Below are 288,358 nucleotides of genomic sequence, written 5' to 3'. Positions count from 1 at the left end.
CTTTTAAACGTTTTGACACGTTGAAATTGTTAGTTTCTGTTATTACCAGAGAGAACCACTAGAGGTCAGGGAAAACCCCTGCCCAGGACAGTGCTTCTGTCCTACCACCTGCAGCAGTCGGAACCCTCTGGATCTGTCTGTACAACAGAGACCCCAAAGCCCCCTCCCCAGGAAGCACTTGGTCTGTGTCCCACATACTTAACTAATAGCATGTCTTTTTTCTTCTGCCTACTCATGGATTTGACACTAACATCCTTCCCTGCTTAAGTTGGATTTTGCACATTTTTTAATCTGCTCAAGTGATTTAAACATCTTTCCATCTGGCTACAAAGCCACCTTAATTCCATTCCATTGGATTCCTCATATCCCAAAAGTAAATGCTTTCATACATTTTTAATCAAATTTGATAAATGTTGATGAAAATTCTCTCGATAAATTTTGATACAAATTTTGATGATAATGTTAATGAAATCTGATGAATTTTGATGAAAATTTGATGGAATTCTGCACTCTTTTCATATAATGTAAGTCTGATGGGGCCAAAGCCTTAGAGATATTAAATGACTTCTAAAAATGACATAGTCTTTCATAGCTATATTATTTTAATGTCATACTTTTTTCTCAGGTTACTGTGATGAACCAATGGCTTTTCATTGACACAATTTGTTTCAATTGTTTGTAGTCATCAGTTCTTTTTCAGTGATCAAAATGTCACAATTTAGCCAAAGGAAACTTTTAACTGGCCCATGTAGCCTTTTTACAAAAAATGCACAAAACATTTAAAGTATCTTTGCTTTTCGGCAACAAGATGCCACAGGCCCATTTTGTACATCTGGTCCCAGATGTGAAATCTACCAATTTTCCAAGTCCCAATTTCTTTCAGAGAAAGAAAGCAGGGACCCAACCATGGGCACTGTGGGAGACCATGGCAAGCGGATCACCTGCCGTGATATTGGAGACCCAACCATGAGCACTGTGAGGTGCTTATCTGGCTTCGTGCTGCTGGGATGATAGAACTTATGGGCCGTTTCAACGGACGATCATGGGAAAAGTATACATACACACAGACAAACATATGTCTAAGAAGTTCACAGCCATCTTCAAGTTAGTCCCAATATTACTTCACAACTGTAATACTTAAAATTCTTAATTCTATACTGAAACTATAATTGTGCTTCATTTTCTTTTTAATGGATGACTCATATATTTGCCATTCTAAAGCTCTTGATTCATAACAAAGCTAACGTAATCACTTATTTATTTTAGATCCAAAGTAGGTCCAATAAAATAAATAGGTCTAAAATAGCGATACTGTACTAATGCTAACTATAAAGCCACTAAGTAGAATTCCAGTGTTTATTTGTAAATTGCCTTTGTCCTTAGAGTGCAGGATACAGAGGGTATAGGATACAGAGTACAATTACTTTGATCTAGAGTACTCTGAGATAAATCCTCACTCCGTGGGTTACAGAAGTCTATCCAAATGTTTCCGTTCATTTTCAGTTTGAGTTCTTAGGATTTTAGCTTTCACTTTCTGCTTAGAGTCTATATGGGGTCAGAGGCAAAAGGGTAAGTCAGTTTTATCACGAGGACAAATAGAAATATCCTAACAGTTCAATTTTCAAAGTACCAGTAAAAATTTCATTTATTCACTGTCTGCCTCACCTCCAATGACTTATTGCCCAGAAGTTACATGAACAAGATTTACATGTGCATAAAAAGCTGTACAAATGCATTCTGACTTCCAATATTCAATTCCTATGAATACATTTAGGAGCTACAGTTTCATGTATCCAATTAAATTTTAATTATACTACATGCCATCCTAATATGAGAGCTTTATGATTTATCTTCTTTTATGATTTATCTTTATCTTCTTTATGATTTATCTTCTTTTTCTCTATCATATATGATAGCATTCCCTTCCAATTAACACAGTATGCATGTTAAGTATCATATCAAATCACAGTTATAAATTATAACAGTTATTTAGTTTTACAATATGCTTACATGTATATGCCAAGACACTTTTCCTTGTTGCTGTTTTGTTTTGTTTTCTCTTTCTTTCTTTTTTTTTTTTTTTTTATTTGAGATGGAGTCTCGCTCTGTCGCCCAGGCTGGAAGCGCAGTGGTGCGAACTCACCTCACTGCAGCCTCCACCTTTCGGGTTCTAGCGATTCTCCTGCCTTAGCCTCCCAGGTAGCTGGGATTACAGGCACACGCCACCACGCCTGGCTAATTTTTGTATTTCTAGTAGAGACGGGGTTTCACCATGTTGGCCAGGCTGGCCTTGAATTCCTGACCTGAGGTAATCTGCCTGCCTCGGCCTCTCAAAGCGCTAGGCGTGAGCCACGGTGCCCGGCCCCTTGTTGCTGTTTTCTAAATATAGTAGCAATTATTAAGATAGTTTAATCTACCTAGAGGGATGTAAATGTATATAGTAAAATGGCATACTGTTGGCAAGGGCGATAGAGACCAATGCAGGGTTTTCAGGTTTTGTCAGACATGTTCTTTTAACTTATAAGGCCATAATTCTGACCTGAATTCTCTACACATATATTTTTCTATTATCAATATTATTAAAGGCAGATAGTTCCATCTTTTTTTTTTTTTTGAGAAGGAGTCTCGCTCTGTCGCCCAGGCTGGAGTGCAGTGGCACGATCAATCTCGGCCTCACTGCAAGCTCTGCCTCCCGGGTTCATGCCATTCTCCTGCCTCAGCCTCCCAAGTAGCTGGGACTACAGGCGCCCGCCACCACGCCCAGCTGATTTTTTGTATTTTTAGTTAGAGACGGGGTTTCACCGTGTTAGCCAGGATGGTCTCGATTTCCTGACCTCGTGATCCTGCCGCCTCGGCCTCCCAAAGTGCTGGGATTACAGGCGTGAGCCACCGCACCCGGCCAGTTCCACCGCTTTTTAAATCTTCAGTGGCTTTTAGATATACACAGTCCAATAAGACAAAATTCTGTTACATTGTTAAATAATTCTTTTAAATGTTAGGTATTATGCTTTAAAACTTTATCCACGGGAGACTTCTGATTCTGCTTCTGATATAGAATGATTCAAAAGACTCTTCAATCTGGTGGTAACACAGATATAAATCTGTGCATACACGAATAAAAATTGCATTCTATTGTGGTATCAAAGAGTGTTGAGTGCAAGACAGCCTTGGTGTCTGGGATTCCAGAGAAGGGCATGCCTTTCACGGGTGAGCAGCGAGCTGCAGCCGTTTCCACGCCTGGGCAAGTCACTGATCTGGGCAGGGCTGGGCGGAAAGTGGGCTTTTTCCATAAAGTGGGCTCTTTTCTGAAAAAGTGAGCCTGGCACTCAGGCGCCTCTTCTGGCGTGAGAAGACGCCAGCCATGCTTTTATAATAGTTACGGTGTGGGCTGGAAGGACAGATTGGAATTTGCAAAAGCCCCAAATAAGAAAATAAACAAGTCACACAGCCGCATGATGCCACCCTCACTCCTGCAGTTGTGCTGAGAAAGCCGCGGGAGGAAGCCTTGTGAAGCAGAGCTTGCATGCTTGCTTGTGCATCCGCACAGTGGTTGGTGCCTCGGCTCTGCTGAAGTTGAAGCCAAAAGTGAACCCAAACGCCTACACTGCACTCTATCTCCTCCCAGCTCAAAGCCCCACAAGACCAAAGGCTTTGGGCCCTGGACCATGATGACTCAGAAGGTCCAGGCTTGGGCTAGCCAGAGGTGAATGCACTCTGATTAGCGCTCCCGCCCAGCTCCACCACAGCTGAGCTAACTCTTGGTGGGTTTTAATGGTCAGTCCCTCAGGACAGCTACCAACAACAAAAAGGCTTGCTCTTAAATTTTAAAAATTCTTCAGATTCCACAAGAAACAATATATGGAAGACCCTTGTTTTATGATTGTAGCAAATTCTAGTTGAAATACCCTTTAACTGCAGTTCCATGATACATTGTATTTATGTCAAGTCTTTGCCCTTTATCTTTAGTGTAGAACTCTAACCCTTCAGGTGAAATAAAAATGGGCTGTGCTTGGCTAGGCGTGGTGGCTCACGCCTCTAATCCCAGCACTTTGGTGAGGCCAAGGCGGGCGGATCACCTGCGGTCGGGAGTTCGAGACCAGCCTGACCAACATGGAGAAACCCCGTTTCTACTAAAAATACAAAATTAGCCAGGTGTGGTGGCGCATGCCTGTAATCCCAGCTACTAGGGAGGCTGAGGCAGGAGAATCACTTGAACCTGGGAGGCAGAGGTTGCAGTGAGCCGAGACTGTGCCATTACACTCCAGCCTGGGCAACAAGAGCGAAACTCCATCTCAAAAAAAAAAAAAAAAAAGTGCTGTGCCTGAGATTTCTAATTGTGCATTTTATGGGGCCTGCATGATTACCACAGATATGTATTTGAGGAGGAAAACACTTACATGTAAATGTTAAGTTTCTTTTTCTACTACATCATCTACTATTATCACTTTTTGAACTAAAAGATATTTAATGTGGAAGGCCCCAATTAAAAATGATCTTTAAAAAAATAAATGTTTTAACCTAAGGAAAGATAATTTTTTACCATCCTTTTTTTTTAGGCTGCACCAAAAACTGAGGCTTAGCTGGTATACAAGACTTTAAGTTGCAATCTTTGGAAAATTAAAAATATTTTCCTATCTGGTTCATGGTTTATAACCAGTTCTTATCAGCCAAGGATGTACTTCTTCTTGAGTCTAAATCTATCTTGTAAAAATAAATTAATTGTTTTAAACAACTTTAATTCATACAGTCTCAGGTCTATCCACATTCTCTCACTCTAAATTCACACATTTATTACAAAACGAAACAGTAAAGAGTAAAACATAAGGTCCTTATGTCTACAAATGGAAACTTGGTTTTCAATTAAATATGTATAGCTGTTTCTATGCAACTCATTCCAAATAAGCAATTATTTTTAAGCTTCTGAGGTCTCTACACATTTTTGAACTCAATAACTGATGATGTGTTTTCATGAATCTTAGCTCTCCAATGTACTTGATCCTTTGGAGAACAAGTTTCTAATTCTTATCAGTAAAGAAAGATTCCTACAAGAGGTGAATGTGGTGCGTTGTCACTCAGCATTCTTCTCACCCTCCTTCCAGCGTGCAGAGTCTAGGAAGTGAAATCATGTTCCAGGGTCCCTCGGGTACTGGAGGAAATTGAGCAAGTTAGCTTAGGCTAATCAGGTGCACTCCCGAGAGTTTTGGAAGGCAGAGGGCATGGAAGCCACACTTCAACTGTTTACGCTGCTTCTGCTGACAAGGGCAGTCCCGCAGATGTTGTGATTTTTTGTGCCAGAATGCCAGTGTCTGGTCCTCAGTCTCATGGGTATTTAGAGAAAGGTGAGGGGGTGCCTGTGTGTTGCCAGTGCAGACCAGCAGTCTGTTATGGATTGAATTGTGCCCCAAACCTCCCAATTCATAGGTTGAAACTCTAACCTCCAGTACCTCAGATGTGATTGTATTTGAAGATAGGGCCTTGAAAGAGGTCATGAAGGTTGAATGAGCCTGGGTGAGGTGGTTCACACTTGTAATCCCAGCACTTTGGAAGGCCAAGGCAGTGGATTGCTTGAGCCCAGTTCAAGACAAGCCTGGGCAACATGGTGAAACCCAGTCTCTACAAAAACCACAGAAAAATTAGCTGGGCATGGTGGCTCAGGCCTGTAGTCCCAGCTGCTTGGGAGGCTGAGGTGGGAGGATGGCTTGAGCCCAGGAGACTGAGGCTGCAGTGAGCTGAGATCACACCACTGCACTCCAGACCCTGTCTCAAATAAGAAAAATTTTTAAAAAAAGGTTGAATGAGGTCATAAGGGTGGGGCTCTAATCCAATAAGACGGGTGTCCTTCTAAAAAGAGGAAGGACCAGGGACGTGCATGCGCAGAACAAAGGTGATGTGAGGACAGAACGAATGCCGTCATCTGCAAGCCAGAGAGAGAGGCCTGAGGAGAGACCAAACCCGCGGACACCTTGAACTCAGACTTCCAGCCTCCAGAACTGTGAAAAATAAGTTTCTGTTGTTTAAGCCACCAGACTGCAGTATTTTGTTATGGCAGCTCTAGCCGACTAACACACAGGCAAGGCTGGGACTGTAGCTAACTGTCGGGATTTGGGAGCTTCCTAGGTGGCAGCTGAAGTGGTAATGTCCTTACAGCCACCAGGTCCAGTGGCAGCCTCCTGGTGCCCAGCTTCCTCACTACAGCACAAGTAACAGCTCAGTGGTCATTCTAGGAGTTACACTGGAGATGGCCCAGCCCAGAGCTTGCTATTCTAGCCCTTTGTGAAATGTGGAAGCACTGAAGTCTGTATATCAAATCCTATATCCACATGGCCATCTTAAAGTCTCAGGATAGGAAAACCAGTTGTCATAGTCCCTTCAGGTCACTATAAAAAACATCATAAACTGGGTAACTTGTAAACAACAGAAACTTACTTCTCAGAGTTCTGGAGGTTGGGAAGTCCAAGATCAAGGTGCCAGCTGATTCTATCTCTTGCTGCGTCCTCATAAGGCAGAAGGGGTGAGGGGTTTCTCTCTCGAGCCTCTTTTTATAAGGGCGTTAGTCCCATGAGGGCTCCATTTCATGACCTAATCACCTCCCAGAGGCCTCCCACGCCCAGTACCATCACCTTGGGGTTAGAAATTTAACACATGAATTTGGGGGTGGGGGGGAGGACACAGACATTCAGACCACAGCATTGGCATGGCCCCTGGAGATTGAGAAGGGCATAGGTGATCAGGGATTCAAGGGTATTTGCTGGGTCGTAACCAGTAGAGTAGAATGTTTCCAGTGAGGGCCTGTAAAGAACTATGGAAAACCAGCTTCAAACACCTGGTAGGCCTTGTGCGTGAGACAACACCCTGGGCAATACTAGCCATGGAAGATGTTTTCTGCACTCTTCTGTTTTGGCCCTGGAAGAGTCAGAAACCAGTTTACAAGCTTGGGACACTGAGAAACACTAGGTGGGGGAAACAGAAGAGAAACTGTTGTTTCTCCCCAGTCCCCACTCCCTCACCACCACCGCACACAGGTACACACCCACATCAGGTGCTGCCTGACCGAGGAGAGAAGATTTACTTTAAATCAAGTTCAAGGTTCTGAGTATTACATGGAATTGAACATTATACGATTTGGGATTATATAGATTAAGATTATATTTACTTATTTATTTGTTTATTTTTATTTTATTTATTTTTTTTGAGAGAGAGGTTGGGACTTATTACTTCTGTGTGAACAGAAAAACTACAGGACTACTGGGTATGGTGGCTCACGCCTGTAATCCCAGCACTTTGGGAGGCCGAGGCGGGTGGATCAATTGAGGTTGGGAGTTCGAGACCAGCCTGACCAACATGGAGAAACCCCGTCTCTACTAAAAAATATAAAATTAGCCAGGCATGCTGGCACATGCCTCTAATTCCAGCTACTTGGGAGGCTGAGGCAGGGGTATCACTTGAACCTGGGAAGCGGAGATTGCGGTGAGCCAAGATCGCACCATTGCACTCCAGCCTGGGCAATAAGAGTGAAACTCCATCTCAAAAAAAAAAAAAAAAAACAAAAGAAAAAACAAAAAAAAACCTACAGGACTGCCTAAGTTTTCACTGAGGAGCAAGAGACTCATTCTATGCACAGAATAACTTGTAGAGAGACAAGGAAATGCAACATAAAGACAGTTTCTGATTACATCTCCTTAAATTCTGCTTGTTCACTGGTTTTAGAGACTTAATCTGGAGATCAATTTTTAATTGTTCTAGTGTTTTGCCTATAAAGGCAAACTAAATGTTGTTGTGATATTTGAACAGCATTTTGTACTGACAAAAACACATTTTAGGCCCATGGATGTTCTACCTTCGTCTCTATTTGTATTAGTCTGTTCTTGCACTGCTATGAAGAAATACCTGAGACTGAGTAATTTATAAAGAAAAGAGGGTTAATTGGCTCACAGTTCTGCTGGCTATACAGGAAGCATGATGGCTTCTGCTTCTGGGGAGGCCTCAGGAAACTTACAATCATGGCAGAAAGTAAAGGGGAAACAGGCAAACATGGCCAAAGCAGGAAGACCAGAGAGAGAAGGGGGAGGTGCGCACCACACACTTTTAAACAACCAGATCTCATTATAACTCACTCACTCCCTATCACTAGGATAGCACTGAGGGGATGGTGCTAAGTCATTCATGAAGGGCCACTGTCGATCCAATCACCTCCCACCAGGCCCCACCTCCAACACTGGGGATTACAATTCAACATGAGATTTGGTGGGGACACAGAACCAAACTATATCACCATTTGATAAGCAGCCTAGGGTTCTTTGAGGTCGGTTTTGTACAAAAAAAGGGACTACAAGGGTCTCTGTTTGTTTATAAAGTAATAGTTGCTTTAGCAAAGTTGCAAATCTACTTTCTCTTAACCTTTTAAATTCAAATTACATACTGTTTTAAACTATTTACTCACTCGATAAAATTTCACAATTACTGTAAGGAGGCACTTTTACTGTTTAGTTAATTCTCCTAAACATTTCAAGCAACTTTTACAAATTTAATATTTGACTTTCTTTTCAAGTACTTCAATTCTATAACAAAACTCTAAGTAATTCTTATAAATATAGTAAGTTAAATTTATTTTCATGCCCATTTCATCTGAAATTGAATTGTATATAAATTTTATATACTATTTTACATATAAAGACTATATGTTTATAAGATTAAATATGTCATTACTTATTACCTTATTACATAACAGTTAAATAAAAGCATAAATCAATTAGTTGATTACTTTTTTTTTTTTTTTTGAGACAGAGTCTCACTCTGTTGCCCAGGCTGGAGTGCCGTGGCACGATCTCCGCTCACTGCAACCTCTGCCTCTTGGGTTTAAGCGATTCTCCTCCTCAGCCTGCTGAATAGCTGAGACTACAGGAGCATGCCACCATGCCTGGCTAATTTTTGTATTTTTAGTAGAGACAGGGTTTCACTATTTTGGCCAGGGTGGTCTCGAACTCCTGACCTCAGGTGATCCAGCCGCCTTGGTCTCCCAAAGTGTTGGGATTACAGGTGTGAGCCACCGCACCGAGCCACACATTTTTACTTTTTTAGAAATGGGGCCTACGTTGCTCAGAACCCCTAGCCTCAAGGGATCCTCCCACCACAGCCTCTGGAGTTGCTGGGATTACAGGTGAAAGTCACCATGCTGGCTCACATTTTAAGTTGGAATCACAAAACTAATTTCTTTTACATCCTAGTGAACTAAATTGTCGTAAACATTGTATGTGCTTATACCAACATATCCACATTATTCTTAAATTTAATCACAAACTTTAATGTTAAAATATCAGTATATCTAACAATCTATGTTATTTTATACCTAAGTATTTTTTTGAGATGGGATCTCACTCTGTCGACCCCTTTGGAGCACAGTGGCACAATCATAACTCACTGCAACCTCCACCTTCCAGGATCAAGCGATCCTCCTACCCCACTGGGACTACAGGTAAATTTTTGTATTTGTTTTTCTATTTCTAGAGACGAGGTCTCCCTGTGTTGCCCAGGCTAGTCTCAAACTCCCAGGCCCAAGCGATCCTCCTGAATAGCTGGGATCACAGGTGTGCACCCCCATGCCTGGCTAATCTTTTTTTTTTTTTGGTAGAGATGGAGGTCTCACTATGTTGCCCAGGCTGTTCCCGAACTCCTGGGCTGAAGCTATCCTCCCGGCCTCTCAAAGTGCTGGGATTACAGGCGTGAGCCACTGCTTTCGGCCCTTAATTCTACATTAGCCAGAATTCAAAGGCATTTACCCACTTAAGAAAATAGGGCACTCTCAGCTTGTTGAGATTCACAGTACACTGAGAATGCTTATCTCACAGAGAGATATTCCTGAAAATCATGATTTTAAAGACTGCGCCATATGCTGGCATGTCTGCACCAGAATTTCCTTTGCCCCTCCCTGTTGGTTTGCTCCACTTTTTCACTGAGTCAGACCGTTGAACACCGTGGACACACTGTCTTGCGTTTCCGAATATTTCCTAGAATACGGACGTTTCCTAAGACTCACGATAAGGATTTTCTGATCGTCTCTCCAAAACCTTGCCACCAATTTGCACTCCCACGAATCCTGTTACCGTGACTATCTCGCCATGCCCTCCCTAGCACTGAGCGTGATCTCTAGTATCATTTACCATCGTTGCTAATTTGAACATGAGCAGATGGAGTCCTATTATTTGGGGTCATTAATTTCGTAGCAAGTGCAGTTGAAGGTGTTTTGCACGTTCATTGTGCAGTGCGCGCTGTAGTCTGCACCGTTTGGCCGGCAGGTGGGATGAAGGGCGGGGCTGGCGGAGTGCGCCCGCCGCCTGGGAGGCCAGTTAGGAGCGGAGCCAACGCCATCCCGGGCCCCACGGCCAGGGGGCGCTGCGGCCCCCCCAATCCCCCGCCCCGTCCGGGCTGGGGCGGAGGAGCGGGCGGGGAGCAAAGGTTGGTGTCTTTGCGCTCGGACCTTCGCCAGAAGGGCCGGGGCATCATGACGGTGGGAGCCAGGCTCCGAAGCAAGGCGGAGAGCAGCCTCCTGCGCCGCGGGCCCCGAGGGCGAGGGCGAACCGAGGGGGACGAGGAGGCGGCCGCCATCCTGGAGCACCTGGAGTACGCGGACGAGGCGGAGGCGGCGGCCGAGAGCGGGGCGATCGTGGCGGACGAGCGGAGCCCGGGGGCCCGGGGCGCGCGGAGGGTGCACTTCGCCCTCCTGCCCGAGCGCTACGAGCCACTGGAGGAGCCGGCGCCGAGCGAGCAGCCCAAGAAGAGGTACCGGCGGAAGCTGAAGAAGTACGGCAAGGTAGGGGTCCTGCGCCACCACTGCCCGGGGGTCGCGGGTGTGGTGCCCCGCGGGGAGCGGGAGCCGAGTCCTGACCGTTGACTCACCGAGTTTCACGGGCTGCACCTGCGACCTCTCCGCCCCCGCTCCCATTCCCTCGCCGGAGGGAAGCCGCGAGTTGCGACTCGTGATAGAAACTTAAATCGGGGGTTGCGCTGGGTGGTCCCCGCTGTGCCTGCTATTGCGCTCCTGGCTGCTTAAGAACATTCTCAAGGGGTTCCTACCGAGGTGGTTCTTATGTAAGATCAGGAATCAGTGTCCTGATTACAGATGGGAATACTGAAGCGTTAGTGCGGCAGGTGACTTGGAGAAGGTGGCCCAGTTGGAAAGAAAGAAATTGCAACCCAGTGTATTTGTTTTCCAGTAACATCCCCTCCAGGATATCCCACTAGTTGAGAAATGTTTGGGTTACTCTCCCAAATATTCCCAAGGTTATTTCCCGAGCCTGAGAGCGCAACAAATACATAAATAGGCGCTCGTTGAATTTTTCTCGTCTAGCCAACTATCAGTGTACTCTGGGGCCTTCAAAACATTCTGCCATTTGTCTCGGGGAGATGGGGTTAGGAAGGATGAATATGGGAGAAAATGACAGTTTCCTTCGCGGAAATCAAAGCCCAGATGCAGTTCCCAGGTGTCTCTGCCTGGAAGCACGCGAAGCTGCTGCGGGAAGCTCTGCTGGCCTGGACAAGGCCACCCAGAATAAAGTCAGAGAAGTTACTGTGTCCTGGCCAAAGGCCACGGGCCCCATCTGATTTATTGTCCAGTTATCTGTATCGCCCAATGCCCTCTTACACCTGAAGCCATTCAGTCTCCATGCCTGGGAGCTTAGGTTTATCATCCTCTTTAAAGGTATGTCAGCAGCTTCTGGAGCAGAGCACAGGCAGGGGTAAAACAATAAAGTTGGGTCTTTCAGGCTTAGAGCCCTGCTAGGAAGATTCATCTCTGCTTTGGGTCCCAGTTGAGCACAAAGAAGCCATCATGTCCCTCTCCATTGGTGAACTGATACTGCAGAAACCTCAGCTCAAGGACTAGGACTTGAAGATATTTTGGGGGCACTCATTATGCGTCAGGCATTGTGCTGAGCAGTAGAGATGCGAAAATGAATACAGTGCAGCCCTGCCCTAGAGAAGGGCACAGCCTCCCAGGGAGACACTGACATAGCTGGCTCCCCACCACCCGGGGGGCTTCAGGGCACAGAGCTCAGGCAGTTCACTCCTCAGCGGTGAGCTTGTAAACTCAGGGAAGTTTTCAAATCACGGTGACACGAAAACTGGGCACAGAAGGATGAGTTAAGATTTCACCAGATAACAGTGAAGTGGTATGAAGTAGGCACACTTCATCCCTACTAGAACGGCTACTCCAAAAAATGTCCAAACAAACCGAATAACAAACGTTGGCGAGAATGTAGAGAAACTGGAACCATTGTACATTGCTGGTGGGAATGTAAAATGGGACAGCTGCTGTGGGAAACAATTTGGGAGTTCCTTAAAAAGTTCAGTGTAGACTTATTCTGTGATCTAGCAGTTCCACTCCTAGGGATGTAACCAAAGAATTGAAAACAGGTACTCAAATCAATGTTTATATACACATTTTAATAGAAGTATTATTTACAATAGTCGAAAGGTGGAAACAACCCAAATGTCCCTAAATGGATGAATGCATAAACAAGTGTGTTATATACATACAATGGAATAGTATTCAGCCATAAAAGGAAGGAAATGTACTAATCCATGCTACAATATGATGAACCTCTAAAAATATTATGCTAAGTGAAGTAAGCAAGACCCACAAGATCATGTATTGTGTGTATGATTCCATTTGTATGGAATGCTTAGGATAGGTCAACCCATGGAGATGGAACACAGATTGGTGGTTGCCAGGGACTGGGGGAAAGAGGAATGGAGCCCATCTGCTTAATGGGGCATGTGTTTTTTCCTGGGGATGATGAAAATGTTTTGGAACTAGATAGAAGTGGTGGTTGCACAACATTGTAAATGTACTAAATGCCACTGGGCTGTACGCACTTTAAAATGGTGAATTTTATGTTATGTGAATTTTGCCTTAACTAAAACAAACAAACAAAAAATATTTCAGTGGATAAAAGAGGTGGTGTCATCTCAGGTAGAGGGGCCATCACAAGCCCAGCTGTGGGCATGAAAGCTCTAGAGTGTTGCACGCTAGTTCAATGGACCCAGGAGGCCAGGTGAGAGGACATTGTCAGGTTAGGGTTGGATCTCTCCTTTCTGTCCTTCAAAAGAGTGACTTCAGCTTCTATTTTCTTGGAGCCAACTGAGAGGGTCACCAGGCTCAAACATGGAGATATAAAGCAGGTGACCCTTCTTTGTTCCCCTAGACCCCAGCTCCCCTCTGAGAGAGTAGTTGGGTAGAAAGCTCTACTCAGATCAAAGAATTCCAAATGCACTCTCTTAAATGACACTGAAATAGTGGTTGAGAGATATTTTATGTTTCTTTGCATTTCATTTCTTAAATCTGTGTTTTTAACAGTGTTCCAGTTAATGAACTATTTTAGTAGATTTTTTTTCCCTAAATTACAAAGTGACAAGCAGCTTTTAAAGTATAACAGGCTGAGCAAAATGGATGTGCAAATACCAAAAATGTCACATTTAATGTAGGCAATTGTGATTCTGATCTTGTTTATAATGGATCACTCTTGATTGTTAAGCTTGTTCCCAGAGAATGTGTTTTTCTTTTGTTGTTTCAAACATGTAAGTAAAATTTCCCCAGTGATTCTTGTCACACATTTAGAGAAGTGTATCTCTTAGCAACATCACATACCCACACATGCGCATGCCCCAGCCCAGTGTCTCTTTGAGACATCAACAGGGTAATGTCCAGGAAAGCAGTGTCTAGAGAAGACACAGACATTACTTGGTTCTTGCAAAGCTCCTCATTTAGCGGGAGAGGTACCAAAGGAAACACCCACCCTCTTTCTACATGCTCAGGATACAGTAATGAGCACAACAGAGTCCCTGCCCTCCTTCTGTTACTGTAAGGGACCCTGTAATTTAAACTATTGAAAGCTTGGCTGGGTGTAGTGGCTCACGCCTGTAATCCCAGCAGTTTGGGAGGCTGAGGCGGATGGATCACCTGAGGTCAGAAGTTGGAAACCAGACTGACCAACATGGTGAACCCCGTCTCTACTAAAAACACAAAAAATTAGCCTGGCGTGGTGGTGCATGCCTATAATCCCAGCTACTTGGGAGGCTGCAGCAGGAGAATCGCTTGAACCTGGTAGGTGGAGGCTGCAGTGAGCTGAGATCGTGCCATTGCACTCCAGCCTGGGCAACAAGAGCAAATCGCGGTCTCAAAAAAAAAAAAAAAAAAAGCTCAAGTAAGCCAGAAGTCATAGGAAATTATAGTCTTAATAAACTTTCCCAAACAGACAACAAAAATCTTGGGTTTATCTATTACCACCACAAACCTAAATTGCTATGTAATCAAAAGAAGCAGATGTTATTTAGCAGTAATAATAGCTGACATTGGGGGGCACTTATACTGCCTGCAGTTTGTGCCAGGCCCTGTTCTCAGTGCTTTGCTTATGTGATCTCATTTACTCCTCTGAACAACCCAATGAGGTGGTTACTAAATATTCCCATTGTATAGCTGAGGAAACTGAGGCCATGGGAAATTAAGTAAGTGACAGAGTTGGAATTCAAGCCCAGGTCATGAGTGGTTAACTAGAAGCTTACATAATTGCCTTTATTTAGAAAGGGAAATATAGTATGGGGGTTAAGGTCATAGGCTCTGAAGTGAGATTTCTTTGGGATTGAACTTCAGCTCTGCCTCTAACCGGATATATACATGTGGACAGATGTAATCTCTCTGTGCTTTGAATGATTGAAGTCTGATAGACAAAGGCCACCAGGGACATACCAGTAGCCAATCCACATTAGGTTTATGTGCTTAGGGCTACAAGGGAGAATGCATGCCAGAGGAATTGTGGGGTCTTCAAAAAGTGGAGATCTCCAGTAACGAATTGAATATTTGAGTCTGAACTAAAGAGTTCTTCAAATCTAGGCGATACTTGTAGTCATTAGAAATGGATGAGACCATCTAAGGAGAGATTGTAGGGAAAGAAAGAGAGAAGGAAAGACCCAGGACTGAGTATTGAACAACACCAACATTTTAAAGTCTGGTAGAAGGGATAATTTAGCAAAGAAAGCTGAGGAGGAGCTCCCTATTTAGGTAGGGGAGAACTAAGAATATGGAGTCAAAGAGGCCACGTGATTATTTCATAAAGTATGTCAAAAGCTGCTGAGAGGTCAGGGAGAGAAAGAAAAGCATCCACTGGGTCAGGCAGCATGGGGGTTGTAGATGGCCATGACCAGACAGTCCTTCATGGGTTGGGGTAGGAGCCGGAGTGAGAGGGAATAAGAAGCGCAGACATGGAGGCAGTATATGTGGTTGGCTCTTTTGGCTGGCTTGGCACGATGGAGGGCAGAGACTGGGGCAGGATATGGAGTCACAGTGATACCCGAGCATGTGTGTAAGCTAATGGGATCCAATGGAGAGGAAGCGAATGATGGAGGTGGAGAAGGGAAAGCCAAAATCAAGGTGGGAGAAGGCACCGATGGCAAGTATCAAGGGAATGGCTTGGGGGAAGAGGAACACTTTCTCCACCGTAACACAGGCAACACGGGAGAAGCCGGGGCAGACACAGGCAGGGCTGTAGAGAGTGGTGGAAGGTGAACGCGTTCCCTGACGATGTCTGGTTTTTTTTTTTTTTTTTTTTTTCTGTGAAAGGTGAAGTGGGATCATCTCATGAAGGTATGGAGACTGTGTTCGTGTGTGTTGCAAGTGGGGAGGCTTAAGAAGGGAAAAGGTATGAGGCAGTACCCAGGGGAGAGAGAAATTCATCCTACTGGACAGATATGGAGGTTTTTCAGGTGGTGTTGGAAGTCAAGGTGAGATTTGTGATTGTGATCAGGATTTTTAAGTTAAACCAGTCTGAGTGGTTATGGTAATATGGAAAAGTCAAAGGACTGAGAGACAAGGTATGTGGCCTAAGGCACAGGTTATCTGCATGGACATTGATGTCACTAAGAGTGATGACAGAAGTTGAGGTAGGGAGGGGAAGACTGTGGGCAGCCATGTAATAAATGTTTGTTGGTGGTGGTGTTAATTTTTCTGTTGCAATCACATCTGAGTCCTTTAGATGTCCCCTGTCTAGCACCTGACATTCCCTGAATGTCCCCTATCCAGCCTTGTAGAAAAGGAAGAGGAGGAGTGGTTACCAAGAAAGCATTGCCCAAGCCTGACTGTCAGGGAGCTTATAATGGTATTGGAAATGCTGGACTTATATGGATATAGCAATTAGAAAATGGCAGAAGACTACAAAGGGACAGATATGTGGGTCAGACAGAAATATGCCACTGAGGTAGAAGGAGGAGAAGATGGGCTTTCAGATAAGGTGAAGGAAGGAAAACTTAACCCAGCCTTCTGACGGTCCAGTAATTTTTTAGCTGGAACAGAGAAGAGGAGTGATCTTTGGTTTAAAAAACAAAACAAAACTGCTTTAGTTTTAGAATTAGCAGCCTTACTGCTGTTTCCAAGAAGGTCTTTGAATTATCTGGAAATAAGCTGTGCTTGAAAGCACTTTGCCAGGTGATCATGTCTGCTGTGAGCCCCTACATATTCTTAGGCTGGAGGTGGGCACCTTCCACCAGAGATGTGGGAATGTGGTAACTTGCTGATTTGTCATGAGAGAATCAGGAAAAATGATCTTTATCTATGTCGCCGTGACTCATTTTTTTTCATGAAAGACGGCAGAATTAAAAAGTTGCCTACCCTAATCCTTTGCTTTTCTCTTTTATTCCTAAAACTAGAATGTCGGGAAGGTCATCATCAAAGGATGCCGCTACGTGGTCATCGGCCTGCAAGGCTTCGCTGCAGCCTACTCCGCCCCGTTTGCGGTAGCCACCAGCGTGGTATCCTTCGTGCGCTAATGGGAGCTGCTGCGGCAGGTGCCACCAGAGTGAACGGGAGCCCCTGCTGTGGGAACTTTGTGAATCCTGGAGCATCTCAGACTTGAACACACAGCATATTTGGAAGAGAAAACATGCCTTTCTTTGTTGAATCACATTAGTATGATGAATGAGTCATCCCTGCCCATCTGCTGAGCTTCTCACATCTCTCAGTCACATGTGGACCCAATGGTCAATCCTGCAGAGAATTCGGAGGAGGTTAGGTTTGGGAGTGGAGCTAGCGTGGTAAAGCCAGAGACTTCACGTGAAGGTGGCAGGCACTGGGGTGAAGCCAACACTCAACAGATGCAAGCAGTGTGGGTGTGCAGCAGAACAGTGATCTTGGGGGAGGAAGAGGATGTTACTGGAGTCAGATGATTTGCTGTATTCTCCTGAAAGGTCGTAGGCTGACAGGCGCTCACATTCCTTGGCTGTCTCGGTTCTGAGGGCAGCTAAGGAGCTGTTTATTCCTCAAGTCATGCTCCCCGATCTCCTTCCTCTACCACTCTGTCACCAGGAGTTTAATCACAGGCTTGAGAAGAAGAAAGGAAGAAAAGATCTCTTGATGCTTTGAAAACTGTGTTGGCAGTGTGGCATGACTGTTTAAAGTAGATAAAAGCTTGTCGTTTTACCCCATCCCTGCATGACTGTGAAGCTGGCGAGGAAGGAAGAAGAAGGACAAGTTCAGACTCAGGTTGGGTGGCTCGGACAGGTTGGCTGAGGGACTATACTCTGGAGGGCTCTTCTGCCTGGCATTGCCCACTTCGGCCCAGCCACGTGTTTGTGGCGCCCAGAGTCCCTGCAAAGGTGTGGCTGGCTGTGGTCAGGGCCTACTAGCACCATCAGTGCACTCCCGCCATTGGCTCAGCTCCTCTCTGCCAGTCCAACTAAGAGTGCTTTGTCCTGGGTGGCACATAGGGGCTGAGAGAGATGGGGGGAGACATAACACTCAGGAATGAAAATACAGATTTAGAGAAGGAACCAGTAAGTAGAAGACAGATGTGAAGGAAATGGAAATGAGGCAAGAGGATGTTGGGAGAGAGAAGTTGGCCGTCTAGGAGCCAGGTCTGGAGCATCAGTGTGAGGGAGTTCAGGTAGGCTGGGCCTGTGCCTCTAGGTAGGGACAAGGGAGGCTGGGTATTCAGGGCTGGTGCTTAAAACCCCTGAGGCCATGAGCTCATTGCCTGCCTTTGTAGCATCCTATCTTCTTCTGTGCTGCCTGGTTTGACCTTATTTCACCCGGATTCAAAGGGTAAGGTGGGCATGGGTCTTGGGCCTCACACCCACCAAGGATGACCTGTGGACTGCCATCGGATGCTGAACAGGGAGATGAAAGAAGGAGGTCCTCTTACCATACCCCTCTGCCAACCCCCCAGTAGGCCACTGTTCTGACTTTGTTTCCAGAATATCCAGAAATCCAAAGGGGCTGTTGCTGAACAGTCTGCAGGATCAGTAACAGCACCTACCTGTTGTCCCAAGGCATACAGAGGAGGCCTCAACACTCATGCTTCTCTAATCAAGCCCCACCAAGACAGACAGAAAGACAGGCAGAAAAAAGGAAGGGGTAGAGGAGAAGTTTGAAGCTGTGGAGCTAGACTCTGCTTCACTTCCTGAAGCTTCAACTTCATGTTGAAGATTCACTGGGACCCAATTCCTGCATTGTTAATATTTGTGAGGAAAAATGAAACAAGTGATCTGATTTTAGCCCAGATGATGAAAGTGGATACGGCACATTTTCACACAAGTGAGATAATTACAGCTTGCCCCACAACACTGGGTGTCGGAGAAAGGGAGAGATAGTCATAAGTGGAAGAAAAAGCCAAGCATAGTGAGTGAGAAAGAGAGTGAGAGCCTGTGCGGGCTGCTGACGAGCCCCAGGCAGCCCACAAGTTCCTCGTGGGGAGATGGAGGCAGAGCCCAGGGCAGGGGACAGAGCTGCTGGGGCCTTTCCTTGCCTGGGAATCTGTCCCAGGAAGAGCTTCCCCACTCCCATCCCCTAAATTGGAAAAACCGTACAGTCAAGCCTGTTTGGCCCTGAAATTCTTAAGAATCTGGTTAAGAATTAACTCGCTAATGTCAAAAGTCAAAACCTCCTAGGGGTTGTCCTGGGAGTCAGGTTCACAGGTACAGAAGATGAATCTCAGATGTCACTCAGCCTGAGCCGTCATTCTCTGTGACAGGGCTGCCCTGGGTTTCTCTTACTCAGTCCCTGGAGTGTAAGCATTTGGATCATGTCACAGATTACCTTTTTACCTTTTCTCTTTTTTTCTTTTTTTCAATATCAGTGCCCACACCTTACTGAGTATTGAGTTTTAGAGCTTTCGCTTGATGTGCTTGACCAAGGGACTTCTTTTGTATCCTTTTCTTGTCCTATGATGTAAATAAAAGCCTCGATTTATGTAATGTTTCTGGTGTGAAGGGTTCCCAGCTCCTCACTTTCTAGCCTTGCCTGAGGGAGATTCCTGGAGTCCAGCCACACTGAAAGCCTGGCACAGCAGGTGATGACCAGTCGGGAGAGACCTCCCTGGGAACCAGTAGGAGCCCACAGCTGCTCCCCAAGGACCCAGGGGAGGGAGAGACCCCAACTCACCTGGGAACTCTGCATGTGTGTTAAAGGGGACAGTTCTCTCTAAGCCAGCAGAACAGGCTTTGCCTTGTGGGAGCCTCAGCTCATGAGTTTGTTAAAAAATGGGCCGGGCACAGTGGCTCACGCCTGTGATCCTAGCACCAAGGCAGGCAGATTGGGTGAGCTCTGGAGTTCGAGACCAGCCTGGGCAACATGGCGAAACCCCATCTCAACTAAAATACAAAAAATTAGCTGGGTGTGGTAACACACTCATGTAATCCCAGCTACTTGGGAGGCTGAGGCAGGAGAATTGCTTGAACCCAGGAGGCAGAGGTTACAGTGAGCCAAGATCGCACCACAGCACTCCAGCCTGGGCAACAGAGTGAGACTGTGTTGAAAAAAAAAATTCCAGAACCTCCAGCTCAGATTTAGAGAGCCTAGCATGGGGGCAGGAGCTGCATTGCCCACAAGCTGCTGAGAAAACTCCAATGCAGCTGTTCCTCTGCCTTAGCTGGGAAATGCTGGCCCCTGGGGGCCTGCTGCACATGCATCTGCCAGTGAGACTCCAAGTGGGAGGCTGGGCCAGAGGAGGGGCCCTGCCGGGTTCGGGCCCTGCACTGAGTACATGTGGTATGCCTGCTCACCGAGTCCTCACAGAAGTGATAGAGAAGGTCTTGGAGGTGGGGAAGGTGGAGAGGAGAGGAGTGGTCCTGGTAGCCGTCAGGGCCCACCCGTCCCAACCTGCTGTTAGGCTTACAGCAAAGCAGAAGAGAGGGACCACTGTGTCTTCAGTCACCTTGGAGTCATCTCTGCTGCCCCTCTGCCCAGCACCTGTGTCTTGCCAGAGAAGTCCCGACAGCCTCTGTGACCAAGAAGCAGCCAGAGGCAGGACTTGAACTCAGACCACCTCCTCCACCCTCCAATAGTCTTCTGAGGAATGGTAGTCTTCCTTAGCAGAAAACAGTTGTGGCCTCAGGAAACAGTTATTGCAGTGTTAGATTTAGGCAGCTGTGGTTATGGGGTTTGCACCCATGAGGTCTTTTTCCAGCCCCTGACTGCAGGAGTACAGAGGAACTGAGTAAACTCAATGATGCCATCACTTCCAGAATGTTTTTGAACATTTGATAGATCACCCCAGAAGCTTATTTTGTAATTAACACATGAAAAAAACACATTTGAGAGGTTCCATGGTTTTGCCAAAACCCCAGATGGTTCTTGAGTGAAAAAAAATCTCTACTGCATTGACCATTCATGGGGAAATGTGGGAAAATAAAAAATATATAGGGTGTGTGTTAATTTTTTTTCTAGAGGCAAGGTTGGTTTTGAGCCAAACCACTCCAAGGATAGCCAAGGGAAAAGGAGATCACTTCTGATCTACAGGGCTCAGTGCCTGAGCCTAGTGAGTGCAGCAGCCACCCTGCCGAGGAAGGCAGAACAAAGGCTTTATTGCTGGAAGCCTCAGGCCAAATCTCCGCCTCTAAATGCTTCATGCTTTCTACCCTTCAGCCTCATCTGGAGACACAAACTAGGATTAGAATAAGGCACCTTGAGGATGGGCTTTTTAAAAAAGTGTTTCTCAGGTAGTGCTTCTTGCATAACCTGTTGACAAGGCTCTGAACAGATGCATCTGGTTCAAACCAGATATGAAAATCCCAGCCAAAGGACCAGACAGAAATAGAGCTGAAGAGTTCACACTTCCTTTCACTTGCTCTTTAATTCCGTGGTATTATTATCATGCCCATGGTCACAGAGCTCGGAAGCAGAGACGCTTCCTGGCAAGGATGATGATTTTTGCATTTTGAGTTCTTAGAGTCAAGGAGAAAAAAAGCATGTAATTATGAAATATTTTCACGGCCATCATTCTCGTATACAAAATCAGACTTGAATTTGTCTTTCAGTGTTTTCATTTTAATAAAGCAATGAGCCATTCATAGAATCCCACAAGCCCCTAAATAGAACCCCATCTGCTTCCCCTGGACACACTTCTGGGACATACATGATCACTGCTAACTAAGATGCATTAAACATCCAGTAGGGGTGAGGTGCGGTGGCTCATGCCTGTAATCCCAGCACTTTGGGAGACTGAGGCGGGCAGATCACTTGAGGTCAGGAGTTCAAGACCAGCCTGGCCAATATGGGAAAACCCTGTCTCTACTCAAAATATAAAAATTAGCCAGGCGTGGGGGCAGGCGCCTGTAATCCCAGCTACGCGGGAGGCTGAGGCATAGAATCGCTTGAACCCGGGAGGCGGAGGTTGCAGTGAGCCGAGATAGTGCCACTGCACTCCAGCTGGGCGACAGAGTGAAACTCAGTCTCAAAAAAAATGAAAATAAATAAACATTCGGTGGGTACACGAGGCACTGTGCTGGGTGGTTTAGCATCATTTTATTCTCCATTTCATTCTCAGTAACAGTGTCGATGAGGTAGATACTATAATGATTCTCTCTGTTTTATAGATAATAAAACTGAAGTTGGGGAAAGTTAGGGAATTTGGCTCTGGTGCTTTGGCCAGGAGGTGCTGAAATCAGGACCCAAGACTATGCGCTTTCTGTCAGTTTCAGCTGCCTCTTATTTCTATTTCCTCTCAAGCTCCTGTCAACTGAAGGGAAAAAAAATCAAGCTTTTAAAGCATTAAAGTCAGTTTTATTCAGAAATCTTCTAGATTGAGGCTTAAAGCCAAGGAGCAGCCCTTTAGAGAGGTCCCGTCAGGCTGCTCCAGCACAGTGTTTCAGCCCGTCGCTTATACGGAGGTGGTGCAGGTTAAGTAGCTGCAAAATCACATCAAAGTTTGGGTTCAAGATTACATCTAGCTCCAGATTTCAGAAGTGTAAGCACTAACCGCGGGTAATTCCACCACCCAGACATATGGTGATGGACGTTTGCTGATCATTTGAGGTCTTCTACAGCACAATGTGAAGTGACTGTGGAACAAACCATAATCTTCTATTATTGCTTGTTTGGGGGACGTTATGTATAGGAAACAGCAAGGACTATGATCATTTATCTTTTAAGGAATGTAGTGACTCAGGCAAGAGATATGGGGGTGCCCTGTGCTATATCCTATTTTGTCGTCAGGGCATCTTTCCAGAGAGTTGCATGTTGTCACAGCGTCAGGGGCTTCGTGAAATTACACTGGCAGGCAGAGTTGAGGGAACATGGCTTCTTACCTTTGCTGCTTTGGCTCACACTCCTGTTAACCTCCAGTGACCACAAGGAAGAGAAAGCTTTAGATGTAATTATATCCAACATGCATTCCTCGTTGCATTTATGTAATCAAAATAGTTAGCAAGACTCCAATAAAGACTTGAGGTGCTGACATTGTACGCTGGATTTTTGAGATGCTGAGATAGTTTAGCTGTGGATTTGCCGTGGTCAAAACACAGAAGGAAGCACGTGAAGGGGCGTGGGATTCCCAAGTCGATGGGGTTGAATTTGCTTTGCAGTTTTGCCACACTTCCTTGGCGTGATTTCTGTAGCTGCAGTAACTATTCCCACTGGCTGCAATTTTGTTCTCATGAAGCAACCCTCCGTTTTTCACCCCAGGGGCCCAGAAGCCACCTTTCAAAGCTCCAGGGGCAGCAGGAAGCCACCCTGCCTAATAGGAACAGTGTTGGCATTGGACCGGCTGGCTTCTAATCCTGTATCTGTGTGACCTCAGACAAGCTCTTCAACTTTGAATTTCATTTGCAAAGTAGATGGCATCTACTTCGGAGGCTTATTCGGAAGGTTAACTATGAAGTGTATTAAGAGCGCAACCTGTAGGATATTAAGTGTTCTGCCTCTGCAACTGCCCCTAGCTCAAAGTCAGCTGCCTCTGACCCGTGGGAGGAAAGGAAAGAGGTCTGAGAGCTAGGGGTGGGGCGGGGTGGTGGGGAGAGTGCAGGGAGGGAACCAGGCAGGGGTGAGAGGGAAAGGAGAGGAGAGACACAACCTGTCTCCCCAGCCATTTGTATTTTTCTCTCCTTCCAGAAAGATTGGAGACCTAGCTTCCCCTTTGCTGGAAAGCAAACCCGGCGGCAGGAGCTGCAGGGGAACTGGGTTGGGGGCTGTGGCTCAGGAGCAGCAGGAGAGAGAGGGCTGAAGAGGACGGGGCTGGGCTGGTTCAAGGCAGAGGGAAAGAAAGGGTTTGTGTGTAGCTTTTGGTCTCTCCCAGCCACCCCTGACAAGGAGTGACTCAAATTTTGCCCTGAACTCACTTCCCCTTCTGGTCAGCCTATGACCTTGTTTCTGGAGACCCAGACTCACCTTATCTGTCACAGGAGATGGAAGAAGCCCTGTTAGCTCCCCAAGGCACGAGGGCACACAGAACAAACAGGCAGTTCGAAGACCAATGAGAAAACCCCTGGGCCCTGAGGAGGTGCACAGGGGTCGCTGTCACTGCTCATTGCAAATATGATGGCAACATACTTACTAATAGCTATTATGACAACCTGGAAGGCAAATACGCACTTTCCTTAATCTCCCAAAGTATTTTCATTTGTGTATTTATTCACTTATTCAACAAACACAGTTGAGCCCCTGCTGTGTGCTGGCCTTATGCTAGATGCTGGGCCTGCTCCACTGGGAGGTGTTAGAAGGGAGGGAGCCATTACGGCTGTGAGTCCTAGTGTCAGACTCTCTGTTGAGGGTTGGAGTTTAATGTACAGGGTGATGACTAGCGGGAGTGCCTTGATCAACCCCACAGGAGAAGGAAGCAGGACTGGACAGGGGGAGAAGTTGAGCTGCAGTGCAGACCCAGCAAAGACCTCAACCCATCCCACCAGGAGCTCCGAAACTAGAATGGCCCTTCAGGGTTGACCCGACTTGCAATGGGATGGCCGGGCCATTATGTTAGGGAAGCATGGGTCTCAGAGAGCCAGAGTGACACCATTTTAAAATCAACCCTGTCGGCTGGGCGCGGTGGCTCACGCCTGTAATTCCAGCACTTTGGGAGGCTGAGGCAGGTGGATTACCTGAGGTCAGGAGTTCGAGACCAGCCTGGCCAACATGGTGAATCCCCGTCTCTACTAAAAATATACACACACAAAAAATTAGCCAGGGGTGGTGGCACGCACCTGTAGTCCCAGCCGCTCAGGAGGCTGAGGCAGCAGAATCACTTGAACCTGGGAGGCGGAGGTAGCAATGAGCCGAGATGACGCCACTGCACTCCGGCCTGGGCAACAAGAGCGACTCGCTGTCTCAAAAAAAAAAAAAAAAAAAACTGTCTTAAAACTAGCCTAGCAAGACACTTTCCTTGCCAGTCATGACCCATCCTAAGATGTTTAAAGCTAAGAAAACAGCTTGATAATGCTTTCGAGGACAAATTCCTACAACAGGAAGTCCAGATGTCCCATAACAATATATGCTTTCAAGATAATGATAGTTATACTTTAATGTATTAATATACTAAAATGTTAAGGATAGTTTTATTTAAATCAATAAAATAATAAAATTTCTCAGGCTATCAGCCCACCTGGATGTAGGCACAGCTTAGCTTAGTGTTGACATAGGGAAGGCCCCACATAAGAAAAACTTAAAGACATTCCTCTGCTTGCTTTCTGAGGACACCTACCCTGTAATGGAGTCACTTCAATAAACTCGCTTCTTTCACTCCACCCCACAACTTGCCTTGAATTCCTTCCTGCACAAAATCCAAGACCCCTTTTTCCAGTAACAATTATACCTGACGTTGATCAACTGATGGACGAGCTGCCCTGGGACAGAGATACCTTGAGGCCAGGCAGCTCTGGGTTGCTGCGGCAATCCTTGAAGGGGCTCTGGGATGCAAAGTTGTCTGCAAAGTTGTCTGCTGACAACACTCCCAACAAGTGGCACAAGATCCTCTCTTGAAGGAGGATCTGGATGGCACGTTGATCTGTCCACCACACTGGCTCTGTGGAATCTGACTCCACAACTCACAGTGTGACCTTGGGCAAGAGGCTCAACGTCTCTGATGAGTTTGCCCAACTGACAAATGGGGGTAATACCACTTCCTAGAGCCATCGGCACGATGGACTGAGTGAATTCTCACCATAGTGAACCCACAGAAAGAACTCGGTGTGTATTGCCTTGTACACTTCCAGGCAACCATAATCCAGTATGATGAGCACGTACAAGCAGGGGTTGAGGGGGCCCTTAGGAAGGGCACCTCACCCCATCCTGGAAAGGCTTCTCAAAAGGAAGGGGTGTCCAAGCTGGGGCCTGTGGATGAGTAGGTGATGCCCAGGCAGAGGAAGTACAGAAGGGTGGGAGAGGAAGAGGGTTTCAGGCAATGGTAATTACAGATGCAAGACCCTAAAGGTGAAAGAAACTCAGAAGCAACAGTGTGGCTGGAGTGGGAGACCAGAGGCTGGCAGGGAGAGGGCAGCGGCGGGTGCCTCAATCATGAACTGACCTTGGCAAACAGAAGCCTTTACAAAGGAGGTGCTTTCTGCTGCGAGCATAAAATAATAATCTGTTTGTTATAATAATAATAATGATAATAACCTGTTTGCTCTTCTGATTGGTCGGGACTGGAGCCAGACCTCCTAGATAGCCTGGGCTTTAGAGCGATGAATGCTAGTTGGCAGGGAGTTATCAGGAGACCTTGACCTCCAAGGCCAGGGAGCGGTGGGGCAGTAGCCTCCTCCTCTTAAGGCCCTGGTGAGGTGCTATGCCATGAGGTCATCCCGGACACCTGGGCAAGTTGTCCTGCTTAGCTGGGAATTTGGAGCCATGCTCAGCTGACACAGGAGGCAGGAAGAAAGCATTTAGGGCTTCCCTTTCTGCCTGTTCTCAGCCCCAGGAAGCAACCTGAGCACTGTACTGGGAGTCAGCAAGGCAATGAGCCGCATGTGACCTCAAATCAGTCACCCACCTAGCTGAATCTGGGCATCTTCTGCAAAACAGTGCGGTTGAAGTAGATGGTACATTCATCCCTCCCTGCTCTGGCATGCTGAGTCTGAGGTGTTTTCTCCTGTCCTGCCTCTAAGAAAATCACCTCTCATTTTTTTGGATCATTGTCTTTCATTTCATGATGACCATTTCCTATTGGGCTCCCTCTTGACTTCTTAAGCAGCTCCCAAGGCCACTCTGACAATACCAGGCCTGCCACCTCCTCTCACGCTGCCCCCCACAAAGGAAACAAAAACAATGGGAATCGCTTTCCCAGCAGCTTCTGCCCCACCTCGGATAGGTATCTGAGTTGTTTTGCTGGCCCTGCGGCTGTTTTTCCCAACCCCACCATCAGCTCTGCCCTGGGCTCCCTCCTGACCAAGGTTCCCGGTGGCAGAACGGTCAGGATTGGCCAGGAGAGGCCACTCCCAGCCTTCACCCCAGCCTCCCCACTCTGCACTTTAAATTCTGCTTCTCTCTCAAAGCAAGGGCCCCTCCTGGATGAAACCTTGCCTGATCTCAGCAGCTGGAATGAATCAGCCTTTGGACAGGGGAGCACGGTGTGTGTCCTGATACTCAGCCCCTGTCTTATTCTGCTGCATATGAGAATTGCCTGTTCACAGATACGGTTTCCCCTACTGACCCCAGCCTAATGTTTGCATATAGTGGGTGCTTCATGTTTGGCTGGGCGAGGGAAGGAGGGAAAGAAGGCGGCAAGAAAGGAAACAGTATGAATCTCTACAGGAGGCTTGGTACATCTAGGGCAACATTAGTCTCTTTTCATTGTTTTATGTCCAACATAAAAATCTGTAGGGAGTGTGTGGGCTCTGGGTACTTCCATTGGATAGCTCTGCTCAAGAACAAGGAAGTAGGCTGTGAGGGAGGTCTCCCTGGGTCACTGCTGACAGCCCTGGGAAAGCTGCTCCAACGGCCCTGCTGCTGCACTCAGGTACCCTTTGCCAGGAGCAGAGTGTTCAGAAAGTGTGTGTGGGTGGGAAGGGTGGGACCCTCAGCTGTAGTTCTGGGGGCTGTCCACAGGCTGCCCTAGGTGTGGTCCAGATGTGGATGACATTTGTCCCATGTGTTGCCTGGCCTGACTGAGGAGCAGCAGGATGCCCAGGAGGAGCAGAGGGACAGGGAGCTGGGTTGGGGGGTGTGGAGCTGGGGATGGGGCCGTCCCGCAGGCCTCATGGGCCGTGTGAAGACTTGGCTTTTGCTTAGAGTGGGATGAGGCACTGCTGCACGATTTTGAACAGAGGAGGGCAGGGCCCTAAAGGGAGAGACGCTCATTAGTTCATCTCACAGATGAGGACACTGAAGCAAAGTGACGAACTTGCCCGAGCCCCAGCCCCACCGCATCTAAGGTGTGACTCCCTCACAGCCCCCTGCTCACGACCAGCCCTGTCTGTACTTAACTTCTCCATCAGTTTGCTCACTTGTTTGCAGGTTCACTCCCCCAACTCGAATGTCAGCTCTGTGAGGGCAGGGACAGGTTTGTTTGCCGCTGAATCCTCATGCCTTCAACGATGCCTGGCATGGAGCAGGGGCTCTGTGTCCATCTGCTGAAGAGTGAATGAGATCTTGTGATGTCTTTGTCCATGTGTGCTGCTGTAATAGAATAACACAGACAAAGTAACTTATAAAGAACAAATTTATCTTCTCATAGTTCTGGAGGCTGGGAATTCCAAGGTCAAGGCATTGTCAGGTTCAGTGTCTGCTGAGGGCTGCTCTCTGCTTCCAACATGGTGCCTTTTTGCTGCATCCTCCGGAGGAAAGGAAGGCTGTCCCCTCACAAGGACAAAGGCAGAAGGGCAAGAGGGGTGAACTCTCTGTCAAGGTCCTTTTTAAGGGCCCTAATCCCATTCATGAGGGAGGAGCCCTCGTGGCCCAATCACCTTTTAAAAGACCCAACTCTTAATACCATCACATTAGCAACACCTGAATTTTGGAGGGGACACATTCAAACCATAGTACTGATATACTAGGAAATGTATATTTGGTCTCTGCCCCTGGTTCCTGTTACAGAGCTCCTAAAACTCTTATAATTTCCTGGGCAATAGGAACATATTTTGTTCTAATGAGGCACCTCTTGGTGGGCTCCTAGATGGGGGCTGGGCATCAGAAAGAACAAGCCATGTTTAGAAGCTTGGAGATTTCAGCCCCATCCCCCATCCTCTGAGAAGAAGGGAGGGGCTGGAGATTGAGTTAATAATTGATCATGCCCGTGTGATGAAGCCTCCAAAAAGTCCCTGAACTTCACTCAAGTGGGAGTTGAACAATGAGAACACATGGACACAGGGAGGGAAACATCACACATGGGGGCCTGTCAGGGAGTGGGAGGCAAGAGGAGGGTGAGCATTAGGGAAAATACCCAATGCACGTGAGGCTTAAAACCTAGATGACGGGTTGACAAGTGCAGCAAACCACCATGGCACATGTATACCTATGTAACAAACCTGCATATGTTCTGCACATGTATCCCAGAAATTAAAATTAAAAAAAATAAATGATTTAAAGAACAGAAAAAAAATTCTTGAGGGCAATATATACCTCATTTACACTGATGTGATTATTACGCATTGTATGCCTATATCAAAAATATCAATATCTTATGTACCCCATAAATATATACACCTACTATGTACCCACAAAAATTAGAAATGAACAAAACAGCCATTCTGACTGGTATGAAATGGTATCTCATTGTGATTTTGATTTGCATTTCTCTAACAGGATCAATTACACCCAACCTCAGCATCATAGAATATACTAATGTAACAAACCTGCACATGTGCCCCCTGAACCTAAAAGTTGAAATTAAAAATAAATAAGTGAAATGAAACTTAAAAAAAAATCCCTGAACTACAAGTTTCAGAGAGCTTCCTGGTTGGTGGACACATCATGTGCTGAGAGGGTGGCACACCAGTTCCTTGGGGACAGAAGTTCCTGCACTTGAGACCTTTCCAGACCTTGCCCTATATACCTCTACATCTGGCTGTTCATCTGTATCCTTATCATAGCCTTTATTAAGATAATAAACTGGTAAACATAAGTGTTTCTCTGAGTTCTGCGAGCCATCCTAGCATATTAATCGAACCTAAGGAAGAGGTCATGAGAACTCTGATTTATAGCTGGTTGATCAGAAGTATAGATGACAACCTACCACTTGGGATTGGCGTCTGAAGTAGGAGGCGGTCTGGCAGGACTGGGCCCTTAACCTGAGGGATCTGACTGACTCCAGGTGGCTCAGGTCCAAATCGATTGAATTATAGGACACCCAGCTGGAGTGTACTGAGAAGTGTTTAGTGTGTGGGGAACATCTGGTCTCAGAAGTGTTTTGTGTTGAGTGTTGGGTGTGTAAGTAGGAAAAATACTTTGGCTTTGTTCCTATCACTTATAGTAAACAAGGACAGACAAACACAGCCCAGAGAGGAGGTGCTGGCATGACCAATGCTGGGTTCTCTCCAAAAAGTCAGCACTCAAGCTCCCATACAAATTCTGGGGCTCTATGCCAGCCTGAAGTCCAATATGTGGGTGTCTGCTTAGGGCCCTACCCTAACCCACCATGACACTGTACCTTGGAGAGTCAAAGAAGTGTGCTTGGCTCTATAGTGTCATTCATTACCAATTCCTTTCACCTACTGATTTATTTATTTTGAGGCACGGTCTTTGTCACCCAGGCTGGAGTGCAGTGGTGCAATCACAGCTCACTGCAGTCTCAACTTCCTGAGCTCAAGGGATGCTCCCACCTCAGCCTCCCCAGTAGCTGGGACTACAGGCATGCACCACCATGGCCGGCTAATTCTTTCACCTATTTAGTCACTCAGACATTTAACAAATGTTACCTGACACCTGCTCTGCACCTGTCATTAGGCTGGGACAGTGCACAAGCAACCAGGGGCATGGTGCCTGCCTCCTTGCCTCCTACTGAGGGGCAGACCAAGGATAAAAGACAAATGAGTAGTCAGCTGCTATGGGGGAAGCAAATGAGGAGGCCCTAGCCTTCGGTGGATGGGCAGGGAGGCCTGTGGGAGGACTCGACAGCCTTGGGGCAGGCGCTCCGGGCAGGGATAAGAGCTGCAAGGTTGTCAGAAGGGATGCCTTCGGTGCCTTCAGGAGGTTGGGAGCTCAGCGTGGTTGGGAAGGGAAGCCAGTTTCGCTGGAGAGGGGAGAGGAAGGGAGTGGGGGGTGGGAAGTGAAGGTGCCCTCTCCCCACTTCCCGTAGGCTCTATTGACAGCGAGGGGAAGTGAAGGGGAAATTTTGATAGGCTCTAAGTAGTGGGGAGGCGTGGCAGTAGGATCCACTCCATGGTTTGAAAAGATCCCTCTAAATGCTATGGGAACAGGCTGGCCTGGGGTGGGCGTTGCTGAAGCAGGGAGGAGTGGAAGGGGCCTTGGGTGGTCCAGGAGCAATGGAAAAGAGAAAGCCCACTGGAGCCCTATTGAGGAAACGGGTGTGGTGGCTGAAGCCTGTAATCCCAGTGCCTTGGGAGGCCAGAGTAGGAGGATTGCTTGAGTTCAGGAGTTCGTAGACCAGCCTGGGCAACATAGTGAGAACTCTGTCTCTAAAAAAATGAAAAATGTTTAGCTGAGCATGGTGACATGTACCTGTAGTCCCAGCTACTCAGGAGGCTGAGGCTGGAGGATCCCTTAAGCCCAGGAGTTTGAAGTTGCAGTGAGCTATAATTTTGCCACTGTACTCCAGCCTAGGTAGCAAAGCGAAACCCTATCCCCAACTCCTTTACCCCCCCACCCCCCAAAAAAGGAAAGGAAAGAAAACAAAACAGAGGTGACAAAATTTGTCAATATAAGTGTGGGACTTAGGGAAAGAGTGGAACCAAAGAATTCTCTGGGATTTTGGTCTGAACAACTGGGAAGGCACCAGCTGGAGGAAGAAACAGGAGAATGTGGAGTCTTTTGAGCCCAAGGCCAAGGTTGCTGTTTATTTGTTTAATTTGCACAATGCCTCTATGCTGGGCCAGAAAGACAATGTGCAAAGCCAAGCTCTGGGGTTTTCTGCTGCAGCTGAAGTATTTCCTGTGCCCTTGTCATTTTTACCTTGGAACCTGTACAGTCACATGGTTGGCCCCGTCCCTGACCTTGTCCTCCCTGGGGGATACAGAGACTTACTGTACACACGCTCCCCACTGGTGTCTCCTGGCTCTGCAGTCTGCTTCAAGGCACACTTCAGGCCCTCCTGAAGGGGACAGGAGTGGTGCCTTTTGTGCATATGAGGCAGAGCTGAGTGGAGGAAATTAACACGCGTGCCTCAGTAAAATTCAGGCCCTGCTAGGTGCTCAGTATCACGTCATTTAATCCTCATAAGAGCCCAGTAACATAGATGTTATTATCCTCCTTATTCAAATGAGGAAGTGAGACCGAGAGGCCTGTCCTTGCACAATGCCCCACAGGAGACATCTCAGGCTGGGTGGATTCCACACTGTTCTTGGTCTTGCCTTCCCTCCAGATAGATCCTGAAAGGCTTTTTCTGCTCTGGTTCTCCCACTCCCCTCAACACACACACACATTTTATGCTTGTCGTCCAGTGGACTTTATACTAGGCAGCTCCCCTTTCCCAAGCACTTCTCTTCCCATTTGAGGGTCTGTGGGTTCCCCATGTTGATTTCTCCAAAACTTAGGGAAGAAACAACTTTGCGGCTTCCAAATACAGTATTGGGTTCAGTGAAATCCCCCTCTCCTTAGGGAAATACGGGCAGCAAAAAAAAATTTTTTTTTGAGACGGAGTTTCGCTCTTGTTGCCCAGGCTGGAGTGGAATGCAATGGCACGATCTCAGCTCACTACAACCTCCACCTCCCGGGTTCAAGCAATTCTCCTGCCTCAGCCTCCCGGGTAGCTGGAATTACAGGCACCCGCCACCACGTCCGGCTAACTTTTTTGTATTTTTAATAGAGACAGGGTTTCACTATGTTGGCCAGGCTGGTCTTGAACTCCTGACCTCAGGTGATCCACCCACCTCGGCCTCCCAAAGTGCTGGGATTACATGCGTGAGCCACGGCTCCTGGTCGAGCAGCAACTTTTATGCAGCCCACCCCCTTGTTATTCAGTTAAGGGGCGATGTTTCAGGCAGAGGCTGAAGGAAGGGAGAACTGCTTCTGGGGAAATAGAGTTTAGATGGATCCGGATTAGCTGGAGCCACAGGCTCACACTCTTAGGGACGATCGCTCTTGCCGGGAGCCAGCCGGGTGAGCTTGGGCACAAAGATCTCTAGGGGCCCCTGCACCCAGGATAACACTGTGTGGTGGACCCAGACATGGCTGCAGATGAGTTACTTTAAATTTTCAAGGCTTTAAATGTCCTAAGTGTTTTTGTTTGATTACTATTTATTGTTCGTCTTCTGAATATTTAGTCACAGAAGATTTGAATGGAGGAAAGAGGGATATGAAAAACATTGGTAATTCCACCACCCAGACATATGGTGATGGACATTTGCTAGATCATTTGATGCCTTCTCCAGCACACTGTGAACTGACCTTGTGGAATGAACCATAATCTTCTATTATTGCTTGTTAAGGAGGCCTCCAGTGTTCTCTTCTGGATAGATCTCTGCAAGATCTTTGCTTCCCAAACTGCACACCACTGTGCTGTGCTGGAAGCATGAGAAACCAGATGACAAACGGGGTCTTCCGGCTTGGAGCTACTGTTTATGTGATGGAGGAGGCATTTTAAATCTGTCTGGAAAGGGTGGATTACTTGATAAATGATGATGGGACAATCTGCTATTTATGTAAAAAATAATAATTTAAATAGATCCCTATATCATGCCATATTCTCACCCAAAATTCAGATAGAGTTGCGGGTTAAATTTTTTTTTAAAAAGTGTGTGTAATATAAATTATAATATATGCTGAATTGAAACAGAACTCTTATAAATTAAAAGAAAAAAAGAACATTGCAAATACATCCTCAATAATAATAGAAATGCAAATTAGCACAAAAATACACCATTATAACCTATTCAATTGACTTAAAAATACCCATTGCTTCCTTATACAAACCCTTGGCTACAGCCAAACTTTCTGAACACATCCTTCACAGGTTTTTTTTTTTTTTTTTTTTTTTGAGACAGGGTCTTTCTCTGTCACCCAGGCTGGAGTGCAGTGGAGCCATCTCAGCTCACTGCAACCTCTGCCTCCCAGGTTCAAGAGATTCTCCTGCCTCAGCCTCCTGAGTAGCTGGGATTACAGGCACCTGCCACCACACCCGGCTAATTTTTGTACTTTCAGCAGAGACGGGATTTTGCCATGTTGGCCAGGCTGATCTCAAACTCCTGGCCTCAAGTGATCCGCCCACGTTGGCCTCCCAAAGTGCTGGGATTACAAGCATGACCTACCACACCCAGCCATGTCCTTCACATTTCCATCTTTTCTGCCTTTGTCCGTGATGTGACCAGCCTGCAGGACCACTCATCTAGGTCTTCTGTACTTCCCTACTTAGGAATTTTCACCTTTTCAGGCCCAGCTGAAAGCTTTTTCTGAACCTCTCCCAATCTCCCTCTTCCTCTGGCTAGAGGACCTCTCCCACCTCTGAAATCCCTTAGCTCTGAAAGTGTTACTGATTTTACATTAGCTTATTGAACTGCCGTTTGCTTTATCTTTGCATGCAAGGAATCCATTTTCCTGACTATAATGTAAGCCCTGTTTCTAAGTTGCTGCTGTATCCTCTAACAAACCTTTTTACATAAGGATAGTCTTTTTTAAAAAAACAGATTTAGTGGGATATAATTCACATATCATACGGTTTATCCATTTAAAGTGTATAATTCGATGGTTTTTACTACGTTTTCAGGGATGTGCAAACATCACCAAAATCAAATTTAGAATGTTTTCATCACTTCAAAGAGAAACTATGTACCCATTAGTGGTCAATCCAAATTTTCTCCCAACCCCAGATATCTACCAACCAACTTTATTTTTCTATGGATTTGCCTATTCTGGACATTTCATATAAATGGAATAATACAAAATGTGGCCTTTGGTGACTAGCTTCTTTCACTCAGCGTGATCTTTTCAAGGTTCATCCATGTTGTAGCATGTATTAGTGCCTCATTTGTTTTCAGGGCTGAATAATATTCCATTGGTTGGATATATCACATTTTGTTCAGCCATTCATCCATTGATATTTGGGTTGTGTCTGTGTTTTTGTTTATTATGAATAATTTTGCTATGAACATTTGTGTACATATTTTGTGTGGACATGTATTCTCATTTCTCTTGGGTATACACCCATGTTTAACATGTTTTTCAAACCATTATTTTTCCTCTGTTCTCACATCAACACAGTAATAATGAACACAGAAGACTTCTATGACCTCAAAATATGTGGGGATTTCTCTCCACCAGCAAGCAAGCAATGAGTTCTGTAGATGACACCCAAATGGTCGTCCTCTAATTCAGTGCTGCTACTATCTACTTGGAGATAGTGTCAGATCTCACAGTTTGAGGGATCAGTCCCCCGAGACTGTGTCCCCCACTTTAGACCCAGTCACAAGTGTGGGATTCCAAAACTTCTGATCAACCAGCTTTAAGTTGGGGTTCCCATGCCCCCCTGGATTAATTTGCTGGATTAATTTGTGTTTGATTAGTTTGCTGGAGCAGCTCTCAGAACTGAGAAAAACAATTGTGTTTACAGGTTTATTATAAGGGCTATCACAAAAGATACAGATGAAGAGAGGCATAGAGTGAGGCATGGGGGAAGGAAAGCAGAACTTCCATGCCCTCTCCTGGCATGCCACCCTCCAGGATCTCCACATTCCAACTATCTGGAAGCTCTCTGAACCATGTCCCTTTGGGTTGTCATTGAGGCTTTATTACATAGATAGGGTTGACAACCATGTAGAAATGTGATTGGACAAAAAGTGCCTGATCTAAACCCAGTAAGCCTGTCTATTCAGACTTTTTGTGGCCTCTCTGCACAGCATTCCTTTCCCCAGGGTTTGAGGCAGGACTGCTTCTGGAATGAGAGTCTTTTGACCCACAGTTAGATTAAAGTCTTACCTTGGGAAGGTGTAAAGAGGACAGGAGAAGGTCAGAGAGAGAGAGATTCTATTTCCTGAGGCCTGCTTCTGAGGCTAAAACACCCCAACATTATAATAAAAGACTGTAACAAGGGCTAGTGGAGTTATTAGCCAGAAACCATGGAGGAAAACCTAAACATACAATCATAATATCACAACTTATGAATGGAATTGCTGGGTTATTGGCAACTCCATGTAGAACATTTTGGAAAAACTGCCAAATTTTTTTCCATAGTGGCTACATCATTTTACATTACCATCAGGAATGTACGAGGGTTCCAGTTTATCTACATCTTCACCAGCATTTATTGTTATCTTTTTTATTATGCCATCTTAGTGGGTGTGAGGTGATATTTCACCGTGGTTTAATTTGTGTTTCCCTAATGATTAATGATGTGGATTGTCTTTTCTTATGCATATTGGTCATTTATATATCTTCTTGGAGTAGTACCTATTCAAATGCTTTGTTTTAAAATTGAGTTACTTTTCTGATTGTTGAGTTGTAGCAGTTCTTTATATATTCTGCATACAAGTCCCTTATATAATAAAATCTATAATTTGCCAATATTGTCTTCCACTCCGTGGGTTGTCCTTTCAATTTCTTGGTGGTGTCCTTTGAAGTACAGAAGTTTTTAATTTTGATTTGTGAACTCCAAATATCTGAGAGGGTCTCAGTTAATTTAGAAAGTTTATTTACAAAGTTTGTTTTGCCAGTGTTGAGGATGCATGCCCATGACATAACCACACAAAGTCCTGGTGACATGTGCCCAAGGTGGACTCATGGAGAGCTAAAATGTCCATGAATATCAAACAAAACAGGAATTAACTGCACGGACTGAACTAATCTTTTTGACTTATTGCTTAAAACATTGCTGATCCTTTGTTTTGTTTTTCGGAGTCTTGAAACTTTTCTTTTGAACTACTGACAGCTTTTAACAATTGAGTACACTCCTATGAACAAAATTTGGAGCATATTTGTTTCTCTCTACCTGATTTCTACAGAATTTGGAAGCTATTTGTCAGTATTCTTAACTTATGACAATACAGTTATTTGCATAAGTGCAATAAGAATCTGTTCTCATTTGTAAGAGGACACAGTTGGGGAAACTGGTTATTTTACCAAGGCTTTGACTGGAATGGTATGCTTTCCTTAAAGAAAAAAACCTGACTTATGCAGCCAATAAAAGCCCTTGGGAAAACTGGCCTCATACTTTGTCTACAGAGTCCCTGTACAGGGTTTCCGACCTGTCGTTAGTAAAGAATGTCACCTTCTGACAGGCCCAGGAGCCCTAGGTTTATCTTGGAACCTCAAGAGGATAGGTAATTCACCCAACTCATAGGTATTTGATGGTGGTACAAATCCATGGTGGGGTTCGGCTTTAAAAATATCTTGATATTTCTTCTATGGAACAAAGTTTCATCAAAGCCAATTTTAAAAAGCCTATGTGAAAAATAATTATTCTTGCTGTACTTTATACAAATAATCTGGCCAGGTAAAATAAAGCAAGTTGGTCCTACCATGATTTGTCTTTAGTGAAAATGGGAAACTGGAGAGAGAGAAAAAATATGTTTCAAAAACTATAGTACACTTGTTGTTAGATTCTAGTCTTGCCTAATGTTTTTCAATTTTTATTATTTTCTACAGTTTGGGCTGAAGTCTAATTTTTCCTGGCTACAAGTCTACAAAATAACATTTTCAATGCTTTTTTTCTTTCTTTTCTTTATTTCCCCAATTTTTCCTAATTTGAAATCACTGAAAACTAAGCTGTGTTTCTTAAAGCCCTGCAAACTGAAGCTAGACAACTTAAAGTTCAGAAGAAAATAACAGCAACCCATTTACATACATAAGCCACTTTCCAGGATCATTCTTTTGTTTGCTGTTGTTTTTCTCCCTTCCTCCCCTTATTTTCTCTTTATAGGACATGAGACTTCATAACCTGCTAAAAATGAACTTTTGGGACCTACCTGTCTAGGAATAAACCATCCTCGCCATGAGAGATCAGATGAAACCTGAAATCAGAGACTCATTTTCTTCTAAAATACTTTCTCCAAAAGATTTTAAAAAAGAAAAGGGGGGAAATGTGAAAGGAAAATCTTGGGGCCCCCAAATTACTGAACTAAAGGTAAAAGTCAAGCTGGGAACTGGTCAGGGCAAACCTGTTTCCCATTCTATTCAAAGTCATCCCTCTGCTCACTGAGATAGATGCATATCTGATCGCCTCCTTTGGAAAGGCTTATCAGAAATTCAAAAGGATATAACCCTTTGTCTCCTACCTCCCTGTGACCTGGATGCCCCTTCCATGCTTCGAGTTGTCCCCGTCTTTCTGGATGGAACCAATATACTTTTTACATATATTGATTGATGCCTCGTATCTCCCTAAAATGTATAAAACCAAGCTGTACCCCTTTTTCCTCTGTTCTGATGTCACAATCTCCAAAGTTATCAGAAACCTGCATTCAAGGGCACCAGTTATAGCTGATTATAAAACAACCATCTAAAGAGTACCAAAACAAGACAACAATTATCTGTGGATGACAAAATGTTTTAGGGCAGCCATAGTCAAAGACACAATTGGTAAGAAAGTTTGTTACCTTTGTGGCACACAATAATTTTAACATGACAATTATGATTATTACTGATAATGTACACTTAGTCATATCAGAATTACAGGAGTTGCCCATAATTTTGGAACACATACAAATAACATATTTACACAAATACAGCCCAAAGAAAACCAAACACCGTTTCATACTGAGGGAAGAGAGAGACCCTCTTATATTGTTTGATATTGTTTTACACTCAGAAAAGGAAAGAGAAGCGAAACTAAAGGCAGGTAGCCTGGCGCCTAGGAACCAGACCCAAAACCAAGGAACCAGACCTGAAACCAGGCCTGCGCCTGCCTGATCTAAGCCGGGTAGTTAAAGATTGGCACCTGACCTAGCAACTGTTGTTATCTATAGATTCCAGACACTGTATGGAAGGACATTGTGAAACCTCCCATTCTGTTCTGTTTTGCTCTGACCACTGGTGCTCGCAGCCCCTGTCACGCAGCCCCTGGCTTGCTCAATCGATCACGACCCTCTCACGTGGACCCCCTTAGAATTGTGAGCCCTTAAAAGGGACAGAAGTTGAGCACCTGACGAGCTCGGATTTTAAGACACTAGCCTGCCAATGCTCCCAGCTGATTAAAGCCACTCCCTTCAGTATCTCGGTGTCTAAGGGGTTTTGTCCATGGCTTGTACTGCTACATTTCTTGGTTCCCTGACTGGGAAGCGAGGTGATTAACAGACGGTCAAGGCAGCTCCTTAGGCAGCTTTAGCCTGCCCCATGGAACATCCCTGCGGGGGACTCCAACCAGCCGGAGCGATGCGGATCCTGAGAGTGCTCCTGGGTAGGCATTTGCCCTGGTGGGACGCCTCACCAGAGCAGTGTGTGGCAGGCCCCCATGGAGGATCAACACAGTGGCTGAACACCGGGAAGGAACTGGCGCTTGGAGTCTGGACATCTGAAACTTGGTAAGACTAGTCTTTGGAACTTGCCCACTCCATTTGAGTGGAAGCGTGGCCTGATCACCCACGGTGTGCCTGTACTGGCACTTTGGTTTTTGTTTTTGACTTGACTTAGATTTCTCGGTACTTTGGTTTTGGTTTTGACCTGGCTTGGATTTCTGGATACTCTGATTTTGGTTTTGATTTTGGTTTAGTATAAACTGCAAAAGTGTGTGTGTGCCCTTTTTAACTGCCCTTTGTTTTGTGGTGTGTGTGTGGTGTGAGCGTGGTGTTTTGTCTCAAAGAAGCATGGGTCAGGCACAAATAAGCCCACCCCGCTAGGAACTATGTTGAAAAATTTCAAGAAAAGATTTAAGGGAGATTACGGTGTTACTATGACACCAGGAAAACAGAACTTTGTGTGAAATAGACTGGCCAGCATTAGAGGTGGGTTGGCCATCAGAAGGAAGCCTGGACAGGTCCCTTGTTTCAAACGTATGGCATAAGGTAACCTGTAAGGCAGGGCAACCAGACCAGTTTCCATGCAGAGACACTTAGTTACAGCTGGTTTTAGACCCCCTTCCCCCAAACAGTAGTTACGAGAACAGCAGCATAAGTGGCTGGCAGAGGCAAGGAAAGACCAGTAGAGAGAAAGAGAGGAAAGAGACAGAGAGAAAAAGAGGCAAAGAGAGAGAGGAAAAGACAGAGAGGAAGAGACAGAGAGACAAAGAAGGAGTCAAGAAAAGAGAGAGGAAGAGAGAGAGGCAGAAAGAGAAGAAGAGACAGAGGCAAAAGGAAAGTCAAAGAGAGAGACAGAGAGACAGTCAAAGAAAGAAAGAAAAAGAGAAACAGAAATATACAAGTAGTTAAGAAAAAAATAGTATATCCTATTCCTTTAAAAGCCAAGGTAAATTTAAAACCTATAATTGGTAATTAAAGGTATTCTCCATAACCCTGTAACGCTCTAATACCACTTTGTTGTCAGTGTAGACAAGGGCATATCCCGAAAAAACTGAGGTCTTCCTATCAAAAATCCTTAATCCACTAACCCGCGGATGGCCCAGATGCATTCAATCTGTAGCGGCAGCTGCTTTGCTAACAGAAAAAAAAAAAGTAAAAAAAAAAAAAAAAAAAAAAGGCCATCTATACCAATTCTAAGTTAATTTAGACTAAACAAGGTCTTATTAATACCAAAGGATAATTGAAATCCCAAACTTACAAGGTTTTCACCAAAAGTAAAGTTTGCTGAAGTTAACAGTGTAACATGCATTACAGTAATTTCTAATCCTGTGGCCTTAGACAATCTAGTCCACAGACATAAAGAAAGTTCACTTAAAAAAAAAAAAAAAAGAATGGTTATCTTCAAAAAAAAAAAAAAAGGAAAAAAAAGAAGGAGGCAGAATTTATGTAAAAAGAGTGTTATATGGTAAATTCTTGTCCTGAAATAAATTAACTGGTTGTTTAAAGAAAGAAATGTTTATAATAAGTCAGAAAGTTGAGACATGCCGAAGAATGTCTGTGAAAGTCGTGAAAGAAAAAAGTTATAAAAAAAATTTTATGCAAAAAATGTATAATGTAAAAAGTAATAAGGCCTCCTGAGTACTATTGAAGAAACAGTTTATGTGCAAGGTGTATAAGAGGAGTAAAATATACCTTTGGTAAAAGGATTATAAGGAGGCATAAGAATGTGGATTTTTACCTACATTAAAAGGTTAAAAAAATTATTGTTTTGAAAGTTTAAGCAAGTTTTAAAACATCAATTGTAAAGAAAATTCTGTGTGTAAACATATTAGCTAAAGTTAAAAAGGTATCATCCAGTTTTTCTGTGAACCGGACGTTAGAGTAAAAATGCAACAGGTTTTTCTTAAAGCACCAACCTGCTCTTTAACAAAAATTATAAAAGGTTAAAAAGAGTCTATAAAATCTTACCTTATGGTCAAACATGAAAATTTGGATACATATGTCTACAAGGTTTTATTAAAATTAAATTTAACATTAATAACACACTAATATAAAGGTAAAGTTTAGCTTATCTGGTATAAAAATCATACAAGAAGCATTATTAAATATAAAATTGTGTTTAGCTTTCTTTGGCCTAAAAACTAATAAAAATAGGTGCTAAAGGAAACATTCATTTTACTAGAGGATCATAGAAGTTAAAGACTTAAAACAAACTTTGGCAATTAAGACAGCATAACAAGATGCAAATGCCTGGTTGGAATGGATCAAATATTCCATCCGCACGTTAAACAAAAGCAATTATTATGCTTGTGCACATGGCAGGCCAGAGTCCCAGACTGTCCCCTTTCCACTAAGGTGGTCCTCCAGTCGACCAAGCATGGGCTCCATGGTAGCTATTTTCCAGGATTCTACAGCCTAGAGTAATAAGTTGTGCCAAGCTCTCTCTGCTATATCCTAAAGTCCTGCACCCTGCAGGTCAGCCCCCGAAGGTCATCCAGCTTCTGTCTCCCAACAGTAAGTTCACTTCATGTCTCTCACGACAGGGAGGAAACTTAGCATTCTTTGGAGACCTGAAGGGATGCAGTGAGCTTAAGAATTTTCAAGAGCTTATCAATCAGTCATCCCTTGTTCATCCCTGAGCAGATGTGTGGTGGTGTTGTGGTGGACCTTTACTGGGCACTCTGCCAAATAACTAGAGTGGCATTTGTGCTTTAGTCCATTTGGCTATCCCTTTCACCCTGGCATTTCATCAACCAGAGGAAGAAAAAAATTAAGACACCGTAAAGCGAGAGAAGCTCCTTATAGGTCTTTCCATTCTCACATCTATTTAGATGCAATTAGAGCCCCACAAGGAATACCAGATCAACTTAAAGCTTGAAATCAAATAGTTACATGATTTAAGTCCATATTTTGATAGATGACAGTCAATAAAAATATAAATTAGATAAACTACATCTATTACAACCAACAGCAACAAGCTTTTCATGAGTTAAAAGAAAAACTCAGGTCGGCCCCAGGCCTGGGGCTACCTGACCTGACAAAACCTTTTACATTCTGTGTGTCAAAAAGAAAAAAAAAAAAAGGCAGTTGGAGTTTTAACCCAGACCATGGGGCCCTGGACAAGGCCAGTGGCCTACCTCTCAAAACAACTAGACAGGGTTTCCAAAGGCTGGCCCCCATGTCTAAGGGCCCTGGCAGCAATGGAAGCTAACTCTTAGGCAAAACCTAAACATAAAGTCCCCCCATGCTGTGGTGACTTTAATCAATACCAAAGGACATCATTAGCTAACGAATGCTAGACTAACTAGATACCAAAGCTTGCTCTGTGAAAATCCCCGCATAACCATTGAAGTTTACAACATCCTAAACCCTGTGACCTTGCTCCTGGTATCAGAGAGCCCAGTTAAACATAACTGTATGGAAGTATTAGACTCAGTTTATTCTAGTGGCCCCAACCTCTGAGACCATCCTTAAACATCAGTAGACTGGGAGCTGTACGTGGATGGGAGCAGCTTCGCCAACCCCTGCAAAGTGACTCTGAAGAAGACGACAAGCCCTGCTCCAGTCACACCTGGAAGCTGACTGGTCCACGCATGGCCGAAACATGAGGAAACTCATCGCGGGACTCATTTTCCTTAAAATTTGGACTTGTACAGTAAGGACTTCAACTGACCTTCCTCAGACTTAGGACTGTTCCCAGTATATACATCAAGTCACTGAGGTAGGACAAAAGATTGCTATAGTCCTATTATTTTATGGTTGTTATAAGTGTACCGGGACTCTAAAAGAAACTTGTTTGTATAATGCTATTGTATCCAAGGTATGCAGCCCAGGAAATAACCAAGCTGAAGCATGTTATGACCCATTTTAAGCCTCCCATGATCACAGTTTTTAAAATAAAATTAAGGACTGGTCCTTTTCTAGGTGACACAAGTAAAGTAATAGCTAGGACAAAATAAAGAGGGGTTCCCAAGCATATAACCCTAAAATTTAATGCTTGTACCACTATCAATAGCAATCGGCTTAGAATAAGATGCGGTTCTTTAAATTGAAAAAGTAGGAAGTCTTGCCCTCCTTGTTGGAAGCAAGTAAAACTCCAAAAAAAGGGAGTTATACAGCAAAATAAACTTTAGATCTTGACCAAATTTTGTGAGATCAGGGATTGTCTGGAGGGGGTGTTCCCAGATCTCAGCAAATTGTCTTATTAGTTTGAGCCATAAACATAGCTCATGCTGGTACCAAGCACCGATAGGAGATTTGTCAAAGGTCAAGAGCACCTCCACTCAGAATCCCTCACGGTTACCAAAATGCAAACCCCAAAAATCTGAGACAAGTCTCAGTTAATTTAGAAAGTTTACTTTGCTGGCAGGGGGCAGTGGCTCACGCCTGTAATCCCAGCACTTTGGGAGGCCGAGGCGGGCGGATCAGGAGGTCAGGAGACAGAGACCATCCTGGCTAACACGGTGAAACCCCGTCTCTACTAAAAATACAAAACAATTAGCCGGGCGTGGTGGCGGGTGCCTGTAGTCCCAGCTGCTGGGGAGGCTGAGGCAGGAGAATGGCGTGAACATAGGAGGCGGAGCTTGCAGTGAGCCGAGATCGCACCACTGCACTCCAGCTCCAGCCTGGGAGACAGAGCGAGTCTCAAAAAAAAAAAAAGAAAAAAAAAGAAAGTTTACTTTGCCAAGGTTGAGGACACGCGCCCGTGACACAGCCTCAGTAAGTCCTGACGACATGTGCCCAAGGTGGTCAGGGCACAGCTTGGTTTTTATACATTTTTAGGGAGACCTGGAACATCAATCAATATATGTAAGAAGTACATTGGTTCCATCCAGAAAGGTGGAGACAACTCAAAGCGGGGAAGGGGCTTCCAGGTCACAGGGAGGTGGGAGACAAAGGGTTGCATTCTTTTGAGTTTCTGATAAGCCTTTCCAAAGGAGGCAATCAGATACGCATCTATCTCAGTGAGCAGAGGGATGACTTTGAATAGAGTGGGAAGCGGGTTTGCCCTGAGCAGTTTCCAGCTTGACTTTTGCCTTTAGCTTAGTAATTTGGGGGTCCCAAAATGTTCCTTTCACAGATGAATTCCACTGTGACTATTTTTTTTCTTTCATCTCTTGTGCTTTTGGTGCTGGCTAGGAAGGCTTAACCTAATCCAAGATCATGAAGATGTACACTTTTATTTTTTCCTAAGAGTTTTAGTTCCTATAAAACTATATAAAAATATAGTTTTAACTCTTATATTTAGGTCTATGATCTATTTGGAGTTAAATTTCTGTATGGTGCACTTTGAATGTGCATATTCAGTTGTTACAGCACCATTATTGAAAAGACAATTCTGGCCGTGCCTGTTGGCTCACTCCTGTAATCCCAGCGCTTTGAGAGGCTGAGGCAGGTGAATCATCTGAGGTCAAGAGTTTGAGACCAGCCTGGCCAACATGTTGAAACCCCATCTCTACGAAAAATAAAAAAATTAGCTGGGTGTGGTAGTGCACACCTGTAATTCCAGCTACTCAGGAGGCTGAGGCCTGAGAATTGCTTGAACCTGGGAGGCAGAGGTCACAGTGAGCTGAGATCCTGCCACTGCACTCCGGCCTGAGTGACAGAGGGAGACTCTCTCAAAAAGAAAGAAAGAGAGAAAAAGAAAAGACAATTCTTCCCCCACATTAAATTGTTTTGGGATTTATGTGAAAAATAAATTGAAGGCTGGGCACTCTGACTAATGCCTGTAATCCCAGCATGTTGGGAGGCCAAGACTGGAGGATCCCTTTAGCCCAGGAGTTCAAGTCCAACCTGGGCAACAGAGAAAGACTCTGTTATGTATATTAAACATACATATAAGGGTTTGTTTCTGGACTTTTAATTCTATTCCGATGAACTATATGCCGGACTGTGTGTCAGTATAAAAAATGTCCTAATATTTGTAGTTTTGTAGTAAGTTTTGAAAGTGTGAGTTCTCCATCTTTGTGGTTTTTTTTTTAATTGTTTTACTCTTCCTGGTTCCTTGCATTTCTATATAAATTTTATTATTAACTCATCAATTTTCACGAAAAGAAAAGCCAGATGAGATTTTTGACAGGATTGCCTTGAACCTATAGATTTGGGGAATGCTGTCATCTTAATATTGTCATTCAATCCATGAAGATGAGATGTCTTTCCATTTATTTAAATTTTCTTTAATTTCTTTTAACAATGTTGTGGTGTTCAGAATATGAGTTTTGCATTTCTTTTGTTAAATTTATTTTTGAGTATTTTATTTTTTTGATGCTACTGTAAGTTGAATTATTTTTTAAATTTCCTTTTCATATTGTTTATTTGCTGGTGTATAGAAGTACAATTGATTTTTGGATATTGATCTTGTATTCTGCTATCTCGCTAAATTTATTTACTGGACTTAGTAGTTTTTTTAGTGATTACTTAGGATTTTCTATATACAAGACTATGATATCTATGAGTAGAGATGGTTTTACTTCTTTTTCAATATAGATCCTGTTTTTTCTTTTTCTTGTCTAGTTGCTCTGGCAAGAGACTCCAATACAATATTGAATTGAAGTAGTGAAAGCAGACATCCTTGTCTTGCTACTGATTTTAGGAGGAAAGCATTCCATTCTGTTTTTCACCATTAGGTATGATGCGAGTTTTTCTTAGATGGTCTTTTTCAGATTAAGGAAGTTCCCTTTTGTTGCTAATTTGTTCAGTATATTTACCATGGAAAGATGCTAGGTGGCACAAACATGGCTCACTGCATCCTCAACCTCCTGGCTTCCAAGTAGCTAGGACCACAGGTGTATGCCACCATGCCCAGCTAATTTTTCAATTTTTAGTAGAGACAGGCTTTTGTCATGTAGCCCAGGTCTGAGTTAGTTTTGATAATTGGTATCTTTCTAGGAATCAGTCAGTTTAAACTAGTTTATCTAACTTGTTGGGACACAGTTTTCATAATACTCTCTAATAACCTTTTAAGTTTTGTAAGATTGGTAGTGATTTCCCATCTTTCATTCCTGATTTTATAAATTTGAGTCTTCTCTCCTTTTCCCTTGTTAGTCTAGCTAAAGGTTTGTCAATTGTGCTGATCTTTTCCAAGAACAAGTTTTTTGGGGTTTCATCACTTTTCTCTATTGCCTTTCTATTCTCTGTATTATTTATTTCTGCTCTAATCTTTATCAACCCCTTTCTTCTCCTTCTTTTAGGTTTAGTTTGCTCTTCTTGCTTTACTTTAAGGTAGAACATTAGGCTACTGAGTTGGGATTTTTGGGCATTTACATCTCTAAGCTTCCTGCTAAGCACTGCTTTCGCTTTATCTCCTAAAGTTTTGGTATGTTGTGGTTCCATTTTCATTCATCTGAAGGTATTTTCTAATTTCCCTTGTGATTTCTTGTTTGCCCATTGATGATTTAGGAGTGTGTTTGATTTTCACATATTTGTGAATGTTGTAAATTTCTTTCTGGTATTGTCTTTCGAGCTTCCAGAGGCTGCCACATTCTTGGGCTTATGCCCTCTCCCATCTACAAAACCAGCAATCACATCACTCCAACTTCTGCTATCATTACATCTCCTTCTCTGACTCTCTTGCCCCTTTCTTTCCCTCATAAGGAGACATGATTACATTGGGCCAACCAGGATAATCCAGAACAATCTTCCCATCTCAAAATCTTTAACTTAATCACATCTGTGAAGTCTCTTTTGCCATGTAAGGTAACATAGTCACAGGTTCTGAGAATTATGATGTGGACATCTTTGATCAGTTATACTTCTGCCTACCCTGTCTTCTTTTCCTTCTTTACTGTGAAATATAACACATGAGAGCTGAGGCTGATCCCTGTAGACAGCTCTCCCAGAGAAAGCACTGGTCTTCTGCAGACCTCCAAGAACACTGGCTGTAGGGTAGGCTGAATGAAGCCAATCAATCCTGGTGAACTCACTACTGGATAGATGTAGAGCTGCGACTGCAAGGATTTGCCTGTAGTTCCTGGTTATGCAGGTAGGGGGCTGGTGCTCCCCCAGCCATAAACACTGAGGTGCTAGAATTGGGCTGGAAACCCAGGGTCTCTCTTTTCAGCTTATAATTGACTGCCAGCTACTGATCATGACAGAGAGGAGCTGGTTCTTCTCCCATTCATGCAGCCTAAAAGCCCCAGAGCCCAAAGACCAATGCCCCACTCTAGGTGTCTGTTTTCCACTCTGTTAGATCACTGTGCACTGCCCCAGAACATGATGGATGGTGGGACCCCTTTCTGCTGTCCTGATGTGGGTATTGGCTTGTCATTCTCCTTATTTTGTCATTCTCCCAACAGTACACATGTTGAGAGTGCAGGAAACATAATGTAATAGTGGACAGATCATTATAAAGTGAACACCTCTGTAACCCCTGAACAAGCCACAAAAAAGAATGCTCCAGGCTCCAGAAGTTTCCCCCTGCTTCTTCCCAGTCACATCACCTACTCTCCCTTCTACAGGAAACCACAACCTGGTTTTATGGTTATTACCCGATTGCGTCTTTTTGTGGTTTCACCACCATCTTGTGTATCCCTTGACATCATGTTTTAGTTTTCCCTGGTTTTGAACTTTATAGGAATGGAATCACACAGTATGTATTATTTTTTTGTCTGGATTCTTTGGCTCATTTTTTAAAAAAGTTTAACTCGTGTGTGTGTGTGTGTGTGTGTGTGTAGCTACAGTTTGTTCATTTTTATTTGCTGTACATTCGTTTGCTGTATAAATACACCACAACTTATCTATCTATTGTGCTGTTGATGGACATTTGGGTTGGTTTTGTCTATCACCAATAATGCTGCCCAAAACATTCTTGTATGTGTCTCAGTTTTCTAGTCTACTATTTAATATTATTGGAAACCAGGCCTCTGTTTTTATAATGATTGCTGTTATCATTGCCAAAGACTCCTCCTTTTAGTTATTGCTTCCTCAGCGCTTTAGGATATTGCAAAAGAAAGCAGTCAGCTTGGTCTAAAGAAACCTGGGAAACATTGATGATTTCATTGTGGTTGCTTTGAAGGCAGGATTGTTTTTCTCTTGTTTACCATTAGATCCTCAGTACCTACCAGACACAGTTTGTTGCATGAATGAATTATGGAAGTGGGCTTTGTAACATGTCAAGCCAAGCTAAAGCAGTAAACCTTTCCTGAAGTTTCTATAGGCGAGACCTATATGTCCTTACTATAATATTCTCTCCTAATTAACCCACTATCTTTATTATACCACATGCTCAGCAGAGTCATGATAAAGTGAGCCAGAGTGGGGAGTTTTTGATGCTTCTAATCTGAGTCCATATTGGCTTTTGGAATTTTTTCATTAATCATCCTAATAATGACTAGGAACATTCCAAGCTGGGGACTTGGGCTTTCTGTATGACACTTGAAATCCACATGGCCAGCCGGGCGCGGTGGCTCATGCCTGTAATCCCAGCACTTTGGGAGGCCGAGGTGGGCAGATCATGAGGTCAGGAGATCAAGACCATCCTGGCTCACATGGTGAAACCCCATCTCTACTAAAAATACAAAAAAATTAGCCAGGCGTGGTGGCGGGCGCCTGTAGTCCCAGCTACTCAAGAGGCTGAAGCAGGAGAATGGTGTGAACCCGGGAGGCAGAGCTTGCAGTGAGCCGAGATGGTGCCACTGCACTCCAGCCTGGGCGACAGAGCGAGACTCCGTCTCAAAAAAAAAAAAAAAAAAAAGAAATCCACATGGCCTTCCTCAAGGAGTATCAAAATCCTAAGGTACACACTTTCCTATATATTTGATTAGGGAAAGCTGGTCCTTTTTTCATTATTCTCAAATATTAAAACAAATTGTAAAAACTTCGAACTGGAAGAGAACCTCTAGAAGCTGTGCATTTAGATTTGGAAAAATGAAGGATGTGAGAGAAAACATTTGTCATCATGATGGCTTTTAATTAGAGGAACTAATTGGGTGGACGATGGACTTTTAGGTCTCAAAAACTAATTATTCATGCACCAAAAGGAAGGCAACAAGGCCTAAATGAGGCACATGTACAAATTCTCTCTTCTTTTAACTGAGTATCTAGCATAATCACCCCAAGTCTAATTGGGCATTTCCTTTTAAAACTTCTCTTAATAGCTGCCCTGGTACCAGAGTGAGCTCCCCATTCAAAATATGCTTTTCAGCCTTTCTCAACAAGAATAGAATCTTTCTCTTGACTCCACACCAAAAGTTATTTTTCCTCCCTTTGAATCTATATCACTAGGTTCCAACCTCCCACATGACCTTCATCACTTTCCACCTTGTATTATATTTATTTATTTATACATTTATGTATATGTATATTTCATACACTTGATTCTAAGATTGCAGGGAGAAGAACGCTCCCAAATTTGTTTTGCAAATGTAAGAGTCTTGCATATAATAGATGCTCAGTCATAATTCATATGTATCAGTATTACAGCTTGTGGTGAGCAAACAACACTAAAAGAGATAATCGTGGGGAAGATGCTGATGAGGCCAGGTGGGGTGAGCATTACTAAATGTATTGGTTCCCCATTTTGATTACTGAGAGACAAAGAAAGACATTTTCTCTCTTCCTTCTCCTTCCTCTTCTTCTTTTTTTGAGACAGAGTCTTGCACTGTCACCCAAGCTGGAGTGCAGTGGGGCTATCTTGGCTCCCTGCAACCTCCGCCTCCCGGATTCAAACGATTCTCTGGCCTCAGCTTACCTAGTAGCTGGGATTGCAGGTGTGTGCCACTATGCCCAGCTAAGTTTTGTATTTTTAGTAGAGATGGGTTTCACCATGTTGGCCAGGCTGGTCTCAAATTCCTGGCCTCAAGTGGTCCACCTGCCTTGGCCTCCCAAACTGCTGAGATTACAGGCATGAGCCACCACGCCCGGCCAAGAAAAACATTCTCACACTGTCAAAGGCTCAAGTGACTTATCCAAAGCAAAATAATTTATTTGAAGTTTTATATTTGTCTTTTACATATACACATACATATATGTAGGTACATATATATTTTTATTCTTTTATAAAGAAAAATTAAGGTAACAATTGTGGAGTTTGGTTATAAAGACATGTTCTCCACCCAAGAGCATTTATTTTCCTTTGTTAGAAGTTTTAATGTAAAATCAGCCAAGATTCCTTTTGTTAAAGCCGACAAGTGTTTTTTGCACATCTTTCAGATGAATTAGTTTCCTGTTGTGTTTCACAGGCCAAACAAAGATGGGCTGGGATGGTCTCAAATTGACCCCTCTACTTACAGTGTTTCTGCTCTGTGCTTATAAAGATTGAACTTCTGTATTCTCATTCCACATCCATGATCACACACAACTCCAGCTGCTATTCAATAGATGAACTCTGATAAATGTAAGTTTTCTAGTACATTGATGGAATTTCTATAGCAGGATGTATTGAGCCCATTTTTTATAAATTAGTTGACAATACAGTATTCTGTTTCACTGTACCGTTTGAAGGGAACATGAAAAGAGGGCAGTTCTACAGAAAAGCCCTCCACCCCAACCATTTCCTCAGCCCTCTACACACTTATAAAGGGCATTGTCTTTGCCACTGCTGTTCATTCTCTGAGGCTTGGGTTCAAAGGCACCTCAGAAATCTTACAGGAGAGAGGCAAAATGCAGGCCTACACTCTTTTGCCCCTTCAACAGTGGACATGTATTAAATGTTCTCAGATCTCTTCTCCATCTGTTAAAGACCAACACAATCCCTAAATTGACGAGGGTAAGAGATTGGCAAATCTGCTCCATGTTACTGACTGTCCTATTCCTTCCCATTTTCCTCACCATGGCTTGGGATAAATTATCCAGCATCCTAAGGGTTACTGTCAGGTGTCTCTGCACAGGCACTGTGCAAATATCAATTCATGCCCTCCCCCACCTTGATGACAGATTCATCTAAGACCATTTAAGCAATCCCTTAAATTGCTTGTGTTAAGAAAGAAAGGGAACTTCAACATTGCTGGAAGGAATTTAAAATGGTACAGTCACTGTAGAAAATAATTTGATAGTTCTTCAAAAAGTTAAACAGAATTAGCACAGGACCCAATGAATCCACTCCAATATAGACCCATGAGTACTGAAAATATGTTATCTTACAAAAATTAGCCAGGTGTGGTGGTGTGTGCCTGTAGACCCAGCTACTCAAAAGGCTGAGGTGGAAGGACTGCTTGAGCCCAGGAGGTCAAGGCTGCAGTGAACTGTGATTGTGCCACTGCACTCCAGCCTGGGCAACAGAACAAGGCCTGACTCAAAAAAAAAAGAAAAAGAAAAAAGAAAAGAAAATATGTACATGAGTATTCATAGTAGTATTATTAATAATAGCCAGAACAAAGTTCATCAACTGATGACTAGATAAACAAAATGTGGCCTATCCATACAATGAAATATTATTCAGCTATAAAAAGGAATGTACTGTTGTTATATGTTGTATGCTCAGGGATGAAACATGGAAACATTATGCTAAATGAAAGAAGTCAAACACAAAAGCCACATATTGTGTCATTCCATTTATATGAAATGTCCAGAATAGGCAAATCCTGAGACAGAAAGCAAATTAGTGGTTGCCAGGGGATAAGGGGAGCAGAGCTGGGACTGACTGCTAATAGGTATGAGGTTTCCTTCTGTGGTGATAGAAATATTCTGGAATGAGAAGTGATCGTTGCATAATAGGGTGAATATACTACAAACCAATGGAATGTTGATATGGTTTTGTTGTGTCCCCACGCAAATCTCATCTTGAATTATAGCTCTCATAATTCCCACGTGTTGTGGGAGGGACTCGGTGGGAGATAATTGAATCATGGGGGCAGTTTCCCCCATACTGTTCTTGTGGTAGTGAATAAGTCTCATAAGATCTGATGGTTTTATAGGGGGTTTCCCCTTTTGCTTGGCTCTCATTCTCTCTTGCCTGCTGTCATGTAAGATGTGCCTTTCACCTTCTGCCATGTTTGTGAGGCCTCTCCAGCCACGTGAAACTGTGGGTCCATCAATCCTCTTCTTCTTTATAAATTACCCAGTCTAGGGTATGTCTTTATCAGCAGCATGAAAATGGACAAATACAATTGTACACTTTAAAATGGTACATTTTATGTTTTGTGAGTTGTATCTTAATTTTAAAAAAGACCATAACAATGCTTACAACCTACATGCTGTAGAGTAGATCATACTTATGTCATTATTTTCTGGTCATACTTAGGAAAGAGTAAAGACTGTCACAGAATAAATTAATGAATGAACGAATAAATTGATGAACTGATGAATAAGTAGAATGAAAGGGAGCCTGGGAAACAGAGGTCTTTTGTGACTAACCATGGGTGAGGAGACACTTTGTATAATTTTTTTCTTGGGTGAGTAGTAGAACACAGAGAGGTTGGAGGGAAACATTAGCAGGACTTGACTTTATAGGGAATTTGTTTTGGAAAGGATGTCCCCAAGCAAGGAGATTCTCTTCCCTTCCCAAAACACTGTATCCTGCCATAGCCTTCTTCCACTCTGAGTGGGGCACGTGCTGCCAAGATGAAAAGCAAATCTCCCTGTAGCAGCCAAAGAAAACAAACACAGAAAAAAGCAAATGAAAACTGGGAGAGGAAGCAGGATTCTGCATCCTGGCTGATAACATCGTCAAAATCAAAGCCACAAAGACACACAGTCACGGCCGCTGATAGAGTTTAGGGGCCATCCAGGGCAGGGTTGACCAGAGGTGAGAAGGTCCCCGGACCCTCAGTGTCATCAGCCCAAGCCCCCATAATTTTGTAACTAATATTGATGGAATAACAGGGCCCTTCCCATATACAGGTTAAGGCCCAACAGATGCCTTGGGCAATTTATTTACCTAACAAATACGAACTGAGATTTACTGTGCCTGAGATACACAGGGAGAGGCACAAGTCCCAGCCAAGGAAGGGCATCTTCTAGGTAGGAAGTTTCCTGGGACTGATCTCTCAACTTATTTCTTCTGGCCTGCCCTTCCTCTCGCCACATATTCTTGGCACCCTGTCTGTCTCCAGGACCTTTCCCCCTCCTCCTCCTCCCCTAAAAAGGAAAGTGTGAGGAAGCAGCCATGGGACCTGCCCCTTTCTGGCTGGGAAGGTGCTCCTAGGTGAGACGAGGAACTCTGAGTGGCTCGGCTACTGCAGGAACAAGTGCCTGCTCCTACTTTGGACATAGGATTGCTGTGAGGACCGAATAGCCTTCTGCTTCCGACAGAGTTTTATAGGCAGCAAAGTATTATTCAAATGGCAGGGAAAATAGAAAAGTGTGGCATTGTTTCTCCCACGCTTTTCTATGATTTCTGACATTTCAAATATAGTATTCCTCCTATTTCAAAATACTCTTAGTCCCGACTCTTCACTGAGTTGGTTAACAGGAGGTTGTTCCTTAGGACTTACTCATCAGAAAGGAAAGGAGGGTTTCCTTTCACTTCCGGTTAGAACCAGCTTCAAGCATTTCCTCCCCACCCTTCCGTCCAAAACCCTGATCACAGCGCCCCCTCGTGTAAATCCGGAGCAACTGCCCGGGAAATCCCCCGTCTAACACGGGCCAAAGCCAAAAGCTGAAGGAGGGGATCCGGTTGAACTCTGGGTGGGCGGGAACTGGGGCTCCTACAGGGCGGTGATGCCTACAGGGGACAGGCTCCAGTCAGGTCCGTTTGCTTCTCGTTATGCTGAATATAGACCTCATATTGCCAGATATTTTAATTTTAAAAGACAAGCTAGACACTTCCCGATTAAAACAACTGTGTAAGCCAAATAAAACAAGCTATGGGCCAGGCTGTGGGGGGCTGCAAACCGTCAGGAAGCTTTGATTTCTTGTGGAAAAGATGAAACATTGGTGATAGTTAATCCCAACACATTGACAAGGAGCGATCTTGGTAACAGAAGATATCTTATATGATATATAAAAATCACAACTGTGAACATATTTGACAAGGAGAAAAAAAGAACAAACATACTTAACATACTTGCTTCTGAGTTTTCCCATCTATATTTGCTGGCTATATACTGATTTTCTTAACTTCCTATATTAACCAGAATAAAACCAGAAAGTTTCAGTAAAAATTATGAGGAAAAAATCTCAAAATAGAAAAAGAAATTCCCATTAATTTTTTTCCCACTATTTGGAGATAAAATCCATTTTCCTAAAGGTACATATTCACCAACTTCCAGAATACCAATGTCCATGAAGGGTTTTTTGAACTTTCTGGGGTAGAAATTCATAGTTCTTAAGACAACAGGCAAAGCCTGCACAATTTGGTCTCATCCCGACTGTTAGCCTCACCTCCTGTCATTCCCTTTGCTGGTCGGATCATCATACCAAACTATTTTCTTCCAAAAACATTTCATTTTTTTTCCGGAAAATTGTATTTCTCATTGATTAATTGCTTTTACTCTCTTTTCCATTTTTGAAGCTCCTATGCATGCGTTCTTCATATCCCAGTTTACATGTTACCTCCCACTAACCTTCAAGCAGAATAAGCTGCCCAGCCCCCAACATGCACTTTCAAAGCTCTAAGCCCATATCTTTAGGAAAACAATTACTATTTTTGTTATAATTGTTTGTTTACACACGTTTTGACATTGGGAATCTACCCAAAGCTGTGTTGTGTCGCCAATGAGCCATAAAACTTTAAAAATATCTAGTAGATTGTAGGCTGATAAGGAATATTTGCTGTTTCGCTCTCCCAGAGCCTAGTACACCACCAGACTCATTGCATAGTATTTTTAAATAATTTTATTTTTGAATTTTTTGAACAAGTAATACTTTTCACAGTTCAAAATTCAAAAAGTATAAGTATACAAATGAAAAGTTTCCATTATATCCATGTTTCCAGCCACCCAGTTTCTCTTCTTATTGGTACATGATGTTACTCACTTACGTGGAATGAAGTCCACATTCCTCTGCATGCAGCATACTTTTTTCTACCATCTGCGCTTGTTTACCTTCCTAGTACACTCCTCTCTCCTGGCCTTTGCTCTCTACTTTCCAGCCAGGATTGAAGTGGCTATTTCCTGATATGTGACCTTAGCAATTTACTGGCTTCTCAAGATCAGACACTCTATCTTCCTCTATCATTATTAAAGACTACATACCAGCATCTAGCATATAGCAGGGCGTGAATGAAAGTTGCTCACGCTTGAACAACAACTGGCCCTTGTGCTTGTTCTCCTGGAGCCCTTCTGAGCTCTTAGCCTCAGATGTTGTTCTGGGACACACGTTTGGCCGTTGAGGCATTACTTCCCCGGGTATCCTGATGACAACCCCCAACCCTAACCTAATCTGAATGTGTGTCTTCTCCTTGCAATCTAAAGAGGTGCCCGACTAATACACAAGTAACTCTCCTTGAGCTGAGCTGGTTTGTTCTCCCCGTTCAAATCCTCACAGGGAGGAAGAGAAACTTGTGGGCATGCAGAGATGTTTGTCACTATGAATGGATAAAACGGCACAGGGATACATATTATACATGTGTATAATATGTATAAGATATATATTTATATTTATATAACATGTAAGATATAATTTATAGTATGTAAATATATACTATAATGTATATTCTATATATATTTATAATTAATTAATAATTAATTAACTATACTATATAACTATGTAATCATATAATTTATTATATTAAATAAATGTAAATATTTTATATATAATACATTTATATTAAATAAATAAAATATTTATATTAAATAAATATAAATATATTATATATAAATATATATGTATATATGTGTGTGTATATATATTTTTTGTTACAAGGCCCTAAAGGCCCTAAAAAAGGCTACATTGATTTTTAAAAATTAACATTTTAGTTGCTAATGTTTCAAGTTAAAAAATATTCTTTAACTTTGAAGATCACTATAAATAGCTTATCATTTCATTCTCCCCCTTCCTTCCTTCCTTTCTTGTTTTCAATCACTTTTTTAAGGGGACTTTTGTTTTTGACACAGTCTTGCTTTGTCACCCAGGCTGGAGTGCAGTGGCATGATTATAGCTCACTAAAGCCTCAAATTCCTGTTTTTATTTTAATTTTTAATTTTTGTGGGTACATAGTAGGTGTATATTTTTATGGGATACAAGAGATATTTTGATACAGGCATGCAATGCATAATAATCACATCAGGGGCCGGGCGCGGTGGCTGTAATCCCAGCACTTTGGGAGGCCGAGGCAGGTGGATCACAAGGTCAGAAGATTGAGACCATCCTGGCCAACATGGTGAAACCCCGTCTCTACTTAATATACAAAAATTAGCTCGGCATGGTGGCGCGTGCCTGTAGTCCCAGCTACTCAGGAGGCTGAGGCAGGAGAATCGCTTGAACCCGGGAGGCGGAGGTTGCAGTGAGCCAAGATCGCGCCACTACACTCCAGCCTGGTGACAGAGCAAGGCTCCGTCTCAAAAAAAAAAAAAAAAAAAAAAAAAAGCCAGGCGCGGTGGCTCATGACTCTAATCCCAGCACTTTGGGAGGCCGAGACGGGCGGATCACTTGAGGTCAGGAGTTCGAAGCAGTCTGGCCAACGTGGTGAAACCCCGCCTCTACTAAAAATACAAAAATTAGCCAGGCGTGGTGGCGGGCGCCTGTAGTCCCAGCTACTCTGGAGGCTGAGGTGGGAGAATTGCTTCAACCCGGGAGGTGGAGGTTGCAGTGAGCCTAGATCGCTCCATTGCACTCCAGCCTGGGCAACAGAGGGAGGCTCTGTCTCAAAAAAAAAAAAAAAAAAAAAAAAATTTATATCAGGGTAAACGGGGTATCCATCACATCAAGCATTTATCCTTTGTGTTACAAAAAATCCAATTACTCTTTTAGTTAAAGTGTGCAATTAAATTAGTATTGATTATAGTCACCAGTTGCGCTATCAAATAGTTGATCTTATTCATTCTTTCTATTTTTTGTACCCATTAACCATCCCCACTACCCCAACTCCCAACTCTTCCCAGCCTCTGATAACCATATTTCTACTCTCTATGAGTTCAATTGTTTTGATTTTTAGATCTCAGAAATGAGTGAGAACCTGTGAAGTTTGTATTATTGTGCCTGGCTTATTTCACTTACTGCAATGACCTCCGGTACCGACTATGTTGTTGCAAATGACAGGATCTCATTCTTTTCTATGGCTGAATACTCCATTGTGTATATGTGCTGCATTTTCTTTATCCATTAATCTGTTGATGGACATGTAATAGGTTTCTTTCAAATCTTGGTTATTGTGAATAGTGCTGCAATAAACATGCGAGTGTAGATATCTCTTTCATATACTGATTTCTTTTCTTTTGAGTATATACCGAGCAGTGAGATTGCTGGATCTTATGGTTGCTCTATTTTTAGTTTTTTGAAGAACCTCCAAACTGTTCTCCATCGTGGCTGTACTAATTTATATTCCCACCAACAGTGTGCCAGGGTTCCCTTTTCTCTACATCCTTACCAGAATTTGTTACTGCCTGTCTTTTGGATAAAAGCCATCTTAACTGAGCTGAGGTGATATCTTATTATAGTATTGATTTGCATGTCTCTGATGATCAGTGATGTCGAGTACCTTTTCATATGCCTGTTTGCCATTTGTATGTCTTCTTTTGAGAAATGTCTATTCAGAGTTTTTACCCATTTTAAAATCAGATTAGATTTTTTCTATAGAGTTGTTTGAGCTCCTTATGCATTCTTGTTATTAATCCCTTGTCAGACAAGTAGTTTGCAAATGCTTTCTCCCATTTTGTGGGTTATCTCTTCACTTTGTTGATTGTTTCCTTTGCTGTCCAGAAGCTTTTTAACTGGATGTGATCCCATTTGTCCATTTTTGCTTTGGTTGCCTGTGCTTGTGGGGTGTTACTCAAGAAATCTTTGCCCAGTCTAATGTCCTGGATAGTTTCCCCCAAAGTTTTCTTTTAGTCGTTTCATAGTTTGAGGTCTTAGATTGAAGTCTTTAATCCATTTTGATTTGATTTTTGTATGTGGTGAGAGGTAGGGGTCTAGTTTTTTTCTTCTGCGTATGGATATCCAGTTTTCCCAGTACCACTTATTGAAGACACTGTTCTTTCCCCAATGTATATTCTTGGTGCCTTTGTGAAAATAAGCTCATTGTAGATATACAAATTTATTTGTGGGTTCTCTATTCTATTAGTCTATGTGTCCATTTCTATGCCAGTACCATGCTGTATTAGTTACTACAGCTCTGTAGTATAGTTTGAGATGAGGTAAAGTGATTTTTTCAGTTTTATTTTTTTGCTTAGGATAGCTTTGGGTATTCTGGGTCTTTTGTGGGTCCATATAAATTTTAGGATTGTTTCTTCTATTTCTGGGAAGAACGTCATTGGTATTTTGATAGAGATTGCATTGAATCTGTAGATTGCATTGAATCTGTAGATTGCTTTGGGTAGTATGGACATTTTAACAACATTGATTCTTGCAATCCATGAACATGGAATATCATTCCACTTTTTTGTGTCTTCTTCAGTTTCTTCCATCAATGTTCTATAGTTTTCATTGTAGAGACCTTTCACGTCTTTGGTTAATTCCTAGGTATTTAATTTTATTTGTAGCTATTGTAAATGGAATTACTTTTTTTGATTTCTTTTAAGATTGTTTGCTGTTGGCATATAGATATGCTACTGATTTTTGCTTTTTGCTTTTATATCCTGCAAGTTTACTGAATTTGTTTATCAGTTCAAATAGTTTTTTGGTTGTGTCCTTAGGTATTTTGAAATATAAGATTATATTATCTGCAAACAAGGATAATTTGACTTCTTTTCAATTTGGATGCCCTTTATTTCTTTCTTTTGTCTGATTGCTTTAGCTAGAACTTCAAATACTGTGTTGAATAACAGTGGTGAGAGTGGGCATCCTTGTTGTGTTCCAGATCTTGGAGGAAAAGTTTTCAGTTTTCCCCCATTCAGTATATTAGCTGTAGGTCTGTCATATATGGCTTTTATTTTCTTGAGGTAAGTTCCTTCTATTTTCAGTTTTTGAGAGTTTTTAATCACGAAGGGATATTGAATTTTATCAAATGCCTTTTCTGCATCAATTGAAATGATCATATGGTATTTGTCCTTCATTCTGTAGATATGATGCATCACATTGATTGATTTGCATATGTTAAACCATACTTGCATCCCTGGGATAAATTGCACTTGGTCATGATGAATGGTCTTTTTAACGTGTTGTTGAATTTGGTTTGCTAGGATTTTGTTGAGGATTTTTGCGTCAATGTTCATTGGGAATATTGGTCTATAGTTTTCTTTTTCTGATGTGTCTTTCTGGTTTAGGTATCAGGGTAATACTGGTTTTGTAGAATGAATTTGGAAGTATTCCCTCCTCATCTATTTTCTAAAATAGTTTGAATAGGATTAGTATTACTTCTTTATTAAACATTTGGTAAAATTTAGCAGTGAAACCATCAGGTCCCAGGCTTTTCTTTGCTGAGAGACTTTTTATTACAGGTTTGATTGCATTACTTGTTATTGGGCTATTAAGATTTTGAATTTCTTCATGGTTCAATCTTGGTAGGTTGTATGTGTCTAGAAATTTATCTATTTCTTCTAGGTTTTCCAATTTATTGGCATATACTTACTCATAGTAGCTTTACTTAACCTTTGAATTTCTGTGGTATCAGTTGTAATGTCTCCTTTTCATCTCTGGTTTTATTTATTTGGATCTTCTCTTTTATAATTCTTATTTTTAATTTTCGTGGGTACATAGTAGGTGTATATATTTATGGGATCCATGAAATGTTGTGATACAGGCATGCAATATGTAATAATCACATCATGGCAAGTCTTCTGTCTTTTTTTTCTTAATTAGTGTGACTAAATGTTTGTCAATTGTGTTTACCTTTTCAAAAAACCAACTTTTCATTTCGTTGATCTTTTGTATTGTTTTCTTCATTTTAAACTCATTTATTTCTGCTCTGATCTTTATTGTTTCTTTTCTTCTAATTTTAGGTTTGGTTTGCGCTCATATTTCTAGTCCTTTAAGATGTAGTGTTATATAGTGTATTTGAAGTTTTATACTTTCTAACTTTTATACTTTGTTTTGTGTGTGTGTGTGTGAGATGGCTTCTCACTCTGTCATCCAGGCTGGAGCACAGTGGCGTGATCTTGGCTCACTGCAAGCTCTGCCTCCCGGGTTCATGCCATTCTACTTCCTCAGCCTCCCGAGTAGCTGGGACTACAGGCGCCCGCCACCACGCCCGGCTAATTTTTTGTATTTTTAGTAGACACAGGGTTTCACCGTGTTAGCCAGGATGGTCTCGATCTCCTGACCTCATGATCCGCCCGCATCGGCCTCCCAAATTGCTGGGATTATAGGCGTGAGCCACCGTGCCTGGCCTACTTTTATACTTTTTTATACATATAGCTATAAAATTCCCTCTTGGTACTACATTTGTTGTATCCCATAGGTTTTGGTATACAGTGTTTCCCTTATCATTTGTTTTAAGAAATTATTCAAATTCCTTAATTTCCTTATTGACCCACTGGCCATTCAGGAGCATATTGCTCAATTTCTATGTATTTGTATAGTTTCCAAAATTTCTCTTGTTATTGATTTCTAGTTTTATTCTATTGTGTTCAGAGAAGATATTTTACATTATTTCAATTATTTGAATGTTTTAAAACATGTTTTGTGGTCTAACATAAGGTCTATCCTTGAGAAAATTCCATGTGCTGCGGATAAGAATGTGTATTCTGCAGCGATTGGATGAAATATTCTGTAAATATCTATTAGATCCAGTTGGTCTGTAGTGCATATGAAGTTTGATGTTTCTTTATTGATTTTTCTGTCTGGGAGATCTGTCCAATGCTGAAAGCGGGGTGTTGAAGTCCAGCTATTACTGTATTGGGGTATATCCCTTCCTTTAGTTCAAGTAATATTTATTTTATATACCTTGACACTCCAGTGTTGGGTGGATACACATTTATATTTTTATATCCTCTTGCTGAATTGACCCCTTCTTTATCATTATGATCTTCTTTGTCTCTTTTTATAGTTTTTATCTTGAAATCTATTTTGTCTGATATAAGTATAGTTAATCCTGCTCTTTTTTGGTTTCCGTTTGCATGGAATATCTTTTTCCATCCCTTTATTTTCAGTCCATTTGTGTCTTTATAGGTAAAGTGTGTTTCTTGTAGGTGAGAGATTGTTGGGTCTTTTTTTTTTTTAATCCATTCAGTCACTTTGTGTCTTTTGATTGGAGAGTTTAGTCCATTTACTTTCAATGTTATTACTGATAAGCAAGGAATTACTCCTGTCATTTTGTTATTTGTTTTCCGACTGTTTTGTGGTCTTCTCTTCCTGTTTTCCTTTTAGTGAAGATTTTCTCTGGTTGTATGTTTTAATTTCTTGTTTTTTTTATTTTTTGTGTATCCATTATATGTTTTTTGATTTGAGGATACCATGAGGGTTGCAAATATTATATCATAACCCATTATTTTAAACCGATGACAACACTGATTAAACAAAGTAACAAGCAAAAGAAAACAAAAAACTCTACATTTTAACTTAGTGCCCCTGTTTTTTAACTTTTTGTTGTTTCTATTTATATCTAAAAGTTGTTGTAGTTATTATTTTTGATTAGTTCATGTTTCAGTCTTGTCATGTTTAAGTAGAAACTTAAAATATAAGTAGTTTATACACCACAATAATGGTGGTATAATAGTGGTATGATAGTCTATGTTTTTCTGTGTACTTACTATTAACTCTGAGTTTGCACTTTGAGATAATTTCTCATTGCTCATTAATGTCTTTTTCTTTCATATTGAAGAACCCACTTCAGCATTTTCTGTAGGACAGGTCTGGTGTTGATGAAATCCCTCAGCTTTTGTTTGAAAGTCTTTATTTCTCTTTCATGTTTAAAGGATATTTTTCACTGGATATACTCTTCTAGGGTCCTTCAGCACTTTAAATATGTTATGCCACTCTCTCCTGTGAGGTTTCCACTGTGAGGTTTCCACTGAAAGGCTGCTGCTGGATGTACTGGAGTGCCATTGTGCATTATTTGTTTCTTTTTTCTTGCTGCTTCTAGGATCCTTTCTTCATGGGAGTTGGATTATTAATTGCCTCAAAGTAATCTTCTTTCAGTTAAATCTCTTTGGTGTTCTATATAACCTTCCTGTACATGAATATTGATATCTTTCTCTAGGATTGGGAAATTCTCTGTTATTATTCCTTTGAACAAAGTTTCTACTCCTATCTTTCTTTCTACCTCCTCTTTGAGACCAATAACTGTTAAATTTGCCTTTTCCAGGCTGTTTTCTAAATCCTGTAGGTGTGCGTCATTCCTTTTTAATCTCTTTTCTTTTGTTTCCTCTGTGTATTTTCAAATAGCCTGTTTTCAAGTCACTAATTCTTCCTTCTGCTTGGTCAATTCTGCTATTAAGAGACTCTGATGCATTCTTCGGTATGTCCGTTGCATTTTTCAACTTTGGAATTTCTGCTTGAATTTTTAATTATTTCAATCTCTTTGTTAAATTTATCTGATTCGATATTGAATTTGTTCTCTTTGTAATCTTGAATTTCATTGAGTTTCCTCAAAACAGCTATTTTGAATTCTCTGTCTGAAAGGTCACATATCTCTGTCTCTTCAAGATTGATCCCTGGTGCCCTATTTAGTTCGTTTGGTGAGGTTATGTTTTCCTGGATAGTCTTGATTGCTACGGGATGTTTGTCAGTATCTGGGAATTGAAGACTTAGGTTTTTATTATAGTCTTCACAGTCTGAGCTTGTTTATATCCATCCTTCTTGGGAAAGCTTTCCAGGTATTCAAAGGGACTTGCGTGTTATAATCTAGGTTTCGGTCTCTGCAGCTGTATCTGCATTAGGGGGCACACTAATCCTGGTAATTCTGTGCCCTTGCAGACTTGTAGAGGTAATTTTTTTAAATTAATTAATTAATTAATTTATTATTATTATACTTCAGGTTTTAGGGTACATGTGCTCAATGTGCAGGTTAGTTACATATGTATACATGTGCCATGCTGGTGTGCTGCACCAACTAACTCGTCATCTAGCATTAGGTATATCTCCCAATGCTATCCCTCCCCCCTCCCCCCACACCACAACAGTCCCCAGAGTGTGATGTTCCCCTTCCTGTGTCCATGTGTTCTCATTGTTCAATTCCCACCTATGAGTGAGAATATGCAATTTTTGGTTTTTTGTTCTTACGATAGTTTACTGAGAATGATGATTTCCAATTTCATCCATGTCCCTACAAAGGACATGAACTCATCATTTTTTATGGCTGCATAGTATTCCATGGTGTATCTGTGCCGTATTTTCTTAATCCGGTCTATCATTGTTGGACATTTGGGTTGGTTCCAAGTCTTTGCTATTGTGAATAGTGCCGCAAGAAACATACATGTGCATGTGTCTTTATAGCAGCATGATTTATAGTTCTTTGGGTATATACCCAGTAATGGGATGGCTGGGTCAAATGGAATTTCTAGTTCTAAATCCCTGAAGAATCGCCACACTGACTTCCACAAGGGTTGAACTAGTTTACAGTCCCACCAACGGTGTAAAAGTGTTCCTATTTCTCCACATCCTCTCCAGCACCTGTTGTTTCCTGACTTTTTAATGATTGCCATTCTAACTGGTGTGAGATGGTATCTCATTGTGGTTTTGGTTTGCATTTCTCTGATGGCCAGTGATGGTGAGCATTTTTTCATGTGTTTTTTGGCTGCATAAATGTCTTCTTTTGAGAAGTGTCTGTTCATGTCCTTCGCCCACTTTTTGATGGGGTTGTTTGTTTTTTTCTTGTAAATTTGCTTGAGTTCATTGTAGATTCTGGATATTAGCCCTCTGTCAGATGAGTAGGTTGTGAAAATTTTCTCCCATTTTGTAGGTTACCTGTTCACTCTGATGGTAGTTTCCTTTGCTGTGCAGAAGCTCTTTAGTTTAATTAGATCCCATTTGTCAATTTTGGCTTTTGTTGCCATTGCTTTTGGTGTTTTAGACATGAAGTCCTTGCCCATGCCTATGTCCTGAATGGTAATGCCTAGGTTGTCTTCTGGGTTTTTATGGTTTTAGGTCTAACGTTTAAGTCTTTAATCCATCTTGAATTAATTTTTGTATAAGGTGTAAGGAAGGGATCCAGTTTCAGCTTTCTACATATGGCTAGCCAGTTTTCCTAGCACCATTTATTAAATAGGGAATCCTTTCCCCATTGTTTGTTTTTCTCAGGTTTGTCAAAGATCAGATAGTTGCAGATATGCAGCGTTATTTCTGAGGGCTCTGTTCTGTTCCATTGATCTATATCTCTGTTTTGGTACCAGTACCATGCTGTTTTGGTTACTGTAGCCTTGTAGTATAGTTTGAAGTCAGGTAGTATGATGCCTCCAGCTTTGTTCTTTTGGCTTAGGATTGACTTGGCAATGTGGGCTCTTTTTTGGTTCCATATGAACTTGAAAGTAGTTTTTTCCAATTCTGTGAAGAAAGTCATTGGTAGCTTGATGGCGATGGCATTGAATCTGTAAATTACCTTCGGCAGTATGGCCATTTTCATGATATTGATTCTTCCTACCCATAAGCATGGAATGTTCTTCCATTTGTTTGTATCCTCTTTTATTTCCTTGAGCAGTGGTTTGTAGTTCTCTTTGAAGAGGTCCTTCACGTCCCTTGTAAGTTGGATTCCTAGGTATTTTATTCTCTTTGAAGCAATTGTGAATGGGAGTTCACTCATGATTTGGCTCTCTGTTTGTCTGTTGTTGGTGTATAAGAATGCTTGTGATTTTTGTACATTGATTTTGTATCCTGAGACTTTGCTGACGTTGCTTATCAGCTTAAGGAGATTTTGGGCTGAGACAATGGGGTTTTCTAGATATACAATCATGTCATCTGCAAACAGGGACAATTTGACTTCCTCTTTTCCTAATTGAATACCCTTTATTTCCTTCTCCTGCCTAATTGCCCTGGCCAGAACTTCCAACACTATGTTGAATAGGAGTGGTGAGAGAGGGCATCCCTGTCTTGTGCCAGTTTTCAAAGGGAATGCTTCCAGTTTTTGCCCATTCAGTATGATATTGGCTGTGGGTTTGTCATAGATAGCTCTTATTATTTTGAGATACATCCCATCAATACCTAATTTATTGAGAGTTTTTAGCATAAAGGGTTGTTGAATTTTGTCAAAGGCCTTTTCTGCATCTATTGAGATAATCATGTGGTTTTTGTCTTTGGTTCTGTTTATATGCTGGATTACATTTATTGATTTGCATATATTCAACCAGCCTTGAATCCCAGGGATGAAGCCCACTTGATCATGGTGGATAAACTTTTTGATGTGCTGCTGGATTCGGTTTGCCAGTATTTTATTGAGAATTTTTGCATCAATGTTCATCAAGGATATTGGTCTAAAATTCTCTTTTTTGGTTGTGTCTCTGCCCGGCTTTGGTATCAGGATGATGCTGGCCTCATAAAATGAGTTAGGGAGGATTCCCTCTTTTTCTATTGATTGGAATAGTTTCAGAAGGAATGGTACCAGTTCCTCCTTGTACCTCTGGTAGAATTCGGCTGTGAATCCATCTGGTCCTGGACTCTTTTTGGTTGGTAAGCTATTGATTATTGCCACAATTTCAGAGCCTGTTATTGGTCTATTCAGAGATTCAACTTCTTCCTGGTTTAGTCTTGGGAGAGTGCATGTGTCGAGGAATTTATCCATTTCTTCTAGATTTTCTAGTTTATTTGCGTAGAGGTGTTTGTAGTATTCTCTGATGGTAGTTTGTATTTCTGTGGGATCAGTGGTGATATCCCTGTTATAATTTTTTATTGCATCTATTTGATTCTTCTCTTTTTCTTTATTAATCTTGCTAGCGGTCTATTGATTTTGTTGATCCTTTCAAAAAACCAGCTCCTGGATTCATTACTTTTTTGAAGGGTTTTTTGTGTCTCTATTTCCTTCAGTTCTGCTCTGATTTTAGTTATTTCTTGCCTTCTTCTAGCTTTTGAATGTGTTTGCTCTTGCTTTTCTAGTTCTTTTAATTGTGATGTTAGGGTGTCAATTTTGGATCTTTCCTGCTTTCTCTTGTGGGCATTTAGTGCTATAAATTTCCTTCTACACACTGCTTTGAATGCGTCCCAGAGATTCTGGTATGTTGTGTCTTGGTTCTCGTTGGTTTCAAAGAACATCTTTATTTCTGCCTTCATTTCGTTATGTACCCAGTAGTCATTCAGGAGCAGGTTGTACAGTTTCCATGTAGTTGAGCGGTTTTGAGTGAGATTCTTAATCCTGAGTTCTAGTTTGATTGCACTGTGATCTGAGAGATAGTTTGTTATAATTTCTGCTCTTTTACATTTACTGAGGAGAGCTTTACTTCCAAGTATGTGGTCAATTTTGGAATAGATGTGGTGTGGTGCTGAGAAGAATGTATATTCTGTTGATTTGGGGTGGAGAGTTCTGTAGATGTCTATTAGGTCTGCTTGGTGCAGAGCTGAGTTCAATTCCTGGGTATCCTTGTTGACTTTCTGTCTCGTTGATCTGTCTAATGTTGACAGTGGGGTGTTAAAGTCTCCCATTATTATTGTGTGGGAGTCTAAGTCTCTTTGTAGGTCACTCAGGACTTGCTTTATGAATCTGGGTGCTCCTGTATTGGGTGCATATATATTTAGGATAGTTAGCTCTTCTTGTTGAATTGATCCCTTTACCATTATGTAATGGCCTTCTTTGTCTCTTTTGATCTTTGTTGGTTTAAAGTCTGTTTTATCAGAGACTAGGATTGCAACCCTTGCCTTTTTTTGTTTTCCATTTGCTTGGTAGATCTTCCTCCATCCTTTTATTTTGAGCCTATGTGTGTGTCTGCACGTGAGATGGGTTTCCTGAATACAGCACACTGATGGGTCTTGATTCTTTATCCAATTTGCCAGTCTGTGTCTTTTAATTGGAGCATTTAGTCCATTTACATTTAAAGTTAATATTGTTATGTGTGAATTTGATCCTGTCATTATGATGTTAGCTGGTTATTTTGCTCATTAGTTGATGCAGTCTCTTCCTAGTCTCGATGGTCTTTACATTTTGGCATGATTTTGCAGCAGCTGGTACTGGTTGTTCCTTTCCATGTTTAGTGCTTCCTTCAGGAACTCTTTTAGGGCAGGCCTGGTGGTGACAAAATCTCTCAGCATTTGCTTGTCTGTAAAGGATTTTATTTCTCCTTCACTTATGAAGCTTAGTTTGGCTGGATATGAAATTCTGGGTTGAAAATTCTTTTCTTTAAGAATGTTGAATATTGGCCCCCACTCTCTTCTGGCTTGTAGAGTTTCTGCTGAGAGATCCGCTGTTAGTGTGATAGGTCTCCCTTTGAGGGTAACCCAACCTTTCTCTCTGGCTGCCCTTAACATTTTTTCCTTCATTTCAACTTTGGTGAATCTGACAATTATGTGTCTTGGAGTTGCTCTCCTCGAGGAGTATCTTTGTGGCGTTCTCTGTATTTCCTTAATCTGAATGTTGGCCCGCCTTGTTAGATTGGGGAAGTTCTCCTGGATAATATCCTGCAGAGTGTTTTCCAACTTGGTTCCATTCTCCCCATCACTTTCAGGTACACCAATCAGACGTAGATTTGGTCTTTCCACATAGTCCCATATTTCTTGGAGGGTTTGCTCGTTTCTTTTTATTCTTTTTTCTCTAAACTTCCCTTCTCGCTTCATTTCATTCATTTCATCTTCATCACTGATACCCTTTCTTCCAGTTGATCGCGTTGGCTCCTGAGGCTTCTGCATTCTTCACGTAGTTCTCGAGCCTTGGTTTTCAGCTCCATCAGCTCCTTTAAGCACTTCCCTGTATTGGTTATTCTAGTTACACATTCTTCTAAATTTTTTTCAAAGTTTTCAACTTCTTTGCCTTTGGTTTGAATATCCTCCTGTAGCTCGGAGTAATTTGATTGTCTGAAGCCTTCCTCTCTCAGCTCGTCAAAGTCATTCTCCATCCAGCTTTGTTCCGTTGCTGGTGAGGAACTGCGTTCCTTTGGAGGAGGAGAGGCGCTCTGCTTTTTAGAGTTTCCAGTTTTTCTGCTCTGTTTTTCCCCCATCTTTGTGGTTTTATCTACTTTTGGTCTTTGATGATGGTGATGTGCAGATAGGTTTTTGGTGTGGATGTCCTTTCTGTTTGTTAGTTTTCCTTCTAACAGACAGGACCCTCAGCTGCAGGTCTGTTGGAGTACCCGGCCGTGTGAGGTGTCAGTCTGCCCCTGCTTGGGGGTGCCTCCCAGTTAGGCTGCTCAGGGGTCAGGGGTCAGGGACCCACTTGAGGAGGCAGTCTGCCCATTCTCAGATCTCCAGCTGCGTGCTGGGAGAACCACTGCTCTCTTCAAAGCTGTCAGACAGTTACATTTAAGTCTGCAGAGGTTGCTGCTGTCTTTTTGTTTGTCTGTGCCCTGCCCCCAGAGGTGGAACCTACAGAGGCAGGCAGGCCTCCTTGAGCTGTGGTGGGCTCCACCCAGTTCGAGCTTCCTGGCTGCTTTGTTTACCTAAGGAAGTCTGGGCAATGGCGGGCGCCCCTCCCCCAGCCTCGCTGCTGCCTTGCAGTTTGATCTCAGACTGCTGTGCTAGCAATCAGTGAGACTCCATGGGCGTAGGACCCTCTGAGCCAGGTGCAGGATATAATCTCCTGGTGCACCGTTTTTTAAGCCCCTCAGAAAAGCGCAGTATTTGGGTGGGAGTGACCTTTCTTTGACTAGGAAAGGGAACTCCCTGACCCCTTGCGCTTCCTGAGTGAGGCAATGCCTTGCCCTGCTTTGGCTCACGCACGGTGCGCGCACCCACTGACCTGTGCCCACTGTCTGGCACTCCCTAATGAGATGAAGCCGGTACCTCAGATGGAAATGCAGAAATCACCCGTCTTCTGCGTCGCTCATGCTGGGAGCTGTAGACTGGAGCTGTTCCTATTCGGCCATCTTGGCTCCTGCCCCCAGAGGTACTTTCTTGGTGGTCTTGGATAAGATTTTTTAAAAACCCTCTGGTTACCGGGCGGAGATTCTTCTTCTCTTGTCTCATGTTCTCCCAAACAAATGGAGTTTCTCTCTCTGTGCTGAGCTGCTTGGAGTTGGGGGAGGGGTGACACCATCCCTCCTATGGCCACCACCATAGGACTTTGCTGGGCCACACCTGAAGGCAGTGCAGCACTGGGTCTTGCCCAAGGCCTGCTGTGACCACTACCTGGCTAGTGCCTATGTTTGCTCAAGGCCCTAGGCCTTTACAATCAGCAGGTGGCAAAGCCAGCCAGTCTTACATCCTTCCCTTCAGGGTGGCAAGTTCCCCCAGGCCCCAGGTGGGTTCAGAGATGCTGTCAGGGAGCCAGGGCCTAGAGTCAGAAACATTAGAAATCTACCTGGTATTCTATCTATTCTGCTGCAGCTGAGCTGGCAACCAAATCACAAGACAAAGTTCTTCCCACTCTTACCTCCCCTTTCCACAGGCACAGGAGCTTCTTTCCATGCCACCATCGCCATAGGCCCACCGGAGTACTGCCAAGCTACTGCTGATGTTTGCTTAAGGCTCAAGGGCTGTTCAGTCAGCTTGTGGTGAATACTGCTATGCCTGGGACTCACCCTTCAAGGCATTGGGCTCCCTTCTGGCCCAGGACAGGTCCAGAAATGTCATCCAACAGGCCGGTCTTGGAACCAAGGACCCCAAGAGCCCACCTGGTGCTCTACTCCACTGTGGCCACACTGGTACCTAAGCTGCAAGGCAAAATCCTGTTTACTCTTCCCTTTCCTTGAAGGAGTCTCTCCTTGTAGCCACCACTGCTGGGAATGTGCTGGGTCACACCTGAAGCCAGCATGTTTCAGAGTCTCACCCAAGTTGAGACTTGGTCCCTAGTGCCTTATTTAGTTCATTTGGTGATGTCATATTTTCCTGGATGGTCTTGATGCTTGTGGATGTTTGTCAGCATCTGGGCATTGAAGAGTTAGGCATTTATTGTAGTCTTCACAGTCTGGGCTTGTTTGTACCCTTCCTTCTTGGGAAAGCTTTCGAGGTATTCACAGGGACTTGGGTGTTGTAATCTAGGTTTACAAACTAGTATATGCTGGTATATCCACAGCATATACTACCTGGGTACCGCTGCTGATTATTTAGGGCTCTAGGGCTCTTTAGTCAGTAGGTGATTAATTCTGCCAGGACTGAATCCTTCCCTTCCAGGCAGCAGGTTCCCTTCTGCCCTAGAGTATGTTTGGAAATGTCATCTAGGACCTAGGGCCTGGAATGGGGGCTTCACACCTCTGCCTGGTGTCCTATTCTCCTGTGACTGAGCTGGTATCCAAGTTGCAAGACAAAGTCCTCTTTACTCTCCTTTTCCACTCCTCAAGTAAGAAGCCTCTTTCAGAGCTGTGAGCTGTGCTGCCTGGGGTTAGGAGAAAGGTGGGTCAAGAACTCCCTTAGATGCGCTGGCTGGTGTCTCACTAGGTTGCATGGCCTCTGAGTCCACTGGCTCTGAGCCCAGCACAGCATCACGACTTGCTTAGAAGCTGCAGTCTTTGTGGCTTTCACTGCCTTTCAAGTTTATTTAGTACCCCAGAGCCCTTTAGCCTGTGGAAGCAAGGCTTGCTGAAACTCAAGTTGTGACTGCTGGGATGGGTGATTCCCCTCTGGCTAGGGCTGGTCAAAGTGCTCCCTCCATGGGTGTCAGCTGAGTTCTGCCCATATTGCTTTCTGCTGTGATAGGAAAGCACTGAGTTCCAATGCAAAGTTCCACAATCACTATGCTCTCCCTCCCCAAAGAGCACGGATTCTCTCTTGGCCACTGCCAGGAGACTGGGGAGGGTGGTGTTGGCAATTCAAGACTATCCTTCCTACTCTCTTCGGTGCCTCTTTCAGCGATATGAAGTTGAAACCAGGTACTTTGATTGCTCACCTGATTTTTAGTTCTTCTGAAGGTGCTTTGTAATATAGATAGTTGTTAAATTGGTGTTCCTGCATGGAGGATGATCAGGGGAGGCTCCTAATCAGCCATCTTGCTCTGTCCCCACCGCTTGGTTTATGTGTTCAAGGGAAAGCAGGTAGAGATCCAATGCCATCTTCCTTTCAAAGCTGAACATACTGACTATCAAGCTTGAGTTTGTAATCTGGTGCTTTGAGCCCTGGTCATGTGGCTGGATTTTCATAGTCACTAAGGCACTTTGACTACCGAGACACGGTTCTTCTTCCACTATGTATATGCTTAATATCCATTCAAACTCCTGAGTGTAAGCAGCTCTTCTGCCTCAGTGTCCAGAGTAGCTAGTATTACAAGCATGCACCACCATGCCTGCCTCATTCTCTCTTTTTGTTTTAAATTTTTTGTAGAAACAGGGTCTCATTATGTTGCCCAGGCTGGTCTTGAACTCCTGGGCTCAAGTGATCCTCCTGCCTCAGTCGCCCAAAGCACTAGGATTATAGGTGTGTGCCACTGGGCCTGGCCTAAGGGGACCTTTGATTAATGTTTGGCCTGCATCAAACTGGGATGTAAGTGAGAAATAAACTTTTATTTTGTTAGAGCATTGAGATGTTGAGGTTGTTACAATATTTTAGCCTAGCCTGCGTCATGAGATTTGTTATATGGGTTGAAGGCTGACTATCCTCACAGCCTGATAATCTGATGTGCTCATCTCCCCAGGAAAGACAAACTGCTGCATGGCCCCGATGAATACTTCCATTGGCTGCTGGGTACTCACCTTCCTGAAGAGGACCTGGCTGGGCAAGGTAATATTTGGATTTTAGGCTTCTTTTTTTCCTCTGGTTTCTTGGTTGATATTTTAATTGACAGAGTTTTCTTTATCTATATCAGTGCCTCTAGGCAGACAATGATGTCTTATTCACTAGAAAGAGATTTTTCCTAAGCAGAAGTTGCCAAAATATGACAAACTAGGGGAAAAAGTTATGACTTGGGAAGGCATGATAAAAGGGTAATTTTCTTAATTTACAAAAGGATCTTATAAATTAACAAAAAAATAGATAAGTTGATTCAAATCAGAAGGGAAAAAAAGATATGCAAACAGCCAATTAGACTAATGAATCTGCAACCTTTGATATGGTTTGGATCTGTGTCTCCAACCAAATCTCATGTTCAATTGTAACCCTCAATGCTGGAGTTAAGGCCTGGTGGGAGGTGATTGGATCATGGGGCTGGTTTCTCATGGTTTAATACCATTCCCCTTGGTGCTGTCATCCTGAGATTGAGTTCTTGCGAGATCTGGCTGTTTAAAAGCATGTGGAACCTCCCCCCTCTCTCTGGGTCCTGCTCCTACCATGTAAGGCATCCACTGCTGTTTTGTCTTCTACCATGAGTAAAAGCTCCCTGAGGTCTCCCAGAAGCAGAAGCCGCCATTCTTCCTGTACAGCCTGCAGAACTATGAGCCAATTAAACATTTTTTCTTTATCAATGACCCAGCTTCAGGTATTTCATTATAGCAGTGTGAGAATGGACTAATACAGCCTCTCATCACCCCTCACTAATTCTACAAATGAAGATACTGGGATGCAAATGTACACATTTTCTTGGTTGATATTTTAATTGACAGAGTTTTCTTTATCTATATCAGTGCTTCTAGGCAGACAATGATGTCTTATTCACTAGAAAGAGAGATAAGGAATTTCCCTGCTCCCCTGAAGGCACCCCCAACCCCAGCATTGGTGAAGCTGCAAACAGGGCAGGCTATGATAGGTAATGGCTGGTGAAGACAGCAAAGACTTGGCAGCACTCACCATGGCAAAGTTCCTCACTTGATATCTATCCCCATTACTTTGCACATGAGGAGGTTGAAGCATGGAAAGATCAAGTTACCCGTCTATCTAGGTAACTATTTCCTCTTTGATGTCCCACAGATACCTCCCACTCACTGTCCACAAGAGGCTCATCATCTTTTTTCCCAGACTATCTTCTTCTCTTGAATTCTATTTTTTTTTTTTTTGAGATGGAGTCTCACTGTCGCCCAGGCTGGAGTGCAGTGGCGCGATCTCGGCTCACTGCAAGCTCCGCCTCCTGGGTTCACGCCATTCTCCTGCCTCAGCCTCCCAAGTAGCTGAGACTACAGATGCCCGCCACCATGCCTGGCTAATTTTCTGTATTTTTAGTAGAGACGGGGTTTCACTGTGTGAGCCAGGATGGTCTCTATATCCTGACCTTGTGATCCGCCCACCTCGGCCTCCTAAAGTGCTGGGATTACAGGCGTTAGTCACCGTGCCCAGCTTCTCTTGAATTCTTAATCTCTGAGAATGGTACCCCCACCCCACCCCAGACTTTTATGCCACAGAGCTCTTCCTCTGGGAGTGGGCTCTTCCTCTCCTTCTGGCTCTGTGTTCTGTCATCACTATCTCTTGTTAATTCTGTCCCCTGACCATCTCTCCTAACCACATGTCTGTCTCCAGCCCCACTGTTATTTTTCCTTGATTTGGAATTACATCAGCCTGAACTAGGGCATTTGCAACTCATCTAACCATCTTTGGTGTTATTCTTTCTCAGAGCAGCCAGAATGGCCTTCCTAGCACCCAAGTCTAATCATGCCAGACTGCTGTTCAGAATTCTGAGGTGTCTCCACATTAAGTAGAGATAAGATGCATGTTGATCTGACCTCTGCCCACCTGTCTTGCCTCAACTCTCACCACCTGCTGCGTGCGCAGGTACATCCTAATACAGCTGGATTGCTGGTGGTTGCCCAAACATGCCACACTCTCTTGTTCCTTCCATTTTTTCAGGCTATTGCATGTGCTGCTCCTTTTGCCCAGAATCTTCTCCTCTACCCATCTTCAAGCCCCTCCTCATGTTCAAGTCTCAGCTCCAAAGCTCCCCACTCTGAAAACAGCACTGTCCTGAGATTCAGCTGCTCTTTTGCCTCTGCTTCCTCTGCATCTTGACCTTGCTTCTCCTCTGCCATTATCCTCTAGAATTGCAGGGGAGGTGTCAGTCTTCTGGGGAGTCAGTGAACTGGATGGAGGGGCAGCTTCTTCTAAACTTTAAATCACCAGTGCCAATCTAGGACAAAGCCTGGTGAATGATCAATATCAAAGCCTGGTGAATGATCAATATCAGAGGTGAAAGAAAGAGACGATTAATCAATAAGACATTTGCCCTGTCTGGGAGCTCACGTACAGCGAGGCGATGGCTTTGTAAGCCCCTCACTCTGACAGCAGGCTTGTGGGCAGGGAGGGCTCTGACCCTTCTCAGGAATTGGAAGAGGCAAAGGGGGTCAGCTACAAGTGTACACACATCGCATTCACCACACCATGCTTAAAAAACAAATCCATAAGTCACAGCTGCAAGCATGATGTAAATGTACGGGGATTGAGGGACTAATTCTGCTGGCCTGAGGTTTTTTCCTGGGTGGGCAGAGATTCAGGCCCTGTTTTGTCTTTCACTTTTCACAAGGAACAGCCGAAGGGAACCTGGCTCCTCTGGTTCTCCATCCTTACCGGAGTCTCTTCCCACACTCCAGAGCGGGCCCCTTTCCCAGGAGGTGGCCCACTGGTTGGCCTCCTTAAACTTTCCTAGAACTGTGCCACAGTTTAAGGGACAAACTTTTGAAAAACAGAACAACAACAAAAAACTTGAAAGACTTCAAACCTTAATTTGTCTGAGAAAATCCACTGTTAACCCAATAGCTTGCTTGAATGGAGCTGTTAAAGATCAACAAAGCCAGACATTAGTTAAAGCATGAAAACAGATTTTACTCAGTAACTACTTACAGTAGGAGAAAAAGCTGATCATTCTCATTTGTGCATAGGAGACTGGGCGTTTTAAAGGGTGAAGGAGAGAGTAGGGCGGGGCAGCTAGCAGGGGAGCAAGTGAAAAATCATGAAGGGGTGGTCAGTATTAATGACGGGCAGCTGTGCCTGGAGCTGGCCGTTAGGAAGCTGGGATTCTATCCTCCCCATGATTGCATTTCAAAGCAATGGCTTTCAGGTCCTTGAGAAAGACACTTCTGAGGTGTAGGCGATACATATACATCTCAAAGCAACAAAGAAAGGATTCACAGTTGTAAGCCCTTTTAAGAAAATATCCTAAAAAAGGGAGCTCAGGGGCCTTACCATCGGGTGTTGGCTAGAATAAACGGGGAATTCTCCTGGCTGCCTTGAGCTTTCTCGGGAAGACATTTTACTGGGGTCGAGGTTAGGGGGCAGCGGAGGGTGGGGGACCTTGAGTCATGCTCTTATAAGCCACGCTAGAGTTCCTCGTCTTTGAGTGCAGAGGTTTAGACTGAGCCTTTGTGTGCAGAAAGTCCTGCAGTTCTCCCAGCGACCTGCCAGAAAAAGTCGTTCCCAAATGTTTGTAAATCCTCCGTTCGGCAACCCGCCTTCACGTTCTGCGGTGATCTTGTCGAGCGACTAAGCGCGCAGTATTAGCAGAGAAGGGGGTGGCAGTGTGCTGGCGCTGAAGGTCATGTTGCATGGGTAACTGTCGTGTTGTAGGGGCGGGGAAGAGGGAGGAGACACTGACCACCCCAGAGGCCGCCCCATTAGCTCGCTTGCTTTGGGTGGCGTCGCTCCCACGGCGCCCAGGGTACCCCGGCCGCTCTCTGCCTGTCTTCCTCCGTTACCGCGCAGGCTTGGTCACCGCATTAAGGCATTCCCGCTCTCCGCGGAACCGCTCCGCCACCTTGGCGGTGAAAGGGTGAGAGGGTCAGTGGTTGGTTCAACTTTGACTCCTCCCTCCGGCCCGGATCCTTTAGGGCCTCCTCGTTCTCCCGGATCCTTAAGAGCCTCCTCGTCCTCCCGGGCTCCAGTCGCTGCTGGGTCAGTGCGCAGGTCCACGCCCGCCCTCGCTCCGCCATGGGCGCCTCCAGCTCCTCCACGCTGGCCCGCCTCGGCCTCCCAGCCCGGCCCTGGCCCAGGTGGCTCGGGGTCGCCGCGCTGGGACTGGCCGCCGTGGCCCTGGGGACTGTCGCCTGGCGCCGCGCATGGCCCAGGCGGCGCCGGCGGCTGCAGCAGGTGGGCACCGTGGCGAAGCTCTGGATCTACCCGGTGAAATCCTGCAAAGGGGTGCCGGTGAGCGAGGCTGAGTGCACGGCCATGGGGCTGCGCATCGGCAACCTGCGGGACAGGTAGGGCAGAGAGCGGGCGCGGGGCAGCGTGGAGCCTGCCTGGGATGAGGAGCGGGGGGCAGGTGGGGCCCGATCTATCTGGGAAGGACTATAGAGGTTTGCCACCTGAGTTTCTGGGCTGACTGTTGGGCCGTTGGTCGTTTATCTGGGAAGGCCAAGTTCATGCCAGCTTTATTTTTGGTAAAGTAGGTAGGGGCAATCCCTTGCCCTTCCGTAGACGAGAGATTCCTCCTCTGTAACAGGAGGGGGTCTGACCTGTATCTCCAAGTCTCCTTAGCTCTAAAGTTTGTGATTCTATCCTAGTATACCAAAGTAGAAAAATAAAGCTATTGGCACTAGAAAGCAGCAAGAAAGAAACCAAGTATTTTTCAAGGACATTGGCTTAGGCCTTGCTGGGCCTTGTTCCTCACATTTCTCCAATCCTGGGGGTGCCCTGGAGGCCTGATACACTTTGACGAAGGATGAGCAAGCGGCATGGGGACTGTGGGGCAGAGGTGATACTTGTCATTAAGGGAATAGTGTCCCCCCTTCTCCCATAGGCAGAGTTGTTCACAGCCTGGAACTTTGGGACTTTTGGGCCTGACACATAGACATTTCATTTCAGACATTTGGGCTCAGGCTGGAGTGCAGTGGTGCTATCTCAGCTCACTGCAACCTCCATCTCCCAAGTTCAAGCAATTCTCCTGCCTCAGCCTCCCAAGTAGCTGAGATTACAGGTGTGTGCCACCACGCCCGGCTAATTTTTGTATTTTTAGTAGAAACGGGGTTTCACCATGTTGACCAGGCTGGTCTCCAACTCCTGACCTCAGGGAATCCACCAGCCTCGGCCTCCTAAAGTGCTGGGATTACAGGTGTGAGCCACTGTGCCCAGCCAAGATGCCTTCTTATCTGGCTGAGATGGTTTAGCTGTGGCCCTGTGTCCGAGGGGAGGGAGGTTTGCAAGTTGATCATTCAAGTATTCCTCTAGCAGAGAGCCACCTGCATCCCTGTGTTCACTCCAGGACACACGGATGCACTGTTTTGTGAAGACTGCTGCCCTCTTAAAGAAATGTGGACTTCCATGGTATTGGAAAACTTCAGAGAGTCTTAGAGAAGTGTTGTGTACACAGACCATATGATTCATGGGAAGATTTTCATTCTCCCACCCCTACCCCAGATTTCTTATCCTGGAGAGCTTTTTCAACTATAATTTCCTGAGATTCCCATCCCAGGACTACTGAAGCAGAATCACCAAGAGTGGGGCCAACTCGAGTAGAATGTTTAAATCTCCCCCCTGGTGATTTTGATGCTATAATTAAAGGATTTTATCCGAGACCATGAAGAAGAAGAGGATGTTTAGAGCTTATTCAAATATGAAGGATAAGAAAAGCCTTCCTGTTACTGGAAAGACTTCAGGCTCTGTGGGACTGGACACCTTCCAAAAAACTGGGAGAACCAAATTCTCACGATGCATGTCCAGAGAAAATTAGTGTTGCAGACTAGGTTGCACTACTTCCTTCCTCACTTGAAGGATTGGTTTCACAGACAGTTTCCAGTTCTAATCTGCGTTTCCTCTGATCACCTGAAGAACGGTTTTTTCCCACTTCTCTTTGTCACTGCTTTGCCATGACTACTGCAACCATGGAAAGAAAATAGGTGTCCTTTGCCTGTGCTTTTTGCTCCCATTGGCATCCTAAAATAAATACAACTGTGTTACCTTTCCCTTGTTTTAAACAATAAACGCTTAGGATGGGGTGGGGTGATGTGAAGCCTGGGGTAGAGGGAAAGGCAATGAAATTAATGTTATTCAGTGTTAAAATGCAGCAGACACTGAGCTAAATCCTGTCGCATAGATTAGCATATTTAAACCTCATAACGATCTTGTGGACTAGATATTATTATCACCATTTTGCAAATAAGGAAACAGTATCAGAAAGAATGAGTATCTCATCCAAGGCCAGAAAACCAGTGTGTGCTGTGGGGATTTGAACTCAGATCTGTGTAAGTACAGAACTTATGCTGTTTGTATGAAACCAGTGCATGATATAAAAGTATAAGGATTGCACTGAGGATCAGGAGACTTTGGGCAAACTTCTACAAAGTCGTCTCATTTGCAAAAGAATGAGCTTGAACTTCATGGTCTCTAAAGCCCCATTTTAACTACATTTTATTTATCAAAGGATAATTAACAATTTGAAAGCAGGCTTGCTGAAGAGAACTCTATTTAATGGCTGCTGTTCTCTCCACCTGACAATTTAATAACACTACTACAAATGTTCCTAGAATTCAGGGAAAGGCCTCATTTAATGAATTCCATTCTGAACCTGTGTCTTTGGAACTAACTGTTCCAAGGAGCTGGGATTTTCCTCTGGAAGTGCTCTGGGTCTCAAATTTCTAAAGGTATTTTGTTCAAAGCTCTTAGTGTACTTGTGAACACTTCGCTTGAGCATGCTAAGCATTGAGTGTTTAAAGTCCACCTGGCAGAATGCTGGCACTCGGTGCCTGGTGCAGTTGCTGGGAGGGCGTCCTTGTCCTCCCTGACCTTGGAAATCTCTGCTCTCCTTAGCAGCCATATGTGAGTTGATCAGTTTTATCTGTCTAAACCCTTACTGAAGCCAGTCCTTTATTTCTTCTGCACAAATGATTAACTGTTGGAGAAAGGAATCCCTTAAGTTTATTATTATCCAGGGTGTTATTCCCTGCCCAATTCCTGCTGTTTTTCTCTTCCCACACTCAGTGGTAGAGTTCCTGCTTTCCCTCACTTTTCAGTCCTTCCTGCTCCCCAGGCCAGTTTGTAATTGAGAAATGATATTTTTTTCTGTTGTTTTGGGATCCACTTACCCGTTGCTGTTGGTTGTTTTTGGGGCACTGTAGCTCTTTTGGGGGAATCGGGGCTCCAGGCTTCTACACTGATCCCTCTACCACATACTCATGTTTTACCTGTAAATTCAAGGTGCTGGCTTTTTGTTGCAGATTAGGTTGGGGTAACTTGGTTATGATGAAATCCATACTCCAGACTTATCTCTTCTTTCAGATCTGGCAGAATAGAACTAGTTATTCATTCCCTGGGCATCATTTTGTGTACAAGAGGTGAAAAATAATATTGCCTAGGTTGACAGGGAAATGAGATGGTTGGGGTATTTACAAATGGCAACCTTTTATCCTGTGATTACTCTCTTTGTCCTGTCCCAAAATTGGACTCCCTGTAAGTTGCCACTTTTTCAGTGACAGTGATGAGTGGGAAACCTCTAGTGACTACTTCCCACTGTTAACCCCAGCAGTTAACGCCTGTATTATTATACGACAGGCTGGAGCCACAGGCCAGGCTGTGAGCCACGGTGAAGGGCGACATTAGTAAGGGATGAATGGGAGATGAGAAGATTAAGCCCATGGAGAAGTAATGTCAGAAATAATGTGCAAACAGGTTTGCCACTCCTGTTTGGACATGGCTCTGGTTGTGTGCAGATCTCAAAGGGAGTCTTGTCTGGGGAAGGGGCATGTTGGAAGTTACGGGTGAAGGCTTTAGTGAGGTTAACCAAAGAACTGTGCACCAAGGGACAAGGCTGGAAATAGGGAATAGGGCCCAGCTCTGTTAGGCATCTAAATCAGTGGATGCCTGCCTATTTCACTGTAGCCCCATTCTCTGGGCAGAAATCCTCTGATTTACAGAACCAAGCCCCAGGATGAGTGAACCAGAGAACTGTGGGATCTAAAAAGATGCCTGTGGCATCTTTGACCAGGCAGGATGGCTCACATCTGTAATCTCAGCACTTTGGGAGGCCAAGGAGGGAGGATTAATTGAGCCAGGAGTTCCAGACCAGCCAGAAGGTCCAGACCACAGCGGGACCCCATCTCTACAAAAAATAAAAAGATCATTTGGGTGTGGTGGTGTGTGCCTGTAGTCCCAGCTACTTAGGAGACTGCGGCAGGAGGATCGCTTGAGCCCAGCAGCTCAAGTCTGCCATGAGCTAAGATCATGCCACTGCAATCTACAGCCTGGGTGATAGAGTGAGACCCTGTCTCCCTCTCTCTTGAAATTAAGTATAAATATATATAAATGAATAAATAATACACATATGCATATATACACTTAGAAAGGAAAAGGTGGGCTGGGTGTGGTGGCTCATGCCTGTAATCCCAGCACTTTGGGAGGCCGAGGCGGGCAGATCACGAGATCAGGAGATCGAGACCATCCTGGCTAACACAGTGAAACCCTGTCTCTACTAAAAAAAAAAAAAAAATACAAAAAATTAGCCAGGTGTGGTGGCGGGCACCTGTAGTCCCGGCTACATGGGAGGCTGAGGCAGGAGAATGGTGTGAACCTGGGAGGCGGAGCTTGCAGTGAGCCGAGATCGCGCCACTGCACTCCACTCCAGCCTGGGCGACAGAGCGAGACTCCGTCTCAAAAAAAAAAAAAAAAGAAAAAAGAAAGAAAAAGGTGGTCTCCTCAGAGGGGTGGGGACTTGCTGCTACCCAGTGTCACCAGCTTTTTGGAAGGGGGTAGCCAAGACAGTTACTGGAATGCCTTTACACTGCCACACCATCATAATGCCAGTTAGCAGAGCACAGGCTGCCAGCCGTTGTCTTCTAGTGTGGTTGCAGGGAAGGGACAGTTTAGCCAGCACCTGGAAAGGACTCTACTGATAAGGAGGTTGCAGATGCAAGACTATCTGTCAGGGTTAGGACAGGGCAGAGACGGAGCTGCCTGTGCTGGGATATTGGATGTCCTCCTGAGGTCTCATCAGGCTTTCCCTGATGGCTCTGGTCCTATTTTGGAATGTCTTCCTGGGAGGAGCCGCCCCTGCTTCGGGAAGGGGCTGTGCTTTTTATCCTCCTCACATTTGGAAAGCCTCTGGCTTTCAGGCAATTTTTACTCATCAGTGCCCACATTGTCCTCACCCGCTTGTCTGCAGATTCTATCTTCTTTCTAAAATAGTGATATTGGGCTGGGCACAGTGGCTCATGCCTGTAATCCCAGTACTTTGGGAGGCTGAGGCGGCAGGTAACTTGAGGCCATGAGTTCAAGACCAGCCCAGCCAACATAGCGAAACCCCATCTCTACTAAAAGTACAAAAATTAGCTGGGTGTGGTGGTGCATGCCTGTAATCCCAGCTACCCGGGAGGCTAAGGCAAGAGAATCACTTGAACCAAGGAGGTGGAGGTTGCAGTGAGCTAGATTGTGCCACTGCACTCCAGCCTGGCTAACAGAGTGAGACTCTGTCTCAAAATAAACGAAATGAAACAAGACAACTAAACGAAACAAAACGAAATGAAACTAAACTGTGATATTGAAATTTATTTTCCCTAGGAATGGAAGATTTTTTTCTTTTTGGCAACACAGTCTTTTGTGTGGTACAGCCCCAACCTATATGCTAGGCTGTAGGTAAAAGCCTAACCAACTGGGCCTGGCCAGCTTTCCCTCACTCTTCAGCTCGTCCTGTAGAAATACAAAGTAAGAAAACCAAGTCCAGTACAGTGGGCTCTCTAGGAAATAAGTGGGATTCTTATCTAACATGTGACTTCTGTGAGTCTTTGTTCTCTACGTCAGAATGTGTGCATGAAGAGGAAAGGCTGTTTGGGAGGTTTCCTGATGTGGCACCCCCGCATGCCGCAGCAAGTTAAACAGAGCAGAGGCCGGCTGGTTCCTCTTGGAGGCAGCAACTTTGCAAGACCTTTGTCTCAGACTCCAATTCACTTGGCCAACCTCATCGTGTTCTACAACAAAAGGACCTGAAAGCTATTTTACTTCTCCCAGGGCCACAGAGACATATTTAACAGACCTACAGAAGCTTCTAACCAAAGCAGAACCCCCAGACAAGCAGCAGGGTTGCCTAAGCAGTGAGGGAGAGTCTCTGAGCCAGGCTCATATTCTTGTTTTTGAAACTGGAGATTGCCATACATCGGCCAGACGCTCTCCCAGAACTGTTTCTGCCAAATAAGCTCTTATTGGGGTCACCAACTTTTAGACCCAAATCATTTGGCCAGACCAGGATAATTGTCTGGAAAACGATTGTTAGGTCCCAAGTCGGGGCGGGTGGAGAGTTTTGAGGAAATAGAAAGCTGGAGGGAAGCTGTTGGGAGGTGGAAGAGGATTTTCTGAGTGTGCCCTGGTTTGTTTCTCTGCAGGTTTTGGCTGGTGATTAAGGAAGATGGACACATGGTCACTGCCCGGCAGGAGCCGCGCCTCGTGCTGGTCTCCATCACTTATGAGAACAACTGCCTGATCTTCAGGGCTCCAGACATGGACCAGCTGGTTTTGCCTAGCAAGCAGCCTTCCTCAAACAAACTCCACAACTGCAGGTGTTCTGCTTGGGGGCATCCATGGAACTGCAACAGGCTTGATTTCTCTTCAGGCTCCTCCTTGCATTCTGTCTTGCTATAGTTTCTACAGTAGAGGATGACATTGGTAAAGGAAATATTTAAGAAAAGTGCAGTTTGAGTTGGGATTGGGCACGAGTGGATGATGCAGGATATTGTTTTAAGGGTACCTAGGATTTGTTTTAATCAGGTATGGTTAGACACGCAGACACAGAAATGACTGTCCTGAAAAAAGAAGATGTTATACCAACAGATTCTCTAGAAACTGGAGGCACGCCTCACCGCACAAGGCCAAGTGGGGAAGCACCAGGGTGGGTCAGGAGGCAGAGGGAGCAGGGGGAACATGTGGGCAAGGGCTTTTATTGTGGTTTCCACAGGAAAGGAGAAGCAAGGCAGGGGTGGCAGGCTTAGGGCTGGCTAGTTTAAATAATTTCAGCAGGCTCTGGGACACAGGTTGTCTGGTACTTGGCTCTGGGGTTGACTAGGGCATGGGACTAGTGGCCCAGCATGTAAGCACCAAATAAAGGAGGTGACTGGGAGTGCAGACTCTGGATGGGTTGGTGTTCCTATTACAGGCACACTTGCAGGTCATCAGTCTATTATTTCTAGGAATTGGTCCTGGTAGAAGTAGTTTCTTCAGTGTCAACAAGGCTCCAAGATGTCAAAGCGTAAAACATGCAGAAAATTAAAAGCAGGATTACTACAAGTAGAAAGGTGATACAATGTGCTCATCTTTAGGGCTTTTCTCCTTTCGTTCAAATCTTCATTCAGAATTGTCAGCTCTCCAACCAGGCAGACAAGGGAGTTAGTGGAGACTTTAGCAGCTGTATCTCAGGGCTGGGTGAGAAGGGTGCTGGAGCTTCCAGAGCTTTCAAGTTGACTCTGCAGCCTCTGAAGTGTGTAGTTGAGATGAAGGCATATTCCTTGGGTGTAAGGGATTTCCACTTCTGGCCAAAGACACACCTCAGGCTTTGGCTTCCTTTTGGCCTATGGGACTTCTGTTGGGTTGTCAAGTTCTGTGGTTTGCTGGGGTCTTGTCCTTCCACATTAAGAAGACTTAGATGCTTGTCGTGGGATGATCTGGATCCCTTGTCACCAACTGAGCTTGTTAAGTGTGTGGAAGTTGGTGTTGTCCAAGGTCCCAGGGCTCAGAGGAGAGCCTCAGATTACTCCCTGAACTCTCATCTTATGCTTTTTCAAGCAAAGTGTCTAAGCTGAAATCCACCACTCATGGTTCCCAATTTTCAGAAGTCTGAAGCAATAATTCACTGAATTCAGTATTTCAGGTAATTATCTTAGCAAGCCCATGATGGGGGTCATTAATTCCACTTTACAAATGAGGAAACCAAGTCTTAGATCACTGCCACGAAAACACAGAGCTGGGATTTGAACCCACTTCCCTCCTAAGGCTTTTGCCTTTAAGGTGTATATGTAGGGAGAAGAAAAGCTTTCCCATAAATGACAGGTTTTGAGCCCATCAATTCATTGAAGAGGAAGAGTGTAGCCATCTCGGCTTAATTGGAAGACATGGGAAGGTGATGGCTAAATATGTAGGTGACATGTGTCACATGAGTAATATGGGTGTTGTCCTGTAGACTCACTATGTTGCCAACAGTGAGCAAGTTTTTCCCCCGAGGCTCTTTACCAGCTAAATAGGCAGAAATCTAGGGACACACACACCTTCCTGGATGGAAAGAGGGAAAGAGGAATACCTTGCAGGTGAGTTGCCTGGGTCTGAAAAAGACAGCAATTGCAGCCTGTTCTTTTTTATTTGTTTATTTTTTGAGATGGAGTTTTGCTCTTGTTGCCCAGGCTGGAGTGCAATGGCACAATCTTGGCTCACTGCAACCTCCACCCCCCAGGTTCAAGCGATTCTCCTGCCCCAGCCTCCTGAGTAGCTGGGATTAGAGGCATGCGCCATCACGCCCGGCTAATTTTGTGTTTTTAGTAGAGATGTGGTTTCACCATGTTGGCCAGGCTGGTTTCTAACTCCTGACCTCAGGTGATCCACCTGCCTTGGCCTCCCAAACTGCTGGGATTGCAGGCGTGAGCCACTGTGCCTGGCCTGCAGCCTCTTCTTATGTAATTCTGTTCCACACATGAATTGTAGATCTGGATGAGGTGGGAATAGAGAGCCTGGAACCCTGGCAGTTTGGTGAAAATGATTGAGAGCTGTGCATTTGGATTGATGCAGAGGTGTAGTCAGCGCACTGCCCTCTCTAGCTGGTTAGACATGCTGTAACTAGTTCAGCCTGTATTTATAAGCTATTTTTAATGGATTGGTTGCCAAGGGAACTGCTAAAAATTGAAGAAATAATACAGGTAATGTGTTTAGTTAATGCCAGCTGCTGTGACAAAATACCATAGTCTGGGTGGCTTAAACAACAGATATTTATTTCTCATAGTTTGGGAGGATGGGAAGTCTAAGATCGAGGTGCTGGTAGATTGGTGAGGTCCCTTTTCAGGGTTGTAGATGGCCACTTCTCGTTATGTCCTCACATGACCTTCCCTGGTGCCTGCATGAAGAGAGAGAGCATTCTTGTGTTTCTTCCTCTTATAAGGGTACCAATCCCAGCATGAGGGCTCCACCTCATCTAAACCTAATTACCTCCCATAGGCCCCACATTGGGGGTGAGGGTGTCAACAAAGGAATTTTGGGGAGACACAAACATTTAACCCCTAACAGATGGTAAGTGACAGAGTGATTACCACAGCCAGCCCACCAGCGCCCAGAATCAAATAATATAAACCAACAACCTCAAGTTAGTAAAAAGAAAAAGAAGTCCCTTCACAGACATTTGGACAAGGCTGAAGTGTCATGAATTTTATATTATTCCACACTTATTTTATTTTATTATTATTATTATTTTTGAGATGGAGTCTCGCTCTGTCGCCTGGGCTGGAGTGCAGTGGTGCGATCTCAACTCGCTGCAACCTCTGCCTCCTGGGTTCAAGCGATTCTCCTGCCTCAGCCTCCTGAGTAGCTGGGACTACAGGCGCACGCCACCACACCCAGCTAATTTTTGTATTTTTAGCAGAGATGGGATTTCACCATGTTGGCTACCATGGTCTCGATCTCCTGACCTTTTGATCCACCTGCCTCGACTTCCCAAAGTGCAGGGATTACAGGCATGAGCCACCTTGCCCGGCCACTTATTTTATTTTAAACTTTCACTGTTAGTGTTTTCAATCAGCTTTCCCTGTTCACCTTGTGTGGTTTAAGTTTTTTTATACTAATTATAGACCAGTATGGCTTCTTGATTATCACAAGTATTTATGAATAATTATTGCCTTTTTTTTTTTTGAGATGGCGTTTCGCTCTTGTTGCCCAGGCTGGAGTGCAATGGCGCGATCTCAGCTCACTGCAACCTCCATCTCCCAGGCTCAAGTGATTCTCCTGCCTCAGCCTCCTGAGTAGCTGGGACTACAGGCATGCACCACCACACCCAGCTAATTTTTGTATTTTACTAGAGGTGGGGTTTCACCATGTTGGCCAGGTTGTTCTCGAACTCCTGACCTCAAGGGATCCACCTGCCTCAGCCTCCGATAGTGCTGGGATTACAGGCATCAGCCACCGTGCACGGCGTGATTATTGTCTTAAAAGGTGAAGCTAATGTTTTAAAGTAGGGGGAAGTAAGACATGACTTCAATCCTATATTGAATTTGTAGCTAAATTTAGAGAAAACTGATGTGAAAATATGTGTGTGTGTATGTGTGTGTCTGGGTGTGTGTATGTGTGTATTAAATAAAGCACTTGCAAGAGGACCTGGTACACAGTAAGCACTTAACTAGATATTAGGTCTTAAATAGCTATTATCTTTATTGTATTAATCCACCTTATCTATGAATATTATTTTTCTTTTTTTTAATTTATTTTTTATTTATTTAATTTTATTATTATTATACTTTAAGTTTTAGGGTACATGTGCACAATGTGCAGGTTAGTTACATATGTATACATGTGCCATGCTGGTGTGCTGCACCCATTAACTCGCCATTTAGTATTAGGTATATCTCCTAATGCTATCCCTCCCCCCTCCCACCACCCCACAACAGTCCCCAGAGTGTGATGTTCCCCTTCCTGTGTCCATGTGTTTGCATTGTTCAATTCCCACCTATGAGTGAGAACATGCGGTGTTTGGTTTTTTGTCCTTGTGATAGTTTACTGAGAATGATGATTTCCAATTTCATCCATGTCCCTACAAAGGACATGAACTCATCATTTTTTATGGCTGCATAGTATTCCATGGTGTATCTGTGCCGTATTTTCTTAATCCGGTCTATCATTGTTGGACATTTGGGTTGGTTCCAAGTCTTTGCTATTGTGAATAGTGCCGCAGTAAACATACGTGTGCATGTGTCTTTATAGCAGCATGATTTATAGTCCTTTGGGTATATACCCAGTAATGGGATGGCTGGGTCAAATGGTATTTCTAGTTCTAGATCCCTGAGGAATCGCCACACTGACTTCCACAAGGGTTGAACTAGTTTACAGTCCCACCAACAGTGTAAAAGTGTTCCTATTTCTCCACATCCTCTCCAGCACCTGTTATTTCCTGACTTTTTAATGATCGCCATTCTAACTGGTGTGAGATGGTATCTCATTGTGGTTTTGATTTGCATTTCTCTGATGGCCAGTGATGGTGAGCATTTTTTCATGTGTTTTTTGGCTGCATAAATGTCTTCTTTTGAGAAGTGTCTGTTCATGTCCTTCGCCCACTTTTTGATGGGGTTGTTTATTTTTTTCTTGTAAATTTGTTTGAGTTCATTGTAGATTCTGGATATTAGCCGTTTGTCAGATGAGTAGGTTGTGAAAATTTTCTCCCATTTTGTATGTTGCCTGTTCACTCTGATGGTAGTTTCTTTTGCTGTGCAGAAGCTGTTTGGTTTAATTGGATCCCATTTGTCAATTTTGGCTTTTGTTGCCATTGCTTTTGGTGTTTTAGACGTGAAGTCTTTGCCCATGTCTATGTCCTGAATGGTAATGCCTAGGTTTTCTTCTAGGGTTTTTATGGTTTTAGGTCTAACGTTTAAGTCTTTAATCCATCTTGAATTAATTTTTGTATAAGGTGTAAGGAAGGGATCCAGTTTCAGCTTTCTACATATGGCTAGCCAGTTTTCCCAGCACTATTTATTAAATAGGGAATCCTTTCCCCATTGCTTGTTTTTCTCAGGTTTGTCAAAGATCAGATAGTTGTAGATATGCGGCGTTATTTCTGAGGGCTCTGTTCTGTTCCATTGGTCTATTTCTCTCTTTTGGTACCAGTACCATGCTGTTTTGGTTACTGTAGCCTTGTAGTATAGTTTGAAGTCAGGTAGCGTGATGCCTCCAGCTTTGTTCTTTTGGCTTAGGATTGACTTGGCAATGCGGGCTCTTTTTTGGTTCCATATGAACTTGAAAGTAGTTTTTTCCAATTCTGTGAAGAAAGTCATTGGTAGCTTGTTGGGGATGGCATTGAATCTGTAAATTACCTTGGGCAGTATGGCCATTTTCACGATATTGATTCTTCCTACCCATGAGCATGGAATATTCTTCCATTTGTTTGCATTCTCTTTTATTTCCTTGAGCAGTGGTTTCTAGTTCTCCTTGAAGAGGTCCTTCACGTCTCTTGTAAGTTGGATTCCTAGGTATTTTATTCTGTTTGAAGCAATTGTGAATGGGAGTTCACTCATGATTTGGCCCTCTGTTTGTCTGTTGTTGGTGTATAAGAATGCTTGTGATTTTTGTACATTGATTTTGTATCCTGAGACTTTGCTGACGTTGCTTATCAGCTTAAGGAGATTTCGGGCTGAGACAATGGGGTTTTCTAGATATACAATCATGTCATCTGCAAACAGGGACAATTTGACTTCCTCTTTTCCAAATTGAATACCCTTTATTTCCTTCTCCTGCCTAATTGCCCTGGCCAGAACTTCCAACACTATGTTGAATAGGAGTGGTGAGAGAGGGCATCCCTGTCTTGTGCCAGTTTTCAAAGGGAATGCTTCCAGTTTTTGCCCATTCAGTATGATATTGGCTGTGGGTTTGTCATAGATAGCTCTTATTATTTTGAGATACGTCCCATCAATACCTAATTTATTGAGAGTTTTTAGCATGAAGGTTGTTGAATTTTGTCAAAGGCCTTTTCTGCATCTATTGAGATAATCATGTGGTTTTTGTCTTTGGTTCTGTTTATATACTGGATTACATTTATTGATTTGCATATATTGAACCAGCCTTGCATCCCAGGGATGAAGCCCACTTGATCATGGTGGGTAAACTTTTTGATGTGCTGCTGGATTCGGTTTGCCAGTATTTTATTGAGGATTTTTGCATCAATGTTCATCAAGGATATTGGTCTAAAATTCTCTTTTTTTGTTGTGTCTCTGTCAGGCTTTGGTATCAGGATGATGCTGGCCTCATAAAATGAGTTAGGGAGGATTCCCTCTTTTTCTATTGATTGGAATAGTTTCAGAAGGAATGGTACCAGTTCCTCCTTGTACCTCTGGTAGAATTCAGCTGTGAATCCATCTGGTCCTGGACTCTTTTTGGTTGGTAAGCTATTGATTATTGCCACAATTTCAGAGCCTTTTATTGGTCTATTCAGAGATTCAACTTCTTCCTGGTTTAGTCTTGGGAGGGTGTATGTGTTGAGGAATTTATCCATTTCTTCTAGATTTTCTAGTTTATTTGCGTAGAGGTGTTTGTAGTATTCTCTGATGGTAGTTTGTATTTCTGTGGGATCGGTGGTGATATCCCCTTTATCATTTTTTATTGCGTCTATTTGATTCTTCTCTCTTTTCTTCTTTATTAGTCTTGCTAGCGGTCTATCGATTTTGTTGATCCTTTCAAAAAACCAGCTCCTGGATTCATTAATTTTTTGAAGGGTTTTTTGTGTCTCTATTTCCTTCAGTTCTGCTCTGATTTTAGTTATTTCTTGCCTTCTGCTAGCTTTTGAATGTGTTTGCTCTTGCTTTTCTAGTTCTTTTAATTGTGATGTTAGGGTGTCAATTTTGGATCTTTCCTGCTTTCTCTTGTGGGCATTTAGTGCTATAAATTTCCCTCTGCACACTGCTTTGAATGTGTCCCAGAGATTCTAGTATGTTGTGTCTTTGTTCTCGTTGGTTTCAAAGAGCATCTTTATTTCTGCCTTCATTTCGTTATGTACCCAGTAGTCATTCAGGAGCAGGTTGTTCAGTTTCCATGTAGTTGTGCAGTTTTGAGTGAGTTTCTTAATCCTGAGTTCTAGTTTGATTGCACTGTGATCTGAGAGATAGTTTGTTATAATTTCTGTTCTTTTACATTTACTGAGGAGAGCTTTACTTCCAACTATGTGGTCAATTTTGGAATAGGTGTGGTGTGGTGTGAAAAAAATGTATATTCTGTTGATTTGGGGTGGTGAGTTCTGTAGATGTCTATTAGGTCTGCTTGGTGCAGAGCTGAGTTCAATTCCTGGGTATCCTTTTTAACTTTCTGTCTCATTGATCTGTTTAATGTTGACAGTAGGGTGTTAAAGTCTCCCATTATTATTGTGTGGGAGTCTAAGTCTCTTTGTAGGTCACTCAGGCCTTGCTTTATGAATCTGGGTGCTCCTGTATTGGGTGCATATATATTTAGGATAGTTAGCTCTTCTTGTTGAATTGATCCCTTTACCCTTATGTAATGGCCTTCTTTGTCTCTTTTGATCTTTGTTGGTTTAAAGTCTGTTTTATCAGAGACTAGGATTGCAACCCCTGCCTTTTTTTGTTTTCCATTTGCTTGGTAGATCTTCCTCCATCCTTTTATTTTGAGCCTATGTGTGTGTCTGCACGTGAAATGGGTTTCCTGAATACAGCACACTGATAGGTCTTGACTCTATCCAATTTGCCAGTCTGTGTCTTTTAATTGGAGCATTTAGTCCATTTACATTTAAAGTTAATATTGTTATGTGTGAATTTGATCCTGTCATTATGATGTTAGCTGGTTATTTTGCTCGTTAGTTGATGCAGTGTCTTCCTAGCCTCGATGGTCTTTACAATTTGGCATGATTTTGCAGTGGCTGGTACCGGTTGTTCCTTTCCATGTTTAGCGCTTCCTTTAGGAACTCTTTTAGGGCAGGCCTGGTGGTGACAAAATCTCTCAGCATTTGCTTGTCTGTAAAGTATTTTATTTCTCCTTCACCTATGAAGCTTAGTTTGGCTGGATATGAAATTCTGGGTTGAAAATTCTTTTCTTTAAGAATGTTGAATATTGGCCCCCACTCTCTTCTGGCTTGTAGAGTTTCTGCTGAGAGATCAGCTGTTAGTCTGATGGGCTTCCCTTTGTGGGTAACCCAACCTTTCTCTCTGGCTGCCCTTAACATTTTTTCCTTCATTTCTACTTTGGTGAATCTGACAATTATGTGTCTTGGAGTTGCTCTTCTCGAGGAGTATCTTTGTGGCGTTCTCTGTATTTCCTGAATCTGAATGTTGGCCCACCTTGCTAGATTGGGGAAGTTCTCCTGGATAATATCCTGCAGAGTGTTTTCCAACTTGGTTCCATTCTCCCCGTCACTTTCAGGTACACCAATCAGATGTAAATTTGGGCTTTTCACGTAGTCCCATATTTCTTGGAGGCTTTGTTCATTTCTTTTTATTCTTTTTTCTCTAAACTTCCCTTCTCGCTTCATTTCATTCATTTCATCTTCATCACTGATACCCTTTCTTCCAGTTGATCGCATTGGCTCCTGAGGCTTCTGCATTCTTCACGTAGTTCTTGAGCCTTGGCTTTCAGCTCCATCAGCTCTTTTAAGCACTTCTCTGTATTGGTTATTCTAGTTATACATTCGTCTAAATTTTTTTCAAAGTTTTCGACTTCTTTGCCTTTGGTTTGAATTTCCTCCTGTAGCTCGGAGTAGTTTGATCGTCTGAAGCCTTCTTCTCTCAACTCGTCAAAGTCATTCTCCATCCAGCTTTGTTCCGTTGCTGGTGAGGAACTGCGTTCCTTTGGAGGAGGAGAGGCGCTCTGCTTTTTAGAGTTTCCAGTTTTTCTGCTCTGTTTTTTCCCCATCTTTGTGGTTTTATCTACTTTTGGTTTTTGATGATGGTGATGTACAGATGGGTTTTTGGTGTGGATGTCCTTTCTGTTTGTTAGTTTTCCTTCTAACAGACAGGACCCTCAGCTGCAGGTCTGTTGGAGTTTGCTAGAGGTCCACTCCAGACCCTGTTTGCCTGCGTATCAGCAGCGGTGGCTGCAGAACAGCAGATTTTCGTGAACCACGAATGCTGCTGTCTGATCTTTCCTCTGGAAGTTTTGTCTCAGAGGAGTACCCAGCCGGCCGTGTGAGGTGTCAGTCTGCCCCTATTGGGGGGTGCCTCCCAGTTAGGCTGCTCATGGGTCTGGGGTCAGGGACCCACTTGAGGAGGCAGTCTGCCTGTTCTCAGATCTCCGGCTGCGTGCTGGGAGAACCACTGCTCTCTTCAAAGTTGTCAGACAGGGACATTTAAGACTGCAGAGGTTACTGCTGTCTTTTTGTTTGTCTGTGCCCTGCCCCCAGAGGTGAAACCTACAAGAGGCAGGCAGGCCTCCTTGAGCTGTGGTGGGCTCCACCCAGTTCGAGCTTCCTGGCTGCTTTGTTTACCTAAGGAAGCTTGGGCAATGATGGATGCCCCTCCCCCAGCCTCACTGCCGCCTTGCTGTTTGATCTCAGACTGCTGTGCTAGCAGTCAGCGAGACTCCATGGGCATAGGACCCTCCGAGCCAGGTGCGGGATATAATCTCCTGGTGCACCGTTTTTTAAGCCCGTCGGAAAAGCACAGTATTAGGGTGGGAGTGACCCGATATTCCAGGTGCCGTCTGTCACCCCTTTCTTTGACTAGGAAAGGGAACTCCCTGACCCCTTGTGCTTCCCGAGCGAGGCAATGCCTCGCCCTGCTTCAGCTCGCACATGGTGCGCTGCATCCACTGTCCTTCGCCCACTGTCTGGCACTCCCTAGTGAGATGAACCCGGTACCTCAGATGGAAATGCAGAAATCACCCATCTTCTGCGTCGCTCACGCTGGGAGCTGTAGACCGGAGCTGTTCCTGTTCAGCCATCTTGGCTGCCCCCTCCAAATATTATTTTTCTTCACTTGTTTGTGTCTTATTTTTCTCTTTAATAAAGTTTTATAATTTTATCTGTAATGTGATTTTACATCTTTTGTTAGATTTAGTCCTAAACATTTACTCTTTTCTTCCACTTTTACATGGCAAGTCTTAAAAACACTTTTTTTGTTTGCTGTGTAAGATTGGTATTATTTATTCTGTAATTATTGATAGAACTTGCCAGTAAAAGTATCTGGATTTTCTTTGTAAGAGTCTATTCAAGTTTTTATGTCCTCTTACATAATTTTTAGTGAGTTACTTTTGATTTGTGAGTTAAGAGATTGCTTACTAATGAAGTTTTATTGAACCCACAGAGTGAGGGTCAGTTTTTTCTATGGAATGTTGCTGATGAGACATTTTGTGTCAAAATGTAGAAGAGAGTGGATTCTGCAGAAAATTCTGCAAGAATTGGAGAAGATGGCATGGCAGAGGGGGTGATACCATCCAGTGCAGGGATGGGAGACAGGGCTGGTGGAGGGATGCCTTCCGTCGGGGAGAAGGGGCTCTGGTTAATCAGTATTCCTTTGCCCTGTGGGGCGCTTTTCTACTTTTCAAAGTGCCACCCATAAGCTTCCCTGGGTGGGTGGACGCCGTGGGTAATATGTGTGCACTTATGTACAAGTGCTGTTCTGAGGGTATGAGGGAAGAGCTCCATCCAGGAGCATATACTTAAGGAACTGCTGAACAGTGGGATGGAATCAGTTTTAGGGGAAAGGCAGAAGGCCAGGAGAGGATCATGAGATGTCTGTAGAGCCAAGAATTAATCAGGTGAAACAGTGGCTTCAAGAAGGGGGTTTAGAGGGAAGGAAAAGGCCCAAGAAATGTGAAAGGAACAGCATTGAGATTTGACAGTAGATGGGAGAGGAGGTGAGAGGGTAGGGAGTCTCTACCCTCAGACCAGGATTGTGAGTTGCAGGGTACACAGGGGTTCATCTAACTGGGAGCACCTCAGGTGTCCACGTTGAAATCCTTCACGTGCATTGCCTCAGGAGTCCTCACACTGGTGTGAGCCTTCCCACAGGGAGGGGCAAGCCCGTCTCATGGTAGATGAGTGTAGGGGAATCAATTTCCAGATCCTGTGAATCATATCTACAATTGGCAAGTTCTCCTGTCTCACCATAAACCTTTCATCTTTGTACAGAGGAAAGGCTTTTGTCTGTCCACCCCACATCTGACTAGGGGCATTGCCCTTGGGAGGAATAACATACAGGGACCCAAACAATGAAAAATGCTGGTGTTGATAAAGAGGGTGACGTTAATGAAAGGGTAAAATTGTACAAGTCAGTGGTTCCAACTCTTTGTCTTACATTAAAATGAAGGGGCCTCCAATCAAATTGTTGCTGATAAATCATTAAAAATACTTTTTGATGACAAATCACTATGTGACAAATATTGCCTAGAGATTCAAGGAATAAGTGAAATTACTATAACTCCCATTTCTATCTTTATTTGTGTGAAAAATTCCTCAGGCCTTATTTAAAGGAAAGAAATAAAATTGATACTGAACCTTGTCTTATTCTAGCAATATGTGAGATTCATTCAGAGTTTTATGGATATTGTATAGGGTTCATTAAGCATTTAATTTCAAATAAAATCTCATTTTTTATGTTCATTAATTATAAAAATATATAGCATATCTTTTTTTTATGATCAATTGTATATAAATCATAATTGTAATGATAACTCAATCCTGAAAACATTTCTTCACACTTGAAAGCTTAAGAAACAAACCAAATTTAATTGATTCAAAAGAAATACAGTAAGTGAGCGATAGCCGTAAATATACATTAGGATAAAATTACATAAGTAAAATAATATACATATGTGTTCATGAATAAAAAGAGGAATAATACAAAAATGTTTAAACAGATAATGGTGGATATCAAACCAACATGGCATTTAGATCCCATTACATACTTTTAAAAGCATAATGTAATCATTTTATTTTAAATGTCAGTGTTTAGAATTCAATGGAAATGATGTCTTTCAGAACAAATTAAACTTATGATGAAAAAGTTTACCTGTCAACTTATAGTTCTGTGAAGGGTCCGTAGCTTTTTAAAACTCCGTTAGGGGAATTTAAGCAAGAAAACCTTGAGGGCCGCTGTATTATCTAAAGTTATCTGTTCCACCAAGTGGCATAGGTAGGTACCACATAATTATCTCCAATTTACAACTGGAGACAGGTCAGAGGAGTTAAATGATTTGCTTATGATCACAGAACTAGAGAATGACCAAGTTCCAATTTGAGCCAGGTCTGTTGGATTCTAAGCTCAGGGTGCATCTGCCACAGGGCAGCCCCTCTCCTCTTGTGAAAGTGTCCTAAATCCTTGCGTTCATGGACCAGCAGCTTAGGCATCCAGAAGCTTGTTGGGAATGCAGAATCTCAGACTCTAACCCAGACCTACTGAACCAGAATCTGCATTCAAACAAGATCCTGGAGGATTTGCACGTACATTAGCGTTTGGGTAGCTCTTCGCCAGAGCACACTCTACTCCTTTCTCTTGCGCTTCTGCCCAGCTTTGACCCAGGGACCACTTAACAGCCCTCTTGGATGGTCAGGTCCCAACAGTCCAGCTGTTCATTTTTGACACCATCCCTCAGTGTATTGATATAAGTAAGTAACCTGGTGTTCTTTTGTGACCTTTCCAGGATATTTGGCCTTGACATTAAAGGCAGAGACTGTGGCAATGAGGCAGCTAAGTGGTTCACCAACTTCTTGAAAACGGAAGCATACAGACTGGTTCAATTTGAGACAAACATGAAGGGAAGAACATCAAGAAAACTTGTCCCTACTCTTGATCAGAATTACCAGGTGAGCTTACAGAGAGTTTACCTTCACTGCTACTAGTCACCTTTCTCTTTCTGGCTTCCTTCCCGGTCAATAAAGAGCCTCTCTTGGGACCTCAGTTAAGAAAATATGATAATGGCCCTGGTGAGATAATGAGGGCACAGCCTGGGCAGAAGTACCGGGGGATGGAAAAGAAGGTGGATATGAGAGGTGTCTCAAAAGTGGGATCTCTAGGGTATATGGAGGATTGAATATGGGAGATATGGAGGGGGGATCCAGGGGTGACTTCCAGGTAGATGGAGATGTAAGAGAAAACTGGCTGGAGAAACAAAAGTGAGAAGTTTGTCTGGGACTAAATCCAAGTTTCCTGGAATTACAGAAGCGGACTTTGTTCTGACTCACCCCTCACAATCTGTGAGGTGTGCTTATTTCAGGTGCTGGCAAGGCACCTCCTCCTAAGGAAAACTGTCCCCTGAGCCAAAGACCAAAGCCTCTGATTCTGCCATGAGCTAAAGTTTAAAATACAAGGGCCTCAGGGAGTTTCTCTCCATAGCCCCTAAACTGCAAGCTCCTTGAGGGCAGGGGTTTTTATCTGCTTTCTTTCCTGCTGTTTCCCCACTAGAACAGAGCCTGGTAGGTGCTCAGTAAATGCCTAGTGAGTGAGTGGTGTTGTTGAGGAAATTATTACTGGAGTATAGCTGATTGGCAGCAGGTCCTCGCTGTTTGAGGATGATGTGGGAAGGGGGCCGCTGCTGGAGTGGGAGTGGGAACCCAGGAAGAGCAAGCCTGGTGATTGACATTGGCCCAGAGCCGGCCCTGGCTGCAGCCCTGTCCCTGTGTGTGGACAGGAACTGCTCCAGCTCCTGGCCACTGCAAGCCCAACGTCACATCTCTCTCCTTCCTGAACACTGCTCCCCTCTTCTGCACTGAAGTGGTTTTGCTTCTGGACATTACTTAGCTTTGCAGATGGTCTAGGCCATTTTGTGGAGTGGTGGGGCCTGACTGTCCTGTGTTCTTGGCAAGGTGGCCTACCCAGACTGCTGCCCACTCCTGATCATGACAGATGCCTCACTGGTAGATTTGAATACCAGGATGGAGAAGAAAATGAAAATGGAGAATTTCAGGCCAAATATCGTGGTGACTGGCTGTGATGCTTTTGAGGAGGTAAGCGACCCACTGCTTTTGTGCATCGTGCTCAGATGTGCTGCTGGCAGTGCTAAGGGAACTCTGCTCTAGCCAGAGCCAACTCAGATCCGCCAAGGTCGAGTCATTCACTCATTGCTGCTGCCATCCCTCATTGCTTGCGGAGTCATTCACTCATTGCTGCTGCTATCAACACACTGGCCTCAGGGGGGTGTTGCTCTCACCCGTTAGTGCTTGGGCCCCAAAGCAAACAGTCAAAACTCGAAATTGTAGCAAATCTGAGGTTGGAATATGTAATCATAGCTCACAGATAACTGAGGGAAGCGAAGATAAAGAGAAAGTTAAAGCCATTTTCCACTTCTCTATCACTCAGCAGAGCTCTCAAAGATTTGAGACTTTTAGAAGCCCCATGCCCCAAAGTGTAGACCAAGAGGACACAGGCAATCTGACCCTGGAGACATACCATGCTGTGGCCTGAGTTCTCTCCCAGGGCACCCACATGCTCTTTTATGAGATTGACACCAGAAATTTCCACCCTTTTCAGGGACACACCTTTGTGGTCTTAAGGGAAAACTACATCAGAACCCAGTAAAACCCTGAACTCTGTATGTGATATACATATAGCTGGGTATTGCTTGGTGATAAGAAGCATTAGCCGTCATATTAAGCCTCAGGGGTGAGCTAAACTTTCCGAGCAGTGGAAGTAACAATGACAAATACCATTTATTGGGTGTTTACTGGGTGCTAGGCATTGAGCTAAATAATCATTTCAGATAAATTACTTTATTTGATCTTTATGATAACCCTGTGAAATTTGTGTTACTGTCTCCTTTTTATAAGGAAAATAAAACTCAGAGGTGTTATACACTTTGCCTAGCAGAGAAATGGTGGCTGGCATTAGAACACAAGACTTGTAACTCCAGCATCTGTAGAGCTGGGGTGACAATTCCAATTTAGAGATCCCAAATAGTTAACTCTGAGAGGAGAGGCTCTTAAACACCCTCTCAATTCTTTGCTCCCCTGAATGACCATACTTCCTTTTGTGTGAGTAAAATGTGCTCTAATTTTTTTTTTTTTTTGAGACGGAGTCTCGCTCTGTCACCCAGGCTGGAGTGCGGTGGCACGATCTCGGCTCACTGCAACCTCCACCTCCCGGGTTTGTGTGATTCTCCTGCCTCAGCCTCTAGAGGAGCTGGGACTACAGGCACTTGTCACCACACTTGGCTAATTTTTGTACTTTTAATAGAGATGGGATTTCTCCATGTTGGCCAGGCCAGTCTTGAACTCCTGACCTCAGGTGATCCACCCGCTTCAGCCTCCCAAAGTGCTTGGATTACAGGCATGAGCTACTGTGCCCAGCCCCTAATTTGTTGATAAACATTGTTCTTTAGGATAAACCTTTGCACTGAGCCTAGTATAAACCATCGTACATGTAGGCACTCCATATTATCTGATAATTTGAAAAATAGCTGCCAGGTGCTGTAGGCGCTCATGTCTATAGTCTCAGCACTTTGGGAGTCCGAGGCAGGAGGATTGCTTGAGCTTAGGAGTTTGAGACCAGCCTGGATAACATGGCAAAACCCCATCTCTACTAAAAGAATATAATAATAGCCAGGTATGGTGGTGCATGCCTATAGTCCCAGCTACTTGGGAGGCTGAGGTGGGAGGATGGCTTGAGCCCGGGGCCAGAGATTGTGCCACTGCACTCCAGTCTGGGTGACAGAGTGAGAACCTGTCTATTAAAAAAAAGAAAAAAGGAAAGAGCAATAGCAATGTATACAGAAGTTGTCTACTTGATGGTGTTATCTTGTTTTTTGTTATCTAGTTGAATTCCTGTGTGCCTTTGTTAATTTTTAAAATTCAAACATCTATTATGGGTCAGGCATGGTTTGTAGATACAGATGAAAAGATATGGATCCTGCTCTTCAGAATGTTCCAATATGAGGGGCATGGCCAGGACACAATGACAGCACAGTCTCAGACGTGCTTTAGTGTATACACTTAGAAGGTACCAGAGATGTGTAGAAGTAGAACTACCTAAATCTGCCTGGAGAAGGGAGGCCTGGGCATGGGGAGGGGTCAGGTCCGGCTCCCCGGAAGCAATGCTGTTCACCCTATACTTGTGTGGACTGTGTGCAGGCCAGGGTCAGAGGAGGGTCTTTATGGGTAAAGGTGACAGGCAGTTGGGAGGCCTAGAAGCATGAGAGGCCATGAATAAAGGGGTGCTTGGGAGCATTTTAGAATCACAGGAGCATGGCAGTAAAGGAGAAATGTTAGGGAGGCTGGACTGAAGCTGGCTGGAGGCCGCCACACCAAGGAGTTTGGATTTTATGCTGTGGATATTGAGGAGCTGGTAATAATTCTGAGCAAGGAAGGATTTGCATTCTTCCAATAAATATCTGCTGAATGCCTGTACAGTGTGCCAGGCACATATTATTCTGGAAACTCTCTTGAACACTCATTGAAAGGCAGGGAAGCCTGAGACAGAAATACCAAGGCCAGGCCCAGTCACTACAGAGTCTTTGTTTTTTTCTTTTTTGAGACAAGGTCTCACTCTGTCACCCAGACTGGAGTACAGTGGTGCGATCACGCCTCACTGCAGCCTTGAACTCCCCAGCTCAGGTGATCCTCCCACCTTAGCCTCCCAACTTCCCAACTAGCTGGGACTACAGGCATATGCCATCATGCCTGGCTAATTTTTGTATTTTTTTGTAGAGACAGGGTCTCCCTATATTGCCCAGGCTGGTCTTGAACTCCTGGACTCAAGCGATCTGCCTGCCTTGGCTTCCCAAACTGCTGGGATTATAGTCATGAGCTACCTCACCTAGCTAAGAGTCTTTTTTCTAAAGTGCAAATTAGCAGGCCCTACCTGAAACCTACATGAGCATTGTGACAAGGCCTGCACCTCTGCACTGGCAGCAGCATCCCAGGTGAATCTCATGCCCACAGTGTCTGGAGAAGCACTGAGTTAGGAGAGTGCAGGGACCACGGGGATCAGAGATGATACAGGGTCGGGGCTGGGAGGGCAATGGAGAGTGCCAGAGAGGAAGAGGCCCCCGATGTACTCAGGAGACTAGTTTCTTGAGGGAAGGAACTAGATTTTTCTAAGAATGAATCTAGACTTGGTGGGACCTGAAGTTTATACAGTTTGGGGGCCCCTTTAAGAAAAAAATAAAATTATTGACAAAAATGTATAAAATTAAGAAAAATAAAATTAGGTTCAAGGACTTGAAAGGTTCTGTGCAAATAAGGGGCCTGAGACTCAAGCCTCAATGGCTTGCCAGTACACCCACCTGCCCCTCCCAGTTCTAGTTTCCCACATTGTCTAGTAGGATGTACATAAAATCGGATTCATTAAATCCTTGGCAAACAACAAATGAAATTAATGCTCTGTTTTAAGAATGTATGTTACTAAAGATTGGAATGGAAATTAGTTCATGGAATAGAAATTAATCCGTGAAGCAACAGTTCTTCCAAAGGAATCCTGTAATTCTTCCATTATTTTCTGAGAAACTTTCTTTTAGGGAATAAAATGTTTCTTGATTTGTTTCCACTAAAGAACAGATTCTTTTGGTATTAATTTTAGTTTAAAATCTTGAGCCAAGGAAATAAGTAAAAGGACACTCTTGTCCCTGGCGGAAGCATTTTTGCTTTCCTGTACCTTGCCAACCTATAATTTTTGCTTTCCTGTAACTTGTCAAACTTAACCTAAGGCTAACGTAAACCTAATCCTGCTTTCTTAGGCAGTGAGAGTGGAGTTGTCGTCGTCGTCTTTTTTTTTTTTTTTTTTTTAAATAATAAACTGAAAATAAAAGTCCAAAAAAAAAAAAAAAGCCATGCATGCCCTAGAACTTTGGGAGGCCACGGCGGGCAGATTGTGTGAGTCCAGGAGTTCTAGACCAGCCTTGGGCAACATAGTGAAACCCCATCTCTACAAAAAATAATTAATTAATTAAAAGTAAAAAAAATAAACTGTTAAATGAACTTGTGCTCCCAAGTCCATTTGTCATTTTATTCCTGCACTATGATGGGCTTACAGAAGTAGCAAATAAGGTAGAACACTGATTTTTCTGGAACAGTCCTCTGGCCATGCACATTAAAAAAAAATCCTTCTTATTAAATGATGCTAATGTTGCTGATTTATTCTTCCTTAAATTAGGAAGCCCAGTAGTTAAAGGCCTAATGCGTTAATCTGTTTACCTGGTACCATCACAAAACTGTAACTCTTTCAGTGAGCAGGACTCTGTTAAATATTAATGTAAAATGATAGAACCCATAAATATTTAACAGGCCAATTAATCATTAAAAATTAGCAAACCTCAGCATGAAATTCAGGCCATCATTTATTGCAAAAACACAGAGTAATAGGAGACTGTATTGTGTAACATTTACTGTTTGTGGACTAAAGTTCTTTGTACATTGTCCATGTAGCTCAGAATATTAAGCAATTTTTAAAAGGCTGCTTCCTTGGGTCAGTGTGGTGTGCTTGAGTTCTGGGAATGCAGCAAAATGAAGTTTAGAAATAATAAAATTGACCAGTGCTTCCTGTCTCTGTAGTTGGCCATCGTGGGGTCAGTGTTTACTGATCTTTGCTCACTGTCCTGATGAGCTAAACTTGATATTTTTAATGGAATAACTTGTTTGTATCAGTCCTCACTCCACATTGTGAAAGAATTGTGGAGAAGCTTGCAGAAAACTCTTGGTGTGTTATCTTTCACTCGGGAAATGTTTCTCCAGGAAATTTACAGAGAGGGAGATTTTGAAGCTGAACAGCTGTGGTTGGACTCTGAGCCTCACTGCTTACTGGCTGTGTGGATTGGGTCCTCCCAGTCCTATCCTTTCCAGCTGTTGAGAAACACAGTTTTTGTAAATCATAGTCACTAGACTTTTCAGTCCCCAGAACCTGAGTTTGGATGGGTTAGGATTTGAGATAACAGTCTGTTTTCTGGTGTAAGAACAGCAGTCTCTACCAGACTTCAGGGATTTCTTGAAGTAGCAGTAATGATAACAATATACAAAAATAACAGCAAGAATCATGACTCACTGCTACTGAACACTTACTACATTACAGGCACCATGCCAAACCCTTTACATGCATTACCTCATTTAATTCTAGTTCCCTTTCCAGACTGTGGGTCACAACCCATTATTGGGTTCTAATATCAGTGTCGTGAGTCCTGACTAACACTTTTAAAAGAAGTATAGGAAAATATAGGATGGAATAAAAGATATCAGAGTAAACTATACGTAGAAGGGTTAAGAATTGTCTTGCAAAACTCTCTCATGTGTACAGATGGGAGAGTATTAGGAAACAATGTAAAATGTAGTTTTTACTGTGGGTCATGGTGGAAAATGTCTGATAGCCATTGAGGCGGGTAGTGTTTTGATCCTTGTTTTTCAGATGAGGAAACTGAGACTCAGAGAAGTTGAGTAACTTGCTCTCGAGGTCGCATAGCCAGCGTGTGGCCAAGTGAGGACTTGCACTCTGGCTGGCTGTCAAAAGTCCATGAATATCAGCCAACTACACAACTCTGCCACCTTGTTAAAGCCATTTTCAGGTCATTTGGCAAACCTATATTGGGCCCCAGTCACTGTGGGTGGGCTGGGGGGTCATGGGTATCAGGGGCTGCCCTCTGAAAGAAGCAGGACAATTGTGCCCAGTAAAAAATGGAGAAGAAGAACAGGTATCAGCTTTGGCATAATGAAGATTAGCCTGAATTTCATGTTCATTATCTCTGTTAGAAGCAAGCTGAAAGCATCTGAAAGTCATTTTTTCTTTCTTAGTGAAAAGAACCAAGCAGGGGCCTGGGGAATGCAGGTGTCTCCTCCCTGCGGGCGTTTGTGGCATGCCTTTCAAGGTAAAAGTTCCATGTCCTCATCTGGGGAGCTTCTGACCTGTGTATATTGTTAGGGGACTCCAGCTAGAGTCTTGGATGGATTTGCCTTGATTAGGAAAAGCTCCAGTGATTAAAACAGGAGGATAGGCATCAGGAGTGGATGGAGTAGGAATACATTCACATTTCTGAAGAATTTGCCAACAGAACTCCTTTACTTAAGGAGATCTCCTTCTACATTTGCTTTTTTGATTACACCTGAGTCTTTTGTAATGTTTTCCAGAGGGGCTTTTAGGGCTTGGGCAAGAAGGAGTGGAAGATGGCGCAGCCAAGGACTACAGGGCTTTCGCCTCTTTCTCATCAAGGAGAAGGAGAAGATGCTTCTGCGGGGTTCCTTCCGCACAGCCTCACACAGCTTTCTTATCACTACACCCAGTGAGTAAGCGAGACACCCCTGGAAAGCACGCAGATAGGGCGGGCAGTGGAAGGCGGATTAACAGGAGACCTGCAGTGAGATCTACCTGGGCCAGTGGGTCCCCCTCTGGCGGCACATCGGGCCAGTGGACAGCCTTAAACAACACTGGTGCCTCCATCTCAGGTGCAGCTTGGGCAGAGGGAGCTTTTGAAGCTCCCGTGGGGTTTCTAGTGTGCAGCCGGTGGTGGGAACCACTGGGCTAGGGTTTTCCAGGGGAGCAAAGGTCGTAACTGGCAGGAGTTGCGTATGTGCCTGGAGACCAGAGTGGCCTTTAAATCATCGTGAGCTTGGCCTTAACCTCCCTGAGCATGATTTTCTGATCTTAAAGTTAAGAGGTTCTACCAAGGGACTTTAAAGGCTCTTTGCAGCCCTCAAGTTGTTTAATTCCCTGGGCACTTTCCTCTCTCTCCCTCTCTCTCTCTCTCTGTGTGTGTGTGTGTGTGTGTGTGTGTGTGGTCGGTAAAGGCACTTTTTCACAAATGTCTCTCAGAACGCCCTCTCTGATAGAACCGCTGCATTGGCTTTTTTTTTTTTTTTTTTTTTGGCGGTCGGATCACAAGGTTAGGAGATCAAGACCCTCCTGGCTAACACAGTGAAACTCCGTCTCTACTAGAAATACAAAAAAAAATAATAATAATAAATAAAGAAAAAAAAAATTAACCAGGCGTGATGGTGGGCAACTGTAGTCCCAGCTACTCGGGAGGCTGAGGCAGGAGAATGGCGTGAACCCGGGAGGCGGAGCTTGTAGTGAGCCGAGATCATGCCACTGCCCTCCAGCCTGGGCGACAGAGCAAGACTCTGTCTCGAAAAAAAAAAACAAAACCAAAAACGAAACAAACAAACAAAAACTCATATTGCACATGCTGTGTTCTAGCTTTTTTGTAAGTGAACTCGTTTAATCTTAACAGTCACTTAAAGTCCATTTCTCGAGATGTCCTTCACCATGCTTTTTCTAGTTTATCCCTGCCCCTGAGTGAACAAGGCTTTGTGTGAGACCTTGTTGAACTGATTCGAGGCAAGGATTTGGCCATTGAATTGTGTTTATCAGGTCTCATCTACTTCTAAATATGTTACATTTCAGACCAAGGAGGAAGTGTGTCTTCAGAGACGGTGGTGCACGGTATTCCCCTCGAGTGAGTGTGATACGTGAACGCACGCTTATCGATCCCTTATAAGGAGAGGTCATTCATTTTACAATGCTACCCGAGAGACAAGCCCTTCAAATACAGATGTTGGAGTAGAGACGGCAGAGTGGAGGTAGACAGTGATCTGGGAGACCATGACCCCCCATACCTTTCTCTCGCTGTCCTCTGGAGGGCTGTGAGTCACTGCATGGAGTAAGTGTGCTGAAAAGCAGTCCAGCACAGCCCAGGCTACTGCCTTTGGGAATTCAATTGGTAGCTGCCTCTCCCAGCCTCTGCTGTTGGTCACGTGGGACCACCCAGCCAAGCCCAGAGTGGGAGACTAGGATGTCTTATGGCCATTAGGCACTAAAATTCTCGTGGCCGTAACCTCCCCTGGGAGGAAACTGGTATGTGTGGGTGGAACACACAGAACATTCAGCCTGCAGAATGTCCCAGTCAGTGAATACACTTCAGAGCAACACAGCCACATCTCAAGAGCTCTGCTTCCCTTTTTGTAGCCTGTTGCTGGTGTTTCTAAGAGTAGGTGGTCTCCAGAGAACAGAAGCCAGCTTCTAAAAAAGCCTTAGGCAGTCCAGGCTCTGTGGCTCACGCCTGTAATCCCAGCACTTTGGGAGGCTGAGCCAGTCGGATCACCTGAGGTCAGGAGTTTGAGACCAGCCTGACCACTATGGTGAAACCCCATCTCTATTAAAAATACAAAAATTAGCTAGGCATGGTGGTGGATGCCTGTAATCCCAGCTACTTGGGAGGCTGAGGAAGGAGAATTGCTTGAACCTTGGAGGCAGAGGTTGCAGTGAGCCAAGATCGTGCCACTGCACTTCAGCCTGGGTGACAGAGTGAGACTGTCTCAAATAAAAAAAATAAAAAAGCCTTAGGCTTCTGTCTTTCTCTTCTGCTAGGATTTTCCAGGTCCAAGTGTCCCAAACAACAGATGCCTCCAGGCACATTTAATACGCATTAAGGTTTACAAAAATGTGTCTCATGCGATTCCGTAGGAGCATACACCAGCTATTGTGTAATGTGAGGATACTTATCCTTGAAGGATAAAGCACACTGGGTCTCCACACAGTGCCGTTCAAACATGGGGTCATGAGAAAGCCCAGGGAGTCTGGAACCAGGGCTGTGGAAAACATTTTGATTAATTTCAAAAAGCTTTTCAGATAGTTAATTTTTTTCTGATTATAAAAGACATTTTTGAAAGTAACTCATACTCTTTGCACAGCTTGGAAAACACAGTAGAGATTAAAGAAACGCATAAAAATTCCTCATCGGGTAACAGCGCCCACCAGGGCCTCTGGGGGGGTGGGGGACAAGGGGAGGGAGAGCATTAGGACAAATACCTAATGCATGTGGGGCTTAAAACCTAGATGACGGGTTAACAGGTGCAGCAAACCACCATGGCACAAGTACACCTATGTAACAAATCTGCACATTCTGCACATGTATCCCAGAACTTAAAGTAAAATTTAAAAAAATTCTTCATCATCATGCTATTAAAAGGTAGTCTGTTACAACATTTTGTTGTGTTTCCAGTATGGTTTATACGATATTGTATAAATAGTATTAAATTCCACCATTTTCGTTTAATGGCATATGGCAACCAGCTCTGTCTTTGCAAATTCTTCATTTGCGTGGTTCCAGTCGTTCCATATTAGTCCATCCTGTGACTGACTCTGCAGTAACTTGTTTAACCATTCCCTTATGATTGAGCATTTAGGTTGTTTTCCATTTTCTCTTACATAAATAATGAGCAGCTTTGTAAAACAGTCAGTATCTACATTTCCAAAAGTATTCTTAGGAAATGCTAATGCAGCATTTTAAAGGCTCTCTGTATATATTGCCAAATTGCTTTCCAGAAACCTTATACCAATTTATATTCCCTCAAGGTGAGCATAAGTGTGCCCTTGTCATTGTGCTCTTGCTGGCATTGCTATAATTTTTACTAATTTAGTAAGTGAAAAGTAATGTCTTATGTAAGTTGGTAATTCTTAGTGTATGGCATCCTGTCTTAGTCCCCAAATTCTAAAATATTCATATTTGCAGCAAATGTTTGAGGGTTTCCTAGTGCTAGTCTCTGAGACAGATGCTAAGATTACAGAGCTGACCTCACTGTGTCTGCCTGCAAGGGTCTCAGCCAAGTGGGATCAAGGCTACAGTAGGTAGAGGACTGCAGCTGAAGTAAGGACATCAGACTTGCAGGATCCCAGTGAGAAAGAAGCACTCTGGGCAGGGTGTGTGTGTGTGTGTGTGTGTGTGTGTGTGTGTGTGTGTGTGTGTTTGGGGGCAGTGGATGCTGAAGACTTGCTTGATATGAACTGGATCCAATTGCGGGAACCATGGCATGGTCTTTCTTTATAAGAAGAGTGATTAAATTTTGAAATATGACATTAAGGAATATTCATTAGCTTGTATGTCTTAAGAATAGAGAAAATAACTTTTGGTTTGAGATCATTTAACTTTGGTATAATGGGAAATATATATTTGGTCTTTGTCTCTGGTTCCTGGCATGAGCTCCTAAGCTCTTGGAATTTCCTGAGTGACAGGGGTAAGAGGAGTTTCTTTTGTCATTCATAGCAAGCCCCTTTCAATCATACCTGACTTTATGTTAGTGATATGACTTGGGGAAAGAGGGGTGCCCCTAGACAGCTTTGGTATGGAAGCTGGTTCTCAGAAAGACTAAGCCATGATTAGAGGGTTGGGACTTTCAGCCCCACCCAGTCCTGATCTCAGGGGAAGGGAGAGGGGCTGGAAGTTGAGTTCAGTCACTAATGGCCAATGATTTTATCAATCATTTACACGAAATGAAACCTCCAAAAAACCCCTGAAAGATGGGGTTTGGAGAGCTTCTGAGTTGGAGAACACATTGAAGTTCTGGGAGGTTGGTGCACCCGGAGAGGGCATGAAAACTCGGAGAGCCCCCATCCCCATCCCTTGCCCTAGACAGCATTTCCATTGGGCTGTTCCTGAGTTGCGTCCTTTATAATAAGTCAGGAACAACAGTAAAGCCTTTTTTGAGTTCTGGGAGTCATTCTAGAAACTTGTCAAACCTTAGGAGGGGGTTGTAGGACCCCTCAATTTATAGCCAGTTGGTGAAAAGCATGGGTGGCCTGGACTTGGCTGGCATCTGGGATGGGGGGCACTCTTGTAGGACTGAGCCCTTACCTAAGGGATCTCTACCTGCTTCTAGTAGTGAGTGTCAGAATTGAGTTGAATTGTTGGACACCCAATTGGTGTCAGAGAATTGCAAAATTGGTGTTGGAAAAGACATCATGTATCTGATGTCACAGAGAATCTAATAACCTAGACAAAAATTATTTTTAAGATGTGCTGTTGGGATTATACCTCTTATAAAAAATAAAGCAAAAAAGGCAAAAGAAGAAAATTAAGATTTATTATGAAAAACAAATAATGTTTAAATCTTGGTGAGGAGCCTTCCAGATTTATTGCTATAAATGTATACACATAGCTATGCATACAGATTTTTTATGTAAATGGAATCATCCTCACACACACACACACATATGCACACACATATAAAATGTGCCTTGTGCTGGAGTGCAGTGACATGATCTTGGCTCACTGCAACCTCTGCCTCCTGGGCTGAAGCCATCCTCTTGCCTCAAGTCTCCTGAGTAGCTAGGACCACAGGCACATACCACCACACCTGGCTAATTTTTGTAATTTTGGTAGAGACGAGATTATGTCATGTTGTCTAGGCTGGGCACACCCTTGTTTAATACCCGAATAATGATTATTGCACATGTGTCCCATGTATATTTAGCCAGTCTCCAGTGGGTGACTTTGAGCTTTCTATAATCATGTAGAGTCATTGATACCAAGTCAGAAAAATTGCTATGGATTTAGAAACAGAATAGTCTTGTTTATTTACTTATTCCCTCGACTTATCACAAAATAGTTTAAAGTTGCTTCTAACAATTGTGCGTACAACACAATATCATAAACACATGTGTAGAAAACCAGGAGCAGCGAAAGGGAGGCACCAATCCTGTGACAGAGATTAAGCAGATGAAGGGGCCAGGACAGTGGTGGCAGGAGCCTCGAGGAACAGGCTCCCAAAGGCTTGGTGGCCTGGATCTAATTTGAACTGCTGCTCTGATCTGTGCTCTTACAAGTGATGTCTTTCATAGCCCATTGCCACGGCAGGCCATGCAGGCTCTTTCCACCTCACTCTCAGTGGTCTTGTCCTTCTGTGGTTAGCTGGTATTTAAGAACTCACCTTGGCCTCCATTCTCACCTGACTGTGTACTCTCTCTGTCTGGCTATACATAGAGAGATGGACTATATAGGAAGAGATATATATTATCTACATCTGTATCTACTTCCTCTCTCTGTGTGGATTTAGCCATGCATCTGTGTGTCTATATAGACCCGTGTGTGTGTGTGTGTGTGTATGTGTGTACACACATTCATATACATCTATGGAGAGAGAGACAGGAAAAAAGGGAGGGAGACTCTCTATTAGTAGTTACCTTTTAAGTTTCATACATCCAATTTTTTGCTTGTCAAATGCCTATATGGATCTATGAAGGTTTCAAACAGACAAACACCCTCAGTTGTGTGCTCCACAGCACCCACCCGCCCCACCCTTATTTCACTTCTCTCTCTGGGTGCTGCTTGTGATAGAAAACCCTCTAGTCCTAATTTAGTATTTACAAGATGTGCACACATTCATTCATAGCAAATCCTCAGGATTATTTCCTCAGCGCTCACCCCCTTGTGTATGGTACTCCCCTTTCTCCTTGCCTTTTCCTCTTCCTTTCCTTGCTTCTTTCATCTTGAAAACTCCATGGTTTTATCCCATCACTCTAAGTAAATGTCATTGGGGCCTGGATTTAGGCAAACTGCAGAAAGGTTGATTACCAGCAGGGGATGCACTAAGCGTCTTGAGCTGATTTTGTGTTTAGGGAAGACCCCTGGAATCTTTTTCTCTACCTATTTACTTATTTATTTTTATCTTTTCAACTTTCATTTTAGGTGCAGGGGCACAGGTGCAGGTTTTTTATATAGGTAAATTGTGTGTTGCTGGGGGTTTGGTGTACAGATTATTTTGTCGGACAGGTAATAAGCATAGTACCCGATAGTGTTTCAATTCTCACCCTCTTCCTACCCTCCACCCTCAAGTAGGCCCCCGTGTCTGTTCTTCCTTTCTTTGTATCCATGTGTATTCAACATTTAGCCTCTACTTATAAATGAGAACATGTGGTATTTGGTTTTCTGTTCCTGCAGTAATTCTTTCAGAATAATGGCCTCCAGCTCTATCTATGTTGCTGCAAAGGACATAATCTGTGTTTTTTTATGGCTGCATAGTATTCCATGGTGTATGTATACCACATTTTCTTTATCCAGTCCACGGTTGATAGGTATCTAGGTTGATTCCATGTCTTTGCTGTTGTGAACAGTGCTGTGATGAATATATGCGTACATGTGTCTTTGTGGTAGAATGATTTATATTCCTTTGGGTATATACCCAGTAATGAGATTGCTAGGTTGAATGATGGTTCTATTTTAAGTTCTTTGAGAAATCTCCAGATTGCTTTCCATGGTGGTTGAACCAATTTACATTCCTACCAACAGTATATAAACATTCCCTTTTCTCCACAGCCTCGCCACCTGTTATTTTTTGACTTTTTAGTAATAGCCATTCTGATTGGTGTGAGATGGTAGTTCATTGTGGTTTTGATTTGCATTTCCCTAGTGATCAGTGATACTGAGCATTTTTTCATGTGCTTGTTGGTTGCGTGTATGTCTTCCTTTGAGAAGACACTGGAACTTGCTGAATAGCGTATTTCACTCTTTGTATGTCTAGTAGAATGTAATGGAAATTTTAATTTCATGCATTATTAAATTTATTTTAATAGTATACAATTTATTATTTTAAATAACTGAATTAATAATTGCATTTAAACTTAATTAGGATAGTATTTTTTTACTGCAAATAATGCTTTACACCAAAATGCTGACAATGATCAGATTAGGTTGAGAATATATATGATTATAGGTGGTGATTAATTTTTTTACTGCAAATAATGCTTTACACCAAAATGCTGACAATGATCAGATTAGGTTGAGAATATATATGATTATAGGTGGTGATTAATATTTTAGGAAGTAACTAGAGCTGGCATTTGGGGGTGTTGCGGACGATTCTTACGAATCCAGACAATTTGCTCTTTTAAACGCGTCCTTGTGGTTGTCTAACAGTGAGAATAGATGACTAACTGAATTTGTCAGACTCCCTGCCTTCTGTCATAATAACGACGCAGAATTGCCACCGTTATGTGTCTTGGAAATCTTAAATTCTTCAGCTCTCACACACAAGGAATTGAACGGAAGATACTTGGAGAGCCAGGGTCCGTTCAGCACTGGGCGGCTGGGTCGGCTTCCGTTCCTGGGTCCACAGCGCCCTCGTGTGGTGTGTGCCCAGCCTTCCTGGCTGCCTCTCAGGCCAGGTTACCCACTGATCTTTACTTCCCAGTACAGTAGCTGCCTTCCTGGGTCACACCCCATCGTGGAGGTCACGATCTGCCAGGAGGTTAGCCACCCACTGTGGTTGTCTTGTAGTTTTTCGCAATAAGTTGCTGGCTAGGAGTGCTTGTAATAAGTCCTGAGAAGGACATAGCGATTCCATTCCTTACACATGATGTGTGCACGCAGTTATCCTCAACTGGTTGGTTGGACCGTGGCGTTTATTTCCACAAAGCAGCAGTTTCCTAAAGGATGGTTTAGAACCCAGTGCATCCATATGGAGACCGCCTTACTTTAGTCTGTAGCTGTGGTCATGCCCTGTAGGAGATTTCTGAGTTTGAAGACCCGGTTAGGTACCGGAGAACCATTTGCATTTGCTGAATCACCACTATAGGCCCGGGAGGGGGTTGGAGGGGGTGTTTTACCACTGAAGGAGGACCAGACATGGCCTGGTCAGCGGCAGAGGGAGAAAAGTTATGGGGCTAGTCCCTACCCCCTGCCCTGCTCTGCCTCCTGCAGAGACATCAGACCTCTTATGCCTCCTGCCCAAGCGAAGCAGCCAGGGCCAGGGGACTAGGAATAGGTTTCTTTGGTTCCTAATTCAAGACGATTTTTTCTCCGAATTCCTTAGACTCACAGTCTATGCTGTTGATTTATGGAGGCAGTAGTGAGGCCCCGTACCCCCATGCCTCCTACCTTGAGACCTGGACAGAGGATTGCCCTGTGAAATTCAAACCTTAAATCAGTAGGTATCAGCAGAGACAGGCGTGGTGCCTTAAAGGTAAAGAATACAGATGGCCTCCCTATTCACGGAGGGGCCTGCAACCTTTATATAGCTCTACATACACCCCCTCCCGTGTGCAGATGCTTCTTGACTTACCATGGGGTTACCTCCCAATAAACACATCGTAAAGTCAAAAAGTTGTAATCTGTCTGGATATATGTATTAGTCTGTTCTCACATTTCAATAAAGAAATACCTGAGACTGGATAATTTATAAAGAAAAGAGGTTTAGGCTGGGTGCGGTGGCTTACACCCTGTAATCCCAGCAGTTTGGGAGGCTGAGTTGAGCGGATCATCTGAGGTTGGGAATTCGCGACCAGCCTGGCCAACATGGCGAAACCCCATCTGTACTAAAAATACAAAAATTAGCCGGGCATGGTAGCACGTGCTGTAATCCCAGCTACTCAGGAGGCTGAGGCATTGAGAATCGCTTGAATCTGGGAGGCGGAGGTTGCGGTTGCAGTGAGCCGAGATTGCGCCACTGCATTCTAGCCTGGGCAACAGGTGAGACTCTGTCTCAAAAAAAAAAAAAGAAAGAAAAACAGTTCATGGTTCTGCAGTCTGTACAGGATGCATAGCGGCTTCTGCTTCTGGGGAGGCCTCAGGAAGCTTCCAATCATGGTGGAAGGCAAAGGGGGTCCAGCTTCCTACATGGCAGAAGCAGGAGCAAGAGAGTGAAGGGGAAGTGCCAGACACTTTTAAGCAACCGGATCTCGCAAAAACTCACCCACTATCACGAGAACAGCACCAAGGTGATGGTGCTAAACCATTCATGAAAGATCCACCCCCATGATTGAATTCCATCCCGCCAGGTCTCACCTCCAACAGTAGGGATTACAATCCGATATGAGATTTGGTGGAGACACAGATCCAAACCATATCATGTTATACGTGTATATGTAATATTGAAGGAGTTAAGATCACATGAACCCAAAATATGCCGCCCCAGCATATTGACTTTTTTGAGTTAAGGACACTTGAAAAACAGAGGTGCAAGAAGATCACTCTGCCCTTCCTTCTGTTTCTTAAAAGCAGGAGATGAAATTCCTGTGTAAAAGATGTCTCCCAATACCAGAAGGAAAGTGTCATGCTTATCATCAAGGACAAAAAGTTGAGGCTGAGGGAAATTTGTACAAATCCTGTCAAGCCAATCCTCATCTTCCCTGTCCCTCTCTACCCAGTTAAGTGCCCTAGTCCTGCCACATCTTTGCCCAATTCTGCATATAATGTAAGTGTCCAACTCTAATTGCATCTTCATTTTGTCATGAAGGTTCCAGTGCCACGTAAAAGTTATATTAAATAAATATGTATGCATTTCTCCTGTTGATCTATCTAATGTCAATTTAATTATCAGGCCCAGCTGAAAAACCCTAAGAGCGTAGAGGTGATATTTTGCCTCCCTACAATATAATCCATATAACCACCTTATATATGTATATTTATGTGTGTGTGTGTGTGTGTATAAAAACAAATCATATTATATGTATGATACAATCTCTATATTCCTCATATATGTTTCTGTATTTGTGTGTGTGCACATATAAACATATATATGGTTAAAAGCTGAGTGGTTCAAAGTCCTACCTTCAGAATCAGTAAGATTTCAAACCCAGCTGCTTTACATCCTCCAGTGTGAACTTGAGACAATTTTGTATCTCTCTAGTCCTCCATTTCTTTGGGTAAAATGGGGCTCATGATAGCGCCTCCCTCAAAGTTGTGAGGATTGAGTTCATCCCTGAGGCAAGTGTTGGTGGTGCCCACGTTCAAGGGTGGGAAGGCAAGGCACAGTCAGTGGCAGTGGGATCAGGACCCCGTTAGCAGGCTGCTTGTCTGTGAAGGTGGCAGCAATGAATGTGTGAATCGTGACTGCCTTCTCTTGGGTGATGTCCCCACTCTTCAAAGAACCTTCAGATTGTAACTTGGGTTCCACTGCAGCTTAGCTATAAGGAAAGTGTGGTCTTGTCTTGCAAGTTATACATTTCTCATTGTATATCTACACATTGACTTTCCTGTTAATTTATGACTCTCATGGCAAACTGCACCCTATAGAAGATCTGTCATCCCTGCGATGATGGAATCAGGGTTTTGAGACTGGGAGTCAAGAGGTGGACCTGAAGTTGCCAGCATGCTGCCTCCCTTTGAGTCCTCTGGGAGATATTTCTTGGTGTCACCTTGTGCTGCTTTCTTCTGCTATAATAGTTTCATACTTAATATGAGCCGAAGAATAAACAGACTCAAAGACTAATGAAGCCACCATTTAAAAGATGACTTTCTCTTTTCTCTTAGGATACCTGGGATGAACTCCTAATTGGTAGTGTAGAAGTGAAAAAGGTAATGGCATGCCCCAGGTAAGGAGCCTAGCTAGACCCCAGGACTGCGGTGTGGCCCACTCATTGGTTCCTAAGCATCACCTAACCCTTGGTTATTGCATAACAGGTGTATTTTGACAACGGTGGACCCAGACGCTGGAGTCATAGACAGGAAAGAGCCACTGGACACCCTGAAGAGGTAGAATACCACAGCGGCCAGTGCATTTCAAATATTATCTTCACCCCAGAACTACCTATGGGTTTAGCTGCTATGTCTGCTTTAGGGAAGATATGACCTTTCTCTCCGGAGCACCTTCAACTCTACCTTCTGACTGATTTGTGTCTATTGGTTAATGAGAACACTGTTGCTTCCTCTCTTTTTCTGGATGGATCCTCTAGCGCTTTGGATAAACTTTTTTTTTTTTTTTTTTTTTTGAGAGGAGTCTCACTGTGTCCCCCAGGCTGGAGTGCAGTGGCGTGACCTTAGCTCACTGCAACCTCCACTTTCTGGGTTCAAACGATTCTCCTGCCTCAGCCTCCTGAGTAGCTGGGACTACAGGTGTGTGCCACCATGCCTGGGTGATTATTGTATTTTTAGTAGAGACAGGGTTTCACCATGTTGGCCAGGCTGGTCTCAAACTCCTTGCCTCAGTGATTCACCTGCCTCCCAACATGCTGGGATTACAGGCATGAGCCACTGTGCCCAGCTTTGATAAACTTTTAATTCTGTAATACTACATTTTGAAATTTGAATATCTCTCATATCAATTTTTAATAATATTTATATGTCTTTCCAAATTTAGGCCTCAAATACTTTATTTAATCATGTTTATTGCAACTCAAATTCCTTTATTAGAATCAATATCAAGGAATATGAGAATAATTGAAACTGCATAATGAAATATTAGAAAAAAATGAATGTAATGGGTTGTCAGAGCTTTTTTACCAAGGAGCTTCTTTTATGCTAAGGATTTCTCTTTTGTTTTGTTATTTAAAGAAGTTTGGCTGACTTTAGTTCCCAACGAAGATAATGATTTAGGCTTAACATTCTTTGGAGCTGTATTCTATTTTGTTTCTCTTTCCTCTGTTTTGTGGATTGTTTCCAATGGGTTTAGCTTAGAGAAGAGGTTATTTCATGATGCCTTCAGATTTACAATTCTATTTTGTTTTTGATTTTTAAAATGTAGTGATAATTATTTAAGATGCTGTGAAAGTTATTTTTTTCTTTAGACAGGACACTGGAAAAAGATTAACTTCTGCAGTAGTCCAGACCCATCTGCCAACTGCATGTCTGTCTGAATTTTTGTTCACCACTGAACCCCAGCTTTGGGCTTATAAACCTGGAGGGGGTTGAAAGCATGGTGCTTAAATGCACTAAACAGAAGATTTGTAGAGTTCAGGGCCATTCCATTTTGAGTTTTAGGGGCATTTGTTTCAATGAGTTGTGAAGTTGAAGGTACCCATATAGACAAAGTATTGATTTTATACTTACACATAAGTTTTCTTCTTTTTGGACTTAAACCGAAGCCATGGAGAAATTGCGTAGACTTTCAGGATACTTCTAGAAAAACTAGAATTATTTGCAGTTTGACTAATTGTCCACAGACTTCTCTATCAACATTTTAGAAAATTCTTGGTGTGTATTTATAAATAACTTGGAAGGCAAACTTGAGTTCTATTGAGAATACTTCGATTATTATTTCCTTTTTGTGTCTGATGATTGAATTTTTGCTTGTTTCAGCTACCGCCTGTGTGATCCTTCTGAGAGGCAATTATACAAGTTGTCTCCGCTTTTTGGGATCTATTATTCAGTGGAAAAAATTGGAAGCCTCAGAGTTGGTGACCCTGTGTATCGGATGGTGTAGTGATGGATCCACTAGGGTGATATGGTAAAGGGTCAGCTTTGCTTCTGAGTATGCTGTCTTGAAGCCATTGCTGCATTTTCTTGTGTTAATTTTTTTTTTTATGTTATGCTGCTTTAATTCTTGAGAGAATGAGCAGTTTTGTATTCTGATCTTTGGAGTTGGAAAATGCCCTTAATTTCTGTTCCCTGCAGTAATCTGTGTACTCCTACCTCAGCCTTCTCCACCTGTATTTCCCATTTAATGGTAAAATGCTGATGGAAGAGGCTCAGCAGAAAGACAGGTATATGTTCACAGCTCATTACAGAATATCATTAAGGAATAGGGAAATGAAGGTGACTGATTCTTAGAGTTATGTACATTCTCAGAGTTATGTATTTATTTTTTCTGTCTCAGATAGAAGGGGAAATGTTTAAATTATTCAACATCAACTTGGGAAAATGTTTAAATTGAATGCTTTTTATCAAATGTATTTTTAAAGTGTAATTGAAGTTTCAAAAAAAAAATCAGTGCATCATGGTGACTGGGTCCTGAATCATGAGTTAGAAAATAATGTTCTCACATTGATTTCATTGTGTCCAATACAGCCCTGACTCCTGGAGTCAAAAGCCTAACTCCCAAATTAAGGGAATAAGTTGGTCAGAAGACCTCAAGCTGGAGATTTTAAGCAAGTTCTCTCATAAAATCCATGACCCAGTTCTTAAAGTCACCTCATCTCCAAAACTCTTGACCATCCTTCTCTCTGATTCTGGCCTGAGCTTCTCACGTGTGTTACTTGCCTTCGTAGTTTTGACACCCACAACCTGACTGTCCTTAAGGACAATGTAACATAGTGGCTTAGAAGGTCTAGATCTAGCATTAGATAGACTTGGGTTTGTAATCCAAGCATCTTCCTAACTTGGTTGAGATGTTTAACTTCTCTTTAAGTCTCAGTACCCTTACTGCAAAGTAGGAATAATAGTACTTACCAAAACAAGCAACAAAAGTTATCTTGAGTATTAATTCATATAAAGTTGCAGCATTGCAACACAAATAAAGTGCTCAGTAAATATTAGTTATGTTTTTTATTGCCATCATTCCATCATGGTCCAGTCTTAGGTTCCATAGTGGGTATAAAGATGACACAGGCTTTGCCCTTGAGGTGGGCAAAAAGGAGCTACACTTCTGTTGATGACTGTTATGACTAGGTATTTGCATAACCATAACCATATTTCATCAGTTCTGAGATCCTATTCTAACATCTCTGATATCAGTCAGCTTCTTATAACATTCAGGATGCCTTTTGAAAAATATCAGTGATGCATAAAATTATCAGTGATGCATAAAATAATGGTGCATCTTACAATTGGTATATCTTGGATTTGATGAAACACAATAAGTATTAATACTAGAGAGGAAACTGTGAAGCTCCTAAGTGCCTGGCATTTCTAAAAGCCCCATTTGGGGAGAGTGGACCCAAGCCTGAGCCATCTAGCTTGAGTGAAACTGATCCTGTGTCCTGCTGTTCCAGTCATGATTGACTGGACCTGGATCAATGTGTGAGCCAAGGGCTTTCGTGTGTTCTCTGCATCTGAGGGAGCCCAATGGCTGTGAGATACCTTAATGATTGAGGGTTTTCCATATCACTTGGTCACAAACTCATCCAACCAGATCCTGTTTTGCAGTGGATGGAGGCAACGAACATCTGTGATTCACTCAGCCTCAATTTCCAATTGTCTTTGCTCCCCAGAAGGCCTTGTGTAATCTTTATCTGTGAGAGGATCTCTGTGAGATAGATACAATAATAGGCATTTTATGGATGAGAAACAAAGGCTCAGATAGGTCAGCTGATGTAGGGCCTGGGAGCTGATGTGAGTTAGAGCTAATAGACCATGCTTTCTGCACAGCACTGCACCATACATTTATATGTGTAAACTCAATAAGTGACTGTTTTGTGGGAGTTTGAATTATTTATGAACAGTAGGATAAATAACCAAATAACCAGAGATTCTTATTATTTATTCAGGCTTCAGCAACCAGGAGGGATTGACTGAGATCTTAACAACAGCGGCAACGATACATCAGCAAATCCTTATTATCCAGCCTTAAACTATCTTTACCCTGGAAAACAATCTCGATTTTTGACTTTTCAAAGTTGTGTATGCTCTAGGTTAATGCAAGGAAAGTATTCGAGGTGGGAATATGAAAGTATATATATAAATTTTAGGTACTGAAGGCTTTAAAAATAATTAACATCATCAAAAATGCTATTTTGAATGTTATCATGGCTATTACGCTTTTACTTCCTGACTTTAATATTGATGAATAAAGCAAGTTTAATGAATCAACTAAAAAGCTGCAAAAATATTTTTAAAATGTGTGCCTTTTATTACCTATCAGTCTATGTTTTGGGGGAAATGGGAAGCAACAGATCACTGTGTCCTGATGTGCAGGACACATGTTACCACACTCACAAATGCCTAATATTGGTCTTTACATGGCCATTGAGTCCTGTTGACTTTCCACTCATGTGCTTTTTACTCTAGCATTGTGGAATCTGGGCTGTACTTGAGTATGGAAATTCTCTTATAGACTTAGTTTTAATACTGTATTGCACCTTTACTAAGCCATATAAAAGTAATCTGTTTATGTGTAACTGCCAGATATACCACCTGGAATTCCAAGTAAGATAAAGAAGAGGATGACATTTAAAAGAGAATGGAATTTTGAGAGTAGGAGTGCAAGGAAGACAGCATGAACATATTTTTTTCAGTGCAAAAAAATTTTTTGTAACAAAGAAACGAACTACTTTGGTATGATCTTAAGCAAAAATACTCACTGAAATAGTATATGGATGAATTCACCTACTTACAATTTTATGGTTTCTTTGTAAATAATAAATGTGAATCTCAATCCTGCTTTATCTTTGGTATTTATGAGTCTTCTTCCTGGGTTTTTCTGTTTATATTAGAATTTGAATCACTGCAATTTATTTTTCCTTACCCTTTCTGATTGCCTCCAGAGACACAATCTGACTCCACAAACACTGGCTTCTGTCATTGGCAGGGGGCGAGGGCGTTGTGAGCTGCAGGCACACAGGTGGCCTGTCCGTGGCAGGATGGCCAGTGTCTGCAAGGGGCCTTCCTAGTGGTCAGTGAGGATTGGCTGTTCCCTCCTCCTCCATTTTCCTTTGCTGTGTTCTGGGACTGAAATTCACCATCCCCCACACCCTGTGAGGTAAAAGTGGTAAGTGAGCTGTAGGCCTGGGTAAATTCTGGAAGTGATGAAATTGAAAAATCAGAACTTTAAAGTCAACCATTAAAATAGGGAAGCCATTTTTTCCTCTTAAATTTTCAAAGAGGAATTCAGGAGGGAGATAAACAGAAATGCACATTTGGTGCCCCGGAGCTGCCTTTCCAAGGAGGATCAAGTCGTGCCTTCTGCTGAGCTGTGTCCTTTACAGACAACGTGTGACCTGGGATTGGAAGAGAAGAGAATAGAGCAGAAAAACAGGACAGGCCAATAAAGACAGAGCCTCCCTGAGCACTGAACTGCTCTGCAGTGAGTTGCCAGCTGGGGGAAGAGTGTTGTTCTTTTCTCTTGGCGAACTCCTGCTTCTCTCATCCAAGGCACCCTTGCTCTGCATGGGCAATTCTGGCTGAGTCTTGAAATGTACACTCCTGGCTCAGGGGACCATGGCTGACCTGGGGATGACACAGACTCTCCTTGACCAAACTTCGGTCTCTTCTGAGCCCCTTTCTTCATGAGGCCTTGACCTTGCCACCCTACTCCCTGCAGAGCCCAGTTTAGCAAGAATCCTGCTTAGTCAGTTTCCAGATACTCTGGAATCAGATTAATATCTGATCACCCTTGATGTCTGCTCAGATCCCTCATCTGTCACCCTCAGTGTGTAAGTCCTCGCCTTATTCAGTAGAATCCTGTTAAGTGGGTTTATCAAGAATCCTCTACACTTGATGTTTCCGCTTAGTGATTTTCCATTCACTGACCCCGAGGAACTTCGCTCCTTGGCTATGAATCCCGAGCTGTCTTTGCTGTAATACAGAGTTGAGCCTAATCTCTTTCCCCTATTGTGATGCCCCTGTTACAATAGCCTTGAATAGTCTTCCTTACCTTTTTAACAAGCGTCTGAGGAATTTTTTCCTTTAATAGCTTGGTACATCAAGCAGGAGCCTGACTCCTAAACCACGCTGTTCGGGGTATGCTGACATTGTTGTCTGGAATATAACCTGATTTGGAAGTGACAAGTGACTGAGGTGAGTGCCTGCAGGACCGAGTGACATTCCCTCCCGCCGGAAGCAGCCTGGGGACCTTGTGCAGTGTTAAACTGAGCCAAGGCCCTTGCCAATGCAGCTCCAGCTCGAGGCTTCCCGCCAGTAGGAGTCGAGCGGCCCCAGCCGCATAGAAGACGCTCTCAGACGCCCGTTGCCGCTCCGAGGGGCCGCAGGGAGAACTCTGGCCTTGGCTTGCCGGCGCGGAGTGCCTGGTAGCATCCTCCTTCATCAGACCCCCACTCTCTGGAAGCTCCTTAGCCCCTGGGCAGTCTGCGGGGACGGCGGCGGCAGCAGAGAGCTGGACACTGCACAGGCCAGGCAGGGCCGACCAGCTCTCCACTATTCCCAAGAGAGGCTGCTGCCCGCTGTCTGATTTTTAATTTCAAAATCACGCTTTGTCCTGCAAATGTTGTATATTGTTTATTTTAGGTCAAATAACCCCATAAATACATAAGTAAATAAATTGGTCACTTGCAGCGATCGTGGGGGAGGGCACAGCGCCCTGCAGCGCAGGCGACGGAAGGTTGCAGAGGCAGTGGGGCGCAGACCACGTGGAAGCTGAGCCACCACCTCCCACTCCTCGCGCCGCCCCCCAGAAGGACGCACTGCTCTGATTGGCCCGGAAGGGTTCAGGAGCTGCCCACCCTTTGGGCTCCGGGCCAAAGGCCGCACCTTCCCCCAGCGGCCCGGGGCGACCAGCGCGCTCCGGCCTTGCCGCCGACACCTCGCAGAGAAGCCAGCCATGGGCGCCGCCGGGTCCTCCGCGCTGGCCCGCTTTGTCCTCCTCGCGCACCCCCGGCCCGGGTGGCTCGGGGTCGCCGCGCTGGGACTGACCGCGGTGGCGCTGGGGGCTGTCGCCTGGCGCCGCGCATGGCCCACGCGGAGCCGGCGGCTGCTGCAGCAGGTGGGCACCGTGGCGCAGCTCTGGATCTACCCTGTGAAATCCTGCAAGGGGGTGCCGGTGAGCGAGGCGGAGTGCACGGCCATGGGGCTGCGCAGCGGCAACCTGCGGGACAGGTACGGCCAAGCGCGGGCGCGGGGCAGCGCTGATCCGGCTCGGGGCAAGGGGGTGAGAAGGGAGGAGCGCAGGGGAGGTCTGCAGAGTCTGCTAACAGGTCCTTCCTCCTATTACAAAGAAACTGGGAGTTGGGTGAGACAAGGCCAAAGAGAAAAAGGAACCGTCACCCCCCAGCATCAGACCCCGGGGCTCTGGGACTCTGAGCGCGTGGACCCGTTTTCCCGGGGTGGGCGGATTTCCACCTCCCACTGGCTCTTTGGCGTCATGTGCTCCTGCTGAGGTGTGGTATCGCTCCCAGGTGTCTGCCAGTGAGCAAACTTCTTAATCTCCATTTAGTGGAGGCGGCTAGCTTAAAGAGATTGGTTCCCAGTCGCTTTATTTTGAGTGACTTTCTTGAGATCTTGGAGAAAGCTGGAACTGTAGAGTCCAGCCCTCCAAGAGCGCACCAAGGCGGAACTCATAATAGTAATGACAGCAGTTCAACGAATACCTTCGGGCGCAGTGGCTCACGCCTGTAATCCCAGCACTTTGGGAGACCGAGGCGGGTGCATCACCTGAGGTCAGGTGTTCGAGACCAGCCTGACCAACATGGTGAAACCGCGTCTCTACGAAAAACAAACAAACAAACAAACAAAAAAACAAAAATTAGCCGGGCGTGGTGGCGCGCACCTGTAATCCCAGCTACTCAGGAGGCTGAGGCAGGAGAATAGCTTGAACCCGGGAGGTGGAAGTTGCAGTGAGCCGAGATTGTGCCACTGCACTCCAGCCTGGGCAACAGAGCGAGACTCCGTCTCAAAAAAAGAAAACAAAAAAACAAAAACAAAAACAAAAAAAAACAAAAGGTTGGGGGGGCATTGCAGATGCTATTTTCCCCAATTCTCTCAGGCACTCTTCTGGATAAAGAAGCTGAATTCAGAGCCACACAGCAGCAGAACCAGGACTCTTATTTTCTTTAGCACACTGGGGCTTTGTAAAGAGTGATTTTGTTAATGTCCTGTCTGGGTTCTTAGAGCTGCGTGGATTGCTGGCGTTCAGCGAAAGCTGCAAAACCCGGGAGCCGGCAGCTTTGTCCTCTTTAGGGTCTGGCTTCAGGCCAGCCTCGGGTCTTATTGTGAGGCTGCACTTGAAACTCCTTTCCAGAGCAGCCCTCGCAGTTCAGCAAGTAACAGAGGACTAATGGGAGCTGTAACCTTTCTCCTACCAGCTCCCCAGACAGAGGGCAATTCATGACATAGTTGAAAGGTGAGTGATGCATGCATCTTTGCTTCAGGAAGGAAGCCAAGAATCCTAAATATTCCATGTTTTGGGCCAGGCGCGGTGGCTCACGCCTGTAATCCCAGCACTTTGGGAGGCCGAGGCGGGTGGATCACAAGGTCAGGAGATTGAGACCATCCTGGCTAACATGGTGAAACCCCTTCTCTACTAAAAAATACAAAAAATTAGCCGGGCTTGGTGGCGGGCGGCTGTAGTCCCAGCTACTCGGCAGACTGAGGCAGGAGAATGGCGTGAACCCGGGAGGCGGAGCTTGCAGAGCTCCACTGTAGCAGAGATCTCGCCACTGCACTCCAGCCTGAGCGACAGAGTGAGACTCAGTCTCAAAAAAAAAAAAAAAAAAAAACCATGTTTTATATAGTAGGCTCTGAAAAGTAGTAGAGTTTACTGAATTAGTTTTTGTAGGCCCCAGAGGCAAAGGGCACTGGAATTTTACTACTTAGGTTCAAAAAGCAGTTTTTGAGCTCATATTACAATAGATGACAAGAAGAGCTGGACTTTGTACCAGACACTATGATAAATTCTTTATTTTCGTTCATCACACACTCCCAGAAAGTGTGATCAAAAGAAGCCAACACTGGCTTACAGTCCTAGGTGACAACCGACTAAACAGAGGTTGTGACACGTGCCAGGGTGCCAGCATAGAGGGTGCAGTGCTGGAAGCTGGCTGGGGCCGTCAGGGACAACTTCAGAGAGGGAGTAACAGCTTGAGCTGAAAACTGGAAAACGACGCAGAACTTGCTGGGCAAGTAAATTGGGAGAAGAACTTTCTAGAGAGGGAATAAGCTGGGCAAAGACACTTGGCTTGTGAGGATGGGGTATGCTGGGGGAAAGGCTGGCATAGTCAATGCCAGGGGGGTCCAATCTTTTGGCTTCCCTGGGCCACATCGGAAGAAGAATTGTCTTGGGCCACACATAAAATACACTAACACTAACAATAACTGATGAGCAAAAACAAAAACAAAAACAAAAACAATCTTGTAATGTTTTAAGAAAGTTTATGAATTTGTGTTGGGCTGCATTCAAAGCTGTCCTGGGCCACACGTGGCCCATGGGCCATGGGTTGGACAAGCTTACTCTAAGGTATTTACCAAAAGGAACTGGGACATAAATAGGATGAATGTTCTTTGCAGCATTGAGTGTTGAATGTTCATTATGATGTTATTCACAGTAGCCAAAAGGTGGAAACAACTAAGTGTCCACTGATGGATGAGTGGATAAGCAAAATGTGGTATATACACACAATGGAATATTATTCAGCAATGAAAAGGAATGAAGTTCTGATATGTGCTACAACATGGATGGCCCTGGAAAACATAATACTAATTGAAATAAGCTAGACACAAAAGGACAAATATTGCATAATTCCAATTATATGAAATGTCTAGTAGATAAATTTATAGAGACAAAGTGGATTAGATGTTACCGGGGGCTGGAGGAAGGGGAAAACAAGGAGTTATTGCTTAATTGGTACAGAGTTTCTGTTTGGGGTGATGAAAAGGTTTTGCAAATAGTGGTGATGATTGCACAACACTGCGAATGTACTTTACTGCCACTGAATTGCACACTTCAAAATGGTTAAAATCACATTTCAAAAATTCCATTCTCTGTTGACGGACACTCGGGCTGTTACTACTTTTTCAGCATTTTGATTAAAGCTGCAATAAACATTGATACACAAATATCTGTTTGAGTTCCTGTTTTCAGTTCTTTGGGGTCTATACATAGGAGTATGCTAGGTATTTTATGTTTTATATATATTTTACTGCAATTAAAAAATAAATATATAAAAGACTGGCCTGTGTGAAGACCTCGGGAGGTAAGAATGGCTGGAGCAGCAGCTGGATCATGAAGGGCTGTGCATGCCCTTGTTTAGGAGTTGGTTTTATCCTGAAAGCAGGAACCATGGAGGGATTTTGAATGAGGGGGTCATAAAGTTAGATTTGCATTTTAGAAAGATGTAAACTGCCATTACCAGGAAGAATATTAGAGAGAATATTCACCTGCTAGTCCCAAGGATTTGGGGCAGGGCAGGCCTCTGTCTGTGCAGAAACAAAGTCTGATAAAAGGGCAGTTACAGAAAGGGCTTATACTAAGCATATTTTTCTAGTGTAGCTGAACAACTCAACCATGATAACCTGCTGGAAGTGATGCAAGAAATATCTTGAACGACCTAATGTACTGGCCGTATTTTTTTCTTATGTCTGGAAATCTGAAAAGCACATGCTCACTTCTATAATTGTAATCATTTGATCAGTATGTACTGTAAAGATTGAAATGCCAATATGTTTTGCTTCCTTGGTAGCTGAGAGATAACCTACAAAAATGTGTTGTTCTTGTTCTGGAAATGGCTCTTTCTATTGCCTTTATTTCTCCATTTATCTTTTTTTCTAGGAAGTACCTGTAGATCAGGAATACTGGGCCAGAAGAAAAAAATACTGTCTAGTTTAGCAAATTGCAGAATGGACAGCACTGAATATTGGAACATAAAAATTTTAAAAAGGTGGGGGGCTGGAACTGGCAGATATAAGTGGCACTGTGTGTTGTTCAGCTAAACTCTATGCCCTGTGAACAATATAAGCAACAGTCCTGCTATTTCCACTGATGAGAGTCCATTACCTACCAGATGCCAGGCCCTGTGCTTCCTCCTGCCCTTAAAGTCTTCCCGTAAAATAGATTCTTGTCGTCTGCTTGGGGCATGTTTAATGAAAGTGATCAGGCTTTCTAGAGATTGAGATGAAAATATAATTAACATCTTTGATTTCTGTGCCATCAAAGAGCTCAAACTGTTCTCCAGATACATGTTGGATGCTTGAGTGGTTATTAAACCCTTTGAAATTAAGTGACAGACTCAGTCCTGTGTGCTGATGTTTAGGACAGACAGAGACACACACTCAAACTCACACACACCAGGCTTATAGGGAAGAAATCAAAGATGACAACAGTGTCTAATTGAAGCTCCTCCAGGGTCTGGCTTCCTGTCATAATGGTTCACACATATCCTGTGTTTTGAAAATGGCAGGTTTTGGCTTGTGGTCAACGAGGAGGGAAACATGGTTACTGCTCGCCAGGAACCTCGCATGGTCCTGATTTCCCTGACCTGTGATGGTGACACCTTGACTCTCAGTGCAGCCTACACAAAGGACCTACTACTGCCCATCAAAACGCCCACCACAAATGCAGTGCACAAGTGCAGGTAAGGAAAGGGCAGGTCGTAGCCCTTGTGTGAATGAATAGTCATGCAATTTTGAGAAAGCATAAACTCTAGAGGGAATCCTGAGAAACATATCAATAATGAACTGTTGATTGCATGTGTACCATATACAGAACCAAGTCCTCAACATTATGAAGATCTAAAAGAAGGAGAAAGAAGGAAGCAGCTTCAGAAACTTGTGTTGTGGAGATGACAGACATGAAAGTGCTAAGTAGAAACCCATGAGAACAAAAGCACATTGACATGTCAGCAAGAGAGAAATAACAGCACCCAAAGATCAAGCACAAAAATGGGGTGGGAGTGGTGGTGGGGAGTGTCCTAGCAGAGGTGAGACTCGATCTATGTATTCTCATAGAACTTTTTCTACTGGGCTTAGAAAAACTGGGCACCTTCCAAATCTGAGTTAGGAAAGGAGTTGCAAATGGCTATTCGACCCCTAAGATTTAGTTCTAACGAAAGGAAGTTCCAAAATAGAAAAGAACAGCTCTAGCTAGAAGAGTGATCCAGCCAGCGGCTGCCCAGGGGTCAGTGTCAGAATGAGGCTGGGGATGTAACCCAGGAGGATGTTCTGTACACAAGCCCTTCCCTCAACATCAGAAGGGCTGCAACGAAGCAATTCTTCTAGGAAAACTTGTTTTGCCTCTAAGAAATCATGTCTAGAGTTGATTTCTTATCTCACTATGGGAAAATTAAAGTTGGTCCAGTTATATTCTTGTTATAGTTTCTGCATTTGGAATCAAAATGCAGTGTGAATGTTACATGTAGTTTATAGCCTACCATAAAAAAAAAGCATCACCTCAAAAAATCTAGTTATCTGAAAAACGCCTAAAGACCCAGAAAAGTTCACAAAATGCAATACTGATGTAATTTCTACATTTTAGAGTTTTAAACATGATAATATACTTTTTTGAATTTGGTGGTTTTTCAGATTAGAAAAGTGGTACATACTCATTGTTGAAAATTTGGGAAATACCAAAAAAAAAAAAAAAAAAAAAACAAAAACTACCTGTGATAACTGTAATTAATATTGTGGCATTCTTTCGGTCTGTATGCCTACTACTTAAAAACCAAATTGAAATAATACAAAAAATCCTTTAATATTGTTTATATACTTAAATTGATATGTTGAGTATTTTTTCATATTGTTAAAAAATCTTTAAGGATACCATTTTTCATGTTGGCATAATATTTCATTTTGTAGGTGTCCTCTAATGCATTTTAATATGCCCCATGATTAAACATTTTGATTGTCTTAATTTTTTTCCAGGTATTAAGAAGAATGTGATGAATTACTTGGCATAAATCTTTGTTTATATAATTTGTTGTTTTCTTAGGGAAAAAATTCTAGCAGTGGTTTTGTTTCAAATAAGAATATGGATCCTGTAGGCTTTTGATACATCTTGCTAAATTGTTTGCAGAATGGTTTTACTGATTCCATTTTAACCATTATGTTAAAAAACATTTTGCCATTTTTATGGGCAAAAATGATAATTTCTTGTTAATTTAATTTGTATTTTTCCCTGAATGAGGTAAGCTTTTAAATATTTATATTGCAATTTGTATTTCATGTTTGTCCATGTCCTGATTTGTGTTTATTTGCCATGGTTAGATATTTACCCATATTTTCTTATAGTTAATTTTTTTGTTTAATTTTTAATTCATTTGAAATTGTGTTGAAACTTTTTTCACAGTCCCATATGGGCGTTTGGTCCATGCCCAAAAGACTAAACAAGGGCATGCTTGGAAATTGCAAAATGAAAGGCTTAGACATGCTACGGTAGTATACAGACTCTTCGAGCAAAGATTCCAAGGATCTTCTGGACTCAGGTTTCTTTTGACAGCCCAACCTATTCTCTTATGAGGGAGTTGTAACCTCAGCCCACAGTTTCCTAAAGATTTCTGATGAGTTCTTGCGGTGCTGGGGTCATGATCACAGGCAGTACACCTGTTTTCATGGTCGAAGATGTTACTTGATTTTCTCACATGCCTTGCCTGCTACTAATAAGATACACAGAATTAGGGACTTTTGCTATGGATTATTCAGACAAATAGCCTGAAACCTGAAACCATCAAGCCATGCCTACATTATCTTTGTCAAAAGGTCAAAGGTTATAGGAGCATTTGGAATTTTATTTTAATTCTTCACTTGCACTTTTTGGGACAGTGTGCAGGTGGGGTGCTGGGGCCAAGATACAGCAGAGGCCAATCAGAACTCAGGAGAAATGTGGGAGGAGCAGGAAGAAGACAGAACAAATTCTACTCGTTGAAAGGCTTCAAGTTCTGGGTGATTATGAACCTGAACCCCAGGATCTAGAAATAGATGTTGCAATGGAAATCAGTGTCAGATTAACAGGGCAGATGTTTAAATGGCCCAAGATAGATGCAAATGCTTTGACTTTGTAAAAATAATTATTGCCATTTGAAGCCCCAAGGAGTCAAAGCAGCCTTCCTGTCTACCTCCTCCGCTGTGTGTGCCCTCCCATCCTCCTATAAAGGCAACTAAGGGAAGCCCTGGGCTGCCGAATGGCAAGTTGAGACTGAGAGGGTGCCTTGGTGGGCTGTAAGGGTTTGACTCTGGAGAAAGGAGGGTGATTTTTTTTTTTTCTCATAGGCACCAGCAAAGAGGCATCTAACAAGGAGATGACCTTCAAGGCTGTCTCCATACCTAGATATTTGGTAATGCTGGCATTTCACAAGATGCTTCTGAAATTAGCATTTCAGACATTAAACTGCACACACACACACAGACGCTAAGCCCCCCACATATATTCAGTTCTAGAACTGGTGGATTTGATTTTTGAGAAAAGTAAAAAATTATTTGGAGCTAAACCCTGTGAATAAGAAAACGATAGGACCTTTTTTTTTTTGGTTATAAAATGAGGTTAGGCTTAAAAGTAGTAGTAAGTAGATATGATTAATACTAGGTTAGAATGATTACTTCCCAAGGTGACTGCTCTGAAAGGTAATGTCCATTTGGGTGTATAAATTTGGGTATGTTTATTTTATTCATTTTATTTATTTTTCATCTTGATCCAGAAAAGAGTAAGGCAGACACTCCTGGTCTTTGTAAATGGTCTCATTACTTCATAGGCCTTGGGTGCATATTTCAGCCCTCTGATTCTCAGGAGTTAATTTAGAATGGGTGGGGTGACAGTGTGCAAAAAGGTATCAAGTCATATACTACAGCAGTGCACTTTTCTACATGAGTGTTACACTTCAATAAAAAGTTTTTAAAAATTTATGGAAACTTTGAATACACTAATCTCACTGCTTAATGTAACCCAGACACTGTTAGTAATGATTTCTCATTTTAGATATAAAGCAATAAAATAAAATTATATAAAAATATGTAGGATACTATACTCAATATATTTTACAATATAAAAATCTGTTTATACATTATTATTAGAGAATGGATGCTTTTGTTTAAATGTTTGATTTATGGAGTAACTATACAAAGATAGCTTGAAATAACTTGGTTGGGGGACCCTAGGTCATTACTACCTACTGAGCATATCCCAGTCCTAAGAATTGTTCGGGGACTTCTTACGGATTGTTCCTAATCCTCACGACAAAGTTCTGCTTCTACCCCCATTTTATTGATGAAGAAACTGAGTCTCAGAATAAGAAACCATCACCAAGGCCATGGAGCTAGTCATTTGTGGAAATGGAATGCTCACCCAAGTAGGTTTACTTGATCCACTAAGCTTTCTCAAACTTCCAGCATTTGCATAACACCACGGTGATAGTAGGCCAAACCATAAACCACCTGTACTCTTGTTTACTTAATATTTTTCTTTAAATTGATTCAGCTTAAAAACTAATCTTAAACACATTTATTTAAAAAAGAAACTTTATATAGCTACCTATATAATTTGCCAGGTATATGGCTTTATATGGCTACCTATATAATTTATATATATGGGTTTATATATAAATTTATGTGGCTACCTATAAACTTTATATGACTACCTGTATACAAACTTTATATGGCTACCTATATAATTTGCCAGAAAGTAACAAACAGTCAACATGCTAAAACATTACTAAATTCTAGCTAGAAGCTGTTGCCTACAGAGGTCTCTGGACCTAAGGTGTGTTCTTTCTTTGTTAAAAGAGGTGATTATCAAGTGTTGCTAAAAGGTAAAGATTTATTACCACTAAACTGAAATTTCTCTCTGTGCAATTCACTGTTATTTAATGCTATACCCAGGTGCCATCTACAGTTATCTTGAATGCCAGCAGTGGTAATGGTCTTGCACTTTGTGAAACACTGGCCTACACCATAGCATTTATTTTCCTCTATAGCTGTGAAATTCATGTAACGCCAAACAGCCCTGCACATGACTATGTGCTGGGGAGTGGGAACTTCAAATCCTACAAAGTTATAACTTTCAATCAAATCCAGTAGATTATTATTGTTATTATTAAATAAATAAATATATTATTGTTAATGTTTGTTATATATAAAGTTATTATCTGTAATGTTTTAGACTTTATAGAACATTTTTATATTGTTGCTGTACTACACTGGCAAAGTATAGCCAGGCCTGTGAATAAAGATTTCTGGTCGCTATTCAGCTGGGTGAACTAGATTTTGCAGTAATTCTAAGTTTACTTTATACTGATACCTTAGTTTTCTTCCGGAGAACTCAGTACATTTTCAAACATATTATTTCATTTCATCCTCCCTGCCTTCCAGGTAGGGAGACACAGTTGTACAAAACTTGATTTTTAAAATGGGGAAAGCAAAGCTTAAAGGGGTGCTTTCATTTTCATTTGGCCTCACGCAGGTTTGGAGTCAGGGCCGGGACTAAAATTACATCTTCTGGTAATTAAGAAAGGACAGTAATGTTACAGTTAGGAGCAGCTTTTCTGATATAACTGGCACATATTAGGGTGCATGGATTTTCAAAGCCATGTCTGCCCTTTGCTCCTGCCACCCCTGCAGAGTGCACGGCCTGGAGATCGAGGGCAGGGACTGTGGCGAGCCCGCTGCCCAGTGGATAACCAGCTTCCTGAAGTCACAGCCCTACCGCCTGGTGCACTTTGAGCCTCACATGCGACCGAGACATCCTCACCAAATAGCAGACTTGTTCCGACCCAAGGACCAGGTGAGAGGTTCTGCTGCCTCCATGGGTAGAAAGCAGTCACCCCCAGACCAGGGGGCTCAGGTGGCATCTCTGATAACCTCGGCTTCCCTTGGAAGCGTTGTTTGTTTCTTCGTTTGGGGAACTCTTGAATTTTTGCCCTTGAGCATCTATCTTCCTATTTGTGTAAGCATTCTGATGCCAGTAGGGTTTCAAAACTGTCCTGCACCAGTGTCTTTTTTTCATTCCATTCTGCAATTGCACATGGAGTCCAGAATTTTTACAGTTTGCAGTTGTATGTCAGATTCCAGTTGTGTAACTTGGCATGGGTATGGAGATACACAGACTCAAATGATCAGCCTTAATGGCATAAAGCTCTAAGGATTCATCATAAAAGCAGGGTTGGTAGTACCATATACTGCTTTTACCATGGCCATAAAAAAAATAAATTATGCCGTAAGTCCTTACTACTAAGGAGGCTGAGGTGGGAGGGTTGTTTGAGTCCAGAGAGTTGAGGCTGCAGTGATCTGTGATGGCACCATTGCACTACAGCCCAGGCGACAAGGAGACTCTGTCTCAAAATATATAAATAAAGAAACAAGCAAATGCATAAATTATGGTCAACATAAATATTAATTTGTAAGTTGCATAAAATAAGTATTCAAGGAATTAGTGAACATTTCAATCAAACATAATGAGGTCATCAAACTCAACCACCTTATTAAACATTTGAGAAACGGGAGGCTTAGAAAGGTGCAGTGATGTCCCCAAGGGCACATGCCTTGTGGCAGCTTAGAATTGATTCTGAGTCCTTGGTCCCTTCATTCCACCATGCAGTTTCTGCTATCTGCAAGGCTATTTAAAACTTCTGAGTCACTGTGACTTCTATTAAAAGAACAAGAGAACTACTTTGAAAGATTCTGTGTGGGGTGGGGTGGAGCATGGAGGCTATGTCTAGGAGCTAGGCACACCTAAGCACTGAAAAGTTGGTGTGCCACGTGTTATAACAATGTCTATTTCCTTATCAGATTGCTTACTCAGACACCAGCCCATTCTTGATCCTTTCTGAGGCATCGCTGGCAGATCTCAACTCCAGGCTAGAGAAGAAAGTTAAAGCAACCAACTTCAGGCCCAATATTGTAATTTCAGGATGCGATGTCTATGCAGAGGTAACGCTATGCCCCTTTGCATCTTTCCTTGGATTTGACTTCTTTTTTAAAGTATGAGGGTCTTTGACATTGGATCAGATTATTCTGAAGGGTGCATTATTTATCAACTCTGTAATACGTAACAATTTGATTTTTAGATTTATTCAGCACCTAATGAGTGCAGACTTCTGTGTGGAGGATACAAATATTGATCGGTCAGAGACTGTCATCAAGGAGGCAGTTCAGTATCTGAGGCTTCTAAGGAGAATTCTGAGTTGACAGGTTCGTTGTTGAGTCACATTTTCTTGCACAGACTACGTGATCTGTGTGGGCCATGGAACAAAGAAAGTGTGTGCTCCTGTCTTGTTAAAGGATGGTCTTCCTGTTTAGTAGACGGCTCTCTTGGAGAAGACAGGCATTTACTGCAAGACTGCTGGGTGAGGGTTGGGAGAGGTTGTTGCCCCTAAGCTTGATGGCACTACCCTGAAACGCTTGCAGTGCCACCTTCCATCTGCCCTCAGATGTCTGCATGGTGACTTAGCTTGAACAGCCCTGAGGCTTGGTTTCTGGGATTCCACAGGATTCTGGCAGCAAATTTACCTTTGTAATAAATAGCCTTTGGCTATTTAACCTGATTCTCTCCCTGGGCTTCCATGAAGGCAGAGGTTGGTGGCCTAGAGGCTTGGTGAGTGGCCACCAGCTGTGGATACTCAACAGAAACCCTGACCCACAGCTGGGAATTCAGGAGCTCTGGTTGTGCCTCATGTTTATGTTGAGAAGGGAGAGGTAAAGGGGACAATATAGTGGTTCTTACGTCTGCCCATTTCCTCCATAACAGGGAAAAATGGAGTCAAAGCAATTGAGTTTTAACCTTTTATACTCAGAGCAACCAATTCTGTTCTTCACTTTTGCTGTACAGAGGCAAAACTGTGCTGAAAGAGAAATAATCTAAGAATTTGATTCCTACATTCAAACCAGAGGATGTAAGGGCTGGTTTCAGCTTCTGCGCTGGCTTCTGCATGACTTTGAGCAGCCCCGCTAAGTCCCATTTACCTTGCCTGAACAATGAGATGATCATATTTCTGCCTAGGGTTACCTTAAGGGTCTGTTGAAGGGTCAATTTGGATAATGTAATTTATGAGATGTATAAAAGCAATATCAATCAATGGAGGATAATAAAAGTACACCCAAATCTACCGCTAATTCTTCACATAAAATACTCATTGCTCCAAACTTCCAAGGGTAGCGTTTCTTCTAAAGATGGCGGAGAACTTCCTAGTGTGAGGAGGGTGGACTGTGTGCATGTCCCCCACGGTCCTGGGTTGGGCATCTCTAAGTGCTTCTTTGTGACAAGGAAGTTCTGCCTGTCCTGCTCCTGTGCACCATGGGCCAGCCTGACTTAGACAACAGGAAAATAATCAGTGTTTGGTTGCCTTTGACCATCTCCTTGATATTCATCTTCCACCAGCTATGGCTAGGGGAGCCATTTCTCCTGAGAACGTTCCTTCTCAGGAAAAGAGAAATGAGTGGGGAGGGTTTTGAATGAATACTTGTGTTGCGCTTAAGTATGTTGTCTCTTCTATGCCTCACAGCAGCCCAGCGGGATAAAGCTATCATTCCTATCTTACAGGAGAGAAGAGAGAGGCTTGGGGAGGTGAGGTGGCCTGCCCTAGGCTATACCACAGCAAGGAGGGGCTGGGTTTTGAACCCCAATTGTACAAGGCCAGAGGAACCCTGAGAATTCTAGGGCATATGTGTGGGGCTGGGACAGCCGGATTCTAATCCAACTGCTTCAGCAAGTGACCGTACAAGCCTGGACAGGTCACCAAACTCACTGAGGCATCTGCTTCTTGCAGTTGTAAAGCACACGCAGTTTCAATGACTCCCTCGCCTGATGGGAGCTGTGCGAATCAAGGTCGATGACAATTTGTGGAAAAGTTCTAGGACATTAAGTACCACAGAGAGGTATGGAAGAGTTTCATTCCTGGGAGTTTGGCTCAGACACCAGCTTTTTCCCTATGATCAACTTTAAGCTTTCTTTCCCCCTGGTGTGATCTGTGCACCGAGGGTCATGCTGAAGCCATTTCCGCTCCAAAATTCTGTGACAGTAAGATTCGGATGAGAGGAGAAGAGGAGATCGCCCAGAGTAGAACTTCAGATCTCGGAGATTTCTTTCAGTTGAATCTTACTCTAAAAACCCCTATCTCTCTCTCTATCTCTGAGTGTTTCCTAATTGAGAACATTCTGTATGTGAAGCTGGGCGGTAACACAATGGTGGCTGAGCCGGCCTTGTTTTTAGTGATTCACCCATCATCCAGTGGGTTGCTGCCCCTGTGTGTCATGCGCTGTGAATAGACACATGAGAACAAGGGTTGAAGAAATGCACTTGCTTCTCCTAAGGAGCTCAGTGTGCTCAGATAGTGAACAAGCAGTCACAGCGCAGTGAGATATGGCCAGGAGGGTGGCGAGCAGCCAGACGTGGGGATGTGACTAACACCTGCATTGAGGGGTGAGCTGAAGCGTGGGGCACCCAGGGCTCCGGTCTCAGACCCTTTCTCATTTGTCTGCACTCACTTTTCTGATCTGTTCTTTTTTTTTTTTTTTTATTTAATCATCTGTTTTTAAGACCTTCTCTGCCCTGAGGACCCCTAACTATATCCTTCTGCCAGAGTTTTCCCCTGCTTCTCCATATCTCCACATGGACGTCTAATCCAACGTTGGGATGTCTGAAATTGAGGGTCAGGTTTCCACCCCAAAGCCTGCTGTGCTGTCTCGCCCATCTCAGCACACAACAGCTCTGACTTCCGCTGGCTCAGGCCCCAAACTGTGAACCACCCTTTGTTCTTCTCTTTCTCTCACATCCTAAGTTCCTACAGTTGACAGATCTTGATGGCTGGGCCTTCCTCCCCACTCCCCTCTCTGCCCGGATGCAGTCACCACTGGTGCTGCAACAGCCTGGCTTCACTGGCCTCCCTGCCCCGCCCTTGACCCAGCCCTGCCACCATCCATGGGCTGTTCTCAGCACATCCGTCAAGGTAACCCTGTTGATATAAGTAACATCATGTGATTTGTCTGCTCAAAGCCCTCTCATGGTTCTCCACCTTTCTTCAAGTAAAAGATGGGATCCTTATGGATTGCATTGAAGGCCCAACATGACCTGCACCCCGCCAGCTCCCAGCCCCTTCTCCTCTCACTCCCCTCTGCTGTCTCACTCTGCCCCAGCCATACTGGCCTTTTTTCTGTGCCCTGGCTGGGTCCTCGGCCTGGCATATCTTCCCTCACAGGCCTCATGGCTCACTCCAGTGCCTCTTTCAGTCCCCTGCTGCGGGCTTCACTGACCCCGCTCACCCAGCCCCCTACAGCACACACCCCACCTAACAAGCCGTGCGTACTCAGGTATCAGTGTATTTTCTGTTTCCCCTACGCAAGCTCCTTGAGGACGGGGGCTGCTGTATCTCCAGCCCCTAGGAGAGCCCCTGGCACATATAAGGTGTGCATTAATTATCTGTTAAATGAATGACCGGGTATTATCCAGGAGAAAGGGGGGCACTGAGGGAGGGGTGCATACACAGGGCTATGAAGGTATGAGAGACTGGCCATCTTGCAGTGCTAGGGCTCAGGAGAGGAGGGGAGCTGAGAGCACAGGTACTTGGTGTCAGGTTTTGGGGAGTCTGGGAAGAATTTTTGGCCAGGGAGTGACTGAATCTGATTTGCATGATACACATTTGCCTCTGCCAGGAGCCTGGAGAAGGATTAGAGCAGGCGGGGCCAGGGTGCAGCTGGGAGAGCAGGCTAGCATGGAGGAAGGCCGAGGACCTGCATGGAAGTTACTGGAAAGCAGACCCACTCCTCATCTCGGAACCTACCTTCTCAGCAACTGTGGCTTTTCTCTGCCTCCCTTCATCATCGGCACTCCCCACACTCATTTCTTACATCTCACTTCTCCCCGAAGCCGTAGTAGACACAACCACCCCACCTGCCACAGTCAGTGACTGTTTCTCAGTCACCACCACCCCGCTCTGAGGACACATGGGCACTACTTACTGAAACGTTTCTCCTTTAGCTGTACTGCCCTTGTTTCTCTGCTGTTTGTCCTCATTCCTTACTTCCAAAAGTTTTGGCCTTGACCCTTTTCTCTCCCCTCCTTGGTGATCACACTGTCTCCTGTAGCATCGCCCTCTATCACCTAACATAGGTCCCTCAAATGTCCACCCAGGAATCCCTCTGGAGTGCTGCACCACAGTTCCAACTCTTTGTTGGTTGACAGAGAAACTCAGACTTATGTGCTCCCACCCCAGCCCCTACACCCTCACCCCACCTCCTTAAACTCATTCTTTCTTTCTTTTTTGAAACAGAGTCTTGCTCTGTCACCCAGGCCAGAGTGCAGTGGCATGATCTCAGCTTACTGCAACCTCCACCTCCCGGGTTCAAGTGATTCTCCTGCCTCAGCCTCTTGAGTAGCTGGGATTACAGGCAAACGCCACCATGCCCGGCTAATTTTTGTATTTTTCGTATTTTTGTATTTTGCCATGTTGGCCAGGCTGGTCTCGAACTCCTAACCTCAGGTGATCCACCCGCCTTGGCCTCCCAAAGTGCTGGGATTACAGGCATGAGCCACTGCGCCTGGCCCCCAAACTCCTTCTGTTGACTTCACAGTTTCTATCCAGGGCAGCATGTTTTTTTTTCTTTCACCCAGGCTCAGAGCATGACAGTCGGCCCTGGCTCCTCCCTCTAATGCTGTGTTCCTCCCAGCCCCAGCCATGTCGGCTCCCCTTTCTATTCTTAGCCACCAGCCAGATCTGACATTTGTTACTTCAAGTTTGGACCACTGAGTGCTCCCTCCTGAATGTTGCCACAGCCAAGCCTCCCAGAGCTGATCAGCGTGATCTCTCCCGCTCTAAAAGTTTGTAACAAATCATCAGTGTTGCTTCCTTGCTCAGAAACCTTTAGTGGCTCTCCATGTTGCAAAGGTCCAAACTTCCCACGCAATCATTACATTCCTCTGTAACCTTGCCACAGTCTGCTTTTCCAGCCTTTATTACCAACTGTATTAGTTCATTTTCATACTGCTATGAAGAAATATCCGAGACTGGGTAATTTATAAAGAAAAAGAGGCTTAATGGACTCACACGCACAGTTCCACATGGCTGGGGAGGCCTCACAATCATGGCAGAAGGTGAAGGAGAAGCAAAGTCACATCTTACATGGTGGCAGGCAAGAGAGTGCGTGCAGGGGAACTGCCCTTTATAAAACCATCAGATCTCATGAGATTTATTCACTATCACAAAAAAAGCATGGGAAAGACCCGCCCCCATGATTCAGTTACCTCCAACTGGGTCCCTCCCATGATACATGGGGATTATGGGAGCTACAATTCAAGATGAGATTTGGGTGGAGACACAGCCAAACCATATCACCAACGAAAGCTCCAAATTGCAAACTGGTGTCTCCTGGTCACTGAGAATCTTACTCCCTTCCCTACTTAAAACTCTTGACATTCTCTAAAAGCCTGGATTAAAAGCCCCCTCCCCTGGGAAGCCTGCTCTGATTGCTGGACCTCAAAGCGCTCCCTCCCTTCTCTGAAGCTATGGTGTGCTCTGAGCCTCTCCTATACCAGGCTTGTCCTGTTTGAACTTGTCACCTCCAGGTGCTGTAGGAAGACTTTCCTGGGCTCATCAGTGTTTATGACTCAATCCCCAATAGTTTTTATTGGACATAGAAGGGGCTCTGGAAGTATTTCTTTAATTAATAATAACTTAATTTCCTAAGTGGAACCCTTATTTCTCTCCTTTTATACCCTTTTTATGTGTTTTTTTGTGACCATAGTGCCCCCTTGTGGAGAAATGTTCACAGGCCAGACTGTGGCTGTGCTAATCCGCTGTGCCTAGTTTTCTGGACTGTTGAAAATATGTGCTTGAGATCCATTTTATGATTTACGACAGAACAAAACCCCTGTGCCATATATATCAAGAATAACACACACTACTGGAGTTAAAATTCTGAGCTCATGATCAACCAAGGACAAGGCAGTTTGCTTTTTTAACTTCAGGTCTTTGCCTTCCGCCCTCGTGTGGTGGGCAATTCTCTCTAAGGGTAAAGGTCAGGACTATAATCAAATGTCCTTTGCCTCCTCGGCGCCTTTCCTTCTTATTGCTGCCCCCTCTGCCTGGAGTCCCCTTACCCTTCTTTTGTGCCTCTCAAACTCTCTGCCCTTTTAGACTCAGCACCCATTTTACCTATTCCTTATAAAACTTCCTCTAACCAGACCAGCCTGGAGAGCTGTGCCTCTGAATCCCCAGAGTAAGTATTGCCAGCTCAGTTAAACCAACACATGACGTGCTGTCTTGGAGTGCTTTTTGTGAATATTTCTGGCATTTAAAAATAAAATACTGATCTTTAGAATTCCATGTATAGATGGCCTATCTCGGCTGCTAGATTGGAGGGCCTTGGTCCACTAATGCGGTTTGTCGTGGAAACTAGGTTCCACTGACCCAGCCCACAGCTCCCCTGGCTGCAGTGCTTCCTAAATGCTCCAGCAAAAATCAAAGAGGAATGAGGCTGCTGGTCCTGCTCCTGATGTGTCCGTATCTGGCCAGGGGAGACATGCACATACTCAGTGACTTAAGGCTCTTGATCCATATAGCTTCAGGCAGGCACTAAGGGATCTGATATAATCTGAAGTAATGATCAATGCCCCCATCAGTCCCCGTCCCCACTTTCACCCACCCCATTCACTTTGTGCACCCCACCCCCCACCACCAGTCAGGTGGGATCATCAGGGTGCTTCCCTGAGCGAGGTGAGTTTCTATGACATTTTTACAAGTGAGAGGAGAGGGAAATCTCATCTCAGGGGAATGGACTGGCATATCAAAGCCAGAAAGAGGGAACACCAAGATGTGCAGGTATCGCTTGGCAGAGCAGGGCTGAGGGAGAACAGAAGGCTGCCATCGCTGATATGGGTGACATCGTTAGGTGCGAGGGGTCCTGGGAAGTCTCTACACACGTGTCAGGGGCAGGGCCCAGAGGTGCTCATGAGAATTTGTGCTTTGTCCCCTAGGATTCTTGGGATGAGCTTCTTATTGGTGACGTGGAACTGAAAAGGGTGAAGGCTTGTTCCAGGTAAGGTGCTTTCCTGTCCCCGTGGGGTGGGGGTGGGGATAAGGTCGCTCTGCTCTGTCCCCCTTATGATGCTGTGTGTGTGTGTCCAGATGCATTTTAACCACAGTGGACCCAGACACCGGTGTCATGAGCAGGAAGGAGCCGCTGGAAACACTGAAGAGGTAGGACTGGGCAGACGGGACTCATCCTCGGGTTTAGGTGCCGGAACAGAAGCAATATTTGTTGCTTAATGTTTATAAGAGGAAGCAGTGAAGACACCACACACATAGTCTTGAAACTCAAGAGGGTCCCATTAACGAGATAATTTGGGAAACATTCCCTGGTGTTTTGGACACCAACATGTCTGCTTAAACAAATACTTTTATTTTTCATTTAGAAATCATAATTCAAATAAAGCAATGTTTAAAAATTGCTTATGTATTTTGACAAATTGTATTATGGGCTGAGCATTAGATGATACCAAAAAATGTACTAGGTGTCCTAATGGCATTGTGGTTGTATAAGAAATGTCAATATATTTTAGAGAAGCTGATTGAAGTATGTGTGTAGGAGTGAAGTGATGTGACATCTGGAACTTGCCATATATTATTTTAGCAAAAAGAAAAAAAAGGATAGATGAGTACATTGTAAAAATGTGTCACAATCTTCATAAATAGAATCTGGGTGATAATTACGTGGGGGTTTATTGCACTATTCTACTTTTATGTTTACTTTAAAATTTCTTAAGGAAAAATTTTGAGTGAAAGACCAGTACCGAGAATCATTTTAAATTGTATATAAAGATAGTCAAGATGCCGTGTTGATTTTACAAAGTTGATTATAAAATAGCACTATTTACTTTTTCATTTTTATTTGATTTTACTTCTTAAAAAATGTATAAATGCATGAGTAGATAAAAGGCTGAAAGAATATAAAACAAAATGGAGGTACTCTTTTGATACAGTCATAGAATTATGGAAAAGGGTTATTCTTATATGTAGTCTCTAAACTTTCTATAATTACTCTGCATTACTTTTATGAAAACAACAACAATAACAGTTTAGTATCCAAGCACTTCAGTGCTATTATCTGCCAAATTTGGGACCCAGGAAATTGCTGAAACTCTGAAAATGAACTAAGGGTGCTTCTCTTCATTGGTCCCTTTGACATTGAATGCTGAGTCACAGGCCAGGTGTCAGGTCTCATCTCTACAGCCCCTGAGACCATTCCTTGGCTTTGTGTAAGACCCCTCCTTGGCTTTGGTCCTGACTTGGCACCCCCAGGTATAACTTGTAGAAGGGAGGGCCCTGGGAACCTTGAGGAAGGAATGCAGTTGAGATGTGACTATCTTGTATCAAAACCATCATGAACGAGCGCATGACAGAGAGGTTGCTCTAGGCTTTGTGGAGCAGGACTCATTCCCTGTAATGTGAGGTTGTCTGCCTCCCCTTCCTTCCACCTCTCACCAACCTCATGGCCTTTTTGGGGGCCAACGATTGAGTCTTCTTTGATCAGCACCAATCCGTCCCTGACAATTCTACTGTCCCAGATCTGGCCCCCTCTCTGGGCAAGCTGAAGCCCTGGGCTGCAGGGCTGTCATCCCCACTGTCACCTCACCCCTGAGCATGAGGCTGTGGCCTGACCTCTCTGGCCAGCACCTGTCATCCTATAGGAGATAAGTCCCAGGGTGTGGGCCAGGCTGCAGCAAGGTTAGCAGGTGGCCATGAGGGCCTAGGCCACCTGGCAGAGAGACAGTGGTCAGCAGGGAAGTCAAACAGGGTGGGTGGAGGGAGTTATAGAGAAGGGGGTTTGTGGGACTCAAGGAATCCTTAGGTGGATAGCAAGTTGCTGGTCTCTACCTGGCTCCAACAGCGTTGGATGTGATTTGCAGCAATATTCCAAGAGGGGGCTACAAACTAGCCTAAGGGAATCCCAACATTTTGAGAGATGTTTCTCAATACTCAAAACATTAACAACTTTTCTGTAAAAAGCTAATATTGTGGAGCATTTAAGATTGGTATGTTTCATTCCATGTAACTTTCACCTCAAAAAAAAAAAAAAGCAAATAATGGTTTTTACTCTAGGTAATAATATTCAAGCTGAACTGTTCAGAGTTGAAATGTACTGGTGTCTGCAACTTACTTGGAAATGCAAAAAGACAATACAATGGATTGATGGATAGATACATGTGTGATAAAGAAAACGTAGTCAAGGCCAGGCATGATGGCTCATGCCTGTAATCCCAGCACTTTGGGAGGCTGAGGCTGGTGGATAACTTGAGGTCAGGAGTTCAAGACCAGCCTGGCCAACATAGTGAAACCCTGTCTCTACTAAAAATGCAAAACTTAGCTGGGCATGGTGGTGGTCACTTGTATTTGCAGCTACTCGGGTGGCTGAGGTAGGAGAATCGTTTGAACCCGAGAGGTGGAGGTTGTAGTGAGCTGAGACTGTGCCACTGTGCTCCAGTTTGGATGACAGAGTGAGACTCTGTCTCACAAAATTTTATATATATATATATATATATATATATATATATATATATATATATATAGTCAAGCGTTAAGCTCAGAATTCAAGCAGCGGGTAAATGGGTGTTTGCTGTAAAATTATTTCACCATTTGCCTGTTTGAGAATTTTCATAGTAAAATTTTGGGGGAAATGTCACTATATGTGACAGAACATTGATGAGAGGAGCAGGGTTATAGCTATTCTTTGAAATGTGCTCACTCAACATCAGAACAAACCAGAACTCAGTGTTCCTGTTTCCCATGGCCACAGAGGAGCTACCAGGGGCAGAAAGCAGGGTGGGCCAGTGGGAAGATCCTGGGCTGGGAGTCAGGAGACCTGGATCTGCAGCACACCAACTGCTGTGCTCCTACCCCCGCCTCCACTGAGGCCCTGAGTGTTCTTCCCTATAAAATAAGGGAGGCAGGACAGAAATAGATGATTCTGTGTAAATCAGCCAAGTGGTTTGGGGAATTGGCTGTCATCCTTTTTTGTCCATCTTGTTCTCTCTCCTCCCCCAGTGTGTTGCTCGGTGTGGGGCATCCTTCCCTCTGGATTTAGAAGGTTTATGGTCTTGCAGAAACAGCCTCTGCAAAGCACTGCACGTGTTTGGGCTCGTTCTCTGCATCTTCAGCACCCCCCCCTTCCTCCATTGGGAGCCTGTGTTTATAGAAGGAGGATAATTGACCCTAAACACAGAGTGAGGGTGGGAAGGCGGGGGGCACAAGGAGCCAGCACACCCCCCTGATCTTCTGCAGGCTTTGTGAAGCCCAACAATCTGGCCCTAATTGCTTCTAATACCCCAGGAGACAGTGCGGCCAGCCTAGGTGTCTTCTCCTATCTCTTACTGAGATTTAAATTGCCATGGATGTGTAATTTATGTTCTTCCCAAGACAGGTGGTCATAAATCGGGAAGAGAAAGGCCTGGCCGCATCCCATAAATCATGGGAAGGGAAGCAAACAGTGGTGTCCACAGCCTCTCTGCTATTGGGCAGGTTGCTCAGAGCCACACCGCTTTCTGCCTCTGGGCACTCATAGTGCCCATGGCTGGGGTTGCTTCTGGAATGCAAGCGCTCAGCTGGGAGACCTCTGTGCCTGCCCAGCCCTGCCTCCTGATGTTAGTCACCCACAGGCAGAGCCCGCGGTGGCACAGCAGTGCGAGAAAAAGAAATACAGAGGCATAGGGGAGCCTTCGTCTGTAAAATACTCACAGCGGGTGGCACAGCGGAGGCATGTCTGCTAACAGGAAGATATGAAAATGGAATTTTTCTTTTCTTTCTTAAGGGAAAGTGACATACACACTGATCCCCATGGTTGAAGGAATGGCTGGAGTCTGCCATTGTTGCTTCTGTGACATCTTGCCCCTGATGGAAAGAATATAGCACAGTTACTGCATGGGTACTCAAAAAAACCGTTTTGCTGGATGCATGAATACTGTGACAGTAATGACGTTTGCCAGCAGCCACTTGTGTCAGGCTGTGCTCTGCTGAGCTAAACACAGAATATATAGCAGTGGTAACTCCATGGGAGGAGGCAGACTCTCCACCCTAGTCTGGCTCTGTCACCTCCTAATTGTGTGACATTGGCAAGTCGCTTAGGCTCTTCAAGTCGCAGTTTCTTTATCGGTATAAGCTGGACTTGTAATACCTCTTCTGGTAGACTGGAATAAGGCAAGATATAGGATTTTTATAGATGATACAATACTGTACACAGTAACCACGTAAGCTGCGGTCATTGAGAGTTCCCGTTTATAAACTTGACACCTTCTGAGAGGAACAGAAGCCTGACCGCACTTCTTCCCATACTCAGAGGCTGCTTTAAATGAAACCTAACACGAACTTGCCCAGCGGCCAGCCTCTGGAGGTTCAGTGTGGCACCTCTCCCGGGAACATTCACGACGCTGTCTAATTCTTTTCTTTTCTTTATTTATTGAGACAGAGTCTCACTCTGTCACCCAGGCTGGAGCACAGTGGAGCAATCTCAGCTCTCTGCAACCTCCGCCTCCTGGGTTCAAGAAATTCTCATGTCTCGGTCTCCCAAGTAGCTGGGATTACAGGCATGCACCACTACGCCTGGCTAATTTTTGTGCTTTTAGTAGAGACAGGGTTTCACCATGTTGACCAGGCTGGTCTCAAAGTCCTGACCTCAGGTGACGTGTCTGCCTTGGCTTTCCAAAGTATCGGGATTAACAATGCTGTTTAATTCTTAACCTGGCCATAGAGGTAGGCAGTCATGAGGCCTCAGGGATGGCTTCTGCCGCTGGTGACTTATGGTCCCATGAACACCAGTGGTGGGATCGGGCAGTGACCAGATACTCTGCCTGGAGTCATGGCCTGGACGTTGACCAGTGAATGCGTAAACCAGGCAGTGTAAACAAGGAGCAGCCCTCTGTGGTGCACAGCACTTTAAAGGTAACAAACTGTTTCCATTTACACTGCACCTTGTAAATAATAGAGACCTCGGTTTTAAGCTAAATAAAGTGTCTTGGGCTTCCTGCTCATTAGAATAGTTATGTTTCGTATTCATTGAAGGAGAAAGTGCACTAAGGAAGATTTTAAATGAGCTTTAATTTATTAATACCAACAGGAATACATATATGAAAAGTCATATATTTAAAAAGTCGTAGAAGACCCATGTATGAAAGAATACTATTTCAGAGTGTTGAACTTGGTGTGCACACGAATTCATAGACTGCTTGCAATACCTCTTAGTGCCACAAGGGGCCGCTAGTGACCTCGTTGAGTCTTCCCACAGCCTGGACGCGGGCTTCAGCAGCAGCAGCAGGAGGAGGTGGTGCAGGAGGCGGTGAGAGCCCGCAGCAAAACCAGGCAGCTGTAGGAAAGCCCTGGCAGCCCGGCCCGCCGAGAACCCCTTTTGCACTCCAATAGCTCTTCCCGCTTCTACTCCTAGACAGCGGAGTGGACCGCTACCTGTGAGCCGGTGACCACACCTGCACTTTCACAAAGCAGCTCCCTCCCCCCGACCTGTGCAGTTTAGGGAGGCTGTGCCGGGAGGGGCAGCCGCTCTTTATGGTCCTCTGTTCCTCATTACCTGGTGGGGGAGTGAGTGTGTCTGTGCTTGGTTGGCAGGAAGGGATAGGTGAAAAATGTAAGTGGCTAGAAATTGGTGTAGATGACTAAATTGTGAGACACCTGGGTTCTTCTCAGGCCGGCGGGTGTACTCAGGAGGATGTCGACGACCAGGGTTACATCCTGGGTGGGAAGAGTCCACTAGACTCTGAAGTCAGCCAGGCCTGGGCTTTTGGCCCCAGCTGGATCCTTTAGATCTGTGATCTCAGGCAAGTCTGTTACTCCCCTGAGACTTAACTGTAAAATGAAGAAAAGGCAAATTCCCACATAGGCAGGTTGTAAGGATTAAAAGAGAGAACATGTATAAAGTTCCTTATAAACTATCCATGTGTGATGTGCAGAACTCCAACTCTCAATTTCTCCCCAAGATAATGAGAGTCTCGACTCTTAGACTACAGAGCTTGGCAGCAACGGAAACACCCATACAAGCAACTGATGTGTCCCCTGTTCCTTAAGAGGTCACCCTCTGACAGATAGATCTCAGAATGTCATGAGTGTTGCATGCTGAAAGAGGAGAGCCAGGCTAGGAGAGATGCCTGGTTTGTCAGGTCCAAGGGCATTGCAGAAATCTGATTACAGAGAGAGGAAATATTCTTGGCAAGGCAGGGAAGCCTGCATCAACAGCTCATTATTTTCATTCATCCATTCATTTGTTCATTCATTGTTCAACCAACATTATTTTTGAGTGGTTACAGTGTATGTGTGAGGCCCTGTTCCAGGCCATGAGAATGCAACAGAGAACAAAGTGGACGCAGTGCTGCCTACAGGATGTTTACAGTCTGGGGAAGGAGCTGCGGGTCTCCAGAAGGTGGTTCTAGATTTGACTCTCTGTTTTCTCCTTAACAATTTCTGATTTGAAGAACAACATTAGAACCAAGTTGTTGCAGTCACTTTTTCACTTTTTTTAAAAGCAAGGCAGAATAAAATGAATGATTTATCTAAAAATGTTTTAAATATAAAAATGACGTAAAATTAGGGTTAGATTAAATAAAAAACTGAAGGTTAACTTCTTCCCAGTGGGGAAGGTGGGGGAATCTTGCCGTGTGAGTCCCACACATCTGTTCATGTGCCCTCTCCCTGCGGCTTCTTTAATTTTCTGCTGGACAAAAATATTCATATTTATACTGCCTCTGACAGATGATTTTACTTGTGAGCATACTAATCCAGCCAGCAAACAATGGTGGGTCACAGGTGACGTAGGAGGCCCGGCATTGGGTGTGAGCAGTACAAGGGCATTAATCACAGTTCCTGTTCTCCAGGGACTCTGCCTTGTAGAACAGACAAACTTGTGCCCTGACATTACAGGACAAGACGTGTGAGTATTGGAGGGGCAAAGAGAGTTGAGGAGGGGGAATTACTCGTAGCTGGGGGAACCTGGGCTTCCTTCCTGGGAGATGTGGTGTTTGAATTGGGCCTTGAGGCAGGTACAATTCTAAAGCATGGGGACCTGGAGGAGGGGCATCCCACAGGAATCACAGAGGACTTACCGAGTCAGTACAATGCAAAGCAAGGTGAAATCCAGCAGAGAGCTGCAGAGGCACAGGTAAGGAGCAGATGGCAACAGGTCTGAAAAAGCAGGCTGGGGCCAGGTAGAGCCCTACACACCGGGCTGAACAGTTGGAATGTTATTCTTCAGGCACTGGGGAGCATGGAAGGTTTGTGAGCCTAGGAATGATAAGACCAGAATACAATTAAAGCAGTGATATAGTGCAGTGTCAACAATGAATTGAAAACAGGTAGAGAATGAGGAAGAGAGGTTGGTTAAGAAGTTATTATGGTAGTCTGAGCATGCTGGAAGCTAGATCGTGACAGTCGGAATGAGGAAAAGCAAGCCAAGTCAAATGATGTTGTACAGGAAGAACCTTGGAACTGGGCAGCTGCAGACAGGCTGTGGGAAGAGAGGACAGTGGTGTAAAGGATGGGCTCCCAGCCCAAGTGATGGCTACGATGGTGGTTCAGGTGACAGGCATGGAGGAGACAGGAGGAAAGATGCCTAGGGCAAAGGAAGATGACAAAGTGTGTCTAGACACATTGAGTATCTAATTTTTTTTTTTTTTTTTGAGACGGAGTCTTGCTCCGTTGCCCAGGCTGGAGTGCAGTGGCACAATCTCTGCTCACTGCAAGCTCCGCTTCCCAAGTCGACGCCATTCTCCCGCCTCAGCCTCCCGAGTAGCTGGGACTACAGGCATCCGCCACCACGCCTGGCTAATTTTTTGTATTTTTAGTAGAGACGAGGTTTCACCGTGTTAGTCAGGATGGTCACAATCTCCTGACCTTGTGATCTGCCAGCCTCGGCCTCCCAAAGTGCTGGGATTACAGGCGTGAGCCACCACACCCGGCCGAGTATCTAATGTCTTAATGCCGAAAGGGGGAACATGAAGGTAGAGAAAAGATGTGGGGATGTGGCCATTGCTTATGCTTCTGTGGTTGCTTGCTGGGCAGGCTGTTCACTGCCCCACTCCAGGAGGCACTGTTCTGTTGAACTTTGACGGGATGGTGCCCTCTGGAGCTGTGCATGCGGAGGCCCTGTGTGGGATGGAAGCCACGTGCTGGTTGAGCTCTTGCATCCGCTTGGCTGTGACTCACCATGATCTTTTCCTATTGCAGTTATCGCCAGTGTGACCCTTCAGAACGAAAGTTATATGGAAAATCACCACTCTTTGGGCAGTATTTTGTGCTGGAAAACCCAGGGACCATCAAAGTGGGAGACCCTGTGTACCTGCTGGGCCAGTAATGGGAACCGTATGTCCTGGAATATTAGACGCCTTTTAAAAATGTTCTCAAAAATGACAACACTTGAAGCATGGTGTTTCAGAACTGAGACCTCAACATTTTCTTTAAATTTGTGATTTTCACATTTTTCCTCTTTTGGACTTCTGGTGTCTCAATGCTTCAATGTCCCAGTGCAAAAAGTAAAGAAATATAGTCTCAATAACTTAGTAGGACTTCAGTAAGTCACTTAAATGACAAGACAGGATTCTGAAAACTCCCCATTTAACTGATTATGGAATAGTTCTTTCTCCTGCTTCTCCATTTATCTACCAAGAGCGCAGACTTGCATCCTGTCACTACCACTCGTTAGGGAAAGAGAAGAAGAGAAAGAGGAAGAGTGGGTGGGCTGGAAGAATGTCCTAGAATGTGTTATTGCCCCTGTTCATGAGGTACGCAATGAAAATTAAATCGCTTCCCAAATATGGCTGGAATGCCACTTCCCTTTTCTTCTCAAGCCCTGGGCTAGCTTTTGAAATGGCATAAAGACTGAGGTGACCTTCAGGAGGCACTGCAGATATTAATTTTCCATAGATCTGGATCTGGCCCTGCTGCTTCTCAGACAGCGTTGGATTTCCTAAAGGTGCTCGGGAGGATGGTTGTGTGGTCATGGAGGACCCCTGGATCCTTGCCATTCCCCTCAGCTAATGACTGAGTGCTCCTTCTCCAGTTCCGGGTGAAAAAGTTCTGAATTCTGTGGAGGAGAAGAAAAGTGATTCAGTGATTTCAGATAGACTACTGAAAACCTTTAAAGGGGAAAAGGAAAGCATATGTCAGTTGTCTAAAACCCAATATCTATTTTTTAACTGATTGTATAACTCTAAGATCTGATGAAGTGTATTTTTTATTGCCATTTTGTCCTTTGATTATATTGGGAAGTTGACTAAACTTGAAAAATGTTTTTAAAACTGTGAATAAATGGAAGCTACTTTGACTAGTTTCAGATCCTACTAACTTCTTGGCACAAAGTTAGACTGTGAAAGTTGACTGAGGCTGGGCACAGGGGCTCAGGCCTGTAATTCCAGCACTTTGGAAGGCCAAGCTGGGAGAATGGCTTGAGCCCAGGAGTTTGAGACCAGCCCAGACAATATAATGGCATCCTGTCTCTACAAAAATTTTTTTAAATGCACTGGGTGTGGTGGCACGTGCCTGCAGTCCTGGCTATGGCTACTTGGGAGGATGAGGCAGAAGGACTGGTTGAGCCCAGGAGCGGGAGGTTGAGGCTGCAGTGAGCTATGATTGCACCACTGCACTCCAGCCTGAGTGATAGAGTGAGACTTTATCTCCAAAAAAGAAAAAGAGAAAAAAAAGAAAGCTGACTGAGGTGAATAGGCAAAGCCAGTAATTCTGACACCTGACCACAGCTGGGTCTTCTGCATAATGGACCTGCTCACCCATAGCCTCCCAGGCAAGCACCCACCTTTGAAGGACTATCAAGTCAACATGCTTTTTACCAAAAGCTGTGCATTTTTCACTTTGATTTTATAAAAGAGGTCAGTAATCACTGAAATCTAGCTGAGCCCTGAAGTAAAGTTCTGAGCGAAGAGGTGCATGTGCTTGTTTTATGGTTGGTGAATTATTACAATTTGTTTTCTGCATGCTTGGCATGAGGTGAATAATTACATCAATTACCCAGAGAACCTGGGCCATCACCTTCCCCAACAAGTCAGTTGATGTTGAAACTACAGATAGATTGAGACAAAGCGAAGTGTTCAGCAAGTAGCATTACTAATGGGACCGGGGGACCCGTGGGAGGGTGAGTGTACACAGGATTTAGGAAACCATGTGAATATGGGCTCTCTGGGAATAGCCAATAGGTAGGGAGCAATCAGAAACCCAAGGTTTGGTGGCTCTTCCTAGGTATTTATAATTAGTGGCAAGTGAAAGCCTTAGTCCTGAATTTCTAACCACTTGTAAGAACTAACAGCCACTTCTCTGTGCCCTATCGGGGCAGAAGCCATCATTCTCCACAGACAGGCTCTCGGGGTAGCCAGCTCTGCAGGGCAGCTCTCACATGGAAGGGAGCACCCATAAACCCTCCTCACTGGGCAGACCTGTCCTTCTGTGCCTCACAGTGTGAGGAAGATTCCTGTTTGAAGAGAGAAGTTCCAGTGACCTCTAGAATCTCAGAGTAGTTGCCAAGCTTTCTGTCAGTGAGATTTAAAGGCCATTTACTTGTGTTTATTTTATATTTAATGAGTTGGTTAATGCCAGAGACAAAGTTGATATCCCATTTATTTTGGATACTGAGCATTTGCACACTATTCCACTTGAAATATAGGATCAGGAATGTAGGCCTACCCAGACTTTCAGATCTTACAAGAGCAAATGACAGATGTTTGAGGTCAGGCCAAAATATCCACCCTCGGTGGGCATCTCCTCTGTGTGGCAACTTATGCTGCAGCTGCAGTGGGGAGTCACAAACTCAGAGCTGGAGGTCTTGAAAAGGACAATGTGGGCCAGGCTCCGGAGGGGCTGCCTAAAGGCTTGCTTTTGTGACTCTTCTGCAGAAAATGTTAGAAACTTCCAACCAAAAGACCAGGGCAGCAACTTATACACACGAAGGCAGAAAGAAATCGGGGGAGGGGGGCTGATGGAATTCAGGAAGTTGTCCTACAGGGAGAAATACTCCTCCTCTCCTTCTCCCTTTACTGATAACGGGGCAGGGTGAGGGGATGAACTTGTGAGGGTCTGCCAATTTGGTAAGAGTGCATGGAGAAGTTAGGTAAATTAGACTAGCCAAATGGGACTTTGGGAAACCATTTATGAGGCTGTCACCAACAGTGATGGCAGGCTGAAACTCCAGGCAAGTGCTCCCAGCATTCTGAGAGTGTATCAAACTAAAGCAACCCATGATGGTGGAGAACAGATACATTAAAGTTCCTTGAAAGTGACAGAGTGGCTCTCAGACCAGACCTTGATTGTGGGTTTAATCGGAGTGTTGCTACCACACCCTAACACTGCATTTCCCGTGTTTTATTGGTCCATGGAATTCTGAAAGTTTGCCTTTAGGGATGCTCCTAAAAACAATTCCATGGACCAATAAGTTTGGAAAGTCCTGCATGCCTCACTTCTCTTCAAAGGCAAAAGGCTCTGCAGAGGCCTTCAGGAAGACATCTGTGTTTAATGCTGCCCTTCCCAAAGGTCTGTTTTTGACTGTCTTTTGAGAACTGATCCTCTGATCTCCAGGCAGAATGCCAATGAGCCAAGGAATCCCAATTAGCAGGAGGGGTGCACTCATGGGAAGATTGAAGAAGCTAAAAGTTCCCGCCATGTGAAGGAGACCTCTCTTGGGACACTTGCCATTGTCCTCTCCCTTGCCCCTCTTGCTGGAGTAAAAGGATGGAACTGGGACTTGATAGGTTAAAGGCGGTGTGGAGAAGTGTCTTAGACCAGCTCTCCTGTTGTGGGCCTTAGGGAGAAGCACGCTCTTTCTTCGGGCTCATTTTCCAAACGTGCATTTTTGGATGGATAGGGTGGATCAGGGTGAGGGAAGGGAAACTAAACTCTCTAACCTTGCCCTTACAGCAATACCTGTGATGTAAGTTACAACAATACCTGTGATGAAAGTGCTTCAGGATGCTTCATGCACCAGGGAGGGGTGCCCTGTTTCTCTTCTGCTAGCTTCTCCTTTCTTTTTTTTTTTTTTTTTTTTGAGACAGTGTCTCGCTCTGTTGCCGGGCTGGAGTGCAGTGGTGAGATCTCAGCTCACTGCAGCCTCTGCCTCCCAGGTTCAAGCAATTCTCCTGCCTCAGCCTCCCGAGTAGCTGGTGTGTCTGGAGTTGGTTCCTTCTGGTGGGTTCTTGGTCTCGCTGACTTCAAGAATGAAGCCGCGGACCTTCGCAGTGAGTGTTACAGCTCTTAAAGGTGGCACAGACCCAAAGTGAGCAGCAGCAAGATTTATTGTGAAGAGCAAAAGAACAAAGTTTCGGAAGGGGACCCAAATGGGCTGCTGCTGCTGGCTGGGGTGGCCACCTTTTATTCCCTTATTTGTCCCCCCCATGTCCTGCTGATTGCTCCATTTTACAGAGTGCGGATTGGTCCATTTTACAGAGTGCTGATTGGTGCATTTACAATCCTTTAGCTAGACACAGAGCGCTGATTGGTGTGTTTACAATCCTCTAGCTAGAAAGAAAAGTTCTCCAAGTCCCCAGTAGACCCAGGAAGTCCAGCTGGCTTCACCTCTCACTGGGACTACAGGTGCACACCACCACACCCAGCTAATTTTTGTATTTTTAGTAGAGACGGGGTTTCACCATGTTGTTCAGGATGGTCTCGATCTCTTGATCTCATGATCTGCCCGCCTCAGCCTCCCAAAGTGCTGGGATTACAGTTGTGAGCCACCACGCTCGGCCCTAGCTTTTCCTTTCTGTTGCAACTCCTCTCAACTAGTGTTGCCTTCCACCCTACAAAGCAGAATTACCTCAGAAGTCCTATGGCCCTGACTCTACCTATGTCTGCACAAAGCACTACTGTGCTTTGCTGTCTGCAATAACAGAGATTGTTTGCTTCAACCACTTTCTCTGAATGGATGAATGAGTTATGATGACATCTAAAGTTACCCAATTTCAAGCAAGAGGAAGAATCTGGCTCGGTACCACAGATGTTCTTGGAATTGGGATAATAAAAAAGTCCCTGAGGCATCCCTTGGTCTGCTCTGACCACACTCTCTTCAAAGGAAGAGGCTTGGGCCGCAGGTCTGACTATAACTCTGCTCTTCCTCCAGACACAGCTGAGGAATTGGGTGGTGGAGCACCTGCTCCCATGCTCTGTGGCCTGGCTCAGAGAGAAGAGTTGCCTTAATTACATTATTATTCTTCCTGGACAGGCTGTAGGTTGTGTAAAGTAACAAAAAGGACTGAGAAGTGACTTCCCATTCAGGCTCTTCCAAGGCCATTTTTGATGGGCAGGTCAAATTCACTCACATTTGGCTATTTGTTGGCCAATCTAGTGCATTCACCCTTGCTGGTCCTCAGTCATGCTCCTTTACCTTTACGGAGCATTCTAGACTGCTCTTCCTCTTACCTTCCTTGTGAAACCCACAACCTCTAGTCCCTCCCCTTCCCTGGCATTTGTTATGCCCTCTGCCAATCCCTGACCTGGTATTGGTCAGTCTCCAATCCCGGTGGATCCCTGTGGGAACTGTTAAGTCTAACTTTTGTCTCCCTCTTTAGAATTTACTGGGAGTACTGTAAATAAAGTATTGTTGTTATAATTATTTCTGATTAACATTTTTACACCTAACAAAGTCTCAGAGAGATTGAATTTACTGGGTCAAGGGGAGGAGCACCTTCCACATGACCTGCCCAGCAATTAAAGCCGCTTGTTAGTCCGAGGCCCAGGACGGCCGAGGACAGCTGGAGAGCTCTTCGTTGCAGGCAGCTCTGGTTAACATCAACCAGGAAAGCTCTTTGTAAACACATGAATAATTGATCGTCCAGCGCTCACATAGCTACCGCGAATCTGAGCCCGTATGACTCATTTGCGAGCCATTCCTGTCGTCTGGATGCCATAACATTGGAGGAATGATGATCGTTTCTTGGAGGTTCTTCTGTGGCCAGAGTTGCCAAGACCAAGGCTGTAATGGTTTGTTATGATGACCTTTGTTATTCCATTAGGCTCAATTGCTTTAAAAAATGATGTGTGCATACTTTAGGAACGTTTTTACCCTTTATGTTGACCTGACATCATAGTTTATATTATAAAATGTATTAATGACAGAAGAGTGTTTTCATGTCCCAAGGACAAATTTTAACAACCATAATCTGCCCTTAGTCATCATAAATATAAATGTATTGGTCAAACAGATCTCGTTAATGTGGCCAAGATAAATGCAAGTCTATATTTTAAGGCAGTCGAAGTCCTAGAGAATATATTTGGAGCTTTTGTGGGGCTAAGAGATCTTGTATATGTGCTATCAAAAGGCTGAGAAAATTAACATGTTCCCCCCTCTGATTTTTGCATTGGACAGATATAAACGTCTTGGGGATGTCAAGTAAGATTGTTCACATAGTTTCTGGACACCATTAATGCCTGATGGGGTGAATCTTAGTTCTTAAAGCCATATTCTTCTCATTATGCTCACAGGGCTTTTGAAAAGAGAACAAAATAAAGATTTCAAGTCTTAGCAATGTGCTGCCCAGCCAACATTTTTCTGAGTTATACTGTGTCTTAAATTTCTAATTATATCATTCTCCCCATTCCCCAATAGCTTGTTTCCTGTGGGACAAGCCCCTTTTCCACAGATGTGGGTCTGACATTTGCATCATTCCAGTTGGCAAGCCACATGTTGGCAGACAGTGTTCTGGGCATGATCTGGAGGACAGGATGAGTGCTTTGTTTTCTCTTTGTTATGCCATACTCAGCAGCTTTGGTCATTATTTGTGGTGTCCACATTAAGCTTCTTAGGGAGAAAACAAATCCTTGTTGAAGAAACGCTTTTTAATAGTGCTATTATTTTGAACCATGAAAATGCATTTAAAGCAGTAATGTCTCAAATGCTACTGTCAGAGCAGACTGTTTACAGGAATGAGTTCATTTCCCTCAGATATGGTAAAAAAAAAACAACAAACAAACAAACAAACAAACAAAAATTGGTGCCATAATTAGCCTCTCCAAGGATTATGGTCACCTGGCAATGAATGAAGAGCACTTCATTTAAAACCATTTACCCTTTTTCCCTTTGAAGAATCTTCTAAAGCGATTTTCCCTTCTGAATCTGCTGTCGTTTTTGGCAACACCAAGTATTGGGCTTTAGGAATGAGTTTTGCCTGGATAAATTATCTGGGACTAGGGACTGGATTATTTTCTAAATTTGTGCTGTGATAATCTCCTGTGTTGTTTGGACTTCTTAAGTAATTTAAAAAGTGAGGTACACGCACCCATGTTCATAGCAGCATTATTTACGATAGCAAAAGAAAAAAAATGGAAACAGCCCATGTCCACTGACAGATGAATGGATAAACAAAATGTAGCCTATACATACGATGGAATATTATTCAGCCTTGACAAGGAAAGAAATTCTGACATATGGTATAACATGGATGAACCCTGAGGACATTATGCTAAGTGACATAAGCCAGTCATATAAGGACAAATACTATATGATTCCACTAATATAAGGTACCTAGAGCAGTCACACTGTTCTAGATATAAAGTAGAAACAGAAAGTAGAATGCTAGTTGCCAGTGGATGGGGGAATGGAGAATGAGGAGTAGTTGTTTCATGGGTATAGAGTTTCAGTTTTGCAAGATGAAAAGAATTCCAGAGATTGGTTGCAAAACAAAGTGAGTGTGCTTAATACTCCTGAACTGTACACTTAAAAAAAATGGTTATGGTGGCCAAGGCAAGAGGATCACTTGAGGCCAGGAGTTCAAGACCAGCCTGGGCAACATAGTGAGACCCTATGTCTACAGAAAATGAAAGTATTAGCCAGGCATGGTGGTGCATGCCTTTAGCCCTAGCTACTTGGAAGGTTGAGGTGGGTGGATAGCTTGAGCCAAGGAGTTCACAGTTACAGTGAGCTGTGATCACACCACTGCACTCCAGCCTGGGTGGTAGAGTGAGGCCCTGTCTTTAAAAGAATAAGAAAAGAGGTTATGGTGGTACATTTTATGTTATGTATATTTTACCACAATTAAAAAATAATTTAAAAACGGTACAACACTTCAGAGACTTGGAGTTGCATTAATCCCAACTCCAAAGTCCCTTCCTGGAAAGGCATCCTAGGCTACTGCTGCTGAAAGAACACCAGCCCCACGCAGCCCATTCAGAGCTCTTCTTGCTGACGCCAAAAAGAATAAGAAATTGCAATGTAATGTTTTTGAACTTGAGAGTGAGATAATTTAACTCCAGATTTTAATTTCTCATTTTGCCTTCTTTGGCCCTTAGCTTGGAATTTAATTTTGGACTGCAGACTCCTTGGTAATTTGGTGTTAGGGGGGTTTATGTTCAAATCTAGAGCATCTTATTGTCATTTTATTGTTGAGGTACCTTTGTGATATCACTTGATTTTGCTGCACAGTCTCTGATAGGTTCTGTTGGGCAGTGTGATGTCTGGACATAATTTGAGATGGAAAATAGAAAAGGATCGACAATTTTTATCTTGACTACAGAAAGGCCTTGAAGAACACAATGTACTGTATTGGTCCATCTCAGAACCTTATGGGGCAAAAACACACAGTACCTTTCTAGAAAGATCTACATGGAAGTGACACTGGAGATGGGGGTAGGAGTTGATTCCCTCTCTGAAGATGCTATCTCTATAATATATATACCTATATATGACTGGGCATAACGTGTAAGCACAATGGGCTCAAAGAAAAAAAATTGAGGAATTTGGGGATACAGATAACTTAGCTACAATAAATGTGTTATAATCACACTCATCCCTAGTATGTCCGAAGAGACATTCCTTAGTCTTGGCCCCTCTCTGCCTCCTCACACTCTCTTGTTTGGGGGAGATCTGATTGGTAAATTTGGAAGCAGTGAGTTTGAGCTCTGCTCTTTTTCCTTCTCTTTTCTACTTGGGCTCTTGCTGCCTTCAAGGTGCTAGGACCCTGGTCCTTTTGGTCCAAGTGGTGATTTTGGCAGAAAAGACCCTTCCCTAGTTGGGAGATGCCTGTAGTTCTCCAGTTTTGCCCAAGGCTGGGGAGATAAATTCAATATTGGGATTCGGTATTATTGATAAAACCTAGGCTGGAGGATGTAGTTTAGGAATACAAAAGCAATGGAATTTCTATCAGAAAAAAAGCAGATCTTTTGATCTCAAAACAAAACAAAATAAAACTAAAACCCACAAACAAAACCCAGTAGGACCATGTTCTAAGTGTACCTTGCATTTGTAAAGTGCCATGAAACCTGCAGTGCACCTTCATCCACCCTGTATGATTAGATCTTACTGATGACCCAGTGAGGTAGGATAGATGTGAAAGTGTTTTGTAAGCTGCTTATGTATCATCATTCTTCTTCTGAATGCATAACGCGTGTTATGGAGCTTTGGGAAGGTTAAGTAACTTGTCCACATTATAGGTGATGGGCTAGAATTAGAACTCAAGGCTTGTGCCTTCTGGCAATGCTACAAAATAAGTTGGCAAGAATGAATTCAAAGAGTGGTAGTACCTTCATCCGGAAACTGGTTTGATCCTACAATCTTGTTTTAAAACAATTGCTTATGACTTACTCAAAGGACCTTTAAGACTGGTGTGTGTATTTGAATCACCTGTGAACCATGGATAGATTGCTGTGTCAGATTCTCAGATATCCTGATTTAGTAGTTCTGCAATGGAACCTAGAAATTCTCATTTTTATAAAGACTCTAAGCTGTTCTAAACTTTTACTTGATTTTCTGTAGTCCAAGTTTCCATCACCCCTACTCGCCCCACATTAATGTTGACATTCTTCTTAGTGGTATGTAAAGAAATACTGGAGTAACAAATTCTGGCTTTCTGAGAAAAATGGAACCCGTTAGAATACTTCATGGCTAAGCATGGATGTGCTCATTTTGGGTGATGGGGTCACACTGATCCAAACACACCTCCCCCAGCCCTCAGGGGACCACAGACCCACTTTTGGATGCAGCAGAGGACCATGTATGCCCTGAAAGGGAGCAAAGCTCTGAAGGCACCAAACCCACAACCTGAGCCTCCACGCAACAGAGTCAATGACCACATCATTAACAAATCCTGAATTTGTTAGCCAAGCAGAGGCAATGCTTGGGGCTTAACAACTGTCCACAAATCATGTAACAAATGACCGTGTGTGCATGCATGTGTGGGGGAGTAAATGAGAAAGCATGTTTTGTAAGAAAATTTAATTTCCTTATAAAAATCTACTAGTTTCTTTTAGTGAATCAACAAATAAGGGGGTCCCAAATACAGCATTAACAATTTTAAAAACATGAGTGCCAATGATATTTTCTTTCTCTTTCTTTCTTTCTCTCTCTCTCTTTCTCTCTCTCTTTCTTTTCTTTCTTTCTTCCTTTCTTTCTTTCTCTTTCTTTCTCCCTTCCTTCCTTCCTTCCTTCCTTCCTTCCTTCCTTCCTTCTTTCCTTCCTTCCTTCCTTCCTTCCTTCCTTCCTTCCTTCCTTCCTTTCTTCCTTTCTTTCTTTCTTTCTTTCTTTCTTTCTTTCTTTCTTTCTTTCTTTCTTTCTTTCTTTCTTTCCTTCTTTCTTTCTTTCTCCCTTTCCTTTCTTTCTTTTTAAAGAAAGGCAAGGTAAAGATTGGGAATGTTGATGAATGATGGCCCCATTCTCTAAGAGTTCAGTGAGAGTCTGTGCCAACTTGTTTTCCTCTCTTCCTCCCTCCCAGCCAGGCTTCAGAGGAAACTCTTTTCATGTGAAATGGAAGGGATGAATTTCAAGCTCCTTGAGAGCTTTAAAACCTTAAATTCTTCTTGAAAATAACCTGCCTCTCAGGAATCATAGGTCCCAAAGAATTGTAAAGCTTTCCCTTAAGCTGTGGAATGGCTCCATTGCTAACTATGATTACTTAAGTCTCTGAATAGAAGGATGTAATAAATCTGACAGTATTTGTTCTGGTTTGTGACGAAGCAAAACTGTATAATATTAAATCAGATGTTGTTATAAACATATGAAATGGCACGTTTTTTTCCAACTTGGGGAATTGTGGCATGAAGCATCCCCCCAAAAATGTTTTTGCATTCTTGGATATCAGCTCTGGTTTCTGCTAGATTTCCTTCTTTCTGAGCATGGATGCTAAATAATAGTGCTTCTTTTTAGCCATCTGTGTATTTCCTGTGAGTTAGCAGGGCTGAGGAGACCTATTCGCATTCCTTTGTGTGCTTCTCTATGGGGTGGAACTGGAGACTCAGGGAGAGTGTGTGGATTTCTGTGTGTGTGTGTCTGTATGTCTGTCAGGTGGAGGAATGAATGGCATCCTAACACCCTGGAATGTTTGGGTTGGAAAGGCTCTTGGACACAAACTAGTTAACTCACCTCCTCATTACCCAGGTCATATTTTTAAGCTTAGGTCCAAATGTGTGTGAGAGAGAATGCTGGAAACATCTGGAGGTTGGAAGGAGTTTTGAAAGGGGAGTGAATTCATCCATTGCCTTCACTCCTCTTTCCACCTGAGTCCTCAACAAAAGGGACATTTCCCCTTCTTTTAAAGACTTCCTGATAAAGGGAGTCTTCATGGACACCCCAATAAGCACAAGGTAGCACAAGGGAGGGAGCTCTGGTGGTGGCGGAGTTGGAACACTCAGGCACATGGTTGCAGAGGCGCAAAGGTGTGACCATTCTAGATGTATCTTCCACAGGGCCCTGGTGGAAGGGACCAACTGCATCCCCTAAAACTGCCAGGGCAGCTTCCCATGATGCTGGGCTGAGTCCAGGTTTCTAGATTTGGCTGGTGCACGCTCCTGGTTTGCTAGAAAATTGCTGATGAAATAGGAGGGTTGTCAGGCCATGGGACATATCTGCCACTGTCCTCAGGGGTCACCCTGCCTGGCCTTGTGTGCTGACAGTCATGACCCTTTGGACGTCTGCATGTTTGTCTCTGGGTGAGTGGCTGTGTTGGCATTTAGTTTTCATTTGCTATATGATGAGCAAAGAACCACAAAGAAGTCCTGGCACACCTGGTGCTAAAAAGTGATTACCCTTGCCCTTGTTTTAGGACTTACAGCTACTTTTTCTTTCTGTAGCTTCCAAATATTTTATTTTTTATAATTAAGAAAGTAAATTTATATTAAATTTCTTTTCTGAGACAGGGTCTCACTCTGTCACCCAGGCTGGAGTGCCATGGTGCAATTTCAGCTCACTGCAACCTCTGCCTCCAGGACTCAAGCCATCCTCCCACCTCAGCCTCATGAGTAGCTGGGACCCAGCCCTGCCTGGCTAAATTTTGTATTTTTTGTGGAGATGAGGTTTTTTATGTTGCGCAGGCTGTTCTTGAACTCCTGGGCTCAAGTGATCCATGTGCCTTGGCCTCCTAAAATGCTGTGGGATTACAGTTTTGAACCACTGTGCCCAGCCTATGTTAAAATTAATATTAATTTTTCCATTTAAAATGTTGTTAATTAAAATTCATAAAATTTATATTGAAACCATAGCCTAGAATCTTTGCATATGTAAGAATCACTTTTTAAAAAGATGATTTAGGATGTTGATAGCATCTTATGAATTGTTTAGAGCTGCACTGTCTGACATGGTAGCCATTAACCACGTGTGGTCATCGAGTGCTTGACACGTGGCCAGTAGAAATTAAGATGCGCTGTGTATGTAAAATACACACCCAATTTCAAAAACTCAGTACAAGTGAAAATGTAAGCTATTTTCGTAATTTTTGTATAATGATTACATGTGAAATGATAATAGCTTATATAATATTGGGTTAAAGAAAGCATTAGAATTAATTTCATCTGTCTCTTTTCACCTCTTATAATGTGGTTACTAAAAAATTTTAAATTACATATGTGAGTGTTGTATAAAAAAGAGAAGGTTAGCATTCCCCGTGACAAGGATGGAAGAGGCCTGTACAACACTCATGTAACTTCGGCATTGCCGCCTTCTTTGTGGCATCTAACCATGGTTTTGAGGATGGAAAATGATTGTGTATTGGTACGGGGTTTCCTTTGTGATGATTAAAATGTTCTGGAACTAGATAGTGGTGTCAGTTATACAATATTGTGAATGCACTACATGCCGCTAATAGTAATTGTTATGTATCTTTTACTGCAATAAAAGATTACGTGTGTCTCACATTATATTTCTATTGTGCAATGGGTGTTTAAAGAGGTAGAGGGTGTGGCTTTGCTTACAATAGTGTCTCTAGAATGGGGAATAAATTGAAAGATACAATGATGGGATGAAGACTGCAGGAAAGGGTTGGAATTCTTTTCTCTCTCCCTTTGGTAAAAATATGAGCATATATTTTAAGTTTCCTGCCTTCTTTGCAGTCTGTCCCTGGGGGCCCCGACCTCTTGCAGCTCCTGACTCTTGACAATGCCTTCTTCTTGTTGATCTCATCTCACTTTCCTCCACACTTGGCCGGCTGCCCACCGCTGTGTTTCTCTCTGAGATAATCCTATCCCTATGATTCCTCCGGTTTATGTGGTGTTAAGATGTTAGGGATCTTGACAGTTAAAAGTAACATAGAACACCCAGATCAGGCTCCACAAGCCTCCCCAACCTCAGGCATTGTTGATGAAGAAAAAGTAAAGTCTTTTCTGTGCATCTCTGGAATCAGCTTCTAAAGAGTGACCCCTGGGAGGCAGGCCTGATGTGTGGTGCTCAAAGTCGGGACAGTGGTAACACTGGGTGGGAAGGAGGTGGGCGGTGATGGGGCTGGGTGCAGACAAGAGATTCTGGCCATGGGAAATACTCTGTTATTGATCTGGTGCTGATGACCCAAGTTTGTCCACTTTGTGAAAATGTATTGAGCTTGCGACTTGTATACTTGTCTGAATGTGCTTTACACATTAGTAGGAAGTTAAAAAACAGAACACATCACCCTGTAAGGCACAGATGTTTTTGAGTGAAAAGCTAGCAGCCTGGGGTGAGTGAATGTGGTAGGGTGGGGACATGTTCTGTGAGAATGGCCATCAAGGGTCCCCTTCCTGTGGGGACCTGGATTGACGATGTCTGTCAGAGTCCTGGAGGGGTGGGTTCTGGAAGTCTGTCCTACAATCCGATCCCCAAATTAGAGATTTGTGAGTGGGTGACCCACCTTGGAAAATTCCCCCCAGCACCTCTTACATCTCTTGGCTCTCCATGTGGGGCACCCATACAGATACAGAGCAGAACAGACCCGATTTTACATTTATCTTTTACTTTTTTTAGAGACAGGGTCCTGCTCTGTCACCCAGGCTGCTGCAGTGCAGTGGTGTGATCACAGCTCACTGTAGCCTCGACCTCCTGGGCTCAAGCAATCCTCCCGCCTCAGCCTCCCAAGTAGCACATGCCTGGCTAATTTTTAAAAATTTTTTTGTAGAGATGGAATCTCCCTATGTTGGCCAGGCTGGTCTCAAACTTGTGGCCTCAAACAATTCTCCCATCTCAGCCTCCCAAAGTGCTGGGATTACAGGCATGAGCCACTGTGCCCTGGCTTTTTAAAAAAATGTAAATTCTCAATCCACAGTGTTGAGGATGTGAGAGTGAAGGGCTGCTCATCAAGAGGCTTGCTTAGTTGTTCAGTGTAGGTAAGACACTTAAAGAGAGTCACATTCTTGGGAGAAATTAAGATTCTTCCCTTGCTGTAAGAAGACACCACAAGAAGCCGAGGGTTGGCTCTGAACAGAGGGACAAGCCAACCAGGCCCTGCTGTTATCACCTACGGAAATCCTGTGTGGCAGTAAATACAGTCCTCAGCAAAGCCTGGAGAAGAGATTACAGGGGGCACAGAGGGGCTGGGGATGCTAATGTGGAGGTTATTGGCCAGATAGTGGCCAGGAAACCAGAGACTAGGGGGAGTTCAGTTGGAGGAGCATAGGCGGAAATGGGAGAGAAAAATAAATAAATGAGATAAGCAACTTCATTTGCTTCCTCCCTTATTACTCTTTTGTTTTGTGTTTAGGACTCTGGTCTCCCCTGAGGTTGATCTCTTCTTCTGGGGACAACAGACTGCAGGGTGATTTTGAAAAGCAGGCTCGACTTCTACTTCCTTGTCCTGTACTCACCCCACCTGGTGTAATTCACCTTAATGCAGTGAACTTCCACATGGCTGCTGGGCATGCTTCCCAAAGCCAGCCCCTGGGCAGGGTTTCCCTTAATTTAGACCCCTGTCCCTACCTCTCCAAGTGCAAAGTGTACAAGGCTACGTGCCCAGCTGTACCCCACCCCCATACACACACTGGAGAGACCAAATGTTTGGGATCACTGTTGGGTAGCTGGGTCAAGAGAGCTTCATAACAATGTTGTTGGCACGTGGAGAGCTTTTCTTTTTCTTGGATCCCGACTGGAAATTATCAGATTCGCCCCATGCTGACATGCGAATGTCCAGGCCTGCCTTTCTGCTGCAGGGCAATGCTCCAGGTTACAACATCGACATCAAGCAGTTTGTTGAGAAAACTTTGGACCTCATGAGCTGGGCAAGAGGAGCCTGGCAGGTGGTAGGAGAGCAGCCTGCCCATGCCTCAGCTGTGGCTCCACTGGCTCTGTGACTGTGCAGATTTTCTAACTTTTGAAGACCTCTGTTTGGATATCCATAAAATAGGTAAGATGGTGCTAATACCTAACTGTGATGTTGTGAAGATTTGATAGCATAATACTTAAAAGCACTTTGCATACATTAGCAAAGTGCCTAAATATTATTTATTTGGTGGGGGCTATTAACCAGTGTGCTATGAGGTGTGTGCGAAGTAAGTTGTTACCAATAACTCAAAGAACTCCAGTTTGCAAATGGTTTACTTTTACTTAAGAGAATCTTTACGGGAGAATTAAAATCAATTAATTCCCACCACTGGCCAAGAGCTCATGCTATAATTAAACAAGACAGAATAGCTCAACAGAAAACCAAGTCATGTAATTCTGAGCACCTGTCTTTGGGATGCCACTTTGGGGCTCCCATATCTGAAATCATTTTGTTCTCAGTCCACTTGTGTGACATTTCTGTCCTGCTTAGCCACGAGTTCACAATAGTGAAGGGAATGACCCAAGGCACTCACTTCTTCCAAGCAGCCAATGCCTTTAGAAGTTATGTCGAGATTGCTTGTTTAAACCTAGGGCAATAAATCCTCTCTCTGCCAGACCTGACTCTTCAGGCACACTCCTCAGTTTGGAGATGTGACTTGCCATGTAGTACTGAGAGGGAAAACAGGCCAGAAACAGCCTTGTTGAAAACTTCTTTTCTGCTTAGCTGCCCTCTGAACAGTCACCATAAAGATTGTGAGGTGCTGGAGCCAGGGATGACCTCATAAAGCCCTTTGCTAAATACTTAGTGAGCTGGTACTGTGGGCCAGGCACTGTGCTCATCATGAACAAAACCAAGGCCGACAACACTGTCATTAACGTAGCTTATCATGTAATACGGAAACCTGGGATAAGCAACAAATTACACAAGTGACAAATGTAATGAGTGCTGTGCAGCAGAGTGCGGGGTGCCCAGGGAACATTTCAGCAGAGCCCTGGAGGATAACCGCCTGAGCTCCAGGAAGGAAGGGTGTGGTGGTGCTTAGGGTCAGAGTGGGGACAAGCATTCCAAGCAAAGGGAACAGCATATACACATGCTATATTAGTCAGGATTCTCTAGAGGGACAGAACTAAAAGGATAGATGTATAAATGAGGGAGAGCTTATTAAGTAGTATTGACTTGCATGATCACAAGGTGAAGTCCCACAATAGACTGTCTGCAAGCTGAAGAGCAGGGAAGCCAGTCCCAGTCCCCAAACCTCAAAAGTAGGGAAGCTGACAGTGCAGCCTTCTGAAGGCCCCAGAGGCCCCAGCAAACTGCTGGTGTAAATCCAAGAGTCCAAAAGCTGAAGAACTTGGAGTCTGTTGTTCGAGGGCAGGAAGCATCCAGCATGAGAGAATGATGAAGGCTGGAAGACTCAGCAAGTCTACTCCTTCCATGTTCCTCTGTCTGCTTTTATTCTGGCTGTGCTGGCAGCTGATTAGATGGTGCCTGCCCAGATTGAGGGTGGGTCTGCCTCTCCCAGCCCACTGACTCAAAAGTTAATATCCTTTGGCAACACCCTCACAGACACACCCAGGAACAATAGTTTGCATCCTTCAATCTAATCAAGTTGACACCTAATATTAACCATCACACATGCCCTCCATGGGAAGGAGCATGATGCCTTATATAGTCCACTACCCCCAACCCAATCCTACTCCCTCATTCCCAACACCTTCTTCCCCTGGAACTCCAGATAGAGTTTCTTGACTAGACACATAAGCACAATTAGGCTATGCCTAATTATGAAGCCATCCCAGTTTATACATTTTCTTGTTAAACTTGCCTATTTACAAGTTTTTCTTGTGAAAACTTGCCTATTCTTTTTGCTGCCTCCTCTCCACCCTAAAAGAGAAACCCTAAGGAAACACTCCCAGAGTTTATTATAGTTATTATGACTCAGATTTGAAGACTAGAATTTAATGGAGGTTTTCCTAACATTCCTTGGGGACTTGAAGGACTTTTTTTCCCACCAGCCACAGAAGTAAGATTATAAAACATTTATTTATTAAAAGAAAAGAAATCTTCTGGGCTCAAAGTTCTAGTTATTCTAAAAGCAGAGCACTTGTTCCATGTTTTCATACCGTCTCCCTACACCTACCTCTTCTCTCCCATTCCCTTTTTCTTTATTTCTATGCTGTAGTAATAAGCAAAAGAGAAGCAATTGGTCTTAGTCTTGGATCTTGACCTTGCTGTGTGGCCTTGGCCAAGTCACTTCCCCTTTCTCAGCCTCAGTTTCTTCAAGTGTAAAATGAGAGGTTGGATGGATCAGAAGATTCAGGCCTCCTTGCAGATCCCCACGGGTGAACCCCAACAAACAGGCTATTCAGCCAGCAGCCCCAAGTCCTTTATGAAAAGCCAGGGTTGATTGAAACTCTCCCTTCTCAGGAGAGAAACTAGAGGCAAAGCTTCCTCATCAGCAGAGATAAACTTGGCAGGAGCCAATTCAGGTACCAGTAAAGGATCTCTTCTCCTGCAGGCCAGCCTCCCTCTCTCCAGCTTGGCTCAGTCCTGCATTCATTGACACTGCACTTCTATAAGCCCTTAGAACTCTGGTAATTCTCTCCTAGTTTTCCTAGGTATGCTTGCTGTTTCTACATGGGTTTCATGTGAATGTCCAGACCAATAATCAAATGCCTCCAGGACCCATAACACAAATGAGAAGAGTTCTCTCATTATGACAGGTAGGACCACGGCCAACTCAGGGCTCATGGTTGATCGAAGGGGATCTGTGTTAGTCAGCATTCTCCAGAGAAAGGGAACCTGTTGGATAGATAAGTAAAAAGATTTATTATCGGAGTTGGCTCATGCAATTGTGGAGGCCTTGAAGACCCACCATCTCCTATCTGCAAGCTGGAGAAACAGCAAAGCCGGTGACGTAATTAAGTCTGAATCCAAAGGCATAAGATCAAGGAGAACTGATGGTGTAAGTCCCAAAGTCCAAAGCCTTGGGAATCAGGAGCTCTGATATCTAAGGGAAGATGTCCCAGCTCCGGAAGACAGAATTCACCCTTCCTCTGCCTTTTGTTTTATTTGAGCCCTCAATGGGCTGGATGATGCCTATTCACATTGGTGGGGGTGGATCTTCTTTACTCAGTCTACTGATTCACACCTGTTCCAGAAACGCCCTCACAGACACACCCAGAGATATTGTTTTCCCAGCTATCTGGGCACCCCTTGGCCTAGTCAAATCAACACATAAAATTAATCATCATAGGCTCTACATTCTACTTAGCTCCAACCAGTTGGAGTCATTTTGGAATAAGTGTAAAGTGTTTTCAGATATTCTGATCTTACAAGAGAAGCTGGAAATTAGCATTTTTAAGTAAAGACGACTCAATTAAAACAAAAACAAAAACCATGGCATGAGCAGAAGACAGTGGATCAGATTCAGGCCTGTGGCTGCTGGTTGGCTATCTGTGGGTGTAAGCAAAGTACTGGGTCCTTTCCCATTCTAGACTGTATTTACAAAATCGGTAATGCTTAGCTATGCATTCTTTCATTTAACAATTATTTGTCAACTACCATGAGCTGGTATTATGTAGGATGCTGGTAAAATAGATAACTAAGACCCAACACATGTGTAAATGAGAATGACAGTGTGATATAATCCATGTCTCCTGGGCTAGGTGTCTCTTTTTTGCTTCCACAGCACCTGTGTATACTTCCATTATGGCATGTAACATGCTGGCAAGAAAATGATTCATTGGGTTGTGTCTTCTCAGCTGCCTAAAGAATGAAATCATATACTCTAGTTTCATATGCCCAGCATTGTACACAACTTGACACATCACAGCAGCTCTAGGAAAGCACATAGGCTAACAACTGAGTGAACAATGGACTGACTGGGTGTCGTTCAGGGTTGGGAAAGCTAGGGCGGGTCTCTGTGCCCCATCTCTAGCTTTTCCTTAACTCTGGCTTTATAAACCCTTGCATCAAAAAATAAAAGCTATTTTCTTGTAAATTTGTTTGAGTTCATTGTAGATTCTGGATATTAGCCCTTTGTCAGATGAGTAGGTTGCGAAAATTTTCTCCCATTTTGTAGGATATGAACAGACACTTCTCAAAAGAAGACATTTATGCAGCCAAAAGACACATGAAAAAATGCTCATCATCACTGGCCATCAGAGAAATGCAAATCAAAACCACAATGAGATACCATCTCACACCAGTCAGAATGGTGATCATTAAAAAGTCAGGAAATAACAGGTGCTGGAGAGGATGTGGAGAAATAGGAACACTTTTACACCATTGGTGGGACTGTAAACTAGTTCAACCATTGTGGAAGTCAGTGTGGCAATTCCTCAGGGATCTAGAACTAGAAATACCATTTGACCCAGCCATCCCATTACTGGGTATATACCCAAAGGACTATAAATCATGCTGCTATAAAGACACCTGCACACGTATGTTTATTGCAGCACTATTCACAATAGCAAAGACTTGGAACCAAGCCAAATGTCCAACAATGATAGACTGGATTAAGAAAATGTGGCACATATACACCATGGAATACTCTGCAGCCATAAAAAATGATGAGTTCATGTCTTTTGTAAGGACATGGATGAAATTGGAAATCATCATTCTCAGTAAACTATCGCAAGGACAAAAAACCAAACACCGCATGTTCTCACTCATAGATGGGAATTGAACAATGAGAACACATGGACACAGGAAGGGGAACATCACACTTTGGGGACTGTTGTGGGGTGGGGGGAGGGGGGAGGGATAGCATTAGGAGATATACCTAATACTAAATGGCGAGTTAATGGGTGTAGCACACCAGCATGGCACATGTATACATATGTAACTAACCTGCACATTGTGCACATGTACCCTAAAACTTAAAGTACAGTAATAAAAAAATAAAAAATAAAAATAAATAAAAAATAAAAGCTAAGGCTAATTGTTTCAAATTAGGCTACCTTATTTCTACCCAGTAATTTCCCCACCACCAAGAAAGGAGTAATTTAAAGGAGCAAACTGTAGAAATAAATAGAAATAAAAGCATTACCTCTGAAAGCCAAGGCCATTAATTCATTAAAAAAAAAATCAAAGCCCGGGCGCAGTGGCTCATGCCTGTAATCCTAGCACATTGGGAGGCCGAGGTGGGTGGATCACCTGAGATCAAGAGTTCGAGACCAGCCTGGCCAACGTGGTGAAACCCTATCTCTACTAAAAATACAAAAAAGTTAGCCAGGCGTGGTGGCAGGTGCCTGTAATCCCAGCTACTCGGGAGGCTGAGGCAGGAGAATCGCTTGAACCTGGGAGGCAGAGGTTGCAGTATGTCGAGATCACACCATTTACATTCCAGCCTGGGCAACAAGAGCAAAACTCCATCTCAAAAAAAAAAAAAAAAAAATCAAAATGAATAACATACTGTTATGTAACAGGTGAAAGTCTTAAAGGACTTAAAGGGAAGTCTTAAAATGAAGTCTTAAAGGACTTCACGTGTGAATTCTCAGTGTAATGGAAAATCCATTGGTTTAGGAATCAGATCACCCGGCTTCTAGTCCACTTCTGCAACTGTGAGATCTCAAGTAAACTACTGACTCCATCTGGGCCTCAGTTTCCTCCACTGTAAAGTGAGAGGTAATTGGAGGATCTCCAGAGTTACTTCTGGGTCTCAAAGACTGTGCATCCTGGCAACCAGTTGCCTCTTCTGAGACCACCTGGCCTGGTAGGAAGAAAAACACAAAGAAATATATGAGTAAACATAATCATGCCTCCTTCTGCAACAGTAGCCATAACTCTGCTCTCCACAGGACAAAGGAATGAATAATAGTGCAGTCGAAATCTCATCTACTTCCCTTTTCTTCGAGAACCAAGGGGCTGCTCTAAACATCTTGAAATGCAACATAAAACACAAACAGACCACACCAGAGGCCAGCTCCAGGTTTTAACAGTTCTTTGATGCTTGGCAGATTTCTCTGGATTTGTTTTTTAGGCTGACACACTGCGCCTCTCCGTTCACCCTGCAGCATTCTCTAACTGGGACTTTAGAAACCCATTAGGAAAAGGAGTGCAGGGTGTGGAGTAAGGGAAGGTTTGGATGAAAGGCTGGGAAATGCTCCCTCAGGGGAAGAGAAATCTGGCACCATCAATAACTTTAAGTCTATAAAATTATTTTCTTCTGGGACTAAAAGCTCACATGATACACTATATTTATCACTCACTGAATCTCATTGTCTTATTCAAAATTTCCACTTCCTATAGTTGACTTCTTTTGGCCCATGACCTGTCACATTTCTTTCATGGTTAGTATACTGAATTTCAACTATTAGCAGTCATTTATTAAAAACAAAACACACCCACAGAAAACCAGGCAGACACAGCTTGATAAATAACAAGTCGGCGCTTTCCTCTCATACTTCTTTCAGGTTAGATAAGTTGGAAAACTGCTAATGAGTCTTCTGTACCTTTTAAAGAAATGTCTTAGAGTAATCTTACAATTAGGAGTTTCCTATGTCAGGTAGAAATTAAATGCTTTGAAAGCTTCTAGTTTCAAAAAAGTTGGTGAGCTAGCACAGGATGTTGGCTTCCTCCCAAAGCCCAATCTTGAAGTGAGAGGAAGTTGCCAGATCCTGAAAATGAAGAGAAAAACTGTAGAGATTTTCATGGTGAGGGTGGGAGACATGGTAAGGGTGAGACTGGGGGAGGGCAAAATGTCACAGATACTTTGGGTGTGATGAGTAATTTTATGTCAGCTTGACTGGACCAAGGATGCCCTGACATTTGATCAAACATTATCCTGGGTTTGTCTGTGAGGTTGTTTCTGGATAAGGTTGGCATTTGAATTGGTAGACTGAGTAATGCAGATTGCCGTACCTAATATGGGTGGGCCTCATCTAATCAGTTGAAGGCTTAGCTAGAACAAAAAGACTGAGAAAGAGGAAAATTCTTCTGCCGGACTATTTGAGCAGGAACATTGGTCTTTCTCTACCTTTGGATTTGAACTAAAACATCAGCTCTTCCTGGGCTTTGAGCCTGTCAGCTTTCAGACTGGAATTTATGCCATCAGCTCTCCTGGTTCTCAGGTCTTTGGACTCAGATTGGAATGACACTTCGGCATTCCTGGGTCTTCAGTTGCTGACTACTGACCTTGAGACTTCTTGGCCAGCCCCCATAATCCTGTGAGCCAATTAGTCTCCTACTGTTTGTTTCTCTGGAGAACCTTGACTAACATACTAGAGTTGTGCCTGGAAAGTGCTTGCCAGTTGGTTTCTTTCTTTCCTTCATATTTATCTGGATGGATCACTGCCCACCACATTGACCCTATAGGACAGGAAAATAGTTATGCTTCTCAAAGGCAACAGAATAAGATCCTAGATCCTGACCAGGATAGTAAATAGAGATTTGCTGGAAAGGCCACTCTGAGGATTCCCTTACCAAAACCTTTTTAACATTCCATTTTACCTCCTCTACTGGTTACTTACCTCTTTGCATTTTTTTTTTTAGCAGTTGTTCTAGGGATTGCATATGCATCCTTAACTTATCACTTAGAGCTAATATTGCATGAAATATAAGAACAATATGCAATATGAGAGCAATGTCCTGCTGATGCTTTGGGCTTAGAGATGACCACAGGGAAAGACAGCCTCTGAAAAGAGCAGTGCCAGAGTGGAGGTTCTGGGCATTACTACATACCTAGGAATTATAGCAGAATGCAACATCACCCTGAAGTGCTTAGAAGCGTGCCCCTTTCCCAAATCACTTGGAGTCTATACAATCTAGGCATTTGACTCTCCTCCAAGGTATATATGAACAGTAATGGTAGCTGATAGGGTTTCAGAAGAAAAAAAAAAAAAAGAGAATTCTGAGGAACACAAACATCAGTAAAGAAAGGCCAAAAACTGAACAACATATACCAGAGGAAGCAGAGTTAACGGTCTGGGAAGAACAGGAATATAAATAAATGTAATAAATATTTTCAAAGTTCTAATAAAGGATGTTGGAAACAAGAAGCAGGCATAAATTATCAATAGGAGCCAAATGGAAATACAGGGTAGAAAAAATATAATAGTTGAGATAGAGAGTTAAGTGGGATGAAAGTATTTTTTCTTCATTTCTTTAAAATATATGACGTTGAAAGCAAAAATTAGAATACTCTCTTTGGGGTTTATAATGTATTGAGATATAATATGTATGTAATAATAGCACAAAGGCTGGGAGTGGACAAATGGAATTACACTGTTGCAATATGCTCTTATATTTCAGGCAATATTAGCTCTAAGTAATAAGTTAAGGATGCATATACAATCCCTAGAACAACTGCTAAACAAAAAATGCAAAGAGGTAAAGCTAAGTAGCCAGTAGAGGAGATAAAATGGAATGCTAAAAAATATTCAGTCATTTGGGTGTGGTGGCTCATGCGTGTAATCCCAGCCCTTTGGGAGGCCATATAAAACCCAAGTTTCTACTTTATGAAACTAGAAATAGAAAAGCAATTAAACCCACAGTAAATATAAAGAAAGAAATGCTAGGGATAAGAGAAGAAATCAATCACATAGAAAATAGAAAAATAACAGAGACAACTAACAAAATCAAAAATTGGTCATTTTGGAAGATTAATGAAGTGAAACATATGTCCACAAAAAGATTTTACAAGAATGTTTATAGCAACTTTATTCATAATAGACAATAACTGGAAACCAATGTCTGTGAATAGAAGAATAGATAGATCAATGTGGTATAGTCATACAATGGTATACTACTGAACAATACAAAGGAAAGAACTGTTAGAACACACAACAACATGGATCAATGTCTCAGACATGCTGAGCAAGAGGCAAAACAAAAGGGAGTAGATACTTTATGATCCCATTTATAAGAGGCCAAGAACAGGAAAACAGACAAAAATCTATGGTGAAAAAAATATAAGAAATGGCTAGTGGTGGGAAGGTGGTTGACAAAAGAACTTTCTGGGATCATGGAAATGCCTTATATCTTGATAGCTGTGTGGTTGGATGGGTGATTTCATTTACCACTACTCATCAAATTGCAGTTAAAATCTGTGCATTTCACTTCTGAAGATTGTATATGAAAAAGAACTGTAAGCAAACATTAAACTTATTACGAAGTTTGCTTATTGAAGTAGTAATGGTTAGCAAAAGAGTAAAAATATTGAGGATAATGGGAGCCAGATTTCCCATTGCTGGAGTTACAAACACAGCAAGAAGGATGAGTAGAATGTACCCTGTGTTGTTGAATTGAGATTAGGGGTATCAGTCTGAACATCAGTATAATAAAATACATTATATATTATATATATTTCCTAGCCACTGTCGCCTGAAAAGACCTAAAAGCCATGCCACATCGGCGGCAATGATTCTATCTAATGCCCAGATCTTGGTTTCTAAATACCACCTTCCATTAAAAGAAATCAGAGTTCTTTGGAGAAAAGGCCGATTCCAAGGCTGGGGCAGAAGTCAACAATTAGCCTAGAACATCTTGTTTGTGCCAGAAAGTCAGGAAGTGCTTGTCCAGTAATGAGGATATGTTAAAACCATATTGGAGCTAGCCTGAAGTGGCTGTCACAGGCCAAATCTATTATAATTTTATAATTGAATAGCAATAAATTAAACTCATTCGACAAAATGAAAATCCGTTAATCCATATTGATATTATCAGTCAATGGATAAATAAATAAATATGGGTAAAGAACAAGCTCTTCCTTACAGCAGAAGGAATGTTGGAGTTAGAAAATTATCAATGGGTGCTAAAACTGAAAAGTGAAAATTTAGGGAAGAAAAGAACATTTACATTGTCTCAAAGGATCTTGCAAAATATTACTTATTAGTTACAAAGGTGAAAATACTCCCCTTACAGTGGAGAAATATGGCAGTTTTCACCTTACATCAAGAAACTTTAGACAAACCCAAATTGAAGACTATTCTACAAAACAACTGATCTGTCCTCTTCAGAAAAGTCAAGGTTAAGAAAAAAGGCTGAGAAACTCTTCCAAATTAAAGGAGGTTAAAGAGATAAGCCAACACAGCATAAGGCATGATCCTGGACTGGATACTGGTTTGGGAGAGCAGAATAGCTCTGTGCCCAGTACTGGGACAAATGTTACCATTTGAATATGCAATGTAGATTACATAATAGTATTATGTCAGTGTTAAATATCCAGATTTTGATAATGGAACCATGATATATAAAAGAATGTTTGTGTTTTTAAGGAAATAAACATTGAAATATTTAGGGATAAAGGGGCTGATATCTCCAGCTTACTCTCAAATGATTAAAAATGCATACATATAAATAGATAGAAATAGGAAGTAATGAAGCAAATGGGGCAGAATATTAAATGATTAATAAATCTAGGTAAAGAGTATATGGGCATTTCTTGCACTATTCTTTCAACTTTTCTTTAAATTTGAAATTGTATCAAAATTATAAGTTACCAACAAAATCCATGGGGAAAGGATTGTTTAGTAGAGGCAATTGAAATAGTGAGGAGTAAAGGCAACCATAAGTCTCTTCCCAAGGAATGAATAGTTATGTCAGACACAAATAATGGAATACAATGCAGAGTCAGAATTTTTAAATTATTTATCTATCTATCATCTATCTATCTATCTATCTATCTGTCCTCTTATTTATCAATCAATCTATCTATAAAGGACAACATGACTAAATCTCAAAAATATATTTTTGCATGAAAAAGTAATGAATATAACGAGATCCACAGATAAATATGATTTGTGTACATTAATCACATATATGCAATAATATCATGATATTTACAGGTATGGACCTAACTAAGAACATAAATTAGATACCCAGGAGTGGGTGCTTATGGGAGAGAAATGAGTGAAAGTCAGGCTGGAAGAATAAAAGGAGAAAATAATAAAGTAAAATAACATAAGAAAGGAGCCTTGCAAGGGATGATGATGATGATATGACATGGACAGAAAAATATGATTAAGTTAAATATTTGCCACTGGTGTCCCAAAAATAGGAGTTGGTGGAAGAAAGGGAACAAAATGTGGAGTCCCTTTCAAGATGCCATTTAGACTCAGGTTTTTATTTGATTCATTCATAAAACACATACTTGCCTGTGCACCAGGCACCTTGCTAGATGCTGGGAAAATAGTTTGAACGAGATAGGAACTAGGAACATCTAATAGTCCAGGAAACTAGCCCCAGTGAGTGTTAGTATGTCACTGGAGAAGGCCAAGGATGGTATTTGTGATGAGGAAAGTTCAGAATAACTACCTTTTGCTGAGTTTGCCCAATTAATTCTGCTTCTATGAATGAATCATAGGAAGCCACTTTACCATTTCCCTTCAATTTATGCCTCCTTGATATTTGGAGAATTTCCTTTAATTCCTGTTCTCTATAATGTGTTATCAATTTTGTTTTGACTAACTTGATCTGTTAAACTAGCCCTATGCACTGTTAACAGTAATCCTCATAATTGTGAAGCCTGTCTATACCATTCATTGGTCCCTTGTTATTGTCCTTTTCTGTAATACTTGGTAGACATATCAGGCCCTTCCTATGAAAAGTATAGGCTCTTTCTTCTCCCCTCAGGCCTATCATAATACTTTGCATTTGTTACACTCTCAGTTATATTGAATTAATAAATAAAGACATGCTAAATTAACTCAGGAGCAATCTAGTTGTGACACATTGACTCTTGGGTTTCTACCCAAGTAGCTAATCAGTGCTATTGTACTTTAGAAGAAAAAAAATTTGTTAAGCATTTTTACAAACCTTAACATGAATTACTATACATTTTCTTTAGTCATTGGCAGTTCAGGATCCAACTAATGAGAAATATATTTTCCCACAGATGGTCTAGGACACAAACCACATTGTTCATACTTTTGAAAAACATAAAGAAACAATAAAAATAAGATATTGCAAGAGCTTTGAAGTGCGTGGGTCACAATGGCAGGTTCCTTTGTTGAGCAGCGGATTTTCCTAATGCCACTCAGCTAGATTCTTATCAAACATTTCTGAGCAGGAGACAATGAAAATGACCCAGCATGAATAAAAGAACAGATGAGAAATGTGCTGTGATAAAGGCTGAAAAGGAGGCAGGCAAGTGCCTGGGTCCTCATTGAAAACAAATAACCCGAGGTGGGGAGAGAGGCTCGCTTTATCTTTGGCATTCTTTTTATAGCTCTGATCCGGAATTGTTTTCCCTTGAAAATGAATGGAGTGCCAGGGAGAGCTGCTTGATCTTATTCTCTGGCCTTTTCATTGCACTGTGCAGCCATTTTAATGAGTTATTTCTCACAGTCGCCCTACCAGGCAGGTCATCATCAATATCCTCGTTTTCCAGGCAGAGCCTAAGTGAGGCAAGGGCTGAGCGTGATTCAGTAATGGGTCTTAATTATGTGAGGTTCATGTGGCTGAGGATGGCGAGCAGCTGTTTCGGGGAGTCTCTCCTGAGTTCAGAGGAGAAGGTATGAGCAGAGCTGGGGCAGGGGCAACATTACAGCAAAAGGAGTTCTGGACTAGGAGAGTGTTCCCTGCATTATCATGGAGGTTTCTGAGAAGAGGAATCTGGCTTCTGCCTGTTGGTTTGTACTACCAAAGCATCTACCAGATGCTATAGATGTACAAGAAAATAAATGCTCAGTTGGTCGATTGATGAATGATATGAACAAGTCTTTATGTAGGGATATTTCAACCAAAGCTAGGGACAGATTGATCGGTCCAACTTGATCTACCAAGAAGAAAAGACCAAAAGATTCTACGAGGTCACTGGCATTTCTTAGGATGCATAAGTAGTACTTATCTGCCATTAGCACTGTTCAATTTAATTCAAAGTTCAGTCAAGTTAATGCTTTTGATCATCGGCTACATGGAAGGTGATAGACAAGGCTCTGGGTGGATTGCAGAAATAAATCAATTATGGCTCCTGCCTCATAAAGTGAAAGGTAGAGTGGGAGAGAAAGAAATGCATGCAACTTCTTACAATACAGGTATCTGAGAATATGAGAAGTGCTATCTTAGAAATTCAATTAGTTCATGAGACTATGGAAGAGGAAGTGAAGAATTCCAGTTTGGGCATTGGGAGTGAAGGGATAATAACTACACATATTAACATTACTATGTGCCATGCAGATGATGAGTGCTTTACCTGAATTATTTTATTTAATGCTCACAACTGAATACAATAAGTACAAATGCGATTTTCATTTTATTCGTGATAATATGGAAGCAGAGAGCAGTTAAGTAACATACTAGCAAGCAGCAGAGTCAGAACTGAACTATGGCTGTCTGACAGCACTCAAGCTAAGTTTAAAGAAAATGCATGGATTTAGCACATGTTATATTCCAGTCTCTGGGTTAGGTGTTTAACATAGATTATTTATTTACTTCTATAAATAACTCTAAAAATTATATTATCTCCCTTTGACACATCTGAGATTCAAAGAGCTTAAATGACTTGATCAAGTTACATAGTTAACAAATATCAAAAGGCGCTTTCCTGCCCAGACTGGTGTGGCCTCATGCTGTGTCATTTCCACTCTCCACAAGGCTGCTTCAAGTAGAAAATAGCAATACTTCCTCAAGACCTCAGGAACCCCAGGCAGCTAGCCACGTCCAGCTGAAGGCAATTGAGAGATCTCGGGCACGGTCTCTTAAAAGCCTCCAGCCCCCTGTAGGTTCAAGCCCATGGATAAACTGCCATCTGGAGCCCTGCTGCATCAACAGACTCAGGTAGAGCTTTCAGCCCTTCAGAACTGGTCATGTTGTCCCCAGTGTAGTTGTATTAGTTATCTATCGCAGTGTAACAAATTACAGCAAGTTTAGTGGTGTAAAACATACATCACTATCTCATGGTTTCAGCATTCAAGCATCTGGCCATGGCTTAACTAGGTCCTCTGCTCAGAGTCTCACAAGGCACAAAGTATTGGCCAGTTGCATTTTCATCTGGAGCTTGGGCTCCACTTTCAAGCTCATGTAGGCTATTGGCAGAATTCAGTTCCTCCCAATGGTAGGACTAAGGTCCTCAAGTCCTAGATGCTGCCTCCCGCCAGAGGCAGTTGACAGCATGGCTGTTTGCTTTTTAAAAGCCTGCAGGAGAGCATCTGTTATGGACTGAATGTTTATGTTCTCTCCCAAATCTGTGTGTTGAAATCCTAACCCACAATGTGATCGTATTAGGAGATGGGGCCTTTGAGAGGTTATTAGGCCACGAGGATGGAGCCCTCATTAATGGAATTAGTGCCTCTATATAAGGAACTCCAGAGAGCTCTTTGGCTCCCTTTCTGTCAATTGAGAAGGCAGTTGTCTACGAAACAGGAAAAGAGCCCTCACCAGAACCTAAACATGCTGGCACTCTGATTTTGGACTTCCAGCCTCCAGAACTGTGAGAAAAAAGTTTCTATTGTTTACAAATCACTCTGTCTGTGGTACTTTGCCATAGCAGCTCCAAGGGACTAAGGCAGTGCCTCTTTCCTGAGGAAGGACACATGTCTCCTTTAAGGACTTTCATTTGATTAAGTCAAACCCTTGCAAGATAACCTCATTTTTGGTTCACTCAAAATCAGATGATTTGGAACCTCAATTACATCTGCAAAATCTCTTCATTTTTTGCAATATAATGTAGACTAATCACAGGAATGATATCCCACTCTATTCACAGGACTTGCCCACACTCATAGGGAGGGAATTATGTACAGCAAGTACACTATGGAGCAAGAATTTGAGGATCGTCTTAGAATTCCACCTGCCATGGGGCAAGAATTTGAGAATCGTCTTAGAATTCTGCCTGCCATGTGAAACTCATTCCTAGCACCGTGGATGCTTTGGTCTCCTTCCGGCTAAAACAGGACCTCGTTATCTAGGCAGAGCCAGAGAAGAGTCTATATATGAGCCACATGCATTTTGGAATTGCCTGTCTCCATTTGCTTTTGTGCAGGGGTCACACACCACCATCAGTGAGTTTTGGCCATGGGTCAGCGTTTCTGATGAAAGATTTCATGGGAAAAGGATGACATTTATGTCTAAAGTTGATTTGGTGGTTAGCTTTGGTGATTATCTTTTAATTATCTCTGCTTCCCCTCTCCCCCATTGTTGTTAGCAGTCAAGACTTAGTTGTGCATATTATTTATTGAAAGAGCTAAAGAGGAAAAGGCCAAGGCTAAAGCCTAATAACTGAGAGGAAACAAGTCAGAAAACATCTAAATGTCAATTGATGGAATTGGCTTCTTGACTTGAAGATTATATCTTTAAACAGTCTTGGGAAACACCATTTTAATTCAACAAAGGAATTCTTATAAATACAATTTAATTGCTTTTTCAAGGATTGTCTATTGAGACCCCAGATTAGGTTTTGTTTTGTTTTGTTCTGTTTACCATTTTCTTGCATGCACACAGCCCCAAAGGGACTGGACAATAAAAGAAGGCTAAGCCTGCAACACTAAGCACATTTGTAAGAAAGCAATTTAGGGAAAGCAGTTTTCAATCTCATTCAAAAGTGTCCAATATTTCAATATTCCTAGACATTTCTTGCTATAGCAGTGCCAAAATAGAGACAACTTTTGCCCTGTAGTCAACTCTGATGATGAGCCATTTTTATTGAATCAAAAAGCCCCAAAACTCCCACCACAACTCTGATCAAAATCTGATCCTTAGAATGTCGTTAAGACTGAATAGGAGTTTTATTTCTACCATCTTCCACCGCTTTATTGATTAACTCTGCTCGGAACACAACCAGCTCACAAAGGCTCAGCTCCTAGAATTGGATGAGAAAGGTTTTTTACCAGAGAGAAGGGCAGAGGGATTTTTGTGGACTTGACATCTGGAGCCCAGACTGGGACCACTGTGAGCCTGGAATATTCTTTCAGTTCTCCCCTCCTCATCATCCACCCATTTAACACAGCCTCAAACTTGAAAGGCCTGATGACTTCAAATATCTTCCTGAGTCTGTAATGAAGATGCTTATAAATATTACAAAAGATTTATCACTTTAGTGTGAAATTCTCTGATACCAGCAGGGAGTTTTTAAACACAACTGGCAACAAGAAGCATATGGTCAGAGATTCAAGTTACTGCTTTCTTTCTTTTTTTTTTTAATTGTTGTCTGCCAAGGACAATATATTTTTTTCCCTTCTTCAAAATAAACATTGTGCAGGAATGTGCCTCAGCAAATGGCTGGGGCTCTATTATATTTCATGCAGCTTTCTAAACAATTTTCAACCCTGGGCTGGCCTGGTGTCAAACAGAAGGCAACCAACAATAGCAAAATCCCATTAAAGCCAAGAAGGTTCCTTCCTGAGGTGAGCCTGGCCAGAAATAGTCATCTTGGCTCATTCTCCAGTTTGGCACCGGGGACTAATAATGCACGGTCTCCTAATGGAAATTATCTAATTTCATCCAAGAGCTCCTCCAGAGAGAGCCGGGCTGACGCACTAACAGTCAATATAACAACAGTCTTCTTGAAGTGCTGAACAATAGGGCTTTGGAGAGACTGTGATAAACCACGTCAGACTCCGGACAAACATGAGTGTAAAAATAGGCATCAGAGGCATTGACACAGCCACCTAATTTCTCAGGAGGAAGGCCCACAGAGGAGGGGTTGTTCAGAATGCTTGTGGAGAATACTTCATCAGAAGTAGTGGGAGAAGGATAGTGAAGAAAGAAAGAAAAGGAATGGGGAGAGAGATAGAAAGAAGACTGAATAAGATCAAGAATGGGGAAAAAATAAGAAAATGATAAATGAAAGAGAGGAGTTAATTCTTCATCTGTGGTACAACTGTCCATGGTCTGCTAGTATAAATCAAACTTTGGGTGTGATTCCCATTAACATCATGGGGCTGTGTTTCAAATGCTCTGTGCAAAGAAAAGCTAGCAGGAAATAATGCTCCATTTAAGGATATGTATATATATATATATATATATATATATATATATATAAAACTCACATATGTATATAGGAGTTCTGTGAATTTACCACTTTTCTAAGACCAACAGGATCATCCTGAGGCATACATTTGGTTTTAAGTTTCCTCATGTTATTACTTGTTTTCTGAATATTTTTAACCTCCTCTAAATGTTAAGCTTCTCAGGAGTAGGAACTGGCTTGTGTCTATAATGATTATCCACATCAAGACAATAAGTATCAGTCAAAACTGTTGATTGGTTGATTATTCGTTGAGCCTAATAGTCTTGAAACATCAGAAAGTCTCTCATGAGTGGGTATTTCAAGAAATAAATTTCTCCAAAATGGGTAATTTCAAGACCCAAATCCATGTCAACACCTCCCTGAGGTGTCACAACAGCACCTACTACCACCTTTCTACTTCCCTTCCTCACCAACAAGCTAGAAAATGGCATAGGTTCTGGAATACAGAATGGCTTCCTTAGATCACAGGGCCTAAGATAGACCACGGGACATTCTCCTTGGGCCCAACATGTGAATTTGCAACTCTAGGCTGATGCAAGAGAACGTATTCTAGCTGTATTCACACCACTGGAATAATATTCACAGTCTGAATCAAGATGGTGGCTCAAGCACATGCCTGCTTTCCCTGCCCAAACCCCAATCCAGATATATATTCAACATACAGATAACACTGTGTCTTGGGAGGGAAATTCTGTGTCTGGGGGATACCAGAGTGAAGAGCCTACTTCTTTAGATATGCTTTTGTACATTTTCAAGGTTGAACTCTGTGAATATAACACTATTAAAAAATTTAAAATTAAGTTTAAATAAGCTAGTTTTAGAGTATCAATATAAAATAAAATGGAATTTAAGGCCAAATGCATAAAAAGAAAAATGAGACATATTTATATTGATTAAAAGTATAGTTCATGGCCAGAGGTGGTGGCTCACACCTGTAGTTCCAGCACTTTGGGAGGGTGAGGCGGGCGGATCACGAGGTCAGGAGTTCAAGACTAGCCTGGCCAACATGGCGAAACCCTGTCTCTACTAAAAATACAAAAATTAGCCAGGCATGGTGGGCACCTGTAATCCAGCTACTCAGGAGGCCACGGCAGGAGAATCGCTTGAACTTGGGAGGCAGAGGTTGCAGTGAACTGAGATGACGCCATTGAACTACAGCCTGGGCAACACGAGTGAAACTCCATCTCAAAAAAAAAAAAAAAAGTACAGTTCACTAAGAAGTCACTTAACTTCATGAATCTAACAACTTCAAAATATACAAAACTGATGGAAATATAAGGAGAACCTAATGATGCATAAAAAATAAGACTACACAGAAAGAAGGTATTATATAGTAATAGCATTTGAATAACATACACATATCTCATAGATATATGTAAAAATTGGTATTCAACAAAGACAACACAGTTTAAAAAATATACAGAAATTTACAAAATCAGTTCATGTGTTGAGCCACAGAGAAAATATCAACAAATTCCAAAGTAAACAGGGTCATGCAAGTTGCATTCTCCAAGTGCAAAGCAATAAAAATGGAAATTAACGAAAGTGCTAGCCACATAAACACACACATATAAACCTGTCCACTTGGAAGTATAAAATATCCCTCTATGTTCTTGGGTATAAAAGCAAAGCAAAACTATTTAGAAATAAATTATGAGAACTCTTATGAAAATAAATGGGACATAATCAAAGCAATACTCAGAAGAAATTTTGCAGTTTTAAAATGCATTTTTCTTAGAAAATAAAAGATTGAAAAATAATGAAAGCATTCAACTTAGGAATAATAGCAATAACAAAATTAATAAAGATAAAAAAAGAAAAAATAGAAAATATTATGTGCACATATATTAAACCATTTTAAAAGGAAAATATTGTATGTCCTTGGGATTTCTTTTGTAGAATACATTAAACTGGATAGATGTTGTCAAATATTTATTTAAATAAAGTATTGGCCAGGTGTGGTGGCTCACGCCTGTAATTCCAGCAGTTTGGGAGGCCGAGGTCGACAGATCATGAGGTCAGGAGATCGAGACCAGCCTGGCCAACATGGGGAAACACCATTTCTACTAAAAATACAAAAACTAGCTGGATGTGGTGGTGCATGCTTGTAATCCCAGCTACTCAGGAGGCTGAGGCAGGAGAATCGCTGGAACCCAGGAGTTGGAGGCTTCAGTGAGCTGAGATTACACCACTGCATTCCAGCCCGGGCAACAGAATGAGACTCCATCTCAAAAAATAAAAATAAAAAAGTATCAGTAAAGATGATTTCTAGTGTGTTTTGCATAAAATATTGCTAGGATTAAATTACAACACAAGTAAAGGATTTGATGCAGTGCTTGTACCAGAGTAATTACTATTTAGCTGCTATTATTACCATTAAATATCTTTTTGTGACAGGAAAATCACAGAAGAAGTTCACTTTAGTGTTAAAAAAATTTTTTTTAAGTTTACTGGAATAAAACCTGCTTTCATATTGTCTTTCTCTCATTCGCTCCATTAATGGTTACCTTACTCCTTGTCTCTACTCCCCCAATCTTAAAACCTGAATCACGGTACTCTTTTTCATACAGGACACATTTTCAAATATATGGTCAAGTAGGATGGGCCATTACACATGTGCATAGTTTTCACTTCTCTGATAAAGGTAAGACATTCCCAACTGTTTATCTTTCCTTACTTAAATGAAAAGGAATCTAGGTCTTCCACCTTCTTTTAAAAAATATTTCATTTTTTTATGGATACATAATGGATATACATATGGATGTACATGTGGTAATGTAATACCTTAATATAATTTGTAAAGACCAAATCAGTGTAATTAGGGTATCCATCACCTCAAATATTTGTCTTTTCTTTATGCTAACAAGATTCAGATTATTCTCTTCTAGCTATTTGAAATATACAATGGGGTACTGTAAACTGTAGTCGTGCTACTCACCTATCAAACACTAGGTCTTATTTCCTATGTCAAACTGCATATTTATACTCATTAATCAACCTCTCTTCATCCACTTCTACTCACTACCTTTCCCAGGCTCTGGTAACCACCAATTTACTTTCTATCTTCATGAAATTCACTGTTTTTGCTCCCACATATGAATGAGAACATGTGATATTTGTCTTTCTGTGCTTGACTTACTTCACTTCACTTCACATAATGACCTTCAGTTCCATCCATGTTGCCGCAAATGACAGAATTTCATTCTTTTTATGGCTGAGTAGCATTCTACTGTTTATATATATCACATTTTTTTTATCCATTCATTCACTGATGGGCACTTAGGTTGATTCCATATTTTGGTTATTGTGAATAATGCTGCAATAGACATAAGAGTGCAAACATGTCTTCAATATACTGATTTCATTTCTTTTAGATATATACCCAGTAGTGGAATTGCTGTATCATATGGTAGTTCTATTTTAAGTTTTTTGAGGAAACTCAATACAATTGTTATACTGGCTGTACTAATTTAAATTCCCAAACACAGTGTACGAAATTCCCATTTCTCCATATCCTTGCTAGCATTCATTATTCCTCATATTTTTGATAAAAGACATTTTAACTGGGGCGAGATGATATCATATTGTGGTTTTTGTTTGCATTTCTCTGATAATTAGTGATGTTAAGCATTTTTTCATATGCCTGTTGGCCATTTGTATGTTTTCTTTTGAGATATTTGTGTTTAGGTCTTTTACCCATGTAAAAATTGGATTATTTGTTTTTTTGCTACTGTGTTGTTTGAGGTCTTTATATATTCTGGCTATTCAATCCCTTGTCAGATGGATAGTTTGCAAATATTTTCTCCCATTCTATGGGTTATGTCTTCACTTTGTTGATTATTTCCTTTGCTGTGCAGAAGCTTTTTAGCTTGATAATCCTATTTGTTGATTTTTGTTTTAGTTGCCTGTGCTTTTGAGGTCTTACACAAATAATCTTTGCCCAGGCCAATACCATGGGGCATTTCCCCAGTATTTTCTTTGAGTAGTTTTATAGTTTCAAGTCTTAGATTTAAGTCTTTAATGCATTTTGTTTGAGTTTTGTATATGAGGAGAGATAGGGCTCTAGTTTTTTTCTTCTATATATGGTTATTCAGTTTTCCCAGAACCATATATTGAAGAAATTGTCCTTGCCTCATTGCATGTTCTGGGCACCTTTGTTGAAAATGAGTTGGCCATAAATGCATGAATTTATATCTAGGTTCTTTATTGTGTTCCATTGGTCTACATATCTGTTTTTATGCCAATACCACGATGATTTACTTACTATAGCTTTGTAGTATATTTTGAAATCAGATAGTGTGACGCTTCCAGCTTTCTTTTTTTCACTCAGGATTGCTTTGGGTATTGGGGGTCTTCTGTGGGTCCATATAAATTTTAGGATTCTTTTTTCTATTTTTGTGAAAAACGTCATTGGTATTTTGATAGGGATTGCATTGAATCGGTAAATTGCTTTGAGTAGAATAGTCATTTTAACAACACTAATTCTTCCAACCCATAAACTGGAATGTCTTTCCATTTTTCCATTTCCTTTTCCATTTCTTTCTTCAGTATTTTGTAGTTTTTCTTGTAGAGATCTTTACTTCTTTGATTAGATTGAGTCCTAAGTATTTTATATTCTTTGTAGCTGTTGTAAATGGAATTACTTTCTTGACTTCTGGGGTATATAAGTGCTACTGATTTTTGTATGTTGATTTTGTATCCTGCAACTTTACTGAATTTGTTTATTAGTTCTAATCCTTTTTTGGTGGAGTCTTTAGGATTTTCTAAGTATAAGATCATGTCAACTGTGAACAAGGCTAATGTGACTTCTTTCTCTCAATTTAAATATGCTTTATTTTTCTTTTTTGCCTAATCCCTCTGGCCAGGATTTCCAGAACTATGCTGAATAAAAGTGGTGAAAGTTGGCATCCTTGACTTGTTGCAGATCTTAGAGGAAGGGCTTTCAATTTTTCCCTGTTCAGTATGATCTGTTAGCTGTGGATTTGTCAATGTGACCTTAATTACTTTGAAATACGTTCCTTCTATACCCAGTTTGTGGGGATTTTCCTCATAAAAGGATGCTGAATTTTATTAAATACTTTCTCAGCATCTATTGAAATGACTATAAGGTTTTAGTCCTTGATTCTGTTAATGTGATGTATCATATTTATTGATTTGCATGTGTGGAACCGTTCTTGTATCCCTGGGATGACTCCCACTTGATCACAGTGAATGTTCTTTTTGATGAGTTGCTGAATTCAGTTTGGTGGTTTTTGTTAAGAATTTTTGCATCTATTTTTATCAGTAATATTAGTCTACAGTTTTCTTTCTTTTTGTGTCCTTGTCTGATTTTAGTATCGTTTTAGTATCAGGGTAATGCTGGCCTCACATAATGAGTTTAGAAGGATTCCCTCCTCTTCAACTTTTTTTTGAAGAATTTGAATAGAATGTTTGGTATTAGTTTTTCTTTAAATGTTTGGTTGAGTTTGGTAGTAAAGCCATCAGGTCATGGCTTTTTTAAAAAACATTTTTTTTTTAATAGAGGCAAATCCTTGCTCTTTTGCCCAGGCTGGAGTGCAGTGTTATGATTGTAGCTCACTGCAGCCTTGAATTCCTTGGCTGAAGTGATCCGCCTGTCTCAGCTTCCCAAGTAGCTAGGACTACAGGCATGCACCACCAAACCCAGCTAATTTTATTTTTATTTTTATTTTTTGTAGAGACGGGTTCTTGCTGTGTTGTGCATGCTGGTCTTGAACTCTTGGCCTTAAATCATCCTCCTGCCTTGGCCTCCCAAAGTGCTGGGATGACATGCAGAAGCCACCATGCCTAGCCTGGGCTTTTCTTTGTTGGGAGACTTTTTTATTAAGGCCTCTATCTCATCACTTGTTATTAGTTTGCTGAGGTTTTCTCTTTCTTCATGGTTCGATCTTAGTAGGTTTTATGTGTCCAGGAATTTACCCAGTTCTTCTAGGTTTTCCAATTCATTGTTCTATGGTTGTTCATAATAATCTCTAATGGTCTTTGTATTTCTGAGTTCTCAGCTATCATGTCTCCTTTTTCATTTATAATTTTATTTATTTGAGTCTTTTGTTTTTCCTTAGTCTGGCTAAAGATTTGTCATTTTTATCTTTTCAAAAAATAGACTTTTAATTTTGTTTATCTTCGGTATTTTTTTAGTCTCAATTTCATTTATTTTTACTCTGATCTTTCGTATTTTTTCCCTTCTATTAATCTTGAGTTTGGTTTGCTCTTGCATTTCTAGTTCTTTGAGGTGCATTGTTAGGTTATTTATTTGAAGTCTCTCTGCTTTTTTGACATAGGCTTTTATTGCTATAAAATTCCTTCTTGCTATTGCTTTTGCTGCATCCGATATTTTGATATGTTATATTTCCATTTTCATTGTTTCAAGAAATTTAAAAATTTCATAATTGACCCTTTGGTTCTTCAAGAGCACGTTGTTTAATTTTCCTGTGTTTGTGCATTTACTGAGGTTCCTTTTATTATTAATTTCTAGTTTTATTTCATTGAGATAAGAAAAAATACTTGATATGATTTCTACTTTTTTGAATTTGTTGAGACTTGTTTTGTAGCCTAAGATATGTTTTTGTAGCCCAAGATATGGTCCGTTCTTCAGAATCTCCCCTGTGCTGATGAAAAGAATGTGTATCCTGCAGTCACTGGGTTAAATGATCTGTTATTGTCAGGCTTATTTGGTCTAGTGTGTAGTTTAACTCTGATTTTCTTTGTTGATTTTCTGTTGATGATATCTCCATTACTGAGAGTGGGTTGTTGAAGTTGTATACTATTATTGTGTTGAAATCTATCTCTCCCTTTAGATCTATTAATGTTTGCTTTATATACTTGGGAGCTCCTATGTTGGGTGCATGAATATATTCTCTTGGTGAATTGTCTCCTTTATCATACATAGATTTTCAGTTTATATTCTCTTGCTGAATTGTCTCTTTTACTCTATATGGTGACCTTCTTTGTCTCTTGGACTTGTAGCCTGTTTTGCATGATGTAAGTATACCTGTTCCTGTTCTGTTTGGTGTCCATTAGCATGCAATATTTTTTTTTCACTCTTTCACTTTCAGTCTATGCATGTCATTATAGGCGAAGTGGCTTTCCTGTAGGTAGCACAAATTTGGGTCATGTTTCTTTATCCATTTAGCCACTTTATGGCTTTTAATTGGAGAATTTGAGTCTATTTAAGTCAGTATTTTTATTGGGCAGTAAGGACTTACTAGCGCCATTTTGTTGCTTATTTTCTGGTTGTTTTGTAGGTTTTCTCTTTCTTACTGTCTTCGTTATTGGTTATTTTCTCTGGTAGTATGTTTTAATTTGTTGCTTTTTTTAAAAAGTGGATCTATTATAGGTTTTCACATTGTGGTTATTGTGAGGCTTACAAAAATCATCTTATAGACATAACAAGTTATTTTAAAGAGATGATAACTTAGATTACAAAGAAAAAAATAGAAACAAATCAAGAAAAAATGAAAAAACTCTCTAACATGTTAACTGCAAGTGTGGGGACCTCTATATTCTGACTTTATGTTGTCTTCATTTACATATTCTTATGTTGCCTATCTCTTAACAGGTTGCTGTAGATATTATTATTTTTGATATATCTGTCTTTTAGGCTTCATACGAGAGCTATGAGTGGATTGCACACTAAATTACAGTAGTAGGGTATTCTGGGTTTGTCTGTGTCCTTAATTTTACCAGTGGATTTTACACCTTCAAATGTTTCCTTTTTGGACTTTGATGATTTTTGTTCTTTCAGCTTGTTTGAAGAGGTCCCTTTACCATTTCTTTCTTTTTTCTTTTTTCTTTGAGACAGAGTTTTGCTCTTGTTGCCCAACCTGGAGTGCAGTGGTGTGATCTCGGCTCACTGCAACCTCTGCCTCCTGGGTTCAAGTGATTCTCCTGCCTCAGCCTCCTGAGTAGCTGGTACTACAGGTTTGCACCACCACACCCCGCTAATTTTTGTCTTTTTAGTAGAGACAGGTTTTCACCATGTTGGCCAGGATGGTCTCGATCTCCTGACCTCGTGATCTGCCCACCTTGGCCTCCCAAAGTGCTGGGATTACAGGCATAAGCCACCGTGCCCAGCCTCCCTTTACCATTTATTGTAAGATGAATTTATTGATTATGAATTCTTTCCATTTTGTTTGTGTGGGACAGACTTTTATTTCTCCTTCATATGTGAAAGTTATGTTTGTTAGATACAATATTCTTGGATGCCAGTATTTTTCTTTGAGCACTCTGAACATATCTTACGTCCTCCTGGCCTATATGGTTTCCGTTGAGAAGTCTATCGCCTGAGGAATTGAAGACTCTTTATATGCTATTTGTTTCTTTTCTCTTGCTATTTTTAGGATTTTCTCCTTGACCTTGACAGTTTGATTATTATGTGGCTTTGAGTGGTCTTGCTCAAGTAGAATCTCTTTGGTGTTCTCTGATCTTCTGGTACCTGGATATTTATCTTTCTTAAGTTTTGAAAAATTTTCTATTATTATTTCTTTGAATAAGCTTTCTACCTCTTCTTGCTCAGCTCCCTCTTGAACACAAATAATTTTTAGATTTGGCCTTTTGAGATAATTTTCTATATCGTATAGATGATTTTCCTTCCTTTCATTTGTTTTTCTTCTCCTCTGTTTTTTCAAATAGCCTGTCTTTGAGGTTACTGATTCTTTCCTTTGCTTTATCCATTTTCTGTTGAGAACCTCTAATAAAATTTTCAGTCCAGAAAATGTATTTCTCAGTTCCAAGATTTCTGTTTGGTTTTTAAAAATTATTTATGTCTCTTCATTAAATTTATCTGATAAATTTCCAAATTGCTTTTCTGTGTTATCTTGAAGACCACTGAATTTCCTTAACACTGCTATCTTGAATTCTTGGTCAGAGAGTTAACATATTGCCATATTGTTAGGGTCAGTCACTGGTTCATTGCTCTGTTTGAGGAGGCCATGGTTCCCTGTTTGCTGGTGTTTCTTGTGGATGTGTATCTATGTCTTTGCATTGAATAATTAGTTATTTATTCCAATTTTCTCCATCTGGCTTGTTCTGTTTTTCATTAGATATATTTGCTTAGAGATTCTTTGCAATTTTCCTGTTAATTCCCTCCCACCCTCCCTCCCTCCTTCCCTCCCTCCCTCCCTTCCCTCCCTCCCTCCCTCTCTCCCTCCCTCCCTTCCTTCCTTCCTTCCTGCCTCCTTTCCCTTTCCCATTCCTTTCTTTAATGCTAGGTCACTGCCTCTTTTCTGGCACCAGTTACGGTGCCTTAAACCCAGTTTGCCTCAGTTCTAGTAAATAACCAGAGTACTGCCAATCCTGAATTGAAGTGTCAAATGGTATATCCCAGTCGTGTGGGAAGGCTGGTTAGGGGTTTGTGCCCAGGACACCTATGGAACAAATCTCCTACAGCATGGTGCTGCTGAACAGCCACTCTGATTTAGCATGTCCTTTGGCTGAGTTACACAGCCAAGTTTCCTGGACTGGAGATGGTAGTCTTGCCTCCTCTTTTTGTCTCTTCAGGGATATTTCTCACTTCAGGCTTTCCTGGTTCTTCCTGTGGGATGAGGCAGGGCAGGTGTTCTGCCAGGGAACTCAAGATGGCGTGGAATCTGGTTGTCCATTTTGATCTCACTTTTTCCAGTGTAGAAACCATGAGTCATGGGAAATTTTGCATGCATTTGGTGCTGGGCAGATTGGGAGGATGAGTGTCATGGATATGGAAGTCTCATTTTCTTACCATTTGCTCAGAGATTTTTCATTTCTCTGTGGCCCTGGGAACTGTTGCATCTCCATGCTTGGGTTCTGAGATATTGCTGGTGACAATCTTGGTGCTATATATTTGTCTTTTGTTTCCTGGGGGGTGAACAGGGGGAGGAATGAAGCCAGCTTTTTTCTTAATCACCATTTTTGAACTGCAAGTGTTTCTGTCCATATTCTGTGTCATTTCCTGGGCCCTCCATATTTGTTGTTGTTCTCCCATTTTTGTAGGAATTTATCTAATGGTTTGGTCAGTGTACAATCCAGGGAATCACTTTTTCACTCAATATTTTTAATGCAATCAGTTTTGTTTTTGTTTTTTGGGGGGGTGCCAACTCCATTTTTTATCACTTTGATGGGACTATTGCCTCAATAAGTCATTGAACAACCATTTACTGAGCATCACTCTTTGTCAGTCCATGTACCGGGTATGAAGGATACAGAATGAATAAGAGCCTCTGCTGGAAAGGACTCTTAGCTAGGAGTGTGTAACTTAGGGCAATTACAACATAGTATGCTAGGGGCTGTGACCAAGGTAAATACAGATTTCTCTGGGACTTCAGAGGAACTATCCAAGTATAAATTAAATAAAGAGTGAGTCAGGGAAGTCTTCCATGAAGAGATGTTATGTGGGACGGATTCTGAAGACTAGCAGGGTATAGCAAGGAACACAGAGTATGGGGTGAGGTGAAGGATGCTCCAAACAGTGAATACAGTATATACAAATGCAACAAAATGAGGAGAAAGAAACAATATGCTTTCAAGAATGTCACACAGTTGGCTCATTGTGGTTTTGATTTGTATTTCCCTAATGACTAATGATGTTGAACACATTTTTGTATAATTATTGGTTATATGTATACCTTTGGATAAATGGTCTTTGGAGAAAATAATCCTTTGTTCATTTTTAAATTTGATTGTTTACCTTTTTATTGTTGAGTTGTAAGTGTTCTTTATGTAATCTTTTTCTAATTTTTAATTTCTGTGGGTACATAATAGGTGTATGTATTTATGGAGTTCCTGACATGTTTTGATACAGATGTGCAAGGCATAATAATCACATCAAGTAAAATGGGGTATCCATTTACCAAGCATTTATCCTTTGTGTTACAAACAATCCAATTATAACCTTTTAGTTATTTTTAAATGTACAATTAAATTATTACTGTCGATAGTTACCCTGTGTGCTATCAAATGCTATGTCTAATTCTTTCTTTCAAAATTTTTTTTTGAGATGGAGTTTCACTTTTGTTGCCCAGGCTGGAATGCAATGGCACGATCTTGGCTCACTGCAATCTCCACCTCCTGGGTTCAAGCAATTCTCCTGCCTCAGCCTCCGGAGTAGCTGGGATTACAGGCATGTGCCACCATACCTGGCTAATTTTGTATTTTTAATAGAGACAGGGCTTCTCCATGTTAGTTAGGCTGGGTCTCGAACTCTCGACCTCAGGTGATCCTCGCCCGCCTTGGCCTCCCAAAGTGCTGGGATTACAGGCATGAGCCACCATGCCCAGCCTCTATTTTTTTTGATACCCCATCTCCCACTCACCCTCCCACTACCTTTCCCAGCCTCTGTTAACCATCTTTCTACTCTCTATGTCCATGAGTTCAATTGTTTTGGTTTTTAGATCCCACATATAAGTGAGAACTTGTGATGTTTGCTTTCTGTGCCTGGCTTATTTCACTTAGCACAATCACCTCCAGTTCCATCCATGTTGCTACAAATGATAGAATCTCATTCTTTTTAATGGCTGAATAGTACTCCATTGTGTGTAAGTACCACATTTTTTTTTATTCATTCATCTGTTGATGGACACTTAGGTTGCTTCCAAATTTTAGCTATTCTGAACAGTACTACAACAAACAAGGGAGTGCAGATATCTTTTTGATATACTGATGTCTTTTTTTGAGTATATAACCAGCAGTGGGATTGCTGGATCATATGATGGTTCTGTTTTTAGTTATTTGAGGGATCTCCAAACTGTTCTCCATAGTGGGTTGTACTAATTTACATTCCCACCAACGGTGTAGGAGGGTTCCCTTTTCTCCACATCCTTGCCAGCATTTGTTATTGCCTGTCATTTTTTTAGCAATACAAAAAATAAATGTTTATTCAGAACAAAACTTTTAACAATCGATTTTACATTCTAAGCCAAAAGGAAATAGTAAAAGGTGTAGCAAAGAAAAGACAAAAACTGAAAGAAAAACAGTGCACTGTCTTTTCTACATGGTAATGCTTAGTTGACCCATGACCTCTCGCTTGGCCTTTCTCCCAAGTACATTTTGGAGTCAACAGCTCACTCATAATTTTGGGTTAAAACCCACCTTTCTCCTGAGAGTCAGGAGTTGCAGATGAGCTCCGGCAAGCTGCTTCTCTAGGGCTACTAGCTATTGAGGCTAAGGTGCAAATGTAAGGCTTCGGTAGCTTTCTTTACACAGGGGCACCCCCATTTCTTACTGGTTATTGCCTGTCTTTTGAAAAAAGCCATTTTAACTAGGGTGAGATGATATCTCATTGTAGTTTTGATTTGCATTTCTCTGATGACCAATGATGTTAAGCACCCTTTTATATGCCTGCTTGCCATTTGTATGTCTTCTTTTGGGAAATGCTTATTCAGATCTTTTGCCTATTTTAAAATCAGATTATTAGATTTTTTTTTCTGTAGAGTTGTCTGAGCTCCTTATGTATTCTGGTTATTGATCCCTTGTCAGATGGGTAGTTTGCAAATATTTTCTTCCATTCTGTGGGTTGTCTTTTCACTTTGTTGATCATTTCCTTTGCTGTGCAGAAGCTTTTTAACTTGATGTGATACCATTTGTCCATTTTGGCTTTGGTTGCCTGTGATTGTGGGGTATTACTCAAAGAAATTCTTGCCCAGACCAATGTCCTGGAGAGCTCCTCAATGTTTTCTTTTAATAGTTTCATAGTGTGAGGTCTTAGATTGAAGTCTTTAATCCATTTTGATTTGATTTGTGTCTATGGTGAGAGCAGTGGGTCTAGTTTTATTCTTCTGCATATGGATATCCAGTTTTTGCAGCACCATTTATTGAAGAGATTGTCTTTTTCTCACTGTGCACTCTTGGCACCTTTTTTGAAAATGAGTTCACTGTAGGTTTATAGATTTGTTTCTGGGTTCTTTATTCTGTTCCATTGATCTATGTGTCTGTTTCTATGCCAATACCAGGCTGCATTGGTTATTATAGCTCTGTAGTATAATTGGAAATTAGGTGCTCTGATTCCTTCAGTTTTGTTCTTTGTTTTTTCTATTTCTGTGAAGAATTTCCTTGGTATTTTGGTAGGGACTGCATTGAATCTGTAGATTTCTTTGGGTAGTATGGACATTTTAATAGTACCAGTTCTTCGAATCCATGAACATGGAATATCTTTCCAGTTTTTGGTGTCTTCTTCAATTTCTTTCATCAGTATTTTAAAAGTTTTTATTATAGAGAGATTTCACTTCTTTAAATTAATTCCCAGGTATTTAATTTTATATGTGCCTATTGTAAATGGGATTACTTTAATTTTTTTTTTTCAGATTGTTCACTGCTGGCATATAGAAAAGCTACTGATTTTTGTATGTTGATTTTGTTGATCCTGAAACTTTACTGAATTTATCAGTTCTCATAGTTTTTTGGTGGAGTCTTTAGGTTTTTCCAAATATAAGATCGTATCATCTGCAAACAAGAGTAATTTGACTTCTTCATTTCTAACTTGGATGCCCTGTATTTTTCTCTTGTCTGATTGCTCTAGCTAGGACTTCCAGTACTGTGTTGAATAACACTAGTCAAAGTGTCTATCCTTGTCGTGTTCCAGATCTTAGAGGAAAGACTTTCAGTTTTTCTCCATTCAGTATGACACTAGCTATGAGTCTTATGTGGCTTTTATTATGTTGAGGTATGTTCCTTCTATATCCAGTTTTGTTTGAGAATTTTTGTCATAAAGGGATGTTGAATTTTATTAAATGCCTTTTCAGCATCAAGTGAAATGATTATATGTTTTTTTCCTTTGTTCCATTGATATGATGTGTGAAGTTGGCTGATTTCCATATGTTGAACCATCCTTGACTCCCAGGGATAAATCCCACTTGGTCATCATAAATGATCTTTTAAATGTATTGTTGAATTCAGTTTGCAAATATTTTGTTGAGAATTTTTGCATCAATACTTATCTGATATATTGGCCTGCAGTTTTCTTTTATTGATATGTCTTTGTTTGGTTTTGGTATCAGGGTAATACTGGCATCATAGAATGAGTTTGGAAGTATTCCCTTCTTATCTATTTTTCAGAATAGTTTGAGTAAGACCGGTGGGAATTCTTCCTTAAATATTTGGTAGAATTCAGGAGTGAGGCCTTTGGATCCCATGAATTTCTTTCCTGGGAGACTTTTTATTATGGCTTTGATCTTGTTACTTGTTATTGGTTTTTTCAAGTTTTGGATTTCTTCATGGTTCAATCTTGGTAAGTTGTATGTGTCTAGGAATTTATTCATTTCTCCTAGATTTTCCAGTTATTGGCATGTATTTACTCATACTAGTCACAAATGATCTTTCAAGTTTCTGCTGTATGAGTTGTAATGTCTCATTTTACATCTCTGATTTTATTTATTTGGTTCTTGTCTTTTTTTTATTAGTCTGTGTTTTTTTTTATATAAGTCCTTTGTCTCACATATAATTTGCAAATATTTTTTCTCCTTTCATAGATTGTCTTTCTTTTCTTCCTTTTTTAAAATTACACTTTAAGTTCTGGGGTACATGTGCAGAATGTGGAGGTTTCCTACATAGGTACGTATGTGCCATGGTGATTTGCTGTACCTATCAACTGCATTAGGTATTTCTCCTAATGCTATCCTTCCCCTAACACCCCACCCCAGGACAGGACCTGGTATGTGATGTTCCCCTCCCTGTGTCCATGTGTACTCATTGTTTACCTCCCACTTTTGAGTGAGAACATGTGGTGTTTGGTTTTCTGTTCTTGTGTTAGTTTGCTGAGAATGATGGTTTCCAGGTTCATCCATGTCCCTGCAAAGGACATGATCTCATCCTTTTTATGGCTGCATAGTATTCCGTGGTGTATATGTGCCACATTTCTTTATCCAATCTATCATTGACGGGCATTTGGGTTGGTTCCAAGTCTTTGCTATTGTGAATAGTGCCACAATAAACATACATGTGCGTGACTCTTTATAGTAGAATGATTTATAATCCTTTGGGTATATACCCAGTAATGGGATTGCTAGGTCAAATGGTATTTCAAGTTCTAGGTCCTTGAGGAATCGCCACACTGTCTTCCACTATGGTTGAACTAATTTACACTCCCACCAACAGTGTAAAAGGGTTCCTATTTTTCCACAACCTCTCCAGCATCTGTTGTTTCCTGACTTTTTAATGATCGCCATTCTAACTGGCATGAGATGGTATCTCATTGTGGTTTTGATTTGCATTTTTCTAATGACCATTGATGATGAGCATTTTTTTCATATGTCTCTTGGCTGCATAAATGCCTTCTTTTGAGAAGTGTCTGTTCCTATCCTTCACCCACTTTTTGATGGAGTTGTTTGTTTTTTTTCTTGTAAATTTGTTTAAGTTCTTTGTAGATTCTGGATATTAGTCCTTTGTCAGATGGATAGATTGCAAAAATGTTCTCCCATTCTGTAGGTTGCTGTTCACTCTGATAATAGTTTATTTTGCTGTGCAGAAGCTCTTTAGTTTAATTAGATCCCATTTATCAATTCTGGCTTTTGTTGCCATTGCTTTCGATGTCTTAGTCATGAAGTCTTTGCCAAAGCCTATATTCTGAATGGTATTGCCTAGGTTTTCTTGTAGGGTTTTTGTGGTTTTAGGTCTTACATTTAAATCTTTAATCCATCTTGAGTTAATTTTTGTATAAGATGTAAGGAAGAGGTCCAGTTTCAGTTTTCTGCATATAGCTAGCCAGTTTCTCCAACACCATTTATTAAATAGGCTCACTGCTTGTTTTTGTCAGGTTTGTCAAAGATGAGATGGTTGTAGATGTGTGGCATTATTTCTGAGGCCTCTGTTCTGTTCCATTGGTCTATGTATCTGTTTTGGTACCAGTACCATGGCTGTTTTTCTTACTGTAGCCTTGTAGTATAGTTTGAAGTCAGGTAACATGATGCCTCCAGCTTTGTTCCTTTTGCTTAGGATTGTCTTGGCTATGTGGGCTCTTTTTTGGTTGCATATGAAATTTAGAGTAGTTTTTTCCAATTCTGTGAAGAAAGTCAGTGGTAGCTTGATGGGAATTTTGTTGAAGGCCTTTTCTGCATCTATTGAGATAATCGTGTGGTTTTTGTAATCGGTTCTGTTTGTGTGAGGAATTACATTTATTGATTTGCATATGTTGAACCAACCTTGCATCCCAGAGATGAAGGTGACTTGATCATGGTGGATAAACTTTTTGATGTGCTGCTGGATTTGGTTTGCTAGTATTTTATTGAGGATTTTCGAATCGATGTTCCTCAGGGATATTGGCCTGAAATTTACTTTTTTTGTTGTTTCTCCCCCAGGTTTTGGTATCAGCATGATGCTGGCCTCATAAAATGAGTTAAGGAGGATTCTCTCTTTTTCTATCGATTGGAATAGTTTCAGAAGGTAAGGTACCTGCTTCTCTTTGTACCTCTGGTAGAAGTCAGCTGTGGATCTGTCTGGTCGTGGACTTTTTTTTGGTTGGTAGCCTATTAATTACTGCCTCAATTTCAGAATGTGTTATTGGTCTATTCAGTGATTCAACTTATTCCTAATTTAGTCTTGGGAGGGTGTATATGTCCAGGAATTTATCTATTTCTTCTAGATTTTGTAGTTTATTTGCATAGAGGTGTTTATACTATTCCCTGATGGTAGTTTGTACATCTGTGGGATTGGTGGTAATATACCCTTTTCATTTTTTATTGCATCTATTTGATTCTTCTCTCTTTTCTTCATTAGTCTGGCTAGTGGGCCATCTATTTTGTTGATCTTTTCAAAAAAACAGCCTGGATTCATTGATTTTTTGAAGGGTTTTTCATGTCTCTATCTCCTTCATTTCTGCTCTTATCTTAGTTATTTCTTGTCTTCTGCTAGCTTTTGAATTTGTTTGCTCTTGCTTCTCTAGCTCTTTTAATTATGATGTTAGGCTGTCGATTTTAGATCTTTCCTGCTTTCTCTTGTGGGCATTTAGTGCTATAAATTTCCCTCTACACACTGCTTTAAATGTGTCCAAGAGATTCTGGTATGTTGTGTCTTTGTTCTCATTGGTTTCAAAGAACATCTTTATTTCTGCCTTCATTTCGTTATTTACCCAATAGTCATTCAGGAGCAAGTTGTTCAGTTTCCATGCAGTTGTGCAGTTTTGAGTGAGTTTCTTAATCCTGAGTTCTAATTTGATTGCACTGTGGTCTGAGACTGTTTGTTATGATTTCCGTTCTTTTGCATTTGCTGAGGAGTGTTTTACTCCCAATTATGTGGTCAATTTTAGAATAAGTGCGATATGGTGCTGAGAAGAATGTATATTCTGTTGATTTGGGGTGGAGAGTTCTGTAGATGCCTATTAGGTCCACTTGGTCTGGAGCTGAGTTCAAGTCTTGGATGTCCTTGTTAATTTTCTGTCTCGTTGATCTGTCTAGCATTGACATGGGGTGTTAAAGTCTCCCACTAATATTGTGTGGGAGTCTAAGTCTCTTTGTATGTCTCTAAGTACTTGCTTTATGAATCTGGGTGCTCCTGTATTGGGTGCATATATATTTAGGATAGTTTATTTAGGATAGTTAGCTCTTCTTGTTTCATTGATCCCTTTACCATTATGTAATGCCCTTCTTTGTTTCTTTTGATCTTTGTTGGTTTAAAGCCTGTTTTATCAGAGACTAGGATTGCAATCCCTGCTTTTTTTTATTTTCCATTTGGTTGGCAAATATTCCTCCATCCCTTTATTTTGAGCCTCTGTGTGTCTTTGCACATGTGATGGGTCTCCTGAATATATCACACTGATGAGTCTTGACTCTTTATCCAATTTGCCAGTCTATGTCTTTTAATTGGGGCACTTAGCCCATTTACATTTAAGGTTAATGTTGTTATGTGTGAATTGGATCCTGTCATTGTGATGCTAGCTGGTTATTTTGCCCATTAGTTGATGCCGTTTCTTCATAGCACTGATGGTCTTTATAATTTGGTATGTTTTTGCAGTGGCTGATACTGGTTGTTCCTTTCCACATTTAGTTCTCCCTTCAGGAGCTCTTGAAAGGCAGGCCTGGTGGTGACAAAATCTCTCAGCATTTGCTTGTCTGTAAAGGATTTTATTTCTCCTTCGCTTATGAAGCTTAGTTTGGCTGGATATGAAATTCTGGGTTGAAAATTGTTTTTTTAAGGAATGTTGAATATTGGCCCCCACTCTCTTCTGGCTTGTAGGGTTTCTGCAGAGAGATCCGCTGTTAGTTAGATAGGCTTCCCTTAGTGGGTAACCCGACCTTTCTCTCTGGCTGCCCTTAACATTTTTTCCTTCATTTAAATCTTGGTGAATCTGATGATTATGTGTCTTGGGGTTGCTCTTCTCAAGGAATATGTTCTCTGTATTTCCTGAATTTGAATGTTGGCCTGCCTTGTTAGGTTGGAGAAATTCTCCTGGATAATATTCTGAAGAGTGTTTTTCAACTTGATTCCATTCTCCCCGTTACTTTCAGGTGAAACCGTCAAACGTAGATTTGGTCTTTTCAGATAGTCCCATATTTCTTGGAGGCTTTGTTCATTTCTTTTCATTCTTTTTTCTCTAATCTTGTCTTTTCACTTTATTTCATTGAGTTGATCTTCAATCTCTGATATCCTTTCTTCTGCTTGATCGATTGGCTATTGATATTTGTATATGCTTCACAAAGTTCTCGTGCTGTGTTTTTCAGCTCCGTAAGGTCGTTTATGTTCTTCTCTAAACAGGTTATTCTACATAGCAATTCACCTAACCATCTTTCAAGGTTCTTAGCTTCCTTGCATTTGGTTACAACATGCTCCTTTAGCTCAGAGGAGTTTGTTATTACCCACCTTCTGAAGTCTACTTCTGTCAGCTTGTCAAACTCATTCTCCATCCAGTTTTGTTCCCTTGCTGGTGAGGAGTTGTGTTCCTATGCAGTAGAAGAGGCATTCTGGTTTTTGGCGTTTTCAGCCCTTTGTGCTTGTTTCTCCCCATCTTTGTGGATTTATCTACCTTTGGCTTTTGATGTTGGTGACCTTCAGATGGGGTCTCTGAGTGGATGTCCTTTTTGCTGATTTTGCTATTTTCCTTTCTGTGTGTTAGTTTTCCTTCTAACAGTCAGGCCCCTTTTCTGCAGGTCAGCTGGAGTTTGCTGGAGGTCCACTCCAGACCATTTGCCTGGGTATGGCCAGTGGAGGCTGCAGAACAGCACAGATTGCTGCCTGTTCCTTCCTCTGGGAGCTTCGTCCCAGAGGGGCACTTGCCAGATGCCACTGAGAGCTCTCCTGTATGAGGTGTCTGTCCACCCCTACTGGGGGGTGTCTCCCAGTCAGGATACACGGGGGTCAGGGACCCACTTGAGGAGGCAGCCTGCCCCTTATCAGAGCTTGAACGCTGTGCTGGGAGATCTGCTGCTGTCTTAAGAACTGTCAGGCAGGGATGTGTAAGTCTGCTGAAGCTGTGCCCACAGCCACCCCTTTCACCAGTTTCTCTGTCCCAGGGAGATGGATGTTTTATCTGTAAGTCCCTGACTGGGGCTGCTGCCTTTTTTTCAGAGATGCCCTGCCTAAAGAGGCAATCTGGCTGCAGTGGGCTTGCTGAGCTGCGGTGGGCTCTGCTCAGTTCAAACTTCCTTGCGGCTTTGTTTACACTGTGAGGGTAAAACTGCCTACTCAAGCCTCATCAATGGCAGACACCCCTCCTGCCACCAAACTTTAGCGTCCCAAGTTGACCTCAGAATGCTGTGCTAGCAGCAAGAATTTCAAGCCAGTGGATATTAGTTTGCTGGGCTCCATGGGGGTGGGACCCCCCGAGCCAGGCACCAGAGGGAATCTCCTGGTCTGCCACTTGTGAAGACTGTGGAAAAAGCACAGTATCTGGGTCAGAGTGCACTGTTCCTCCCAGTATAGTCTCTCACGTCTTCCCTTGGCTAGGAACGGGAAATCCCCTGACCCCTTGCACTTCCCAGGTGAGGTGACACCCCACCCTGCTTTGGCTTGCCCTCCATGGGGCTGCACCCACTGTCCAACCAGTCTCAATGAGATGAACCATGTACCTCAGTTGGAAATGCAGAAATCACCTGCCTTCTGCATCAATCTCACTGGGAGCTGCAGACTGGAGCTGTTCCTATTCGGCCATCTTGGCAGCAATGATAGGTTGTCTTTCATTTTATTAATGATGTCTTTTGAAACACAGAAGTTTTAATTTTGAGAAAGTCCAATTTGTCTTTTTTATTGTATTTTGATGAATGTCTAAAAAATCAATGCCTAATACAAAATCACAAAGATTTACTGCTATGTTTTCTTCTAATAGTTTTATAGTTTATATTTAGGCAAATGATCCATTTTGAATTAATTTGTATATATGGTGTGAGGTAGGGCAACAGCTTCATACTTTTGCATGTAAATATCCAGTTATCACACACCATTTATTAAAAGGACTATTCTTTCCCCCATTAAATTGACCTGCAAATATTGTAAGAAATCTATTGATCAGTGTAAGATTTTATTTCTGTACTCTCAATTCTATTGTATTCATTAATATGTCTGTCTTCATGCCAGTACCACCCTGTCTTGATTTCTGTAGCTTTGCAGTAAGATTTAAAATCATTCAGGAAGTGTGAACACTCTAACTCTGTTTGTGTTTTTCAAGGCTGTTCTGGCTATTGAAATAATTGTTTGGGTTTTTTCCTTTATTCTATTAAGGAGGTGTATTATTTGTTTAATTTTAGTATGTGGTAACAACCTTGCATTCCTGGGATGAATCTCACTTGGGAATAGTATATAATCTCACTTATGTGTTGCTGGATTAAATTTGCTAGTATTTTGTTGAGGATTTTTGCATCTATATTCATAGGAAATATTGTGTAATTTTTTTATTGTGTCATCTTTGTCTGAGTTTGATATAAAAATATTGGCCTCATAGAATAAACTGGGAAGTATAACCTCTTCTTTTATTTTTTGAAGATTTTGTGAAGGACCAGTTTCTTTAAACATTTGGTAGAATTCACCCGTGAAGTTATCTGGTCCTTAACTTTGTGGCAAGATTTTTTGTGGGAAGTGTTTTAATTACTAATTCAATCTCTTTATTCATTATGTGTCTACTCAAATATTCTGTTTCTTCTTGAGTCAGTTTTGGTAGTTGTGTTTTTCCAGAAATCTGTCCATTTAATCTATTTTGTTTAATTTGTTGGCATACAATTGTTCATTATAATCATAATTCTTTTTATTTCTGTAAGGTTAGTAGTAATGTTTCATTCCTGATATTGGTAATTGAGTCTTTTCTCTTTTTTTCCTGGTCAGTGTAGCTAAAGGTTTATCAGCTTTATTTATCTTTTTGTAGAGTCAAACTTGGTTTGATTAATTTTCTCTATTGTTTTTCTATCCCCTAATATACTTATTTATACTCTAATTTTTATTATTTTCTTCATTTTACTTGCTTTAGATTTAGCTTTCTCTGCTCTTTTATTCTTCAGGATCTTTAGGTGAAAGTTTTGCTTTTAAGAGATTTCTTTTTTAAAAAAAATAGGTGTTTACCTATACATTTCTCTGTAAGCAGTGCTTTGGTTAAATTTTGGAAGTTTTGGTTTGTTGTGTATACATTTTGTATTCACCTTAAAATATTATCTAGTTTTCTTTGTGATTACTTTTTGACCCATTGATTACTTAGGAGTATATTGTTTAATTTTCACATAGTAGTGAATTTTCCACCTTCTTTCTGTTATTAATTTCTAATTTCATGTGATTGGAGAACATACTTTTTATGATTTAAATCCTTTCAAATATTTTGAGATTTATTTTATAGCTTAACATGTGATCTACTCTGGAGAGTGTTCCATGTGCACTTGGGAAGCACACATATATTCTGCTGTTGTTGGGTGAAGTGTTTCATAGAAATGTGTTGGGTCTGATTGGGTGTGGAATATTCCAGTCTTTAATTTTCTCATGGATCTTTGGTTTAGCTGTTCTATTCATTATTAAAAGTGGGATATTGAAGTCTCCAACTGTTATTGTTTAATTATCTATTTCTTCTTGCAATTCTGCCAATTTTTGCTACATGTATTTTGGAGCTCTGTTGTTAAGTGCATATATGATTACAATGATATCTTCTTGATGAATTGACCTCTTACTCATAATAAACTGTTTCACTTTGGCTCTAGTAATAGTTTTTATTTTAACTTCTATTTTATGTGATGTTAATATAGCCACTCCATCTCTCTCGATATTGTTTTCATGCTATGTCTTTTCCCATTTTTACTTTCAATCTTTTTGTGTCTTTAAAATTCAAGTGTGTCTTTTGTAGATAGCATAGTTGGATCAATTTTTTAAAATCCATTGTGCCAATTTTTACTTCTTTATTGGAGTATTTAATCCATTTACATTTAATGTAACTAAGATAAGGTAAGATTTATACCTGCCATTTTCTTGTTTTCTACATGTCTCATGTTTTTGTTCCTCTATTCCTCCATTAGTGTATTATTTTGTTTTAGATATTTTCTAGTGCACCATCCTAGTTATATTATCATGTGTTTCATATGTATATTTGATTACCGTTAGCATCTGGTAACAATCTAATTTGAAGTAATATTAACTCAATTTTCAAGTGCACCAAAACTTTGCTCCTATATAGCTCTCCTTTGTGGCATTATCATCATACAAATTACGTCTCTATACATCATAAGCCCCTCAACACACTTTTATGATTATTGCTTTATGCAGTAATCTTTTAAGTAATATAGAAGAATTACAAACCAAAATTACATGTATATTGTCTTTTATTTTTACTTATGTAGTTGCCTTTACCAGTGCTTTTTATTTTTTTCATGTGAATTCTAGTTACCATCTAGTGTCATTTTATTTCAGCTTTAAGAACTCCCTTTACTATTTTTTTTTTTTGTAGGGCATGTCTGCTAGTGATGAGTCTCTCAGTTTTTGTTGACCTAGGAATGTTTTAATTTCTATTTTGTTTTTGAGGGATATTTTTGGTGTCTACAGTATGATTTTTTTGACAATTTTTTCTTTCTACACATTAAATATGCCATCCCATTGTCTTCTGGCCTCCACGGTTTCTAAGAGAAATGAGAAATTTGCTGTTTATCTGATTGAGAATACTTCATGTGTGATAAGTTGCTTCTTACTTGCTGTCTTCAAGAATATCTTTGTCTCTCAACAGTTTAATTATGATATGTCTAGGTACAGGTCTCTTGTACTTCATTGAGCTTCAGCTACATTGGCTGTGTGGATAAATGTTTTTTCCTAAAATCAAATTTGGGTAGTTTTCAGTCATTTTTCTTCAAATATTCTTTGTGCCATTTCTTTCCTTTCCTTCTCGGAGCCTCATTATGCATATGTTGGTGCAATTGGTGATGTCCCATAAGTTTTTGAGTTCCTGCTCATTCCTCTTCATTAATTTTTATTTCTGTTCTGCAGACTGGATAACATCTATTGACCCATCTATAAATCCACTGTTTTTTTTTTTTTCTGCCAGCTCAAATCTGCTGTTGAGCTCCTCTAGTGAATATTTTATTTTAGTCATTGTATTTTTGACTCCAAAATTTCTATTTGGTTCATTTAAGTAATTCCTATTTCTTTATTGACATTCTTTATTTGGTGATACATCATTCTCACATTTTCCTTTAGTTCTTTGAACATATTTATAATAGCTGATTTTAAGACTTTTCATAGTAAGTCCAATGTGTGGACTTTCTCTGGGACAGTTTCTATTGACTACTTTATTTTCTCGAGTATGGGGCATACTTTCCTGTTTCTTTGTATGTCTTTTTTTTTTTGAGATGGAGTCTCGCTCTGTCACCCAGGCTGGAGTGCAGTGGCGTGATCTCAGCTCACTGTAAGCTCCGCCTCCCGGGTTCAAGCAATTCTCCTGCCTCAGCGTCCTGAGTAGCTGGGACTACAGGCACCCGCCACCACATCCGGCTAATTTTTTTTTTTTTTTTTGGATTTTTAGTAGAGATGGGGTTTCAGTGTGTTAGCCAGGATGGTCTCGATCTCCTGACCTTGTGATCCACCTGCCTTGGCCTCCCAAAGTGTTGGGATTACAGAGGTGAGCCACCGCGCCTGGCCTCTTTGTATGTCTTATAGCATTTGTTTGTTTTAGAGATGGTATCTTGTTGTGTTGCCCAGGCTAGTCTCAAACTCCTGGCCTCAAGGGATCCTCCCTCTCACCTCAGTCTCCCAAGTAGCTGGGACTGCAGGCAACTTCACCATGCCCTGTGCGTGCGTGTGTGTGTGTGTATGTGTGTGTGTATTTACCTCAACATTTTAAACAATATAACGTGACAACTCTGGAAAGCAGATCCCTCCCCTCAACAGGGTTTGTTATATTTATTATTTGTTATTGTAGTTGTTTGTTTAGTGACTTCTCTGAGCTAGTTGTGTAAAGTCACTGTTCTTTTTCACATGTAGCCACTGAGGTCTCTGTTTGGTTAGCTTACCATTCAACAAATTATTGGACAGAGATTTCCTTATGTGTCTTGCATCAATAACTCTTACCACCTTTGTCAAGAGACTCTGTGTATGTGTTAGGAGTGCAACTTTAATGGTCTTGCAAGCAGATTACAAGTAAATGTTAGCCTTTATTGTGTGCCTTTGCATAGCCTCAATTTCAGTCAGAGGTGAGTGATTAGGGCCTCCTTAGGTTTTGGGTGGCATCTGCACAGCTCTGCATATGTACATCATCTTCTAAATTCCCAGGAATATGTCAGAATTTTACAAAGCCTCCTCGGGACAGTTTATTCTCCAGCCTATCTTTTTAACTTTTTTGTCAACTTCTTGTTTGTCCTCAACTGTTATTGCAGCCACAGGCAGCTGCAATGTGAAAATCGTTGATCATTATTTTGACCAATGTCCCTAGGCTCTGAGTTAGGTGAAATAAAGGTCAGTCCTGCAAGTGAGGGTCTTCAGAGAACTGCCAGAGAGATCAAAGAGGGACAATTCTCTGGGGATGAGACTTTTGGGTACCTCCAAAACTATCCCCCCAACTCCCACCTCCCAGCTTTAGTTACTGCTAGGCTGCTGGTTTTCATAATACCATGATGGTGAAGCTGTTGGCTTTCAGATTTTCATGATACCATGACGGTAAAGCTTTTGGCTTTCAGAGCTATCACTAAAACTGAGGAGACAGAAATCAGAATACAGCACGTGAAAATGCTACAAATCTTGTCACTCTTACCAAGATTCTGCCATTTTTCTTGAACAAACACTTTTCAAATTGTTACGAGGTTTTGGTTTATTTCCAGAGTTCTGAAAAAGTTGATTCCTGACTCTACTTCCAGTGTTCTTTTATAGAGGACTGGATTTGTTTTGTCCATTGGCTTTGTCCCATTATTCTTCCTAGCTTTGTTGCACTGCATACTTGGTATGATATTAATACCTTCTACATCTCCATCTAAATCATAGACACCAGTGTTGCCCAAGAGTGGACCAGCAACAGTTTGAGGCATATTCCTCAGATTGAACCAACCCCTCTGGGTTCATGTCAGTTACCAGGTGTCAAGGTTGAAGAATTCAATCAATGAGCGTCACATCATTAATCCATATTTCATCATCTTCTCCTAAAGTCTAATATGCAGCCACTGTTAAGTGTTTTGCTTATGTCAAAATGCAGTTTTCCAGTGTTATTACTCTTACTTCTTAATTCCCTTATCCTGCTTTATTTTTCTCCTAGCATTTTTTCCCTATTAACACATATCTAGTCACTTTTTGCCTGCTTCACCACTAGAATGCATGCTTCTTGAAAGCCAGAAGTTTTGCTTTGTTTTGTTTTACTTGGTTGCCAGTATTTAGGTGAACTCCTGGCATATAGTACCTGGCTCAATACATTATTTGTGAATGTAATGAATGAATTAATCAACTTAATAAACTTTTTAGAAAAAAAGTTATTAGTTTAACATAACTTGTTATTTAAAAACAATCCGTATTGCTTCAGTGGAATCCTATAAACCTTTCAAAAAGCAGACAATTAATGTACTTGATACTCCAGTCCAAAATTTCCAGGGAACAATATATTTACTAATCTGAAGTTTAAAACCCCTTTAAAATTAGGCCTATTTTTTGCCTCTAGGTTTTGGCATCTCTCTTATTCCTCACAAATTCCCAAAGATATAGTTAACAGTGAATCTAAGATCACATCAGAAAGTTTTTTAGTACTTGGGATTAAAAAGTAGTAAATCAGAGCTCTCAAGGACCAAACTAATTTAAAGCAACTGCTTTTTCAAAAAAGTTCTTTCAAGGAAGAGGGAATAATAAAAGCATGTACTATAGTGAAACTTCAAATTTACCTTCATTGTTTAAAAATTATTTATAATTTCAAAAACATTCTCCCTGAATAAGAAGATCTAAGTAAACTAAGAGTTGGATAATTCTTACTTCTCTCTGTTATCAGCGATTGCATCATTTTCACTGAAACCTGGTACTTTTTCATCCTTCTGTGTAGGCACAGATTTAAAAGTCCCATTTGCTACCAATCACATACTTTACAAGTCTAACTTCACTATGGGCTCTAGACATTCTGCAAGTACACTTAGAGGTTCCTGCCACTCTCTTGGACTTTGTCTTTGTAAACTCCGGTTTTGCTTTTTTAAAGATTGAAGCCTATTGAAGAGCCCCCCCGTGCAGCCATGTGGGCTTCTTTGGATGCCTCACTTCTCCACTGGGATTATAGACAGTTGTTAGGTCTGGATTTGGGTTTGAGAATCCCCCAGTCTCTCCAAGACCTATTCCCCATTACTGTCTCCAGCCATAGAATTAAAATTACATCGTTCACATGATAGCTCTGTAAACACCCAAATTTTTCTCTATTTCTTAAGTAACATCCAACGTAACAAATCTACTGAGGTATTCCTGCTTTAAAAAATCAAACTGTTGGCTGGGTGCGGTGGCTCATGCCTATAATCCCAGCACTTTGTGGGGCTGAGGTGGGTGGATTATTTGAGGTCAGGAGTTCAAGACCAGCCTGGCCAACATGGTGAAACCCTGTCTCTACTAAAAATACAAAAATTAGTCAGGCATGGTGGCAGGTGCCTGTAACCCCAGCTACTCGGGTGGCTGAGGCAGGAGAATCGATTGAATCTGGGAGGCAGAGGTTGCAGTGAGCCAAGATCATGCCACTGCACTCCAGGCTGGGCGACGGAGTAAGACTCTCTCTCCACAAAAAAACAAACACCAAACTGCTTTCATAATGGAACTTACGTTGAAAGCATTAAGAAGAGGAATTGATTGAAAATAACCAGTGAACACAGTAAAAATAACATTACAACCAAGTTTATCAAATAATTATATTAAACATGTTTCACTTGGGCACAGTGGCTTATGCCTGTATTCCCAGGACTTTGCAGGTCTGAGGCATGCAGATCACTTGAGCTCAGGAGTTCGAGACCAGCCTGGGCAATGTGGTGAAACCCCTTCTCTCCAAAAAAAAAAAAAAAAAATTAGCCAGGTGTGGTGGTGCATACTTGTTGTCTCTGTTACTTGGGAGGCTGAGGTGGGCAGATTGCTTGAGCCCAGGAGGTCAAGGCTGCAGTGAGCCTTGAGCATGCCACTGCACTCGAGCCTGGACAACAGAGTGAGACCCTGACTCAAAAAAATTATTATTATCATATGAAACATATAGTTCAAGGCAAACTATAATGAAGAGTTGTGATTATCAATTCCTGCTCATCATAGAATCAACCACGGATATTTGGTTGCGGCTAAGTGTCACTGCCTCTACCCACCATTTTTTTTTTTTAACAGTTTTAACTTATTTGGCCTTGGGAGGGTTAACTGGGAAGACCTGAAAAGGAAAGCAAGCAGAGTGAGATCTCAGCTGTCAGGAAAGTTAGGTAGTCATGTGCACAGAGCAGGCCATTGCTGCATGCAGAAACTGGGATCTCCTGCTAACTATAGAGTTTGCTCAAGCAATTATGGAGGCTGAGAAGTTTCATGATCTGCTGTCTACACGCTGGAGACCCAGGAGAGCTGATGGTGTAGTTCCAGTTTGAGACGGAAGGCCTGAGAATCAGGAGAACTGATGGTGTAAATTCCAGTCCCAGTGCAGGAGAATACCAATATCTCAGCTTGAAAACAGGTAGAGAGAGTAAATTCTCCTTACTCAGCTTTTTGTTCTATGTAGGCCTCCAATGGATTGGATGAGGCCTACCCACACTGGGGAGAGAAATCTGCTTTACTCAGTCTGCCAACTCAAATGTTAATGTCATCCAGAAACACCCTCATGGACACACCCAGAATCATGTTTATCTGGGCATCCCATCCCAAGTCAAGTTGACACAAAAATTAAACATTAACAATGAGCAAGGAGCCTAGTGGCTAAAAATGCAGCTTTAAATCCAACGTGCCCTACTTACTGTGACCTTAGGTAAGTTACTTAACCATTCTAAGCCTCCCTTACCCCCAAGTAAAATGGAAATAATGACAGCACCTTCCTGAGCTTGTTTTTAGAAGCACATGAGAGAGGGTCAGGTCCAGCGGCTCCTGCCTGTAATCCCAGCACTTTGGGAGGCCAAGATGGGAGGATCGCTTGATGCCAGGAGTTTGAGACCAGCCTGGGCAACATAGTGAGACCCCATCTCTAAAAATAAAAAATAAGAAAAATTAGAGTCACATGAGATAATGTCTGTAGAGTGCTTAGCAGAGTGCATGGCCCTAGAACTCACCATTTCTCTCTATCTAGGAATGAAGAAAGGAGATTCTCAACCAGGGAGGTTGGCAGTAAGTTTGAAAAATTCTAAGAAATTTCAGAAGATTCTATATGACCTTGATGACTAAAATCATATTTGTTATAGGGGAGGGAAGAGAAGCAAAGGAGTGGGGAGAGCAACTGAAAGCCTCTTACCTTCCAGCAGACCAGAATAACAGGGAACACTATGTCTGCTTTGAGGCTCCCTGCTGTCAAGGATGCCTGCTTCTGGGGTCTGCATAGAAACCTCTCAAAATCTGCTCACAGGCTTCTTAAGCTCCTGCCTCTTGAGCACCTCACATGTCGTGCTTCCTGTGGAAATCTTCATTGCACGTGGCTGCTGTGGGAAAAAGTGTAGGGTGGGGAGATGAGGGTAATACTAGAGAAAGGGATGAAGCATTGGAAGCTGAGAGGCATTCTCAGATCCAGAGGGTCATAGAGATTGAAGTCAGGGCTTTGACGGCAACCAAAATAGACTGCTTTCCAGCTGCAACGGAAAAAGGTGACCGGGATGTTATGATGGGGGGCAAGGAGGGTGGGTGAGAAGGTTTAGATAAATGTCTTCCTAGGCAAACTGCATCTAGTTGGTCGGATATTTTAAATAGTCAAAATGATTTACTTTCATTAATGCAAAGACAAAACTGAATATAAACTGAGGGATTTATTTTCATTTGCAGATGTGAACTGGACACAGTATCATGCTACTCATTGAATTCTGATTTGGAGCATCCACCCAAATCAAATTTGAGCCTCATTTGGGTGGATGCCCAAATTAGAATTTAAAAAGTGGCATGATACTGGGAGGCAAGGAAGTCTCCACATTTCATGCTGAGGAGAGAAAGAAATTTCAGGATAGGGTAGTGTGTCTGAGTTAGACATACTTCTTTTCTCCAGCTCCTTGTTTGAAATCAATACACATTCTGATTGAGGGCAGAGAGTTTTTCCTCTGAATAAACCATTTCCCCTGAAGAAATTGGCTGGATGGTATAATACCGGTTGATGAACCAGAAAACCTAGCCTCTGTTCCCTCCAACACCATTTCCCAACTACGTCACCTTGGGCAAGCCACTTAACCTTTCTGAGGATCAACTTCCTAAAGTCAAATGGGATAATAATCCCTCGTCGGCATCCTACAGTTGGTTATTTTAAAAAAGTGAGATAATAAATGTGAATTAACCTTGAGATCTGTAAAATGTACACAGTATTATTCCTGAACCATGACTGCTTCCCTTGCCCAGTCTAGTGATTTTAAACACACAGTACAAGATCTTCCCATGTTGTTGCAATATGGAAGGAAACAGCTGCTAGTCAAAGCCAATTTTAGAAACCTGCATTTTTGCAAAAGGAAGAGTCAACTTGCATCATAACAATGTTGCTGGCACAGGATGGTTACTGCCAGAAAACAATGTAGAGACGGTCCAGCAGGTGTCAGCAGAGAACCAACTTTCAGTACTAGGTGGGCTCCTCCAGGGAGGGAGAGGCCTGGGCCTGGTGGGCTGGGACAGGGCTGGGGGGACTCCGTCATTAAATCCAGGGCTGGGGGGACTCCGTCATTAAATCCAGGGCTGTCGCAGTTCTGGCGGGTGCTGGTAGGCAGATTGGTACCACTGAGATGGGGACAACAACCCATTGGCTTTATCTGCAAAATCCCTCTCATTGGCTCCAGGATCCTTTCCCTTCAGAAGATCCCTTCCCATGACTGTTTTTTAGTTTGGGCCTGAGTCCCTCTTCTGGCCTTAGAACCTGTGCTCTAACTTGAAAACCTGTCTCAAAGGGAAGAAGGTTTATTTGTTTGTTTAGAGAAATACTGCTTTGGGAATGCCTTTCATCCCTCCCTGTTTTGGATATATGATTTTCACCTACTCTTCTTTCTCCTACCTTAACAACCAGCCATTCAGATTCAATAATTCAGGCAACAAATCCAAGGTGAGTGGCTAATGTATTGGGAGTGGGAGAGCACTGTTTACAGCTACTAAATACAAGCCCGTGCAATGAAGTATGTAAGCTCATATATGCTACAGATAGTCTCTCATATTTTACTCTTATGATTTCATTGCAAACGTATATGAGTCTGTTATAATGTGCCATGTTGAAATGGGTTCTGCCATAGGTTTTATGAGATTTGGGGTCTTTCTTGGCTGGATGTAGAGAGGATGACTTGGAGAGGCAGAGAAGCAGCTCTTTGAAACAGGAGCAAATCCCAAACTGCCTGCCTTCCCTCCCCCCTGCATTTCTAAGATTCCCAGAGAGCGCACGTGTGTGTGTGTGTGTGTGTGTCTGTGTGTGTGAGAGAGGTACATATATGTGAAGTGGTATGTCTTAGTAGTGAGGGAAGGGAAATATGTGAGAAGCCCTATGAGAGGAAAGGGCAAATGGGATCAGAGCCAAAAGGCTGTCTGAAACTTTGGAGCAAGACCTATGGCTAAAGTTCAAGGGCAGGGCCACAGCCAAATAGAGAGCTGGCCACCTGCAAATCTGCCACATCTGGGAAATGGAGAAAAGTAAAAAGAATAAATCAAATAGCTATGGATGCTTGTAGCCCTATTGCATTATTTGCTTTTCCCACCCCATAGCAAAGTCCAACTCTTCTCAAAAACTCAGAAATTCTGGAATAACTCTAAGGTCTCCAGGACAAGAGAGTTGTATCCTATTTAGAATAGGCCAAAGTATATGTGTGTGGGTACGGGGTATGTCTATGGGGGTCATTAGGGTCCTAATCTCTAGTATCTGGCACCCACAAAGAACAGAACTCCCATATCCACCACTAAGCATGACTGCTGGGCCCAGTGATCCATAGATCTCCAGCTGGCAGAAAGACAGGCACAGTATACACAGATTCCTACATTGCTGCAAATTTCTTGGATTCTCAAGTAGCTGGATAAGCTGTGTTTCTTTTTCTTTCTGATTGTAAATATTTAATTATTTCCATATCTTTTCTTGAAGCCAGTAGGTACCATGTTTGCAAAAATATTTAAAATTAAGAGGAGAGGGGTTCCCAAGTCCACAGAGCAACTGCCTTGCACATTATTTTGCCCAGAATGTACAAGAAAAAGCAAAACAGATAACAGATATAGCCAGTACAAGCCCTTGCAGAGTTATGGTCCTGTAATACACAAGGCCCAGCATTCACTATAATTGACCTATGCTCAGTGTGGATCTGTGACTCTGGTTTTGGGACAAAAATCTGCACTGATGATTTAAATATGGAGGCTCCAAAGACAGGTAGAACCAAAGGATGGTGAAACCCATCTCTTGCCTCAGTCATTGCATAAGCCCCTGATTCAGGTCCCTTTTAAACCCTAAATCCCCATAAGCTATATTGTTAAATTATAAAACGAACCTTCTCTGATCTTATCCATTCCCAATATGGTGAAATCGTCTTTGGCTGTGTTTAACTAGGAAAAGTGAAGGGATGAGTTGAAAGCATTAAAAACAGCAGTCAGCATGATCAGAAACCCCAGCCAATGCGACATTTTCCGAAGAAATGAGGCCACAGTTAGGGTCTCCGCTGCGTAGACCAAGCCCAAGTTAATTCGGTTTAGCCAGGCCCTTTTCTTTCCTGTTAGATCCTCAACCCCCATGGCTACCAGGCCCTGGGGAGCCCTCGCTTCTACCCTCAGGACCTCCCTGTCCGGCTCAATAGCTCTGGGCCAGTTCATTTCGCCACAGCCCGGAGCCGCTCGGAAAGCAAAGATTAAAGGGGAAAGTCGCAGCTGTATATTTATGTTTTCATTGCTAGAAGGGAATTGATTTCCGTGCATTTATTTTGGTAGTTGTAATACACAAGGGCGGATTTGCGTCACCCGAGCAACTTGCCGGTGGAGATAAAGTTGCACAAATATTGAAAGGGGAAGTGCTAGGAGTCATTATAGAGTTTTTCTCCGGAAGAAATAAGGACTTCTGCAGTATCCTAAAATACTAAGGCCGCTTCTATTTTGAGACCAATCTCGCAGGCACATCCGCTCATTTAGTCCGAGTTTGAGCCCATCAAAAAACAGGAGATGACCTGAACTCCGGCGAGCCCAGGGTTTCCTGCTGCTTTCTTGGTTCTGAAGAGTGGGGAGTAAGGAGGGCGGGAGTCTGCGGGCTCAGAACTCGGCGAGGGGCCTGCAGGGGCCAGGATTGGGCCTGGGGAAGGGGTAGAGGGGGCGCCGGGGGTCGCTCTAAAGACTTGTATTTCGCGTTTGCCTCCGGGAGCTGGGAGTAAGGCCTTGGATGGCGCCGATGCGGTTGCGAGGAAGCCGAGGCCTGGGAGAGCAAGGGGCGCGCAGGCGAAGTTGCAACTTGCAATCCAGCCGCGGGCCTGGCGGAGAAAGGGAGGCTCGCGGCGCGGCAAGGAGTCGGCGGGCCTGGTGGCCTCGCTTTCGCCGCATCTGCCCGTCGCTCCGGGCCTTGAATCTCCGCAGATGCGAGTTGTGGGCGCCTCAGGGAACCCCGAGGGCTCGCATTCCCGCGGGTCTGTATCCCGTGCCCACCCCGGAGCGTCGCAAACCTTGGAAAGGATGAAAGCGGATAGGGGAATCTTATTTCTTAAGAGAGAGGGTGAGGGCGCGCGGCGCGGGTAAGGAGTAAATGCACCTCTTTCACAACTGTGAGTTTGGGCTTAGGCCGAGGTCTAAATGTTTGCAGTCAAATTAGAATCGCAATCAAACTGGAAGTGGCACTAGAAAGCAGAGGGCTCACGGCCTCCGCTACGCACACTCCCACCGAAGGCTCACCAGAACCCTCAGCCAGCGCCTCAATTGCCCATCTTGTACTTGTCGCTCCTTTGCCTTCACCTTGACACAGAAAAACTGGTCTTATTACGTCTATCGCCCCAGGTACCCCTACGCTCAGCCAAACACACCCATCTATCTCGGGAAATAGCACCTCTCTCCTGGCTGCGTGGAACAGGGGAAGAAAACCTTTCAGTAAAAGAGAGATGCAGAGCGGGAGAGCTGGAGGGCGGGAGGAGGGAGAGAGAGAGGGAGAGAGAGAGATCTTAGTGCTGGCTGATCGGAAGTGATTGATAATTTTCCAGGAGAAAGTCAAAAGCTTAAAAGGATAGCATCCGCATCAAGGGGCTAGGGAAAGCACCGGAAATTAATTTTATAAGCCCAAACCCTGAACTCGAGATAGGCATGGCAAGTTCACTTGCCTTTCTGGGTTTATTTGGTGAGGAGCCTTCGTGCTAAAGGGAAATAAAAATGCCACAGAATCTCTGTTAGGAGATGCTTATTAGGGCAATCGAAAACAAAAGTTTTCGTGGTTTCATTATTCGTATTATTTTATTTTCTTCCTGAAAATGTGCAAGAACAGCTCATCTGGGTGGCCTGTGGTTTGTTTGGGAGAGGGGTGGGGAAATTCATTCTGACTATAATTTAAAAGAGAAGAAATTCTTAAAATAGAGATGTCGATGTTGCACAAAACCTCCACCACCAACACCCTGCGTTCTAAAGACCCAAGGCACGAATGGAAGACGTTGACCACCACGCAGCTCCTCCTGCAACCAGGCCCAGGGGGTTCCTGGGGAAGCTGTCACAGAATTGAAAGCAGTATTGAACCCCACGGAAATGAACACGGAAATGTGTTCGTTGTTTGCAAAACAACGAACCCCACGTGATCCGGAGATGTGGTGGAGGAGCGAGGCTAACATTTCCTACAACCTTCCGCAAAGGATAGAAGCGCGTGCCGCTCTCCCGGGTTTCGGGAGGCAGCCTGTTTTGTAGCCTCTGAGGCTCCGGGGAAAGGTTTGGCTGCTTCTAAGGGAGACGTTTGGAGCCATCCGTCTTATTTTGTTTGAAAAGTCCCTCGTTCAAGTTGTCACTGTGTGACAGCTCAGAATAAAACCAATTTGCGGCCGCCCCTCCTCCTCGCTTCCCGGAGGATCTCCTGGGAGGCACGAGGCGGACGCGGTGCTGAGTTGGGCCGGGACTCAGGGCGGCAACATTTGGGCAAGGGCCCTGGAAAGATGAGGGGCTTTGCCGAGGACACGGACTCCTGGAATAAAAGCAGAATGAGGTCAAGAGAAGGGAAGCAAAGGGGCCAAAGCGCGCTCCGCTCTCCACCGGGAGGCGGGCTTTGCAGAGCCCTAAAGAGTGAGATTACCGTCCCTTCCCCACCCCCCCAACTCGCCCCGGGTGACAAGCGCTTCAGGTAAGCTCCTGTGATCAACCCTCCTTGCCCCGTGGCGGTTCGGAGCTGCAGAAGTTAGAAGAGAGTCAGAGCCCTCCGGAGCGGCTGCCTGGTCCCTACGCAAAGTAGCAAGAAGCACTGCGATGTGCGCTACTAAGCCCACGCTGCCGCCGCAAACACTTTGGCGTGGCCGGGGCGTGGCTAGGGTCCGGCCACGCCCCCTCGTTCCTAATTCCCCTCCACTCCCCGCTCCCATTGGTCACGAGGATGACCAATGAGCGCTCGGATCGAGGTCCTACCCCGGGCCTGACTCGAAAGCTCCTGCCAAAACTTTGGGAGTTTTTGGAGACGAGTTTTTTTTTTTTTTTTTTCTATTACTTTTTTTCCCCTCTAACTAACGGATTATTATTGTTGTTGTTTTAAATTTAGCTCTTAGGGCTTAGCTATTTGGGTTTTCTTGCGGTGTCCGGCTCCCGTCTCCCTGGCTCCCCCGCCCGCCCTGCGGCCCCAGCGCCCCTCGCTCTCCTCCAGCCCGCGAGGAGTGCGGGCGCCGCGCCGCCTTTAAAGCGAGGCCAGGGAGCCAGGCGGTGACCGGCCGAGATCCGGCCCTCGCCTCCTCCCTCGGTGGCGCTAGGGCTCCCGGCCTCTCTTCCTCAGTGCGGGCGGAGAAGCGAAAGAGGATCGCCCTCGGCTGCCGCCACCTTCTCCGGGACTCGCGCGCCCCTCCCCGCGCGCCCACCCACCCAGTCCGGCTGGACTGCGGCAGACGCGCGGCTCACCCCGGCAGGATGTTCGCAGCCGGGCTGGCTCCCTTCTACGCCTCCAACTTCAGCCTCTGGTCGGCCGCTTACTGCTCCTCGGCCGGCCCAGGCGGCTGCTCCTTCCCCTTGGACCCCGCCGCCGTCAAAAAGCCCTCCTTCTGCATCGCAGACATTCTGCACGCCGGCGTGGGGGATCTGGGGGCGGCCCCGGAGGGCCTGGCAGGGGCCTCGGCCGCCGCCCTCACCGCGCACTTGGGCTCGGTTCACCCGCACGCCTCTTTCCAAGCGGCGGCCAGATCCCCGCTTCGACCCACCCCAGTGGTGGCGCCCTCCGAAGTCCCGGCTGGCTTCCCGCAGCGGCTGTCTCCGCTCTCAGCCGCCTACCACCACCATCACCCGCAGCAACAACAACAGCAGCAGCAACAGCCGCAGCAGCAACAGCCACCGCAGCAACAGCCTCCGCCTCCGCCCCGGGCTGGCGCCCTGCAGCCCCCGGCCTCGGGGACGCGAGTGGTTCCGAACCCCCACCATAGTGGCTCGGCCCCGGCCCCCTCCAGCAAAGACCTCAAATTTGGAATTGACCGCATTTTATCTGCAGAATTTGACCCAAAAGTCAAAGAAGGCAACACGCTGAGAGGTAGGTCTTGGGCGGGAGGCTGCAGGCCTCTGACCACTGACCCACTCCCCGGACCCCGGGCTGGCTTGGGGTGCCTTTGAATGTTTTTACAATTAAGGACAAATCGGTAAAACGGGAGAGAAGAAAACGAATTGTAAGAAAACTACAAAACATTAGGTCTAAAACTCACCTGTTCTATGTAAAACAAACAAAAAATGACTCCAGGGATTCTTTAAAAACACGTCTTAGAATCAATATTTATAAAAATGGTTGGTGTAATTATCTGCTAAAATGACTGATCTCTTTAATAATGTATCTAGAGACAATTATATTTTCTGACAGCTAAAGCATTTTTGGGAAACACTTTCGCATTTATCTGATTTCTAGTAAAAATTTCACCCAGGAAATGTAAATAATAAACAAAACCGCCTAGATGAGCGGGCAGAGTGGGGCCTCCTTGGGGCGGAGGTTTTGGGTCTGTGGCATTCTTGGAAGACACGTGAAAGTGAGGCCGTAAGCCGATTTATGTAAAGCCTTTACTTACTATATGCGTGCATATGGACGTGAGGGACACACAGGAACTTTTCCTGCGTCGCTCCTTGGCAACTGTTGGGAGAGAGAGGTTTCAGCGCCGAGGCGGGTTCTCTCTTGACTTCGCTCAATAAAAGTTAATCCAGGGCAAGGGGAAGGGGAGGAACAAATCAGCGGAGAGTGTGAGTGTGTCCGAGATGTAACCTGCTATCCTTTTCCCTTGTCCCCAGATCTCACTTCCCTGCTAACCGGTGGGCGGCCCGCCGGGGTGCACCTCTCAGGCCTGCAACCCTCGGCCGGCCAGTTCTTCGCATCTCTAGATCCCATTAACGAGGCTTCTGCCATCCTGAGTCCCTTAAACTCGAACCCAAGAAATTCAGTTCAGCATCAGTTCCAAGACACGTTTCCAGGTACGGAAAAACTCCAGAGTACTGCCTAACGGGCGAGCCGACTAACAGTCAGAAATCTCAGGACTGACGCCTCCAGGGCGGCCACAGTGTCGCAATCTCACAACTGGGGCGGGAGGCTACGGAGTCAGGAGAGAGAAACCGAAAGATTTCTCAGCGAGCTAGCGCTCTCTTCGGATGGTTCCCCTTGAAAAGGAGTAGAGGCGCCTGGAGAACCCAGAAAGTGTGTGCGTGGACGCTGGGGTGGGGGGCTTTCTCGAAGTCTTTTCGCCCCAGAGGGCTTGAAAAATGCAGCATCGATGTTGCTTATTAACATATACACATTTTGGGATGACCTCAAACACTTGTGCTTGGCGAGCTTATGTCTGGGTGCCTGGACACATGCGGGAATAAACACACACACACACACACACACACACACACACACACGAGATAATTCAGGGCTGTCATCATTCAGGCCCGAGGGACATTTTTGTCTACTCTTCGTAGGCCTGATGGCCACTCATGAGGTTTATGTTTTTCTCTTGGAATTAAAAGATAAGCCGCCAGGCTTCTCCACACCACGCTCGCTTTAGGTCTTCCGACTGTCGTGTAAAATTCCTCCTTAGAGGGGCCATTCGGTGTGTGCGCGAAGGACTTTCTGAATGAGGGTGGAATGGACAGTTAACACGAAACAGTTTCAAGCCTTACGGGGACCCCCAGGCTGGCAGGTCAAGGACTGGACACTGAACGGCCCTCTTGTCTTTCTTCCCTCTGGCTCCTGTTCTGCGGCAGGTCCCTACGCTGTGCTCACGAAGGACACCATGCCGCAGACGTACAAAAGGAAGCGCTCATGGTCGCGTGCTGTGTTCTCCAACCTGCAGAGGAAAGGCCTGGAGAAAAGGTTTGAGATTCAGAAGTACGTGACCAAGCCGGACCGAAAGCAGCTGGCGGCGATGCTGGGCCTCACGGACGCACAGGTAAGGCAGTTCCGGCCCCAGCGCACAGCGCCCTCGGGCGGGCAGCAGCGCACGGCCTAGTCTGGCAGGCCCCCTCCATCCCGGCCTACTGGCCTCCTGCGGTGGAAACGCAAGATCTTGACTTTCAAGAGGCTTTGTGGACTACGCAACTTGAGGCCGGAGAAGAGGAGGGTGGAGATGGGGTGAGGGAGAAGGACCGAGAGAAGAGCTCATCCCCAAGATGTGTGTCAACAAGCACTGCATGTTTATTTTGGCCAGCAGGCTAAAGAACCACGGAGAAAGCAAAAGCGCCGCTGGAAAAAACATTGATGTACTCAACTGTAGTGCAATTCGCTGTGGGAGGCAGTTTATTTCAGAAAAGATAAAAACCCAAAGGCAAGAGATTGTTGTTGGGTTTTTTTTCCTCTCACCCTCCCTCCTTCCTCCTCCTCCTGCTGCTTCTGCTGGATTGTGAAATCCGCAGTTGTGAGGAAGTGAAAATATAATTTCAAACGGAATTAGTTAGCTCCAGGAGGGCAGGGAGTCCGCTTGGAGCGGCCACACATTACAAGGCTTAGGCTCTGAAGAAAATCTGAAGGAAGGGGAGAGGTGAGGGAAAGAAAGAAAGAAAAATGATTCTCTTAGAATACCCAAGAGCATTTTAGCAGGTTCTGCCTATTTGAATTTTTTCAAGGCCATAGGAAATGTTTTGTGGCTGAATTAATTTTTTTCTTTTTCTTAAATTTAAGAACTGGGCTTCCCCCCCCCCCCCACCCCCGAGCTTTGACTGTGGAAGAGTCACTCTTGTGCACCCCGTAGCACTGGCTCTGGCTCTGGGGTGCTGATCGTCCCCAGCAGGTCAGAAGCCAGAGGCAGGCTTCTTTTTCTTAGCTCCTTGGTCCCCCAACTGCTGTCTCTGTTTCTTTCTGACCTCCATTACACAACTCTCCTCCCCAGTACACACACACACACACACACACACACACACACACACACACACACACACGAGGAGCCCAGCCGTTTTCCACCAGCTGTGGATGTTATTTTTAAAAGGGAAGCTGGAACTTGTGTGAATGCGTTGGGTCCCCCAGGGGATCGTATATATCTGTATAGATTCTCTGCCCCATCTCTATCCCCTTCCTTAATTTTGCACACATTTAATTCCATTGTTTTCTGAGCCCCCAGGAGAATTTGTTTATCCTTAACAGGGGCAGGGTCCTTGTCAGCTTTTGCGTACAAACACATCAAAGAAACGCTGTCTTACTGAAAGCCCAACAGTGCCCCCACCCTACTGTGATTAACAGTTTAAAACCCCTTTCCCTTTCTGCTTCCCGTGTTTCCTTTTTTGAAAAAAGTATTGCTTTTATAGGGACTTGCTTTGGGTAGTGGCAGTAGAGGAGAGGGCCAACTTAGAGCAGGAATTCTTAACACTGGCGCACCAAACCCTTGACATTGTAAGCAATATCTTGGGTATATGTGTATTTTTCTGGGCTAGGAGTCCATAACTTTAATCAGATTCTCATGGGGGTCCTGACAGAAAAAAAAAAAACATGGATTTAGAGTAGAGAGAGAGTATGTTGGGGGTCGGGTGCAGGAATCTGCCTTTCCAACAGTCACCCAGGTCATTTTAGTCCTGGGGCTTGAGGGTTGCATTTTGAAAACGGTCTCAGTGGGTTCCCTAGGCCAGGATTCCTGGCTTCTTGTGTTCCCCTGGGCTGCCCCTTGGCTCCTGCGCCTACCACAGTGCGTGGTCCTTGGTAGAGTCGTCAAGTAAGCGTTGCTTTTTCACTCAGGGAGGTGGCTTGCGGGTGCACGCGAGTCGGATAGGAGCAAACCTGGGTCTCATCTCGGTGTCTCTTCTTGTCTCCCATGTCTGGCGCGGCGCAGGTGAAGGTGTGGTTCCAGAACCGGCGGATGAAGTGGCGGCACTCCAAGGAGGCCCAGGCCCAAAAGGACAAGGACAAGGACAAGGACAAGGAGGCTGGCGAGAAGCCATCAGGTGGAGCCCCGGCTGCGAATGGCGAGCAGGACGAGAGGAGCCCCAGCCGCTCCGAAGGCGAGGCTGAGAGCGAGAGCAGCGACTCGGAGTCCCTGGACATGGCCCCCAGCGACACGGAGCGGACTGAGGGGAGTGAGCGTTCTCTGCACCAAACAACAGTTATTAAGGCCCCGGTCACTGGCGCTCTCATCACCGCCAGCAGTGCTGGGAGTGGTGGGAGCAGCGGCGGCGGCGGCAGTAGTTTCAGCTTCAGCAGCGCCAGCAGTCTTAGTAGCAGCAGCACCAGTGCGGGTTGCGCCAGCAGCCTTGGCGGCGGCGGCGCCTCGGAGCTTCTCCCTGCGCCACAGCCCACAGCCAGCAGCTCTTCCAAAAGCCCCGAGCCAGCCCAAGGCGCGCTTGGCGGCTTATAGACTGTACTAGGGCGGAGGGGATCCGGGCCTTGCGTGCAGCCTCCCAGCCATGGGCTGGGTTTTGTGCTTACTGTATGTTGGCGACTTGGCAGGGCAGGAGACGCAGCGTGGAGCCTACCTCCCGACATTCATGCTTCGCCCCACGCTGCTCCGACTGGCTGCAGCAGACACTGCCCAGAGCAGAGGGGAGTCTCAGTGTCCTGCTAGCCAGCCGAACACTTCTCTCCGGAAGCAGGCTGGTTCGACTGTGAGGTGTTTGACTAAACTGTTTCTCTAACTCGCCCCAGGGGTCGTGGCTCAAAGGCACTTAGGACGCCTTAAATTTGTAAATAAAATGTTTACTACGGTTTGTAAAGGCCGCTTGGCTTTGCTGGGGGTTGTTAAGGCCAGAGATCTACAACCGGACCTTAGTCCCGGGGACACTGTAGAATGCAGCAGCTGAAGTTGGGGGGCTGGAGTTTCAGGGGAAGTGGCTCAACCTCAGAGACATCTTGTTACAGACATCAGAGATGGGCGTCTGGGTTTAGAGGCTTCTAATTAAGAGATTTCTAGCGCCAACTGCCACTGAAAGTGCCCTCTGAGACCCTGAGTAGCATGAGAGTGGAGCAGGCCATAGAAACTGTTAGGCCAGTGCAACAGATGGTTTCCCTATCCACAGTATGGACGAAATGAGTTCCTAGAGTACTCAGAGTTGGAATGGGGAAGGCAGTGATGCCAGGCGGGGTCAATCTAGGCACAGCTGTAATCACTACTTGGACGTGAAGCGCGGGCCCAGAGCCCTGCACAAACTTTCCCTTGTTCCGGGATGGGGTAGAGGACAGGTTTGCAATGTTGCTGAGGAAAGGACAGACATGACACAGTGGTTAGAGCTGGAAGCTTGGGTCTTAGAGTGCCAGGGTCCTGGTTGTAAACATGCCAAACAAAGGGGTGACTTCTTCAAGGTTAAGCAGAGGCACAGCCCAGATCAGAACTTGGACTTCCTGGCCTACACGTGGCCACGGGTAGAACTGTGAAGTTGCATCCTCCATTCCCTCATCCACGCAAAAATTTTCCTTTGCAATTTGGCCACTGGAGGCACCTAGATGAGCTCTTTCTCCCCAAAGCTGCTGAGAGTCGTGAGGCAGTTTCCCCATCCCACTGCAGCTGGAAAATATATAGTAAACCTTGACACTGCTACTAGGATGGGCAATTCGAAGATTTTTTGTTTGTTTGTTTCTTTTAAAGCTGAAAAGTTAAACCTCTCTCCAAGACCTGTCCTCCCGCTTGTAACTGTGAAATGTCTGGAGTTGCTAAAAGCTCTTTGGGGGGATTTTATAGCAAATAGATTTCCTTGGGAAATCCTGATCAGCCTCAGTGCCAATCTCTTCGGCACTGAGCATGTGAAGGACACAAGGTCTCTGGCAGACCCAGCATCCAGGCAGGGTGGCCAGTTCTCAGAATGAGTTGAGGAGAGGTGCTGAAGTCAGAGAGCCTAGGACACACCTCAGTCCCTTGGCCAGAGTGGGAAAGTTCTCAGCGGTCCTCTGTCTTGCTTATCTCCTCCACTTTTAGACATTCCCCTGGAGCTCATTCCAGGATCTCTGTTCTAGACTTTTCCATCCAGGGGTGAAATAGAGGCAGCAGATTGAGGCTTCTTTCACTTGCATAGCCAGATACAAGATACAGATAACAAGTCCCAAAGCCAACACATGGATGCAAAGATGATCATTTCCTGACCCAGCCAACCTCCTAAGTCCCCAAATCGAGATGATTCAAGAGCAGTGAGAATGGAGTGGGGGCAGAATGATCAGAGTTGTACAATTTAGTCAAGAGAAAAGAAAAAGCATACCACAAGGGACCCCATCTTCAATAGGAACATGAACTAGCTGTTATCCCTAATTGTGCGGCAAGAGTTTCCAGGCCAGGGCAGCCTCCCCACCTGCTCTGGGTGCGGGCCAGGGCTGGGATAGTTTCTTCAAGCCTTCCACAGGTTCTGCTGCCAAACTTCAGGATTCCCTCTGTACCTCAGTTTTGTCTGCATTATCGATATCAATTTCCCCTGACCCCAAATATTGAAATTCTGGAAGCAGGATATCCCAAGCACATCGAATTTTGAGGCACTTCAATCCAGCTCTGGCGTTAAGGAGAATAACGCTTGGGCACACACACTTAGCTGAGGAGCGGAGCCGAGGGAAGAAAGTGGGGAGGGTGCTTTATACAAACCGCACCTTCCCCTGCTCCTCACCTGGCCCTGGAGGTTTCCGCTACCGCCAAACCCAGACCGTAGGTCCACGCCCGGGCCCCGGGGCTTTGAAAGTGAAGAAAATCATCATCCGGGAATGTCATGATGTGATTTCAGGTAGAATTCTGCCTTATTTAGGCCAGCTTTCGTCAGGCCAGGGGGCACGGCGGAGCTGGGGGGCTCAGGGACGAAGTGAGCCGGGGAGGCGAGCACCTGAGGGCGGGAGTCAGAAGGACGAGTACCATCCTAGTGCTCGCAGGAGGCGCCCCTGCCTCCGCCACCCCCACCCCCAGTTTCTAGACAGTTATCACGTGGAGTTCTTGCGGGGCTTTACCCTAGCAGTGGAGTTCTTCCACATTTCATCAGAATCGGAATATCACAAGCCCTGGAGAAGTTACAGTTCATTTGGAAGAAGGGTAGCCACGGGTGGCCGGGAGGAAAGGCTAAAATTTGGCCGGATAGTCCCATCCCGGGGCTGCTCGCTCGACTCCGGGTACTGGGGTCTTCTTGGCAGCGCAAAATGCTAGCAAGGGCGGCCAGGCAGCTAGAAATTCTTCAACCAAGACCTAGAGTTTTCAGACCCGGAAGAGAAGGCCCAGCGCGGACCGTGCGGGGCGCCAGAACCGCCCAGGGTTGAGGCTTGGAGCAGGAGAGAGCGCGCGGGCCCCGGAGCAGAGCAGAGCAGAACAGAGCCGCGGCCCCCGCCCCTCCTGCACACAACCCGAGACTCCAGCCAGCGATTGCTCTTTGCTCTGAGCAAAGCTTTGCCTAGCCCGCCGAAGTCCCCGCGGCGCGGAGCCCTCGGAAAAAGGCTACCAAGGTGCACAGAGGCTCACAGAGGGATGGTGACCACGGTGCGTTTCCCTTGGGGCGGGGGTGGGGACTCAATACCCATCCTCCATCCCCTCCAACGTGGACGCACACAGACCTGCAGACTCGTATAGACACAGGAGAGACAGGCAGTCTACTGGCTATTTCAGCACTTTGTGGGTAAAACCACGCGAATAAATTTCCCCATTCTCCTCCATATGGCAAAGCAGAGAGGAGCCTCTGCCGCCTTATTCAGCCTGTGTGGGTGGGTAGGGCGCTTGTTTCCACAGAGAAGTTGCCTAGCGCCAAGTTCCGCGGACTAAACCACTGAAGGCTGGCGCCGCGTTTCTTCCCGTTTGCCCGCTTCAGTCGAGAGTGGGCAGAGACATCCATGTGAGCAGTGTGTCTCCCTCGCCTTCCTGTGCCCGCCCCCCCCCCCCCAGGCCAAAGTCTTCAGCCCCCGGGGCAGGTCCAGGCGAGGTCCTGCTTCCATGGGAGGCTCAGGTCATTATACCAGCCAAGGAGATTTCCCGCTTCTCTCCCTCTACTCCCTGCAAAGAGTCGTGTGGATTGTAGGCGGGCTCAGACTCTGCTTGCCACAAATCCCTCTGACATCCTTTGCACCTCAGAGGCAACCATAAAGGAACCCCAGTCACTCTGGGATCTTTTCTCTGGCTGCCCTCTCTACCCAGGATCTAGAGTTTGATGTTGGCAGGGGTTGAACTAGGTTGTGACCAGCGCAGGGCAGGCGCAGTAAGAGCCCCTAGGCTTCTTTTCAAGGTGTCAGAAGCCGAAGAAACAGGAGAGTGAAACCTGGGTTCTCCTGTCTGGGAAGGCAACCGCCAACAAAAGCTTCGGAGTCGGGAGAGGGGTGTGGTAGAAACCAGGGCTTGTAGCAGTGGATTTTCTGCGGGCACCTGGACTTGACTTGATCTGTTAAGCTTTAACCTGTTGAGCTTTAATCTGTTTCCACAGATCTGAACCCACCTCTCCTCAAGCCCATGCCTACCTGAGACTCTCAGTGGGCTGGATGGAGCAAGAAACGGGGGAAGAGAAGTCAGAGGCTGAGGTTGATGCACTCTCCCATCGTTTTCAGGCATCCTAGTCCCCTCTCCGGCTTCTTCCTCCCTTAAGAAAAAGTAGGCAATCTCAGCCCTCCCCCACGTGATGTAGTGACACCGCTTTAAAGATGACCAAGAGGACCCTAAACATGCCGGGACATCACATTCCCCTTCTTTAGCCTTGTGAGTTGGAAAGGACTGATTGCACACTCCAACGTATTTGTGAAGATGCGAGTTTTAAGGAGGATTTTAACTACAGGTGTTTGAGCTAGGGAATATTTTTTTTAAATCCGACACTTTGATTTAACTCATGCACTCATCTAGCTCACAGCCTCCATTTTTGAGGTCATGATGAGATTGGCTGGCATCCCAAACACAAACTAGTTGGCTTTCTCTGAAGCTTCCCTTCACACACTGGGATATTACAACCCATAGTGCCTACCCTCTGCCACAGCCACTCTTGGGGAATCCAGACTGCTTACACAGGGTGGGGAGCACTTTCTAAGATTCCCTTCAACTCAAGTTCTAGCAGAGCAGCAGCCTCCACGAGGATCCCTGGGCCCTGAGGACAGGTGAGCTCAGAGAAGCCCTGGCCCTTTAATCCCTTCCCTGTCCTTGCCCCCTGTCATTTTAGAAATCAGGAATAGAAGTCTCCACAGGTATGATTGTTCTCGACTCCCTCGTTTTTGGATTGAAGTAACAGAGGCTGAGATATGTGAGAATACTTGCCCAAGGTGCCCTGGAGAGTGAGTGCCAGGACCAGGATGGGCCTTGGGTCAGGGCCTCCTGCAGTACACAGGAACATGAAAGCTGGTGCCAGACACTCCCGAGCAACCAGATTCTGATCCAAATTATCAAAGCTCAATGGGTTTTTAAAAAGATCACGAGGTTCAACCACTGCCTGGGATGTTGGGCTCCCATTAGCTCCTTCTCTTCCCCTTGGTGGTTCCTGAGGGGTCTGGGAGTCGCAGGTCTGGGACTCCCTTGGGTTGATACACTGTCCTCCACTCTGCACTGACCTAATAGCAGTGTTAGCTTTGCTAATAGTGTGTAGGATCCCAGCCACACTGTGCTCACGAAAGGAATCGACATCCATGGTGCTTTTCGACTTCCATTGATCATTGCTGACACTTAGGATTCTGGGCAGAATGTGGAGATCGAGGTCCAATCATGCCTGCCTGGCAGCCCCTGCGCTGGATCCTTCTTTCTTCCTCTAGCCTCGGATTCAGCTGAAGCCATGGCAGATAGTAAGCCTCACTCTCTAGCACAGTCCACCCTGCGCAACACATGAGGAACCAGAAGGAGACCTTGGAGGTGGCAGCGGCAGCATCGCCTGACATGCACCCCGAACTTGCCTCTCTGGAGACCCTCAACGACTCTCTGGGTTGGAGGGCTTATTCTAGGAGACCGGCAGGAGAAGTGTGCAGGAAAAAGCGGGCCTGATCCCAGCCCAGCGTAGGAGGTCCGAACTAACCCCAGAGGCATTCATTCATTCATTCACTCACCCACCAATAACTAGCTACATGACCTTGGAAAATTCATCTAATCACTTGGTTTGTTTTCTCTGTGTAATGGGATATAATCAAAGGTACCTAACTCATAAATTGCTGTAAGACTTCATGACAGTTAAAAAAAAAATGAGAACAGTGGCTGGTATACAATTAATGCTATAGGCTTAGATGTTACTGCATTCCTTCATCCATTCATTTTTTTCATTGCAGTATTTATTGGGATCCTTGAGAGTGTTTGCACAGTAGAGAAATGAAGAATGCAAGACAACCTTTACTCTCCAAGAAATTATATCATTAGATGAGAATGAGGATGCCTTGTCACCAGGAAATCCTTTAAGGAGTAGCCCAGAGAGCTAGGATGTGCAGCCTGGCTAGGTCAGGGATTGCTGCATTTGGAAGGCCTTCTTCATCTTGATGCTCCTGGCACTATGCACAGGAGCACTTCAGTCTGCAAATTTCACAGCAGGCATGCAATACAATGCTTGTGGGTGTGGTGGAGACTTACTCATGGGAGTTAGAAAGGAAGAAGTTAGTTTTCTGATACTTAGTTTTCTGAAGCTTAAGCAAGTGTCCAGGGGTCCAGAAGGGAAAATTATGTTCCAGCTGTTGAGATTATGTTGGGACAAATAGCACTTGGGGAGTTTTATTAAGTTTTTAACTAATCACAATGAGGGAGGGCCCTCGAAATGGAAACAGGAGATTAACGATTCCTTCGAGGAAAAAGGCACCCTCGGCTTCTTGAGAGCAGGGCTGGACTCTGCTGCATGGTTGGAGAAGCTCTAGCACCTAGCTCAGTGCTTGGCACAGGAAATGCACCCCCAAAAGTGTTTACTAAATAAACGACAAGTATAATTATTGTGGCCCTTGTGGTTATTTATAGCATCAATAAGGGTAGGTAGCATTACAAACACAGTAGGAGGCCGTGCAACACGACCCAGAAGTACCAGGTGGTAATCCCGGGAGTGGACCTGGAGCTGCGAATCATCTGGTTGAGGACCCATTAGGATCCCCGATGCTAAGGTCATCACAGAGGGGCAAGAGAACGCGTTCACAAGCAGGACTCTATACAGGGGCCGAAACTCTGGTCTGCGTACCATTTGGGCATCGTTGTAGGTGGAAAGCAACTCGTAGAGAGGTTGAATGACTCACTCAAGGTCACTTCCCTAGTGGTCAACGTCAAGAACCAGGACAGAAGTCCAAAGCTCTCTGTGCTATCTCCAGTCCCTCACTTAGGCTGCGGTGCGGAGCGCTATCTGCCTGAGCCTCTCTTGGAACACGGAAGAGCACCGCAGAGCAGGTGAGAATGCTAGGCGAGCTGGTCTTTTTGCGTCTGCACCTCGCCGCCTCTCTCTGCGGAGCAAAAGTGCATGTTTCACGGAGTTCCCTAGCCACCCTCAATCTCCACTGTCCTCGACCAGAGATTTCCCAGTCTGCAAATTTTAGCCTCGTTTTAATTTGTCGGGGCTGTTTATTTTTGTTTCCCAGAATCGGGGTGACGAGTGCACCCAGCACGTGGTAGAAGCTCAAGAAATGAGCATGTGAACGAAAGATCAAAAGAATGAACTAATGAACGAATAGGATCCTGTATCTGGCAGTCCCGACTTGCATCCGTCATCGCAATCCGGCCATTGTTGAATTTCACTACCTGGCGAAACGCGGGCGGCGCACGCCTCCAAAGAGGTGTCCCTGAGACTCTACGCAGCCAGGCTCTCCTGGTCTGGGGCGCAGATCTCGCTCCAAAGCCTCCTACCTTCCGGGGTTACAGGGTCTCGCCCCGTTCGCAATGGCTTTGGGTGTAGCAGAGGAAGGTCCTGGGTCTTCCGCGGTCTCGGATCCCCAACCTGGCCGCCGAATATTCATTCAGTTCACGGTCAGCGCGGGCCCCTTGGCCCCGACCTCCCCCAAGCTGATGTCTACGTCAGTCGGTTGCCAGTCGGGAGCGCCCAGGAGATGTCTCTTTGAGGCCACTTTGGGTCAGCTGCAGCGATCTAAGCCAGGTCTCCTTTTTCTTGCCTCCATCAGGGTCCCTGCAGCCTGTGCTGACTACTCTTCCAGTCCAAGAGCACAGCTTTGTAGCTGAAAAAAATGGGGGTGAAAAGCTATAAAGAGAGTCCAACTAAAGACTTGCTCTGTGACACACAATTTTTAAATGGAATATCACCTGTAATTTGAATTTTCCCATATCCATTGGTCTTCACGCTCCCCTGCTTTGTATGTCTTCACCATTTCTCACTTTTCGTTTTTTCCTCTCTGCTCATTGAGCCCTGGGCTTCCTTTCCTCCTGGTACTGTCCAAGATTCCTTTCAGGATTTTAAGAGGAACTGGACTACCCTGGCTTTGTTCCAGATGACCACCGTGGAGGACATGGAAGACAGAGTGTGTGACCAGAGACAAGGGATGACAGGGCTGCCAGGCAGCTCCAGAGGTGATGGAGGACAGCCTATTAGCCAAAATGTAACGAAAGGCAGAGGTTTTTAAAAATTAGAATAGATCTGCATAAATTTTTTTTTAAAAAAAGCCCATAAAAGTGCCATCCTCCTCAAAAGCATTGCTCAGAGCCAAGGGAGACATGCTGGGGACAGAAGGGCCACTCGCAGCCTCGATGTTACTCATCTGCATATGTGCACATCATTTGAGCCTCTACTACATGCTGGACCGGTTCTGGGTTAGGGACTGTCAAGGGTCTCCAGCTGAAACGATCTGAAGGTGCTCTGACACATGCCCTCCAAGCTAAAAGTTTTAGCAAAATCGAAAACTTTCTTTCCCACCTCTTTCCTCTTACTTCTCTTTTGCTTTCCTCATCGCGGAGGAATGGTGGTGAGGAGACCATCCCACCTCCCTGTGTTCTCTCCAGCTAGCTCTCCAATTACGCCTTCCCACTTTCTTCTTGTCAGTTTGCTCAGCAACCCAGAGGCAGTTTTTAGGTTAGGGACGCATATCTGATACAGGGCACAGTCACAGACAGAGTTCTGGCAAACAGAAGGCGCTCAATAAGTGGAGATTGTTATTAAGCTATTACTACGATGTCACTGCGAGTTCATTCCGGCTGGAGAGAGTGTCTATACTCGTTTGAAATCACCTATGGGTGCGTGCAAGTAAAGAACGGAGGAAAGAGACACAAGCCTTTTCCACTTTTTGAACAAGAGGTGAAAGTCTTGTACCTCATGTAACCATCACAGCAACTCAGGGCAGAAGATATTATTCTTCCTCTCTTACGGATGGCCATTTTGAGAAGCAGAGGGGTTGGGTAATTTGATCAAGGTACTTGGCGAGTAAGGGGCGTGGCCGAGCCTCTGACAGAAATCTGCCTTTCTTACTCTAATCTCCGAACTAGTGGTCTGCGGTGATTCTCTATAGTCAAGGAGAAAAAAAGTTCAAAGAAATGATTTGTTCTTTTTGACGAATTATTCTGATCATTATTTCAAATATTCACCTGAAAAAGTTAGCGTAGACCCAACCATAGAGAAATCTATTAAAAGTCATCTCGCTGCATCCCCAGGGAAAGCGCATTCATGGTATGCCCTGTATGGTATGCCCTGTACGGTATGCAAGGTTCACAGCCGAAGGAAGGGAGGGCCCAAGTGCAAAAACATCTTTAAGTGAACGTCGGTCGCCACGTGCGCTTACTGTGTACCCCCCACCCCAAACCTCAGGATAGAAAGACGTAAATGGGTCCAGAAGCCACAGAAGCGTCTTCCTCCCTGCTCCTAGTCATCCCTTTCGCTTTCCATTCGCACCTGGCCTCCCCCAGGCCTCTCCTCTTTCCCTCTTTACTTCATTCCCTAACTCCTGCCTCGTAGGCAGCGGTGGGGAGCCGCAGGCTGAGCCCCGAGTCCCAACGCTACCAGGGTGCTGTAGCAGCGGTGAGGCGGCGTTGCAGTCCGGCTAGGCGCTGCAGCGGACACCAGCTACGTTTTGCTGTGTGCGGCAGCTACCCGGACGCAAGTTAAGGCGTAGGCGCGCAGAGGCGGTTGGAGGCGGGCGGCCCCTGACCTCGGAGAGCTGCGCCGAGCAGGGCGGGAAATTTATGGTCTGTGTACACTTTCTGGCTCCAGAGCCCCGCGCACCAGAAGGATGGGGCCCTGCGAGCGCGCCCGAGGCCGCGAGCTGGGGCCGCAGGCGCCACGGCCATGTATGGTGCCCACCCGACTCTGTTCTGCAGCGCTGCGGTCATAAACCTTCCCTTGGAGGGCGCGGCTGTAAACGAAAGTCCGGGCGAGAGGTGGGTGCAGGCCGTGCCGCCCGGACCCTCAGGGATAATTCTGGAAACTTGCACGGAAGCCTGGGTCCCGCCACCTTCCCTGTTGTGGTGGGGTGAGAGGATTGTTTATACTGGCTGTTTGGAATCCCTCGCGGTGGATGCAAGGTGGGATTCCAGCCCAGCGACGCGCCGCGTGGTCGGGAGTGCAGACAGGTCACCGGGCCCCGGGTGTCTGGACCGCGCCGCTTCCTACTGGGCTTACGTCGGGATCTAGACTTCGGCCTCCGTCCTTGCAAGGGCCCAGATTTGATTCCGGTTCGTCGAGGCGGTCTGTAGCAGATAAAGGGCCCATTAAAAAGCTGGACCCTGTGGGCCTTCGGTGCCAGAGGAAGCGAGAAGATGGCTCAAGAGTCAGTCCGGAGGCAGGAGGCCCATTTCAGGTGGAGGCCAGAGGTCTAGCTGCTTGCACTTCATTCCGGTAGTGGTAGTGTTAGCACGAAGCATGTCCACGCTGTTTTCCCCGGCTGGGCTACACCCACACAAAGGAGCTGTAAGTTAAGCTGGGAGGTCAGCGTTACGTAGGTCCCTTTACTCACGTTGTCACCGGAACAGGTGTCACGGAGTGTAACTGCATAACAGCTTAATTTTTAACACCAGTCACGACTTTTCAATCTGCTCTCAGTAATCGTTGTGCCCATATGCCAGGCACTGTTTTCACAACCTTCATATGTATTAGCTCATTTGCCTTCTACCAAATCCCAGTTAGGTCGTTACTTACATTATCCCCGTTTTACAGATAAGTAAACTGTGGTAAGAGAGTTAAATTAACTTGCCTAAGGACATGCAGTTAGCAAGTGGATTTGGGAATAACTCGCATCTTCTCTGCACGGCCTAGATTACCTAAATCATCTGCAGCATACTGACTCGAGCATCAGGCGTCCCGCAGGCGAGAGCGGGCAGAATTTCCAAAGAACCTCGGGTCAGTTTACCCACTCGCAGACCTTCTCCCGAGAGGGAGCGCGCCCCTGCTCCGGCGCCGGGAGTAGCTGGCCGTAGGGGTCAGCCGAGCGAGGTGGCCGAGTCCATAAACACGGGCCATTTAGCAATTACCCCCAGGGCGTGATAATTGCGCTGGGCAGTAGTGACTGTGAGTCGCTGTGACACTGGCTTCTCGACGTCTGCTGTCTTTTGATTTACTGTCGCACTGGGTCTCAGCACCCAGACGCTCTGCGGCAACCAAGGCTTAGTTGAGAAGTACGCTGCGGGGTGCACAGGGCTGCCAGGGTAAGCGGTGAGGCGCTAGAGCGGGTGCAGCTTCTCTCCGACGCCATTCAGCTCTTCTCGCGGTCTTTACCCTGCATGGGGGTGCAGGGGAGTCGCACTTCAGGAGGCTTTAGCCCCTCTAATTGGGAACGTCCAGAGACTTTTCCCTGGGGGTAGGGACGTGGCATTGAGGAGTTGGCGATTGATTTGAAAATAGGAGAAGAGGTAGGATGAAAAGGATCAGGATGGACTATGAAAGCACAGAGTGAAAAAAGAAGAAATAGGAACGGGAAGAGGGAAATCATCAAAATAAGTGGAATTTTGAAGCATTTCTCACATTGTTTTAGAGGGCGGGTGGAGTTGACACAACTGCTTTGGGTCTGAGCCATAAATTAATAGAAGATTTATCCCTCAATCAGGAAAAAGCCATTAAGATATTCTTGGCTTCGTCTGTGGGAAAATAATTTCTTTGATTGAGTTGCCCCAGAAGACCCTGCGAAGCCTTCTCTTCTCCGCCTCCGATGGCCTCCTCTTTCCTGCCTGCCGGAAGGAGGGGAGAAGCGGGAGACTCCAGGGAGAAGAGGCCTTTCCATCTTTTCCAGCATCTTGAATTTCACTTTGCGCGTTTCTTTCTACTTTTTGGTTTGATCTGCCTGCCTTGGGGGCTTGGAACCTCAGAGGGAAATTCCTCCCGCAGCAAGCCGAGCTTGCTGTGGCTGCCCCCTTCCTTCAGGTCCGCTGCGTTGGAGAGCGGGTCCTCGCCTCTCGAAAGGATCCAGCACGTCAAAGGCCTTTGGTCTGTTAACAAAACTACAAACTACCAGGGCGGGGGCGGAGGTGGGGAAGGGAAAGTGGAAAGCCCCTCAAAGTGGGAGGCAGCAGTCCCAGAATAGGGTGACCAGTTATCCTTCCTGGGCATGGAGGAGCTGAGCTACCCTTGTTAGTCCTGGACTCAAAGTGTGGTCCCCAGTTCCTTAAGGGTCCTTTCAGAGGGTCCCTGAGGTCAAAACTATTTTTATAATAAAAGGTTGTTGACTTTTTAACAAGTGTACAATGGAGTGTCCCGGAGGCCACATTCGGTGTGGTGATGTCAGGGCTCTGATGGCTTAGGGAATGTGTGTGCATATTGCAGTGTTTTACAAATGTTTTGGTTTTGTATTTTACCACAATAAAAATGCATTTTAAAAATGTGTTTTGGGGCCTGCACAGTGGCTCATGCCTGCAATCCTAGCACTTTGGGAGGCGGGTGGATCATCTGAGGTTAGGGGTTTCAACATAGTGAAACTCCATCTCTACTAAAAATACAAAAAAAAAAAAAAAAAATCTGGGCACGGTGGTGGGCGCCTGTAATCTCAGCTGCTCCATAAGCTGAGACAGGAGCATCACTTTAATGCCGGAGGCAGAGGGTGCAGTGAGCCAAGATCATGCCACTGCACTCCAGCCTGGGCGACAAGAACGAGACTCCGTCTCAACAACAAAAAAATTCATTTTGTTTTATAGCTCTACCTATCTTATCTGGTTATTCACATGTAAATTAATTAATATGAAACAAAATGAAAAATGTTATTTCCTCAGCCACATCAGCCACATTTCGATTGTTCAATAGCCATATGTGGCTAGTGGCTGTCATATTAACACAGAATACTTCTATTCTTACAGAAACTTCTATAGAATAGCACTAATCCATGCCATAAATATAAATAGATATAACCAAGCAAACAACATTTAGCATCCTCAATAAATTTTTTATTATACTTTAAGTTCTGGGTTACATGTGAAGAACGTGCAGTTTTTTTACATAGGTATACACGTGCCATGGTGGTTTGCTGCAGCCATCAACCCATCACCTACATTAGGTATTTCTCCTAATGTTATCCCTCCCCTAGCGCCCTACCCCCACAGGCCTCGGTATGTGATGTTCCCCTCCCTGTGTTCATGTGTTCTCATTGTTCAACTCCCACTTATGAGTGAGAACATGCAGTGTTTGGTTTTCTGATCTTATGATAGTTTGCTGAGAATGATGGTTTCCAGCTTCATCCATGTCCCTGCAAAGGAGGTGAACTCATGCTTTTTTATGGCTGCATAGTATTCCATGGTGTATATGTGCCACATTTTCTTAATCCAGTCTATCACTGGTAGACATTTGGGTTGGTTCCAAGTCTTTGCTATTGTGAATAGTGCCGCAATAAACATATGTGTGCATGTGTCTTTATTGTAGAATTATTTATAATCCTTTGGGTATATACCCAGTAATGGGATTGCTGGGTCAAATGGTATTTCAAGTTCTAGATACTTGAGGAATCACCACACTGTCTTCCAGAATGGTTGAACTAATTTACACTCCCACCAACAGTGTAAAAGGGTTCCTATTTTTCCACAGCCTCTCCAGCATCTGTTGTTTCCTGACTTTTTAATGATCGCCATTCTAACTGGCGTGAGATGGCATCTCATTGTGGTTCTGATTTGCATTTCTCTAATGACCAGTGAGGATGAGTATTTTTTCATATGTCTCTTGGCTGCATAAATATCTTCTTTTGAGAAGTGTCTGTTCATATCCTTTGCCCATTTTATGATGGGGTTGTTTGCTTTTTTCTTGTAAATTTAAGTTCTTTGTAGATTCTTGATATTAGCCCTTTGTCATATGGATAGATTGCAAAAATTTTCTTCCATTCTGTAGGTTGCCTATTCACTCTGATGATAGTTTCTTTTACTGTGCAGAAGCTCTTTAGTTTAATTAGATCCCATTTGTCAATTTTTGCTTTTGTTGCCATTGTTTTTGGTGTTTTAGACATGAAGTCTTTGCCCATGCCTATGTCCTGAATGGTATTGCCTAGGTTTTCTTCTAGGATTTTTATGGTCCTAGGTCTTACGTTTAAGTCTTTGATCCATCTTGAGTTGATTTTTGTATAAGGTGTAAGTAAGGGGTCCAGTTTCAGTTTCCTGCATATGGCTAGCCAGTTCTCCCAACACCATTTATTACATAGGGAATCTTTTCCCCATTGCTTGTGTGTGTCAGGTTTGTCAAAGATCAGATGGTGGTAGATGTGTGGTGTTATTTCTGAGATCTCCGTTCTGTTCTATTGGTCTATATATCTGTTTTGGTACCAGTACCATGGCTGTTTTGGTTACTGTGGCCTTGTTGTAAAGTTTGAAGCCAGGTAGCATGATGCCTCCAGCTTTGTTCTTCTTGCCCAGGATTGTCTTGGCAATGCGGGCTCTTTATTGGTTCCATATGAAGTTTAAAGTAGTTTTTTTCCAATTCTGTGAAGAAAGTCAGTGGTAGCTTCATGGGGATAGCATTGAATCTATAAATTAATTTGGGCAGTAAGGCCATTTTCACGATATTGATTCTTCCTATCCATGAGCAAGGAATGTTTTTCCATCTGTTTCCTCTGTTATTTACTTGAGCAGTGGTTTGTAGTTCTCCTTGAAGAGGTCATTCACATCCCTTGTAAGTTGTATTCCTAGGTATTTTATTCTCTTAGTAGCAATTGTGAATGGGAGTTCACTCATAATTTGGCTCTCTGTCTATTATTGGTGTATAGGAATGCCTGTGATTTTTGCACATCGATTTTGTATCCTGAGACTTCGCTGAAGTTGCTTATCAGCTTAAGGAGATTTGGGGCTCAGATGATGGGGTTTTCTAAAAATATAATCATGTTATCTGCAAACAGAAACAATTTGACTTCCTCTCTTCCTATTCGAATACCCTTTATTGCCTTCTCTTGCCTGATTGCCCTGGCCAGAGCTTCCAATACTATGTTGAATAGGAGTGGTGAGAGAGGGCATCCTTGTCTTGTGCCGGTTTTCAAAGGGAATGCTTCCAGTTTCTGCTCATTCAATATGATATTGGCTGTGGGTTTGTCATAAATAGCTCTTACTATGTTGAGATATATTCCATCGATACCTAGTTTATTGAGAGTTTTTAGTATGAAAGGCTGTTGAATTTTGTCAAAGGCCTTTTCTGCATCTATTGAGATAATCATGTGGTTTTTGTCATTGGTTCTGTTTATGTGATGGATTACATTTATTGATTTGCATATGTTGAACCAGCTTGCATCCCAGAGATGAAGCCAACTTGCTCGTGGTGGATAAGCTTTTTGATGTGCTGCTGGATTCGGTTTGCCAGTATTTTATTGAGGATTTTGCATCAATGTTCATCACGAATATTGGCCTAAAATTCTCTCTCTCTCTCTCTCTTTCTTTTTTTTTTTTTTGTGTCTCTGCTAGGTTTGGTATCAGGATGATGCTGGCCTCATAAACTGAGTTAGGGAGGATTCCTTCTTTTTCTATTGATCAGATAGTTTCAGAAGGAGTGGTACCAGTTCCTCTTTGTACCTCTGGCAGAATTTGATTGTGAATCCGTCTGGTCCTGGACTTTTTTTGGTTGGTAGGCTATTAATTATTGCCTCAATTTCAGAACCTGTTATTGGTCTATTCAGAGATTCTACCTATTCCTGGTTTTGTCTTGGGAGGGTGTATATGTCCAGGAATTTATCCATTTCTTCTAGATTTTCTAGTTTATTTGCGTAGAGGTGTTTATAACATTCTCTGATGTTGTTTGTATTTCTGTGGGGTCAGTGGTGATATCCCCTTCATCATCTTTTATTGTGTCTATTTGATTCTTCTTGCTTTTCTTCTTTATTAGTCTTGCTAGCAGTCTATCTATTTTGTTGATCTTTTCAACAAACCAACTCCTGGGATTCATTGATTTTTTGAATGGTTTTTCGTGTCTCTATCTCCTTCAGTTCTGCTCTGATCTTAGTTATTTCTTATCTTCTGTTAGCTTTTGAATTTGTTTGCTCTTGCTTCTCTAGTTTTTTCAGTTGTGATGTTAGGGTGTCAATAATAGATCTCTCCTGCTTTCTCTTGTGGGCATTTAGTGCTATAAATTTCTCTCTACACACAGCTTTAAATGGGTCCCAGAAATTCTGGTACATTGTGTCTTTGCTCTCATTGGTTTCAAAGAACATCTTTACTTCTGCCTTCATTTCATTATTTGCCCAGTAGTCATTTAGGAGCACTCTGTTCAGTTTCCATGTAGTTGTGCAGTTTTGAGTGAGATTCTTAACCCTGGATTCTAATTTGATTACACTGTGGTCTGAGAGGCAGTTTGTTGTGATTTCTGTTCTTTTGCATTTGCTGAGGAGTGTTTTACTTCCAATCATGTGGTCAATTGTAGAATAAGTGTGATGTAGCATCCTCAAAAATTTTTAAGATTGTTTGAGATTCTTGCCTTAGAACATTCTCTAGATTGTGCTCTTGACTAAGGCATTGGAACTAGAGAGGCTAAATACGCGTCTGGACTCTGTACTTGCTAAATATGTGTCGGGACTCTGTACTTGCTAGTTTCATAATCTTGGACCACTTTTTAAATTCTGAGCTTCAGTTCCTGCTTCTGTAAAATGGGTGTAATGGTTCCTGATCATAAGCTAGAGAGAGGCAAAAGAGCTGCTTGGGAAGAGTATGAACTTTGGGGCGAAATTGAATAAGCTTTTATCTCAGCTCAGCCCAGATGACCCTGGGCTAGTTTAACAACTTCTCCATGGCTCTGCTACCTTATCAGTGAATTGGAAATATAATAAGAGTAATAATAGTGGTAATATCTCCCTCAGGTTTGTTATGAAGGGTAAATCAAATAAGTGAAAAACACTTAGGAAATAGTAACTGGCATATTGTAACTACTACTATATGTGTTAGATATTATTATTATCTAAAGTGTAAACCTTATTGGGCAACAATAAAATTTAATTCCCCTCCCCTTTCAGTAGTATCTGTATCTACATCTATATACATATCAATATATATATAGTAGTAAAATATACATCACATAAAATGTACCAGCTAAATAAGTTTTAAGTTTACAGTGCAGTATTGTTAAGTATTGGTTGTATTGTTGTGTAACTAACATCCAGAGCTTTTTTCATTTTGCAAAATGGAAACTCTTTACCCATTTAACAACTCCCTCCATCAGGAATATTTTTATGTTGATGTGAATCAGACTCCAAGCTTTAGATCAGAAGTATTTGACTAAGCATTAACCATTCCAGCTAAGAAATCAGTGTTTGTCATTCAAAATAGCTGAGGTGGTTGGGAAAGGACAGCCAGTATTCCCCAAATGTAATCAGGTTCCAATGAATATAAAATTTCCATTCATTCCACTTCTTTCCCCACTGTGGATCCTAACAGCTCCTCCTCACCAAGCAGTGAGTACACCCTTGGATTCCCCAAACGGTTGCAGATTATGGGTCTAGAGAGTCAATGATGGCTGGTGAGTTTGGTCACTGAGTCTTTGAAATGATGTTTTCTGGGAAATGCCTGAAAGGTTGATGGTACAATAGCAGATAAAAATAAACTCAAGATTAGTGTCTGGTTGCATAGAAAGGCCTGGTGATGGTGAGTAATCAGGAGGATAAAAATCAGAACAAGTCATCCAGGCTCCTCACTTAGCAATTCTTTTCGTAAGGCAAGCAGGAGGAGAGAAAAAAAAATCCCCTAAATAACAGTAGTCACTAAAAAAAACATTAAGTTCTTATTTTTGGTAGAGTTTATCCCTCTCCAAGGATTTATTTTCCTGTAATTTTTCCTATAGATGGATTTTGAAATGGAGACTATTAAATAAATACAACAGGCATACTGCATACGATGCTTTCAGATGCAAGTAAAAGAAAACCCAACTGAAGATGGCCTACCCAATACAGAAAATTATTGCATTGTACGATGGAAAAAAATGAAGTGGTGGAGTAAGTTTCATGCATGGTTGGATCGAAGCTCTGTCTGTTTTCTGTGGGGTTCTTACCCTTGCAATGTTCTCTGCATCTATTTTATTCTCAGCCTGGCCTCCTTCCTGGTGTCAAGGTCTCACTCCTGTGCATACTATACCATCTAGAATAAAAAGCTGACTGTAAACCTGGAACATCTAGAAAAAGGCCCAGTTGGATTGGTGTAGTTCACTACTTTTCCTTGCTGCAGTCATTACAGGCAGGGGAATAAAACACCTCGATTGCCTTAATCTCAGTTGCCTGTTCACTCCTGACCACAGAAATCCCTGGAAGGACATTGGGAGCTTATCTGGAAAGGAGAACAGGGAATGGAAACTGAAGATGCAATGCAGGAGTCCACTACAGTATGTATCTTCATTTAGAGCACAGTTAAGGTGTAATTTTATTTTTCATGATTAGATCACTTACTTTTGTCACCTTATCATGAAGCTGTATGCTGCGTGGGCACTGGAGACAGTGCTTGACCACAGCTGGAAGAGCACACAATTGGAGACATCTTTCTAGTCTTGAGATGATGGCTTTTTTTCACATCATTAACACTGTTCCTCTTGTGAACAACCCCCATGTTTTGTTCTTATCTTACACAATTTGTGACTCATCTAATTCATCTTGGATATTTGTTAGAGTCCAGATTCTTACTGCTTCCCTAGTAGGTTCTGATTTGACAAGTCTTGGATGAGGTGATGACTGGATATTTCGATGTTTGGCAAGGTATTCAGGTGATTCCTATTATCAAGCTAGTTTAGGAAATAGTAAACTCTAATTGATCATGCTTTTTAGTGCTGGCTGCTGGGGGACTTAGGGTGGAAGCTGCAGGCTAATTCTTGAAAAGTGTTCAGGCCTGTATGGCATGAATTATGGATACTAATAATTGTTTTGGCTTCATATTTTTTTTAATCTTTATTTTCTTTTTCTTCTGCATTTTCTCATTAGGGACAATTTTATTGTCTCATTAAAAAATGTACTATCTTACATTCTTTTTGGAAAGAAGTAGAATATCTCAGATAGGATTCCAGCAGAAAACAGAAGCCACACTCAGTGGGGATTTTTGAATGGACTTTTTCATAAAGGACTATTTACAGAGGTGTGGGAACCAACAAGAGATGTTGCCATGAGCAACAGCAGGCTGGAGAGGTTTATTAGTTTCCTAGGCTGCTGTCACAAATTAACACAGACTTAGTGACTTAAAACAACAGAAATGTATTCTCTTACAGCTTGGGAGACCAGAAGTCCAAGGTGAGTTTCCCTGGGTTAAAATCAAGGTGTTGGCCCAGCTGGTTCCTTCTGGAGGCTCCAGGTGGAGACTGTTCTTTTCTTCTTTCAGCCTCTGGTTGCTGCTGGCATTCCTTCGCTCGTGTTTGTGTCACTACATTCTCTGCTTCTCTGGTCACATAGACTCCTCTTCTGCATCCAGTTTTCCTCTGTCTTCCTCTCATAAGCATGCATGTGGTAGCATTTAGTGTCCACCCAGGCAATCTAGATTAATCTCTCATCTCAAGCTCCTTAACTGAATCACATCTGCAAGTCCTTTTTGCCATATAAGGCAACATTCACAGGTGCTGGAGATCAGGAGCTGATTATCTTTGGGTGCCATTATTCAGCCTCCCACAGGAGGAATGTTGCTGCTGAATCCTGGAGCTGAGGCAGAGAAGGCACCCAGCTGTGGCTGTGGGTAGAGGGCACAGCCACTGTCATTATGGTGCCCCTTATCACCTTAGGGAGGGAGCAGGAGGAAGAAATATGCTCTTTCCTCAGCCACCTCCCACCACCTGCCCCAATCTCCTGCTGGTGCATCCCATCAGCTAAAGCAGAAGATGAGATCCACTGAAGTCAACCCCCTGGGTACAGCATAGGGCAGAAAAGAGCAAAGAATGGGTCTAAACAAAAGCCAGTATGCGGATGGGCATAAATACCAGACCACTGTCGAGCTGTGGGCATGATCACAGTCCTGGGCTCTGAGCAGTGTTTCTCAGAGGAGTGTCCAGTGCTAGAGCTGGCTGCTCGGTACACAGACACATGCTCCAGAGTTTTCATGGCATCTTGGGTCTGGGCCCTTCCAGTTAGGAGGAGACAGTCTGAGAGATTGGAGGCCAAGTTTCATTCCAGGTTTTGGGTTTCTCTTTGTCATCCCCAGTGCCCCAGTCTATGGTGGAAAAAGGCTATTTGGTTGATGCTAAAGGGAATGAGCAGTAATAAGATCCCAGGCTTTCAGGAAACTACACTCTGAAATCAGCACCAGCTTTTTCTGTCTGAAGTTTCCATTCCCAGGAAATTACACAGGGAATGTACACTTCTTCAGGAAGCCCGTACTGTTCTCGAGGCCAGCGGAATTGTGATATCTTGCATGCCATAGCTGCCATCTCCCTATAGAAATTTTAAAAGGGAGCTTGCATCAGCAAGGGACAGGGATCTGACCGTGGTAGTGCCGGTGAGCCCAAGGGCTGCAGGCCCAGTCTCTGCTCCGAAGCTTTGGTCCACTGAGTCCACAGCTTTTCTTCCTCTCTGGCACTTCCTAACATACACCCCCTCCCTTCCTCTCCTAGGGCCACCTGTCAGCCATGCCTGCAGCCATCAATTCAGCCCTTTATCTCCTCCTCCCCCATATCTCTCCCAGTTGAGACTTGAGAGGCCGTTCCTGGCAAACCCAGCTGGGATTGACATCAGGTGTTTTGGGAAGTGCCCATGTCCAAATTCCTGCCTTCTAATGATTGCCCTGATTTTTTTAAATATACATTTGAAACTAAAGACAAAACCAGCTGCTTCTTGAGAGCAAAAAAGCAAAACATTAAAAGAATCTCTCATATAACTCCCTCCCTCTAAAGCTCAAACCAATAAAATGAATCCAGCCAATAATTCAATCTTCCTGCCTTGTTCACTGTGACTAAAGCAGACAGAAGCAGCACAGCAGGGACCCCTCATTGACGAGGAATGTATCATTAGTAATTTTATTAGCTTTAATATAGCCAACAGGGGCTACTGATAGTTTCAGTATTCTTTTTCCTGAGGGATTCCCCCTCTCCAAAGGACAAATGCTCTACAGCCCTGACATTTAGTTGCCTTTATACTTCAGTATAGCTTGGTAGAATGAAAAACTTTTCAAAATTCCATCACTGAAAAAGGATTCCACCATTTGTAATCTATATAAATTTGCCACTTGTACCTTTCTTTTACAAATTTATCAGGGCTTAGAAGCATACCTACTATAGTTATTATAATAATTCTGGGCAGGGAGACACTCATTTGTCATGGTTGAAAGCAATTTATTTTCAGTGGGAATGCTTTAAAATGTTTTGTTTGGACAGAAATGGCCATCCATTAATTGGTAATTTAAGCAAGTTACTCAAAGTCAGGCAATTAGGTTAATGAGAAGTTGGCCTTTGAAGTTGAATAGGAGCAGGGATGACCTCACCACTCCTTAAGAAGACATCAAATCAATTTGGTGTAAAAAGTAGAGGGACTGAGTCCCCTCCTACAGTTTCAAGGAAGGATCATGCACACACATATTTAGCTCCAAGCATGGAAATTAGATGGTGGGCCCCTCAGGCTTTCTGGCAACCACCCCTCTACTATGGAGGAAGAAGCAACAGCTGCCCCAGCTATATCACAGGGAAAGATGACAGCCTGGATTAGGCCTTGCATGGAGGCCAGAAACTGTTGAGGGAGCAACTCCAGGGAGACATGACGGAACCACAGACACATGGAATGCCCCAAATTGAAGCAGATGAAATTGCTGATAAATGAGTTGAAATGGTAGAGGTCCCTACAGTGGATTTACTTGAGAGCTACTCCACGGAGGGGCAATTTCAGGGGGGCCTGGCTGCCTTTAGATGTTAATCAGAGGTATTCATATGTTCTGTCATTCACCTTTCAAAGGAAGGTGTCAAATGTCTTGATGAAATGCCTCCCGTGCTTACCTAGACACGAGGAATCAGCCACTCTGTTGACAAATGACTCACGGCGAATCAATAGAATGAGGGTCAGGCTTGGCTAGACTCATAGTCAGAGGGCAAGAGTAATTATGTCATAAGAAGTCTATGGGGCAGAACCCAGCCAAGGCCATGGTCCACTTTTGAAGGTAAAATCTGGAATCAAGGGATTGTTATAAGGGATGGGAGTATAGGGGTGAAGAACTCAAAAGGACCAGACTCTGTTATAGCAGCCAGCTCTTGCCAAATCCACTTATTGCAACAGTCCCACCACCATGTATAGATGCCTGGGTGTAGCAAGTAGCAGAACTGCCTAATACCATCAGTGCCTGCAAAATACAAGTGATCTAGCAGTCTGGGAGGTTTCCTGGGAGAAATGGGCCACCTAGGTCATGCTTAGCTGCAGGGTGGGGTAAGCCCTGTGGGGAAACACATGATGGGTGAGTTCACATTATTAAATAACTGGGCTGAATTTAAGGAGGAGGGAAAAATATTACTGCAGAAACAAGGTTGATTTTGAAGTCTGCTACTGGCAGTTGCCACATGCCTGTGACGTCTCTCATGCACCTCAGAATAGACTCTCCCCTCTGGAAGGCACCATCATGCATCCTCTAGATTTGGGGAGATAGATTTCTTCATGTTGCTGATAGGAGGAGGAAGAAGAAGCTGCTGTGAGGGAGGAGGTAGTTACTTTGGCAGGCGGCCGATGCTAGAAGTGCCTGGGGCCATGTACAAATAGTTGGTTGGTGCTGCCAGGCCCTCCATTGTGGGTTACTCATCTCTCCCTGCTTTAATCCTTTCCTTTCCTCCAAAAACTGCCCAGGTGACTTCTTTCCCACTCTGGGGCTATCCTGGATGCCTCTTTTAACCTGATGTCACCTGGAACATGTGGAAGTGCCCATTTTGACTGTCTAGGGCTGTGGGCTCTGAGTCCTGTGAGGGTTAATCCTTCATGCCTCATTCCTTCATGGTTTTCTCTTCTTTTTGTTGGAGTTAGATAATCAGGGTGAGCTCTCCCTAGAAAACAATTGTGCATGGGCTTGGTTATCTTGGTCAGCCTTGTGTTTGAGGCACCATACCCAGTTCAGTTACCCAGGCTGTTCAACATATGGAAGCATGCTCAGAGTGTGGCATAAGGTGTGGGATAACTTGGATCCCCACAAACCTATGGCAGGTGGGGATATGGTGGCCAAAGTCAGCCCTGCCAAGATGGTGCTAGACTCAACGACAGCACTACTCTGGACAAAAGAAGTGTCAGAGGCAAGCTTCAGGGAGCTGAGATGGGCACTTCTAGTGGAGCTACCTCCCCTCTTGAGTTCCTTCATTTGTAGGCTACTCAGATTAGGGTTTTTTGGACATCCTGCTAATTTCAACTTAAATCGTTATGGACTCCTAATGTGCCAGGCACTATGCTAGGTTCTTGGGAAATAGCAACCAACAAGAGAATCATTGTTTCTGCTTTCATGGAACTTACAGTCAAACCTAGATACAGGTAAGAGGACAACAAATCATAATACGATGTGGTAATACATGCTAGGACTGTAAGAGAATTACTGAATGCTGCAGGAAGTCAGAGAAGACTTTTTGGAAGATGCCATGTCTCAACTGGGACCTTTAGAATATTTTTCAGGCAGAAAGAGAAACATCTTTAAAGGTCTGGAAGAAAGAGAGGGCATAGCACATCCCAGAATGTAGAGTAAGGATGCAGAGTAGAGAGCTGAGTTAGAAACTTAGCTGCATAATACAACCTCTGATCCCTACCACGTGGGAAAATCAGCTTAGCCATGTATGGAGCTTCTTGCAGGTACTAAGCTCTGAGTTAGGTATTGTCAGGATCACCAAGATGGGTCAGACAGGACTGCTGTCTTCAATGGGCTCTGCCCATTACCCATATGTCTGAGGAGAAACACATTTCCACCCTTTCTGGGGCTCTACAGGGAGGGACTGCTCTTTGCTAGAATGATCTTACCTGCCTCCAACACCTTCTGTCCATTAAAGTAAGTCCTGAACAAGAGGCCGACATCCACAAGTTAGAGATGTTGTGCTTCGAATACTACCAACTGGCTGTTGCAGCCTCCTAGTTTGAGTGACTTACACCCAGTTCTCCCTCCTTGTTCTTCTGTGATCAAAGAGCCTAAAGGCTTAACAGGCATGGCTGGGCTAAACGTTCCAGTTGACATTATTTGCCACCAGGACCTTCCTCTTTTGCTTCCAAGATTTTTTTTCCAACTGTGCAGAAAATTTTTCTTCCTTCTTTCCAATCAGTCCACATCCTTTTTCCTCCACTTACATTTCAAAATAAGGTGTACCTCTTCCAGGAAGGTTGCCCTTGTTAATTCTACCCATCATCCTGGAATGGCCAATGGCCTCTATCCCAGAATAATTGATGTATTTTTTGTATGGTGCATTCAGTCATTTGTGAAGTTTCATTTTGCAGTTTCCTCAGTGGAAGTTATATTTTCACCTTTGCTGCTGCTTATGCAGTTTTGAGACCCGTACACCAGGTGGTGGTAGTTTCCTCATGCTCCGATTGTACATTCTGAATAATTTGCAGAGAAGGAAAATGGAAGGGGTGAGCTAATTTTTAATCAAGTACCTTTCATGTGCCCGGCCTCTGCATAATGTTTGATTTAATCATCAGAAATAATTGGTATGAGGCAGATATTGTTTTCATTTTAAAGTTAAGGAAACTGGGTTTTGGGGGGGAAGTAAAGTAACTTCCCCAAACTCACCATCCTTCATGGTGAAGTTGGAATTGGTATCAGGTTTGGGCCCTCCAGCTTTGGTTTTAAGATGAAGACATGTATGTCTTTTCTATGTGGTTATACAAACAATAATGAAGTCAATCACCATTGCAGAGCAATTGTTCTAACAATACCTCAGGTATAATTTGGTATCTTTTTCACTAATTCTTGAATTGTGATAATCCAAGTATTTGTAGATGGGCAGAAAAACTGACATGAATAGTTCTTCTTGGAAGAGGAAGAAGAAGAAAAGCCTTTAAAGCATCTTATATCCCGAAAGTATGTTTCCCTGCAACCAAGTTCTCTGTAATTTCTAATTTGCCATTTGCTTTACTTTGAGGAAGGAATTCCCTCTCCCAATGAGTTGAGAGCTGGGAGACTTGTGTTCTAGACCCAGGTAACTGGGTATATTTCTTGAAGTATGTCTCTTCTTTCCTCTGGGTTTCAACTCCCCATTTGTGAAATACAGAGATTTTAATAACACCATTGCAACCCTCTTCTGTATCTGGTTGATTATTTGGCTATTGTATGGCCACCACTTAACTCACTCAAAAATATGAAGACATGGCACCACCAGGCACTGCCTCTTCTGGGGTTGGTTCATATGATACTTCAATAATCAAAATAATCAAGCTTCCTCTAATAGAATTTGTTTCACAACTGAAGATAATTTTCTGGATATCCTACCCAGGTCCCCTTCCCCCAGTTTTGGTGCTTTGTTTCCATGATCAAATTGTGTCACTTCTCTGGTGAATACCTTCCTTGTGTTTTTGGTCATTCTCAGACGAGGGAGAGTATGTATGTATGCATTCATTCATTCATTCATTCATTCATTCATTCAGTCTTTACAGTTATGTTCTCTATCTTGCAGCAGGAATGTCTGCAATTCTCATTTCTTCCCTGTCATTTGACTATGAGTTCCTATCCTCTGGCTTTTTTTGTAGGGATTCTTGAACACACCAAAGGGGTTAACTGCCTCAATGAAGCATCACACTGGCCATGCACCAGCCTCTGTGCCAGGTGCTGTGGGAATTAGATGTGGTTTTTTGCTTTCCAGGGGCTCAGAGCACAGTGGAGAAGAGAGATGAGCAGACAGCTGATCATAGCACTATCAGTGAATGCCACAACACGTGGGGGTTGTGTAGTGACTGTGTGCCTCAGGGACACTAGTGAGAGCTGCAGTGAAATCTGCTTGGCCTGTGGAGAAGCAGAAAGGACGACGGTGGCTTCAGGGAGGCGACATGGGCACTGGGCCTCAGAGGATACAAGGCACTGCTGACCAGGTGGATAAAGTGTGGAATGGCTCTAAGTCACCTGGGGGGTCTGATTAAGGCCTGTGTCTTAGGCTGGGTCTCTGTGTCATATGAGTAGATGGGACAAAAATAGATCTGTATTATGAATTTGCTTTATTTTCTGTCAAAAGGAAGGATACTCAAAGTGATGGATGCCTCAAACACTGACATGATCATTACACATTCTACACATGTAACAAAATGTCACATGTACCCCATTAATATGTAAATATTAAAATAAAAAATAGTTATTTTTATGTTAGAAAAACAATCACAACTTCTCTTATTTGAGTATCACAACCAAGAAACATTCTGCTCCTAGTAATATTTCCCGTCACATTACTTCCTAGTTACTTCACAAAATTGACACATGCACCTAACAAAGATAGGATGCTAACACAAAAAAACTATATGCTGCATAGATTCTGATATTCCGTACAGATCATTCTGTACTAACATATCAGTCAGAGAAGAAACTTTATTGAGTATGATTCTGAACATGAGCTGTATTTTCAGGTTCCCTTGCTGGTCCTTGGCATAATGTTAAGGAGAAGGGCTTCAGGTGGCGAGACACCAGAGACCAATTTGGCAGTTCTGGCTGAGCTATGATCTCCTGCTTGACTTGACTCCTACACAAGGCTTTGTGTCTAACCATGCTCAGCCGTGACCCATTCTGGGCTCTCTATGAATGCTGTTCAGCTGGCCCACCCTTCTGTAAGAGGAAGGGGCAGGTCTGAGCTCTGCTTTCCTATAGCTGGGGAATAGAGGCAAAGAGAGAGAGAGAGTCCAGGAGACCCCTTCAGGGGCATATGCAATGCCAGGGGCTGGGGGCTATGCAGAGACTGGAATTGGCTCTCAGGCTTCCAGTTCCTGGGGCCATAGTACTTGAAAACCATGCAGTTGATGGGACTCACTCAAGTCCATTCTTCCTTCATCTATAATCTTGCATGAAGGCCAAAGTGTGCAGTGAAGCCATTGGTCCTCAGGTGAGGCAGTTATTATTTCCTCCCTTGGACAAGTCACTTAGACACCTTGAGCCTCAGTTTGCTCATTCTCCCCCTTAGAGCGCTCTTGCAGGGTTATACAAAATAGTGTCCGTGTAAGCCGTTGTGGAGATGGACGTTTTTTCAGTTTTATTAGTGGGATTTGTTCAAAAAAGTTTATTATTAATACAGTATGACTTTTTTTTATTAGCACTCTATCTTTGTTAGGTGTATGTGTCAATGTTGTAAAGTGACTAGGAAGTAATGTGTTATGACTTGAAATATTATTGGGAGCAGCACATTTCTTGGCTAGTGGTATTCAAATAAGAGAGGTTGTGATTATTTTTCTTACATAAAATAACCATTTTTATTGATATACAATATTTTACATATTTATGGGGTACATGTGAAATTTTGTTACATACGTAGAATGTGTAATGATGAAGTCAGAGTATTTGAGGTGTCCCTCACTTTGAGTATTTACCATTTCTATATGTTGAGAACAATTCAAGTACTCTGTTCTATTTTGAAATATACAATATATTGTTGTTCACTGTAGTCACACTACCCTGCTGTCAAACAATAGATCCTATGCCTTTTATCTAACTGTATGTTCATACCCATACTTCTTTTTATCACCTCTCCTATCTACCTTACCCTTCCCTGCCTGTAGTATCTATCAAAAATAACAATTTTTGATTATGAACATAATACATATAATTCACAGAAAACTTTAGAAACTTTAGAATAGACCCCACCAAAAAAATTCTGTGCTTCCATTACCTCGTTACCAATTTCCATTTTCATGTGAAGATGTTTGTGCTATTTCATGACTCGCTTGTTTTGCTTGTTCCACTTACCAGTAAGGTGGGGAGCATTTCCCTGTAGCAACATTTGCTGTGTAACAACACTGAACAGCTATACTATCGTTTAACAAACATCTAAAAGTTTATCAAACTTTTAAACTTCTTAAACATAGTGCTGCAATAAGTATATTTATAGATAAATCTTTGTATTCATCTTAAAAATATTACCTTAGGGTACATTCTGTAAAATAATATTATGGCCCAAAAGTTTTCTTTTCTTTTTGCTATTTTGTTTGCTGTGAATTTTTATTTTCTGTTTTCTGGTTTTAGCAGGAGCTTATGAATAGCACATGTTTCCAACCTCTCCTAAATGCTTGATATAATAATGAGAAAAAATCTTTCCCAATATGATAGGCAAAAATGGTGAAGGAGATCTCATTTTAATTTGAATGTCTTTTGTTACCAGTGAGGTTCTATATTTTCATATGTGTATTAATTGTTGGTATTTTTATTTTATTTGAATCAATTTTGAACTAATGTCTTCTGCACATTTGTGATTGGGGTGTTGTGTCTTTCATGATTTCTTGTAAGATTCCTATATAAATTAAGACATTAACTCTTCATATGCAAATACTTTTTCCAGTGTTATTTCTCCTTTAATTTTGTTTATGATTTTTTTAATATTCAGAAAATGTAACTTTTTAAGTAGTCAATATTTCAGTTTTTTTCTTTATGATTTCCGCTATACAAAGTTCTTCCAAAGTTGACATTATATAAATATTTATTAATAGGTTCTTCAGATTTTTTAATGAAGTCCAGTAATGATTTACCTTATAATATAGTGAACTGTCATTTATCTGGAATTTATTTTGGTGTGTAGTACTGAATCTTATTTGATATTTTCAGATAGTTATTAGATTATTTCATCACTTATTGAATAATTTATCTTTCTTTTACTGATTTTGAATGTCACCTTTAAGCAATTCTGTTTTTAAATAAGAAAAAGTCTTCATTGCAGAAGCGCATTACTTTTTCAATGTTATAAAAAACATGTTTTTAGTTGTTGAGATATATGGAAATAGTGAGGACAGTTCTAGGAAGGAAGGCAGAGTAATGGTAGCAGTAATAACAATGTTAACACATAACCAACTGAAATCTCAGCAAAGACCCAAAATTCTACTTCACTTGTTCTGACAAGTTCATCACGCTAAGGTCTATCTGTCAGAAGTACACTATTTAGTTCCTTGTTGCCTTTATTCTAGCAAACATACATTTAGTGACTACTTCTGGACTAAATTCCAGAGGGGTCTGAAACATAAATAAAATATAGTCTCAGTCCTTGAGTTTCTCATCAACTGGTGGGGAAGCATATTATCTCGGAGGGCTTTTACCTCCAGTAAACAAAATGCTCAACTAAAAATGGCTTCAACTAGACGTGTGGTGGAATGCAGTTGCTGATGCTAGTTTAGCAGCTTAAAGATAACAGGGCTCTGGATTCTCATCTCTTGGATGTTTTTGGCCTTCTCTCTCTTTACTGCAAAAAATTTGCAGCTGCTCTGGTCATCACACCCTCATTAATCCATGATGGAAAGTAGGGGACAATGAGCAATGTGTGGCAGGAAAGTTTCCCCTCATGGTGCTTCCCTCTTATCATAGAGGAAAATCTTTCCGGAAACCCTCTAACTGACTTCCTGTCTCATCTCATAGATCAGAAATGGGTCATAGGCCCATTCTTAGACCAGAAGTTGGGTCCACTTCCAGACACCAGTGCATCTCTGGCCATACTAAATAAAATTCTTGTTCTGTGACTAAGGGGGCTAATGACTTTTGAAGAGGCAAGTAATAGTGTCTGCCACAGAGAGATACACACATATACAAATCTCTCTCTCTCTCCACAAAAAAGTAAAATAAGTACTTACAGAGGGATTCTAATATCTGTTGTGCTTCCTGCCACCCTAGTACACCTAAACCCTCTGAGTCTCCGTTTTCTCACCTGTAAACTGGAGAAATTAATAACTTTGCCCAGACACAGGGCTAAATAAGAATCATTTTAGATGAGTGCTTTGTAAATCATAAGGTGTTAAACACTTATTCCTGTTAGTGTCTTATTGTAAACACTGTCCCTTATGGGACAACCTATGTGGTCCTGCTGATCTGTAGTTTGGCATGGTGAATTTGGGCATGGAAATGGGGCAAAGGGCAGGGCCTCAACAGGGCTGGGACCAGGGTCAGTTTAGGCACAAAGCTGGGACATTGGAAAGAGCTGGAAGCTGATCATTACATTTCTGTGCACAAATCCTGAGCTGGATCAGGAACTGGGAAAGTGGTTTTCCTCGCTGGCAATGGTCTGTGTATGGTGGATGTTGACAATGAGGAATGGTGAATTCGCAGGCATTTACTTGATGCTTTCTCTGCTGGGTGTGGGCTTCTGAATAGAAAGCTCCCCAGAGATAGATAGCCTGCTCAAGTCCTTCCTCAGGCTGGTGAGGGTGGTGGCAGAAGACTCGCCTCCCCTCAGGCAAAGCGCTGTAGCTCAACCTTTAAAAACAACTTGGACAGGAGGAAAAGTTGAGTTAGTTGGAATGGGAGGTCTGTCAAGGGAGGACTCAAAGGGGGACCTTGGTGATTAAGTTCAACCGTTTCCTTTTTGTGGGTGTAGGAGAGAAATATTTCTGAATTTGCCCTGACCTTTTAAACTTTAGCCTGCTTGCTAAGCTGGTTGAAGCCCAAGTTCCTCTTCTAACCACAAAAGTCCTTTGCTTTTTCCCTGGAAATGTGGAGCCCTGCCATTACCCACATCTGCCAGAAACTCCCCTCTGTAAACCTTGCTTGAACCTTGGTTCACGTTTAACCAACCCGCTTCCATTTACTGAGGCAGCTCGGTAAACAGACGGCCCTGGGTGCAGTTAATAATCTTGTCATTTTTACCTTGTGGTCTCTTATATCTACCTTACCCATCCAGTTAAATTAAATTACCATCAGTCTCTTCCCCACCAGGGTGAAGATTAATGGGCCTTCAGCTGTCCCCTCAGAACATATGCAATTGTCACGTCCTGAAGAGAAATGCAAGGGCTAATAAATTATGCACTGTCATCAAAGAGGCTGGTGGGCAACCCCAGAGTCCTTCTCAGTTCACGGGGTTTTGAGCTAGGCATGTGCAGGGTCAAGGATAGGCACCTTGTTACAGTACCCATGAATGTTGATACCTCTGAGAGGTGCAGGAGAGGCTGGGATATTGTGACCATAGGAAGGGTGTAGACTGTAAGCAGTTTCTAACGACAAGGCTCTGGGGGAATTGGAGGCAGGTAGGTAGATTCCCAGAATGGATGACCTCTAACTGGTTTCTAGGGAACAGCCACTCATTGCTACTACCTATCCCAGTGACTGGAAAAACATGGTTTCACCTGTCCCAGGGACTTGTCTTCTGATTCCCCAGAAGGCTTGCTCCCTCTGCCCTTTAAATGTGGCTTTCTTGATCCTACCAATTCATTGAATCCTGAGTCCCCACCTAGCACCTGTGAGACTCCCAGGAGTTTTCCAAAGAATCACCATACCACAAGCTCCTAACTGGGCTTGCAAAATGTGTGGTGATCCCAATGTCAGTGTCCCTCCAACACTCACCTATCCCCACCCTCTCCTTCTGACCAGTTGTTGGGAAAGCTTGCAAAATCATCAGTGGAAATAAACCTACTTCTATTTTAACAGAATGGATTTCCTTTGCAGTTGTCCATTCTTCTCTTGATGGATAGAGTTCTAAAAAGATGTAAAACATTTTAAAATAGAAATCTTATTGATACCAAATATCCTTTCTGATGTACCTAAGTAAAACCAGTTGGTAAAGCAATTCTCTTAATTCAGTTTGTGCAGTTGAATGCTTTTCCTCATTTCCTCTCTTGATTGTTAAATCTCAGGGAAATGCTGACCTTGGCTAACGACATACTCTCTGTTCTGGGAACCATTTCCTCTGCTGGTTGAGTCTCTCTGAAGGGAAAACTGGTTCCTGCAGGGAAGCAACCTTTAGTTACAAAACTGAAGAACAACTAGCTATTACTTTATCCGTTACTCATCAACAAATAAATAATATTATGCTGTAGAATTTTAATGAGAATATTCCTAATACTGTATTCTGGGGTGCTATGTTCTTACTACTATATTCTGAGGAGCTATGTGACATTGAGTAAGTAACTTTGTTTTATTTTTGACCTTTAGTGTCTTCATATGTTAAGTGAAGATAGGAAGACCTGCCATATTGCTTCACAGTTCGGTTAATAAAGTTGTGAAATCCTATCTAGTCACAGCGTCCAGTACTAGCCGGATACATGGAGGTTTTGAGGAGCTGTCTTTAGTTCAGGGGTTTAGTAGCATTTGAATAGCAGATTGCCTTGTACAAAGTGGTTATGTGCATTGTCTTATGTTAGTTCCGACATTACCTATTTGTTGTATGTATGATTCTTTTACCCCTTTACATAATATTAATTACTTTTATTGTTTTCTAAACGCCAAGGATTAGTTGAAACAATCTACATTTCAACCCATTTAATCTCCACATCAACCTTGTGAGGTATAGGTACTATTCTGATTCCATTTTATAGATAAGGACATCAAGGCACAGACAGGTTAAGTGTCTTGCCCAAGATCATACAGTGAGTAAAGAGCAGAGCTGGGAATCCAATGCAGGTGGTGCGGCTCCAGAGTTCTCACTTGTAAGATGCTAAATTATATAATTAGGGTGAACCAGATGGTAAGGGAGAGACTCAGATCCTAGCTCAAATCTCAAGCTTTTTCTCTACTCGTGCTACTTTTTCTTGACCCAACATCCAGGGCATTTATAAATAGTTTCAAAAATCGTTATGGAAACTATATGTACAGATAGCACATAAACACACACTTATCTCGATATATTTAGACAATGTCCCTCAAATATGTTTGTACTAAGAATCCAGAAGACACTCCCAATTCTGATTAGAACAGGGGAAAAAAAGTGATAAAATACCTCAAACTGGAAACTTCACCATCTTGACAGTCACCATTTATGCTGAAATGTGCACTGTTTTCAGCAAGAAGTATGATCCCGGCTTTCAAAGGTCAAATAAATCACCTTTAAAGTCGTGAAAAGGTAAACAGACTGATGCCTGGGCAGCTTTCCTGAGTTTATGAGGTCTTCTGGCAACAGGGATATACAAAAGCCCCATCAATCACCCCCTCCCCACCCCACCCCTGACTCCCAAAGCATTTATTTCTAGAGGGGATCAATCCACCATCCAGGGTAATTTCCCGTAAAACTATTATTAGGAAATATTAAATCAAATGAAAATGGAAACCCCCAGAGTAAACATACCTTTACAGAAAAGCACTTTCCCTCTAGCTAAATTTTAAAACTGTAGCTGTGATTCAAAGGAGGCTGAGAGGATGGTAGGAGCATTGGGATGGGGAAGGGGTGGGAAATGAGGAGAGAATGGTAAGGAAGAGGAGTGGAGGGGTATCTAGGGCAGGCAAGTGTGACATGACATAAACAAAATAGTTGTCACTGATGACAAATAATTTCACAGTGCTTTGCAAGGCATGTTTGCCTGCCAGTCATTTTTCACATGCCTAGTATCATCTTTTAAGGTCTCTAAAAGGGGCCTACAAGCCTTCTTTCAGCACATTCTAAAGTTATACACACATATAAAAAACTCACTGTAAATCTATAAGTCATCCTGGAAATGACTATTCCATACAAAAAAAAAATGTCTTTTAAAGACCTTTTTTCATCAGAGCACTTAAATTCTGTGCTATTATTTCACCATCATGTAATGAGAGCCTGCTTGGTGTAAACAAAAACCCTTTAAAGAAGTGATTACAGTTGTGCTTTGCAAGCTGCCGAATGGATCCTAGACTGTCCAGCCATATTAAAGTCCACACCAAGACCCCTCAGTGATTTAGTCTCTCCTGTTTTTCTCCTGGATGCAGTAACAGCCCAACACAAGCCTTTCCTTTTAAAGAAGCTTCCCCAACCTTAGATGTGCTGAGGTGTTTTCTGCAACTCTAGATTTCATGGGAACGTTTGTGGAGGAGGCATACTCTGTGCTTTTGAATTTTATAAGGATCTGATTTTAGAATTTTATTTGTTTATTCATTTATTTTTAAGATAAGAAGAAGAGTAAAGAAAAAAGTTGGGAAGAAAGATGAAAACTCAATTTCTTTCAACTCTTGCTCCTTTTGAAATCAAGTAATGTTCTACTGAATCAATCTCATTTAAATTTGATTTTTGATTTCTTTTTTTTTTTTTCATGTGAACTTAGCCTGGGATTTGTCCAAGTCAGGCTGGAGAGACCACCAAGTGTTCTCATCAGCCAGAGACCTAATTGTGGTCATTTATTATAGTCACTTATCTGATAGTAGTTTCATTATCTGTGATAGTTTTACAGGGACAAAATCCACCAGGCATCCAATGGAGTATATAAACATGTTACCTTGTGGCAGGGTGTCTGTTACTTACTGTCAACACTAACTGGCCCTAGCCACCTATCTGCAGCTTATATGAAGTAACAATGAGTTTAATAAGCTCCAGTGAAAGCTGCAATGTAAACATCACATCAGGAGCGTTTGCCTTGTCAGGCCCCTTAAACAAATAAAGGTGATGGAGAAGTACAAACAGAACAAGATTGGAGCCTAATGAGATTCCATTGCTGCTTCACTGCAGACTAAGTTATCATTACAGACAATACATTAGAAGGGATGCTGTCCAGAAAAATCTCTTCAACTGAAGTTCACCCCAAATTCTGATTTTGGGACTTGGGTGAATTTGCCATCCATTTGGGAGCAAATATATACTTAAAATGGGTACTGATTTCTCAGGATTATTATTTTTAGAAAATACCTAGTACAGTAAATCACTTGGTTTTGAGAGCACCATATTCCAATGGCATCTTCCATTGGGCATTATACAGCCACCATTACATGGACCCATGTTTTTCATTAGAAAAATTTTATTTATGGTGGACAGTAGGTTTCCGTTTAAACCTACTGGAATAAAACCACAAACTGAGCTATTAATAGATGGCAATGCATGTGGGCTCCACAAATCAGCATATCCAGAGTTATTTTTATGTAGCTCCATTCCATAGCTGTGCCTACATATAGATATGTGGCTGTTTGCATATCCTTACAACCTTAGCTTGGAGGAGGATAGGAGGTTCCCTTGCCCAATCAGGCGGAGTTTTCCTTGCACTCATGAGGAGAGGGGACTGTGATCTGAAAGACATTAAGGAAGACTGACTTCCCCAAATTCTCTCTCCCTGGCTTTTTGAAAGTCTTCCCTGATTCCCATTAGTGGGGATTCATTTCATTCTTCTGGTATTAAAGTATTTTTTCTCTTTGACTTTAAAATGTAAACAGCTCTGGGGAGGGGAGTATATTAACCCCATATTTACAGGATGGCTAGTATTAAAACAGTCATTGGAATATTGGGGGGCTTGAATCCCAACTGAACACCTACTGCTGGGGTAAGACTCAAGGAAGTTCCTTACCTTCTTTAAGTCTCAGTTTGTTCATCTGTAAAATGAAGACTGCTGCCTTTTATTCCATTGTATTTTTGAGAACAGGAACTAGTACCAAACAGAAAATCGATGTGTGCTGTTATTATTAGCTCAGCATGTCATGATTAGTTCAATTGTCTAACTTTATCCTGACAGAATGAAACATACAATAGGGGAAATTTGATGGGGGAGAAGATCAGAAGAGAAAACTCTTCTGCAGCAGTTTCTCAAAATGTATTCTGCAGAATAGCAGGGTTTTTTTGTTTTGTTTTGTTTTGTTTTGTTTGCCATGATTAGGTATTATTTAAAAAGAGGGCTGTGGTCCAATGCATTTAGGAAATTAAGGTTTAATAAGTTTTTCCAATACAGGACTTCTCAGAGCCTTTAATAAAGGAATGTGATGAATAAATTCTCTAGGAAGAGGATCTAATATGCAAACTTACTTAACTATGAACTCTCTTTTTTTCCTTAATAATTTTTTGAAGATGAGTAATCCTTAGAGCTCGCAGTTGGAAATTCTGGCCTAGAGCATCAAGTTTTGGGTAGAAAGCACAGGGCCTGGTGGTCCTCTTTATCCAGAGTCTAAGGTAGCCAGGGGTAGAATGTAGGTAGAGTTGATGCATGGTGGATGCCAAAAATGAGGAGCAGTACCTAGGAAGAGATAAGAGGGAATTGAAGGCAAACACTGTCTTCTTTAGTTATAATTAGGCCAGTTTAGTGACCTGGCTTGAATTCTTGGCAACAAGTCAGCAACCTCTAGAAACCACCCACAGGGCTATGTATGGCCTTAGGAGAGAAATGCATTTGGAAATAGTGGAATAGATAAGTTTCTATATTGAAGAATTTCTCATTGGTGTGCTTTTTGAATCTCTGAGAGGGACACACAAATCCTCTAAGGCATAGTTAAGTGAGAAGCAAAAGAGAATAAAGGGAACGAGGAAGCAGGGAGAGAAAGAGAAGGAAAATGAAGTGAGTGACCTAGGAATTGTGGAGAACCTGGTGGGCTCTTCAGAGACATCATTGCTATCATTTCCCTGATTGACTCCTCTACTGGCATGTAAGCTTTGCCTTATTCCTGCTCCAGATAACTGGCTTGTAAGTATGGTTCCGTGGTCAATAATCTTGAGTGTAGATGGCTCAGTGAAAAACTGCCCTAGCTAGTAAAGAAACCCTAAAGTATTCTACATGGCATTGATGGGCTGGAGGTGGAGAATGCCATGGTGCTGGATACAAGGCAGTTGCACAGTTCTGGGATGGGTAATTGCCATTTGGATGCACTAGTCTGGTTCTGTGCAGCTTCCAAGCACAACCTCAAGACTCACAGGGTTTGGGGTAGAGAGAAGGAAAGAACTTTTAGTGTGGCAAATGACCAACTCCCCTAAGCCTCGGCTTTGTCAGCTCCTAGAATGATCTTTGGCCTGTTGTAGCTGCTTAGAAAATATTGGCTGAATTGAATAGGATATATGTGAACTTTGAAAGGCAGATGTAACCCTAGCCTTTTCCTCTCCATGGCTTTGGAGTACTATTTTTCTTTAAATGAAAAAAAAAAAAAAGGAGCTGTACAAAATAACTCTAAGAATAAAATCACCGATGAAGAGCAGTTTGGCCTTGTTTTAGTAATGGAAGGATTCCCAAAAAGTAGGGTACAACTCAAAGTTCATCTTTGTCCTGCATTACTATTTTAATTCCTCCTTATGTTCATTTCTAATAACTCTCTGATGGGCTGATATCTCAAACTCTTCTCACTCAAATATTCCTACCTCTCTTAATTTGTAAAACATGTTATCAGAGAAATTCTTTGAGAAAGTGACAATTCCTTTTAAATAATAAATCTGAATATTGATAAAGAACTCTTACAAAGCCTGTGACCACAGAGGAGGTGAAAACTTGAGTTCAGGACTTCTAGTGAGCCACAGACCCCAGGTCACTATGTCTTGTGGTATGCAAAACATGCTAAGGATGACTCTTCCCAGGGCATGGAAAGGGGCTTCAGATAGATTGAACTCTTTACCAGTGCTGTGGATTGAGTTGTTTCTCCCCGAACTCCTAGTTTAAGCTTTACACCCTATTGTGACTATATTTGGAAAAAGAGCCTTTAAGAAAGTAATTAAGGTTGAGAGAGGTCATAAGGGCCCTAATCTGATAGGATTAATGTCCTTATAAAAAAGATACTGGAGAGCTGTGCTCTCTCTCTCTACCCATTTCTTTCCCTGCTGTGTGCGTACACTGCAAGCCAGGAAGAGGGCCGTCACCAGGAACTGAATCAGCTGGCACCTGGATCTTGGATGCCCCAGCCTTCAGGACTGTGAGAAATATATTTCTGTTTCTTAAGCCATGTAATCTGTGGCATTTTGTTATGGCAGTCCGAGCTGACTAGGACAAGCAGCAAAGCTGCAGTTTGCTTTTGAAGTTCGCCACGAAATCATCAATTCTGAAGACCCTTCTTCCTATCAGTGCTGGCCTTGAATGACAACAGCTTGAATGACAATGGACCACACTGGGCTGCACTTTGCTTGGCCTTCCCCCAAATTCTTTCTCTTATTTTTCTCAGTTCAGGAGACACAGCACCACAGACACATGCCCTTGTAGCCTGTGAAGGAGAACTTTTTCTCTCCATCTGTTTCCCCTCCTTCCGTAGTCTATTTTTCCACTACTTTCAATTATATCAACCCCCCTATAGTAAGCACATAGGAGAGAATATGCCAGAGACATATGGATGCTTTGATGTATGGGTAACATGCCATGTTTTTAGACTGGCAATAAAAAACCATGTGTGGAGGCTCTTCCCTGACAAGTGGCAAACTACCCATCCTTCCTAGCAGGAAGCCTAAGCCGAGGTCGTGGTTTAAAACTCAGGAAGGACATCTGTGAAGACAGAGCTCAAAAAGCAGATGGTTTTTTGAGTTGCTGGGAGACTGCGTTGATTATTTATTAGGTAAAAAAGCATATATTTATATATGTGGAAATGCTCAGTTTTAAAAAAATTTATTACCAGCAGCAAGTATACACCATGCTCTGCAATTTGAATAAATAATTGAGCTTGACATTTTCTTCAGGGTCCTTGTATCTTCTTAGGTCCTTTGTTCACCTCATGCTTGGTCAGGGAATTTGGGTAATAGTTGAAGATCTGAATCAAGAGAGAAATGCCAACATCTCCAAAAGTTTTTAAATTTTTTATTATTTATTTTAATGGCAGTGGACATAAAGAAATTCAAGATGGCACTGGATGCCATCTGTTTCCACATAAATGTCAGGTCAGGATCCAAATGGCTTATTTTTAACAGTGCAAATTGTTGACCTGTCTCCAGAGAACCAGAGTTTTCATTGGAATTCTCAGGAGCAGGGCTTAAGGAGGCGGAGGGAGAGGGGAAGACTGGATGTCCTTGGCAGCTGAGCTACCACACCAATTTAGACTTTGGAAGCCTTAAGCAATTAGCAGATCATCGTGCCATCTGCAGGCATTAATTGGCTTCCCTGGCCACCTGCTGCTGAAGGTTCGCTTTATTTGACAAGTGGCAAATGAGACTAGGTTAAAGAACAGTGATGACTATTACCAGCTTCTCATTTTGAGTGTCTACAGCAGGCCAGCTATTGTACACAACTTTTGTCTAAGCTTTGTAACAAGAGTTAGCATTGTTATTACAGTGTTATATAGCAATGTAGGCATTACCATCATGCCCATTTTTATTTATGTTTGAATTCTTTCAAAAATGCTTTATTTTAGTAGTTTTTGGGGCACAGGTGGATTTTGGTTACAGGGATGAATTATATAGTGGTGAATTCTGAGATTTTAGTGCACCATTCACCTTAGTGTTCATTGTACCTAATGTATAGTTTTTTTATTCCTAGCCCCCTCCTATCCTTCCACTTCTGATTCTCTAAAGTCCATCATATCACTGTATGCCTTTGTGTATTCATAACTTAGATCCTACTTATAAGTGAGAGCAAAAGGTTTTTGGTTTTCCACTCCTGGGTTACTTCACTTAGAATAATGGCCTCCAGCTCCATCCAAGTTGCTGCAAAAGATATTTCGTTCCTTTTAATGGCTGAGTAGTATTCCGTGATGTACATATACTACATTTTCTTTATCCACTCATTAGTAGATAGGCACTTAGGTTGGTTCCACACCTTTGCAATTGTGAATTGTGCTGCTATAAACATGCGTGTGCATATGTCTTTTTCATAAAATGACTTATTTTCCTTTGGGTAGATATGCAGTAGTGGGATTGCTGGATCAAATGGTAGATCTACTTTTTAGTTCTTCAAGGAGTTTTCATACTGTTTTCCATAGAGTGTAGTAACTATTCACATTCCCTCCAGCAGTGTATAAGCGTTCCCTTTTCCCCATATCCATGCCAACATCTATTGTTTTTCTACTTTTTACTAATGACCTTTGGTCATTAGGAGTAATGTGATTTCTCATTGTGGTTTTAATTTGCATTTCTCTGATGATTAGTGATGTGAGCGTTTTCTTCATATGTTTTTGGCCATTTGTATATCTTCTTTTGAGAAATGTCTATTCATGTTTTATGCCAACTTTTTAGTGGGATTATTTGTTTTTTTATTGGTGAATTGTTTGAGTTCCTTATAGATTCTGTGTGCTAGTTCTTTGTTGGATGCATAGTTTTCAAATATTTTTCCCATTCTGTGGATTGTTTGTTTACTCTGCTGATTATTTCTTTTGCTGTCATGCCCATTTTTAGATGAGAAAACTGAGGCTCAGAAAGTGACTTGTCCAAGACTATGTGGCTAATGAGTAACAAAACTGGGATGAGTGCACCAGTCTACTTTTTCTACCCTGACACATTGCCACTGTAAATAAGCTGAATGACCTGTACATTATTCACCATTTTAACAGTGCCTGAAATAATTGAAAGTCCTGTTTTTTTATTCTCCAAAGTTTTCAGACCTTATGGAAACAAGATCCACTTCTATAAGTATAGTATAAGAATATTTACATACAATAGAGACAATTGCCAAGTCGCAGAGTCTAACAACACAGGTACTGGCAGAGGTGACACAGAGCATAGGATGAATAAAACTCATTGGGTCTTGGGAACTGAAAGCCATGTGGTCACAACCACAACATGTAAATTCTATAAGGGCAGGGACCTCGTCTTATTCACTAATGTAAAATGATGTAATATATACAGCAGATGTTCAAAAATTAATTATTAAATGAATGAGTATATGAATATAGATAATCTCCTAGCTGATTCTTCAGTTGCCTTGATAGCATTTTGTTTGCATGAGTAACATTTACTACAGAGTCGAGCTAGTGCTCAGTCTTTCTGTGTTTGTGGTACACTTTGGAATACTAGACTATTTGGCTTTACACTTGAGGAGACTGAATGTTTTAAAACCACATTTGATGAGCTAGTAATAATTACTACACAATTACTACTATAGTACAACCAAAACAGTGTTTGAATAAGTATCCACAATTTCTGGATACTTCACTTACTCAATATGCAGACATTCTTGGTTACACACTTTTCTGGTGCAACTCATCTCCCATCTCCTAAAAATGCCAGACACTTGTTTTCCCAGACTGCCTTGAAACTAGGACGTGGCCATATGGTTCAATATTGGCAAATGATACATTAGGGAAATGTGACTCCATAAAAGACACTCATGGCACATTCTTTGCTAAACGTTACCATATTTACCTGGGACTATGGCAGCCATTCTGTATCCATGAAGATAGATGCTTAAGGACTAAGTCAGTGTGCTTAGGTTTAAAAATTGAAAAAGTGGAATGAACCAGGGATTTAAGGACATAATTGAGCTGCTGAACCAATATTGGAATTGCCTTCCTCAAGGCATTTTGTTATGGAAGATAATGAATGTTCTTATATTTTATCCCTTCTAGTTGGGTGTGCTGTCAATAACAGACAAAAAGTACCCTTGAATACTTTTGCTGTTTAAACAGAACTATTTGTGGCCCAGTAACATTTTCTTATATGACATTTTCTAGTAATATGTGATTTTTCTTTGGTGCAAACTTGACACTGTTCCTTCTTTATACAATATTGTCTCTCTATTCAGCTCAATGATTTAGCTGATGAACATAGCTGTTGGAGTACTTATGTTCAGTGTAGCAAACATTCCTATTGTCCATTGTTCACAATGGGACAGTGTACCTTTGAAGTGCAAGACGTATATCAGTGTGTCATGGCAGACTGATTGAGAAATACTGCTGTGTTGAAATGCTCTGCTTCAGTCTTCTCTTCCATAGATTGCATTTTCCTAGAGGGCTGGAGGATAACTTATTGACCATTGCATCCCCAGGGCCTAGCCAAGAACCCACTGTGTAATCACAACACTGACCAATATGTATTGAGTGTTTATTTTGGGTTAGGCACAGTTTTTAACCATCTTGGATGTATTAACTCACTTAACTTTACAACATCCAAAGGGATGTTGACCCAGGATGTGAACGAGGCAGAATGGCTCAGAGCTCATTCTTGAGCCATTACACTTCACCTCTCACTAATAAAATCTACCCAGTAAATCTTTGCTGAATTAAGCACACTGACATGGCTCCTTCACGTCATGCTCTCCATGTAATAGGCACTCGCTAAATATTTGTTGGTCAGAGTCCAGTCCCTGCTCGATTACTCAGGATAAACCAGAGAAGAGTCTCTGGAGAACCTGTGCTTTGAGCAGGGCTCTGAAGGAGACAGCTGCTCCTGGGCATACTGGAGCCGTTTCCTTCAGGGTCGCCAACTCAGGTTCAGCCCGGGTCCTGACTCAGCAGACCGGGATAACTGTGTGGCAAACCAGGGGAATAAGTGGTGACTTTACCCTAGAGCCTAATGGAAAAAAAAGTCTTTTGGCAAATCTAACTTCTCTGCTGGCAGCCTGATCAGAGGGCAATAAGAAATAGACAGTTTTCCCTGTTGCCTAAGGTTGGGATTTCTTTAAAGTCAACTGAAGTGTGCTTTCACCTTTTTTGTCTATGCCAGAAGCCTGGAAGAAAGCTATGGGTGAGAGAGAAGAATAGGAGAGACTCTCTCCTAGTGTACCCTACTCATAGCATCAGTGGGGAAGGTGGCAGGGGCTGTGTGTTCATACTACAGCAACATAAGGGCAGAGTTAGGGATGGAGAAGTGAGGGCTTTATTCATTTTGTTTTTGGTACTATATTTTGTATGATACTAATTAAATGTCATACATGGGGGCTGAATTTTAGGAGCTTATTATACAAGGCAGATAATGACACAAGGAGGATAATGACACAAGGTACTTTAAAACACCTATAGGAAAGATAGATATACTATATTTAGTTGGAGAGTATTTATTAGAAATAAGATGGAGGAGGTCACACAATGGTCAGTGGTTGACTGAGATGGAGAAAACTTGTGGTTGCTAACATAATACATAGTTTTACTCCCACCTCCCCATGTCTGACAAATAGAAGTTGTCTTGTACAATCTTATTTTTGTCCTTGGAGGGTGGGTGGCATACAGTCTGTCATATGGTTGGACAAGTCAACAAGATGTCCCTTCTATGGTTTGAACATAGGGATGAGTAAGCCCCAAAGGGGTCCTATTATTCCCTCTCCATTTATTATGACCTCCTTAGTGCCAAACAGCTTTGATAGCTTTCCCATTTTATACATTACTGGAATGATTTAACACCTTTGAAATATGTGACAGTGGATCTAGCCACAAGTGACAACCCCCTGAGCTAGTAAGTGATTGCACTCGTAGCACTTGAGTGGTTGGGGCTGTTTTTCCAGGATGAACAAGACATTTCTATTTCCAACACACAGTCCAGGCAACCCCCCAGTGGGGACTATGTAGGCACAGGTGATTCCAGGTGCTGACCGGCAGCCCTGCTTGTGACCTTCCCTGCTGGGCTATTGTTTCCTCCCCCATGTGACCACAGCCTCTTTCTGTCTGAAGCTGATAACAAGACCATAAATCTCCTTTCTGGCTGCAACATGGCACCTGAAACCTCAGCCCGGGCTTGATGTGAGAAAACAAGATAAGACATTATGGTGGGGTATTTTCAAGTTATCCAAGGAGGTACCAGGAAATCTTGGTAGGTTGCAGGCAGCGATAGCATTCCTCAAGGCACTGTCTATCCTGCCAAGTAGATCTCTGTGTGAGACGAATGACATTATTTGTTGATAGCATCTACCTGCTGGCACTGCATTAGCTTTCTAAGCTTGTCAGCAGGTCTGTGGATGCTTCTTCCTGAAATAATATCAGGCAGAATCAGAGAACTTGCATGGACCTGTGCTGGCCTTGCAGAGAGCTGGGGGACTGATGGGTTGCTACTACCTATAAGATGCAGTCCAGATGTCTTGACCCAGTCTCTAAGGACCCTCGCCATCTGGCCTCTTTCTACCACATTCAGAGGAAAAACTTCTAGTGGCCAGGGCTCTCTTTAATGGTGTTGGCTGTCTTTGATGGCTGAGTTGTTCAGGTAGAAGTTGGTTGCTTATTTTTCAGGGTAGTGCTGGGAATTCATGGCAAAGAAGGGGGTGTCGAACTGGAAAAGTAGTCAGAGGCTTTTCTGTTGTGAGATTTCATGACCTAATTCTACAGCTGTATAAATCTTGAGGACTTCATTAGCCTTTCTCAGTTAGGGTTCAGTGAGACAACTAAGTCCTGATGTATAGGGCATACATTGTATGCAATGATGCAATTTCTTTCCTATGTATGGAGAATAGTACTAAATAAGAATAGTACTAATTAGGTACTTTTCTTGAAAGAGAGAAAGTAGTCACTCAGAGCTACTGTTTCTGCTCTGTGTTGTGTATTTCAGAAGAGGAACCTTGATTAAGAATGTCATGGTCTTTAGGGGAAAAGGCAAAGATTTATCAAAAAGAGGAATTGTTACCAAGGATAGAACTTCTTGTAAGAGCCCAGTTGTATGGGATGGGTGTAGACAGAGAGAGAGAGAGGAGAGAGTAAAATTATCTTTAACTTGGAGGTTGTCTCAATCCCTGAAACATAAACACACACACACACGTAGTCATAGAGTTTGATGATCCCATTCAATGGCAAAGTATGGTTAGTAGAATAGCCTCCTGGTGGGTTGATTACTGCTGAATGTGACCAGCAAAGATGCACTAAATTCCAGGTCATGGCATCTTCTCATGTTAATACTTACTGTTTATTCCTTCTTCCCACTGTGGGTCTAGCCCATCATGACAAATGGTAGGTTGACCTTCAGAGAGGGAAGCTCATGGCATGCCTCCCAGCAGGGATGAAACTTGAAGTTATTTGACATCTTCATCTCAGCTAGGTGAAGCCCACAAAAGTAGTGTCAAAGGGGAGCACAACCAGAATGCTTTGGGAGATTATGATCAACACTCCTGATCCTTTGCAGCTGGGCTCATCATCTGTGCATTTCACAATAAAATTTTATGATGCATCCAGACACCCAGCTGCTTGTGTTCACAGGACAGCCTTTCCTCTGCTACACCATCAGATCTGCCGCACCTGGGGCTCATTTTCCTTTTCCACCAACCTCTTTCAAATGACAAGGAAATTTCATTATCACACAGCTCCTAGGAGAGAATTTGAAGAATGCCATATCCAGGAAAATATTCTACTTCATTTTATTAGAATGAAGTGGCAACTTCATTTTATTAGACAAGAAGAAACTGTCCCATGGTACCCAAAAAACAGCGGAGCTAAGTTGGAACTCTGGGAAGCATTTTAGAAAGGGCCAACAATCGTTTTGTTAAGCACAAAACCCCCAAAATATCTCTAGTGGGCAGAGTCCCCTAGCTTCTCAGACAATGTAGCATAGTGAGCAACAGAGTGGACTTTGAAATGAGACAGGCTTGGCTTCATAGCTCAGCTCACTACTTATTCTGAACTGGTTTTTCTCATTTGTAGAATAGAGATAACTATACATACCTGCAGCCTTGTGACAATTGACCAAGAGACTGCATATAAAGCACTTAGCACAGTGCTGGGCACATACTAATGCTTGTTGGATTGTGACTATTGCTATTATGTATTGAATGGTTATGCTGTATTCTAAGAATGAAAAACTAAAGGTTATCTAGTCTAACTTTATACTATGTACATGGCATCTCTTCCTAATGAAGAATTCTTGAAGTGAAGGACTGATATTTTTGTAATGGGAGCATGCACAATGGCCTTAATCAAAACATGTCACCCTGCCAATATAAAGATACAGTCCTGCCCCAGATCATCTCATAAATTCCAAGAGTTGCTGTTTCCCAGAAGCTCCATCTAATAGCCTTTCTTCTCTTGCAGAGGTAGAAGGAGGTAAATTTTTTTCCTTTTAAAAATTTTTAGTTTTTAATTATACAAGGTGTACATGAATATTTTCTCCCCGAAAAAAACCCCAAGATATTATACAAAGCAAGACTATAATCTCCCAATACCTTCAGTTCTTCTCCCCTCTTGCTTTTCGTCTGCCCTCAAACCCAAGTTAAAAATTATTGATAGATTAGTGTGTATCTGTCTGCACATCTTCCTTTTGATTTACATGTCTGGTGTTGTGCTCTTTGCAAGTGTTCAGAGTGTTTTTTTGTGTGTGTGCACGTGTGGGTTATGTGTTTTAAGCAAATTGGCTTACAGCAGGATGTGTTATTTGTACTTTAAAAAAAAACTTAATATTCCTTAGAAATCTAGCCATCTTAGTACATAGTGTTTACTTTCATTTCAACTGCTGCATGTGGCAAGTATTCCTAAGTACGAATATATAGATTTATTTTACCATTCCCAGTTGATTGGCACTTAGTTTGTTTCCAATTTTTCAGTATTATAAACATCACAGTAACCAACCTTCTACATGCTTTCTTACCTTTATTATGATCTTATTCACTTGCATGTTTTCCAGGGGAGAAACAGAATTACTAGGTTATATAATGAGATCATTTGAAATTCTACTAGCTGTGGTACAATTGTTCTCCCAAATTCCTCTACCAATTTTACTGTCACATTGGCAGTATGAGTGTCTGAATCTTCTTTTATTCATATTTAAAAGGAAATGTAGCTTAAATCAGGTTTAGAATTAAGCTATGCAGAAGTTATAGCCATTGTGGACCCAGCTGCAGGCATTTCTCTGGAACCCACTGTCGATCTGCTGACTTATTATCAGTGTATTGGATGATAATTGGAAGTCTTATTGGCTGATGGTGGCAGGAATGAGGATATAATAAACAAAATCCTTCCTCAGCTCCAGACTGTCTGAACCCACAACGTTCTCAAGTTTTGCAATTGTGTTTTGGAGGAAACCAAACCTTGGCAGGTGGAAAGGGTGGATGAGTATGTAAAGTAGAATATCATGAGATGTTGACCCAGAATATCATGGGATGTTGGGGTCTACCTGGGGTGCTAGACCTGTTTGGGGATTCAGAGAGGCCTTGAAGCCTATGTGCAGAGAGGCCAGTCATCTTGACTTTCACTGATCTGTGGTAAAACAAAACAAAAATAAGATCAGAAAACAAATGTCTGAGTCATGTAAACATTTGTTACATTTTCTCATCCAGGACGAGAAACCAGTTAGGTTTGAGTCTGCTGCCTGAACCAAGTATTTTGCGCTTTTACTTTCCTTTGCCTGATTCTCCACACAGGAGAGCAGGGATTGCAAAATTCAGATATTTTTGCAGTTATGCTTCTTCTCATTTCTATTAATTAAGTACTTACTGAGCACCTTCTCCGGTCCAGGCGCTGTGACCAGGACTGGAAAAATCAAAGGTGAACAGCATACACACCAGCTGTCACACAGCTACAGTCAAATGGGGGGTGTGTGTGTCAAGATGATGCAGTACAATGTTACGGGTACTATGCATAAGAGAGGTACTTCTCCTAGGGTGTGGCAGGTCATTGTCCCCTGTCCCTGTCCATTGTCCCCTGTCAAATTCAAAAAATTTGAATATTTCTTTTTGTTAATTGTATACATTAAACGGCTACAAGTAGAGTTTTGTTTCATGGATATATTGTGTAGTGTGAAGTGTGGGCTTTTTGTGTAACCATCACCTAAATAATGTATGCTGTGCCCATTAAGTAATTTTTCATCCCTCAACCCCCCCATAATTTGAATATGTCTATCCAGTGTTTATAACAATGTATTAGAGCTGAAGCCCTCTCAACCTCTGACCCAGTAAAGCACTGTACCTTGGAGAAGAGAGGCAATGGGATTTTGGAGGAGATTCAGTTCTCCTATAAACATAGTTAGCAATAACATCTCACTTGGAGCCTGGACAGAAAGGTTTCAGAGGAGTATTGGGAGTTGTCATGGCTCTTTCTATCCTAAGGAGACTCAAAAGGTATCTCTGGCTAAGGCCATATTCAGAAGGGCCACAGTTCCCATTTGAGAAAACTTTCCTGTACTATCATTTCGTTGCTGGAGATGCAGGCCTTGCTGAAAGAGTTGTAATTCCCTCCTAGGTCAGAACAGGAACCCTGGGTTCTCTTGGAAATACCAAGACTGACTGAATTGTAAAGGTCAGTCAAAAGAGAACACTAGCCCAAGAGAGTCCCTGTGTCCATGGGGCTGGGGGTGGGGGGAAAGGGTGGGAGGTTGCTATCTATGTTCTTTTCAGCATATAGGAGCAGGCAGAGCAACTTGGCAGCATAAAATCAGGGAGATACTGAGCACTGCTGTGAAGGAGGTGAAACACAGTGAGTGCCTATTGATGTGTGAACTACCTGGGACAAAGTTAAACAAGCAGTTCATTAAAACACCAGAGAAAGGAGTACTGGGAAAAGGGCCTGGGGCAATGGTTCTCAACCAGTGGTAATTTAGCCCCTGAGGACATTTGAAAATGCATAGAGACAGTTTTGGTTGTCATGACTGAGATGGGTGCCAATAGCGTCTAGTGGGTAGAGGCCAGGGATGCTGCCATGCACCCTACATTGCACAGGACAACCCCATACACACAAAACTTATTCTCCCAAAGTGCGGCTAGTACCAAGGTTGAGAAACGATGGTCTAGTGAGAAGATGGTACATGAATATTTACATTTGTGGTACTAATGATTGTCAATTTGAGATATTTAACAATTATCAGTTTGAGATATTAAAAAATCAGTTTGAGATATTTACAAAATTTCTTTCAATATGAACATATTTGGAGAATTTTTTTCTTCTTTCTGTTTCAAAGGTTCTTTCGGAACCTCTGTCTCCCAATCCTTTTTCTGGCTTAAAAAATGTAAATTTCTTTCTCACAGCTCTAGAGGCTGGGAAGTCTAAGATCAAGGTGCCAGAAAGGCAGGTTTCATTCTCAGCCCTCTTCTCTTGGCTTGTGGGTGGCCACCATCCCACTGTGGGCTCACATGACCTCTTCTTTGTGTGGTCATGGGGAGAAAGAGAGGGAGCAAGCTCTTTGGTGTTTCTTTTCGTAAGGACACTCATCGCATCATGAGGGTCCTACCCTTGTAACCTCATTTAACCCTAATTACCTCCCTAAGGCTCATCTCCAAATACCATAACATTAGGGGTTAGGGCTTTAATGTATGAATTTTGGGGGGACGTATATAACAGGAACACATATATTCTTTTTTTCTTGGTCTAGCATCTTTGAATCAGCATAATTAATTCGAGATTCCTCTAAGAACTTGCATATATCAGTAGTTCATTCCTTTTTATTGCGGGGCAATAGTCTATTGTATTCATACAACAATTTGTTTATCCATTCACCTATTGATTGACATTTGGGTTATTTCTAGTGTTTGGCTTTTACAAATAAAGCAGCTATAAACATTTGTGTACATGTCTCTATATGACTCTTTTTTTCCTAATAAGATTCTAAATTCTTTAATTTTCATACTATCAGGATTTTCATACCATTAGGGTTACTAGAATTTAATTCTTGCAATTGGTAAAGAACTACTGTTTAAGAACTGTGGATGAAAAATACAGAGCATCCTGTTTGGAACATTGTGGTCAGAGTTTGGAAGACAAATGTCTACCCACTGGGCCATCTAGTGAAGAGATTTTCTTGGGAGTTCAGATCAGCATTATTGTAGCATTTTCACAAAATAATCAGGTTTGTCTTGTGCTGTGTACATGCCTGTCTCAACTCAAGTGTATACAGGTATTCAGGCTCTGGAAAAACATTTTTTATAGGCCATTTCTCACCCTCTGCCTCATATTTTATTTTAAACACTTTTCCAATATAAATTGAAAGAATTTTACAGTGAACATCAACTACATTAATTTGTCTTGTATTTGTTTACCACACATCAATCCAGCTCTCTGTTCATTCATAAATCCATCTTATATTTTGATATATTCCAAAGTAAGCTTCAGACATCAGTTTACTTTATTCTTACATACCTCACTATGCATCTATTGACTAGAATGCAAGGCTTAAGGTCTAGTCTGTTTTAGTTGGAGGGTGAATTTTGCACACAGGCAAAGGCAAAAACATTTAAGTGTGCCATTCGGTGAATTTTGAAAAATGTATACACCTGTGTAACCAAAGCCCCTGTCAAGGTGTAGCTCATTACCATCACTCCAGCAGATTCCCTCATGCACGTTCCCAGTCTCCACCTCCTGTAACAAGTCTGATTTTTTTCCACCATGGATTAATTTTGCCTGTTCTTGCAGGCCATTTTTGACAATGCAAGAGTGAATACTGTCTCTTGCTCTGAATCAGGTTGGCTACGCACGTCAGTGCCCTTACATGGAAGTCCCTCCCCGCTGGGCTCCTTCTCTCAACTCACCACAGCTCTAGAGGTTTCTTTTGGCACCATCTCAGAAATCATGGGCTTTGTTTCCTGGCCACAAAGCATTGGCTTTTCATCTATTCTTTTCATTTATATTAAAAATTTTTGGTTTTTACTGATAAATAATAATTGTCTATATTTATGGGATACAATTTAATGTTTTGATACATGTTTACGATGAATACATTCTGGCTTTCCACCCTGTTCCCCAACCACCTCCTTCCTTTTCCACCTTCATAGAAGGAGTACAGTCCTTCAGTGGCCTTCTTTAGCCAGATCCATCTCCTCCCTTCTTCTAGCTCCAGTTTCTGTTGTTCCAGCCTGGCTCGTGTACCCAAGAGGACAGTTTGGCAAGCTTGGTCTCAGGGCGTTCTGCATTGCTCCTCTGAGTAGGTTAGGGAAAAAAATGCCCAGGACAATGCTAGGGCACACAGGTTTCTGGGGAGGAGAAGCAGCACAGACCTTATCGACCAGATAGGCTTCAAGTCCTCATGCACCTGCCTTCCCTGGCTGTGACTGCCTCTCCCCTATCTGCAGACTCAGCTCCTTTAAGGCATTGGGACCAATCCTGTCCTTAATCACGGGAAATTTAAAGAGCCCAACTTCTGGACCACCATGACTCAGTATCAGCCGTCTTTGCTGCTGGACCCACTCTAACTCTGATTTAATGACTTGGCAAAGTTGCTCTGACTGAACTCAGTTTCTTCATTTGCACAATAGAGATAATAGCTGTCATCATTGTATATATGGTTGAATGTCCAACCTGTGCTTGGTGATGGCATGTATATGAACTCATTAAATCTTCACAATAGCCATGCCATCAGTACTATTATTTTACCAGTTTTACAGGTATAGTAGTTGAGGGTTAGAGGTTAAGTCATATCTCTTGTGCTGTGTACCTGACAAGTGGTCATAAGAGTTAAATAAGATAACATATATGAAAAGACTTTGTGAACAGTAAATACTCCATAGATATAAGTTGGATGATTCCATCTGATTGGGCTCCAAATTGGAGAGCAAGGGAGAGGAAAAGACCAACAAGTAAACTTGCATTTTGAATTGATTGATAGATCATAAATAAGATCAATTTCCATACTCTGTTTTTCTTTTATATTTTTATTGGAAAAGAATCAAAGTATGCAAAATTTCGACTTTATTGTCTCACCTCATTTTTGACCTAATAATGTGGTTCCTGAGGATGTGAACTTTATCCACTAGATTAGCCTGTGTTTTGGTTGTTAATAAAAGATAAAAACAGGGGTCAGGCAGGGTGGCTCATGCCTGTAATCTCAGCACTTTAAGAGACCAAGATGGGCAGATCACCTGAGGTCAGGAGTTCAAGACCAGCTGGGCCAACATGGCAAAACACCGTCTCTACTGAAGAAAAAAAAAAAATTAGGCATGGTGGCACACGCCTGTAGTCCCAACTATGCGAGAGGCTGAGGCATGAGAATTGCTTGAACCCGGGGGGGCGGAGTTTGCAGTGAGGCAAGATCAGCTGTTGGCACTCCAGCTGGGGCGACAGAGCAAGACTTTGTCTCAAAAAAAAAAAAAAGAAACAAAAACCAAAAACCAAAAAACAAACAAACAAACAAACAAACCACACACAAAATCAAATGAGCCCCTATGAGAGAGAAATTTGCTCTCCTTTAAGACATTCTCAAGACTCAGAGGAAATCCAAAAGCAACATCACCAGAAATTAGTGTAGTCTCATAAAGAATTCATGATGAAGGAACAACACTTACTTCGGTGTTTAAGTCCAAATATATTATAAAGACAGTGAAATTATTTTATTTCATAATTCATTTTTAGTGAAAGATAATTGTGATGATATTTCACTTAGCATTAACAATTTTTTTTAACAAAGTTAGGGATTTCTCCTTTAAGAAGCACTGTCCCACATTGGCAATTTGAGGCTCATTGGCCAACATGATGGCAGATATCTGAGGGCCTAAGTGTCTTGAACCAACAATCTGAGGATTGGAAATCTTTGCTCCTTTACCAAGTAGAGACTGGAGGTAGTTTTCCTGCCCTAATCCAATTTCCCTCTATATCTGAAGGGTTCTATGAGCTTCTAGCTATCTATCAAGCAATCTCACTTGTGCTTACTTAGACCTCGTATCTGGGCTCCTTCCCTTAGTGTCTTAAGTGGTTTCATTATCCTCAGTCTTATCCCCATTAACGTCATCCTTCACTCTTCAGCCAGGATGAATTTTATAAAATGTAAATACAAGCATGCAACTCTCTTGTTTAAAAACCTCTTTGTCAGACATGGTGTTAGCCTACTCACAAGCCAATACTCTACTTTCCTGTGGCGGCAGCATCCTGACTTTGTTCAGGAATGAGACAGAACTGTGTTCAGGGAAATAGGTCTCTGCTCCAACTCCAGCTCATCTAAACCAGTCACAGTAATCCTCTTAGCCTATTCCAGTGATATGATTTGGAAATGGGGTAGTGACCCAATTCTGGTCAATGCAATCATAGAGAAAGTCTATTGAGGACTTCTGAGAACTGTTCTGATGGAAACAGAGAGAGATACACACACAAATAGAAGCCCTTCCTGTCGACCTCTGGCTATGATTGTGTGAGGATGTAATTTTTTAAAATTATTATTTTATTTTTTATTTTTTTTGAGATAGAGTCTTGCCCTGTCTCCCAGGCTAGAGTGCAGTGGCATGATCTTGGCTCACTGTAACCTCTGCCTCCAGGATTCAAGCAATTCTGCTGCCTCAGCTTCCCAAGTAGCTGGAATTACAGGCACCCCCCACAGCGCCTGGCTAATTTTTGTATTTTTAGTAGAGAAGGGTTTCACCATCTTGGCCAGGCTGGTCTCGAACTCCTGACCTTGTGATCCACCTGCCTCAGCCTCCCAAAGTGCTGGGATTACAGGCGTGAGCCACTGCGCCCAGCCAAGGATGTAATGTTTAGAGCTGCAGCAGCCATCTTGGAACATGAGGAAATAAGCCTGAGGATGAAAGCCATGGGAATAGAAAAGAAGATGGGAAGAGACTATCTACAATGATGCCACTTAACTGTTGAAACAACCCTGGAGACATTTATCTCTGCACTTGCTAGGCGAGGTGTTTAAAATAACATTGTGTTCCCAATTGCTTTTCTCCTCTCTTTAAGAGGATGGTACATTGCCCACCCACTGCCACCTGATGTGAGTTGTCCCCATGTGGAGGAGTATACCCACCTATACCTTTTCTATAAGGCTTAGTTATCTCACTTGCATTCGCCAATGGAATGTGCATGGAAGTGATACCATATTCATTTTTGAACCCTTTAAGAACCCTTGCATGGTTCCAGTATTTTCCTTTTCCCTCTGGCATAAGAGAGGCAGGTGTGTTGTAAGAATGGTGACAAATCCTTCTTCAGCCTAGATCCTGGGATAAAGAAGCTACTTGGTGCAGGAGAAGGGCTACTGTCAACTGACAGCTGACATATGTGAGCAAGAAACACACTTTTCTCTGTAAGCCACTGAGATCTTGGAGACATTTGTTGCTGCATCACAGCTGACTAATATGTAAGGCAATAGATGTCCTTATGATTTGAATAACTCTAGGATTATCCTTTTATTCCTTTTAACCAAATATAGGTTCTCTATTGTCTTTAGAAAAACAATGAAATAATTTAGAATTAAACATAAGGCCCTCCTAGATCTAATATATGTCTACTTCTCCTCCTCATCTCTTAGCCACTCTCCTACACCCTATATTCTGGCAATTACTGGTAATTAACTTAAAATGCCAAGCTTTTTCATACTTCCAAAGCTTTGCATGAGTTACACCCTTTGTCTGGAATACGAAAAGGAAAACGAGGTAATCTTTTCCTTGTTTTCTTAGGTAATTCCTATTCATACTTCAAAATTAACCTCATGCATCACTTAGTTCATCTAGGAAGTTCGAGAACTGAGAGAACTGAGAACTGTCCTGATGGAAACAGAGAGAGACACACGTACAAGTAGAAGCCCTGCCTGCCTACCTCTGGCTTTGATTGTGTGAAGATGTAATGTTTAGAGCTGCAGCAGCCATCTTGGGACATGAGGAAACAAGCCTGAGAATGAAAGCCGTGAAAGTAGAAAAGAGAAAGATTGGAAGAGGCTATCTACAATGATTCCACTGGACTATTCCACATATAAATGCACTGATACCATCCTGAAAGGATAAGCCAGTCTGATTACTTCTAAATCTGTAAGCTCTGGGAGAGGAGTACACTTATCTATACCTCTTGTATAAGGCTTAGTTATCTCACTTGCATTGGCAAAGGGAATGTAAATGGAAGTAGAGCTTCTTTATCCCAGAATCCAGGCTAAAGGAGGATTTCTCTCCATTCTCATGACACACCTGCCACTCTTATGTCAGAGGGAAAAGGGAAATGATGCAACCATGCCTGAGTTCTTAAAGTTTCTACACGAATATGGTATCACTTCCATTCACATTCTATTGGCCAGTGCAAATGACATTAACTTAGCCTTGTACAAGAGGTATAGGTAGCTATACTCCTCTCTCAGAGTTTACAGATTTAGAGGTAGCCATTATTATAAGACTGACCTGTTCTGTCAGGATGTTATCAATGCATTTATACATAGAATAGAAATAATATTGTTTAAGAAATCATAATGGTTGTAATATTCTATTAGCCTGCAATGAAGTGCATGCATAGTCTCCAATTCACTTCCCATATGATCCATCCCCGAGCTGCTTCCCTTGCATCTTTGGGATGTGGTTTGGGCACAGCTTGCATGGGAGAACAACGAGGAAGAGAGGTTTCGGCAGTGTTGCCATCTTCATAAGTAAGTCAATTTTGGTTCTTGGCCCCAAATGCCTTTCCCCTCTGTATTTTCTGACTTCTTGAGGCTGTAGAAGGTGCTAACTAATAAACCACAAGGAAATTGCATTCGGTGACAGCATTAGCAGGCTGAGATTTTATAGAACCCAGGAAGTGGATGATCCCGAAAGGCTGCCTGACAGTTACCACAGAGGCTGGTGGAGCTGCCCGTCCTTGGCTGCTGTCTCTCCTCTCTATTGGGCCCTGAGGCCCAGAATCATCTCCTCATACCTGCTCTGTCTGACATGTTCACACAGCTCCAGGAGATCAATCTCACCCCCTTGCATCTGGCAGTTTCTCTTAAGATAAAAACAGATGGTCAGAAATAATTTTTTTCTATTTTATTTCATTATATTTAAAAAGCAACTACTTTGGGCACTCAGATACTGCTATCTACATCTGTTCACATCATTTAATTTCCTGCCAAAAATGTGTACGGTAAAATGATTTTAGTGGGTAAAACCAAAGCTACAGTCCCCTTTCACACAAAGCTGTTCGATGACATTCATTTTCCACTGTCTCTTCTCCATGCCTCGGTCAGATGAACCCCATCTAAGAGTTCTCTGGAGGGAAAACTCTATTTTTAAAATTTTTAATAGAAGCCCAGGGCTTGAGGAAAACCAATTGGTATAAGAGTTCTGGTTTGATTTTCTTCTTGAACTTGTTTGCTTACTTTGAAAATTTCTTAGAAACATGATTTTTCAGAAATATTCATGCTTATTAATATTTAAATAATTCTATTTAAATATGTTTTATAACTTCCTGAAGTTACGTGGATGATGGGGAGCTGGATGAAGCAGGCTTGCTGGGGATACTCCCAAGCAAGCTATACCCAAACCACATCCCCGCGGTGTAAGAGAAGCAACTCAGGGGTGGATCGTGTGGTCAGTGAATTGGAGACTACATGCACACACTTGATTGAAGAATAATAGACAGAATATTACATCCGTTATGATTTTAAAAGCAATATTATTTACTACACTCATCCTTGCCAAGTTACTAAGCTTTCATCTTATATGGCGGCATCTTTAGAAGCCAACAAGTGTAGAAGACCTCCATGGTTCATCTGTGTCTATGGTAAAATCGTACTTACTAATTTAAAGCTCAGCCACCCTAGCCAAATACTTCTTTAAATACAAATCCTTAAACAATTGTTAACTTTCAGCCATACTTTTAGTGTTGTAGAATATCTGCCTCTTCCAGTGAGCTTTTCCTGAAGACCCTCAAGTTCAGTTAATTCTTTATGTCATGCTCCAGTGGATCTGATTCAAGGTATGTTAAATTCTCAACCACTGGATTTGAAGAGCTTTCCAGAGGAAGCTGGAATGAGGAAGGGACTTTGAGCTGGGGAAACTGACCTAGATAAAGAAGAGCTGATTTTAACAAGAAATAGAGAAAGTCCAAACTTGAACATACAACAGAGACATCAAGTACAGGAATAATTCAAGGCAATAGTCAATTGTGCGGTCAGGGGCAGGTTAGCACTATGGCTCTGTCATGCACCAAAGGATGCTGGAATGGTGAGGACTGAATCACTAGTCTTTCAGGTGGTTGGGCCCTAATGGTAGGAAGTCAGTACATGACAACATGTATTTTGGAGTAGGTACAGGGAACAGGACATAGCTTTTAGGTGCAGGCAATTGGGATGATGGTGGCAGGTGTGGTGGTGGGGTGGGTCCAGTTGCTTCAGGAACTGGAAAACTGGATTCAGAGAAATTCTCTTTAGAGTGGTTGTCCAGGAGGAGAAATGAAGAAATGTTTATTAAAGTATTTGGTTTATTTGTGTAATATTTTTCCTAATAATAAAATTGAAATCAAAACCTAATCAGTGCATACAGCTTGGAAAAATCTTATAGAAAAGCACAAAAAGGAAAACTTCACAATCCAATTAACCAGAAGTAAACATTGTTCACAATTGATACATGTCCTTCAAATTTTCTCTCTCTCTGTCATTTAAAGATTGGTATTGTATATATAATTTTAAGGTCTTTTTTCACTTAGCCATACTGTTTTTTATTTTCCCATGTTAACAAATATTCTTTTTCAAAATTATTCTAATGATTTCATAGTATTCTTTGCATCATATAGGTAGTCCATAATGTACTTAATGAATCCATTACTCCCAGACATTTAGTGGCTTTTCCATATTATTTATTGCTAAGCAAGTTTTTAACATACAACTTTATACAGATCACTAATTAGCAGATTCTATTTCTTTAAGTATAGAAAATTTTCTCTATCAGAGGGAATACTTGTGTCATTCAGAAAGGTTATATGATTCTACATCTTTAGAAACAGTGTCCCCTTTGTCTCTGATAGTGCTTTCCTGAGCATGAGTCCACTGGGGACCTGGGATAAGATCGGGACACTTGGGACTCAGGAAGCTTGTTTTGTGAAAATTCTCCGGGCTGGGGAGTGAAGACTCTCCGAGGCTTCTGGTCTTGGCTCTGGTCACCTGATATATTACCTTAGGTGAGGAAATATTATTTCCTTGGTGGTGTTTTCTCGTCTGAAAATAAGGTGGTTGGATTTGATAATTTCTAAGCTCTCTTTAAGCTGATACATTTTCTTATTCCCTGTGGCAGTGGTAACAATGAGTGAATCCCTCAGATTTGGAAGCCAAATATTCACAGTGAGTAGTTAATGAACTTGGTTTGTATTCCAAAGAATCCTTGCTGTACAGATCAAGAAGAAGGACAACCTTTGGATTCTGGAAAATAAAGCCCACTGTCCCCACCAGACCTGAGATGCCAAGTAAGAGTGCTCAGTAGCTGTCAGACTTTCAAGACTGAATTACAGAATGACCATCATCCTTCTTTTGTCTTCCCACCCATGGGGATGAGACAATACATTCTTACTTCATGGATTTTTTTTTTTAATTCTAACTTTTATTTTAGACTCTGGGAGTACATGTGCAAGTTTGTTACTTGGGTATATTTGCATGATGTTGAGGTTTGGGGTACGATTGATCCCATCACCCAGGTAGTGAGCATAGTACCCAATAGTTTCTCAGTCCTTGTCCCCTCCCCCATCTAGTAGTCCCTAGTGTCTATTGTTGCCATCTTTATGTCGATAAGTACCCAATATTTAGCTCCCACTTATAAATGAGAACGTGCAGTATTTGGTTCCTTGTTCCTGCATTGATTTGCATAGGATAATGACCTCCAGCTACATCTGTTGCTGCAAAGGATATGATTTCATTCTCTTTCTGCAAAGAACATGATTTTCTTCTTTTTCATGGCTGCATAGTATTCCATGGTGTATAAGTACCACATTTTCTTTATCCAATCTACTGTTGAGGGGCACCTAGGTTGATTCCATATCTTTGCTATTGTAAACAGTGCTGTGATGAACAAATGAGTGCTGTAATGAACAAACTGGTAGAATGGTTTATTTTCTTTTGGACATATACCCAGTAATGGATTGCTGAGTTAAATGGTAGTTCTAAGTTATTTGAGAAGTGTCCAAACTGCTTTTCACCGTGGCTGTACTAATTTACATTCCCACCAGCAGTGTATAAGTGTTTCGTTAGCTCTGTAGCCTTAATGGCACTTGTTATTTTTTGACTTTTTTTTTTGACAGAGTCTCACTCTGTCACCCAGGCTGGAGTGCAGTGGTGTGATCTTGGCTCACTGCAACCTCCGCCTCCCGGGTTTAAGTTATTCTTTTGCCTCAGCCTCCTGAGTAGCTGGGACAACAGGTGCATGCCACCATGCCCAGCTATTTTTTGTATTTTTAGTAGGGACAGGGTTTCAGCATGTTGGCCAGGATGATCTCGATCTCTTGACCTTGTGATCTGCCCACCTTGGCCTCCCAAAGTGTTGGGATTGCAGGCGTGAGCCACTGTGCCCTGCCTATTTTTTGACTTTTTAATAATAACCCTCTGACTTGTGTGAGATGGTATCTCAGTGTGGTTTTGATTTGCATTTCTCTGGTGATTAGTGATGCTGAGTATGTTTTCATATTTGTTGGCTGCTTGTATGTCTTTTTTTTGAGAAGTGTCTGTTTATGTCTTTTGTCCATTTTTAAATGGGTTTATTTTGTTTTTGCTTGTTCAATTGTTTAAATTCATGAAATTAATTTTTAAGGTCTTTTATTTTTCTCTCTTACGTGGCTGCCTCATATAAACAGATGGGAAAAGGGCAAAAGTGAAGACAAAGAGCAGATGCAAAATCATAAATATGAAAATATGAGTGTGGTATTTGATGAATGGATACAGGCAACAAGAGGGGATGGGTTGCTGCATGAACTCAGGGAAGTGGCTAAGCTGAAACTGACCACAAGGAATCATGGAGGCACCTTGCATTCTGGCTGTCTCTTTTGTTCAGTGCTAGTCTCTTTTGCTCTAACTCCAACACGAAGATAGTCTCTCAACTTCTCATGATGCCTTCTGCAGAAAACAAGGCACATGGTACAATCTGGTAATTGAATCAGTTCTTGGTTGATTGGGCCAGCAGATGAACCATGAGTGGTTCTTTCCTCTTGGTGCAGATGAGTTGCTGTTAAAAGATGCTTCTAAGCACTTAGAATAATGCAGTATGCAGAATAAACCAGTGGGAGCCTGGTGGGAAGACAGCCATCCACATGGCTAATTTATTTCAAATCACACCCAGGAAATCCAGCTTATCTAAACAAATCCTAGGCCAGAAGGGAGGGCTGAAGGACAGCAACTGGGGAGCAGCCATAAAATGTTAAGTATTGCATAGCTGGATAAAGCAGGACCCAGAGAGCCAATGACTGTTTAAATTATTGTAGAATGTAAACTCATCAGATGACATCTAATCCAGCCATATTTCCCTCAATTATTTCACCCCAGTAGGATTTGCTTTCCCATCAGTACTGGATCACAGAGCTGTCAGCTGGCGTTTTTGAAGGGTGATTTGTTGCTCTAATGATGATACTGAAATCTGTTTATGGTTGTTTATCTAAGGGTCATCTTTCTTCTGAGGCATCTTCCTTCTCTCAGGATTCTATTTGGGTAGCTCTCTTCAATTCCCCAAACAGAACAACTGTTAGTATTTCACAAAGGGTAAGTATCCTGTCCATGTTAATTTTATGACCTATGAGTGTAGCATAGTTATTGAGCAAACTATGTTAAAAATTATGCCTTATATATTTAAGAGACTTTAAAGAGTACCCAGCATGTGCATATGTACTATTTTCTATGCTAGTTATATATAGCGCTGTAATTATAAAAGTACCAATCATATGAATGGTTAAAGAAATCATTTTATGTATCACAACGTTTACAGTATGCCAGGCATTGTTCTATAATAAGTAACAATCCCAGGATGTGGGTACTATTATCATCTCTATTTTACAGGTGAGGAAATCAGGGTACAGAAAGCGTGGGTAATTTGCCCAGAGTTAAACAGCTGGTAATTTTTGTGCTACCCCCTAAAGGCAGGAGAATGAGAGCAGCATGGTGTGGAGCAGTGCTTAACAGAGTTTTTGACTGAAGTCTCCATTAAATCAAAGGGGAATGAATGTGCACTTCCAGGGGAATCTGGCACTAAAATCAGCAGTGCCAGATATTATTGAGAAGACTCAATATTTTCTTTAAATTGTGTGGGTTTTAAAAGATAATTTTTTTTGCAAAATCAGCCATCTAATCTATAATATACCTGAGTTTGTTTTATTCCAAATCTGTGTCAAACTTCTGAAGAAAATGAATGCTCCAGGATGTGCCTGGTTTATGTTGGGGTCTCTGGTTGCCCTGGTATGCTGCTCATTTGCTACTGTGGAAGTATGTGTCTTTCAGTTTGGGAAATCCAGGTGTCATAGAGAGATCACAGGGCTGTCAGTCAGGCAAGAACTAGGGTCTGGTTCCAGTGTTGCTGCTGGGCACATCTGAGACCATGAACGAGTCACCTACACTTCAGGGCTTGGAATTCATCTTACGTAAAATGAGGGGTTGGGTCAGATCCACTGTTCTTAAACTAAACTCCTGAAACTCCCTGGGGCTCTAGACAGATGAAGAAAAGAGTGGAAAGTGAGGCCCCTCATCACCTTGGTTACATACTTTCCATTTTGGACTTTCCAGTACAATTTTGTAGAACAATTGCGTTCCACTTATTTCAAATACATAATTCAAAATGTTTGGGAAAAGCTAACAACTGAATGAGATGATGTCTAAGGTCAGCCCAGTCTGTAAGTCTAAGGAGAAGGGCCCAAATTCCAACCCTTCTTAGGAGCCTATGCCTACCTCTCTGCTTGATCTAGGTTCACTTGGGAAAGCTTCAATATATACATGGTCACTTATTCATTTTGTCTTGTCAAGTTTGAGGCAGTGTCCCCTGAGATTTTCTTGTTACAGCCAACTCTAGGCTATCTGGTTCTCCTTTTTGACTTAGGACTGGGAATCCATTGAAAGCATCAAGAAAGGTTACTCTCATTTTGATTCTCATACCTGTGTCTTTTGAAAATAGCACATATGTTAGTGTGGAATGTGTATCTCTCTATTCACTCTCTTGATTTTTTTTGTTTGAAATAGCGTCATCTAATAAAAGTCTTACTGACACAAAGGTTATAAGGCTGGTGACTAAATTATGGGTCCTTCAGTGAGAAACAGACAGCTTTCAACAAGTGCCTGACATCGTGGAGACAAGAGAGAGTCTATTTGAGAAAGCTTGGGGGCCAGAATTAAGTTCCCTGCCTACTATAGGCGTGCAGACCTTTTTAAAGGAGAATGCTTAAATCTTAAGGGACTTTGAGGTTAATTGCCATCCACTGTCCTGGGATCAATAAAAAATAGGCAAAAAGGGCCCATATTTGAAGCTCGTTTCTCCCAATAGCTTTTGCAGAGAGGCTTATTTTATTTACATTTGCTATACTCTTGTTCCTACTAAGTTGGGAATCCATATGGTCCCTAAGTGTGGGGTAGTCCTGGCTTATCCCTGTTATCTCAGAGTAATTATTGCTATTACCCTCTTTATTTTATAAATGTCCTGGAATGGACAGTGAGTTGCATGGTTACCTTACTGCTGAGAGAAGGGGCCCTAGGTAGGCTGTATGCATTGACAGTCATGTTCTATAACCAGTATCATGTCAGTTTGACTCTCTTTTAGCAAGGCTTCTCCAAGGGAGTGAAGAAACACACAGCCACAGTGAGAAGAAATGGACTTTCCGCTTTTATCAGGGAAGACAAACACATGGGCAGGAAAGAGAGTAGCCAGCAGTGGAATTGGCCTCACTGATCATTTGGAGGAAATATTCCCCTTGATTTAAGCATTTGGATGGCCAAGAGGGTTTTTAGGAAAATAGGCAATGGGACAAGAAGCAGGAAAGAGTTAGGAGCTTTGCATAACTCGGTACCCAGTATTTGGTCTGACAGCACCAGGAGCACAGCGGATTTGAGTGGGATCTGACCTGTGCTGGGAGGATTCCATTCTCCGCTGGCAGAGGAGCTTTGCTTCATGACCATGCATCTGAGTTTGCGTGGCTTTCAGGGCATTTATGAATCCATGAAAACTGTAAAACATTTTGTTGTGTATGTATGCGTATGCTCCATAATTTTCTGGAGAAAGGCTCTATAATTTACAGTAGATTATCAAAGCATTCATGACTCTAACAAGTTAATATTGAAACTGGTGACTAATTTACATTGCCAGTTAGTAGCTGAAGGAAAGGGGTGGGGCTTGGAAATCTTTGACGCCAATAGGTAATTCTGGTGTCCGTTGGTTATTTGCTCTTTGTATGCCAAAGATAATTTTAAGCAAAAATCACTAAGACTTTTATAGTATTGACAAAATGAAAAGCTGACATTTATAAAATTTTATTGCTTTTTTCTATAAAAGTGTTCTACTTTTTATATAAAAAAGAATCGACATTAAAAATTGTTTTAAAAAATTGCCTATTATATCTTCACTTTAATCCAACTGTTTATTATTTTGGTTTACTTTCTTCCAATTTTTTTCATGTGCTACTTATTGATACATAATTGTAATTATGATATCCATATAATTTCTATCCTGATTTTTATGTACTAGTACATCATAAATATTTTCCATGACTTTACATAGTCTGAAATAAATATAACTATTAATTATTTCAGAGTAATTCACCAAGTTAATGTTCCACAACATTTTATTTTTAATGGGGGTTTTGAACTATAAAGTACATTCAGCCAAGTGCACAAATTATGATTGTACAGCTTGATGAATTTTCACAAAATGAACACACTTATGTATCCATCTTTCAGATCAAGAAATAGAACATTACTAGCTCCTTCTTAGTTACTATCTTCCCTTTCTTCTCAAAGGGGACCACTGTCAAGACTTCTAACACCATGATTTCATCATGCTTGTTTTTGAAATTTGTATACAGAGAATCATAGGGTGATTCCAAACTCTTTTAGGTTTTGACTTTTTCATGCAACATAATATTTTTCAGATTCATCTATGTTGTCACATGTAGCAGTAGTTTGTTTATTTTCATAGCTGGATAATATTCTATTTTAAGATTTTATCACAGTTTATCAAAATCTTACAGACATTTGTTGATAGACATTTGTGTTTTCAGTTTTAAGCTATTACAAATAATGCTGTTATGACCATTTTTGTACATATCTTTGGTGCAAATATGTAATCGTCTTCTGTTGGGAAATATATATGGGAGTGACATTGCTGAGTTATTTTGAATGTGCATATGTTCAGCTCTAATAGATACCACAGACACTTTTTCAAAGAGTTTACTGATTTATAGCCCCAGCAGTGTATGATAGTCCATCTGCTTCCCATCCTTGCCCTCACTTGGAATTATTAGTCTTTTTCATTGTAATCATTGTCATAGGTGTATATTGACATCTCCTTGAGGTAGTAATTTTCATTAGGCTGGTGTCTTTTGGTAAACAGAAGTCTTAATTTTAATATAGAACCCACTTTATTGGTTTTTTCTTTATGATTCCTGGGTTTTGTGTCCTGTTTAAGTAATCTTTGACTACTTATAGATACTATGTTATTTTCTTTTATTGATTCACCATTCACGTTAAAGTCTATATTCCACATGAAATTGATTTTTATCTATGGTGTGAAGTACATGTCTAGATTCAGTTATTTTTAATATCTGCATCTTGAAAAAAACATTCTTTCCTTGCGGGTATTCAGTGCTTGCTTCCTTTTCATAAACTAATGTCCACACATGCATGGGTCTGTCTCTAGACATTCTGTTTTGTTCCATGGGTTTATTTATCTATCCTTGCCAATCTTACACTTTTCAATTACTGCAGCTTTATAGAAAAATCATCATAGCTGGTAGTTTAATTCTTGAACTATCAAGATTGTCTTGGTTATTTTTGGCCCTTCGCCCTTCCACATATTTTAGAAATAAGTTGCCAATTTCTTTTAAAAAGTGTTAAGACTTTAGTTAGGATGTAATTGAATCTATAGATTAGTTTAAGGAGTATTAACATCTTTATAATGTTGATCTTCCAAATCCATAGACCTAGTATATCTCTTAATTTATTTAACTCTTTTTTAATTTCTAAAATTTTTGCAGCTTTATGTAGAAGTTTGTACATTTTCAGTAGATTTGTTTCTATGTATTTGATTGTTGTTTTGCAAATAGTTTTATTAAAAAAATTAATTTTATAATTGTTGCTGATATTAAGGAAAACAATTGGTTTTTATGTATCATTGCCCTTTTTATTCAGTGATTTTACTAAATTTGCTTATTAATACTCATAATTTATCTGCAGATCTACTGGGATTTAAAAAACATATATCTTTTATTTTCTTCCTTTATAACGTTTTAAACTGTGCCTTATTACATTAGCTAGAACTTCCAGTATAATTAAATAGAAATTATGATAAAGGGAGTATTTACCTCATTCTTAATCTCAGAGGGGGAAACTTCAAATATTTCACCTTAACTATGGTATTTCCTCTAAGCTTTTTGAAGATAGTCTTTCTCAGAAGGATGTTCCTTTCTGTTTCTCATTCAAGAGTTTATTTATTTGTTAAAATCATAAATGGATATTGAATATTTTCGCAAGCTTTTGCTGCATCTCTTGAGATAATCATTGATATTTTTCCTTTATGTCATCCATGTAGTGAATTACAATTTTTGCTTGTTGAATATTAAACCACATCTGCATTTCTTATAATGATATTGTGGATATGCTTTTAGGAGATACATATTTATCTCTCAAATCCTTTGAGAGGTACATACTGAAAAATTTATGGACTAGATATTTATGGGATTGTCTACAAAATATTCTGGAAGTGGTAGAGGAAGTGTGAGGCTATAGCTAACATAAGATTGTCCATGAGTTGATACATTTTAAAAATGGGGTGATAAGTACTTGGGGACTCATTATACTCCCTTCTTTACTTTTGCATATGTTTAAAAATTTTCATGATAAAGATTAGCTTTAGAAAGTAAATTCTGTCTTGGAGAAGATAATACCACTCAAGCCTCAAATTATCTCTATAAATTTTCACAGTATTTGATTTAAAAATGCCAGACAGATTAGATAATGAGAAAGGAGTGGGACATATATCAGTTTATAGAAACAGACTAGGAAATCTGGATTTGGAGTTATCACATACATTTTAAAAATTGTGATTAATATGTTCAAGTAAATAGAATTCATTAGTAAAACCATAGGAGTGAAATATAATCCACAAAAAAAGAGACACATTGAAATTTGAGAACTAAAATGAAAATGTCTGAAACTAAGAAATAAGTTTAAGTATTAATTGTTATTAATTATTAATTAATTAATATTATTAATATTATTATATAATATTATAATATATAATTATTATATATTATATATAATAATATAACATATATTTTATATATTATTACAATATAATATATTATATAATTATTATATAATAAATATTATTATTAATAATATTTATGAATATTAATAATAATATTTATAATTAATATTAATAACAATGTTTATAATTAATACCATTAATAATATTTATAATTAATACCATTAATAATATTTATAATTAATACCATTAATAATATTTATAATTAATATTATTAATAATATTTATAATTAATATTATTAATAATATTTATAATTAATATTAATTGTTATTGATGATTAATGATTAATGATTAATGATTATTAATAATTCATTTTTAATTATTAACTGTTTTAATAGTAGGTTAAATACAGATGAAGACATGTTTAAAAAACTAGAAAATTAATTTAGTGGAAAGAAAATGGACATAAGTATGGAACAGAGAAAGAGTAGAAAATATAGAAAACAATGTAATAAATATGTCAAGTTTTTGGAAAAGGTCCAATGTAATTTGAACCTCAGAAGGAGAAAAAAACATGAATGAGACAGAAAAAATGTTCAAAGTGAAAGTTTTGGGAACAGTGGCGATGGTTGCATAAGAGTGTGAAAGTAAGTAGTGTCATTAAATTATATACTTAAAAATGGTTAAAATAACTTTAAAAAAATGTTCAAAGTGATAAAAGGTCTCCAAATTTCCCATACTGACCAAAGGCACCAAGCCACAGATTCAAGAAGCACTACATTCCCCAAAGTGGCTAACTACAAAGAAATCCATTCCTTATCATAGCATGGTAAAACTTAAGAAAACAAGGCCAGGTGTGGTGGCTCACATCTGTAATCCCAACACTTTGGGAGGCCAAGGTGGGCAGATCACTTGAGGTTAGGAGTTCAAGACCAGCCTTGCCAACATGGTGAAACTCCATCTCTACTAAAAATACAAAAATTAGCCAGTCATGGTGGTGTGCACCTGTAATCCCAGCCACTTGGGAGGCTGAGTGAAGGAGGAGAATTGCTTGAACCTGGGAGGCAGAGGTTGAAGTGAGCCAAGATCATGCCACATGCCACTGCACTTCAGCCTGGATGACAGAGGAAGACTCTTCTCAAAACAAACAAACAAACAAAAAAAACACTTAAGAAAACAAAGACAAAAACAAAACAAAACAAAAAAACACTTGAAAGTAGCTAGAGTAATCTTGAAAGAAGTCTTTAAAGGAACATTAAGACTTGCAGCTGATTTCTCAAGAGAAACAATAGAAGCCAGAAGACAATGGTACATGTTAAATTTTAAAGGAAAATAACTGTCAACTTAGAATTTTATACCCAGAGAAAATATTATTTAAAATCTGGACAAAATAAAGGCATATTAAGACAAAAACAAAAGTAATTTGTCATCAGCAGACCACAATAAGAGATGATGTAACAAGTTCTTCAGGCAGAGTTAAATTATCCTGGATCTGAAAATAGCAGAAGGAATACAAAACAATAGAACAAATAAATACATGGACAAATATAAACTACCACTGTTTATATAAAATAATATTAATAATGTCTTATGGGGTTTAAAATATATTTATTATAAAATATATGACAATAAATTTCAAAAAGAGGGTGGTGGATAAATGGAATTTGAAATGTTTTCAAGTCCGCACTTCATTTTGGAAAGTAAAAGTTATAATTTATATTAGACTTTAGAAAGTCAGGGATGGATGTTATAATATGTAAGGTAACCACTAAAAAATGTAGTAAAGAATGTGTAACTAACAATAAGGGAGAAACTGGATCCCTAAAAAGTCTTTATTGATATGTCCAAGAGAAAGCAAGATAAGAAATTAAAAAGAAAATATAAAAAGTGAGATGAATATAAAACAAACAGTAGGATAGTAGTTTTAAGTACAAATATTTTGGTAGTTATGTTACATGTAAATGGAATAAATGCTGTAATTAAAAGACTAATACAACAGACTGGATTGAAAATCAAACCAACTATATCATGCCTAAAGGAATCAGACCTTAAATATAAAGACACAGAAATTTTGAAAATAAAGTGATGAAAAAAATGTATAATATACAATTATAATTCAAAGTAAGCTGGAGTACATATAGTAACACCAAACAAATTCGACATAAAGGCAAACATTACTGTAGCAAGAGGAATATTTGATAATAATAAAATGTCAATCAGGAATATGAAGCAATACTGAAGTGGTATATACTTTATAACATAACCTCAAAATACATGAAACAAAATTTGACCAAATTGAAGGGAAAGTAAAGAAATTCACAAACTTAGGATATTTGAAATTATCCAACTGTAGCTCTTGAGATTGTTGAGAATCAACTATACTTTTTTCTTGTGTATAATACTTAATGAGGTTTTTAAATGCACAGATAGTGTTTTTCTCTTGGATACTTTCTTCTGAGTTAGAAGAAGTAAGAAGGTGTGTGTGCATGTGTAAGTGTGTGTATATATGGTGTGTATATATACACATACCTGTATAAAATATATAAAAAACAAGAAGATATATATATATCTTCTATATATATATGCATACATAAACATATATATCTTCTATATATATGCATATATACAATATATCTTCTATATATGCATATATACATATGTATCTTCTATATATGCATATATATACATATGTATCTTCTATATATGCATATATATCTGCATATATATCCTCTATATATATGCATATATATCTTCTATATATCTGCATATATATCTTCTATATATATGCATATATATCTTCTATATATGTCTTCTATATATATGCACATATATCTTCTATATATATGCATATGTATCTTCTATATATATCTTCTATATATATGCATATCTATCTATCTTCTATAGATATGCATATCTATCTTCTATAGATATGCATATCTATCTTCTATAGATATGCATATCTATCTTCTATATATATGCATATCTATCTTCTATATATGCATATCTATCTTCTATAGATATGCATATCTATCTTCTATATGTATCTTCTATATATGCATATATATCTTCTATATATATCTTCTATATATATGCATATATATATATATAGAAGAATCTCAGGCACAGAGAATTGACTTATTTATATTCCTTAATTCACAGCACATTGTCATTATCTCTACAAGGCCTCGTTCTTGTTTAAATGTATTTTACTGTTCTCCCTTTTCAAATTCTACTCCCATTGTAAACATTCCAGTATTTTTTTTGTTCTCCTCTAGTATCCTGGGAACTATGATTTTCAGAATCTCTTGACAGTAAGGTTACACTTCATATTTTGCCAATGAGAGGCATTAATAAAATATTTGGAAGGCAGAATAGATGCAGATGTCATTAATTTTCCTCCATCTATGGCTTGCAGACATGAGGGTTTTGACAGATGAGATTTTACAGCATTTTATTACAGCAGCTGTGAATGTCAACAGTGATTTCCTGTAGTTTTGACCTGGTTGACAGAAATCTCCTAATTCTCTGAGAGGTAGAAACATCCTTCCTTGACCTTTGCTCCTCCATGAAATCCATCAATTTTTAAGTACCTAATTCCCTGTATTAAATCCTTTCTTGCTTGAAATACATTGTATGTTGGTGTTTTCCTGGCTGAATTTCGAGTGATAAAATATTTGGTATCAGTAGTGGTTGCAGGAAATATGTCTTTATAGATATAAATCTGAGATTTGTTATTTGACCTGGCTATATTTGAAAGCAGTGATGACATAATTGCTAGTGACATGGATATTAATAATCTATGGCATGCAATAGCAAAAGCATGACTTAAGTGATCACCTGTTGTCTACAACAAATTTTGTATTGAAGACAAGGTTTTGGGTGAAAAAGTGGCCATTGCAGTGAACTTTAATTGTGGGAATAATGACTACTGGGACTGTGGTGTGTGGCAATGGTTTATGACTACTATAGGAGTTTAAATGATCTGTGATTAAAGAACTGTGATTAAAGCACAGTCAGGGAGCCAGAGAACTTGTATGACTGAGCTAAAAGAATCTCTTAGATATTGTAGTTGCAGGACCAATGTATAAAAAGGTCAGACCCACAATTTAATCCTGCAGATTATAGAATTATATTGCAGGTTGAATTTAAAGCTTTGCCATGTCATATGTGAAAATTATAGCACTGCTTCACAAAGAGTAAGACCATAAAAATTGAACTAAGACATGTGGGAAGGGGTTGAAT

The 288,358-nt window shown here is 42.6% G+C and overlaps 4 protein-coding genes, 1 long non-coding RNA gene and 1 pseudogene across 9 annotated transcripts; 5 read left to right on the top strand and 1 right to left on the bottom strand.

The window, feature by feature from the left end:
- Window positions 1-10,403: 10,403 nt before the first annotated feature.
- Window positions 10,404-19,233, top strand: C1H1orf115 (chromosome 1 C1orf115 homolog). Its single transcript, XM_054449927.2, has 2 exons — window positions 10,404-10,807; window positions 16,693-19,233. The coding sequence occupies exons 1-2, from the start codon at window positions 10,499-10,501 to the stop codon at window positions 16,810-16,812; spliced, it is 429 nt and encodes a 142-aa protein (XP_054305902.1). The 5' UTR covers window positions 10,404-10,498; the 3' UTR covers window positions 16,813-19,233.
- Window positions 19,234-75,075: 55,842 nt separating this feature from the next.
- Window positions 75,076-117,806, top strand: MTARC2 (mitochondrial amidoxime reducing component 2). Of its 2 annotated transcripts, none has more exons than XM_054449925.2 (8): window positions 75,076-75,698; window positions 81,804-81,977; window positions 94,729-94,891; window positions 95,891-96,031; window positions 113,020-113,081; window positions 113,170-113,241; window positions 114,784-114,931; window positions 116,910-117,806. In XM_054449925.2, the coding sequence occupies exons 1-7, from the start codon at window positions 75,427-75,429 to the stop codon at window positions 114,905-114,907; spliced, it is 1,008 nt and encodes a 335-aa protein (XP_054305900.1). In that variant the 5' UTR covers window positions 75,076-75,426; the 3' UTR covers window positions 114,908-114,931; window positions 116,910-117,806. The 2 variants fall into 2 exon arrangements, with proteins under 2 accessions (XP_054305900.1, XP_054305901.1); XM_054449926.2 differs by having other exon boundaries at window positions 114,784-114,938.
- Window positions 117,807-119,645: 1,839 nt separating this feature from the next.
- Window positions 119,646-147,312, top strand: MTARC1 (mitochondrial amidoxime reducing component 1). Of its 4 annotated transcripts, XM_054449922.2 has the most exons (8): window positions 119,657-120,192; window positions 124,488-124,661; window positions 129,631-129,793; window positions 130,798-130,938; window positions 137,975-138,036; window positions 138,126-138,197; window positions 144,869-144,924; window positions 146,217-146,335. In XM_054449922.2, the coding sequence occupies exons 1-7, from the start codon at window positions 119,918-119,920 to the stop codon at window positions 144,882-144,884; spliced, it is 903 nt and encodes a 300-aa protein (XP_054305897.1). In that variant the 5' UTR covers window positions 119,657-119,917; the 3' UTR covers window positions 144,885-144,924; window positions 146,217-146,335. The 4 variants fall into 4 exon arrangements, with proteins under 4 accessions (XP_054305899.1, XP_063527917.1, XP_054305897.1 ...); XM_054449919.2 differs by lacking the exon at window positions 144,869-144,924 and having other exon boundaries at window positions 119,665-120,192; window positions 146,217-147,312; XM_054449924.2 differs by lacking the exons at window positions 130,798-130,938; window positions 144,869-144,924 and having other exon boundaries at window positions 119,646-120,192; window positions 146,217-147,312.
- Window positions 147,313-158,814: 11,502 nt separating this feature from the next.
- Window positions 158,815-158,932, top strand: LOC129023999 (U6atac minor spliceosomal RNA; annotated as a pseudogene).
- Window positions 158,933-166,750: 7,818 nt separating this feature from the next.
- On the bottom strand, window positions 166,751-214,179 carry LOC129013339 (uncharacterized). Its single transcript, XR_008493833.1, has 3 exons — window positions 213,888-214,179; window positions 167,009-167,183; window positions 166,751-166,846 (listed from the first exon to the last, which is right to left on the bottom strand). It is a non-coding gene; the product is annotated as an uncharacterized LOC129013339 (long non-coding RNA).
- On the top strand, window positions 213,378-219,125 carry HLX (H2.0 like homeobox). The gene is made up of 4 exons (XM_054449897.2): window positions 213,378-214,506; window positions 215,247-215,426; window positions 216,198-216,382; window positions 218,249-219,125. The coding sequence occupies exons 1-4, from the start codon at window positions 213,897-213,899 to the stop codon at window positions 218,768-218,770; spliced, it is 1,497 nt and encodes a 498-aa protein (XP_054305872.1). The 5' UTR covers window positions 213,378-213,896; the 3' UTR covers window positions 218,771-219,125.
- The last annotated feature ends 69,233 nt before the right edge of the window (window positions 219,126-288,358 follow it).

Source organism: Pongo pygmaeus, chromosome 1 (assembly GCF_028885625.2).
Source record: "Pongo pygmaeus isolate AG05252 chromosome 1, NHGRI_mPonPyg2-v2.0_pri, whole genome shotgun sequence".
Classification (NCBI taxonomy): Eukaryota; Metazoa; Chordata; class Mammalia; order Primates; family Hominidae; genus Pongo; species Pongo pygmaeus.
This window is presented reverse-complemented; position numbering and strand designations above follow the sequence as displayed.

What these genes read in the sequence shown, in the direction of transcription:
- C1H1orf115 (XM_054449927.2), top strand. Translation starts at nt 10,499, where the DNA reads ATGACGGTGGGAGCCAGGCTCCGAAGCAAGGCGGAGAGCAGCCTCCTG. An exon ending in AGCTGAAGAAGTACGGCAAG is followed by an intron (nt 10,808 to 16,692) that starts GTAGGGGTCCTG and finishes TCCTAAAACTAG; the next exon opens with AATGTCGGGAAGGTCATCAT.
- MTARC2 (XM_054449925.2), top strand. Translation starts at nt 75,427, where the DNA reads ATGGGCGCCTCCAGCTCCTCCACGCTGGCCCGCCTCGGCCTCCCAGCC. An exon ending in GCTGTGATGCTTTTGAGGAG is followed by an intron (nt 96,032 to 113,019) that starts GTAAGCGACCCA and finishes CTTTTCTCTTAG; the next exon opens with GATACCTGGGATGAACTCCT. An exon ending in AAGGTAATGGCATGCCCCAG is followed by an intron (nt 113,082 to 113,169) that starts GTAAGGAGCCTA and finishes ATTGCATAACAG; the next exon opens with GTGTATTTTGACAACGGTGG.
- MTARC1 (XM_054449919.2), top strand. Translation starts at nt 119,918, where the DNA reads ATGGGCGCCGCCGGGTCCTCCGCGCTGGCCCGCTTTGTCCTCCTCGCG. An exon ending in AATGCAGTGCACAAGTGCAG is followed by an intron (nt 124,662 to 129,630) that starts GTAAGGAAAGGG and finishes CCACCCCTGCAG; the next exon opens with AGTGCACGGCCTGGAGATCG. An exon ending in AGGGTGAAGGCTTGTTCCAG is followed by an intron (nt 138,037 to 138,125) that starts GTAAGGTGCTTT and finishes GTGTGTGTCCAG; the next exon opens with ATGCATTTTAACCACAGTGG.
- HLX (XM_054449897.2), top strand. Translation starts at nt 213,897, where the DNA reads ATGTTCGCAGCCGGGCTGGCTCCCTTCTACGCCTCCAACTTCAGCCTC. An exon ending in AGAAGGCAACACGCTGAGAG is followed by an intron (nt 214,507 to 215,246) that starts GTAGGTCTTGGG and finishes CCTTGTCCCCAG; the next exon opens with ATCTCACTTCCCTGCTAACC. An exon ending in GTTCCAAGACACGTTTCCAG is followed by an intron (nt 215,427 to 216,197) that starts GTACGGAAAAAC and finishes GTTCTGCGGCAG; the next exon opens with GTCCCTACGCTGTGCTCACG.